This window comes from Bactrocera dorsalis, chromosome 5, assembly GCF_023373825.1.
Source record: "Bactrocera dorsalis isolate Fly_Bdor chromosome 5, ASM2337382v1, whole genome shotgun sequence".
NCBI classification, from domain to species: Eukaryota; Metazoa; Arthropoda; class Insecta; order Diptera; family Tephritidae; genus Bactrocera; species Bactrocera dorsalis.
The window spans coordinates 51,555,171-51,843,528 of record NC_064307.1 but is presented as its reverse complement, the minus strand read 5'-3'; the positions used below and the strand labels follow the sequence as shown (position 1 = coordinate 51,843,528).

General features: G+C 36.1%; 1 protein-coding gene and 1 pseudogene across 9 annotated transcripts; one reads left to right on the top strand and one right to left on the bottom strand.

The window, feature by feature from the left end:
- The first annotated feature begins 66,490 nt into the window (after window positions 1–66,490).
- Window positions 66,491–281,413, top strand: LOC105225255 (hemicentin-1). 9 transcript variants are annotated; one of them, XM_049458310.1, is made up of 27 exons: window positions 66,491–66,992; window positions 108,780–109,794; window positions 203,995–204,166; window positions 205,289–205,437; window positions 208,303–208,473; window positions 211,351–211,509; window positions 213,057–213,133; window positions 218,766–218,864; window positions 219,084–219,243; window positions 219,353–219,464; window positions 230,909–231,090; window positions 231,467–231,642; window positions 231,762–231,893; window positions 232,047–232,162; window positions 232,724–233,108; window positions 233,591–233,720; window positions 233,918–234,013; window positions 235,737–235,895; window positions 242,577–242,659; window positions 244,884–245,070; window positions 249,102–249,131; window positions 253,884–254,024; window positions 265,106–265,200; window positions 268,885–270,984; window positions 273,105–275,007; window positions 277,510–277,739; window positions 279,413–279,551. In XM_049458310.1, exons 2-25 carry the CDS (start codon window positions 109,677–109,679, stop codon window positions 274,776–274,778), a joined length of 6,903 nt encoding a protein of 2,300 aa, XP_049314267.1. In that variant the 5' UTR covers window positions 66,491–66,992; window positions 108,780–109,676; the 3' UTR covers window positions 274,779–275,007; window positions 277,510–277,739; window positions 279,413–279,551. The 9 variants fall into 9 exon arrangements, with proteins under 9 accessions (XP_049314267.1, XP_049314268.1, XP_049314269.1 ...); XM_049458311.1 differs by lacking the exon at window positions 249,102–249,131 and adding an exon at window positions 251,015–251,026 and having other exon boundaries at window positions 66,492–66,992; XM_049458312.1 differs by lacking the exon at window positions 249,102–249,131 and having other exon boundaries at window positions 66,499–66,992.
- LOC125779077 (small nucleolar RNA U3) lies at window positions 246,589–246,722 on the bottom strand (annotated as a pseudogene).
- Window positions 281,414–288,358: the final 6,945 nt, after the last annotated feature.

Below are 288,358 nucleotides of genomic sequence, written 5' to 3'. Positions count from 1 at the left end.
CGGTTCCTGAGATATGCTTTTTGGTCCATAAGTGGGCGACGCCACGCCCATTTTCAATTTTTATTAAAAGCCTGGGTGCAGCTTCCTTCTGCCATTCCTTCCGTAAAATTTAGTGTTTCTGACGTTTTTTGTTAGTCGGTTAACGCACTTTTAGTGATTTTCAACATAACCTTTGTATGGGAGGTGGGCGTGGTTATTATCCGATTTCTTCCATTTTTGAACTGTATATGGAAATGCCGGAAGGAAACGACTCTATAGAGTTTGGTTGACATAGCTATAGTAGTTTCCGAGATATGTACAAAAAACTTAATAGGGGGCGGGGCCACGCCCACTTTTCCAAAAAGATTACGTCCAAATATGCTCCTCCCTAATGTGATCCTTTGTGCCAAATTTCACTTTAATATCTTTATTTATGGCTTAGTTATGACACTTTATATGTTTTCGGTTTCCGCCATTTTGTGGGCGTGGCAGTGGGCCGATTTTGCCCATCTTCGAACTTAACCTTCTTATGGAGCCAAGAAATACGTGTACCAAGTTTCATCATGATATCTCAATTTTTACTCAAGTTACAGCTTGCACGGACGGACGGACAGACGGACGGACGGACGGACGGACAGACAGACATCCGGATTTCAACTCTACTCGTCACCCTGATCACTTTGGTATATATAACCCTATATCTGACTCTTTTAGTTTTAGGACTTGCAAACAACCGTTATGTGAACAAAACTATAATACTCTCTTTAGCAACTTTGTTGCGAGAGTATAAATATATATTATTATAAATATAATGATTTTCCTCTCGAAGAGAAGAGCGAAACGAAAATACACAGGCGTAAGTGGAGAGAGCCGTTCTTTGATTTGTTATAACCCAACGTTTGAGGAATGAAAAATATTTTTTTAACACAGCAGAATGCATAAGCTCTATAAGTCCATTGTGCTCAACGTCTTCAATTTTTACAAAGTGTTTACATTTGTTACGCGTTCATATGTATGTCTATAAAAAATGTTTTGTGTTCTCACTAAATTTTAATTGCAGGCACAATGCACTTAGCGTTTGTTGATAATTGAAATTCTACGCAAAGTATATATGTATGTAGTAGCAAATATGCACTTAGAATAAATGTATCGTAAAGTTTTAACAATAACTGTCAATGGTCTCAACCTTGTCCTTTTCAATGTATTTCCTCCGAACACTTCCATTTTGGCAGACAGCAAAATTTTACGCCTGAAAACAAAGTCGTTGACATTGACTTGTTGACATTTCGCTGTTCGCTTCACTTTACGTACCAAATAGTCACGTGGTGCTATGTATCTAAGCGGTGGCTACGTTGTATCTTTATTTGCATAAGCTTTTAAATGAGCTTCTTGGCAGGTGGCCAATACAAGTGTCCCATTGTATTTTCACTTAGAGTTTAGGTTTTTGATTTGAGTTTTTTTTCTTAATTTAGTTCTTTCTATTATAACATTAAGAAACATTAGATTTATATATTTTTGCCCTTATAGTCAAATTTTTGGTTTCAGTTCAATATAAAGGGCTTTCAGGTTTTAGTCTTCACTAAAATTTCTCAAATTATTTTTGCCTAATAAGGATAACTCAGAGTCGAGTACATCCAAACATAAAGTAAATGCTTTTGAAAACGAAGAATTTCAAATAAGATAAAGAACACAATAAGAAATTTGTTCGGTTAATAACTGTCTCTATCTCCTGTATGTGCTATTAGGATCTTTAAGAACCTCTGTTCGTGAAGTTGACTTATTGTATAAGCCACTGACGGTGTATAATGTCCTAATGAAATAAAATAGGCTTATATATATTATAGCGCAGGGTTATCATTATATCGTCCAGCAGAGGTGACTGTCATTACTTTCGAGATCTTTCTGAACCAGTACGAAAAGTAGGAGATCCACCAAAATACTCGCTCGACACAAGTTTGAACAAATTTGTTACCGATCAATAGTTGGAAGTACTTAGTGGGATTCCTTTCTAATCGACCTTTTAACCTTACCTAACCTTTATTGATTTCTAAGAACAATTTTTATGACTGGGATACAAAGAAAAATATAATAATTCAACTGAACTATAACATTGTAAAACCCTTGCCAGAAATAAGGGTAATCGGTTGAGAGTTAATAATGATCATCTTAATTTATTAATAAATAAAGAAAAACAGACAAAAGTAAAATATTTCGCATTATTTTTCCCAAAACTACACAATTCATTACCTCCATACCTCCAAGTAGATTACTGCGAACCTCTTAAAAACCTGGAGAATTGGCCTAACAACGTTATAGCGAATGTTTTAAATAGGTAGTAATAGGCTTTTGGTTCGTTTAACTCAGAAAATTATCAAATTAACGGAATCTTTAAGTTTTTGAATAGTTATAAAATAAATAACGTACAAATGAATCAAAGAATCTTGTTGTTCGGTAAACTACATTATATTAACTTTTTATTCTTATGCATAGTATAACGAGTTTTGTTGTTTTTACGAGATAGCAAGTCTGAATACCAACTAAAACTCTCATAATGTGTACAACTCATAATATTCGGCATAAGACCCAAGCATAGTTTTGTGAAAATCATTCCTTAACAGAGTTTTTTGGAGTGGTTGAATAAACTGAAACTACTCTCAAATGCAAGTAAACTTTCTCTTACCGTTTTGTACGTCAGTGAAATTTAATATAACTTCAGTGGGTTAGAATGGTACAAACCTTTAAGTAATGCTTCAAAGTATAGTTAAGATATAGAAGTAAACTCTGTCTATCACCTACACACTTCTTTAGTTAACTTAGTCTTCCTCCTAAATAGCCTCTAAAGCTTGTTTTTATTTAATATACAAAATAAGTTTGTCATTGAAGAATAAAACTTAATAATAAAAGTTGCTGGGTACACAATTTTCTTCCCACAATTTCTACACGCTTCCAATCACTGTGCTTCAACATAATTTTGCACACCTCCCCTTTACTGTTACTTATTCATTATACTAATTTCAAATCACAAACGCATTTAATCTGCTTCTCTTATTTGCCTTTTCGCTTCTGAGCGTCTGCTGCGCGCTGAAAAGTAGGCTAACATATTTCAACACCTGTCTTCAATTGCCTGACACGCGCACGCCACATCACACACTCACTCACGCGCTTTCAACACGCATATGCCCCATCGTCACTCTGAGTTTATTTTGCATGTTAAATGGCCGTCACATTGCGCACCTCATCCGCGCCCTTACAAGTAGAGAGTACATCAGCGCTTCCGCCACAAAACATCGCGATTCCTCCCACTGAGTCTCTAATGTTTCCGCTGCTGTGTTTTTGCTGTTGTAATTCTCAATGGTTTTTCGACTCGCCCATCAGCTGCGGCCATAAGGCTGGTTCGTTTTTTGCTCAGCTGCTTCACCGACGCTTTGGTGGTGTGTTTTTTCATCTTCAACTTTATTTTGTTTTTTTATATAACGGTTTTTGCTTAAATGTTGCTGAAAATTCTCAACAAATTGTTGTACATTAATGTTCATTACTATCGTTAATTTTATTTTTCTGCTTTATGCTGCACGTGTGTGGTTGTGGTTGTTGTGGCGCATCGCCTTGTCGACGCCTCTAATGAGTTTTATGTTGTACTAAATTTTTACGTGACCAGGGAAAATAGCTTCTGCCCTCTGCCGTTTTTCTAAAAGTATAAACATATGCAAATTTCTTAAATGCAATTTAAAATATCGCATTTATGTTTTTTGGCCTTGGGTGATTTTTATTTAAATGAATTTTGTGTAGACATTTAAGTTTTGATCTATAGCTTTCTTCACTTAACTTTTATGTGTAACATCTAGAACTAATTAGATAGAAATAGAGTTAACATATACCTACATAACGGGTGATTTTTTTGAGGTTAGGATTTTCATGCATTAGTATTTGACAGATCACGTGGGATTTCAGACATGGTGTCAAAGAGAAAGATGCTCAGTATGCTTTGACATTTCATCATGAATAGACTTACTAACGAGCAACGCTTGCAAATCATTGAATTTTATTACCAAAATCAGTGTTCGGTTCGAAATGTGTTTCGCGCTTTTTTATCGACAAATTTTGTTCAGCGATGAGGCTCATTTCTGGTTGAATGGCTACGTAAATAAGCAAAATTGCCGCATTTGGGGTGAAGAGCAACCAGAAGCCGTTCAAGAACTGCCCATGCATCCCGAAAAATGCACTGTTTGGTGTGGTTTGTACGCTGGTGGAATCATTGGACCGTATTTTTTCAAAGATGCTGTTGGACGCAACGTTACGGTGAATGGCGATCGCTATCGTTCGATGCTAACAAACTTTTTGTTGCCAAAAAATGGAAGAACTGAACTTGGTTGACATGTGGTTTCAACAAGATGGCGCTACATGCCACACAGCTCGCGATTCTATGGCCATTTTGAGGGAAAACTTCGGACAACAATTCATCTCAAGAAATGGACCCGTAAGTTGGCCACCAAGATCATGCGATTTAACGCCTTTAGACTATTTTTGTGGGGCTACGTCAAGTCTAAAGTCTACAGAAATAAGCCAGCAACTATTCCAGCTTTGGAAGACAACATTTCCGAAGAAATTCGGGCTATTCCGGCCGAAATGCTCGAAAAAGTTGCCCAAAATTGGACTTTCCGAATGGACCACCTAAGACGCAGCCGCGGTCAACATTTAAATGAAATTATCTTCAAAAAGTAAATGTCATGAACCAATCTAACGTTTCAAATAAAGAACCGATGAAATTTTATGCGTTTTTTTTTTAAAAAAAAGTTATCAAGCTCTTAAAAAATCACCCTTTACAAGTTTAGAACGACGTGACAAGTTGAATTCCGCGTGAGTCTCTATCCGTCCCTGTCTGCTATAACTTAAAATTTTGGAAAATGGGAATGGTTTCGCCCGTTAGTAATCTTAATGTACATATACCAAAAATCAGTAAAGCTTTGTCAACCAAATGCGTCCAGGACGAAATCCTCTGGCACCTCTTTCTACACAGAAAATTGGTAAAATCGTCATATAGGCCTGCTCTTTTGTAGAAAACTAAATAAGTCAGAAACATTAAATTTCCCAGTTATAGCAGTTGGTATCGTTGTCGTCATTGGAATCAAATTTTGCACAATTAGTTCATTTATAGTGGGCCATTTCACACAGTTCCTTTTCAAGGCCCCAGATACTCATCTGTGAGATCTGTTATTGAAATTCGGCAAAAATAAAGAATAGTCGAAAAAGTCTTTTCGTACTTTGTCAATAGACGTCGTTGCAGTCGTATATCTCCAGTGCTACCAATCACATTGTGACATACCATATACTATATATATAGTATAGTATATATATGTACATATATATAATTTAACAAAAAAAAATGAAATTATACGCAGTTGAAAAAAGGTTACAGCTGTTCAAAAATGAGTGAAAACAATGAAGAAATTTGCTATATTTTGAAATTTTCGTATAAAAAAGGGAAGAATTCGCAAGCCACCAATGAAATTTATGAAGTTTATGGAGCCGATGCTGTATCTGTTCGTGTAGCAGAACAATTCCGGAAATTTCGATGTGACAGTTGCACCTCGCTCTGATCCACCTATCGCTGAAAAAGTCTATGCAATTATGGAAAAGATTGATCAGGACCGTCACATAAACAGCCATGACAAGGCTGAGGAACTTAACATTCTTCATCAAAGGGTTTTGAACTAATTAAAAAAGACTGGATATAAAAAGAAGGTCGATGTTTGGGTTTTGGGTCGCAAAGCCATGATTGACGCTTCGAAAGGTTACGCTGAGTATTTGGTGGTACATATTTGGTTCATTAAAGTTGAAAGTTGAAGTTTGATTAAAAATACGAAAAGGCAATATATATATAACCAATATAAGAATTTTAAAACATCCGCTTGCCTTATACCTTATATATTTCACAATCTGTCAGGCAAAGGTAATAAAATTTAGAGAGCCTCTCTTTCTGGCATTGATGAAAGCATAATATTGGATCTATAGTATATCCAAGAATGTGTAAAAAGTTGCATTCAGTTTGTATGTCAGCTATATGCTATAGTGGATCGAGAAATCAGCAGCTTCTTAGGGAGAAAAGAACGTGTGTAAAATTATAGTTCCATATCTCAAATCTAAAGGACTCGTTTGCGTATATACAAACAGACGGATGGAAATTGTTAAATTGATTCAGCTTATGACGCTCATCATTTAATTATATAATTTATAGAGTCTCCGACGTCCGACACTTCGGGGTATTACAAACATCGTGGCAAACTTAATATATCTTGTTCAAGGCATAACAATTTGAAGTTTGGAAAGTCTAAAACAAGTGGTCAAGCACTTAAATAAAGAAGAAGTTAACTAATTCTCAAGGTAATCCAATAATAATAATGAGCGAAAAATACTTTATTTATTACGAGCCAACGGTAGGGTACTTTGAGTCGTATTTTTCCTACATCGACAACTCCCAAGCGTATAGAATCCAATGCTTTTCTCAGGATAAAACAAGTGCTCTTCGTATATTATTTCTATCAGTGTATATTTTAGATTTTTATCCTCTTCCATCATTTTACTATAGAGTATAATAGTTTTGTTCACGTAACGGTTGTATGTATTACCTAAAACTAATCGAGGGTTACATACATATAAATGATTTGAAATACGTCTGTCCGTCCGTCCATCTAACTTGAGTAAAAATTAAGATACTGAATCTTGGTACACTGGTTGCTTAGCACTGTCACACCCACAAAACACCGTTAGATGAAAACCTCTGAAGTGTCATAGTGAAGCACTAAATTAACATACCAGAATGTTAACCCTTAACAACCCAGTATGCCTTTGTAACGTATCTGACCAGTAGTGTCCAGCGGACACACTATTTAATTCTAAGGCATTTGAAAGAATACAAAGACATTTATTAAACAGTAAAATGCACTTAACTTTATTAACTTTTATGTTGTTATATTTTATTCCATTACATATTAATTTCTTTACACATATTACTAAGAATTGTTTTTATAGAATGTTCAGAACAGACGTTCAGATTACAATTATCACAGCACTGTTTAGAAGTTCTGGATATTTTCAAAGGGCAAATGTGACATCGCTTCTTTCACTTTGCGACAGGTTCAAATGATTGCTTAGATGATGATCCTTGATCTGATCGTACCACGTCTTTAATGGCTGCTAAATGATAACTTGACAATCCTTTCTTGTGTCGTCTCCGTATCTGAGAGGTCACTAATTCAGTTACGATTTCTCGTAAAAAAAGTTTCCTTTGTATATTCTTTTTCTGCTCGTTCCAATTAGGGTATACATTTTTCCATATAATAAGCGATGCGATGCCAACAACATCTATAACATTTTGAAAAAAGGCAACCGGCCATCTGTTTGTTTTACGTCGAACTGGTATATTCATGAACCATCTGGTCAAGTGTATCAACACCTCCCTTGGCGGAATTGTAGTACAAATTTATTTCAGATTTGTTTTTATTACGCGAATCTATTTGTTTACTATGATGCATCGTAGACAAGAGAATAACAGTACGGTTCTTTTTCGGTACGTAAGATACCAATGTCATATTTTTAGAGAAACCAAACAGATTACATTCGACGTCACGGCTTCTATTGGCTTGAAAAGCTGGAGGTATACTACGCTTATTTTTTCTTATTGTTCCAACTACTGTGAGACCATTTTGACCCAAGGATGTTGCAGCATTCAGGCTTGTAAAATAATTATCAATAACGTTTCTGTTAGTTCGGAAGTATGGTTCACATAGCTGATTGACTACGTTGAACGCCAAATTGTCCGCTTTATTTTGTCCTTCCTTTCCCAGGTATGGTATGCCAAATAGAGGGTAACTAGTTTTACTGTCGCAAATCCACCAAATTTTCATTCCATATTTGTCAGGTTTACTGGGCAGATATTGTTTGAATGAAACTCGTCCTCGAAAAGGTACGAGCTGCTCATCAATTGTAAGATTTTCTCCTGGTAAATACATTTTTTTTAAGTTTTGATTCACACACTCCCATAATTCTCTAATAGGAGCGAGTTTATCTCTTGACTTTCGGAGAGACCTAGTATTTTTATCATCAAACCTTAGGAATCGGAGCAAAGAAGCAAATATGTTTTTTCCCATTGTAGCACGAAATATGGGACTTCCAAATATAGGGTCCCAGTTTTCTCTAAAATCCACACCACCCTGTTTATTAACACCTATAGTCAATAGTAGTCCTATAAATGCCTGCATTTCAATTTTGTCAGTTCTTTTCCATTGTTTTTGTGAAACTCTGTCCGCCTCAGCATTGGTGTGTTTCACTATAATTTCTAATATAGTATCGTTGAAAAAGAGATTAAAGCTGTCTTTTGGATCTATTATATTGCGCCCGGGAGGAAGAATCACCTTATGAAGAGCACCTGCAATTATGTTGTGCCGGGGAGTGTGACTTTGTTTTTCAGGTTCAGATTTCCAAATAGTTCCATCTTTCCTTGATAAGTAGAAACTGCGACGAACTCCTGCAGTGGTACATCATCACTCTCACTCCATAATTGTTCATCTTCAGATTCAGATGCTGACTCTGTTGCATTACTTTAACTTTCAGAACAACTGTCAGCTGCAAAATTCTCATCTTCGCTGTCGAATTCCCGACCGAACAAATTTTCATCGTCACTTTCTTCAAGAGCAAGTTGAATTTCGCCCGATGTAAGTTTCTTAGCCATTACTTAGACAAGAATGTATCAAATCAACGCACGAAACCAACTAGTAATAAAATGCACTGCAGTTAGCGCTCACAAATTAAAACCTTCAGTTATTAAAATTCCCAGAATTTAGAATCAAAGTTTGCAATACATTTTTTTTGTTGCTATCGATAATTGAGCTATTATTTTGTTTGTGAAAAATAAATCTAAAAAGGGGAATCCCCATTTCTTTTATCTTATTCGCTATTCGTTGGTTTTCCGTCGGTTTGCTTTGGTTCTATTTATTATTGCTCCGATTATCTTTCAAATTCAAATCAGAGTTGTATTTGCCTCCAAGCTGCCATATGGTGGAAAATAGATATGCATGAAGAACCCTCCTTCATTCTCAAATCATTCGAAATCTTACTGTGTCCATTAGACACATGTGGGTTGATATGCTACAATTTTGGTATACTGTTTATCAATTTTAAACTATTCATGTGAAACCTGCTTTAATTAGACGTTTCGGTTCTCAAAACCTTGCGGATAAAATAGATAAAATTACTTTTGGCCGAAAATAAATACTTTAGCTTTTATATGAAAACAAAGTTAAAAGTGTGTCCGCCAGACACTTGTGGGTTGTTAAGGGTTAATTGGTACAAAGGATTGTAGTAGTAAGGACACTTGTGAACTAAACATTCTTTAAGGTGGGTGTGGCCCTGCTTTCTAAATGATTAAATACACTAATTTTCAAAACCACTGAAGCTAATTCAACCAAAATTGCTGAGAAGAAGACTTATTAGCATTCTTCATACGCTGTGAAAATAGAAAATCAAATAATAACAACGATCACTCTCAGTAACGGTTATGCTGTAAATTACTAAAACTTTAAATGAGCCCCAAGCTTTAATTTTCAGAACCAGGATGTCCAGGAAGGACTTTATGAAAGACGGTATACAAATCGGACAATGAGCGTACCATCGCTCTAAGTAAAATTCTGTATCTCAGATACTACTACACCAAATTTGGTGTGTGGGCGAAGTCCTACATCGCATATAACAAACTTTTAAATTTCCTCTCATTCTCTCACTTTATGGTACACAAATCAAAAATCAATGAAGTTAGTAGAGTGAAATTTTGCACAAATAGGGTCCTCAAGATATCTAATCTAGCGCCCAAAAATCAGGACTATAACTTTTCAAGAACATCCAATATGTGGACACCAGTGCGTATGGTTGATTTTTCGATCACTTTATGAGTTCTTATATTGAAAATCGGGCAGAATATATTAGGGTTAACAGATTGCCCTTGTGCCAAACATGGTTAAAATAGGGTAAATACTTCACTTAGCTGCCATATGCTTAATTTTAATATTCTCGAACCTCCAGGTGCCTTTTTATCGCATCTTGCGGTCAATAGTTAAAAAATTTTTTTGAAATTCCGAAAGAATCTCTTTCTAACAACGGTGTATCTCTTGCCTTTAATTGCAAATAATGGATGCAACTCTTCGTACTTTTAATAAAAAAGTATTCGAAATTTATTATTATAACTTTATATTTTCTACGTAAATGGCTTTGAATCTTTTTGGTACACAAGAGCGTATACGCAACCACTAATACAATATCGCATACCGACTAAACGGGCAAAATCCAAAAATGCAAGTCACAATTTAGTACACCTGTAAATATAATGAGCATATATATGGCTTATAACATAAGTATAATTTTTACTACGGAATTGGTAGATCCACCAACTGACAGCAAGAATAAGCTATATGATGAAAAGTTTTGGTTTCTAGAAAAAAAACGGGTTTTCCAAGTGGAAAGTATATTTCCGAGTTGGCGATGTCATATTAGACCAAGTACAGCATATTTCGTCCAAAATGCAAATTAATTAATAAGCTTAATATACCTTCTGTCCCCAATGTTTTTTCTTTCATTATTGGACCACAGGCATAAATAACAAGAAGAACCATTAAATTCGGTTGCCGATGCTATGATGACATAGTGTCCCGATCGGAACAATAATTGCTGTGGAGATTGCATCATTTCCTCAATCAATAAGCCTTTGGAATTTTCGTGAAAATATCTCGTCAAAATAGTCAAAAAATAGTCCAGAGATTGCATCACTGCCTCAGGCAGTAAACCGTGGCAAATTTTGTGAAGATATCTCGACAAATGAAAAGGCTTTCAAAACAAGAACTTCATTCTGATCGTTCAATTTATATAGTAGCTATATTCTACAATGGCTCGTTCCTTCAAATGAGCAGCTTCTTGAGAAAAGAGCGGATTCAAAATTTCTGGTCGATTTTTCAAAAACTTAGGGGCGTGTTCGCATATATACAGGAGGGCTGACGATCTTGGTTAATAATATTTTATTTTAATATAGGATCCTCAGCCCTTGTTGCAAACTTCATGTCAAACTTAATATATTCTGCTCAGAATATAAAAAGGGTTATGTCTTAATAGTACGACCCATTTGTAATTTGTCAAAAAGGTAATCTAAAAGATCAAAGGTCCTAATTATTAAAAGAAATTAAGAAGTTCCAACAAGTTTACTAACAAGAATATACATAAGTCTGGCTTTGGCATGCTCAGATAAAAATAAACATATTTTTTGGACAAAATGAACATAATAGCGATATCCCACTTATAGCAGCGTTTCAATTTGACGAAGCAATTTTTATGGCTTAATTTATATGCTCATTCGAAGTGAAACATAACTGGGGAATTGTAGCTTCATTGTTGCCAAATTTTTTACCAGCGGGTTTTTGGACAGGAAAACTTCGTTGAGCTGACAGTAACAGTGAACCAGGGTATTGCGGTGCATGTGCGTTCGAGGGGAACCCACTTTAGACAAATGCCTCGAAAGACATGTTCAATACATTCCTTTAATATCTATGGAAAACTAGCTTTCTTTATTATTGTTAATTGCAGTTTTTGAGGTTTTCTTAGCAGTTTCTTTCACGTTCATCGGGTTCTTATTGGGTAGGCTTACGCTGTAGCTATATGCAACATGAAAGAAAAGTTTCGACTTAAGTAGCCATTGAAAGGAAATAGTGGCTTAAAACTCGTAAACATCCTAGTATTATTAACACTACTTCAGCAAGTATTAAGAGCTTTAAGCATTTAAGGGCAATAATTTCTAGAAAATCTAGATTTGGTGCTCTTCGCGAACCAAAAGAGAAACTTTCCACTCATTAGGGCAAAGGGAAAATGTCGCTTTTAATTAGCGTGAGTTGCAATTGCCAGCGACCGCAAGGGCAGCACCACATTAACAAGTTCACAAACAGTGACAATAAACTAAAAAAACAACAAAATATAGACTAAGGAACAACAATTGCTGAAATAACAGTGCCAACTTTCGACGAGAAAAGCATGTGAACGCAAAAAACTGAAATTGAAGCAGCTCAAGCGGCATAAACCGCGCGACAACCGCGACGATGCCCCAGCGATTGTCAAAGCCCAGTCCAAAGACCGAGAACGAACGCGTCAAATGCCGAGTGAAACGAGCGAAGCGAAAGCGGGAGCGCGCAATGCAAATATCCTTAAATGAATTTACGAGCAGCCACAAAGTGGCAACGTTTGCATTAAAAAATAAAAGGCGCATAATGAAATACAACAAAAACGTTGGGAAAAAACATTTGCATTAAGGAGAGTGGCTACGCAATGTTCTTTTGTCTTTGGCGAAAACAGAAAAGTGAGAACTTGCGATGTGAAATGGCTGCTGCTGGCGCAACAAAAGCAAAATGACAGCGCGCATAACTGCACCGAGCTGCCACTGACTTTCCGCTGATGCGCTGTGAAGTGCAATAACAACAACAGCAAAGCCATCTATAAATAACACCTTTGTTGCCAGCAGAGAAATTTTCTTTTACGCTGTCAATATATTTCGATTTGTTGTTGCTGCTGCCCTGCAGCGCTGACCAGTTTATTTTGATGTTTTTGTTGTGCGAGAGATGTAAGATCCGCAAAAAATGGCTGCGAGCACAAGTTAACCCGCAGCAATCGCAATTTTAAATAACGCTCCGTTGGCAACTTTTTGCAACACTCACCAGGCGTTGCCGGCGGCGCACTTCCTCTGACACGCTTTGTAGTGCGCGCAAAAAAGTGCAACAAAAACAGGCGTTATATGAAAGGAAATATTAAAAAAGCACAACAACAAAATTAAAAAAAACTATCAATGTTGCTTGCAGCGCGTGGCACGTTTCCTCTAAACTGACAAAGCCTGCAACGGAAACATTGCGGCCACAAAGCGCCAAGCAACGGAAGCGACTGCAGTCCGCTGGTCCAGTTGTATGGTCAAAGTGGTCGGCGGAGCTGTGCTTTCGCGGTCGCATATTAGTTGCGTTGATGTCTCATGTGCGAATGTGTCTGTCTTGCATGTTCCTCGGAGTGATATATGCTCGTTTTTTTAACTCTCGAAAGGACCAATGCTAACGGGCGCATGATATAAGTAGACTATAAGGCAGATTTAACTAAATATACATACAAGGTGGTACATATGGTGGAAGTTTTTAAGGCAAAAAAAATAAATCAATTTTTCGGTATATATTCTAGTTCTCTGTGAAGCAGAAACACAATTATATAGCTGCATCGACTAGTTCCGTTATGCTGTCAGTTATTAAACCAATTCTTAAAGTATTTGATTATGGTACTGTCTAACCAACAATATATACCTCATTCTACCAATGACCTTAATACTCAGCTCGGCTTTTACTATTTTGGATACCTTGCGGGCTAAAAAACCCCAATGACCGGAAGTAGTGGTAATAAAGATCAACCATGAAGCTTTCGTTCAATCTTTATTCCTACTAAAAACGGTAAATCGTAACATAATTGAAGAGCTAATCAAGGACTAAATATTAGAACACTTGTTAAGAATGTTAGCCAGTTATACACTTAACCCATATGTGTTACCAGGGTTCTGCGCCAGGCGAACAAGTCATTCATTAGCGGCTTGCGAGATCTCATACAATCCATATGAGCAATTGAAAAAAATTTACCCAATAATTTGGGATAGTAAAGCCTTTTGACCGTTTTTTTTTTATCCCGGTAATACAAACAAATTATATCTTGTGAATCTCAGGAAACAATGAACCTTAACTTTCCGGACGATAGGACATCGCTATTTCTAATATTATTTGGAATATGGCGATTGAGTTGACCAGGACCGTGGTAGAATTGTAGATCGAAGTAAAGGAGAAAAGGGCGATGAGTTGTGTTGTCATGTTTAGTGTGGTGTTCTTAGGAGTGATGTGTTGTAGAAGGGTGGGGCGGTTTTCCAAAGTGATGTGTGTATGTAGAAGAGGCTTAGCTCATTTACCCATTTCGAGGCAAATGAGAGTAAAATGTTATAATATTTCTAATCCGAGTTATTTTTGCTTTCCCTACGGGTTAAAACAAGAGCCTCTTCGAAATTAAACTACCCGTGAATGTATTATGTTATGAACAAAGATAAAAGGCAGCAAATCGACTTAAGATAACTGGGAAATAATATTATTCGAGATAGCTGAAACTCTATATATATTAAAAGAACGTTGTAACGTAACGTTCTTGAATGTTTGAATACGCGAAATATCTGTACAATGTGGTTGTCTTAAAATCTCCTAATCAAGGAAGTGTAGAATTGCTCCAGCATTCCTTGTACACTCCGGATTTGATCTTTATCCTGTACCAAGTATCTGTCTATCAACTTTGTTAAATTTCGCATTTGTAAAACAAATATTTTTTCTTTAAAAATATTTGATTATTTCGTAGCACAAAGATGAATTGAACTGCTATCAGTATTTTAAGCACGAGAGAGACCGCCAAAATGACCAGTGAACCACCTTTTACATATGTGTATGTGTATTTCGGCACAATGATGAACGACCGGCCCATTGTGCTAAGGTCTGGCCTATGCGACAACGCCACTGTTTAGTTTTGGGGCGAGATCTCTTCAGCCGCCAGCCTTAATTCGGCCATTCGGACAAGGACCCCCTGCAAGTGCACAATATTTTATACTTATTTAGTGTCGTTTCTATTGTTCCCATAGCAATTGGCTGGCGTGGCAACCGGCAACTTCATTCATGCTATTATATGCACAGAAACACGCACAAGCACATGCGAACAAAATGGCAACAAAACCACACACATTCGTACAATAGGGTGTGTGTAGTTGTGGTTAAGCTTACATACAAACGACATGAATTTGTATAAAGTTTCCAGCGGTAAACTTTGCTAATTACAAGGCGAAATTTTTGTGATAATTAATTTTCGCAATTTTTGCTGAATTTCCGCCTTCCACCAACCCCGCTGAGATGTAGATATGGGCGCCTCTGACTCCAGCATACAGCAGTTGTTACATTTAAATTTGTATTTCCCCTCCGCTGCTTTGCTTTCAGGCTCCAGTCGTAGATATTCCAGTTTTGCATTATCTTTTATTATTTTGATTGTTCGCATTTAATTTTGCTGTACCCTTTCTCTTCGCCTTCGTTGTAGCATTAGTTCCATTGTGCTCGCTTGGCGGGTTTGGCAGGGGATGTTAAGAATTCTGCTGTATAATTATAATAAACAGTGAAATGTATATGTGTGGAACATTATAGTTTGGCGGCATTGTCTCTGCAGTGAAATTTGTTGGATAAATTTCAATTTGAAGATGATATGCGAAACTTTGTAAGAGTTTGGGGAGCGATTGTGGTGAGCCGCATTATGTAGAAAACACTTAAATTTAATTTACTGACATAAAGTACTGAAATTACCACATTAGGGTGACTCATAATATGAATGTTGTGTTCGTTGATAACACAATATTTTTTAGACATTATCAGCTTCAACAACCTCGTTTTTGTCATATAGGATATAAGTGAGTCTTTAATGAAACTATCATAATTTTTAGACACCATTTATTAGAGATTATAAATATTACATTTCACTTTCAGAGCTTAATTTCTTTATTTAAAGTCTTATAGAAATGCTTACGTTTAGGAAGAAATGTGTTGAAATGAATTAACTTTCCGGCAATTTTTCTTTTTACTGAAACAAAGAGTCTTCAAATTTATATTCAATTTTCTATATCATGATAAAATCAAACAAGACACATAATAATTTTTCGAGCTAAATCGAACCAGCAACTGGTAAAAATACCTGCGAAAATAATGTAACTACAGAGTTTCTTGCCTTCAGTTAAATTGACAAATTTGGGCGGCCTTGCTGCTGTCATTCATCCAGGGGGTAAAATTGTTGAATTTTTTTGCGCTTAACTATATCTAAGTCGTCACTTAGCTCAGACAGTTCGTGGTTCCATCTTCTTTGACGGCTTTTGCGGCTGGCTTTGATTTTTTGATTGCACTAAAGGTCTGGCGAAAAACAGTTCTTTCGAATGCTTCAAGTGCTTTCTCATCTCGGTCGTTATCATCCATACTTCTGCGCTGTATAATAGGACTGGAATAATGAAAGACTTATGGAAGACGCACGAGAGAAAATCACTATGTCTATGTACTATATATCTATAACTTCATTTCGTATCGAACAGCTTGAAGAAATCCTGTCCGATAACCGTATGAGTTTCTTAGGGACATCAAACATGACATGTCAGCTCCTATTGGCTTTGAAATCGACAAAAGGGTGATGGGTGTCGATCTGTTGTCCAGAGTCTTCTTTAGGATTTAACGTATTGTGAAAATCTGGTCTATCTTTTCCTATGTTTAAAGCCACACTAATACGTCCAATCACTTTATTTATAATGGACTTAAGTCTTTCGCACAATACTCTCGAAATTATCTTATACGCGAAATTAAGAATAGTGATTCCGCGATAGTTAGTGCAGAGTACACTCATATTCCAATTATTGTGCATGTATTCATTCGACCAGACGCTTAGTAGCTGGACCATGCGCCTTTCCAGCATTTCGCCGCCGCTGGTAAACCCTCAGTCTCAGGAGCTTTGTTGTTCTTAAGCCGCTGTATGGCTGTATGTCTGTTATCAGGTTTCCACTCTTTACAGAAGCCGGCCGGGAATAAAAATCATTTGTTTGCTGCTTTAACCTGTCATAAAATTTTCAGGCCGAACTCTTGCTAGTCAACATCTCAACTCGTACTAACGCCTCTCTGTCTCTTTTTTTGTTGAAACGACATCTCCTCTTATCGCTCCAGTAATCTCAAGTATTGTAGCATTATTTGCTCTGAAAATAGCAAGTTATCTTAGTAAACATATTTCTGGAAGTGAATTGTACAGGCTTGGCTAATATGAAACCGCTAGTTATTCTTTCCGAATTTCAATAATATATCTCGGAGATTCACCCAAATTTTCGCCGTAAAGCATCAGCCACGTTGTCTGATCAAGTAACTAGTGGATTTGAAAGTTGTGGTTCAAGCAGTAGTTTTCATCCCTACCGTTATATGGGAATCAGGTGGAGTATAATCTGGTTTCACACATTTTCACGCCGACTGAAGGATTCTAGAATAATGGATTTTGTGGGAGTGGCAATGTTCCGCCCATATGCAATACCAACTTCTCGGTGGTGACAAGAAACATATTATGGTACCTCATAGACAATTTTTTATATTTTTTAAAGACTAAAAAAAGATGTAAATAAGACATACTAATATGTACAAAGTTCCACCAATATATCTCAATTAATAATCAAGTAACCGCTTGCATGGATGGACGAACAGGCAGTTAACCGGAATTCAACTTCTCTTGTCCTGAACCAATATATATACCACATATACGTATAGATGTACGAGGGCTGTCTGATAAATAACCGATCTAACCATGATGCACGCGACTTTTTCAAAATTTTTTTTTTTATTTTTCTACATAGTCTCCTTGTAACTCCACACACTTCTCCCAGCGATGCTCCCATCTCTGCAACCCTTCCAAACAGAGCGCTGGAAATGTTCATGCGCGCACGTTTGTGGTCTAGCGTAAGCAAACGCGGCACCCAACGCGCGGACAGCTTTCTCATGCCCAAATCTTGGTTTAATATGTGACAAACACGTTCTTTTGACATCTTCATAATCTCAGCTATTTCCCTAACTTTAATCCGGCGGTCGTCTAGTACCAATTGATGAACTTTAGCGATGTTATCGTTAGTGGTTACAGTTTTTGGACGCCCAGGACGTTCATCATCTTCCAAGCTCCTGCGACCACGTTTAAATTCAGCTGCCCAAAATTTTACGGTGGTAAACGATGGTGCAGATTCACCATACACAGAGTCCAACTCATCTTTGATTTGTGAAGGCGTATTGCCTTTCAAAAATAAAAATTTAATTACAGCTCGATATTCAATTTTTTCCATTTTGGGGAAATCACCGAAATAGATTCACAAAAACGACTGTCAACAGATAATTGCGCAAGATAAATTTCTGAAATTTTGGCGAGTAGCTATTATAATATGCACAAATTGAAGTAGAAACTTTTTTTCAGATGTGCCGCTAGCTTCACGTTGAGGTCGGTTATTTATCAGACAGCCCTCGTACATATATAAACATAGTTCTATATCTTCCTGTAATTATTTTATGTGTTACAAGTAACCGTTAAGGGAACAAAACTAAAATGTTCTGTAGGAACAAGTGGCCAGGGTATAAAAACTAAAAGAAAATGCTAAAACGGTTCAGCTCGTCACACTGATTAATTATATGTATGTATTTTTAAATTTGGTCTCCGATATTTCCTTCTGGGTGTAACAAACTTCGTAGCAAACTTAATATTCTCTGTTCAGACTATAATAGCTCATTACAACATAAACCTTTGTAATACTTATTCGCATTAAAATACGGTGTTGCTATTAATACCGACAATAATACGATATAGCCTCAAAATATTTGGTAGCATCTTATTATAACCTAACTTCTGAAATCTACAGAATTCTATTGTGTTTTTTTGTCATCTTACAAAGTATTATCAAATTACTATATACACATTTCTTCATACTACTTTTAGCTTTTACAAAACGTTTTCTATTTCTCTTTCAGTTAGATGTGCACATTTATATATGTAAATACATATATATGTATATCAAGGAATCACCGCATCTTAAGCCATGTAAGTCTTCACTTAATTACACAAATCTTCTCATCGCCATTCACTGATTGAATTGAAAATTAGATTAAGTAGCAGATTTAAAATAAAATTGCGGAATTAGCATACAACGCAGTTAGGTTACGGACTTCTCATTTTTTCCACGCGAAAATAAACATCGATTATTTTAGGAATTTTATGAAATATTTTTGAATGAAATGACAGATTCAAAGTTAACATTATAAAATACAAACTAAGCTCATAAAAGCTATAAAATTTAAAGGCGCTAAACAAATATTTGTATAAACACATTCGCTAAACGTACATTGTTTCGCCGAGAGAGCAGACAAAGAGAAGTAGCGTCCCGACTGGGATTGGGCAGAAGTACAGGTGGGAAATTCAGCCCGTTGGAGCTAATCCCAGAGGGCTAAATCTGATTACAAAATTAACACAAAGTTGACTGTAAACCCTCCGTGAAAAATAAAATCAGTGCAGTGAAAAATAAAGGGAATTAGCCAGCGGACAAGCTGACTGGCTTACGGCCGCACAACATATACACGAATTTAGAAAAAAAACTATTTAATATTTATCGATAGTTCTTTAAAAACGCGTTCTAAAATTCTAAACGAATATAAGTTTTGAGTTACAGCCTTCTAATGTGTTGATCCTAGGGTGTTATAAAAATAACTTTGCGATCTTTAAACGCCCTTTTTTTTCAAATTAACAGCAGTTAAAACTCGAAAAAAAATTATCCGATTGCCTTAATTAATTTTTCTGCTTACTTTGTACATGTTTCTCTGTACAATGACTTCGATTTATAGATAAAAGTAGAACTCTATTTGGCTGTATTTACTCGATGTCCATATTAAATATGGATATAATATGTAACAGTTACAAGTTGATTCTTGTAATTTGCCACTCTTAAGATCCGTTTCACTGCGTGCCATCCACTCCGATAAATGTTGATTTGACTGCAAAGGGAAACTATGGACCTAAGTATGTTTAATCTACTGGTTACAAAGAATAAATCTCTACAAAGACTGTGTCGAGCCATCAATGTGTAGTTGAGCACAGATCTTTCGACTAATCAAATATTCATGAGCAATATATCCAAGAGGTATTGAGTGAGTGAGTTGAGAGAGTCAGCTAATTAGTAGTCTTTGTAATTGTTTTGGGCATTTCAAATTCCAAAAATAATTTAATTACAAACAAATTTCATTTGAGCAAGCTGCAATGTACCGTAAAATATATTTCATTTGGAGCCTTAAACTATCCCTTTTAATAGTGTAGTGTTATTTTTCTGCAAAAGCTTCACACGCTACCCGAAAAAAGCTTCGTTTGTGGCAATTAAAGAATAGGTGAAAAACCGTTACAATAAACACATTGTTTACGAAAAAATTGCCAAATATTGGCGATTCACGGATGATTGAATATGTAAGTGGTAATTAATCAAATTAAATGCGTGTGTGTCGGTGGGCGTGTATGTGTGGGTTCTTATCAGGGTGTGTGCTATTGACACGCTGTGATTTAGCGCGGTATGCGTGCACAATACAACAAACAAAGCGCCGGTTGCTATACGGGAGAAATCAAGCATAATTGACGGAGCAAACAAGAACAACAACAGTAAAAACAGCAATTACCACTGCAATATCAATAGTGTTAAGTGGAGAAAAAGTCAGAAATCAGCTAAACGAGTGAAAACCGTTGAAAAAGTGTGAGCAAAAAAGGGTATCGACAACAATAACAACAAATTGTGCACGACGATGAAATTAAATACGGGAAGAGATTATGCTCCGAAAGGGATTTTCAACTTTTCCACAGCTTTTAAAGTTTTTTCTAGTGTTACCAGTATTTGTTGTTTGGCCGCACATATATACACACACAATAACAAACCCTTTCAGTTCGCTTTATTGGATTTCAGTGGGCTCTCATCCTCTCAACGAAAGGGGATTATCGCTGGCAATTAATGTCTGCTTTTGAATGGGGTTAAATTGAAATCAATTTCATTTAATTAAATTAAAATGCTTTGCATACAACTTTGCACGTTATTCCGGCGAAGCGAAATGGGAACAATCGTTGGCGAAACGGGTGAACGCACGAATGCTTTGGCTACTCATCAATTGCTCCAATTTTTGTTGGTTTCTGTGTTTTTCAATTTCTCTTCCATGTTGCTATGCAAACGGTTTGCAATGAGCTATTTGTTGTTACTTCTCTTTGTTGGTGTGTTTTATGTATGTACATATCTGTGCAGCCTTGCTATAAACTTAACTAAACAATTTGAAAAGCTAACAATTCGCTCGACTTTGTTGATTGGTTAAGCAAAATACAGACTTCCATTATGATCAATTATTAGGTGTTAGTTAGTTCCGTTGTAATGAAAATTCCTTGAAACATGCTCACATCCGCCCTTATATGTATATGTAATATTGTAACAGGTGTAAATACCAATATTTACTGCAGTAAAGATTGCTCCAAATGTGTAGTTAGGTTTGCTGAAGGCGCAGGGACTGTATATGGTAATCGTAATGACACAGATTAAACCATCGTTATCTATTTGTTGATTAAAAATTTGAACTCAGCTTCTAAGCATGGAAATATTAAAAGCGGAGCTAGGTTTAGAATATCACTTTAACGCATAATACACTACAGTGGTTCCCCATCATTAAAAATAAATTATGAAGCAACAGTTTGCGAAATCAAAATTTAAATTAATCCCATAGAACCCTTCATCATTTGAAACGTATTTCTCCGCCAATAAAAAGCGATATTTGAATAGCGATTTGAAGCACATAGTGAAAATAAATCATCTGTATTTCACCATTTCTAAGTCAACCTCGATATGTATGCTCTTAGTGCGGATAGTATTATGTCACACTGAAAAAACCTCGTTGAAAGCATCAGATAATAAATAATGTTTGAAGTTACCTTTTTTGTCTTTAAAAGACAGACTTAGACTATTTGAGCGCGAACATACAAAGGAAATCAAAAGAAGAAATGTTTTGCTTGAAAATAAAACAGATATCCTCTTGTTAAGTATGAAATTTAGCAGTTTTAAAAAATACATAATGACCGAAATAAATTTTCATTAACTCCAAGAAGATGTTTTAAGGATATTGGAAAATTTCCTGCGCGCTCTTACGAAGTATTCCATTGCAGCAAATAAAACCATTTTTGTCTCGATGCATCATTTTGAATTCAGGTGGTCCAGCCCTAAGTGTGTGGGAGGACTCACGCTCACTTTTGATATTTTTGAATTAAATGTATCAATTTTTGTTTGAACTAGCATTCTTTATTTTTTATGGCTTTACTGGTTGCTGACTGGAAGACCTTTGCGCGGACAGATGATGAAGCCGACAAACTTTCGTAAAAAGCAAATTTTAAGTTCTTACTACAAAGCAAACATATGGTGATCAAGAAATGTCTGTTGATAGAAACACAAAAAGTGGAACCTAATCGCGTTATACATATGTATGTTATATGCACAATGTAAGGATATAAAAAAGACGGGCAGTCAGTTCATTTAATTTTTTCCTTCATACTAACTATTTCATAATATATACTAGTTAGCAGTAAAACTCACATTTTTAATGTTCTTGAAAGAAAAGTACGAGAAAAAACAGAATACCCTATAACAAGTTTTTCTCCAGTTAAAATCCCATTCTATTTTGGTACACATTATCAGATAATTGAATTTACATATACACAAAATATAAACGTTTGTATTGTAGGTATGTCAAGGGTGATATTTATATCGATCATGGTGTTTGTTTTGTTATTGTCTTCTCTTATTTGCCGCCTCACTGACATTTGGCTGCTTTGAATGACGCACTTTCCGTGATGAAACCATAAACGCACGAATTTTTACCGATACTATGTACCCCGCCGGTGACCTCCCAGGCACTGGAACTATTCTCGGCCCTTGCACTGCCGCCAGCCGCCAGTTTTCTTCACGCTCCACATATTTTTCACCGCCGAAAAGGCGTCATCATGCTGACGCGTTCAATCGTACCCAAAAAATAAATGAAATTTATTTATCTCTGTGTGCGAATGTGTAAGAAATTGAAAAAAATAACCAACATTTATACATATTTGCCGACAAAAAAGGCAGAGCGTGCAGTTTGCACTGGCGGATAAATAAAATCTGCATTTACCTACGCTCTGCAAATAGCCACCAACGCATACACTTTGACATCTGTATGTATATATGTGTGAATGTGCGGATGTGTGAATGTGTGCAGTGACAACAGTTTGCATGTGAAAACAGGATAACAGCTGTCAAGGTGCCGGCGGGCAGGATGGCAAGGTGCTGATTGGTAGCACCCAAAATGGCTGCAGCTCACAGTCTCACACATACACCAACAAAAAATGAATAAACGGAAAGTGATGAGCCTTGCAGTCAGCAGAGCGGAACCCACAATTTTTGCGCTGGAAACGTGTAATAAAAATAAGCAGTCTGCCATATACCTATGTAGGTATGTATATGTGCTTTATGTGCTTGTGTAAATGCACGCGTCCTGTACATATATGTTTGCAAATATATACTTATTAAACCAACTACGAAAAGCTGAAAATGTCAAACACGCGCATGCAAATATTCCACATGTCTGTCTGTTTTAGATGTACTCTTGTCCAAGAATGCAGGATTGTTTGCAGTCGGCTACGCTAGCACTGGCAATGCTTCAGCTCGGCTCACGTGGTCGCCATTTTGTTAAATTTTCATATGCAAAAAATTATTTCGACTACTTTTGCACGTGAAAATATCACATCTGCGGCGGTGATATTTTCACGTATACGAGTACTTCAATGCAGACTCGCAAGAAGGAAACCTATTTCGGGTTTCCTGTTGCATTTATGTAATAAAACATGTCATTAGTATGAAATGAACGTGCGAAAAGAATTACCTTTAGCGGACGAGTTTTTGAGAACCTTGAAAATATTTTCTTAACGTTTTGCCACCTTACTATAATACATTTATGAAATTCCTTTAAATATTTGTTATAAACGATATACTAAATTAAAGCAAGGCTTTTCAATTGCCAATCTTGTTTTTGAAGGATTAAAAACTATATTATTTTTCTGGTTAATGTAAATTTACAAAATTCCTATATGAAAGGGGCATCATGACCAACTTAAAAAATTATAAGTTATGGAGCTTCGCTTCAGAGAGTTTATTTGGTTTTACATTCGGAAACAATAAATTCGTTATATAACCCTATTTGAAAAATCTGGGCTATCATTAACGCCAAGTGATGACGTGAGTATAAATTGAGATTTCTTGGTGAAACTTTCAACATATGAGGTTTGTACAAATAGTTTCACGAAATTTGAATTTTCGCAGACTACGTGTATCGGATTTCGACTGTTTTGTTAGCAATGCCGACAAGGTCGGTCATTTGAATGTTAAGTTAATTCTAGGAGGCTGCTTTGCTTGGGTGCGATTTGATTGGTTTTAAAATTCTTCTTGTTCCAAAAAATGGATCAAAAGACTCTTCCAAGTGTAGACTTCGATGGAACTACATTGGACAAAACCAATCTCTGTCGGTGGTACAAAATGTTGTTTGAGAGTTGAGAAGGTGTGAACGACGAGAGCATGCCGGACGCCCAAGGACGTCTAGAAAATACGAAATCATTAGTGGAGTGAAGAAATTAGTATTGGCCAATCGTAAAATCATCATTAAGGAAAATGCTGGGGAACTTAACATGTCGATTGGAACATGCCATTCGATTTTATCCAATGATTTGGGAACGAGTCGGGTCGCCACAAATTCTGTGCTAAAAAACAGCATTGCGATGACATTGTTTATGAGATGTTGAACACAGTCCACGATGATACAAATCTGCTCTAAATGGTCATAACTGATGCCGATTCATGAGTTTATGGTTAACCCAATGGAAGCTGTCGCACTAGCCAAGACCTAAACGCTCGGCAGGCACCCTAACTCCTTCACGCTTGCGACCAAAGCTAACTACTGTTGCCACCGTTTTATGGTTTTTCTTGGTCTGTTAGATATTGCTCACGCAACGTACATACTTAAATGTGCTAACAAATTTGTCTTTAAATTTTTAATTTAATATGAACCCTTATATTTGAACCAATAATCTTTTTTGTCTTAACTCAAAAAGTTTGTAAATACAATCGATGCATCGAAAATTCTTATTAGAAACTGTTATGAAATATCGTAAATATTATATTAACTAAAGTTAGTCGTCATTCTACATTGAACCTGCGTATACGTAACTCTGTTCAACAGAAACTTTTTTGTATCTATTTGTAAGGCTTTCTCCGATTCGCTCACTATGTGCTGTATTTCTAATATTTCGAAGTTGTATCCTTCGATGTTCCTTCTAATTAAAACTACAAATTAGTACTTTCTATTCATTACCATTATATAGTCGTACGGTCAATTAAGAATATTATCTCGAAGTTATGCGCAGCCATTGTATTCCTGGCCCCTTGTAAGTTTTTTGTTCCCAAAACTGAAAAAACGACTATAGGGTACGATTGAGGAGACAAAACTTTGCCGGAGGAGGAGCTAAACAACATCACAAAAAATTACTATTTTAAGTGCCTTGAAGATTAGAAAAAAACGCAGTCGAAAAAGGACAAATAGGTAACCATTTATAAATAAACCGTTTCTACAAAATTCGCTGCACTCTTTGAACAAATCTCGTATACCTCAGCATCCAGGGAAGGTTGAAATTGGACATCACAGCATTAAGCGGTCAGTAGCGTAATTTTTTTCCAAAATTTATTTTTTTGCATTTTCTGTTCGCTTTTACCCTTAGTATTAATGTAGGAACTCACTTTACCATTGGAAGGTTTCGAAAAAGGCCTGAAAATAATAATACCGTTTGACGTTCGGAGCGCACGGAGTGCACACCTTAAACTTTATACGCGTTTTTCTCAAAACACACTTTTTTAAACTGGCGAACATGATTCCGGTCGAACTACTCAACCGATTTGCTTAATTTTTTTTAAATGTTGACAAAGCCCCTAGCTATCGTCTATACTAGATTCATAATTTTTTATAATTTATTGACAATGTTACGCCAAATTTATGTAAAAAAATATGGGGAATATTAAAAAAAACGATAATTACTTTTTTATTTGTCAACATTTTTTCATGATTCTAGTAGGGACGGTAGCCATTCACGTACTTTTTGTACTTTTTAGGAATAAATTGGGTTTTTGTGTTTCAGATGATCCAAACATGAGAAATTGTGTCCACCAGTGAAAAAGCGCATCTCATTCACCCAGCCATTTCTCAGACAGATGTCCTCAAAAAATTCCGAAATTGTGTTTGTACACTACACGATATACCTCATTATCTGTGAAAAAAGTTATATTGTAGAATAGAAATTTCTATGAAAAAAATGTCAAAATCAGGCCACTGGCCCTACTGACAATTGAAAAAGTAACCAGAAATAAAGCAATAAGGTTAAAATTTTACACAAGGATAAAATAGCATGTTTGGTTTTAAAATAATTCTGAATTGGGAGGGTTAGGTCCCTGCAGTATCTGTAATAAACAAATTTCTTAAGCTGCTTACATATTTGATCCACTGCAATTGAAATCTTACGACTTAATTAATAACAAAACAATCCGTCAAATTGTCAATTTTATGTTGACGTCGTCGATATAAATGCAAGTGAAATGTTAAATGCAAGAGAGATGTTTGTTATTTTAAAGTTAAGTTGAGTTAATATCATGTTTAGTAGTCAATGGTAAGAGGAATTTGTTTTTCTTTTTAGATCAAAATTTAATTGGACAGATAAAAAAGCAGTAATATAATAAAGCAGAAAATTTAAAAATAAGCTTTCGAAGCGCTTCCGATATGTTGTGAAGCTTTCATTTAAATGCTCTATTTATGGGCAATTTATTAAACACGGCAATCAAGTATTCAACTGGCTTTCTTTTCATTAATTGTGTAAAGCTCCTCTTCACAGTTATTAGTGATATGCGTCAGCCATGCCTCTTGTGGTCACTGAATTGCCGTCATTCGTTGCCACAGCAATTTCTTCTTTACTTAAGTTTCATTTCCACTTTGCCTACCAATCTTCGATTTCACTGCAATTATTTATAATTTTTTCCATTTCCAGCGAAAATAACTACGATTTCTTTTTCGATTTTCTCATTGCCATCGAGTTCTTTATTTGGTTTTACTCTCTGTTTTTTTCAAAATTGTCACAACTACAGTTCTTTTAAATTTTATATGCTCGACTTTCTTCGATTGCTTGGCAACTTTGGTGGAGGCAATTTTGAAATTGTTTAGAAGCTTGTGTTGCCACCATTTTTAAAACTTACTCTGAACTATGATCATTCTTTTCATATTTGTAAGTTTTTGCTGATTTTATATTTATATTATTGGTAAAGCTTTTTCTTTGTCTTTTTATTTATTTTATAGCTTACTAGCTGACCCCGCAGGCGTTGTCCCGCGTAAATTAAGTGTTTTGAAATGAAAAGAAAGTTGAATTTATATTGTGTTGAAAATCATTTATTTTCGATTTTTCCAAAATTTTTTCAATGCAGCTTAATAAATAACATTTTTTGGTTTCTTTTCCGGTGCGTCAATGTACAGAGAAGAACTCGTGAATACGCCACCGTATATCTGGCCGTGTGAAAGACAATGCATTTCCAGATTTATGCCACACTCTTCTAGCGATTATCTTATTGTTAAGTGTTATCACAAACACAATTTTCCCTGGAAACTGAATACGTTTAAACTGATATGGCAAATCGTTGGAACTCAAAAGAATCCGTAAAATCAAGCATTCTGCCCTCTTGTATTCGATAGCTACGTCACAATCAGTCGGTTCCATTACACAGTTTCGGCGCATGAGGATTGCAAAACATAATAATGACAGACTCAACTTTGAGACGCAAATGATGCTGCGGCATTTTAGAAATTCCTCTGGATAATTCACGGCTTCCTTCATTGTCAGGACCATATATCGATTTGTATGAGCGCAAACTCCCGGAATTTGACTTTGAAACTTCCAGGTTAAGTCATTAACAAATACCCCTTACAGTCTTACGAGTTTTGAACATAACCTCCATATCTGAAATAAATAGCATCTTCGACCACCTCTACACCAGAACGAAAACGTTGAAACCATCGTTGTGCGGTGGAAATGGAAACTGTATCGGGTCCATAAACTGCACAAATTTTATTGGCGGCTTGAGATGCATTTTTGCCTTTATCGTAGTAGTACTGTAAAATATGCCGTATTTTCTCTTTATTTTGCTCCATGTTTGCGACGCTATAACTCACGAACGACTTAAAAGTCGACGTGAAATGAGCTTTCCAAAAAGTTATAGCATGACCCGATGCGACGAATAAAACTAGAACTACGCGCTTTCAGCGCCAACTATCGAAAATACCGCAAGACTTTTTTGACAACCTAATATGAGCTTGTTTTTGAAAATTAGGTTGTTTATAGTTAATTTGGTCACAACCACAGAATGATATAAATTTACCATCGTCTCGCTCTGTTACTCTATTGAAGTGCGTATGACAGAAAAATCTATTTAATTGAGACAACAAATTCTCATTTATTTACGTTTACTATGAAAGTTTGACAACTATTTGACGACAATTGTCGCAACCCTGGAATCTATCATTCTTGCGCACAATACATTAAATGAAATACTTAATTGAACAAAACTAGTGCAACCCGGTGTTGTTGCAATAACTGAAAAATTCTGCATAATTTGGATTTTCTGTAAAGAGTAAACAAGGTGTGTTCTACAAATTACTAAAGATTTTGGGTATTCTTATAAATCTTCTGGAGCATTTTGAAATCATGTAATCCACCTATAAACGTGAGTACGACTCACCAAATATTTGTTTATCAATTCATATGTTTGGCCTTTCTAATGAAACAATTGCACATATTTTTTCTTACTGCAAGGGTTGTCATTTTAACATCTGCATGAGGGAGAATAAATGTGAATATATAATGCTACTAACTTTCGAAAGAAAACGCTGTATGTTGTTTAATAAATATACTTTCATTTTAACAAACGCTTTATACTATTGATAAATATGTACATTAAACTTTTAATTCCATCTGTGAAAAATACAAAATCTAATATTTCTAAAATTGAAAAATTGTTAACAACAGGGAAGGAAAATATTTTCGCAGGCACTTTCAATTAATAAAAACAACATACTGACCATTTGTGTGACCAATTTCTGCACTCAGCTGAACTTTGTCCACAAAGCATTGCCTAGAGCTAATTTTGCAAAGCTTCGCCCCGTCCACGTTTTTATATTGCTTTGCTGCGAGCGAAGACTAAAAAGAAAATCCCAAGAGCCCCTCGCAAACTGAAAGCAAAACAAGGGAAGTCGATATCCAGCCGGCGTTTTTTTCTGCTAAAAGCCTTCGAGCGAAAATGAAACTGCGCGCAAAAGTATGCCCAAAAGAGAAATATAAATAAAAGCGATGTGACGAAAGCAGCAGAAATAAAAAGCTGCGAGGAAAATTGTGCGAAGCGTGCAGCGACGCCCACAAAAGAGCACGCGGAGTTGTTTTAATGTAATTAAGCATCATCATAATTCCCCAGGGCTGATTAACAACAACAACAACAAAAATAACGGTAATAGCAATAAAAACAACGACTTACAACAAAAACAATGGTCATTGCCCATTAACACGCTTTTACAACAACAATAACAAAAACAACAAGGCCGATGGCAAAAAATATATGAAGATCCACAACAATGGCTGACGGTAGAACAAAATGCCAACTCAACGGGATTACCAACAACGCAAAAGATGCAACACAAAGTAATAAAGCAAATCGCACAAAAAATGTGAAAATGTTGGAGCGAACAAAACGCAGCGTGGAGCGTACAGCGTTGACGTCAGAGAGGTGGAAACTGTGCGAAAGCTGTGAAAAGCACAACAAAACGTGGAAAAATGTTAATCAAAGCGTTCATTCAGTCGCTCATTGTGTGTAGCTTGCTCTTGGGCGCTCCAATTGAAGTATGCGGGGGAAGAAGTACGGAAAGGTTTAGCGAAATGATGGAAGTGAGGAGGAAGCCATCAGCAGATTGAACACTGACCTCTTCACAGTGCTAAAAATTCTACAATGTGGTCTTAACAAAGCGGAAAAGCAAAATAGAGAGATTGGAGGCGAAGAAAGCGATTTTAAAGAACCTTTTTCTCGTTTTTTCGAAATTTAAATAAAAAATATCAACAATACGCAAGAATTAGTAAGCTAAATAATTCAGGTGAATACGGGGAGTTTAATTTTTCATAAATGGTGATCCATCGCGCAATACACTATACTTTGCTAAAGACAGCACTATGTGAAATCAAAAAAAAATGTTTATTTCGATCCCATGTAACGACAAAACCTTCATAAATTTGCCTACTTTGCTTGGATATCTTAAGGTGCTTAGCTTTATTCTCGTAAACCCAAGGCTTGCAAGAAAGAAGTCTTAAGTCGTAAGCAGCTTGATCCAATTCGAGGTTCCTTACCATTTTAAAGAAAAAACAAAGAAACTTCAAAATTTGTTGGGAATGTTTATTATCATTCGAAAGAACATTCTTCGGCATTTATTTCTTGAATATTCTCTTTTTCAAAAATTTGCCTCGGCTACGTCTCAGATGGATTTTTCGATGACTCGTTTAAGTATTTCGACTGGTTCGCGTTTGACACGCGTGATATTTTGCTCGAGGCCGAAATCGAAGCGGGATCTTCCGCATAGACTTTAGACTTTAAATATTCTCACAGAAACCAGCCTAACGGTGTGATGCCACATGATCTTGGTGACCGATCCACTGACAGTACTCTCTCAATAAATCCATTGATTGATCCGATGGAAGAGGACCGTCTTGTTGAAACCAAATGTAGCTGAGATCACGAGCTTCAATTTAAAATAGTCGGTTATCATGGCGCGATAACGGTCGCCATTAAGGGTTCAGTTCTCACTGGCATATCATACCAAACCGTTGTTTTTTTCTGGACTAAATAGCAGTTCGTCCCAAATGCGAATATTTTGCTTATTTATAATACATAGCCATTGAGCCAGAAATGGATCTTCATCGCTGAAAATATTTGGCTTGAAAATGTCCATAGAGCGAAGCGATGTTGATTGCGAAGGTCGATGAGCTTCAGTTCTTGTATTTTGTTCGCTTTAAGGGGACCCTGATTTAGAAGCTTCAAAAAATCGATTTTTTTTAAGGATGTCTGTAGGAGGGAAAGGATTAATTGATTAAAACGAAACTTCTGTTGTTTATAGTTACATATATATTTAAACATCATTCTCACATTGCTTGAATACAAAATCTTTTATATTCGGCTTTTGGGTAGCAATTGTCCGATGCATCTCGCAAGTGCATTTGCCGGACGGCTGACGGAATGCAGGTCACAATTTCTATCTGAAACAAAAAATTTAAATAGATTCATATTTTCTAGTTAAACTAAAAAAGTTCTAAAAAAAGTGTAAAATTCTACAAATTTTAAAAACTTGAAAAAATAAATTCAGTTTTTGGCAAAAAATTTACACTTTATGTTGTTAAAAAATATATGCAAACATAACTTTTCTTAGTTTTTTTTTTTCTTTTAACTAGAAGATAATTTAATGCCAAAGATAATAAATTTTGCTCCAATTCGATCCGACTTTTAATTTTTTTTTCTAACTTGCCCGCTATTTCAGTAAAATCGTAAAACTGGAAAACCGAGAAATCGCCTGTCAAAGCTTTCGCTTTCTGCCCAATCGCTCACATATTATGTCTTCCAGACGCTCCGTCATTATTTCCCTTCTAGCTTCGAAAATATTTCGAATTTGCATCTATATTTATGGGCACATATTCTTATTATTTTACATATTTTTTGAAGCTTCTAAATCAGGCTCCCTCCTTAAATTTAAGATCTCGACGTTTCATAAGTCAGTCCAAGTTGTATTCTCAATTACGTTAATTCATAATGCTTAAGTTTTGTCAAATGAAGTTTCTGAACGCAGCCATAATATCTTTGATTTAACATCCATCGAATGCTTTGTGATAGTGATATATTACGATTTATGTTGGTTTTTGTGTTGTAGACTTAAAATGCAGCGAGTTTGTGCACTTCAAACACAACAACAGCATACACGAATGGGCAATAGTTTATTGTGTAGTCAAATTGATAAGAATTGGGAAAATGACAATAATTTGTAAAAAAATGAAATACTTTGTTCTTATTGTGGACTATTTTATTTGGTCTTTTAAATCTTTTTACATCAAGTCGAGAATATGATGTCATGTAAATGGCCACCGCCGCAGTTGATTGTCATTTGGTCCCTTTTCATGGCATTTTCCGTCACTTTGGCCAAAACTTCCGGCGACAGGTCCTCACATTCTTGGCGGACATAAACCCGCGGCTTCAAAAGGCCCCACAAAAATAAGTCTAGAGCGGTCAAATCAGGCGATCTTGCTGGCCAGTGCAAATCGCCAAAACGGGGGATTGCATCTTTCAGCATATCGGTTGTGACACGTGCACATGTTTTCCAATCCCAATTCATCAAGTTGCGGCAAAAAGAACTCGTTGATCATTGCTCTGTAGCGCTCACCACTCACAGTAACTGTTTGGCCCGCGACGTCTTCGAAGAAAAAAGGTCTGATGACTCCTCCAGCGAAAACAGCACACTATACACTGACTTTGAGCGGGTGTAATGGCTCTTCGTGGGTTACACGCGGATGTTTAGTGCCCCAGAAGCGTAAATTTTGCTTATTTACGTACCCGCTAAGATGGAAACGGGCCTCATCACTCATGATTATTTTTGATGAAAATCATCTTCCTCTTGGTGGTGATTAAGGATGGCATGAGCGCTTGTTAGACGCGATTGGCGGTCAGCAGCTAACAGCTGATGCGCCGTCTGGACTTTGTACGAAAACATCACCTGTATTTCGCATGTGTTTACTACACAAATGTCAAATCAGAACTGACATTAGAGGTCGATTGCAAAATTTATAGCATCTTCTGATAGAAGGATTACTTTTGCGGAATATATATACATATAAATGATCACAATGACGAGAAAAGTTGAAATCCGGGTGACTGTCTGCCTCTCCGCCCGTGCACGCTGTAACTTGAGTAAAAATGAAGATGTCTTGATAAAACTTGGTATGCGGGTTCTTTAGTACAAAAACAATCATAATCGAACCACTACCACGCCATATGGTCATACGAATTTGCTGAATAGCCAGAAGTTACATAAAGGTAAATCAGGCGAATGCGATGGTTGCGGCAAGAAATTCGTTGAAAATGTGGCGAAATGATCACGAATAACCAATCCAGTATGAGACGGTGCATTACTGCACTTCTTTGTTCAATCAATTCAGACATAGTAAAAATCGAAGAATTCACTTTTAGAGCCTCACAAAACGATGTGTATCTCAAATACTAATCAATATTTTGACGTGAAATTTGGCATAGATGTCGCTAACAGTACTACCAACTTACAAAAAAAAAAGTTACCGATTCGAAAAACACGCGAAGTATAAATTATTTCAAATCGATTGACCTTTCAATTTGAGCAGAGTGTACATATCACCTAAACTACTAAAGCTACAATAACCAAATTTGAGGACCACAAATATTCTAAGAACTCTTACCGACAGTGTGAAAATGGAAGAAATCGGAAGATGACCCGCCCATTCCGCATACATATAACGGTACTGTTAAAAACTACTAAAAGCGCAATAAATCAATAACTAAGTACGCCAGAGGCATTCAATTTTATCTCCTAGATGGTATGAGAGGGATTTGTGCCGGTGTGAAAATTAATCGGTCGCTAAATCACCAATTATGAAAATTAGTTAAGAGATCATGCGGATACTTCGTAATATAAATAATTATTTCGTCAAAATTCTGTTTTTTGTTGATGTTTTAGAATACTGAATTTTAGAGAACGATAAAACTGTGAAAGTATTTCCTCAGGACGCAGTTTTCTTAATTTTTTCGAATGCTTTAAGTTTCAAGAAGAATATAGGCAAATGAAAAAAAAAAGAAATACAGCACAAAAAGTTTGAGACAACTACAAAAACAACAGAAAAGTTAATAAAATCACAAGCTGCCAACTGCCTGTTGACGTTCATTTGCTGCCTGCCAGCCAGCCTTCAAATGGCGCGCCAGTATTTCTGCAACCAATTTGCCGTTATCCTTTTTATTGCCGTTGCACATGAACACATACCAACTTGCATAGCTATTTTTGTGTATAAAATGCTGGCAACTTGTCTGTCAGCGTATGCCCCAAGTCACTTGTAAGCTTTGCCGGCAGCAACCAAATACATAATTGTCGAGAAGAGGTTCGGAGCTTTGAGTGAGCTCTTGTTAAGGGTTTCTGTTTTTTGTTTTCAATTGCAGTTTCCCAATTACATACAAATAAATTTACTTGTGCACTTGGTGCCCTCCAAAGCTACCATCGACCACTTGGCTATTAAGAGCAACGCAGCGGCAGCTCATGTAAACAACGCTTACGGATATGAGCAGACAACGAGAAATCACTTGAAGTCGAAACGCAAACACCAACGCACACACGCACGCTGCTTTGTGTTGACTTGCAACGAAATGCTTTTGACTGTGTGTGTGCTCTGCTTGTTTGGGTATAATTGCAAAATAATAAAAAGCAGACAGACACCCTTGTCTTTAAACACAATGATACCGCCATCATTGCGAGCAAATACATATATTATTAATTTATACATAAAGACATTTATGGAATTATATGCATTGTACTCACTTAAATGCGAGTTATAAGTACATACACATATTTATGCTAATATTTGAATTTATAGGGTGTTTTTTCTGATGTATGTAGGTTTTATTTTAAACAGAAGGCAGAAAATTTAAGGAATTGGTGAATTTAAGGCGCTGATTGGTTCGAAATTGCCTTTTTGTCAGTTTTATAACACTATCGTTAACATAAGAGGTATGACAATTAAGTAATGAGACTGATTCCATAAAAACCGTATATTGAAAATTATTATACAAGTCTGCCATCCACTTCTAAGTAGTCCCCTTGGGCAGCTATATAGCGATTCGACTGGGATATCCGCGAGTACCCTCGTCACGGCCGCCTGGATGTCCGTAATCGACTCAAAATAGATTCCTTTGACCACCGATTTTGTTTTAGGAAACAAAAAACAGTCACAGGGTAACATGTCGGAGGAATGCTTTATTCGGCTGTTGCAACACGGCGATCCCTTTAGAGGCCAAATACTGGGACACACTGAGGGCGGTGTGGCACGGCGCACATAGGTTTCTGCTAGTGCATACTGCGGCTAAAAATATAAGGAGTTGTCGCAGGACAATGACATTTGGTACATCATTGTTTTGGATTCCAATCAAGAAAAAAATGAAAAAATTTTTTTTAAAAATTTTATTTTACGCCCACCTCCCATATAAGGTGAAACTTAATTTTTGACCTACAGCACTGATTTTTGGTACATAGCATTTTTATGACATTATATATGTTGGTGTTAAATTTCAATAATATCCGCCCACCTCCCATACAACTAAATTCTCTTTTATCAAGTCTCTTTTAGCAACTTTTTTACATCTTCGTGACATTCTGACATTTTTTTTTTTCAAGGGGGGCAATTTGGGGCAGCTGAATTTTTTTTATCGTTTAGCTGTCTCAGCTTCAGGCTTTAATTCGGTATATGTATGTCGACAGCGGTAGACAGCGCTAAAAAGATGCACCACTTTGAATTTGAAGAACATTGAAATTTTGACGTCCAAATTATGTTGTTCCACAAAATTTTTTATGCATTATTTTTTTCAATGGATTTTGATGAAAATTTTTTCTTTGATACATATTACAAATGAAAAATAGTAACAAAGTTGAATTTCAGTAGTTGTTTTATTGTATCAATGATTTGACTTTTGAGTAAATTTTTTGCTAATTTTGATGTTCTCTACATTCACCAACTTTGGGTATTTCTGGACAAAAAACTAATGCAGATAGAATCCTAATACTTTGGGAAAATAATGTATAGATAGTTGGTAACAAACTGTGAAATTTTCATTCAAATCAGACAACAAGAAATTTTTGAATTTCGGCCACAGATATCCCAATGTGCGGCGCGTTGTCGTGATGAAGGATCCAGTTACGAGCGATGTCTGAGTCCTGACTCGTTTTCGCAATCTTTTGAGTACTAGGCAATAGTTGACTCGATTCACAGTTTTCTCCGGTGGAACGAATTCTTTGTGGACGATTCCATGGCTATCAAAAAAGGCAATAATCATCGTTTTCACCTTCGACTTGCTCATGCGAGCTTTTATCGGGCGGGGGCGCGCGGAGACAATCATTGTGAGCTTTGGGCACGACTAAGAGCACTGTCACCATACACTCTTACAATTTTAGCGTACGTTTCCGAAGCTGTTTCGCCCAATCTGGCGCAAAATTTTATCGCGACGCGTTGCTCTTGATTTCGTTTTTCCATTTTCGTGACGAGCACTACAAACACACGTCTACTCAACTTGACGCAGCAGGCGAACTAAACAAGCTAGAGCAATAGTACATATATCAGTGCAGGGGGGAGGGATGACGGAAAAAGAAAAAGGGAATTTCAAAGTCACAGGTTTACCACAAGCGCGACAATAAAATCAGTCTCATTACTTAATTGTCAAACCTCGTATGTAAAAAAAGCCTCTACAAAGAATAAGAATTTTGTTCTAATAGAATAGTACAGATGCCTTTAAAAAATTTGAAGAGGAAATAGTAGATAGAAACTTATCGGAAACAATTTATAGTATATATAATATCAAGCACCAAACAAAAAATAATTTAGGGGCGATGTGAGGTCTAGCTGAATTTTAAAGAGTTAGTGGCAAATGGCTTTCTTCCATTTCGTTTTCACTCATACTTAATTTCGCTTTTAGTCACATTGGTCTACAAAATATTATTTAAAACAACCAAGCTGTTCAACTATCATTTAGCTGTGTTTTTGACAGAATATAACAAAGTTTTCTGAACAAGTCCCACACAACTCAACATTATATAACTAGAGAATATTTTGAGTGATACTGGTTGAAGCTATCGGGGGGGACCTGTCGGATCCGTTCGATACCATACGAGGTTTCAGACAAGGCGACTCCATTTTGTGCGACTTCTTCAATCTACTCTTGGAGAAAATGATTTTTATCTGCAGAACTAAATAGAGAAGGTACCATCTTATATAAGAGTATACAGCTGCTGGCGTACGCCGTTGGTTTTGATATCATTGGGCTCAACAACCGCGCCATTACCTCTGCTTTCTCCAGAATGAATAAAGGAGCGATGCAATGTTAGGGAACGAGTACAAGTACACATGTCATCAAGCAAATAGTCGTCGCTTTCGCGACTTGGCTCCCACACCACTGTTGACAGTCATAAGTTCGAAGTCGCAGATAATTTTGAATATCCTGGAATCAGTATTAACACTAACAACAAAGTCACCATCGAAGTCCATTGTCGAATAACTCTTGCCAACAGGTGCCACTAGGGACTGGGTAGGCAATTGAAAAGTAAAGTCCTCTCTCGACAAACAAAGACGAGTTCGTAAAGGTAAATGCCACCATTCCAACAACAATATATCAAATATTATATGTAGACATGTGTTCGGTTGAGTACCTAGACGTAAAGAAACATAAATAAAAACTCGGGTTTCATCATAGATGCTTACTTTTGTATTACTAAGTAAGTGTATTTGTTCATTCGCGGAAACATTTTGAAAAGTAAATGTAGAAATAATAACAAAAATAAAACATTGGCAATGACAATCACACGGTCAAAGTGCATTGCTCTCTTGTTGTTCTTGTTGATATTGTTTTTGTTATTTCATTTGATGATGTGAAACTTTCAATGTTAGCAGCATTGCGTTATTTCATTTTTAATTAAATAAACAACCTCGGAGTCGGGGGACATAGAGCAGAAGGCTCTCCGGCGCAGAGACAATACCCTGTTGTGGCTTGGCGGATTTGCTTGTTTCCGCGCATTTTTACGTCACTGTTATTTCATTTTATTAAAAACAAATGTGAAGTTATGTTTGAGTTGTAATAGCAGCATCAACAACCGTAGTGCAAAAACAACAACCGTAAAATAGCATTAACATTTAAAAAAATACCGGAAAACTTCCTGTGTTCGCAAAGTCACAAAGCAGGAAAGTTGGTGAAATATAATGTGGATAGAAAACAAAACGACACAGAGAGCAGCCAACGAACGGAGCGGGAAAACAACGACGAATGGATTCAATGCCGTAATACGACAGTAGGAAGTTGAAATAACGGGATGTGTATAATTATCTGAAATCCAAATAAGTAGGACTAAAGAAACTACCACAGATTTCATTAATTAAGCGAATTCTTCTTGATATAAGAGTAGAAAAATCTGGTTTTCAATTCGGCAAAGTTCAACAATAGATGAAATTCTTATTTAATGCTTTGTTTAGTTACTAATTTTTCAGAATAATGGATATATCCTTTAAGTATCTCTCTTTCTTATTTTCCGAGATATCCAATTTATTGCAAACGAATAGTCTGGAAGGTATTTTTCCTGTTGCGCGAAACGATTTCTCCCAAAGTACTGCAGACTTGATTTTATTATTTTCATTGTAATTATTCTCATAAAGTTATAAGTTATAACGCTCCGAAACATAGCATTCAGAGTTGTATTTGCGTAAACATATTTTAGTATGCAATCCAACAACAAACTTTTAAACTATTATAAAATTTATGATTTTATGATTTTACGATGCTTTATGACACTCGTGAGTACCCCAAATGTGATTCTTTTACACTGTAGGGTGGTGTAACCTCACATTCTGTGTTGTTATATCCCGTATCCGTACTTCGTTTGCTCTATTGAGATCAACGTGAATTACTTAGGTACGTAATAACAACATTAACTCCATTGCTTTCGAATTGCTGCAAAAGTGTGTGAAGTCCCCTCGAGAAAAGTAAATAAATATTGCTGTTTACGTCCTGTCAGCAGTTGAAGGCTTAAGCCGAGTAGATGAGGAAAATGCTTAATTGACAAGCTGTTACGTTTTGTACAATTATTAGTGTGTGGTGTTATTGTTTCGTTTATCTTTATAATTGTAATTTATTTATTTATAGAATCTTATAGATTTCTGCCAGAAATACTAACCTGTGTATATGCCGGTTCGCACACGCGCAACTTGCTTATAGTTGTATTTTTACCGAAAATGTGAGAGATATACTATAAATATAAATATAATTGCAATTCAGAGAGATTAGTTTCCAGATACAAAATTTTTCGAACTTGCCGATGACTTTATACCGCATATATCGGCCAATAGTGAGTTATCTTACCTGAAAGTACTTCCTTGGCTTTAATCCTTATAAATTGCAAGAGTGAAATAAGAAATGTTCTGTTATACCCGAACTTAGCTCTTCCTTACTTGTTACCATATTCGAAGGTCAGTATGTGATACAATTAAATGAATTAAAGAATTTTAAATGATCTCTTACGATCTGTTATCTATTACTTCATTGCACGCTCTGTACTTACAAATGCATTTATATTTTTATTTTAGTCCATATAGCCTAACTTAACGTCAATCCTTGTTTGTTCGACTTTTGAATAACTCACTCGGAGCATTTCCGCTATCATTAGTCTTTCCATTGAATTTAAATAAATTGAATTCAACTCAGTTTGACTTAACGCCGAGTGACTCAATTGAAACTGACACTGAATGGCAGTGGAAGCTAACGTGAATTCGAATCCAAGTGTGAGAATGCGAGTTGAACGGAATTGCATTAAGAGGAATTGAGTTGTTTTAAATTGTTTCGACATTCCGCTGCCTGCTCACTCACTCGTTCTCCCCGAGTTGCTGGCGGTCGTTATGTCGCAACACCGCATTAATGTGACGGCGCATAACGGAGGCGATGACAGCGCTGCAAAATGGACGATATAATGCAAATAAATACACAGCCTGACATATATTCGCGCCAAATACACAAACATACATGCCCACAGATAGTCAAATCGCTGAACCGATGAAGCGCATTCAAATGGCGCATTCAATTGTTTTGCTTTATCCTTTCTGCAATGCACATTAACCTCCTCGTGATTACCGTTTCGGTAGCTTTATGTCCCTCCACACACATACACACGCACACACACAAGTTCTCCCTGTCAACGCGCAGCAATCATTTCATATTGATTGCGCGTATGTATGTGTTTGCGGCATTGTTTTATATTCAACGGACTTGCTCCTTTTGCAAAAGCAGCTTTTATTTGCGCTTTTCCATTTCAATTAGTTGAGTTCTTTACGCTTGTCTGTCTGTCTGAATTCCATTCTCTTGTAGCCATTCTTTTTTTCTTTTTGCATTCTTGTTTTTGTCAATGTGTAACAATGCGCTCATTTGTTTTACCATATAAATGAGAGAAAGAATTGAATTGAAATTTGACGAAGAATGAAGGCAGACAGACAGACAGTCTAACGGTGCAGACAGTGGCACAATGGAGTCGCATGTGTGCAAGTTCATTTCTAAATATTTGCTCAGCTACAAACACACATACAAGCGCTGAAAATCGTATCATTGTGTCCCACTCTTTTCTATAATTAAACCCGTTCTTTACCGTTAGTCTGAGTTTTCACCCACTACTGTATACTACTTTTCTTTGCTAATTTCTCCCTGCTCTTTTCTCCTCTTTTATTTGCATATGTCATTCAGTGCCCTCTTTAGCACTTCTAAACGCCAGCAAGGATGTGCATACATATCTATGTATCTAGTAGTATGCGTTTACATATGAGCTGTCAATTAATTTGACATTTCAATAAGAAAAAAACGGCAAAAATTCTTGGAATTTTTCATGATTTGGCTACTTGACTTAGCACAAATACCCCTAAACATACAATGCACACATACACCCATATGAGCATACATATGTACATATGTATGTATACAAACTATATGCAAATAAGTCTTGTCCCTTCAATAGATAATGAATTTGTTGTTGTTACTGTGTTAATTTGCGGGAATTTTTCAGATAAGTTCTCATTAAATATGCACAGCTCGAAGCAAAAATAACAATGCCGTTTTATTGATGAAACGAGGTCAGATTACAAGGACATATGTACATACATACATTTATGTAAGTATTTGTAGGTGGGTGCTTTATAGGGAACATATGTATGTATGTAGTCGAACGCTCATCGAAATGTGTTCAGATAAATCTACTATAGAAGTTAGACGCAAAGGTGCAAACGAAACGAAAAAAATGTTATTCAATACTGCAATCAAAATCTTGTGTTCAAAGATTTATTTTTATACTCCTGCATACTTGTTGCGACAGAGTATAATAGTTTTTCTAACCTAATGGTTTTTGATATCACCTAAAACTAATTCAGATAAATATAGAAAAATACAGATATGATATAATCATAAGGCTGACGAGATGAGTTGAACTTCGAGGCCCGTCCATGCATGCAATAATTGGAGTAGAAATAATAATAACTTGATGAAACTCCATACACATGTACCTTGGTACACAAAGAGGGTTGATGTTGTAGATGCTCGGAATCGGACCATTGCTACCCCAAGCAAATCGCAATAATCGAAAACATATGAAGCGCCATAACATTTTATACTCTCGCATGATAAAGTGATAATCGAGATTTCATTATCCACATTTACATATTTTTTTCTTTTGCTGTAAATTTAATTAGATTTTGCCCATCTTCGAACTTAACCATCTTATGGAGCAAAGAAATACGTGTACCAAGTTTCATCATGATATCTCAATTTTTACTCACGTTACAGCTTGCACGGACGGACGGACAGACGGACAGACAGACATCCGGATTTCAACTCTACTCGTCACCCTGATCACTTTGGCATATATAACCCTATATCTGACTCTTTTAGTTTTAGGACTTACAAACAACCGTTATGTGAACAAAACTATAATACTCTCCGTAGCAACTTTGTTGCGAGAGTATAAAAGGCATGGCAAAACACTTTCTTCGACGTATTCCTGACTCCATAGCTGTATGTGATTGGCCGGTTGGAAGTCCAGATTTGAATACACTGAACTACAGCATCGCTCAGTGTTGGAGAACGTGGCCTATTGAAGGCCTCGCAGAAATTTTGACAGTCTGAAAAATTTTTTGGAACAGTATCCTCAATACCAATAGGTGGCCATTTCGACTGAAATTTTGTACATACTTCATTTAATATATGTATGTGCTGTTAAATAAAATTACGTATATGTTGTTTGTTTATGTATATATACGTATATATAAATAAGCGTCTTTTAAGCAATGGTTGTATGCCACAATTTCTTCCTAACTATATAAAGAAATTTTCTGATTTGTTATTATTATAATCTTCAAACAACAAGCCATTAGATTTAATCGCCATGTAAGCATGCCACCTTTTTTTACAAAAGGCTTCAAGTTCCCACATATTGTTCAACAAATAATACAATTTATTATACCTTTGATTAAATGTTTTTATAAGTAAATGCGCCACAGGTGGACAGGATCTGATGTATGAAAAAAAGAAAACACTGTATATTTTTTATAAGTATTACAATTACCCTTACATTCGCATTAAAATTTTACCCACAGCTTCTGGCTAATTACTTTGGTATTGGTATTTTCAGGAGGTCGTCGCAAATTGTAGCGCCGCAGAAAACGAAACTATTATTATGGACCTCTGAATAAAAGCTACCGCTATTGGTTAAAGAATGCAAAGTATTATTCCCTTTCTTCCAAACCAAAGAAAAATAGTATTTCTAGATCTTAACTTCGGGCACATACGAACACAACGCAAAAATATTGAATATAGCCTGCTAATTGACACTTAACTCAGCGCTTAGTTTTATCACTGAAAGTAGTGTTGTTTTCGTAATAATCATGTAGAAGTACATACATATGTATTGTATATTTGAAAGGTACATTCGGAAGACCTGACTTTCATAGAAATGCAAAATGTCGTCAAAACTTAAAAATTCAATAAATTTCCTTTTCAAATGTCATCAAAGTCAATCTCTCTTTCGTTCAAATTCTTTTTTTTTTTTTTTTGAGTGAACCCAAAACTTCATCACTGAAGCCTTATCAAGTAGCCTTTTAAAGCTCTTCCCACTTCCATTGAAGCGTGTGACGTTACTAAACGTCCTTTTAATAGAGCAGTAAAATTTTTACAAAGTGTCATTGGGTCACATGGGGAAATAAATATGAAATCTGGATCCATGCTAGCTTTTCAACGGCGATATCACAAAACCTCATATTTATGCGAATCGCAACGAGTCGTTCATTGATGTTTGAGGCCCTGTTACAAACCATCAAATTCTCTATCCATTACATGCCTCATGGTGGTGACCTTTATCTTCTCTATGCAATATTCGGTTCATACTTTTCGAATTTTTGTACTTTTGTAGGTTTTTGCCTTACGGTTCTATTTTAAAGCTCTTGACATTAATAATGAAAACCTTGCATTCGGTACTTGGTATTAAGAGTTTTATGAGTGAGGTTTGGATACTGATTTACGAATTACATAGGTTTACATGAGAGATAAAACAAGAAATTGTAGGCGAAACAATCAAAGCGCAGAAAACGAGTAACTCGCCGCTTAACGTTGTAATTTCCATAGAAAACTCATTTCGCCGTAAAAACACTCAAACCATAACGCGCGGCTCGGGCTCGCGCAGGAAATGCAGTTTAACCGAAACTTCAACTTTCCACATCAGTACATTAAAACCAATTCAGGACGAATTGACATCAGTATAAATGGCAGTAAAATGTATAGCAGTTGTGTGTGTGCCATGGGAAAAAAGCATTAGTACGGGAATGAGCTTGAGGCGGCAGCGCCACGTGGAAGGAGGTATTCAAATATGCAAATCATACATATATATGTACAACTGAACAGTGACTAATGACAGGCAACATACATACATCCTTATATGCAAGCGCATGTAACAGTCAATGCCACACACCACCACCACACACACACGTACGTGCGTCAAAGCATATGCGGCTTAAATATGCACTTGCTAAACATGGTGAACGCGTGTTTCCACCACACAGCGCGCTCGCATTTATTTGCCGGCATAACAGTGTCTATTTATCCCACCGATACTCTTTTTATCCTTTTTTGCTTGTCTGTCTGGCTGGCGGTCGGTCTGTCAACGCGCGCATTTGCGTTTGCAAATATGAAAATCTCACTGAATGCGCGCACATTTGGCCAAAACGGCGTATAGAAAAATGCGTTGGTGCACCCATACACGCGCAAAAACGCACCGTTGCCCGCACACACTCATACACGCATAACCCTACTGACTGGCAACGTTTTTACTCTATTTTACTCGACTTAATCCTTTTTACGCGCATAAAAGGATTTGAAATTGAAATTGTGTTGGTGTTGTTGTTTTTGTTTTTGTTTGTCATCAGTACGCCATAAGCGATTTATGCACTGCTATCCCTGCGCTTACCGCTCGCTCGGCAAGTCCTCAAGTTGATGTTTGTTTTAGCTTTAATTTTAAGTTGTTGCTTTTTTAGCTGTGTGCTGCTTTTGTATATTTCTTTATATGTTCGTTATTTTTCTCATATGCGAGTTTGCGTCCGTCTCGCAAGCTGCCGAGTTCCCCTTGGGAACTCAACTCATCAGACCGGCATTAGACCTAACATACTCTAATGTGGCTTGAGCGGCAAATACGCCGTCATACACACAAATATGTAAATGAATACACAAATTGAGACTGATTTCTCTGATTTGTTCGGTTCAGCGGCGACACAGTTGATTTGGTGACAAAACTTTCGAATGCGGATCGGCGAACATTCTGGTTTTCAGCGCTCTATATATGAAATGACATGCGTGGGTTATTGCGCCACACCGGAGAATTCAATTATAACAGGATTATGTAATGGAAATTTGTGTGTAATTACGCTTGTCAAACTGTTTGTTGGCTCTGCAGAGAAGGTTGCTTATTACAATAATTTGCTGCCTCGGGGTGTGTACAAATGTTTTATATATGTGTATAAATATATGTTCTGGCTAAGGTCGATTTTGGATCAGAATCTGTTAAAGTCATAAACCTATAACGACGCAAATATTTATTTATTTTCAGAATTAATAAATAAAATAAGCTTTACAGAAAGAAATTTACAAAAGCTCTACAAAGACTGGCTCGAGACAAATACATATACATATATGTATAAACCGATCATTTTCTATGATACATTATGTTATAGCATACAAAAGTGTCAAGTTCTGGAGGTCAGTTTCCGTTCGCAAGTTTTGGAGTATGATAAAATGCAGTATAAGGTTTTAATAACTTCAACACTATCTGTCTAAGGATTTCCCTTTACAAAAAAAAGGAACTGCTGTTCGGATCTGGCTCAGTCTAGGGCTTATAGCTATTAGAAAGGTCATATTCAAATCGCGGTTTCAATGCAAAGATGGTCTGATGATGGCTCAGCTCGAAGGCAATTATTTAATTTGTAATAGAGATCGGACCTAATCGTTTGGGAGTTTTATGGTTAATTAGTTGAATCTGTTGGCTTATTAAAATGAGATGGTTAAGCAGATGTTAATATTTCTGCGTTACGAATGTATGCTATTGTGCTGTTAATAGCACCATTAATTCTGTTATAATATAAAAGGCGATATGCTATAACGCTAATATTTTGGCAAAAGTTGAATATTAGGTTTAAAGGTAAACGTGACTATTGTATACGGAGTGAACGTGAAGACTAGTTACGAAGGTGTGTGGTTCTTCGTCAACTTTTACTTTGTACGATTATAATTGGGAAGGATTCTTGAAACACCCTTGCTTTTCAATACAAATTTCCAGTCCCCCTTACCGTTCATTGCCTCGTCATATATACAAGACGGGTAGTGGTTAAATTCGTAGCATTTCCATTGCTAACATTTGCGGTACAGTTGACTTAAGTTGATTCCCAGTTGGATTTCTTTGACTAACCTGTTACTTCTGCCTCGGCAATGTGCAAAGGCTAAGCCTGCGCAAAGTCAATTTGCGTCGTGTGGCAGCGTCAAAACCGATTTAGAAGTGTATTTGTATGTAATGCTTACTTGTACCGGAAATATTATCCACGCAGGAAATCATTAAATTATGATTGGTACAGCAATCATAACAAATTATGCCGCTCAATGCGGGCATACTTGCAAAATAAGTCGGTCTGGGCAAATACAAACGGTGAGGGTCTGGGTAGGTATGCGTCATGAAACTTTCTGCGAATTTTGAAGGAAAAATGAGACAGAGGAGAGATTAAAAACAAGAAAACTACGGCGAAGGTAACGTGGCTTCACTGACTCATTACAAAGTAAGTACTACGGTGCGTATGATAAACAAATTTGCTGTCAACTCAACAGGGGAAGCTGCATTAAATTGACTGAAGCCTGGCAGGGCGCAACAAACGTGAATGGGGTGAAATGGCAGCGAAGGCAGCAAAGGTGCTTGGAGAATAACGAAGCGGAAACCAGGAGACGATTGATGAAAGGAATGCAGCGGGGAGTGCGGAAGGACAAGTAGAAAAAGTATAAAAATAAATGAAATTTTGTGGTGATTGATAAAAGAAAAGAAAGAGTGAAGCAGAAAAACAAAAGAACAGCAAAAACGTAAGTAAGAAAAAGCACGAAATACTCTCTTACACGTGTGTGAATTTCACCTATGTGTGTGTATGCACCCACGCGCAAAGTTTGGAGAAATATTTATTACCACATAACAAAATTGGATAAATTAGTAATTTGGTGCGCTTGCACTGGAATTTCGATGTAACAAATGATGGACAAGGCCTTGCTGCAACCTGCTTAGGGCTCATTTGCGTAATTATATTTTTGCAACTTTTCTATTTCAAAGTAAATTAAATTTTTATTATTCATGAGGAGAATTTTCTAGTAATGACATCTTTGACGTGTATGTATGAATAAGAACAATGGAAGAAACCGTTAAGTGAAATAATAACAATTTTGAAACATATAAGAGAAGCTTCGTGAAATCGGTCGTTTTATGTTTATTTATTATATGAAATACTATATATTAGCGGTATTCAGTTGACTCTAATTCTTGGAAGTTTGACATACGACAGAAAGAGGGAAAAAGCATACGCCCCGTTTTAGGGCATGCCGAGATCAATACAAATTAAAATTTAGTACATTATATGTATTGTGCGATGCGATATGTATATATGTATATGCAAATATTTTCACATAGATGCTTGCCAATCTGATATAATAGTAGATGTTGGTTTAGTTTATAATATTTGATTTACTTTTGTAAGTCCTATTTGTATCAACTGAGCGAAATGGTCGCAAAAAGCTCTCGTCATAATAAGACCCACTGTTAGAAACTTACAATACCTTAACTTAGTACTCACACTTGAGCCATATTTGGACATAACAGGTCGTCCATGAACAAAAGTTACTGTTATTGAAAAAAATGGGAAAAAGTAAATTCAGAGTTTTTATAAAGCCTTGCTTTTTGATGAAAAAAATACAGCGAAAACCAAAAAAAAAAATGATAAACATTATCCGGACCTTGCTTCATCAAGACAATTGCTTCCACTTCTTTAGGACTACTAATTAAACGTGGTCGTACCTGCACAAATGATGCAGAGCGCAGTGGACGCTGAAATAAGGCTGTTGTTCCAGAAAACATAAAATAAATCCGCAAATTAGTTTTGAGCGATTGCAAATTGAAGTTGCAAGGCAATGCACTGTGTCGCAAATCGATGAAAATGATGGCAAAATTTAACGAATTCGGCTTCACATTGCTTACCCACCCCCTACAACTTTTCCCTGTTTTCAGATCTAAAGAAAATGCTTGGTGGAAGGAGTTCCAAGTCCCATGTCGTAGAAATTGCGAAAACTGATGTGAGAAAGAAATCGAACTATAAACGTGTTATGGAAATGCTTGAAAATCGCTATACTTGTTTTTTTCTGCCTTCGAAGGCAACTATGTTAAATAATAAAATAGAGTTTTGTAAACATTTTTTATCTCACTTAGGCCGTATTAAACAAGGCGTTTAACAAGTTAAACGAGTACTTCGTTCAAAAAGATGATTCAACTTGTGAATTCCGAAAAATCATATTAAGAGAATAGCGAGAATTAAAACTTGATGTGTAAGGCCAGACCTGGATTTTCTAAAAATCCAAATATGCAGGAGACTGTCAAAAGTACCCACTTGAAATGTTGACTTACGTTTATCTACGTTTTTCATTCTCATTGCCACTTTTTAATAATTTTTTAGGTAAAAAAATTTAACTGTACAATACGACTTTTTTAAATCGAAATGTGAATATAGTATGTGAGTATATAGAAAAAAAGCAAGAAATTGACTCCTTTTCCCTTACTCCAAAAATAAATTGCTAAAATTAGAACGTCTAGATTGACCTAACTCCTTATTACAGAAATTCTGACCAGTGTTCGCCTGGTCACCAGGACTGTACCGATAAAATATTTCTTTGTAGTAACTAAAATTGTAAACACAATAAATCCGCATTTTATTTCTTCACTGTCACCTATGTATATCGTTTTACACCCACACAGCGAAAGCAAAATACTCGTTTGAAATTTGAATGTTTCAACCAAAAATGCACAGTAAAAATGTTTTCATTTTTATTTGAAGAAATATTTTATTGTAAGAAAATTAAAGCTGAGCTTTTCGATGACCTCGTTTGAAACTTCAGTAATAGAGTTCTATAAATATATTTTGCCATTGCAAGGGTTATTAAATAACGGGTGATTTTTTTGAGGTTAGGATTTTCATGCATTAGTATTTGACAGATCACGTGGGATTTCAGACATGGTGTCAAAGAGAAAGATGCTCAGTATGCTTTGACATTTCATCATGAATAGACTTACTAACGAGCAACGCTTGCAAATCATTGAATTTTATTACCGAAATCAGTGTTCGGTTTTTTTTTTTCGGACAAATTTTGTTCAGCGATGAGGCTCATTTCTGGTTGAATGGCTACGTAAATAAGCAAAATTGCCGCATTTGGGGTGAAGAGCAACCAGAAGCCGTTCAAGAACTGCCCATGCATCCCGAAAAATGCACTGTTTGGTGTGGTTTGTACGCTGGTGGAATCATTGGACCGTATTTTTTCAAAGATGCTGTTGGACGCAACGTTACGGTGAATGGCGATCGCTATCGTTCGATGCTAACAAACTTTTTGTTGCCAAAAATGGAAGAACTGAACTTGGTTGACATGTGGTTTCAACAAGATGGCGCTACATGCCACACAGCTCGCGATTCTATGGCCATTTTGAGGGAAAACTTCGGACAACAATTCATCTCAAGAAATGGACCCGTAAGTTGGCCACCAAGATCATGCGATTTAACGCCTTTAGACTATTTTTTGTGGGGCTACGTCAAGTCTAAAGTCTACAGAAATAAGCCAGCAACTATTCCAGCTTTGGAAGACAACATTTCCGAAGAAATTCGGGCTATTCCGGCCGAAATGCTCGAAAAAGTTGCCCAAAATTGGACTTTCCGAATGGACCACCTAAGACGCAGCCGCGGTCAACATTTAAATGAAATTATCTTCAAAAAGTAAATGTCATGAACCAATCTAACGTTTCAAATAAAGAACCGATGAGATTTTGCAAATTTTATGCGTTTTTTTTTAAAAAAAAGTTATCAAGCTCTTAAAAAATCACCCTTTACTATCTAATGGGACCTGGAAGCGGAATAGTACAAATGCTAAAATGTAAGGTCTTCCACCCTAATGAAGAAGTTCTTTATGTATACGTTCACATTAAATTAAATACAAACAGAGCGTGCAACAAATCCAGTCACACGCACAACTGGCACCTATTTGGAGAAAGTGAGCTACCGACGTGTCGCAAAAAGTTGTTCAACTTGTAATGAGATGCAAACAAAGTGACAGCTTACATTGACGCATATACTCGAACGAGTACTTACACGGCAATGTGGCTGTGTATGCTTAGCTGGGGCTGTGAGTGAACTATGAAGTGAAGTACATTCCCACACCACCAGGCAAGCTGCAAACGTGGAAGTCCTGATGGATACATTAATCTCGAGAAGTACCCTTGGAAACTTTCTACATATGTATGTATGTTTCTTGGCACCCAGGAGAGGTCGGAATTGCAGATGGGCGTATTCGGGCTGCTATCACGCCCACAAAACGCTTTTAAACGAAAATCTATAACGTGCCATAAGTAATTAACAGATCAAGATACAAGCAACAACAAGCGACACCTGGCATGCGCATCGATAAATCATACAAGAATATTATTTGTATCTACTTATAGTCCCTTTCGCCTTTCATTCAATGCGAAGTTGTTTTTTTCGACTTGTGAAAACTACAAATTAATAAACTGTAACTTTTGTGCCTTCTCCATTCATTAACATTCCCGTATCGTACAATCAATAATGAATTCACCTGCAATTCGCGCGATGCAATCCGTCAGAAACGCCCGGATCTGTGGAAGAAAAAGATTACATCACGTATTGTTGCTTGTGCGCGAACATTTTGCCGAAAACAAAATACCAACGGTACTGCAGCCTTCTCCTAACTGAAGAGGCCCATGAGAGGACGACACTACGCTACGATTGAGGAGGTAAAAACTGCATCGAAAGAGGAGCTAAACAAGATCTCAAACAATGTCTTTTTTAAGAAATTTAAGGATTGAAAAAACGCTGGCGAAAGTACAATATACCTGGGAGTGACTACTTTGAAGGGGACAAAGTAGATACTCGTATTAATGAATAAATTAATAAACACTTTCTTGAAAATATAAAATTCGCGATACTTTTTGAACAAACAATTTCATGTTAGATTACGGTGTTACAAACAACTATTAGGTGAATAAATATATTTCCATTAATTGTGTTCTGTGGTGCCACACAAGACTAACACTATTTTTTCAAAAATAATTTCGTCATCTCTATTTGTGGTTCAAATGTGAAGGCAATTCTTCCTTCAGTGTTTAGGTCGTTTCTCTTTTTGTTGATATTTCAATACACAATTCTCTTTCGTAGTTACTTTATTTCTTTGAAACATTCCCCCATTTTCTCGTTTGCATCCTTTTGAAGGCCACAGCGTAGTTTAGTTCGGTTATTTTACGCTGAAACTTGTTTATCGTTTGCGATTTATCTTTTCAGCGTTTCCGAGTTTCGCTTTGAAATTTCTTAGCAGCTCTCGCGATTTATAATATGCACTTGCAAATATTTGTTCAGACAAAAATGCGTTTTTATGATGAAAACGAACAGCGAGAAGCTCTTCAAATATTTAACGAAGTTTCGCAGAATTCCGTTCGTTTTTTTTTTTTGTTTTTGGAAAGTAAATTGATTTCAAATTGAGATTCCTCCAAGTGAATGCAGGTTTGAATAGTTTACTGTTTCCACTGTTGATATTATTACTCTTCTAACTTTGCTTCTCATTTCTTACTTTTTTTTTACCGAACTGTTGGCAACTTTTGCTGTTTGTTTGCTTAAATTGCATTACGAATAAAGAATCTCATTTTACAGTTAGATTTATTTGTTTGCACTACAAATTCTTGTTGACTTTCCTTTGTTATTAATTTGACTGTACTCTTTGCTCCTGATTAAATTTGAAAATCCGATGAACCGCACGTTAACTACATCCGTTCCCCTATTAATTTGAAGGAAGGAAACCGTTTGTAAGTGGACAAAGTTTAGTTGTTGGGACGATTATCAAAGAACTTTTCGCTGTATTTCACAAATTATGTACTGTGTATCTAGTGTTAATTGGTTATTTTCGTTCACAGGTGATGTAATAAAGCTCTAGATCGAAGTGTATTTCATTTACTCACAAGAATATATATTGCATTTATATGAAATTATTTTTTAGAGCCTATGTTTTAATTTTTTCGGCATATCTTCATTTAATCAGTAAAAACCCGTGAGTATTGTTAAAATTTATTATTGCATAAGATAAGTAATATGTACAGGGATTTTCCGGAAGGTAATAGGAGTGAGTCGATTTAAAAAAATTTATTGAACCAATCGTTGCAATTCTTTTAAAATAAGATCCTTCTGCGTCGATGCATCAAAAATATGCTTAATAATATTCAAAGGGTCCGAAAAAATCACTCAATCCATATTTAAGGGATAAATTCGCAAAAATAGTATTTTTTTACCTTGAAAGCCTAACCCCTCAATTAAAATCGGTTTCCATAATTATTGAGCGAAATATATTCCATTCAGGAAGAATTTAAAACATCTTTCAACTTTTTGCTAATGCCTCTATAATGAGAACTAAATTCAGGCTTGTCCGCTCCACGTGTAATTAGGGTGAGTATCCAATTTGAAGCTGTGCATGACAGCAAGATATTCGCGCTTCGTTACATCGAATTGCCACAACTTTTTTGGCAGCATTGGACTACTTCAAAACACGTAGAGGAAGCTGGTGCGCTTAAGACATCTACAGTATTACAAATGTTGCTCATTTAATACTGGCAATAAAAAGGTAGACAGTGGCAAGGGTGTGGGTCCAAAGCTAAAGCCAGACAGTTGAGAAAACAATGATGATAATGATGTTCCTGATATTGATAAAGATAATACTGATGTAGTTCATGATTATGATGGTGTTAATACGGATAACATTGAGTGTAATGCCGAGAAAATACAATAATTGCAACAAAAATTAAATCTTCCACACGAATTTAAAATGACGCTACGCGCTTCCAAATCATGGCTCTCATCACGTCTGTGCTCTCCCACACACGCACACACACACACATGCGGTCGGCATAATAAGAGCATATTTCCATCCAATCCATTTGTGTGCTCGTTTGTTCATTTCCGCCGTAATGGCACCCACTTGGCGGCTCACCAACGCCCGCACGGGTGCCCGTCTGTCTTGCAAAATAAAATCAAATGAAATGGAATTTTCGGAATAAACGATGCGTATAGCAGGCAACTGGCAGCCTGCGCGTCTTGCTCCTTGCGTCGATGTGAAGAAATACCTGTTCAGTTTAATATTTAATGACCAACTCAAGGCAAGTGTAATTGCAAATGTTTCCTCGTTGAATGATCCCTCCCCACGCCGACACTGTGCCACCCTTAGCATGTGACTTCATCTGAAATTCGTGCTGTGTCTTTATTTTCATATTTTATTTGAATTCCATCTTGCATGTCGGTGCAAGTGGGGCAATCTTTGGCAATTCTGCAAATGGAACCCAATTGAATTTAGCTGATATATCGGAATTACTGATAAGATTTGCAAGCGTGAGCATTGAACGGACTTTCGCTCTAAATGGAGCCTGAAATTTTATTTCAATTGATTTTATGGCGCACACACATGTGCATTTATATATACTATATAAGGACCTATTAAGCAATTTTGAGTGATTTTATAGAGCAATGAAATTGAAGATGCTTTGTAGAGGGGAAGAGAGCATAGGTATGTAGGTTGTAGGATGATTTAAAGTGCTTGCGGAAATTTGATTAGTAAATTCAAAATTTTGAATGTGGTTTGTCAGATTCTGGGTTATGGAAATAAACGGAAGAACTGTGACTGTTTAGTGTACAGTGCAATATATATTATACAATGTATGTGTATACATCTATAATATATTCTTAGTAATAATGTGGTAAAATAATCATAATATCGTTATTAGAGATGTAATGAAAAGGAGTTTTCTGAAAGCCTTGTGCATAATGTAAAAAACACCACATCCTACCTTCGAAAACAAAAAAAATTTAAGAAATATCTTATGCTTTACCAAGGGTTGTAGATGGGTTTTTACTCTGTGTTGAAAAATATGCTTGTTCAGACCCTAAACTAACTTGTGATAATGGCAAAAAGTTTGGTAGTTATATTTTAATTAATTTAAATATGGTTTTAGAGCCAAATTGATGGATCTCAGTCCTACGTTATGTCATTGAACTTTCAAAACAATTTTCCCGTTTTTCGTTACATCCTAATATTTTTCTGACATTCTTGACCTTAAGCATTATTGCTAGTTTATAATCATTCCAACAATGTTTTTATACATTCCTGGCAATAAAATTATCAGAAAGACGAATTGTACGAAAATTTTAAAATTATTCTTAGAAAGAGCAAAACGCCAACACCATGTTAAATGATGCACTCGAGTTTAGTCAAACTGGTTCCGCTTTTGTTTTGCTATGCAGATAATTTTATGTCATTTAAGAATTGAACACAATGTCGATGAAGTAGTCTTCTTGAGTTTTCCTCTCCCACTCTCTTCTACTAGATATAAGAGAGCTAAAAATGTTAGTAGTGAAGAAACAGAGCTCACTTCTTTTCGCATATTTTTATACTCTTGTAACCTGTTGCCACAGAGTGTAATACTTTTGTTCACCTAACGGTTGTACGTATCAGCTAAAACTTATCGAGTTAGATATAGAGTTATATATATAAATATATAAATGATCAGAATGGCGAGAAAAATTGAAATCTGGATAACTGTCTATCTGTCCGTCCGTCTGTTCATGCAAGCTGTAACTTGAGTAAAAATTAAGATATCTTGATGATGCTATGCGAGTTCCTTAGTACAAAAAAAGTTCGTAATGGGCGTAAGCAGACCACTGCCACGCCCACAAATCGCCATTAACTGAAAACCGATAAAGTGCCATAACTAAGCACTAAATGAAGATATAAAGCTGTAATTGGCACAGGGAATCGCAGTATTAAAGGGCATCTGTCTGTAATTTCTTTTTTCAATTTTGAAAAGTGTAAGTAATGAGTTTAATATATATACATATCTCCTAAACCACTAAAGCTACAACAACCGAATTTGCTAGGCGCGAATACTATAAGAGCTCCTACCGACAGTGTGATAAAATCGGAAGATAACCCCGCTCACTCCCCATACAACGGCATTGTTCAAAACTACTAAAAGCGCAATAAATCAATAATTAAATACGCTAGATACATTAAATTTTACCTTCGACATAATAAGGAGGGGGGTCTTGAGAGCCGGTATGAAAATTAGACGATGGGCGACACGACCGACCGTTTTCGAATAAATTTAGTACGTGCCATTATTTTAGTATTCCTATGTCACAATGTGAAAATCAGACTACAGCCACGCTTAATCATTCATTTCATATAACACAACTTAAAATTCCATTTTATTTTGACCAAAAATTGTAAAAACTAACCGAAACTGTTGAAGAGCCTAGCTACCGAGTACGAGTATGTGGACCCCAGTATCTATAGTTGCCTTTTGACCGAAATTATCGGTCAATGTGTGAGATATACCATTGAAATTCAGACAAAATCCTTTCCTGACTGTAATATTTCTGTGCATTTAAAATTATTTGAATCAGGTCAATACTCTCCTGAGCCCCCGTATACCTAATTTAAAGATTTTCGAATATCCAGGTGACTTTATGCCTGATATATCGGCCAATATTTCAGTTATCCAATGAAAATTACAGAACTCATAACAGTATATCATTGTGTATAAAATAGAAGCAATTGAACGAAAACTTGACCTAGTCACCATATAATCATTACCAGGATTTTCGAAAAGTCAGCTACTTTGTATAATTGGTGATATATATACTACAAATAGTGATTTTTGTTTTTCCAACACTCCTTATGCCGAATATTTAGGCCAGTGTATAAGTTTTATATAGTGTATATATATAAAAAATTGCTTAGAGTACGGCGCTTGGTTGACGTTTTACATCGTTAGATATTTCCCTGGCTTTGATTCCTGCAAGTTGCGATATTATAAAATGTTCGGTTGCACCCGAACTTAGCTCTTTTGTGGTGCAGTTTTTGTGATTTCTCAGAAAAAATTCTTTATTAACACGAATTGTACTAATGTACAGCATTCGAAGTTGTATGAAATTGTCGTGAAAATGTTTATTAAAATACGACAAAAGAAGCAATTATTCAAACGGGTCTCGAAAAAAACTAAGTTTGTGGTGTCTTAGTGCTGAATCATCTGAAATAGAAAAAAATCTGAAATTATTTGCTAGATAATAATTTTCCCCACGTAATCCCGAAAATCTTATTAAAAATTTTTTAGAACACTATGAAAGAAAAAGCATTAAGGGGCACACCTAGTGTAATGGCCTAAAAAAGATGATTTTTGGTAATTTTTATTAAAAAAAATACCTTATCAATTATATAAAAATTTTAATAATATATTTATGCATGTTTCAAGAATATACAGTGAAATTTTTGATTAAATATTTTTTAAGTTATAGACGATCTCGAACGGCGCGAAAAAAGGTCCTTCACTGCTGCAGTCATTCCGGCCTTCTCCATGGAAAAAATCTAAAAAAAAATCTCGTTAAACTAGATAATATTGTCTGTACAATGACCTACGATAAAAAAAAATCAAAAATTGAGAATATGGCGGCGTTTGAAAAAAATAGTCGAATTTTGGTCGTTTTTAGCCTGCTAAAATTCGATTTTTTGATCAGATCAAAAATCGATAGGTCATTCTATATATAGAACATGTAAAAAAAATTCGATAGTGATCGGATCATTTGTTTTTGAGTAATCACTGTAGCAAATTCGGAAAATGCTGTTTCGAGAAAAACGCGTTTAAAGATAAAATGATCGTTATCTAACTGCCGAGCGGCTTCTCTTTTAAATGGCTGTAACTCAAAAACTGTTTCAGATGTCGATTCGAAATTTTAGTATGTAATTTTTAAAGGTACATATGTATAACCAAATATGAAAAAAATAAAAATCGATTTTTAGAAAAATTCACACTAGTTGTGCCCCTTAAATCTGTTAATTTGTTTTAGTAAAATAAAAAGAATATAAAAGTTCTCCGGTGTCATTTTGAAAATTATGAAATAGTTTCCAAAATTTCAATTGGAGCCGTGTAGTAGTCACCTAAAAGGGAGAATTGAAAATGTCCAATTTTGACCGCGACTCCTTTAAATACCTGTCATAACATCTCGCGAATTAAGTAGAATGTTTCTGTCGTATCTAGTTTTCTATTTATGGCGTTTTAAGTAGTTTTCAACAGTACCGTCATATGGGGAATGAGCGGGATTATCATACGATTTCAGCAATTTTCTCACCGTCTGTAGGAGTTTGCATTATTTTTACGCTAGGTGAATTTGGTTCTTGTATCTTTAATGATTTATGAGATATGTACATTAAACTTATTAGAGAGGGTCCTGTTCACTTTTTCAAAATTTTTTGCCCACAGGTGCCTCTTGCTATTGGACGTAATTTTTGTTTGTCCCACGAAACTCGCACAAAAGGTCTCACCTAACCATTTGCAGTGGCTCTAAGAATATTTGTAGAATTTGTTATCAATGAAACTATTATTAATATTTACATTCAAAGTCAAATAGGGTGTCTAAAATCTAGAATATTTGAAAACTCTTACAGATCATGAGATGATGTTTGAGACATATACAAATTATTACCCAGGCAAAATTGTTGGGATTTCTGACCTAAAATAATTACGAGTGAGAATACTTGCTGACTACTATCTTAATAGAAATTTCATCATAATGAATTATCTAAGAATTTATTTCATTAACTTAAAGAATTACTGCTCTCTTGTTTTCTGTTACGCAACAGACTACACTTAAAACAAGTCTTATAATGTTACAAAGAAATCAAACCGTACTTAAGCCAGTAAATATAACAATGTATATTCTCTTATGCACCGGCCGAGTAAATTGAGTCATAAAGTTCTGGATTTTTCTAACTTTATAATTACGAAAACGCACACATAAGAAACTCATTGTAACTCACTTATATCTCTCAAACCCCATAGCAAATCAAGCTGAGGTCTAGAATCATCAGCTTTAAATCTGTGAAGTGAGTTGAAATAGTGAGCGATTTCTCAATATTTTTTGTTTAAATAGATGTACTAGTACACATGCAAATTAACTTCCCTTGTGTGGGAAGTATTAAAAAAATATATTCCGTTTCGCTACGCGCGGTAGAAATTAAACACAAGTGTTGGTTTGAGTGACAATATATGGTGCGCTTTGATCATCAAGATGATCACTCAATACGCTTGCCGATTATACACTGATCTTTATTAATAAAAGCACTTATATTTATATTCTTATAATGCTATGCTTATTACTAAAGATGCTTTGGCATTACATTAAGTGATGAAATGCCAGAGCATTGGATTTCCAATTATTCTCATTATCAAAACAAATAATGGAATATTGGATTTTGCTTACTTATCAAAACAAGTGATATATTGATTTCTTATTAATTAAAGTATTCTGCTGACCAAGCAGTAATACTGTGAGAAGATACAATTTGTTTACATTTATCGTTAAGTATCTGTGTGGCTGCTGCCGTTAACTTGCACGCGAAATAGTGTGAGTATCTAAAGTTAACTTACACACATATTGTATCGCAGCCAGCATAAATATAGTATGAAAGGATAATAATAACATAGATAATTGCAAAATAAGTTAGCGAAACCATAAAAATCCATAACAGCTCAAATGGAAGTGTAAGCAATAACATCATAAAAGGGAAACAATGACCAAATCATTAACGGAATGATATTTGAGCAACTGTAATACAATAACAGCAATGTAAACAACAGCTCTTCTTCTTATTGTCATTTATGCTACAACTACCGCATGTTGCGAACAGAAGAACAAGAATCCATACAATCAGCAGCCGAAGGGCTCATTGCAGACAGACATTTGTGGCGCGTAGAATCAGGTGTAATACTCACCTGCCCAGTTAGTTTCACCACTACATGCGTTGTTTTATATGTAGATCGCTCTTCCGCGCATCCTGCAACTCACCCTTACCTTCCAAAAACACCCTTATTAGAGATAAGTTTATTTTAGGTTTATGAAATAGACAAAGGTCAGTGTGTCGATATAGAAATACATATGTATATAGATAAGTGTCGATATGTATGCGAATGAGTTTGTATACGGAATTATGAATGTAGGAATTCCGTCATCTTGGAATAACTAGCAACTGCAACAAAAGGGTATATGCTAGTGAAGATACACTTGTCGGAGGCGGCAACTTGCCGCATAATTATACAATGCAGTTCATATTACAGAGAAAATTCCCCATTGCGGACAGTCCTCATATCCGGACATCTCTCATAACTGGACAGATTTCATGAACACAACATTTTAATTATTATTGTCATACAAAAGCTATTCCTATAAGCGGACATGAGTCCTTCCAATGACCGAACACGGACATCATTTTGATAATATTTCGTTCTATTATCTCTGATAAATGGATAAGATTTCCTGCTTCTTAAATTTTTATGAATTATTGGTGTTTTGAGTTAGTTTTTTTTACGAACAATACGTAAAACGGTCACAGGAGACCAATTATTTTGCGCTGGTGCCATCTGGTTCGCGGTGACTCAACGAAAACTAATGGCATAATTTGCATTCATTCAATGTTCAATAGAACATACATACATCTTCGAAAATTCGTTAGTAAATTGTAGTAACTACAACAGTTTAGTTAGTAAAGTGGACATAGCAAATAACCTTCGCACGCTAATTTACTATCCCACAAATATTTAGAATTTAAGGTAAGAAATAAAAGTTTTTAAATAAAACATCAACACCAATATCAAGTACTTTCATCAAAATTATAAGAACTTATATTTAGAATATTTTAATATAAAAAATAAATACATTTCCCTGCAGTAAATACATAATACTCAAAATTGTCTTCATAAAGTACTTTTATTAAAGCTTATTTTAACATTGAAAAAACTCTTAACGTTAGCTGCAATACCCTTCATAGGTGCATTTCTTTCAGCAACCAAATGAATAACTAAACCTGAAAATGTAACTGATCAAGGTTTTGCTAATCCTTTGTAACTGCGTTGTTTGAGATAATCAATCTTCGAATCGAGTCAAAGTTACTTAGAAAGGAAAAAGATCGTATCTGTATCCCTATTTTGATAAGTCAGTTTATACGGCAGCTATATGCTGCAGTGATCTTATCCCACCAATGTGTTCGAAAATTGTATCATTACCTGGGAAAATAATCCAAGTGTGAAGATATTTTACCAAATAAAAAGAACTTGGCCGATCAAAAGCAATTTTGTATAGCAGATATATTCTTTGGAGGTTCCGACAAATTAACAGTTTCTTTGAGAGAAAAAGAAAAGAGGTGTGCTTTTTCAATTCGATATTTGACTAAATCGCGTAACTGTTGGGGGTATAAAAGGGAATGTTTGGAAATTAATCTGTTTAATACAGAATGCTTAGGGGAGGTAATAACATTTGACAATGCTTGTGTTCCAATTACAATAAATTCCTCGAAATTGTTGCAAATTTCATTCAGGCATTCATATGAAATGTTTCTTGTTTTAAATATTTTTTTTTTAATTCGTTTTCTTTTTAAAAAGTTCATTTCTTAGAGGATATGTCGTCTTTCTCATTAAGCCTTTCTCTGTTTTGATCCTTGCTGATATGAAAATGCATCATGACTATATCGCCTGAGTCTAAAAGAATCAGCTACACCTGTTCTAAGGAGCATCATAGCATTTGTATTATTTCTTCTTCACTTTAACCACTCGTTTCTCGCTTTCTCGCTGTCTGTTGATTATTAACCGACGTAGAGCGCATAAAAAATTAAGGCACGAGAAAACAGCTGTTGCGCTATTGTCCGAATGGGCAGCTGTGTGGTATTTCTAAGCAGCAGGTGAAAGAGTTTGGAAGAGATGAATTTATAATAAGAGAATTTTTAAAGGTTATACTCGTATCAAATATGCTTTAGATGCACATAAATATATATGTATATATATACATATATATGTATAACATCTTATAGATAAAATATATAACAACTTATACCATATATCGGTAAAAAAAACTTTGACCAAATGACTTAACATTATCGGTGTGTTTGTTTTGCTAAGCTGATTCGTCTTTTTGACCCGCAGCTGCTACCGTATGTGTATTTCCTTTAACAGCTGCCTCGAAGTATGTTTATTTTTGTGTGTGTATGTGGATTTAGCGCAACCAAACAGCAGCAGCCGCTCAGCAGATATGCCGGCATTACGCTCTCACTCTCAATTATGTTCTCATTTTATTCCACACAAACAGAGTTTGCTATAATTTTTCCGCCTTTGTGGAGACTTTTCTTTCAACGGATGGTTTTGTGTTTTTTCCTAGCTGTAAGCCGTAAGCATTTTCAGCAGCGGCCTTCTACTTTTAGCGACTATTTTCTTATTTACTTATTTTTGTCGTTTTTGCTCTCGCTTATATTTGCTTGTACGTTAGACGCGCGTTTATTCTGGCTTTGGGCCAAATGGCCAGCGAAACGGTAAAATATTCAGGTTGTCCGTCAAACAAACAACCACCGCACCGAATTCACTGGCAGCTCGCACGAACGGGCAAAACATTCGGTGTGGCAGTTAGTCAACTTTCCATGAGAATGGCGAATGTCGCGGCAGTTGTCTTCTTGGTCAACGCTTCTGGCGCTTTTAACGATTTCCACGTTTGCGGTGGTTGATATCTATGTGCCTTCCAATATTGCTAAAAATAAGAATGAGATCGCACATAAATTAAAACAAAAATACTCAATAAGTCTTTAGTTTATTTTAATTCTATTTCGCCGAATGTTTCAGTGAATGCTTTTAGTTTTCATTTTAGTTCAGATAATTTTTGAAATGTCTTTGCCATATGTTTCAGTATTTTCCCTGTCTACATGTTTACATACATATGTATGTATGTATTTATGTACAGCATTCATAATAATTATAAGACCAACAAAAACAATATAGTTTCTCTAACTAAACGAATAGGAAAATGATAGTGATAGCTGCATATATTAACTGTATTTGTTCAAACATTCGCACATTTGTAAGGCCAAACAGAGTTATGTAACGTTAAAACCTTGACAAGATGAGTTCTGTTAGATTTTTATTCTTTTGCTTATATATAATTATAATTAATATCTTAGGTAAAATATACAATACCATGATTGCTTTTTGTATGATTTATTTGTAAAAATCGTTTCGGTACCTCTTTAAACGAATTTGAGCAACAAAAAATTTTAGCATTAAATAAGAAAAGTGAACCAAATAGCGTCTAAATTGCGCATTAAAGGAAACCCAAGCTTGATGCAAGGAATATCCGGTAAAGAAGACCTCAGTGGGCCTGCAACATACAAAGCAAATTCGTAAGCCGCAGTTAAGCCTGCAACAAATTGAAGATATATTGAAAATACTAAAATAAAACTCTTTTCGGGTGCAACCGAACATTTTATATTCATGCAACTTGCGAGAATTAAAGGTAAGATATATTTACGTAGTAAAACGTCAACCAGAGGATCGGAATCTAAGAAATTTTTCTAACGCATAGATGGCGCTACCAGGGGGCGGTAGATTCAAAAAGTCCTGATTACTCTGGAACAGACCTTGTACTTTAATGTCTCTGGCGTATTTAGTTATTGATTTATCGCGCTTTTATTAGTTTTTAACAGTAGCGTTATATGGGGAGTGAGTGGGGTAGGTAGAAATTCTTATAAGATTTGTGCTCAGCAAATTTGGTTTTTGTAGCTTTAGTGTTTTAGAAGATATGTACATTAAACATATTAGGGGCGGGGCCACGTCCAATTTTCCAAAAATGTTTTCCCAGGGCTGCTACAGGATACTGCGATCCCCTGTGCCAAAAATGTGAATTTCGTATCTTAATTAGATGCTTAAGTATGGCACTTTATAGGTTTTCGGTTAATGGCGATTTGTGGGCGCGGCAGTGGTCCAATTACGCCCATCTACGATCGATTTTTTTTTTGTACTAAGGAACCTACATACAAAGTTTCATCGAGATATCTCAATTTTTACTCAAGTTACTCAAGTTCTTTAACAGACAAATGAACGGCCAATATTTTGGAAAATGTGTCAAGAAAAATATGGATGATTTTTTAAATTCTTAAATTTTTTTTTGATGTTTGACGACAATTGTTTCAGGAAACAATATGTAAATCGATCATAAGAAACAAATCGTCTTGCACTAGTCGCGTATGGTCCGTGTGACTTAACGAAAACTTATGGGATAATTGTCATTCATTCAATCCTGGATGACATCGCCTTATTCAGTAGAAATCTGGTTCTTCATTTTAAACACACGGACCGGTTATGGGAAATGCTACTGATGATATTCTGTATCGGTAACATTCCTATGAATAATTTTGAAATATACATATGTACGGGCAGAAGTTATTAGGTGTCTGAAAAATATGCCCTTGGGAAAAAAACAAATCTTTCGGAAACTATATTTGGTGTGCTCCCAAACAGATCAGATTTATAAAAAAATTTGACAAAGTACAACTTTGGTAAAGTTTTTTAGATGTATTGCTACCTTCTTTTATATTTCGCTGACGTCCTTTTAAAAGCTCTTATAGCATTAATTGTTCTATTGGAAAAACTTCAAATAGTTTCAAATAGTTCTCAATCTAACCCGAAAAAAGGATTCACATGAATGCGTGTGTAATATTAAGGAGAAATATACGATTTTTCCCACTACATTCTTCATTGACTCATGTAAAGGTTAGGATGCATAAGTAAACAGCCATTGTGCCAGAAAACATCGATGCCGTACGTGAACTGATAATGCAAGACCGTCATGTAATATACCTTCAGATAGAGACATGCCTATGCATTTCTCCCACCAGCATATATTCGATATTGCATGAACACCTGGCCGTAAAAAAGGTTTGTTCTCGTTGGATCCCGCCCAATTTGACAATCGCTCAAAAAGAGACTCGTGTGGATTGGTGTAAAGAAATGCTGAAAAAATACGATCGCGGTGCTTCAAAAGACGTTTATAAGATCGTCACAGGTGATGAATCATGGATCTATGCGTATGAGCCCGAAACAAAACAGCAATCGACCGTGTGGGTCTTCCAAGACGAGCCAAATCCAACGAAAAAAAAAAAAATTTCGCTGATAAATATTCCTATTTTCATTATTAGGCCAGAAATATATATAGCAGCCCTTGTACTCGTATCAAGAAATGTGATTTAACAACATTAGACTACTTCTTGTGGGGTATTTTGAAATCATTGGTCTTTAGCAAAATAAACCAGACTATCTTCAAGTTTTACGACTTGATTTAGTGGGAAAAGGACTCAAAAATTATTTGCATAGAAGGCATTCTTGATTTTGCAATTGCATTCTATCGACTGTACTTTACATTTAATAAAAAATATTTAAATTTTTTTTCTGAAAAAGATCATATCACTCTTACTGGAAAACTTTGTATATGAGTAGTATGTGATGGTAAGAATCAATATTGGCTGAATATTGCTCTCCTTTATGTTACTTTAAAAAAAAATTCCTCATATCGTTTAGCTTAATAAATCATCACTAATTACGCAGTTTATTGTAAAACATGTTAAAGATTTATCAAACGACGTAAAATCGCAACGTGACAACTGAAAGCTGTAAATTATCCAAAGTAATTTGGCATATTTTTCTAGTTTTAATTGCATATATGCATACAGCATACATACATATGTAAATATTTATACCATGTATCATGTATATAAGTCCACGTTCCTGTTTATTTCGCCTCGTATGCATGGTAAATATTTTATCGTGTCTTTTTTCTAGCGAGTAGGTTGTAGTAAGCATTCCAGTGCACAGTGCATTCGAAAAATGTGGGTCCCGTCTGCACTAAATCTATGCGCGATCTTGAATTTGTGTTAGTTGTTGACCGTTTGCGTGCGCTATTTTGAGATGCGCTTGTGTAAATACTACATATGCGAGTACATACCTTCGAAAGCGCAAGTGTGTGTGTACATGTTATTTATATACCATGTGAACTTGAACTTTTTAATGCGCTGGAAATTTCTGGCTGAACGGAAAGTCATTTGTTTTCGTTTTGAATTTTTGGAAAGGCATACGTGAAGAATCAAGCTAGCAGTTTTGCCATTTTAAGAGCAGCTATTGTTTATAGAAAATACAATAAGTCATTAGAAAATTCATTAGCCAAGATCTACGACGTATGTATCATATATATACATACATATATGTATATTAAAAATAAACTGGTATACTATTTGACGAGAGTGCGGAGTGATGAAAACGAAGCGGTGTTATCTCAAGGTAGAGAACCTATGAATACTAGGTATTAACTAGGCTGAAAAGCTCACATTATTTCTAAGAAGAGGCGCCATTAGAATTAAATCCATAGACCTAATAGTCAAAAGATTTGTGTTTCAATTACGCAGTTATCGGAAAGTATCTTTCAGGAAATTTACCGCTTTGAATAACGTGAGCGTATGTGTGAAAATACATATTGGAAAAAATACACTAAAATAATTTTACTTTTATTGTCACTTTTAAACATAAGCTTCTTTGGAACCAAACAATAAAACTATGGACAACACTACTTCATTGACATTTAATAAGGCTTCAGCAAGTTTTATTTTCATCTTACACGGTCCAGAGCTATTGTTTTTGTGTCATCCCAATTTATATTTTATGTTAGTGCTCAGCTTTAGATCTTAGTGTCTCAATCGTTCCATGTCACGAAAGATGTCACCGAAACTTTATTATGTAATGTGTTTGGTGACGAATGCTGCGTAACCGAAATAAAATATATGGAGTTAATCCCAAGTACAAGTTGGGGGCATGGGCGAAGCTTTTCACAAGTTCACAGATTGCCCTAACATACATATTAAATTTATAATAGATAACAAAAGTTCTTACTAACCTAGCATAGAGTTTAGCAAGTGAAACTTGATATATGATATATGCTTCATTCCCCTCCAAAGACCATATTACTTGCATATTTTGAAAAAAATGGTAAACATACATATGTATAAAGAAAAGTAGTGCTCAAACTTTGACGACATTAGCAGACATACATTCGTCCAACGATAAGTCGGGGACAATTGATGCCTTGAAACAGAATATTCGGGCTCCTTATCTTTAATATATTCGAGCCAGCCACGGCAGTCATATGCCCCAAATCTTCTTAAAAATGCTGGCATCTTAAAGCTAAATTCTTGCACATAACAAGAAATTATACGCGTTTTATTCCTTCCTGAAAACCGCATGCCTCAAAATCACCTTCTATATTCGATTCCATACTTTTTATAGCAAAAAGTCAAAAATCAAATTATAGCGAAAAATGTGGAGACTACTTATTCGTTATTTGAAATACAAAATCTCCTCTTAAACACAGAAGCAATTTCATTCAAATAAATATATTTACGAATGAACGAAATGAGAATTGAAATGAGAAATGAAATTCACAGTCAAATGCAAATGGATCGCTTGCTCGTTGGAGAGTGCGGCTTGAAATTCGATTTGCTCTCAGCGCAAATATTTGCTGTTATTTATGTTTTTGCTACTGTTGGCCACTTGTCGCACAATTGCGTTCACATTGTCTTTGGCATGTCGGCCAATTTCTGTTTGCGACAGCGCTTCGTTGCTTTTGCCATCATGGCTTTTACACATATATACATACCAGTACGTTTGTCACTTGGCTGCGTTGCGGCAGCAAGCAGCATACATAAGTGGCAAGAGCAATGAAGCGGCAACATTTACACTAATAATTTATGAGCACGGCAGAGGCGCGTTCTCTCTGGGCCATTAGGGCGCTTGAGGCAAACACTCAGAGAGCGCGCGTTTCATAAGCGGGTGTGTGTGGCATTTGTTTAGGGGTTGCTGACTGTTTGTTGTCGCCTTTGCTTTTGACTGTTTCTCTTCGCATGGCTTGCCATTATTTATTCTACTGTTTTGAAGCGTTTTTCGCTTAACCCTCGTCCGTTGTCGTCTTGCCACACACTCATTCATGTTGCCAACAGTCAGTGACTTGTACAATAAAAGCAACAAACAACAGCGAACAATTCACAGCGAGTGTCAGCAGCCACTTGCCACCAATTCTCGACGGCCGTCTGCTGAAACACCGTCGCACTTACGTCGACGTCGACATGCCGTTCGTCTGTCCAGCCATTCAACTACGGTTGACGACTGTCGGCGACGGCAGGCGAGCTGTATCTTATTGTGCTGGGTTGTGTTTCGTTTTGGCCAACTGTTGTGCGCGCTCCTTTTGCCGTGTTGTGCTTCCGCTGTCGCTTGTGTTATGCTCCGACCGCGCAGCGTGTTTGTGGCAGCCGCCAGCCAACAGGCAGTGCAAAGGCAGCCAGCCAACGTCAAGTGGATTTCATTTCAGTTTCATTTCAAACGTCGTGCGGTGTTCAAGTATGTTGCGGCGCGTCTCTTCCGCTTCTTCGAGTTGAATTTCATTTTAAACGCGTCCGTTTTCAATTCTCTCGCATATAAATACATACCAACACACATACCAACTCATAAACTTTTGAAAAGCATTTCATTTTCAAAAATAAAAAATACCGTTATTGTACGTATATTGCTGTGTGTACAACAACAGCCGGAAGCCGTTGCGGTCAAAAGGAAACGAGAAGCAACAATAAAAAAGTAAATTACACAATTACAAAAATAAAATTTGATTTTCACGATTCTCTGAATTTTATGCGACACAAGTGGAAAAGTAAATCGTAAATTTTGAAATCTTCTGGTAAACCCACACATTTCTGCACTCCCTGATTTGGATTCGAAGGCGGAATATATCAAAAGTGTGTTCAGTTTTTTGTGAAAAGAATATTGTGCAAAATATGCTCGGCGTAAAAATTGGGGCCAAAGTTAATTTAAGAATATACATACGATTTGTGAGCAACAAAAAAAAAAGAAACAAAAACAAATTAGTACATGTGACATAATTTCAGCGAAATAGCAACAAAAACATAATATTATAATATTTTAAACCAAGAGGATGTAGTTTTAATCCATATGTTTTAAATAAAATATTTATTTATATAAATATATAAAAAATTAAAAGGTGTTTACAAAAAATAAGCATTCGGCAGAAAACAGATGACTGTTAAATAAAAAAAATTATATAAATTATTCCAATCCCATAACCAAATTTATAAGTCTTACAATTTTATTGCTTCTGGCACTTTTTTATTTCACTTAGATCAAGCTACTTAAATTAGTGTTTTATTTGTGAATAGTATTTGAATTCCTATATCGAATCGGATCGAATATAAAAAAATTGTTGTAATAGTTTATTTCTTCCCATCTAAACATTTTGTGACAAAGATATTATACCCCCTTCACGGTATAACAAATAATAAATTAAATAATTATTAATCAGTTTTAATTTGATTTGGATTTGATTTTATTTAACCAAGTTTGTGGTATGGTAATCACATCATTTGCTCTTCTTACAATATACACGATGTAAGCATATTGAAGTAAGCATATGTATATGCGCGACCTCCGAAATAGCGCCTTAACCGAAAAGTTACTTAACTTTAAATTTTTTTTGTGAATTTTTTTTTCTAGTTTTTCTAATAAAAGTAACGTGTGTTCTGCCAAGAAAAAGTTTTCCATTAAAATTTTCAACCATTGGGTCGGTCTTTAATCGATTGTGTCCTTCCATGCGGCGTATGACATAAAACTGCGCGAGCAATATAGCGTTGATGCTCGATCATAAATCTAAAAATCATAAACGCACACTATAAAACAAAACAAATTATAATTGAAACAAGCTGTGCTAAACAGCATAACAAACTTGAAAATAAATACAAATAATAACGCATTGCTTTGACTTAAGTGACCGCGACAACTGGGGAGAGTACAGTTATGAGAGAAATTTACTTCTAACCGTTTTGTGTGTGATTTCAAAATATTATATGAAAAAATATTAAGATACAGTTATAAAGTATGTAAATCAGCTATTTGTTTCTAAAACTTCCTGTTAAAGAAATTATTGCACTGAAATTTCCGACGCAGATATTACATTCTAAGGATAAAAAAAATAATACCAACAAAAATTGCATGTTTATGGTCTTTGCACCATAACGGTGAATAATCCAGTTTTTTAGTTAATATAATTTCTAAATCACATGTCAAAAGTAGTTACAAGGGTTTATGTAAAGTTGAAAATGCATATAAGAGAGTATTTTGTAGCTTTTGAAAATAATATAATTTATATCGTATAATATTCGACCTCAATTAAAATATGCCGGTCTATTTAGATTATATTAATTTTTTGTTCGATTTGAGGTTCTCTACTTCCCCTTCGGTGATCCTAATACAGCCTACTGATGTGCCTACTTGTTTAACGGCTCTTAAGGGCAATTTACCTATTTTAATGACATATATCCTCCCAATAAAAATTCATTCGAAGAAAAAACAACCAATTTTTATTTGAGTTAAGAACCAACGAATCTACGGATGAAAGTCACGCACTTAGCTCACTTGGTTATTTGACTGCAAGAAAAAGCGAAAAATCCAGTGAAATATAAAATTATAGCATAAAACAGAAATATCTAAATTAAACAAGCAACAACACCTACACCAAGAAAATCCAAGTGACCTCATAGTGAAACAGTCAAGTTGGCAGAAACAACAAAAGCAAGCGGAAAAGTGCACGCCAATCGAAAATAAAAGCGACGACGAAAATATTTTTGCTAAATATAAAATATTTCGTATAAAGCGACCAACTTTGCGTATTTCGATTATTTAATTTCGGTATTTTGATTTTTCGCTGAGCGGCTGTGAAATACACAGAGGACATATATTTCCTTTGGCTTTCGAGTTTTATTTTCAAAAGTGTGTCATGCCTACGCTCTTATTACTCATGCCTCCGCTGTCTACTTTTAGTAGGCGGGTAATGAATATGTAATAACGGGTGATTTTTTTGAGGTTAGGATTTTCATGCATTAGTATTTGACAGATCACGTGGGATTTCAGACATGGTGTCAAAGAGAAAGATGCTCAGTATGCTTTGACATTTCATCATGAATAGACTTACTAACGAGCAACGCTTGCAAATCATTGAATTTTATTACCAAAATCAGTGTTCGGTTCGAAATGTCTTTTATCGACAAATTTTGTTCAGCGATGAGGCTCATTTCTGGTTGAATGGCTACGTAAATAAGCAAAATTGCCGCATTTGGGGTGAAGAGCAACCAGAAGCCGTTCAAGAACTGCCCATGCATCCCGAAAAATGCACTGTTTGGTGTGGTTTGTACGCTGGTGGAATCATTGGACCGTATTTTTTCAAAGATGCTGTTGGACGCAACGTTACGGTGAATGGCGATCGCTATCGTTCGATGCTAACAAACTTTTTGTTGCCAAAAATGGAAGAACTGAACTTGGTTGACATGTGGTTTCAACAAGATGGCGCTACATGCCACACAGCTCGCGATTCTATGGCCATTTTGAGGGAAAACTTCGGACAACAATTCATCTCAAGAAATGGACCCGTAAGTTGGCCACCAAGATCATGCGATTTAACGCCTTTAGACTATTTTTTGTGGGGCTACGTCAAGTCTAAAGTCTACAGAAATAAGCCAGCAACTATTCCAGCTTTGGAAGACAACATTTCCGAAGAAATTCGGGCTATTCCGGCCGAAATGCTCGAAAAAGTTGCCCAAAATTGGACTTTCCGAATGGACCACCTAAGACGCAGCCGCGGTCAACATTTAAATGAAATTATCTTCAAAAAGTAAATGTCATGAACCAATCTAACGTTTCAAATAAAGAACCGATGAGATTTTGCAAATTTTATGCGTTTTTTTTTTAAAAAAAGTTATCAAGCTCTTAAAAAATCACCCTTTACTACATGTTGCCATTTGAGTTAATGTAGAAGTTGGAATTTTGATTTCGAAATTGTTGGCGATATTTACTGTTATACCTGGAAATATTAGAATTGAAATAAAATGTAGTAAAACTAATTGCTTTGAATAAGCAAATAATGCTGTTAACAAAATTTATTTTTGATTTGCGAAATTAAATATATTTTCTGAAATATATTACCCTTTGCATTGTTTATAAAGGGTGTTTCAAAATTAACGCAAGATTGGAAATAAATAAAAAACACGATCTCGTGTGTTCCGATGGTAATTTTTAATTGAATCTTAAAGCACGTCTCATCTTTATTGGCGTATACACCGCTTACGCGGTTAAAGCGGAAAAGGACCCAACAGCTTAAAGTATACACGATTTTATGGACTTATCGGACTAATGGTCTCCTCTGCTTTCTATATACATACGGATTCGTTTTCTGCATAAATGTGGCTGAATTTCATTGATGCAACGTTGAACCTTGTCGTAACAAACTTGTGATTTTAAACAACGCTATACCAAGAAAACTAATTATCACCAAAAAGAGAGAAGTTTCACGACCTTTTTGTTAAAATGACATATGTATAGGTCATATCACCCAATTTCGGCAAAAAGAACTGGGTTGTCATGACGCGATATCGAACACCTGTAACAGCCACTGCTTGACCAGTCTCATTTTCAAAAAAGTCCAATTTTGCCTCCAGCCAAAATCCGCACCAAACAGTGACACATTGTCGACTCATTTGTTTTTCGACAAAAACCTATGGGTTCTCAGAACTTTGAAAAACGACAATTTTGCAGATTTAAAGAACCCATCAATGTGAAAATTTGCTTCATCACTTAGGATGATTTTACAATAATGAAGATACGTTGCTTTATCGTGAATTAGCTTAAACTCTCAGCTGTCGCTTTTTTAGGGTTGTTAACACTTTACCACAGGCAATGCGTGCAAATTTAAATCTAGTGTCAATTTTGGAACATTTATTTAATGTTCATGAATATAGTACGACATTGCTGGAAGAGAGTCCTGAGTTCATTATTGAATCCACGATTCGATATTCTATCTTTCTCTTTGTATCTCTTCCATACACTTCATACTGATTTATGACTTTTGGATGAATTGCAGAGATTTAGAAAATTCTTTTCGTTATATATTTTCGTTTTCTAATTAAATATATGGTATTTATGAGTCAAGACTACAAAGACAGACCACATTCAAATATCTGCTAGGACCTATTAGAATAACATATACATAAGCATTCATAAGAAAAAACTTTACATTCCTGATGTCAATACTTAGTTGATACTTCTCTAACTCGATGTAAAAAGACATATGTTTGGTTGTGAACTTATAGTAGAAATTTCGATATTTTCCTTTCCACTAATAATATTAACTGCGATATACCGACAGATCAAGATAAAAAAGAGAACAGCTGTGAGAATTTGAGAAACATTTACAAATTGAAGCGTGTGTCAGCACATTGTCGGATCAAAATGATCGACTTCCCTTATGAATTATCAAGGCTATGGTTTTATCTATTTTGCAGAAAAGTTTATCTTTGCCGAGACAAATTGTGGCAAAAATTAGCCTCTCTAGATAACCAGTTATTAGGAAATATCTCGGAATGAGTCGAACATGCATCGAGATGTTATTTTTCTACAAGAAAAGCTAAAAATCAGAATCAGTTTTAGAACTCCACCATGTGTATGCAAATCCGTTTTTGATTGAAATTTCTTATCCGTTAGATCCACGATAGAAGAACGATCTTGCCTAAGTTGTTTAGATAACAAAATATTATCCCATAAGTTCATAGGGATACTTAACCCTTTCAGCCCCGAAGTTGCTTATAAGCAACTTCTATATATGTTTGACACCGTTTAAAAAGTCAAATACACAAAAACTTCTTTAAAATACATATCTTGTAGATCAACTTCATGATCATGATTAACCCTTTTAGCCCCAAAGTTGCTTATAAGCAACTTCTATATATGTTTGACATCGTTTAAAAAGTCCTTTGGGGCTGAAAGGGTTAAAGTATTTTAGGTTGTTGTGTCTCTGCTGCAACTGTACTCAAATTACTTAAGATTTTCCTAATATTGCAAAGTCATCGTGGCCCTTACGAGGGCAATTATGCAAAACCTCTAAGCTTGTATTTTATATTTTTTAAGTTCATTAAGTCATTAAATTTTCCTTTCGTGCCAATACTAAAGGATCAACGTGCATAAATTTCACTTAAACGCAACAAAGCTTCAGAAGTTCACAGTTTCTAACGATACATATGTATATACCTACATACACGTATGCGTGAGTGTTCTTATAATTCGCCATTAATGCCAGAACTTGCAACTGTCGAGTCTGGCTTACCCAGCGAGCAGTAAAAATTAAAGCCGAACGCATTCTTCATACAATTTAATTGTAAGTACACTTCGTTTGCTGATTTCCTAAACTCACTGACTAACTGTCTGACTGCTTGTCGGCTAAAGAGAGAGGGGCACTTTTAATTTACGCTTCGCTGGCCACCGGAAATTCCTTTAATGACCAAACAATACCATAACAGAATGAAAAAAACCATGTAAAACGAAACAAGTATTGCTTCCTACCACACAGTCTGGCGTACTTAGTACGCACTGGAAGGGTGAGAACCAATAAAAAGAAACGCAAATGGTTGTAAGGCTGTAAGGCACGTAACGGCCAAAATGTTTCGTTCACGCTCACAAGTTTAGGCTGTTTTGCCTCTACCAATACCAATGCAGCTTACAGCGCGTGTAATAAAAAAGTTCGTACGCTTATGGAGAGAGTGAAGACAGCGCAACGAGCCAGAAGCCTGAGCGTAGAGAGTGAGTGCGGAAAAGCTGATTGTGCTTGTGACGCGTTGCCGGGGGAGATTTCGATGCGGTTTTTGTGGCGCCTAAGTCAAGTGCCTTCTTTTTCTCGTTGCTGAGTGTGCGTGTGCATGTGTGCAGGCTCATGCATGTGTGGTGGCACGTCTCGTAAATTTGCAACGCAACGTTGCATTTTATTATTCTATAGGCCATTTTACACAGCCGACTTTCTGACAAACATACATAAGTATATGTGAAGTGTATGTATATATGCGTCTATTGCTGCTAGAACTACTATTATGACTAATTCTAATGTTCTTTTATTTATTTTTTCGGCTGATATACTTTTGGTTGCTCTCGTGCTCCTTCTACGATGCGAGCTGTTCCCTCTCGGCATCAACGGCACTTAGACAGAGGCGAGAGTTGCATGTACGATATGCCAACTCGGCTTTTGCTGTTGTTTCATTGCGCTTCGGCGGCAGCAATACACACATTTTTGTGCAATTATCGCCAGTAAATATATAAATATGATGCGTGTGTCTGTGGTGGTCTGCCAGACAGCGGCTTTAAGCCCAACCAAATTGGTATTAGTTGAAGACAATTTTACAGCGTTTAAATGAAAATCCAATAAAATTCAGCTTAGCATTTTTGAAATTGTGAATTATGCGCATGAGCGCACTTGTAAATGCCACGGATGAAGCATGCTTGTGGGCGCACGGATTGAAGCATGACATGAACGCGGCAAATTAGGGATCCAAATTTACAAATGCGGATTTGAGCATAAAGAGGATATTAGCTAAAAATACCACCAACAAAAACTGAAATAAGAATAATAACAACAACAGCCATGACAGTTGTAGCTAAGTGCGCACGAATGCGATTGTTGAGCATAAATTACCACTGACAGCTGACAAAAGTTAAGATGACAAGCGAGCATTTGGCGAAAAGTCAGCGAACCAAATAACCAGCTAACAAACCGAGTCGATGCGAAAAGTTTTAGTTCGGGGGAAATATAAAATGACATCCATTAAATTGGGATTATACCGCTTGCTACTCGTTTGTAATTTAAACGAGCAAACAATTAGCTTCTTGATAACAAACAGTATTTACTTTTAAAATGCATGCATGTTTTTATATTTTGGAGATTTCTTCATCATAGATCATATCCCCTCCTATTAGAAGCTTTTCATAAATTCTATTTTAAATATTCCCCACCACTGCAATGTCCATCAAGCAGAGATGGCAATAGAAAACGACTTCGTTTTTCGATTTGTTGGCGTAATTGCTCATATCAAAAACAAAGAAAACTCGAATATCTTTCGGCTCTCAACAAAGTGCACTCTCCCTAAAACCTCGTTAGATGGCTAATAAGCCGGAGCCCCGTCCTCTACGAGTGTCCAGCTCTCAAAAAATGTTTGACTGACTCAAAAATCTCAGGCGCCGCAAGGGAGTTTTATCATCAAAGTTTTGGGACCAAAAATAACCGTTTTCTCGACAGTGTAAATCAAAACCTCGTAGTGGCGAAGCGCAGATCAGTTCTGAAACCTACAATCTGCTAAATGTTTGAAATATTTCAAAAACATGTGTGTTGTATCAGAAGATTAGTCATACGATCTGTTTATGTAGTCCGAATGTTTTAAACAATCTCACAGTTCAACACATGTGCCATCAGTTTTATTGTCCTACAAATTGGGATAGTTTTACATAAGAAGAGCAGCCAAATATATCATTCCGGTACCAAACCTCCAATGTTATTAACTCTAAAGCACAATATCATTCAAGTGACTTCCTCCATGACTTTCTCTAATCTCCAAGCCTACTGCAGCTAACGGCGATGATTTCGTCAAGAATGTTGGTTTAGCCTTCATTGATAGGCTTGAAATTTGTGATGTGTGCTGCTTTATAAATAATAACGCAACCATAATCGGGGTGTTTAAAACCTGGTGATTAAAAACATAAAAAAGATGTAAGAGATGTAAAGATGTAAGTTACATGTAAATGAAGATTTCCTCGGAAATATATACCTTTTACACATTTGTCGGTAGATTCATATGCACATATGGATTCGTATGTGACTAAGTCTCGTCTCGACGGTCATCAGAATTAACTTATTTAAATAATTTCTGTGTCACGCATTGCAGCAAGTAGGCGTCACATGTTACACATCAGGACTGTTCTTCCGCAAGTAACTACTGTGTAAATACAAAAGCTAAAAAATCTCTGTAATAACTTATAACCCTTCTATTTCAAAAAAATGTGTGATGAACAAAAATTGCTTAATAATTTTTGTTTCTGATCCAAAGTTCTATGAAAAATTTCAAAACCATCTCAATATAACAGCTTTTTTTTATCAGTTATGCATCTTCTTGTTGTACACATGGTGTTCACCAAAGTTAATTTTATTATTTTGGAAATTCTATTATAATTATATACATATATACATATATATATTATATATCTAATATTTGTGTTGTGTGAAAAATATTTTAAAGAGTCTTAACACAAAAACTTATCAAGCTGGCGGCATATATGTACATATGTGAAAATAAACTCAAAATATTCACAAGAATATCAACCAACTAACACATGTACACACTTTTGTACATATGTAAGTGTGCAAATACAAGCATATGTTACAAAAATGTTTTTTTTTTATTTAATGCCATTAGTCGCCAACAAATGCGTGACATTGAAAATAAGTTTGTTGGTTTGTGCAATGTATTTATGAGGCACCGAAAGCAACAAATTACCGTTAGTTTCTATGTGAATTTCTTTCGCCGCGACCACATGAAAGGTGTCTAAATTTAAAAGCATTACAAAATCGTTTTGTGATTTGGAAAAACAGTCTAATGAGCGCATAAATTTCACACATCACTGTTGTTGCTGCTGTTTTTGTTGTATTTGAAAAATATTTATATGCAAGCATTAAAGAAATGGAAATGTGCGCGTAAACAAACAGCTCGAAAAACAAATAATGAATAATTGATTCGGGCATTGTTGCTCTGCTGGCGATGTGTTCTACAAATGCCGTTAACACCGCAAAAAAGGTTTAGCTGGAGCTGCGTTCAATTTATTTCTGGTAACATTTTTGGATACTTTGCCCGAAACACATTCCTTTGGTAAGTAATGCGAATAATATCTGAAATATTTTTATAATTGTAAATTATTTATAAAAAACAATTAATTTTTGCTATTAAGTGTTGGCAATAGTTTCTGCTGCAGAATAAAGAAGTATTTTTTAAATTTAACTTTCACACTCGTTTTTTTATAAATTTAATAACCTACCAAAATAAATTTTCGGGAATAAAGTTATGCGACTAATAAGTTGGCACAGTTGAATTGACATTGAAACCACCCAACTATAAAACAACCAAAAACTGGGTTGAAATATTTTAAAATAGTTTCTGTGTATGTGTTTTAACTTTTTTTTGTTTGCAATAATATTTTCTATCGAATGTAATTTCAAGAGCTCTTCATGATAATTGCTAGTAAAGAGCTTTTAGTTGACGATGTTCTGCTTTAACATACACATATACAGTACATATTGGTGAAACAGTAACATTTAAAACGATGAAAATTAAACTAAAATCTTTGAAACGGTGATTTGTCGATAACAGCAAGGAAAATTTAGCCGAATTAAAGTTAACGTGGCGGCTATAATGTTATGATTAAGTAATATATTTAGATTTGATTTGATTAAGTAATGTATTTAGAAGTGTTTGCCACTTAGAAAAATATTAAATCAAATACAAAAGTTATTGTAATAATGTACATATGTATATCCACGGAGCGGCAATTTCAGTTTGGGGAATAACGAAATATCGCACGGAACCAAATCTGGTGAATACGGTGGTTGATCGGTATTTACTGCGTTTTTGGCTTTAAACTCGGTTAAAATGTTGACTCGATGCGATGGTGCATCAGAATTTGTTCTAACACCATTCCGGTCGTTTTCGACGGTTGTTCTCACGCAAACGCCTCAATACGACCAATTAGAACTCCTTATTGACAGTCTCCTTCTTTGTAAAAACTTCATGGTGCACCAAACCATGAATATAAAAAAAAAAACAATGAGTATCACCTTGATTTTTGATCGGCTTTTCCGTGGTTTTTCGGTTTCGGCTCGTTTTGTCCCTTAATTCGGATGATTATTGACTTGTTTGCACTTCAAAGTCATAAACCCATGTCTCGTCGGCAGTTATAATGCTCTACATGAATGTGAAATCAGAATTAGCATGATCAAGCATCTCTAAAAAGACCTGTTTATAGTATGCTTTTGAAGAAATTTCAGCTTTATTGGGACGAGTCGAGAAAGAACGCGTTTCATACCCAAAAAATCCACCAAAATCATTCGAACGGAATCGCGAGAGGCGTTGAACTCGCTTGCCGTCTATCTAATGTTTGCCTGACGATTCTCAAGTCGCATATCTTTCAATTTTTTAACATTTTCAACAGCTGAAGAAGTATAACGTAGTCCATAACGAGACATATCCTCAACGACCGTCTTTGAAGGCTTTGTTTGGACAAAACTGAATCATTGTAAGCCTTCTCCAACAACATCAAAAATACAAAATTTTAGACAATTTTATTGTTCCATATTTTTATCGATTGTAAAAATCGCATGATGATTCTACCAGACCAAAATCCGCCCCATACAGTGATTCGTGCTGTGTGCATTGGCTTCTCGACGATTACGTGTGGGTTTTCTCTGCCCCAAAAACGACAATTCTGCTTGTTAACGTGACCATTGAGGTGGAAATGAGCCTCGTCCGAAAATATGATTTTTCGGTAAAATTGACTATCCTCGGTCAAACGATCTTCTGCCCAATCTGCGAACTATAGAATAGTGAATAGCGACACCTTTCGTAAATTTTAGACTTTTTACTGAGTATCTGTCACTTTCCGATAAACTCGGGTCTGATCGAAGGATTTTTTGTTTTTCAAAAATTTCGTTTCTTTAAGACCAATTAACTGTTGATTTTTTCCCAAAAATTTAGAAAAAAATTTCCCTGAGGCCGCCATTTTGTTAATTTTTGAAAAAAAGAAATCCTTCGATCAGGCCGGAGTTTATTTATTTATAAAACTAATATTTTTTGTCCGACTGATTTTAGATGAATCTCCAAGGACTTATAGTTGTCACCGGAACTGGGTCAACACAAACAACCATAACTTTGGAAATTAATTTTTTTTTTTAATTTTCGTGACTTCAAGTCAACACATTCTATTATAATGCCATATTACTACTTTTGTAAAATAACCCGATTTAATAGCAAAAAAATACTGAAAATTCTAATTTTTTCGTGCCTCTGACTACCCCTAACCCCTTAACTTAGCAAAGTATATATATTTTTCGAAATATCATTTACTCGGCGAATTTAATTACAATTTCCGGGTGCTTCTTTGTAGAAATGTATATCTGTTTTGCATTGCAATTTGAACAGAACAGGATTCAACCACAGAAAATGCTGTTGGTCATTATCAGCATCTTTTCTTTCTATATTGTCTACTGCGTTCACATAGAATAATACCAATTTTCGGTAATTAGGTTAAATCCAATGTCCTCAAATTTGTACACAGGCCTTTTACCAGGTTTTTTATCAACATGCAATAAGAGGTAACATATAATTATACTAGCATTAGATTCGGTCCCGCCTCGCTGTGGTTATGGTACTAATACTTCTATAATAAACTATTTTATTGCCGGTATAGGAGTCCATGGGATTGTTTTCTGAATATTATTTTTTGCATTTTGAATACCGGCTTATGTTTAAAAAAAAATATATGCTTATTTTTTGAAATATTTTGACTGTAAACATTACATAAAAACATATAAACTCTCCTATCTTTAAGTATATAAAATTGTGTGCCAAATTGAATAGTTTTAAAACTAAATCGATGAAATTGGACCAACATTAAAATAAAGCTTGTTATCCCAACATGAACCACCCGACGCTATTTCTTAATCGCTCTATCAATAAATTTCGTGAACTGTAGCCACCTTCTTCCGCATGACAGCATTTATTTCGAAGTTTCTTCGAGAATCTGAAGTAAGGAGAGTGGAACTCTTTAACTTTCTGTATTTTCTTTTATCTGATAGAAAATCTTCTTACATAGTTCTGATATATAATTATCAGTATTTGAAAAGTAACCTTATGAAAAATTATTAAGGGTCTGTTAACAAAAAAGAGAAGAGAAAACCTAGATTTAAGCAAATCATAATAACTTTTAATATTAACAAAATATATTCATAAATATGTATGCCTTTAGGTCATAAAAATGTACTGCATATTTCGAATGCAATCCCCGATGTCGTGCTTTCACCTTTATCACTGTCTTCAGATGACCCAAAAATTCAATTATTCTAATCGCCTTAAAGTATGCTGCGCTTGAAATTGAGTTTTAAATATTCAAAAGAAATTGTATTTAGTTTTAACTGTAGTTTCTTCAGCACGTGCAATGAAAAGTAAAGCGGAAATGTGAGTTGTCATTTTTAGTGAAACAAGAGAATCGTTTAGTGCAATTTGTAGCAAAGCAGTTGAAGTTGGGGAGTTGGTGGATTGGTGAATCGGTGTTGCTGCTGGGCAGCTGGCTAACTCCAACGGTACTTTTAAACAATTGTCAACGATGATTGTGAGCTTCAATTTCTTTTTGGTTTTCTTCTATGCTTTTTCGCTTGTTCTATTTAATTCTTTTGTTTTCAACTGCCAACAATGAAGTGATTCTAAAGCATACTCAGGGGGGAGGGGTTAACTTGACGTCGAATGCAAGGCCACAAAAGACAGCAAAATAATAACACAACAGAAGAAGAAAAAGCGACGGAAAAGCATTTAGCTTATAACAATGGAAAAATTAAGGCGAATTTTTAGCAAACACGAAAACAAAATAGACAGAAATGCAGCAAAATGAAATGAAAAATTTAGACAATAGCCACAACAGCTAAAATTATTCCCAAGCTGCGACCAATGACCAAGACCGGTGGCGCTGACCGCGCTGTGAATCGTATATTTTCTAAACAGTTGGTTTGATGGTCGGCTTCGGGGGAATGAATGCGCGTGTGAAGCGCTGCGGCGTTTGTAATTTCGCTAAAATGAAGTTTACTTGGTGCTGACATTAAATAAATCGTTTTTGATGAATCGTGGATTGAGTGTGCGGCGGTGAGAAAGAAAAAGTTCGTTTCCCTTCACGCTCAATCGTTGGAAAATTTGAACTTTCATTAGTGTCAATAGCTTTCTGTAATTCTCACTGTATTTTTGTTTATTTTATTTTTACTTTGGTTAAACTTTTTCATTAATCTTTTGATTTTATGCGTCGAACTTTAAATATTATTATAAACGAATATGCCCAAGTTATAAAAATAATAATAAATTACAAACAAAAATTAGCTTCCATCTTGGGAGTTGAGAACCCATAACAATTCAGTGCAACATATCCATAAATGATAAAGGTGAGTATCAAAGTCTACTCAGCGAAAGAACGTGACGCGGCAACACAATAAAACTGTCAATATGTCATCGTAATTGCAAAAAAGGTACTTCGTTCATTCACGACAACACGAGCCATTACACTTTTCTGTCGAATACGTTGAAAAAAATAACGGTTTAAATAACGGGTTAACATATGTAATTCTAACATAGTTCAGAGCCCTATTTTTAAGATAAACTTTTATTTGTGATTTTTGTTCCAGTAGGAGAGCAAAGAAACTGGCATAAACACAAAATTCTTTTCAAACTAATATATATATGCATTGATAATTGTTTTATATAATAAAATAGTGTTGTCGTAAACAAGTTTAAACAAAAAAGGAGAAAACTCCTTTGGATAAAGGTGAAAGCTGTCGATTAGCCGTGGTCAAGAATTGTCCCTTGTCTTCGTTTAAGTTTTGCTGTTATTGCATTTTGTTAGCTGCAAGCGATTTCTGCAATCAAATCAAATGTGAAATATTTCAGCGGCTATCCAATAGACTTGAAATTGGAAATCACCCAAATGAAATGTTAGGGTTCAAAGGCGAAAACTATGCGCTGAATGGGGAATTCATTCGCTGAAGATAACAAAGAACTCAAAGCAGGAATACAAATAAACTATATAGAAAAAAATTTAAATTGCTCAAAAGTTAGCGACCCGTTAGACAAACATACATATATACATATATATACACACACACAAATGCCAGTAACTCTTTCAACTGCTTTACGATTTTCTCGCTAAAAAGCGCCTAAAACCAAAGAACGGCAACATTTCACGCTTTCGGTTGATTTTTGAAACTTTTTAACATTTTTGAAGGCCCTTTTTATAGATAAATTTGCTTTGTATATTTGTATGTATAGCAAGCGAGCAAGTGATTGGACAGCTTCTCTGAGACGGGAGAGTGTGACGCGAGCGGCGTATAGAGACAAACGAACGTTGGCGTATTTTCAATTAATTGTGCGCCGACTGTGCTCATTCTTTTATTCGTGCGTTTATTTTATTTCGCTGTCGGTTCTCACTAAACTATTTTTCAATTTAGAAAGTTTTTTGCGCCCATTGAAAGTTTTCTTTTTAAGGTATGTGCTATAGGCACACGCATACGCGAGGAAGTTAGATGCCGGATCCATGAGTAGCGGATTAAAACAGTTTTTAAATATTTTCAAAAGTATTTTGTATATATTTATGATTAACTGCATAGTTTAAGGCACTTAGCAGTAACTGTTTTAGATGTGTCTACAAAAGTTTTACGGCCTTAAATGCGTGGTTGCCAAGTAGAACGGAGGATTGTCTGATTTTCTAGACTGGGGTGTTGACTAAAATGTTGTTTGACCTTGTCAATATTGCGTAGGTACTGGTGAAAAGAGCCAGACAGAGGCTGCGAAGCAAATGTCGACTGGATTATACATATAAAAAAACTACTAATATTGATGACCGTGAAACACGAAAATAAACAAAGCGAATATTTTTTTTTTGATGCCAACCAAGTAGAAGCAGCAAACGATGTCTCGATAGTTCTAGTTTGCGTATGCACTATGACTTCAAAATTGAGCCTTTTATGCATAAATTTAAGAGCCATATTTATCTTTTAATAAGCACAACGTAACGCGTCAGGGCTCGGCATGTCTTCTTTATCGTAAAATACAATATATAAGCATATACTAGTATGAAATTTATGCAATGTCCATCGCTTAAGTAAACTCAATATAACGTACACTTCATAGGACTAGGCCTTTAATTTTTTGTATTGACCCAAGCAAAAACGCATAAAACTACGGAACATATGAACATGATTTATATGCAGTACCGCTACAGCAAAAAATCAACAAAAAATGTTGTTCACAATACTTTTTTGTTGCCTTCTAGCTGTGTACTAGAAGTGACACAATGGAAACCTTGCTGCTCGCCATATCGAAAAAGAGTTTTAGTGGCGACCGCAACAATAGTTTACGCTGAAATATTAATAATAAAAGCAATAAAGAGCGATTTGTTATCTGCAGCGTTGCGGCGTGCTTTTAGGTGCTTTTTCCATGTCCCGTCTATTATTTTTTCCATTTGTTTTGGTGAGTCGCGGTGGTCAGCAGTGTTGATGAAATGAAAATCTCACATTGTTTGCCCACTGTCTGTTCGCTCTTTGTCGTGTCGCCGTCTGTGTTCCCATACACACTAGTTCTTTACATGAAAATTAATGCTTTTTAACAATATTTGACTTACTATGGCTTGCTTTCCCACCGCTCGGTCGAGACTTGCCACATTCCATTTACATAAGAACACATGAGTCTTCACATATGACTCTTGGTACTATATGACTATTTTTGGTGAGGTGGATGTATGAGTGAATTGCCTGTCTGTCCTCGGAATATTGTGCTACTGTAACATAAGTTTGAATATTTAATTTCTCACTGCATTCTGCTATAGTCACTTGAGTCTCGATATTTGCTTGAGTTTCCATTTTGCGATGGATTTAAAATAATATATAACCGTCGTTAGGGTTTTATAGTATCAGCGACATCTTGAGAATTTCTACACATACCTTTCGAAATGGTCGCAAAGTAGATAATGCTACATTTCATAACGCGGGTCTCGAGAACAAAAACCTGTCCAGATCTGATACTAAAAAAGCGTTATCTATGCTCGTATTATTTGTATATTTTTCTAGCTTTAATTTTTTCTTATTTATGTTTAAACTATAATAGAGCCTGCCTTTTTGAAAGCTTTCACATACTTTCGCAATAGTTCTGGTTGATTTGGGAACGCTCACCGCGGCACATTTTTATTTGATACTGTTGGTGAGAAAATAAAAATTTTGCTACGGAATGGAAATAGAATATTTTTATATTATTTAACACACACCATTTTGTTATTTTGTTTTTAAACGAGCTCTTATTTAACACCGCTCAATTACAACACTGGGCGTGTATATCCCTACGAATCTTTAACAAAATATAGAAATGTGCACAAATGCAGGCAAAAAAAAATGCCGGAAATCACAATTAAAAAAAATACATATTTTGAAAAACTTGTGTAAATATTCGGTTGACTCGTTCTATTCGGCGCTGCAGTAACCTCAACGTGTCTAGTACACACGTTGGAAACACATCCATGTATGTGCGTTTATTGCATAAAAAATGTTGTCGTTCCAACATTCGAATTCGAAATATGTTTGCTACGTAAAGTAAAAAATTGGATTAAGCAATGTTGGAAATTTCGTAATCGCTGAAAAGTATGCAAAGCGATTTCCGTATGCAAAAACTAGCGAGCGCTTAGTACGAAAAAAAGTACGATGATGCAACTATGGAATTCAGCGCCGGATAAATCGTTTAACGATATGCAAAGCGATGATGTTATACGAATGCCGTGCTGTAAAATATGCAAACATTTTTAGGGCGAGTTTTTTAGAACTCCATATTCGATCGGAGTGAACGTTTTTATGCTCTCGAAACATGTTGCTAACGAGTGTAATAGTTTTGTTCACTTAACGGTTTCTGTATCGCCTAAAACTAATCGATATAGATAAATATATATATGTAAAGGATCAGGATGATGGGGCGAGTTGAATTGATACACGTGTTCCTTGGAAAAAAATGGAGAACTATACCGAATATGGGCGTAATTGTACACCTGTCACGCAAATTAGGAGACTGAATTGTAATTTGACACAGGAATCACCACAAATTTTGAAAAAGTGGTTTTTGGTTCGCCTTTTAACATATTTCATGTACACATCTGCATTTGAGGCCGTCATTATGGTCATTATGACCAAAAATTGATAAAAATTAATTCAATCGGGTCAAGACTTCTTACATACCTTATGTGAAAATTTTCGAATTTCCGGGTAATACCGTGCATCTTTGTGCTTAAAATGACTAAAATTGGGTGAAAAATTGCCCTCGTAGCCGTATAATTAACAAGACTTATGCCCCTGAAAGTATTACCCCGTTATTAATCCTTGCAAGATGGAGATGTATGGAATGTTCGGTTATACCTGAATTTAGCGTTTCCTTTCGTGTGCTTGTTTGCTCATATAGTCAGGAAAACTTAAAAATGAAATAACTTTGTTGGGCTCGAACAAGAAATTATTATATACTATTAGAGGCTTTAAAGTTTTCACGGCAAATCAAATTTCCACTAAGCTAAAATTTGTAAGCCTTAGGAGCATCTGCCTGAATTTGCTTGTCATAAAATTTTATGCTCGCAGTTGATACATAAATATATAGAAAATCGTTTGTAATGCTAAATGTTAACCGTATTGAGTGCCGTCATTGACTTTTTCTTCCCACCCTCCTCTAAATATATGCTGTAAGCCAAGTCGTAGCGCCTAAAAGCTTTATCATTACCCGTGCTTCCTTCTCGCAATTCAGCTCCTACCAACTGCTATGAGGAGTCGTAAAAAACTTGCTGAGTAACCACAAGAATGCGTGAGCCTTCGACAGGCAGTAATAATATATGAGCTGCTAATGCGCCTAAAAATAGGCGAACGCACGCACAAATCGCATACATTGCTTTGACTATGTGTGTGCGAGCGTTTGTTTCGCAAATTACATTAAAATCCGTAGTGGCAATGAAATTTCGCCTTAGCAATAAAGTGATTTTACGTTTATAACTTTTTCTACGACACACGAAAGCGAGTCAGTAGCTTGGCAGTGGCATACATTAAGGCGCAAACACAAACACTATATGGTCGTGTTCAGTTCACCTGTGAGTAGCTCAAAGCAAAAATGGCGCACATGTACTTTGAGTATGTGACTTTAGCGAAACTCAATATTGTCGCCACTAACACCGCAAAGAATTGAGCTGCTCCTACAAATGGCTGCCCTCCCCTGATTTGCGAGTAAGATATGTAGTGTTTACAAACTTAATAAGACTAGGCTGAAGTCAACTTTTCGGGTGTGTATTAAAGTTTTCTGTTTGCCACATACTCCGAAATAAATTTCCTACACCAATATATGCGTGCGTGTGTCTTCTATGTCAAATAGCCTGACAGCAGTGCGTGACTTTTGCCAACGTCAAGTGTGAATTATAGACGCTTGTACTACACACGCCACCAAATGACAGTATATTAAATTCATATACATACACAAACACCCTGTATATGCTAAACTTATATTTAAGAGGAAGGAGAAAGAAGTGAAGAGGGAGCACTGTAGAGGCAAATCAAATTGGCGTTTGCCTTCGAGTTTGACATTTGACACTGCTGACACAGCTGCACAAGCGTCCAATAAATACCGTATGTGGTGTCATTTTAGGCGCTCAGCCTCATCAGCCGCTGAGTAATTACACGACAAAGCAAAGCAAGTAAGCGCATTAAGCTAATTTGATTATGCCAGCGCATTAAAAGCACAAAGTCGTATTGTTTAATTAAAATTTGACAAGCGCAGTAATGCTCCATATTAAATCAGAATTGTCAGGCTAAATTTATTAAACAAGCATTGTGTCGCGCTAAATTGTGCAGATACATTGTAAAATGAGTATAACTTTGTATATATTCCTTTGACCTACACAGAAGCATCACTCGGCAGTAAATTGTGTTTATCAGTGAAATATTTGAGCGCAGAAGCTTCGTGAAACAATTACTGTGACTAATCTGTTGAGCCTTCCCCTCTTCGCAAAACCAATGTATCCACTGCAGCTTGTTAAATTCTGAGATTGTGCTCGAAAACAGAGACAATGCATTTCCTCTGAATTTTCATATCCGAGAGTATGACTCTTTCATCTGTTGATAGCTATGCATTATAGATGTTTCGTTTCCATGTCGCAGAAACTAAAGTTCTCGGAAGAGACTACATATATCCACCACGTTAAGTAGATGCTACTTAAGTTTGAGGCCGTTGCAGTAATTTTGATAAGGGCTCATAAAGTCGAGCTGATAAACTGCATTAACCACGACTTAACTTTTAGAAATCTAAAGCTTTATTGCAAAGATACCCTGAAAACTCTCTAATATTGAAAACATTGAAATCAAACGTCTGCATGGGTAACCCCATTCCTTCCAACATATAATTCACCCCGCAACTTTTTGTAATTGCGCTGCTGGTGTTATCAATGTGACGTACAATTACACTGTTTGCATTACTATGATTATCTGTTACGACGATCTGCGAACACAATGGTCTGTCTATCGATCGAAGCGGCGCATTGTTCGTGCTCACTCTGTTGCAACAAACGCTAAGCGTTTTCTTGTGTATGTATGAGCAATTGTTTATCCCTTTTAATTCAGGTGAATATTTATTAATCGAAATTTTTTTCAATACATTTGGTTTACTAATTGAGAAATTCCTTGAATATTTACACTCACCAAAATGATAGTCCTAATTTTTATCTAAAAGCGCTTGTTTCCACTTTTCCACCGGCTTTCTTCATTGTCCAACGCCGTTGAAATATTAATGGGTTTGCGTTTATACATAGTTATATACATCTGTGTGAGAAGATATATGAATAGAGTCATTTCATTTGAACACATTTATTAGCTACTTTGTGGTTATTAAAATATGTGGTTAAATTAATATAATTAGTTATTATGCTAATTTAAAGCAGCGCGCTAGTCATGCGTTAATTAAATTAGGAATTTGTAATTCACGGTATGCATGATAAAATAAATAAATTGCTTTATTATTAGTACATTATTGGCAAGGAAGTAATATTATTTTTCCAATAGTAATAAAATCAAAGCGAAATATGAATTAATTGTCAGTACAGCGCTTGAATTTTAAACGTGTGTATTATCGAAAGAGCGGCTCTCAGATAAATTTTTACAATTTAGTTCAATCTGCTCTACTAAAGTTCAGAAAATAGAGCCCCCAGATTAAGGATTATATTTTTATATATTTTTGTAGTTTTCAGCTTTCAAAATTTATCAAGAATGCTACCTGCAGGTTTTATCTGGGTTACCAGATCAGCAACAAGAATAACGCTGCTGCAGTGAGTTCCAAGAGCTATACCGTTAGCGAATCTTAAACATGTTTTCTCATCAAAATTCTGTAAACGGCTGACTTGAAACAAGGCTTTTTGGACAAAAACTCTGTCCTTCAAAAAGTATTTTCGAAAGCGTGTTTCTTTGTTGGTAAATTTGTAAGAATGTTATTCAACAAATATTTTCCACTGCACAAAATATTCCAATAATTCTAAAATTTCATATTCAACTTTTGGATCTAAAACTAAGTTTCAGGTAATGAATAACAGTCCGATTATACATATTACCCGTACATAACCAGTACATTGATTTATTCCTTTAAAAAGTATATTCAGAAAACGAATATTTCTCGAACAAAATTCGTCTATAGATCAATTAAAAGTCCCCGGCCTACCATAGTTTAACTTATAATCTCCCAAATTATTCAAGCTATAACAACCAAATTCTCGTTTCGCAAATAGTATACCAAACTACTATCGACAATGAGAAAATTAATGAAATCAGACCACAAACCCGCTCACTCTCCATATAAAGGTACTGTTAAATACTACTAAAAGTGCGATAAATCAATAACTAAATATGGCACAGACATTAAATTTTACACTTGAATTGGAGCCGGGGTAAAACTGAACAATAGACGTAGAACTGCCCACTTTTAAGTGAAATTACATATCTATTGATTTCAACGAAGCTCGGTATATGACATTCTTCACACATTTTTATTTAACACTGTAAAAATGAACGAAATCGGTCTGCAACCGCGTCCACTTCCCATCTGATTCTTTACTTTCCAGTGTACAAATCAAGAAGCGATGAATATAACGGCATGAAGTTTTATCCAAATAATGCATTTAGGATATGCTATTTTAGGACCAATAATTGTTCAAATCCGACAAAAACTGTTCAATCCCCTAGGCACCGAATATTTGAACCGCAGTATATACAGTGGACTTTTAAATCATCGGTCAATATATAATTGAAATCCAGGGATAATCTTTACCTGACAATGGTATGACTGTGCGTCAAAAACGGGTTGAATTCGGTCAATACTAGCATTGGCCCCAGGTGACTTTATGCCGCATATATCGGCCAACATGTGAGTTATCTCTATGAAAATCAGAGATCGTGTTTTGTTGGTAACATTGAATCTTTTTGCTTAAAATGGATAAAATTGGGCGAAAACTTCACCTATGTAGCTACATAACTTGCATATAACATCCGACTTGATTTTCCTCCATATGAATGGTGATATTATTTGAGGTATCTTAGAGAATATCAGGGAACATTTTATTAGTATGTGGCATGTTTATAGTACATAGTATTGGCAAATATAAAAAAACAAACGGTCGATATTACCCCTAATACCTACATACATATATACTTACTACATATGTTTGGTATTCTTTTTCTTCAAATACTGTTGGTTTTTAGTGATTCGGTCCTTCGAACGGTCGCTTTTTAACTCAATGTCACATATCAATGCAAAAACTCAGATTATTCACGATTTAACATGTTACACGCTGCTCCGAATCATCAAATCGTCGTTGTTATACTCTCGCAACAAAGTTGCTAAAGAGAGTATTATAGTTTTGTTCACATAACGGTTGTTTGTAAGTCCTAAAACTAAAAGAGTCAGATATAGGGTTATATATACCAAAGTGATCAGGGTGACGAGTAGAGTTGAAATCCGGATGTCTGTCTGTCCGTCTGTCCGTCCGTCCGTCCGTCCGTCCGTGCAAGCTGTAACTTGAGTAAAAATTGAGATATCGTGATGAAACTTGGTACACGTATTTCTTGGCTCCATAGGAAGGTTCAGTTCGAAGATGGGCAAAATCGGCCCACTGCCACGCCCACAAAATGGCGGAAACCGAAAACCTACAAAGTGTCATAACTAAGCCATAAATAAAGGTATTAAAGTGAAATTTGGCACGAAGGATCGCATTAGGGAGGGTCATATTTGGTCGTAATTTTTTTTGGAAATTGGGCGTGGCCCCGCCCCCTACTAAGTTTTTTGTATATATCTCGGAAACTACTATAGCTATGTCAACCAAACTCTATAGGGTTGTTTCTTTCAGGCATTTCCATATACAGTTCAAAAATGGAAGAAATCGGATAATAACCACGCCCACCTCCCATACAAAGGTTATGTTGAAAGTCACTAAAAGTGCGTTAACCGACTAACAAAAAACCTTAGAAACACTAAATTTTACCGAAGAAATGGCAAAAGGAAGCTGCACTCAGGCTTCTTTTAAAAATTGAAAATGGGCGTGGCGTCGCCCACTTATGGACCAAAAACCGTATCTCAGGAACTACTCGACCGATTTCAATGAAATTCGGTATATAATACTTTTTTAACACCCTGATGACATGTACGAAATATGGAGGAAATCGGTTCACAAACACGCCTTCTTCTAATATAACGCTCTTTTGAATTCTATCTGATGCCTTCTCTGTATAGTACAATATATACATTAGGAACCAAAATAGAAAAATATGTAAATGACGGATAATGAAATCTCGATTATCACTTTATCATGCGAGAGTATAAAATGTTCGGTGACACCCGAACTTAGCCCTTCCTTACTTGTTTTTAATCAAAGTGAGCTCGCGCGGTCGCACAGAGTTTTCTGATATCAAAATATTCGTGAATGAGGGGACTTTTTAATTGACCAGTTATGTGAATTCCTTGACAAAAGAGCAGCATTTGAGGCGAACAAGCAGAGAAATTGTGAATCGACACTTTAATTAATAAATTTTGTTGTTAGCTGAAGGTGAAGCTTTAAAATTTTCGAAATTTCATATTCACGAGTTATTGGGTGAGCAGAAATTTGTTTTAGCTATTCCAGCAAGAGCTAGTTTCTACGAAGTGTTGTTTTCAAAATTGATTCAATCTTGCAAAAACCCCAAAAAATAAAACTAAAGAGACTTCCGCTTTTCAACAATCAACTATATTTTAACTTTTTTGAAGATATCTCATCGCTTTAAACAACGATTAAATACCTTCAGAGGTTTTACTAAGTATGCATAACTACAAGTTGCAGCAACAATGGCTATATAAATTTTAACAGCAGTAACAAAATGTTGACAACACAATGACAATGATATTAACTATCAGACAAGGGCATTGCCACAGCAGCAGCATCGGCTACATAATGGCTTGAACACCCCAGCAGGCAGACATTAAAACATGTGTAGGCGATTGCAGACACTTTCGGTTAAATGCTTTCACACTCATTATATGCTTCTGTGGTATATAACGGCACTTGCACATATTTACTGCGCAGCAGCAGTCATAAATGCAGTTACAGCAGCTGTTACTTTAATGTTATTGCCAGAGTGGCGTAGATAGTTGGCGATTATTATGATGCTGTTGCCATTGTGACATGGGAAATAGTGGGATTTTAATTGTTGCAACAATTTAAGAGGCAACCGCAACATTTTAACACCGCAACAATGCCGTGGCAATGGTAAAAAGTATAACCTCAAATTATTTATGTGCGACCAACTGCCGAGCAACCGAACGGCGCAGCCTTGCGCCGGTGACCGCGGAAAAATGTGTGGAAAATCGCTATTTATTATTACAACGTGGCTATAGATAATTTGCAATGAAAAATACAGATTTTTAAAGGAGCAAAATGACGCGATTGAAAACAACAACAACAATAACGCGTCGAAAATTTTTTAATTAGAGCGTAGTGAAAGGCTGATTAAAAAGTTGGTGAAGTGAAATTCGCTTGGGCATATTAACAATTTCCCAGGAAATCTTCGACAATCAAAGCATAAATCAGTCAATCAACAATGCATTATATGCCGGTCTCATGTTTGCATTAAAAATAGTTGCAACTGTAAGTATGCCGTTTAAGTGCCTGTAAATAGGCTTTAATTTATGGCGAGCGGTGACAGCAGACTGTGCAGGAGAATAAATTGTTATAAGTGCTGGTTGCGCTGATATATATGTATACAATATATATAACAGGTGTGTGTGTAAATTACCATTTCCACAATCTAATCATCAGTTTTTCTTTTCATTTCCAAATATTATTGTCGTTTACGATGCCACAACTTGTCGTAATTACCTGCGCTTGCACCCTCTCACCGTTGCATAAAACGCCATCGGGTCCTCCGCGCCCTTCAGCGTGTGACATTTTAGTGGAATTTTACCGCCATACAAACGCGCAGTTTTATATCACTCACTCCCCATGACTATGAATGTTGTTGTGGGCACAAATAGCTCACAGCGTGCCGCAGTGTCGGTTAGATGCTTCATCATCCTCAATAAGCGCGCAGCTGTGTTGGTGCAAGAGCAGCCCATTATAATTGCTATGGCTAAACAAAAACTACAGTTGCTCGTGTGCTGAGCGTCATAACACACACTGGGAAAGTAGGGAGCGTTGTCGCTTGTAAAATATGCTTGATGTTGGGACAAACCCATAAAAATGTCACATTTATCATCAGCTCAGCCGCTTCGCCTATTGTTGCTATTGTATTTTGTTTATTACATCGGTTTTAGTGTGCAATATTTTGAAGTTTTCATGTGCTTGCGGTTTCGCAGAAATCAAAATTTTAATGCGAAACAAAAATTTGCATAAAATATTGAAATTAAAAAATAATAAGGTAAAAACGGTCTTTAAGTCGGTGGATAGCTATTTCATAGATATTTGCCCTTGTTGTTTTTGTAACAAAATAACAGTGGTTTTGCAAAATAAGTTGAACAAGTGGGATATTAGGAGCCATCCATAAATTACGTCACACGAATTTAAGGAATTTTTAACCCCTCCCCCCTCCTTGTCACAAGTTGTCACATTTTGAACTATTCCCCCCCTTTCGTGACGTCACACATTTTCCAAATTTATGGATTCATCAAAAAAAAGGGTTATTCTATTTATTCTTATATTTATTGAATAATCTTTAATAAAATCAATATTTAGTTAAATATTAAAGTACAGACACAACGAATGACTAGTCAAGAAATAATAGATACTTAAATATGCTAATTAAGAATACAAAACTTAATCATCTTGTGCCCACGGACTTTTGATCCACTCCTTTATATCATTTACTACTGGTAAATCAGGCACTTCATTTTCGTTCTGAATTTGGATGTCAGAGACATCTTTCGTATCAAAATCGTCTTCTTCCATCCATAAAGCATCGTCATCATTCATTAAACAGAAAATCTCTCGGACACGTCCAGCCGCAATTCTTTGAGGACGAATTTTCGCGATAGGTAACAGCTCTTGTTTTTTATGTGATTGTTTGTGTTGATTGGCGGCTTAATATGAAGAAAAATATAGGCCACATATGCTACACGATCTTTTGAACAAGTGTGACTCGACACTAGGGCAATAACTATCATATTGAACTTGTTTCAGATGGGATGATGCTTGGAGATTTTATAATATCTGTAGTAATAATGGAGCAAAGTTAGCGTCGCTGTCATCACTCCCTGTGACTCCATAACCTTCTGATGTCTGTTTAATTAACACAGGTGGTGGTAAAAATCCTTCTTTTAATAATTTCCAAAGATTACAACGTCTTACACCGCAACATGCAATAGTTTCACATTTAACTATTTGTAAAAAATATTGTGACTCACGTATGTGCATACATGATTAGCATACTAAGTAGCATTATTTTTCAACATCATAGCCTGTTCAATATCTAGTCCAGTAACAGTTGGTGCAACACATTCAGCAACGACTGGAAAATTATCAATGACTAACTTGCTCCAAATGTCAGCCAACACATTGCCCGCACTTTCGAAGTTTCGTTTTTCTAGATCTAAGTCAGTAGTTCGATTACTTGAATCAAGATGTGACCCAAAATCATCATGATTTAATAGTACACCAGTAAGTTCGCGACTGAGAGGTGCAATGCATCGTTCAACTCTGTTAAATGCACTCCTTCCTGGGGCATTTGTAGCTATATACTCGTAAATTGCATCTAAATGAAAATACTTAAAATGTTGTGAAGCTGAAACAATAACGCGGGAACAATTTTGTAACTTTGATTAAAATTAGAATATAAAATAAAATAAAGTACGATTCGCAGAAGAGCCCCAATATTTACAAATTTATTGTAACGAACCCTGGACACGGCGAGTATACCTCAGCAAGTTATACTTGTAAGAAGTAGGCGCAGTAAAAAGCTTGGTTACAACTTAAGTATTAAAAACAAAGTTTGTGTTTATAAATGCTTAATATTTTTTGTTTACCTATAAATTTCCCGTTTGTACATCACAAATTTGAAATGTGATGTCACAAAGCGTTTGACCCCCCCTGCCCCTTGTCACACAATGTCACTTCTGAATGATACCCTCCCCCCCTTCAAGATGTGACGTAATTTATGGATGGTCCCTTAATTGTAGTTCCAGTCTTAAGAAATCTTAAGCATCTGGTGGCAACTCTGTGTGACAATTGCTAGAATTTAAAAATATTACTGAAAAGTCCTTCCTTACTAAGAGTACGCTTTAGCATAGCACTAGGAAAAAATATGTCGAAATAAGCATTATAAAAATTCAAGAATATCAACTGGACTTATGCCGTTAAACCTGGGCTTGAAATGCTGACCTATATCGACTCGACTCGAAAGGTTTTTTCGGCAGTGTGCTTCTAAAGTAATAACTCAAATTAGTTAACATAGAAATTCGAAGATATTTATACACATACTAGAGGACCCATCCACGCTTCACTGTGGCTGATACTACTACTACCATTTATATGATTTCTATTATTTGGATTATAATTATTAGTTAATGAGATATAGCATTTCTGTGAAGCAACTTGTGTTAGTTTACAAAAAAATAGATCATAGAGCATTTCGTGTGCTTCATTGCGTTTGGAGGAAAATACTGCTGAATTTGGGCTCAGGGAAATCCACCCAGGAAAAAATACTTGCTAAGCTTAAAGAGGCGAAAGCTCTGTGCAAAGTGGGTGCCTCGCAACTTCATAATCTAACAAAAACAACGAATAACTGATTCTGAGAAGTATTTGAGTGCTCTCTAATCGGAATAAACCCGAATTTTTGCGTCGGTGATAGAAACATTGCTCCATCATTTCCCACTGGAGTCCAATCGACAGTCATTCTAGTGGAGTGCTCATGATGAACCGGTTCTCAGGCGTGGAAAGACGAAAAAGGTGACTGGAAAGGTTATGACATCAGTCTTTTGGGATGCACGTGGTATAAAACATACTCAATGACTGATTACTAAGCCAGTTCTTCTTCCTCTTCTTTACTATTCCAAATACTTAGCAATTCTATTATTTTGAGGAAGAATGTGTTCAAAACTGTACGCATATATTCAAATGATTCCTACAAACATGAATTTTGAATAAATGGTTATGATTTGAAATTTAATTTTTGTATTTATGAGCTGTATTAAATTTAAAAGTATCTTATGTTCTTACCCTGGTTCTAAGCTACCTCCCCACCAATTTTCAGCCAAATCGGTTCAGCCGTTCTTGAGTTATAAATGGTGTAACTAACAACAACTTTCTTTTATATATATAGATAATAGAAAGATATATCTCCTCTACTTTTTCAGAACAGAGTTTTTTAAAATGACTCCGAAGCAATAAATTGGATAACTTCAATCAAATCCCATCTAAGTTAGTCTATATATAAAAAAAGCAAAGTATTATAATTTAAAAAAATTTCTCTGACTCTGATAAAGTCTTATTTACTCGTTTTGAATAACTACCTTTCTTGTTTTCCGACTTGAACTTTCATTCGGGTAAGCGGCCATCGGCAGTACTTCAGAACACTCCTAACTTCCAAAAACTATCTCAATAATATAATTCAAAATTTTTCTCACGTTTGTACTTAGCGCGCCCGAACGTTAGAGGGTACGACGTGGGTTAGTATATCTAAAATCTCTTCTAGGGCGGACAGTGTAACCATAAGGTTAAATTATGAAAATGATTTGTTGAAAAATATCATAATCATCTGATGTTTTAATAAAATCATGCCAAATTTCGTGATTATATTATCTCAAATCAAACATTTTTTTATACAAGAACTTGATTTTGATCATTCAGTTTTATTGCAGCTATGTATATGTTATAACGGAATCGGTAAACGAGCAGCTTCATAGAATGGAAAGGACATCTAGACAATTTCAGACTGACTGACAGACAAAGACTCAGACGTACGGACATATGTAAATTTACATGTGTTTTCTATAGGATTTCTATTTAGGGTTTACAAAGTTCTTAGCAAACCGAATACCCTGTTCTGAGTGTATTTGTTCTAAGACAGAGAGAGAGAGAGATCATATGTAGAATACATTCCACTGATGAAAGTACTGACGAGGTATGTAATACATTCACAAATTCTTTAGACGAGCTACCATATTTTGCCAATTTTACACAGATTTGTTTCGATAACGTTTAGCAACATGTTCATAAACAATTCAGCCACTTAAGGTATCTCTGCAATTTCCCTCCATCTACAAATATATGCAACAAATACAAAAAGGATAAAATTTTTTTGAGATATATAATTATAAAAATCTGTTCTTAAAACTATAAACTGAATATCAACAAATAAGTAGAAAGCAAAAATATCTGTATTGTAAAATATTTTGAAATTTTAATTACACAACAACATTTTTATAAATTTTTTGTATATTTCATATTTTAACACTCACCCAAATTAGGGTTTTAAGGCTCTGAAAAAAGTTGCACTTTACTAGCAATTACCTACTATGTATTTTATTTACTGTTTGGCAAGAACGCTAAAAAATTAAGGGATTTAAATTTTACCTCACACGTTAGGGCTGAGGTCGAGGTGCAAATGTGCATGGCAGCCACAAAGGCGCTAAGCCAATAAATTAAATCAAACAACGGCGATAAACACTCTCCCACCACCACTCACACACATAAAAATACGAACTGTTTAAAGAGCATATCATATCAGTTTGCATATATTAATTCACACATAAATACGCACAAACCATATACTATACTGTCACACGTATGTACATATATATTCATACATATATAGTATGTATATATTGTATATTTGTGTTTTAAACCTTTTTTGCTTTTTGGAATTCAGCAACGCTTAAGGGTTTATCGCTGCCAAAGCGTTCGCAGCAGTTGATTATTCTTTTGTTGTTGCACTTTAATTCTACAACACAGTTCGAACAGCAAGTCCCAACTCAATCAGGCGTGCTACATCGTGGCAGCCAAGCCACTCTTCTATAGGATGTATTTGTATGATATATGTGTGTATGTGCATATCAGCACGAAACAGAGCATTAAAAAATAATAATTTGTTTTTCGTAGCTGCGGCAAGAACACAACTCCTGCACCTGCAAAAAATAGCAATCAAGCCACCCGCTTTCGTTTACGCCTGCAGTTGACAGTCGCTGCAAATGTTACAAGCGCCACAACGCTTGCCACCACACAACTCCCAATGTAGCTCCTTCCACCAGTATGTCAATCTCTCCTGCCCCAAAACTTTTGCACGTGCGCTCACGTCGCAGCATTCTAGCGTTGCCACGTTCCCACGTTGCGAAAGCGTTGCTCGTTTGGCTGTGTCATTACGCACATTTGTTACCGCCATTGTCTTTTCTACTTCTATTGTGCGGGAACTCATTGCTGTTACCGCAGTCGCCTCTGCTCATTTTGGAGCTACCCTCTTCGTTGCGTGTAAGTCGGGTTGCCTGCTTATTTGTTTGTGTTTGCATAATTTCGTTAATTCCTGACACTTCATTTATGAATATATTTGACACTTTGCAAAATAAATCACCAAACAATTGTGGGCGCGCTGCAGTGAAAAAAGTAAATGTTGTGTATCGAAAGATAATTGAAGTCATTCATCAAAATGCGAAACATATTGAAATGGAGGCGGCACTATAGGGACATATGTACATACTTATTTACAATACATAAATACAAGCCTCAAAAAGCGATGTGGGGATGTGGGCTGTGGTTATCTCTGCAGATACATTTCATAGAGAAATAAAATGTAGATATAACATATTATTAAAGCGTTGCCGAAATTTATGCAGTATTTAGTTTGCCAACACGACATTTTTCAATTACATATCAAGAAGGAGGAGAATTTCCCACGGTTTCAAATTCTAAGAATACCGATATAATGTTCGATTAAGTTTATACATGGTTTTTTTTGCTATTGCAACATGTTACTACAGAGTCTAAATTATATATTGCACAATTCTAAATTTCATATTATTCTTTCATTTTCCAGTACATAACCAAGCACCAATAAATATATTCGAATAAAACTTTGCACAAATAGTGCCTTTAAAGAATTCCATCTCGAGTCGAAAAATAAACGAACTTTGAGACATGTTATTAATATTCAGGGAAAATCTTTCCGAAAAGAAAGAAGTCGCACGGCGCCATTAAGGTGAATACGGGAAGTGGTAATAGTTAAAATGTAATTTTTAGTCAAATAATCGGTCAAAATCATGTCCTTCGAATGCTGATTCTGAGAAATTTTTATCGTCAGTCAATTTGTGCGGAAGAAACCGTCCACACACATTTCGTATGCCCAAATGTTCGGTCAAAATGCAATAAATAGATGTTTTGGAGATGTTTAATTTTATTTCCATGAATTTCAATGACGATTTCGGCTGATTTTTGATGAACTCACGCACAGTTTCGATGGAATTTTCGGTGATCACGTATTTTGATTGGCCCACATGTTGATCGTCATTTATGTCCTCACGACCACTTTGAAAACGTTGAAACCATTCGTGCACTTTGCTACGGGATAGGCAATTGTCGCCATAAACTTGTTTCATCAAATGAAACATTTCGGTGAAAGTTTTACCAATTTTAAAACAAAATTTAATGTTGCCTCTTTGTTCGAAACTCATTTTCGCACCGATAACACAAACATTCTGACACTTGAAACGCAATAACTTCACTTCCAATCAACGAAATGTCATGAAATCCTCACTGGACGATTGATAAAGATAGCAGATTCTAACGCACCAGTCATACATATAGGTGACGCAAGATTCAAAAAGTCGTGTTTACTTTGGAACGCAGCTTGTTTAAAGATTTGCAAACTTTTAGTTGACTTTATACCCCATGTCAGCCATAATGAAATTGAACGAGCATTTTCTTCCAATAATATATGTAATATAATCAGGCAAACACTTGCTTTTGCCCCATAAAACGGATATTCAAGATTTTGAAACATTCAGTTTAAATTACTCTATTTATGTGTGTATATGTTTATATTTTTGTATTTATTAAATAGTTTGAAAATAAGTTCGCGATTGTTCCTGAGATCAAAAATTAGTGCAATCAGCCAACACCTGTGAGTAATTCTCCGGCTGTATTCTTTGAAAGTTGCTAGATCATAAACTGTTGGGTTACACCCAAACTGTTAATATGTTTTTCAGAAACAATAAATTATCCGTAAATGATATTTAATAATCTAATCCAGTAACAAATACTATTCTGCGTGCAATAGATCGATAACAACGGCATTCGTATTAGGACTACATCACTGTTACTTTCATAGAAGCAGAGAAGTGTACGTTTAGGCGCACTAGTTCGGATACTCTTTAGAAGAATTTTAAATTTTGAGGCTTCTGTTGTAATATAGTCTTCATTTTCTTTCTCTGACTCTAGTCTGACTGCTTCTAGACACATATTTTTTTGTAAACTTGATAACGATATTTTGGACATATTCTTAATTTGCCCTCACTACATAATAATTCGTTATGTTTTCATTGATGAATTCCATTATATTGAATCATTCGTCCACTAAATCGTGAATATTGTGTATACTTATGCTAATAAACCTTACTCTTAATTGAGGTCGAATTACTACGTAAAATTAAAATATTTAGAGTGCCACATGCTACGATACTTTTATGATCTGCTCTCTTCAAAAGCAAATACAAAATTGCTATATGTTGATGTCAATCCAGTCAGCCATATTTTTATTGCATACAAACCAAAAACTGCCATGTAATAAAGCGAGAAAACCCATTATATGACTACCACATAAAACAAATCGCCTTAAATATGTTTATGCCTAATTTCGCAGGCTTATGCATACAATATACACAACAATATACGGTATACTTTTATTAACAGAGGCATGCTATAATACCAAGCGCTGCTATGTATTGGGTCAAGTAGAGTGTGACGGTCCAATGGACTGGCCAGCCACACATGAATATAAAAGCAATTTTCTGCTTGAAAAAGCGTGCGAGTATAAATACATTGTCGAGAATTGGCAACAGATGGAAATAGCCGAATTAAATGAACAAGAAATTGGTGAACATTTTCGCCAATAAAGTCGGCAGCAACAACAAGAAGGCAACATAAGTAGTGAGGAAAATTAAATGTAAGATGTCATGGATATAAAACAAGTAAGATGGACTTAGAACATATATATTTAGCTTTATTTATACTGTGAGAGCGAGAATTTGAGAATATAATGCTTTCGGTTGAAATTTGTAGCGCAATCGCATACAGCAGATGTTCAACAGCATTAAATTATGAGCTATTCTAAATAATTTTTAAATGAGTTTTCGTAGTTAGGAATATTATATACATTCATATATATTCATAAATGTACAGTAATTGGTATATGTATATAACTTCTCTATGACGGACTTATAGCTAATATTCACATTTCTTTCTTCTTCTCTTTTCAGTTGATACTACTCACCGTTGAACAAGCTTATAAGGAAGCAAAAACTGAGAAGTAAGCAAATATTGAAGAAAAAAGACGCGAATCCCAAAAAATCCAAGTCAAAGCAATCAGGCTGCCACTGAAATTAAACTCACTAAACGTGGAACAAAAGCAGCTCAGATTCTGCACAGCAAAAAAGACTCTCTCGAAGGCAACTGTGTAAACAAATACACGAAAAAAAGCAATATATACGACTTTCGGACTCGCATTTAAGCTAATGAAGGCAACAAGCATGTGATGACCTCCAGACAATTTGTTCAATACGCAAACACCAACGCTTGCAGCAACAACAATAAGTGTGCAAATAATAATAGAATGGACTAGTGAATAGCAAACAAAGTGGTGGAAGAAACCGAAGAACGTTTGAATAAAATTCACGAAAAAATAGAAAAATGTAATCAAATGAACTCTATGAAAGCGGACAAAAGCAATAAACAAGCACAAAATGTAATGAAATAAGAACTCAAAAGACTTATGAGCGTTGTTCAAAATGAAGTAGTAAAAAAATATAAGGAAGAAATTCATTAAAATATCTTAGAGGCAATATAAGACCAAAATAACACAAGTTTCGGTGAAAGAATGAAACAAAAATAGCAGAATTGTTAAGTTCTACGAAATATTTTGCAAATGAGCTTTAAAGACATTCATAGTTGAACAGGGCGGTATATAATGATTATTGTTGGGATTTTTAAATGAAAAAATCAAATACCTAAACCATTTTTTGAGGATAACAGCATTTCGATTAAGTTTTTTTAATTTCATAATTTTTAATTTTTTTCGATATTTTCTTTCAAAATATTTCCAAGTTTGCTACTGTGAGTAACTTGAATTCGAATAAATAAGTGTCAATTGTAAAGATTTGCCACTGCATATCAAATAGTTCTAAATATGAAATATTTTCAATTATTCTACTAGAGTTCATGCTTGTAATTTTCTAAGTTAATTGCTGAAGTCAAATACATTTGAACACATTTTGACTTAAATCAACATTCATTTCGCATTTCCAGCCTCCACACCTTACCGCGCTACCACCAAGCAGGTGTGTCCATTCGACAAATCCTCCACTCACTTAATGTCCGATTAAGTAACATTAGAGTCACCCTCATAACAGCATATTTCCTTTTGGCAGCAACAGCCTTTTCAAGCAAGTTATTTACTCCCTCAAAGCAGTGCCAGTAGTACTCGTAGTAAATAGAAAAATTATAAATTAAGTATGCACCGACAAATGCTAAGCTCACACACAGAAAAGGTGTACATGCCTACATACTTCGTTTCCTTAGTTTCGCAAGGGCAGGGAATATGAGGTGCTGTGGGGGAGTCGAAGTGAAGTGGTGCAGATTAAAGCGCCCAAAAGTCGACTTCATTAAGCGCAAACTGCTACGAAACAAGTAAATAATTTATAAGCTTTATAGTGCACACATGCGACCACAGCCGCAAAAAAGTAGAGCAAGAACAATCAACAAGAACAGCAGTTGCGTTCCAAACCTGAAGAAAAGACAAAAATAAGTAGTGCTGAGGACATCGAGCAAATGCTACCGTGTGTAGCTCGCAAATGAACTATTGTAAATGACTGGCTAGTTGGTGTTTTCACTCCTTCATATGGTGTTGCCTCGGACAAACGGTATGGAGGCAACAAAAGTTGGATTTATTTTTTCGCAGCACTTTTTTGATGTCTGGCCACCAGCTAAACCTTTGTCTGCTGTGCAAGTTTGTATATGTGTGTAGAAGTTCGTTAAATTTTTTCCACAAGTGAAGTGATTGAGCTGTAATACACACACACCGCTCGCACACAACGACATCTTCAGTCGTCATATGTCGAGTGTGGGCTTACTTGCCACCGTATAAGGCATGTTACTAACTGAAGCCGCTCACATGCAGAGTTATGCGTGGCTGTGTAGACAAATACTCGTAAATTCCTAAAGCGCTGCGGCTGCTGCCGGGGCGTATGAGTGACATTGATGTGTGTTTATTTGCCCACCGACATGTGTCCGCTCGCCTTTCATCCACAAGCATGGTCAGAACTTCTATTTTATTCATGGTTGACGGTGCCAGCTGAAGTTCCGTCACAAAAGCATACTCTTTCACACACACCGTGAGACTAATACACTGGCATTTCAGCTTCTTGCAAGTTATTTTCAGCCTTCTTCTACACAACTTTACCTTCTTCGCCCCCCAACCTAGTCACCACCCCTAACATTCAATCAAACGATTCAAGTCTAAGTTTGCCGTTTTCTTCCACATTTCAGTTTGGGTTGAGTATGCTCGTCATACACACACACGCCGACACCCATACGAGTGTAAGTGGTAGTTGCTTTGGCTCATTTTAAAGCTTTTATGTCTGTAAAATTGAAGGGTAGTTATGTTGGTTAATATGTAGGGAATTTATTTTGAGTTGGTAAGCTTGTAGAATAACGGAGCAATGACTGCACGAAGATGACACGCAAGAACGGTAATAAAACACTGCACAGAATAAAAGAATGACGGATTACTGAGACTTTTTATTCTCATGCAATTTTTTATTAAAAAGCGAATGACTAACTGAAAATATATCAAAGCAGAAAATTGATTGAGGATTATGTTGTTGGCTTACTACGAGTACAGAAGACCCAAATAAATCCCAAGCAAAGCTTTTTATGCGAAATTTCTTCATAAAAGCTGTAACACTAAATTGATTTCATATTCACGCACACATATATGGTTAAGGTTTCTCCGCGAGGCTTCGTATGCTATATTTTCATATGCAACTTTAATAAAGTATAAACAGCTTAGTCATGTGTGAGATAATTGCTTGCGAAATGAGGAGAGATTAGCTGCTTAAGTTACACTTAAAAGAAAATTTTCAAAATAAGAAGTTTTGTAACTTCAATGCGGTTATGAACTTCTGTATTGGGACACAACAATTCTGAAAACACAAAAAAATGTTGACGTTTTTGCGTGATTTTTAGAGTTAGCTAAAGGAACTGCGAAACAGCATTATGCTGCGCAAAGAGAAAAGACTTTATCTGATTTTTTATTATTTTTACCTTTAGAGATTCTGGGATGTATATTGATCTTAAAAATCTAGTGTTATTTGTTCCCGCGATCTCCAAGACATTCGCTTAATGCAACTCTATGCTGATGTAAAGATGGTTTTCTTAGTGCGTGGGAGAGTAACTCAATGAGCATTGGGTATAAACTTTAAATTATTAACAGTGTTAGTGTGGTGCAGAAATAATAGGAACCGGGGTTTTAATGACTAAACATGTAACGGCTTCATCCTCGTCAACATTCTTTGAATATATGTGCTGCCTAGTAAACCATGTTGTATATTATTCTAAAATATGTATATTGATGATTTATTCGATTATGCCATTTACAGCTTCCATTATCCTAGGTTTCCCTCTATGTTATGTCTATTTTTATAGATAATTATATTTGAAAGAGTTTGGAGCTCACGTGATGATTGTATGCCCGAAAACGGTGCGCAGAACCTTAATCATGACTGGAAAGCTAGTTTTTGTTACCAAGCAGCTGATAATTATGAAAACATTAGATAGACAGTTATCTTAAAAACAAGAGCACATTCAATATCTTCATGAATAGGCTTCCAAAATTTGTAAAGATATCCTGGCTAACAAGATTTTTCTGTTTTTTTTAGAGCTGTATTATTATTATGTCAAATTCTCAAGCTATTCGATAGTAGGGGTTCAAATTTTTGGTTCACAAAAAACTTCTAGTATTTCTGGTGACCATAACTTAAATAATAGTTATTATATTGGGCAACTTAAATAAATTCATCTCAACTAAGAACTAGTAACTCTGTTAAAATTAATAATTTCCAAAAATCTTTTTCGACTTCACAACAAATTGTATTATAACAAGTATAACCCAACCGAAGCTTCTTAACTTGGGTGACACATTTTAAAAACTTTATTTTATAACATTTTACAACTAAAAAAATTCTTTAATGTTATTGATAGGCAATTTTCTGAAAATTGTTGCAAGAATAAAATATGTATTATGTGTCATAAGAACAATAATCCGAAAAAAAGCCAATTTATTATTCTCTCAGAAATGAAATATATACACAATTAAAAAGCCGAACTTTTTGTTGGCACATTTATGGCTTTCATATAACCGGCTTTACACATACACACAAAAATAAAATTATTTATTAAGTAGCGCGTGAAGCAAAGGTTACACACTCGCGGAGGATGTGCGTATGCGCCCATAAATGCATGCAACATGTGTAACAATGGTGTGACTTGCCACGTATATAACCTAATTGCGTGCAATGGTGCGTAAGATATAAATATCGTAAGAAAATAGGAAAAGGTATCAAACCGTTATTGATTCTTTCACTTTAGGTCATGAAATTCCGGGTAAAGGGATTGTGGCAAGAGAGTGATATTTTTCAGTTTCATTTGCCCTTCATGTTCTTGATTACGCTTTATTATGCGGCTTTGTGCGCCAACACATACAGCTACACTAGTACCTTGCGACTCTTCGGCCTACTTTTAAGTATCTTAGGCCACAAGCCGCACATTATTAGTGTCTTTTGACCCAGGCATCGCTCCTGGCAACATAATCCAACTAAATAAGAATGCGAAGTTCCAATCAGCCAACGCTGAGCGTCTTGAGTATGCTGTCCTCAGGTCAATGATTGTGCATGCTACAAAGGGGAGTCAGTATTTCGTATGTGAAAGCTTGAGCGCCTACTAATCTGAAACATGTGCAAGAGTTCTAATGAAAAAATGATTGTATGTATACGTATATACAAATGGCTCTGAAATTCGTATTAGATTAGGATCTGGTGAAAAAATTCCTCCGTCCCATTATTGCATTCTTCAAATATTCACCTATGTTAAATATTTGACTTTATTATATTGTCAACATTTTGGTCTCTTCACTGCTCTTTCCACCTCTTCCAAGGCATAAATTGAGTTATAATTGTTTAATCTACTGCCAGTATTGTTTGCCGCCTTGACGATGCTTTGACTGTTTATCCGTTGGGCTTTGCCTACATTTTTCGTGAAGATACGAATTTTTTCATTAGAATTCTAAAGCTCGAGGCGCTGGCTAAGCAAATACAAACCAAATTTAATTTTTTTTATTCCTTCATGGTCATCTTCTGCACCATCGCACATATTCTGAAATTTGTTGTTGTAGCGGTAACTTAGCAAAATGCATATTCAATGTTTTTTGTGTAATCTCCCTTTTATTGCCTACTAACCAAAAACATTTAAGTTGCTCGAATTCTCTCGACCATACGAGTCGTATATATTTTGCCCAGAAGCAATCCAAATTTATTTCTTTTTAGCATTTTCCAACCAAGGGCCAGATGTACATTTTTCTCACAAACATATTTGACTATATTTTGTTAAGATTCATAAAAATGTGAAATTTTTATTCTTTTTTTGATAACGTTATCTGCTAGGCAAATAAATGAAGGCAGCAAAAGAAACAACTACAGAAAACCTCACAATAGATGATAAGCATGGCTCAACCAGAGCTGTCTTTGTATGTTATGCATGTATATAAATATGCCGTAGTTATTCTTTAGGAATGCAAATATTGATTCTTCATAACAGTAACAACAACACTAACAACCATTCAGACAGGCAAGCCGGTCTTGTTGACAATTTCATAAGGTTTATTATTTTAGTGTCAGCCTCTCTGGCTCAATCGTAGACAAGGCAATCAATGACGCAATCAAAGAAAAAACGAAATATTTTAGTTGGGATTAAATTTTGGTCAAGCGCTCGTATGATTTCCTTGTTTCTTGTTTACTAATATTAAAGATTTCGTAGAGCTTTTCGTCTGCATATGAATATTTAAACACCATGCACCAAAGCCAAAATACCCTTCACAAATAAAAAATTTGTATGACAGCTATATTGGTTCAAAATATTGAAATAATGACAATTAATATAATTAAATAATTAAAATCAGATCTCTTCGAATCTTTGCTGTAAAAGTTTGTATGACAAACTAACTGTTGGATTCAGAAGTTAAAACTAAGCTCATAGCTGCTTTTTTGGTCTAAAAAACGCTAAAGGCTCTAAATTAAATCCAGTTTTACAGAATATAGTGTCTAGATTTGGTTTGATATTTTGAAGGGTTCAATATAGGGTATGAAGCTAATCTCCGTAATCTTCGTCACAACCATTCGCTTAACAGTACAAACTGAATTTCTTTCAAAACATATTAACGTAGTGTCGGGATTTAAAGTACCTTAAGCTAAATGTATTCTAGAAAACATGCTTACATTAATTAATAAACATTTTTAACTTTTAATTTTTTAGAGATTTTCTTTAATTTTAATGGTTTTTGATTTAAAGTTTTCTACTTATTTTTGTAAAATACAAAGATTTGATAAACTCATTTGACGTTTTTTGACAATTTTTAATTTAAATAAAAATATAAAACGAAAAATATTTGCTTCACCAAACATTGTTTGCAAGAGTCAAAGCACCCATGCGAAGGCTCTTCAAATTTGCTAATCACAAGTCAATTGCGCCTGAAAACATTCGACGAACGAATGCACAGCATGTTTTGTAATAATGTGCATAACTTTTGAATAATGTAAATAAGGACAAATCAATGGAGTCACAAAAATATGAGCACATTTTGCGAAACAAATGTACACTCCGGCATAACCATTAAATATGATTTCTATATTCCGCACACACACGTGCAGAGGCATACTATTTTGTCGTGTGTTGGCAAACGTCCTTCGTATATGAGTATTCTCTTATTTATGTGAAAATATTTGATTATGTGCGATTGATCATCAATTCTTAGCTGCTCCTTTGATTGTTGATGTATTTATTTGCGCATAACAATATGCCATCTGTATGCATGTGAACAAATGTGAGTGCGCATGTATATGTAGATATGTGTTCTAATACATGTTTGAATATACAATAACAGAATTGTCAGTCAATCGACAACTCTTCAACAAAATACGCAGAAATTCGTAGCATACTTGTATGCGCAAATCATAGCTATGTATATGTTAAACTAAAATCGATGTGGCAGCGGCAGGCAGCTACTGCCTACAAGTACATACGCAGCAGCTCAGAAGTTTACAACAACTCGTAGTTTGATTGAATTGAAAGTTTCAGCTTCAGCGATTGCTTCGATTGAGTACATTCTCATCTTTGCATATCAGCTGTGCCACATAACGGTAGTAGTGTGCAAGTAGCAGATTATATTTCATAGCAAAATATTCAGATATTAAATAATTTTCGAAACTTTGTTGAAAAGATCAATCATTTTATCCAATTAAGTACAAAACTATACTTTTCTGTCAATGACGAGTATTTAACCTAATAGAGTTACATTTTATCTAGAATAGAAATGATTACAGTACTAGCCTTATAATTGGAGTTTATTACGTATCTTAATCTATTCTGTGGGGTTGTGAGTTTAAGCTTCCCAGCCGAGAAAAACAATTTCCACAGATTTCAAACACTTTTAGTAATCCTTCTCAGCTAAAATCCATTTCATTTATATGAAATTATAGTAAATTAATAAAATGAACAAACAATGATTACTCGTATCTACTAAAGGCAATGAGATAACTGGTTCCAGTAATCATGCAAAAAAAATATTCCAGTATAGTTCCGTGTGCTTGCTGTTTAGGAAACAGGAAACAGTAACTGATCGGAAATTCACTAATATATTTGATATAAATGTGAAGGTAAAATGCAGCCAAAAAACATTGGACGGCTACACTGGCAAGTACTGTATTGGCATCGCCAAAATAAAAGCAAAAAATTAAGTTCTAAACATTTACTTTTTGATTTAAAAAAACATATCCAAAGCAATGTATATTGTGTTGTGGTGCACTATAAACTCCTTCCGTCAGGCCGAACTGTGAACAAAGAATGGCCGGAATTATGGGCACAGATTTTGGCTCCTTCATTAAAATAATACAGCGTATCATACTACATTGGTTCTTCGCGACTTTCGTGGCAAAATCTCGACCTCTACCACCGCATTCTCCTGATTTGGCTCCGTGCAAGTTCTGGCTATTCAACAAGCTCAAAAGATCAAGGCGCAGTGACGGCGTTTTTCCGTGATTGAGGAGATAAAAACCGATTAGAAGAAGGCTCTTTGGCTATACCGAAAAAAATTATTCCAACTGATTCGAGAACCAAAAAAAAAAACGTTGACAAAATTGCTTTTTAACGGACGGGGATTACTGAAAAAGAGATTAAACTAATTTGGAAGAATAAATAATGTAACAATTGAATTGTTCTAAATGTATGACGTTTATTCAAAAATGTCTTCATCTTTGTTTTACTTTTCTAGAGTCACAAAGGACTTGTGTGTCAACTCAATAAACATACATATGTATTTAGGTCAATACAATTTGTCTATGGTCCCAAAGCTTATTATCTTAAAACTAAAAATTTTAATTTTTTTTAAAAGTATTCAATTGGAATTTTTTTTATTTTTCCTAACAACTTTAGAGATTCAACAATAGTTGACTTGTGAAGAAAAAATCTCTGAACATACATACATAAAGTTAAAATTCAGTTTTTACTTTCTCATATGTTGAGTCGATTCAAAGAAACTAACACCAGAAAATCCGATTTGACATAAAATTCTTGGCTATCGTGGACATTTTTTCTATTATTATTTATGGTAGAGTGCTAAGTTTTAATTCACAGTTTTTTTTTTTATTTTCTTTCCAGGCTTAATTCGAAACCAGCAGTTATGGAAATGTAATTGCTACTAGAAATTTCATCATCATCATTTTTGAAGACTCATTGCAAGCAAATACAAATATGAAGTGAGAATTAAAAACAAAAAAAAGTGAAAAATATCTTTAAAAAATTGAAAATCATAAAATTTATATTCAGTGCGCTAGATCTTCAGTATCATATAATAAATAATAATAAAACGCTATTACAGCGAAAGCGAATTCTGTGAATTAGTAGTCAACTGTTCCATGCATAAACACAAAAACATAAAAACATATTTGAATAGAAAACACTCTTCATTATATTGAATAATTGAATACAAAAAATCCAAAACTCACTTCATTGATCACAATCAAAACGGTTTGTAACAAGAACAACATGCAAATGCAAATCAATCGACCCACAGACATACACACACACACAAAATAAAACAAAACACTAAAGAATATACTTGCAATCAGACGCCGGCGGCGGAGCAGCGAAGACGACCCTAAAGGAATAAAAGGAGCACCAGATCATACGATAACGGAGACGACGACGATAAAGTCAGTGACGAAGCCGAAGGCGAATGTGTAAATACACCAACAAATCCTGCAATGTCAATGCGAGTGCTTAATACAACAACAAAAATTAAAAGAACACGAGTTTAATGTGACCAAGAGCACAAACAACCTGAGAAATAAAAAACTAAAATTGTTAAAAACAAACTCATAGCTTCTCGAACATCGAAACAGGAACAACAACCTTGATTGCATATTGAAGCATCCTCAAAGATATCGCAATTCAACATTATCAAAATATTTTAATATTCACTCAATCTAGTCGTTTAAAACAACAAAATTTACCTACATAATTTAACAAACAGTTGACGCAACATTTGCCTGCAACATGTTGCTAGCCAAACGAAGAGGACCATCTAGGATGGTGGCCCACAACAGACTTATCGGCATGCTGTTGGCAGTGTTGCTGACTTTGGTGTGCAGCGCACCCGCGGAAGCAGCGATAGGTAAGTCACATATTTTCATGTTTATTCAGTATTGTATTGTATGTTCTGAGTTAAAGATTTTAAAATTGGTAACAATTTTCATAATGAAAAAAAAGGAATGAGATATCAAAAGAGACTGTTAAGATACTTGGATTTCAAGCTAATAAACGAGTTAATTATTGTATATTTTAAGACAAAAATTTAATTATATCGCTCCTATAGTAAATTATTAATTTGGCAACCGAATTTTCTAACGCCATGAACGTATAAATGTTACCAATTCTAATGTCAGTTGATATTTCTTTTCGTTTATGATGTAACTTTCCGCCTAAGTCGTGGTATATATGACTTCTTCTACACTATGCTACAACCGAAGTTGAAAGAAATACTAATAATCAATTCGGACGGTTCATTTAACTTAGAATTAAAGTTAAAAAAATCAGATTTCTTTTCTTGAGATAGTTTCTTATTGCTTGAGATTTCTTTCAAGCGCTTATAAAGAAAAAGAGCCATACTTAGTTCTATAAATTTGGCAGCAAGTCTTAGGTTTTTCATAGAATGTTCGTATCAACATTGAAAACATACCGATATTGCTCTGGGTGGAAGCACAGTATCACACAATTTATCAGAAGTGGTTTCCAGAAAATCAAAACTTCCTGTGTACTAAAATTGGGAATCCCAGTAGTGATGGTACTCATATAGTGCTGGTAAAACGCTTTTTGTGTTTTTCAATCTAATTTTCTTTCTCTAATTTTACTGCCTTTATTATTAAGTTTTGTGATTTTATTATGGCAATATGAGCGGTGGATGCAAATCGTCCCGGCGCAATTTTATTCATAGGAGATAACATTAGGTCTCAGAAACTCGAGGTCTTTTTCTATTCGCCTTCGTGAAAAATCTGCATACTTGAATTTTTAAGTTTTCCTCTTAAAGTTTCATTTAAATCGTTCACATATAAACCCAAGTGCAGAAATTTGTTTATTTTTGTTTTATTTTAATAAAAACTTATATTAAATTATTGCTTTATACGAAACCTATCTTTATATATACATATAAATCTTCTGACCGTGTGTTTGCATTTGAACTGCTCCTAAACGGATGGACCGATTTTGATGAAATTTTGTGTGTATGTTCAGGGAGATTCGAGAATGGTTTAGATTTTTAATTTGGTCCACTGGAAAATGTTTTTTAAATTATTTTTTTTCATTTTTAATCAATTGTTAATTTTGGAATTTGGACCGATAGATGGCGCTACCATCGCAGTATCCAATATTCAAACTTTAAATTGACGTAAACGTGCATTAAAGAAAACGATGCCAAAGTAAAAGACGACATCTGTGGATCAAGTTTTTATATTGTGGACAGAGTTGTTCGTTCTTAAGTAATAAATTGGGTGATTCATACATCTATTGGTAGCTATAACATTTTTTTCATACCTGCTAACTATTGGAAGGGGTATCTTGACAGGCAATTTAAAATCGCAAAAGGTCTGGCATAAAAAAATAGCGGCATAACTGAAGTGTTGATAAAAAAATTGAGATACACAGAAATCTTTTCGAAGCATTGCACAGAGCAATGCAATATTTAAACAGGAACGATGAATGCATATGAAAATGTGTACAATTTCAAACTGATCCTTTCTGAAAAATAATAAAATTGCTAAATATTGGGAATGCTAGAATAGAACTGCAATCAAATACACAATGCAATGAATTAAAACTGGCTCATTTATCATTCGATGAATAATATACCACGGGCATCCCAAAAGACTGATGCCATAACCTTGCCAGCCGATTTTTTTTGTCTTTCCACGCTTGAGAGCCGTTTCTTACTATGCAGTCCACCAGGCTGACAATCGATTGGACGCGATTGATTTCATTGATGCGCAGCCCAAATTCAATAGTATTTTTACCCCAAAAACCAATTCTTTCTTAACGCACGAAATTCTTTTTGATTCATTTTTGTTGCTTCATCAAAAATGCGATTATTCCTTAACTAATACTTATAATCTAACTAATAGAAATCATATAGATGGTATTAGTAGTACTATCTATGTATCAGCCACAGTAAAACGTAAGCGGGTCCTCTAGTTTTTCTATATTATTATATCTATAACAAAAAAAAAAATTAATTTGTTTAAGAAATCTTCTTTGCACTTTCTTAGAATAATATATTATTTATATGTATTATATGGCATTATTGAGCTCATTTATAGAATTGACTATTCCCCAACTAACTAAAGAACACCTAGAGTGGTGGTTGTTGAACCAGTTGTCAAAATTTACTCGTATTCATCTATTTTTGAATTCAAACTAGTAAAGTATTCCGTTTTAGTGGTATACAAAGTACTCTAGTAAACCCAAATATTTTACGTATTTTCGTCACTAAACAATAACATTTTCCTCCGCCGTTTAGAAAGCTCAACGCCTCGATTGTACGCACAATTACATTTGTATTTATTCATTACTGCTCTCTGATCTGTTTATGCAAGTGGATACGTCTAGGTAAAAATACACAAATGTAAAAATGTTCTGCAAAGAAAACGAAAAATTAAAAGGTTTGTTTCATAACTGCTAACTATTATTAGCTAGCATAGTTTCTGCTATAAAGACGTTTCTTAACCGAAAAACCCACAGAAACTTGCAGAAGAGAGCACAAGTTGAGAGCGTAAAAAGCTGAGAGATCAGTTAGTGTCTGCCAATAAAATTTCTACTAACAAAAAACAGCTGTTAAAGCACCTGTATATAAAATATATATATATCAATATTTTGATATATTCCTACTATTTTCAGCAGATTTTTCGTTTCTTTACTTTTTTGTTATTTCGTTCGTTGGAAGAGTAACTGTCAATCTTCTGCTTCCAGATAGCTAGCAGCTACTAGCAGTTAAGAGACAAAGCTAGAAATATATTTCGAAACAAATAATATTTACTCTGCAAGTGTTCAGATAGAACTTGTGTATTATCATTTGGATTAGGTAAGCAGGTCTGTGCACTTTTCACCTATATTACCATGTACGTATGAATTCATGGAAGAATTCGGTCAGCTAATGAGCTCAGCAGCAAGAAAATTCAAATTGCAGAAAACATGCAACACGGTCACTGTCAACGACTGCGTGCTCCGCCTTGCTAGTATTAGATCATAGGCAACTTTTGTAACATATATGTACGAGTATGCAATTGTATATATTTTCACAATTATTAGGTCATAAAATTTCGTAGAATTCTACATGACTGGCGAGCAAGCAACTGCATACTTTGCCATATAAATTTAAATGCATACACGCAGCTAAAAATAAATATTAAACAATTTGAAATTAGAAAAGGTCTAAAAGAAAGACCGAGTGCAGAAACATATTGATGCTGCAAACACAAATATGCAACTCAAGAGATTTTTGTTTTTATATTTTAAAAGCAGTGTTTAATTTTTAAGCATACATATAGTATTCACTCTCAGCTAAATTAGTATTTACTTTCATGTACTTCTGTCAATTGGAACACATGTATCTGACATTCCTTAGCAAGGGGAGCGGCGGGTGGTGAGCGCTTGTTTGGCAAAGCGGCCAATTCGCGACTATTAATGTTTCTATTTCAAGCGAAATACCAACAGACACAAACAGGGCAAATAAAGAATAACAATTACAAACACACACTTCTCTATGGCTACCCGGCAAAAAATTCGTAAGTTCGGGATTAGTTGGCGATTAGTCGCAAGAGAACATGCGATCAATTTGATATATTTCTTTGGAACGAACTGTGCTTTTTATTCGAACTTATCCCATAAAGAGAATAATTATATAATTTTGGGTTCGAAAGGCTCTGAGAGTTCTAGTTTTAGCATTGTTCAACTTCCATATTAGATATTCGCTTCGACCTAATTAATACCTGAATGTGTCCTAAATGTATGAGTTGAAGAATTCATACATATCCATTTTTTATAGAACCCAATGCAGGAATACTCTCGTTGAGATCACTCACACAATATTTGGCAGGGTTGGATTTGTAGGTGTGTTTTTGCACATTTATTCACTCACAACCTTCCGTATTTAGCTACCCGCAATCAGATGACGCATTTCATTAGCGCGTTGTCTTAAGCATATTGGCAAATAGTAAAAGCGTGAAATGAGCATTGCTGGTGATGAAAGGAAAAATTGACAAATTGCAAACGAGTGCTGGAAATATATTGTACTGTGAGTGTTTATTATAAATTGGTTTGAGAATTTCGTATCTCTGAGTTGGCTAACCCGCGGCGAAGGATTACGTTTCATGACAGAAATGTGCAAGTTTTTGGGAAAACAAAAACAACGAGAAATTATAGTTATAGCTTCTGAGTGAAGATATAAAATATGTTTAGCTCTCACACTTTTATAACTTTACCACCTTGAAGTATTATATTTGGTTACTGATTAAAATATTTGGCATCCTTAAAATTTTGTAACCGAACTTTAAAATTGTATTCCTTAAAAATACAAAAACTCGTCACGCAACGAACACAAATGAAGCTTAAAGGACTGTCTGCAAACAAAGTTTGAAGTATTTTCAGTATCCACCCATCTTTATAATGCGAAATTTTGTTACCTACGAGTCTTTAGAACGCATAAGTTTTCATTATTTCCATGTAAATATTAGCCTGCAAAATAACGAGTACCACATACATACGCCCCAAAATAGCGGTAATTACAGTGGAAAAGAACGAAAAAACGAAATCTTCTTTTCCATAATAACTAGTCAAGGAAAAAAGCCGGCATTAGTGCCACATAAAAATAAAGCAAGAGAATTGTTAAAGGAAGTAGCTCAAAAAGTGTCCTTCAAGCTCGTAATTTCTGGCATTTATTTTTGTAGTGAAGACCTTTTGTTGTTGCAGTAACGACTTTTTTCTAGTTCAGACTTTATTTCATCCAAAAGAGCTTTCCAGCTTGTCGCCTAACCGGCTGTCGTGCAGTTTTTCTACACTTGTACAGAGCAGCAAGTGTTCACTGATTTTTTGCTTTTCTCGTTCATTAGCATTTTTACATGCCACCCTTTATGCAACTTTCCACACACACCCTACCTTAGCGCATGCACTTTTTTGCTACCCAACAATGTATGGCAACAACAATTGCTGCTATGCGCTTGTTAGCAATACTTTTTAATATCTTTTTTAAATTTTTTTGTGAATTTACTGTTGTCTTAATTTGGCTTGTCTAACAACAGCCATAGTTGCCAGCGCCGCCCTGACGACAGCACGAAGGCGTAAAAAAAATCGCTGCCACGCTTTTCCAGCCTGCTCTCTTAGTATATACTTTGAACATGCACCTCGTCACTTACGACTTTCGTATTTTTTCGTCCTTTTTGAACTGAACTTTGTCAGCATTTACCGTAGGTTTTTTCTACAAACATTTTCTGTGTGAAACACACATATACTTAAATACCTAACAAAAATGGACTTATGTGCAGGTTTATATGGTGTGGTCTTACTGTCGTTGTTCCCTCGCACGTTTTTCTTTGTTGTCGTTTTGTTTTGTGGTCAGTTTATTTTTCTGCGTTTTCACTCTGTGTCTGTCATTGTCAACTTCAGAAGCAGCCGCACAGCGACAGCAACAATAAAGCACGCGACAACTAGCCTAGCAAACAACAGCAACCATTTCGTGCTCTACAATGGTGTGAACAATTTTTGGTGCAACAACAAAAGTGCATAAATAAAATATGTTTTAAGACCGCGGGCCAGCAAATAAGCAGCAAATAAAAAAGTATTACTCATACGCCATGGCTGACCACATCTGTTCTTATGGGTAAACACACATATACTATATACATAAACTGGTTTGCTTTTCAGTAACGGCCGTACGCCATTAACTGTGCTTTTCGCTCCGCTCTCCCGTCTCCCACTCGTTTCTCTATTTTTCCGCATTCTCTTGGTTGCACTTCATTTTTCTTCTCTGCTTTTTCGTGATTTCGCAAGCGTGCTGCTCAGCGCGGCTTTAAGCGCAGATTACGCCATTGCACTTTGCCGGCATTAATGTGCGGTTGGCAGCCACATCGGCAGCGCGCGACGAGCGCAAGTAAATTAATTTGCAGACGAAATTCCGCTCATTTGTTGCACTGACGTCAGCAAAGGCTGCAACAACAACATCAGCTACTTTTGGGTGCTGTTACCGCCGACGCAGCAGCTGCGCACAATTGACTCGCGTGTGTGTGATGGTGTGGCGGCTTAAGTAAGCCCGTGTTGCATGCTGCGGCTTGGAGTGAAGATTTTGCAACATTTTCACGCTGTGACCCAAGCAAAAGCTTTTAACAAATTCGCGCCAAAGTAGTGCAATTGCTCAACGAGCGCGAGGCGTGCGAAAAGTAAATGCACACATTTCAACAAAGTACGCGCTTGTGAAACATCCAAGTAAATAGCTGCGCGGAAAGCTTTTTAAAATAAATAGCAAAACTTTCTCTTATATTAAAGGCGTTATTAATTTGCTCGTATTTGCTTGGAAAATGCAAAACCAAACATTTCAACTTTGCCAACATAAATACAAACTGAAATAAATGAGTAAATGACGATGTGAAGAAACTGTGGATGTTGTTGCTGACTTAAAATAGGCCTGGTGCCTGAAGATCCTCTGGTAGGGTAATGGTTAGATCAATGTGCGATTTTTTTCAAACAAAACTATTCAATATTTCATTGCAGAATCTCTAAGTAAAGTATATAGATACATTTATTTAGGTTAACGAAAGATTGATATCTTGAGTTCCTATCCAAAAAATAATTACAGGCTACTTATAATATAATAAGCACAGGACGGCTGGGAACTACTCGTACTAGATTTTAGGATGTTATCTTTCTTTTGAGACATCATTCTAATATTATTTCTCGACTACCAATTAATTCAGCAGATTCAAGACTGGCCACACGGACTCACGGTGACGTTTAAGAAATACTGCTTTATACACTTTTGTACAATTTCGCTCTGCTTTTGAAGCTTTCGAAGCTGGTAGATAATTATTTTCTTAAAGATATGCAACATAGCACAAATTGCATGTCCAATGAGAAAAAATTACTTACATACATATAAATTGATGTATATAAGTACATATATATTTATACTGCCATGGCAGTTGCTGAGCATCGATACCCTTCTGCGGAATGGAAAATACTTCAAATAATATTATATTAATTACTGAAAACCAGGCTTTAGAAGCCGTACAAATAGTTGTGCAGTAGAGTCACCACGTGACCATTAGCACATACCACGATATTCTCTCATGCAGAAACATTTACAGGAGGCACATATACGTAGGTATTTCAGCACTTGAAAATTTACCGCCTCATAACAAATTCATCATAATTCATGCGCAAAATCGGCTTCAATTTTAATTGTGGGTACATTATTAAATGGCGTTCACAAACCGCTCCTGCAGCACTTTTATTGTAGCTCCACCATTTTTGCCCTTCATTAGTTAGCATTTTAGGTGAACAAATTCGTGAATTTGTCTCAACTCATAAATAGCTGGGCATGCATAAATTATGCATTAATTTTAAATGGTTAGACATTTTTGCCGCCGAAACACGTGCGTCCACACACAACGCTTCATTTATATTTTTACCACTCTGGACCTCGGCAGGGCGCTAAGTAGGAAGCGGACCTAATGTGTACACATTTTCATAATTATATAATCTGTAATCGTATTTTTGTTGCTTGATTGGCAGTTGGATTTTCAATTTGCTAAAGTGTGAATTTTAGTGGAACATTTGACTTTAATTGCAGGCGATAAATATCTACGGTTGTGGTGTGGTTTTCAAAATGTATGTATATGTAAATGTATAAGCTAATATTATTTTGCTCAAATTGGAGTTTGAATTAGACTAGTTTGCAATTATTTTATTTTGGCCACTTTTCACCGAACTATATTTTATTTAGCTTGTTATACGCTTGCAACATGTCTCTACAGAGTATAATAGAAAACTTATAAGATGCCATTACTAAGCAGTTATGTAGTTATAAGCCTGTTATTTGGTACAAATGATTGCATTTGGAAAGCTGGGGGCTATAAATGTAACTAATTGAGTCTACAACCTATAATATAACTTAATAAAATCAAGGAGTGGCATCTGTGGTTTGAAAATTTTGAAAAAGTGGTTTTGATATAACGGTTTTTGTTAAAAACTACAAAAAATGCGATAAATCAATGACTAAATGTAAATGTTGGTGAAAGCATGTGAGTTACCTTAATGAAACCCAGAGCGCATATAAAAAGTTTTTAGGTATTGACTAAAGGACATACAATTGACTGAGGATGATTTGGTATAATTTTGAATATGAACCCTGTCGCAGCATTTCCAATATTGCCAACATCTGTATGAAATCTTCAGTTGCCCCCGAACTTGACCCTTTCTTATATGTCTTTAGTTATGTTTATGTGCAAATACGTAGGTTAACTTTCATATTTAGGGAGTTTGTAACCGTAGTACTCGTATAAGGTCTTATAAATAAAAAAAACCAGTTGCCGGTAGCCGAAATAACTTTGCTCGAAATTTTTCGTGAATATTTTTTTACTTGAATACTACCTTTATCTAACAGAACTACGAAGGTAATATTGGAATTACCGTTTCGAAAAACAATGTAATGTTATCCTCCAATGTATATTTTTCCAAATATGTTTCATTCATTAAACTCAATAGCTCTTATTCTCGTTGAAGGCTGATTGTAGTTCAGAAAGTTGATTCCAACCGTTATTTTATCTTGTATAATAATATAATAAAATCCCCGGTTGTAAATATAATTTTTTGGTTGAAGAAACATTCGATGTAATCATTCCAGCATTTTCTAACTCTTTCGTGAAAGATCGTTTCCTTTGATAGAATTTTCGAATAAACTTCTAATCCTTCATCTGAAAGTAGCGTCATCACATAGGATTCGATTTCGCCTACTATTACGTCGATAATATTTCTCTTAAGTAGAATGTAGGAATCTGTAATTTACAGAAGTTTAAAAAAATCATGAAGTCATACAAGAATTGACCAAACTATAATCCAATTTTAACGTTAATGAAATCAAAGTATCTGAACGGACTAGTTATGGTCGCCAACTCATGATAATGACGCCAGTTTCGAAACAAGGAACCCGCCACAAGCTACATGCATAATACACGAACTTGCCACATTTTCAGAAAATTAAAATTTTGAATATTCGCACTATAGATCATATCCTGTCAAGCGTGTTTAGCGCATTATTTACAATTTATTCATTGTTTGCTAAATGTTTTCCACTTTGCGTCATCTTTTTTCGTTTCTCTTGCTGTTGCTGTTGCTGCGTTGTAACGTTGTAAAACAGCTGCATTCCTGATGAGTTTGCGGTGGAGTTGTGAAATTCTGTTTTGCGGTCACTGTTAAATGTAAACGCTTTCATTGTTGCAAATTTGGCCAATGATGCAAAATTAAATAGCAATGAATTTTAATTATTGGTTTTATAATGAATGTAAATTTTAATGAGACCTGAAAATTTCGCGCCACCAACGGACGCAATTATGTTGCATAGAAAATAAATTATGGGTGAGCACAAGTATGAGTGGTGTACTGGGTTTTGCCTATTTGCTTTAATGGATGACATATGGGAGATATAAGGTATTTGTGTAGAACGCTACATATATGTATGTATATTAATGATACATTTATAAGGATAAATTATAAATGGAATTTTTCATATTTTATTACTTCTAATATTGTTTTGCATTAATATGAAACACGCAAATTATAAAATATTTGTCTGAAGCCATTTTTAATCCATGCTTAAATTTCAAATTGACCGTCTGCCTATAAAATTTATTGATGGGGTACGCTCTTTTTACTTGAAACTATAATAGGTGTCATATAGCTCCCGCTTCTCAGTCCAGAAAGTATTTTTACATTCTAGAAAGTTTGTTTTATCATTTCAATCATCACATACTATACTCTGAAATCCAATTTAATTTTCATTACATAAATATGTATCTAACAATCTAAAAGTGGCTACAGTGGGAAATCATCATTAATCCTTTAATATTCTAAAGCTATTCTGAAAAGTCATTTCACTCAGCCGGAGTTTCCGCAGAACTCAAACACTAGAATTATACGGAACAAATACAATAAAAAAAATACTTTTAATGAATTCAATTTGCAATACTTTTCTAGCAGACTGTAGTCGCATGAGTTCACTTCCATTTCGCTCGTCTTTATATTTACAATGTAGCGCAAATTTCCCACGGCATCGTCAGCAGCCACCATTAAATCACTGACCCTTAAAAAATCATCATAAAAATGAAAATAATAAAAGCGGGGAATACGATAAAAAAATATGTAGCAAGTAGTTATGCTTACACACACGCACACACTCACTGTTATATATATATTCATAGTAATAATGATTACAAAGTATGCACACAACGCCAACGCCAATGATAACTCGGGCTTCCCAGCAGTGAGCGTGTAGGCGAAGCTGACCACCGATTGCGTCCGATGAAAAGCACAAGCAAATGAAAGCGCGCCAAAGAAAAATAAATATCCGCAATGAGTAAAAGTCAAGCAGTCAAGTAGCAAGCATATTTAATGCATACTTATGTACTTACATGCTTACTTACTTATGTGTTTTGCTACTTACTACCTATTTATTTACGTATATACTTTCATAGTCTCGTACTTCAATACTTACAAACTTAGTTACTTATGTATATATCTACATTCTTTTATACCTATAAACTTACATACTTTCATACTTTTCTAACCACTTGTTAACATCCATACATACATACATATCTATGGTATATACTTACAAGTATGTACTTATATAATTTTACACATTACGTGTATCCATTAGCATAGCTTAACATTTACATTCCCAGCAACATAATACATGGATAGATAGTCGAGCATCAACCATGCTCCGCCAAATAGCCACCTATAACAACAAAAACAGTAGTTTTAAAGCTGGCTTTGGTGTTTAGGCCAGTTGACGGGAAATGCTGAACTTATTAAATCACAATGAACCAACATCAAGTGCAGACAAACAAATGCACGCGAAGCCAAAGCCACTACCAAATCGACTCAAACACATACACATGCACAGACACCCACCAAGTGGAGAAAAAGCCGAACGAAACGCCAGCACGCAATCTTGCCCTCAGCTCTGCGCTGGAAGTCGCTGAAGAATTGCACCGCAGTGGCCAGCAGCGAAGCTCACGCTGTACATGTGAGTGTGTGTGACTACAGCAGCTGGCTAATGTTGACGGCAGTCGGTTGGAGCCGCTCTTTTGCGCGTCGTCATCAGCTTCGCTGTAATTGCGATTATGTTAATTAAATTAAAGTTACTCTGCGACTATAATGATAATGTAAGCTGCACCCACACACTCGCGCAAACACATGTACATGTATTTATGTTTTTGCTGTTCTTCTGAGCTGCGCTGTGCCGAGATGGGCGAGTACATTAGCGGTAATGGAAACTTGTGTGCTGTTGTACTTAGCGGCTTGTTTGTGATTACTCCACACACAAAAAGATTGCATTGTTGCCGTGGGTCCACACACTTGCACAAGTAGTAGCGCACACATTTTTATGCGTTTGCTCGTGAGCTTATTATCAAATGTGCAAATGATAGTACGCTTACTTTTATTTAAATATGCACATAAAGGAAGAGGACTGCAGCAAATTAAAGAAATAATTACAAACGAGCGGACGAGCTTTGGTGTAAGTGAAAGCAAGAGTAAAGTGGTCACCTGTGCATAATATGGGATCTTAATATGGAAAATACCTTATCAAGTAGTAAGAACTTCTAGAAGAACTGTTAAACTAATTTATCAGCCAGAGATATGTTTATCAAACGTTTACGGAAAATCTCAAATAGTCTCCACAAGTTCAAAATCCGGCAGCAGCTTGGGTAAATAGCTACCAAAACATAAGCCAAAATCAATATTTTTAAAGGAAATAACGATATCTTTGAATTACTAAATTCTTAAAATTAATTGCTAATTAAAATAATAAAGACACTCATAAACAATAGGAGAGAGATTCGGCCAAGTCAAACTAAGCACTACTTAGTATCTTTTTATACTCTCGCAACAAAGTTGCTAAAGAGAGTATGAAATCTCGATTATCACCTTATCATGCGAGAGTATAAAATGTTCGGTGACACCCGAACTTAGCCCTTCCTTACTTGTTTATATATAGATTTTTTCGTCTCAAAACACCTCATACATATAATGCTTTGCCAAAATGAGACTCCTATCTTTGATATAAATAACTAATGTATTCATAGCTCAGAAAACCGCTAAATAGTAATTATTTAAAAAAAATTGGCTTTTATTCACCTCTTCTTTATTGGCGTAGACTCGCTTACGCCAGGTGTAGTCAGGTCCTTCTCCACCTGGTCTTTCCAACGGAGTGGTGGTCTCCCTTTTCTTCTGCTTTCCCGACGGGTACTGCGTCGAATACTTTAAGAACTTGAGTACTTTTATCCATTCGGACGTCATAACCTAGCCATCGTAGCGTCTGTCTCTTAATTCACTGTACAATGCACCATACAACAGGATGATGAGTTACTTGTAGAGTTTGACTTTTGTTCGTCGAGAGAGAACCTTACTCTTCAATTGCCTACTCAATCAGAAATATGCAACAGCTATTCTGCGCGTGATTTCGAGGCTTACGCTGTTGTTGGTTCCAAGATAGACGAAATTATCTGCGAATTCAAAGTTTTGACTGTCAGTGACGTATGAGCCAAGTCCCGAATGCGAAGAGTGCCTGTTTGATGATCGGAGATTTTTCGTCTTACCGTCGTTCACTATCATACCCATTTGTTTCGCTACCTCATCCAGTCTGGAGACAGCAAAATTCACGACGCGGTTGTTGACGCCAATGAAATCAATATCATCGGAGTACGGCAACATCTGTACACTATTAAAGAAGTTTGTACCTTCTCTATTTAGTTCCTCAGCTCGAATTATTTTGTCCAGGATTGAAGAAGTCTCACGATAGTCGCCTTGTCTGAAACCTTGTTTGGTATCGAGTAGCTCGGAAAGTTTTTAGTATTCCTCTGCGTCAGATTACACAGGCGTTCTTCTTTCCATCGGGGTGTTTTTTACGTCGCGGGTCCGAAACATCAAAGGGATGCTTTCTTAGCTACCCAGAGCATACTTGATCTAAGCCCAGAAGTCGTGAGCTACTTGAGCTATGTATATATTGTATAAAAAATTCGTTTCTGGCCACTGCCAAGTGAATAGCGCTCAGAGAATTTTACCCGCTTGTGTAAGCTTCTACACAAGACTCCATCCTCCTTATTTATGCTTAATTAATCACGCTTGATTTTTCCAACTTATTTAAGATACTGATGTTGCGAGTCTATTTATCCATGTCCATCTAGCTCTCGGAGCAAGTCCTCAGTTTTTGAGATATCTATCTGAATTCTTGCCCACGTCCTTTTCTTTTCATGAAAGCTATTTTATTTGAAGCAAAATCTCAAAAAAATTTTGAATCATACTTCTACTAGAACTTCATACTTTAAAGTTCCCAGTTTTCAGAATTTATTTTCCCTTTCGGTTAAAAATTTTGCTGAAACCCCGTCGCCAATTAAAAATGCCAAACTCTCACTCGTGTGTACTTGCCGCGGACATGGAATGCACCTTAAATACTGCCAAATAAATTACGGCGATGACAATGTGCTTCTGCTACTTAGGCTTCCGCTTTCGCGAGCGCCGAGCACCTTCTCCCAGACGCTTACGCCGCCAGCTGAACAAGTAAAAGCATTCTAACGGCGCTGTGATTACGAGCGAAAGTGAGTCTGTGTGTGCATTTCTACAACGTTTGGCGCTTAAGTGCGCGCCAGTGTGTTGGTGCGTTTAGTGCAAATGTGTGCACTAATTGTGCATTTCCCTAATTATGCGAAGCGGCGCACCGACACACACCGTCACGTATACTTATATATGTAAATAGGGGCGCCGAAGGGGAGAAGTGCGAAGCCCTTGCATGCAAGCAAGCGAAATTAAGCGGAGTAAACGTGTATGAGTGTGTTTGTATGTGCTGACATTCTTAGTGCAGCACTTTGTGGCGCGCTGGTTGTGGCAATGTTAATGGTGCCATGGGAAATGCGTTTGCGGAATTTCCAATTTCTTCATTCGCGCGAATCGCAAGAAGAGCGGCTCCACCGAGTAACAAGTGTGTGCGAGAATAGTTAACTTTACATGTATGTATATGTGTATGGGGCTGAAACTAATATGGCGAGAGCATACGACAATACTTGGCACTTCTTATTTGCTTACTCCTCCGCCATCCTGCGACGTCTCTGCCGGCACAATTCACAGCATTGTTTTGCTGTTACAGCTACAAAAAATAAAACAGCATTCAAATCAAAGCAAGTTATGTATGACAGTAAGTGGTAGGAAAGGCAAGAAAGCAAAGAATGTTAAGCAACACATAATTTTGCTCTGCTTTGCTTTGTGATCTTTCCACACTTGGTTGCATTTGTGAAATTGGCAGAATATTTATATTTTTTTGTTTGCCGATTTGTTACTTTCACACCAACATAATGGCATGTACTATATACGTATAGGTAGGTGTGTTTGTTTGTAAATTCATGCGGCTTTTCAACTGCTTAATGTGTTGCATATCCGTTCTCACTCAATTTCACCGAAAGCAGAAGCACAAAATTGTTGTGTCCGTAAAAGTTAGTGTGTATTTGTAAAACAAAGTGTTTGTGTGTATGTTACTGAATAGCAGAGAATTGAAAAAGATATTCTTATGGCAGGCATAAATCGCCGGCAGCAATTAAAAGTGGTTCTTTATTGTAGTTGTTGTCTTCCAAAGATAGAGCAGAGTGAAAGATTTTTTTTATACTCTCGCAACAAAGTTGCTAAAGAGAGTATTATAGTTTTGTTCACATAACGGTTGTTTGTAAGTCCTAAAACTAAAAGAGTCAGATATAGGGTTATATATACCAAAGTGATCAGGGTGACGAGTAGAGTTGAAATCCGGATGTCTGTCTGTCCGTCCGTCCGTGCAAGCTGTAACTTGAGTAAAAATTGAGATATCATGATGAAACTTGGTAAACGTATTTCTTGGCTCCATAAGAAGGTTAAGTTCGAAGATGGGCAAAATCGGCCCACTGCCACGCCCACAAAATGGCGGAAACCGAAAACCTATAAAGTGTCATAACTAAGCCATAAATAAAGATATTAAAGTGAAATTTGGCACAAAGGATCGCATTAGGGAGGGGCATATTTGGACGTAATTTTTTTGGAAAAGTGGGTGTGGCCCCGCCCCCTACTAAGTTTTTTGTACATATCTCGGAAACTACTATAGCTATGTCAACCAAACTCTATAGAGTCGTTTCCTTCAGGCATTTCCATATACAGTTCAAAAATGGAAGAAATCGGATAATAACCACGCCCACCTCCCATACAAAGGTTATGTTGAAAATCACTAAAAGTGCGTTAACCGACTAACAAAAAACGTCAGAAACACTAAATTTTACGGAAGAAATGGCAGAAGGAAGCTGCACCCAGGCTTTTTTTAAAATTTGAAAATGGGCGAGGCGTCGCCCACTTATGGACCAAAAACCATATCTCAGGAACTACTTGACCGATTTCAATGAAATTCGGTATATAATATTTTCTTAACACCCTGGTGATATGTACGAAATATGAGTGAAATCGGTTCACAACCACGCCTTCTTCCAATATAACGCTATTTTGAATTCCATCTGATGCCTTCTGTGTATAATATATACATTAGGAACCAATGATGATAGCGGAATAAAACTTTATAAAACTGTATTTGAGCTGAGGTATCCCTTGTGGAAAAATTGTCGTGATCGGACTATAACTTTTCAAGGTCCCTGATATCGAACACGAAGAACTCAGTGCCTAACCTAACCTAACCTAACCTAACTTAACCTAATTTTTCACCGAAAATATCGGTAAATCTCTCAGAATTTAATTCTAATTAATTTTACAGCAAAATAAAAAAATATGTAAATGACGGATAATGAAATCTCGATTATCACTTTATCATGCGAGAGTATAAAATGTTCGGTGACACCCGAACTTACCCCTTCCTTACTTGTTATTACACATGTTTAAGCAAATGTGTTTGATATTATTTTTTTGGTAAAGCCTTCATTGATTAATGCAGCAGTGCATATATAATTTCTCACGAAGAGTTTTATTGAGTAGTGGTTGTAGATTCGCTTGCAACAGTGCCTTCGCAATGCGTAAAAATATCCTGGTATGGTATATGCAACAACGAGTAGATGCAAAGATAGCAATCAAGAAGAAATAGATTTATAGGAGAGCTAGTGACTAGTATGCATTAATAAACTGATAACAGAATAAGATGGCTGAGCCCGAGGAACACTCGTTTGAAATGAGAAGATTTACTGATTGCAGTTCTATTAATGGTTGTTTTTATAGTAACAAAGGGTAATAAATTCTATAATTATATAATTATATTTTCAAATAGAGATACTAAAAATAATGTTTTTATAGCCATCTAACAACAATTTAAGTAGTCTAATATATTTTAAGATTTAAGTTCAGATTTGTTGAGTTTCCAGAGTTTTTTCGTCATAGATTTGAGGTATCAGCGGTCTTTCTACAAAACTTCTTTCGAATTTCACTAATTTAAACGTTTAACCTCTCTCTCTCTCTCTTTATAAGCAGAAAATCTCTGATAACTCCGAATAAATTTTTCATTAATATTTAATAATGTCCTATATGGAATGCAAGGTGGTTGGCTAACAACTTGCCATACATTTCGACAAGTTGCTTTTGTTTACGGGCCTTGAATGGCTTGCATGGCTTTTACAGGACAATAACCATTCAGCGGACTGCTTATTGAATACAGGTGTGTTATAATGTATCCATGCTTCATCCAATGTCAGAAACTCGTTCGTGATCGGTTTGAAGAGTGGCAGATTTTTTTGTGAATCACATTTTTCTTTCATGAATGTTTAAATTAGTGGCACGTATTCGACGAAAATTTTTTTCAGTGATTTTAAGTATTCGTCTCTTGTGATCTTCCTTCATTCGTGCAATTTAATTTTATTAAATTATTATATGTACTATGAGCACAGCTCACGGCATAAGTTGTAATACAAGGTCTATCGCAAAAGAAACAGAACTTTTTGAATATAACTGTTTCTGTCGGCGCCACCTATTGGCGGGTATATGAAATAAAAAGTTTGATCTTTTGTTGATATTTCGTAAAAATTTTAAGACAATTGAATAACTACAATCGATGTTATCGATCAAAAAGTGACAGCAGCTTTTGGTCATCGGTCGTAAAATGCATTTTGAACAAAGAGCAAATATTAAATTTTGTTTTAAACTTGGGAAAACGTTTACTGAAACATTTCAAATGACGAAAAAAGTTTATGGTGATCAGTGCCTATCCCGTGGTGATCAGTGAGTAGCTTAAGCGATTCCAAGAAGGTCGTGAGGACCTCTGTGACGATCAGAAGTCGGGCCAAAAAAAATCGTCTTCAGAAGTCAAAAATAAAGACAATGCTCATTTGTTTTTACGATTCCGAGAGTATTGTACACCGAGAGCTCGTCCCACCTGGCCAAACGTTTAATGCTTTGTTTTACCTTGGTGTTATGAAGCGTTTTTTGTCACGCATTCGTCGTGCTCGACCACAATACCGTGAGGCAGGGTCCTGGCGCCTGTTGCACGATAATGCGCCGTGTCATCGGTCGACGCTTGTCACTGATTTTTTGACAAAAAACTCCATATTAACCATTAATCACTCACCCTATTCACCTGATCTGGCACCCTGTGATTTTTACCTATTTGGAAAACTTCATTTGCATATGAAAGGACACTGGTTTCAGGACATTTCAGCTATCCAAAAGGCGACGACCGATATTCTCAAGAGCATTCCGAAAAATGACCTTAAACACTCATTTGAAATGCTTATTGACCGGGCTAAACGCTGTATCGAAGCACAAGGAAACTACTTTGAATAAAAAATATAACTTTTGAAAAATATTAATTTTTTGTTGTTTTTTTTAACAGTCCTGTTTGTTTTGCGACAGACCTTGTAAAACTTTATCGCACATAAGATTTTTTGTAGTATTTAAAATTTTGCCATTGCTTGCCGAGAGACGACTTCATTACATAGTTTTGGGTGTACTATTTGCTTAGAGAACTGTTAATTGTTGTATAAAATATATTTGAAATTTTTTCTTCGTAATACTTTTCATGGTTAAGTTTAATTCGAAGTCGAACTCGGAATTCACGAATTAGAATATAAAAAATTAAAGACTACCAAATCACTTGAGCTGTATCAATGCACAATTTTAAACCATTTAATTAAGGTGTAGTAAATTCTTACACAACCACTTACTCAAGTTCATATTTGTTCCAATCGGCTCTTCTGTCACAGATATAGTACATACTACCGGCGGTGTTCATTACAAAAGACAAACAAGTATCTTTGTATGTAGTAAACATTTTGTATTCCACAAAAACAAAATATAGAAACAAAATGTCTCCGAGTAGCATTTGCTAGTAAACATTCATTTACCATTACTATTTGTTATTTCCATCCACAAAGTTGTGAGGTATTTTTGCCTTGATTTGCAGAGCTTTTGGTAAGCGTTGATTGCTTTGTACATAGATTCACACCCGCAAAATCTAAAGTATGCATCTAGGAAGTTGTTAGCAACGTGCGAAAAAGCAAAAAAGACAAAACAGATACTGAAAGTTTGTAAAGTGTTTAGTTAATAGGGGGCTTGAGGTTTCAGTAACTCTAAAACCTAAAAAGCTTAGTCAATAAAAAGTCAGTCATCAGCTCAGCCCTTATTTTGAAGAGGCTTCTGCAAATGTTACGCAGAAGTTTTCCAGAATATACTCCGTAGTCGTTATTGGAGCAGACCGTGCTAATAGCTGTTACGTTCAGGCTCAGTAAGAAAGTTGATGAAGACATTACGCTAGGGACTTCCGACTAGTGGAGACTTTCCATTCTATTCCAGAAACAATGTTTTGCACGGACTTCTTTCTCCCGTTTGTATTATATAGTGAAAACCCCCTTTTGAGTTTATTCGCTGTAAGCCTCTGACTCTTTAACATCCGCATATTTCAATGTGCATAACTATATATGTGTATTTATAAATTTTGTTTTTACAAAGTAATGTTTGCATATACATATATGTGTATGTATGTAGGTATGGGTTAGTATGTGTTAACCATTCATATGCTACTATGGACACACATTTATTTGTTATTTTCTGCAGGCGACACTTACAGCAGCCGCAGTTGCAACACACTACCCATGTGACATTCAGCATAGCATGTTGTTGTTGTTAGGTTGTTGGCGCATAGTGTTGCAACCATTGTTTGTATGCCTTCCAGTGGTTTTGTCCTGGCGATGGGCTCTCCCCACTATTTGGATGTAAGTGTATGTGTGTGTATTATATATAAACATTACTCCGTACAGTATTTTGGCGCACTTCCTGCCATTTCAAACTCAACTTGTCCAACCATTTATGTAGAATTGTAGTTATTTAGCTGCTGGTGATTGCATTTGCAACATGTCATACAATCGTGCGGTGCTTACGCATTGACGCACACATGTAAGTATTGGAAAACACAACAATGCACGAGAATATGTTTGCTTCCAGCGCCGCAACTGTGCCGAGTGACAAATACTTTTGTTTCGTTTTGCTATTGAAAATACATGAACACGTATGCGTGTGTATATGTGTGTACTTCCTGCTGCTGGCAACTTCAACTTCGCTTCAGTCATACAAGCACACACACATTCCCATGCATGCAGACGAGTAGAGCGCGAAAGAGCTCTGCTAATATTTGCTAATACCGACTGTCGTCTGATAAAATGTTGACAGTGATTAAATGTGGCTCCGGCAACATTTCGCTTTGAGCAGCAACCTGACAAGCAACTAAATCAAAGAGAAAAGCACGCAGCGGCGACGGTGGCAAGTGTGCAGTAAAGCAGCCATCCGCATGAATAAGAGATGAAATTATGAGAACATGATAAAATATGCAAACGGAGGGAGTTAAAGGAATATGCTAAAAGAAAGCTTCTGTGGCAGTGCAAGCTGTAAAACAAGCATAGTTAGCTCATGTGTGTTGGTTTAATGAATGCATTTGCCACATGCAATACATGACACAGTTATTTTGAAGCTTAGTGTACCGGCTTCCGCTGGTGAATTATGCATTAAATACAGATTTATGAATTACTGACAACAAATTCGGGCTATTACTAAAGATAATGCCTTAAGGAACGTAACGGTATTTTGGAGTAGAGAAGCGAGAAGTTTAGCTTTTTTAAGCGAAGGTGGACGTTGAACTTCTATTCCCCTAAATACAAGTATATGAAGTTTTGTTTTGGTTTATTAACTAAAGATTATGAAGCATTTATTCTTAAACCTGTAAAGACTTTTTTTCAACTATATATAAGTACATGTTTAAAGCAGTTTTCGGTGCTATAGAGATTCAAATATTTGCTTATTCTTTAAGACAATATGAGTGTGTTTAGAACTTGACACTGTGATGTTTCCATTTCTGCTTTTCAACAGGGCAAGTGTGAAAATAAAAAGGAGTTACATTCACATTTTCGGAGATTCGCAGGGTAAAATTCACTGTTTGTTGACTGTTCCTTAGTCTCTAGTGTACTAGTGATTGATGTATGATAGACCAAACTGCGCTGAAACCCCTATCGATTTCACTTAAACGGCCTTTAAACAAAGCTATAAAGTGGTCTCACGGTTGTCCGGAGCGAGCAACCCATCGCGTCGTCAGCTTTGTTATGCCTAATATTTCATACAGGATAATATCCACACAGTTTTTCGCTCTGGTTACTAACTTAGCTATTTCGCAGATTTTAAATTAGTCTGACAATGCTGTATATTTCTCCAGAGGAGCCCCTATTTTTATAATCGAGTGACTAAAGTTAAGCATTTCATATTTCTGAAATTATTTTATGGGCAGCAAACAGCGAAAGAAATTGATCACGTTTAAAACAACGACTTTGCTATTCGAAAATATACGTAATATTGGCTTTCGGAGTTGTTTAATTATTTCATGAATAAGTTTTTTTAAACTATCATTATTCATACACTGTGAGACTCTCACTATAAGAATCAAAAAATGTCAAAAAATTGTAGATCTAAAATTATAAAATAACAAAAACAACAAATTTTTGAACGAGTGTCTGCCTGACAAAGGTCACATGTTCAATTTCCCAAAAGGACTGCAAAAACCTGAATTTCAGAGCAATTACATTGAAATGTGTTGCGTTGAAAGGTGAGCAACAAATATCACAAAGTAAATGACAGTTTATGCAGTGCAACACAAACAACACGCCGAGGACTTCAAGTTTCTTTTAAATTATTCCTTAACAAAAATTTTCCAAATTTTGAATTTTCTTCGAGAGCAAATTCTTTAAAAGGATTTAGTAGTAAGCCCTTAAGTACTTTTTGAACTTTGCTTCAGACAATTCTATTTCTACTGTAATTACGTCCGTTTTGCAGTTTCTTTCGAGTCTTTTCTTAGAATTGACAACTCTTGGACAAATAACTTGTTATAAAAGTTAATCAATTTAAGACGCACTATTTTTCGTCAATATCATACAAGCAAAAATTTCCATTTGGAAAAAATTTCTTACCAAAATAAACCCTGGTAAGTAGTGCGCCATTATTGCTGAGTGCTGAGTGGTTTACTCACTGAGTGAGTGAATGTCTAAGTAGGCGAGCCATAGTGCTTGCTGTCTGTTGCTGCTTTTATATGCTCGAACATATACACATGCTCGCTCACCTGTGTGGCAGCTACTCCCGCCACTCAGGCCGACAATGCAATTTAGTCAGCTGTCAAAGGCGTCCGCGTACTTCGTTGTTCGTCGACAAAATATGGTATTAGACCTTAAGCGGGTTTCGTATGGCGCCTCAGGCTTATTTTCTACATTCAATGGACTCTTTGTGTGAGCATTTGTGCGCGAGTGTCAGGTCAAAGCTTAGCAACATAACGGAGAGCCAGTGAAATAAAAGATAAAAAGGCAAACTGTAGCGAAAATAGATGACAAAAATGAAATGCAAAATGAACAGAAATGAAGAGCAATGAATGCAGCACAAGCTTATGAAGTGGGATTTGTCAGTGCAAAAGTACGGTTGAAGGAAATCGAGGGAGTTGCGCAAATTGACACTGAACAAGACAGCAACAAATCTGGTTCATATTCATAGCAAAACCGCCTAGAGACTCACAACATTATTGCTGCTATCTTGTGCTGCCGTGTGGGTTATGATAAAAATTTATACAAATAATTTGAAAACTAAGAAGCTTTAAAGAGTTAACAATAATATAAGATTAAAAATAATTAATAAATTAATATAACTGCAGGTGAACAAAATTTATTCAGTTTCAAAATTTTTAAGGTGGTTCAGTGGCCTAAGCCTAAGCAATTTTGAAAATGTTGACCTTAATATGTAACTTAATATCTCTAAGTTCAAAATCTGAAGTTGCCAATTACGAAGCTCAAAATAGTTTTTCATACCAAAGATTGAATTTATAATATTATCATTCAGAAAATCAGATAAAGTAAAGCTGTTCCTGAATGCCATAATTTTCTGGAATTGAAAAAAATCTAAATTCATATCTCTAAGATAAGATTGTTCTATTAGCAGAATACATATATGCTGATTGTTTAAAAGACTCGATTTTGCAAATTGTTTCGATCATTTTCTTCCATTAAATTCCGCTTTAAATTGAGTTTGAAAGTAAAAGGTACAATCTTCAGTAACACTAAAGCCAAAAAAATATTTCCAATCCAATTCCTCAAGTAAAATAATTATCCCTAAAAAAATATTTTTACCATCAAACGTAAAAGTAAACTTCCTAATCTAATTGCCGATCATGCTGAAGACTGCATAGAGTTTTAATAAAATTGTGTATCGAAAAGATTCGTTAAATAAAGAAAGAATCGCAAAACTATGTTGAAAACGGATATCTTAATTTGACTATTTGTAAAGAAAGGGTAGTAATAGATAATACACCCGAAATTTTAACTGGTCGATGATTAGTAGCAAGTTGGCTGTGCAATGAGAATTTTGGTTAATGGTTAATTAGGAATTAACATTATTATAGGCATACATAAAATTTAACTCAAAAATTATACTGAATTTTTTATAGCATGGAAAATATTACTGAGAGATAAAAATGTTGACTGTTGAACTCAAAAATCGTAGAATCTTAAAATTATACTATCCATAAAACTCGAACTTGAGAAACCTAAATGCATTCATATTAATTAAGTTTTTTATGACCAATGCATTAGAGTTCTAAGCGAGTAAGAGTGGAAAACCACACAATGATGATTAGATTTATTTCTTATGGAATGCAATAAACTCAAGTACTTACTAATGGACGCATTATTTTACCGCTTTCAATTCAATCCATTTGAGATTTGTATATACATATATCTAAATCTCGAAAAGTATTAAATATTCAATCACTTTTCAGTCACAGTCACAGCTGCGCAAAAGTCGCTTAAATGTTAAATTTCAATCATCTTGGGAGCAAATTAATGTTTGGAAATTTAAAAAAGCCGTTATAAGTGTGGCATATTGCACAGACACATACTTTTTCAATCACTTTAACAGGTGTAATGGTGAGAATTTTGATATTTATCACGTTCGCGACACACTTTCAAGCGATATAGTCGACTCCAGCCGCGATTGCCACCCAACATTAAGCGGCTAAGCGCAAATATTGCGACAAAAATCAACCAAGAAGTCACCGCATTCTTCTCGTACGCTTGAAATTGGCGGTAGGTGTAAAATAGAAAAATCGCTGTTGCGATAGGGAAAAATTGCGCGTGAATAATTTCGAGCAGCTGCGCGCTTTGCGAAGGCGCTCAACCGCCTGTCGCGTACTTTAATTTGCCTTCGGCGAATACAAACAATAAATAGGTGTCGTCGACACCATTAAGGAGCTGCGTGTGTATGTGTATATACTGTAGATACAGTACAGTATGGCATATAGCTGGTGCTTTTATAAGTATGTATGTGTGTACATAAGCGCGTAACGACTTTAGCGAGTAAATATTGTAACAAGTGTCGCGTCATCTCCGTTTTGCTCTGCACTCGTTTCGTATTGCCACTCAACGCGTTTCTATCGCATTTTCAATCAAATCAATAAAAATCAAAGTAAACGCAAAAAACAAGTAAACAACAAAAACAACAACGCGTGACAACGCCCAAATGAATAATGTTACAAATTTAAAACACCTGTTTCTTACGTTCCAAAGCTTTCGCAGGAGCGCAAGTAATCAGAGCGCTCAGTCTCCTTGTCATACGAGCTTCCAGCTAAGTGTCGCTAAGTTTTCCTCTTGTTGTTACGCCAAGCGCATAAAATATTAGTATAGCACGCCATACTGAAAAACTGGCGTCGAAAAGGTGTGAAAATTTAAATTGAAAATGTTTATACGCTGCACCATTTTGTTTTTTACATAAACGCTTTAGGCTTTTTGCTCAGCTACTGTACTTGTGAAATGATTATGGTTGCCAACTTGTAACGTTAATAGTGTTTATTTGTTTTATTGCTTAGATTTTTTGATATTTTTAGCCTGGAGTGTAATGACTACTTCAGCACTTCTCACGCCAACTCGACGAGTTTGTAGCAGAAACAATTTGGGTATATCACACGTGCGATCTCTGCTTACTCAGATAAGCATACAAGGAAAGAAAATGGTCTATGTGTCTATGTAATACATATTTCATTGTACTTAATACTAGTATTTTAACATGGTCATGCATAGCTATAAAGGAGACCAAATTGTATTCCGCAAGCATTTCTATGGACAAGTAAATGTATTTCGTGCCCTTCTCTCAGTGAAAAATATGAAAAAATAGTCTACAAAGGACCACTCTCATCGAAATTAGATATTTTTTTAACTAAGCTATATTGGTCATATATATTAATTTATAATTCTGAATAAAATATCATTTAATAATAATGAACAGTAGATTTTATAATATATAAAACTGGAAGATCATATAGTAATAACCTTTGCAATTACTACCACTATAGAGATATACTGGATACAACATTGCGAAATTGAAAAAAGATTTCCAAACAATTTTTTCATATAGAATCATAAAATGGCAAGCCAGCTCTTGAGAAGTGTCGGCATCTGTCTACTCCGGTGTGCTATACTAGAATATGAGAGTAGTTCTACATATTACATCGTCTATGAAGTTAAATTAACATAAAAAGTAATAAAACTCTTAGTGTATTACATGAGCCCTACTTTGAAGGCTTTTATTATATTATTATTAATCTCATATTACCATTGATAAAATGAAGACCTCTTTAGACTAAATAGAATCAGGGTTCTGACGTTTCAATGACTTAATTTACTTAAACTTGCAAATATTTTAATGGCTTTCTTTTCGGTGTACTATATTATTAAGTCTAGATTGTAATTACTTGTACCCGTTGGATTTAGATTTATGTAACTTCTTTAAATTTGAAAATGAAGTAATTAAAAAAAGTTAGGGTCAGGGTAGACGAGTGCAACGAATAACAAATGGTGAGTCAACAGCCCAAAAGCAAAGAAATACTGCGTATCATATACGAATATATTGTTACTTTTATAAATTTCATTGCAAAATGAAATAATTGCTTAATGAGTGTCTGAAAATTCATAGAAACATTAACATGTTGAGTTATGTAAATATTAATGTTTAAAATCTAAACGGAAAATGTATTTCATTCCAAAAAGTAGATTTGAGCCATTTAGTCTGCCTGTCTTTACCTGTTTTTTTTTTGTTAAAACTTAAATCAAGCATTTAGGTAATGCAAAAGTAATTTCATTAGCCTACCGTTAATCCTTTGTCTTCGTCAACCTTTCAGATATTCAAGAGTTTCAGGTGTTTTCTGTGATCTTATCGCCATTTGCAAGTCAAACACATTTCTTTATAATTCAATTGCAGCAATTTGTTAGGCTTAGTGCAATCTTGAAATAAATGACTTTGTTGCTTCTTTTTCCCACGGCATTATTCATTTCATTTACTAACCATTTAGAAGACAACAAATTGTCGGCCTTTTGTTGTAGCCTTCTTTCGTAGCTAGTCTGTATTAAAGGAATTAAGCAATTAAAAGTTAACTGTAAACGGAGATTATTGACGCTAGAGTTCATTTTATTTATTCACTTACACATATACAACTCTTTGTGCATTCATTTCATCGACAATTTTCTTTTATCAATAGTTACATTGTGTTTCCATTTTCGCAGTGTGTAGGCCTTATACAGTCTTATATATATGTACATACTTGTATATATGTCTTCTTCATAAATAAATTGCCGATTAAATGGATGCACGATTAATTGCTAGAGTGCCGAGGCTATGCTAATTGCTCGATCCAATTAAAATATTTGTTTATTGCTGCTGTTGCCTTTTTTACGTGAAAAGACCTGGAGATAATGCAAAATTATTTATGGAATTCTTTCTTTTTTGACCTGCCATTGAGCATCATATGCCTTCAAGTTACTATTGGCTTTGAGCTAATTGCATTAGTTGAGGAGTAATTTAATAAATATTTCTTATCGGGAATTTAGTCGCCAAAAATTGAAACAATTGGATTACAGATAGCGAAATCTTCACAGATCTGTTTAGTTAAGCAGTCGAAGAATTCGTCGAAGCATACTGGTAAATTTTATGATGTTTGAACCGACTGTTAGAGAATTTGACCGTATCTTTGCATTCCCATTTAAGTCTTGTTATCTAATAACCTATTCCTGAGTCCCTTCCTGGTCGAAACAGCTCGCTTTCACACCAAACTGTGTGGCAGATAACCACTAAAAGACCAAGCCTCAACCGTTTTTAACAGCATTGCTAGATTACTGAACGTCACATTAAATTACCAATTTAGGCTTTGTCATACATTTCCACTCTGACTATCATGGTTTAACAGTACTGACAAATAATTTTGAGTAAAACTGGTAGGTTCAAAGATCTTGACTGGATATATGTAATTCCAGTTTAGATGGATTCCATAGTCAAAATGTAGAAGGAGTTGAAAACAAGGATACTAAAAGATAATTATTTGTATGAAGACAATTCCCTACTGTTTATAACCAACCAACTTTTTCTGGAAGTTAATTTATCTTAACTTTTTTAGAAAGGAAAATAAACTATGAAATTCAAATCAAATGAGATCATTAGGCAGCACGATTATTCTTGCACATTGTTTCGAGATTTAGATCTGAAACCCAACTGTGCCCTCCTTTTCTCTCCATGCTCATTTGTTTGAACCGCCGACAACGGACAGCTATACCATATAGCTGCCATACAAACTGTATAATCAAAACTGAAAACGTCTTTGCAGGGGCATTTTTTTTATTTGACAAGATATCTTCTTCTGGATGGATTATTATCCAAGACAAGTAACAACTGAACAATGGTCTGGATCGGATCACTTATATCCCATAGTTATGTATAAAACTGATCTATCAAAATCAAGTTATTGTATTTCTGAACGGTATCATAGTTTTCAGTTGTGGGTAATGCTACTGGTGTATAAGTACACACAAGCCCATTTCCATTTCTTGCTTCTAGAAACAACTCTGCTGGATATTCTCTTCGATTTACCGGCTCTTCAAGCTCATTTTACATTGCATTCCACCTGCTAACTCTCTTTCTATTTATTCTTATCACATTGCATTTACTTACTTAGATTTTAATTGATTTAGCGCTGTTTACTACGGTCCCTCAACGCCTTCAACCTCACTACCATAGACCGCTATCACAACAAATATCAGCATTGCGCATCCTCGGCGACCATCAACAATATCATCAGTGACCACTTAATTGTCGCTAATTCCAATTTGAGTGGAAAATTTAATTGCGGATTGATTGAGAGCGCAAAAGAGGCGGTCTGGCTGTCGCTTCACCACAACACACGCCAACACACCTCTGCCACTACAGTCGCAAGCAGCACTGCTGGTGCCTTGACAACGCCACATGCTTGTAGATTCGAAGGTGGATAATTTGCTTTTGAGCTAGCGTCAGCCGCGCGTATTTGTCAGCTAATTGGCAGAGCGACTTGGTCAAAGGTCGCATTCTCCATTGAAATGCCAGCGCTTAGCCAGTCGACTGCTTACCTGGACTCCGTTGTCCTGTCACTTCATTTGACTGACACGGCGATTTCCATTAAATCGCATTCACTGCAATTACAAGCACCGCTGTATTTGTAAACAGAATTAGTATGAGCAGCTAGCCAAGTACACAGACATACATATGTACATGTATTTGGGAGTATGTGAGTATGTGGCGTGTTTACCTTTGTGTTGGTGAATTATTGGTTGTATTTGTGTAAACGTGATCAATTCAATTAGACCGTTAATTGTCACACAAATTACCTATATCCAATCACCGCATTTTAGAGAGCGAGAGAGAGAGCGCGTCAACATCATCAAAACGACAACAGCGGGGAGAGGTCAAGTTTGTTTGTAGTGCTTGAGTTCGGTGTTTGATGTGAAGATTTGGTATTGATTTGTAATGCTTATAATATTTTATCACATTCCAACTGTACGCTTACTTCTTTGTCATAAAGCTTCGATCAAGTAGCGCGAAAAATAGCTAACACGACCTTAATCTTTTTCGTTTTTGTATCCTTGGATCTAGCGTCCTATAAAAAACAGCTTAAGACGACTATGCCTGATTGCCGACAATTTGTATTAAATACTTAGATATTTTATATGTACATATGCCTATATATATTTAGAAGCGGTAAACCCAAATATTATTATTTGAAGATATAATTTTTCGCAAAGAATGCAATGAGCTTAAGCGGCTATAATTTGTGAGAAAAACGTATCAGGAAATTGTAAATAAAAGCAAAATATTTAATTATTCATCGATATTTATTTTGTCGCCTTCAAATTATTCCCCACCAGCTATAATACACTTCTGCCAACGATTTTTCCAGACCTCAAAACACTTTTTATAAGCACTTGGGATGTCCCTCAGCTCCTTCAGCGAGTTTTGTTTGTCTCTTTTGTCTCTTCGATCTAATGAAAATGGGTTCCATACCAATGATTGTTGGCTTGTTTATATGTTAAACTCATAAACCCATGTTTCTTCGGCTGTTATATTGCTTTCCAAGAATGTGGGATCGGAATTCGCACGATCAAGCATATCTCAAGAGACCTGTTTACGGTACTCTTTTGTAAAAAATGTCATCTTTATCGGGGTAAGTCTAGCCACAATGAGTTTCATCCCCAAAATATCCACCGAGATCATTCAAACGAACTCACAAGAGATGTCGAGCTCTCTTTTTCTGAACAAAAAAATGTTAGTATAAAAAGATAACGAAGCAGTCCCTAAAGGACGAATGTGATTCCAGATTCACCGAGGAGTGTTATGTCAAAGCTTTATAGCAAATATATCTGCAAACACTATGCCTTCATATATCTCATGAATCATAGTGTATATTTGGTCCCTGCATAAAATTGGCCATTGAATCTATAATATAAATTTTGTAAATGTATGGTTGTAATTGTTTGTATGTTAATTCACAGGTAAGCTCAATATTTTCACTCCTGTTTGGAATTAGTTCCTCACTTTAAAAGCAAATAATTTTCAAACTGCTGTTTGGTGAGAAATTTGATACTTATTTGCCATAACGAAACTATTGGCTGCACTTCAAGCTTCGATGTCAAGATTAAATTCACTATGCTTTAGCGAAATCGGTTTCTATAACATATCTCACATAATTATTGTTTATAGATATGCAGCGTGTCATGAAATCAATGAGCATAAAGAATTTCGAAAGTTTCCTCATGCTATATATCAGAAAACGGTTGAGTAAAAAAAGAAGAAGGTATGAAAGAGTGACCGCTGAAGAAGTTCAATCAGTCTTAAGCGCGTCTTGTGTGTTACTTGATACCTTGTCACATTGAGTGGCAACATGAACAGCAACCACAAAAGCATAAAAAAGTCCAGCGCTTGCTGTACTAATTGAAGTGAAATATATGAGCTTAAGCATATACTTGTATATGTAGTTGACAGAGCAACTTGTTTGCTACTTGCAACATACGACCAAAGGCGCACCTGTGCCACAGCAACAGCCTGAACAGCCGTTCGGCAGCTTGCTATGGCTTCCTCGCTACGCTTTCAAATACATATTTACCTTAGAGAAATACAGCATTTTGTATAAATATTGCACAGAAGAGCATATGTGTGGCAGGCAATGCTGTGGCTGTGACAAGCAGGAAACAGGCAATGAAGTGCAAGAAAATCGAAATTGTGGCATGAAAAAATCAAAAGCGCACTAACAAATCCCCAAAGAGCTAAGTCAGCAACAAAGCGGCAGCATGGTGAATAGAGGAAGTCCGTTTTGAGGCACTGAACAGCATGCCACAAACAATATACCGGACAAGAGTGGACAGTAGGTATATCATTAACAGCACTCAAGTGTTGTCAACACCTGCTTGCTAAGAAGGCTTGAGTGTGTGAGCGTTTAGTGAGTCAGAGGCGCTGAAACAAGCAGCCGGTGCATTATTGGAAATACTTTTTCACACTTTTGTGCGCTTTAATCCATATTTACAATAACGTTACGCGGTATAAAAAACGAAAAAAACACAAATTTTAATTTTTTTCTTTTCATTATGCGCGTATTTATCACTACTTCGCTGATTTACTGCAAAAATCATATTTGCGTGCAGTATTTTTGTGCCACACAGGCGGATATGATATTTTTATTAATTTCCGTTTGTCGGTTTTAATTAAAAAGTATAAACAATTAAGCGAAATCATGTTGGGGGATATAAGGAAACATCAAAAGCCATAATGATGATTTTAATTTCCCCTTGGCGTGCGAGGCATGCATTCGTTGCCTCTGCGGTGGCCACATACCGTCAGCTCCGACAGCAGAGGCGGTATTGCAACCCTGCTGCAGCGGGGGTGGCGAGAGTTTTCAATTGAACAAGTGTTCTAAATCTTTTGAACAGGAAACATATTTTTTGAAATATTTAATAAATGAATTAAGGGTTGATGGAGAAAAAGCGATAAAGGATAAAATTAGTTAAAAAATGAAAGAATTCTCTAGAAATTTGAAATTTTGGTTTCTTGTGATTTCTCATCTTTATCAAAGAATATTTGTGCTTATATTGCTAGAGATTCTATAATTTTTATTTACTCATTACTTAAAGATCACATGATATTATGTCGCTTAAGTGATCAGCTATGTTTTATAAAAAGTTTGAATAATTAGGGTGCATGCGAAAGTTTTAACCCTTTCATAAGGTTTGTAAGTTACCAGATCCATTTTAGGCACAAAGTAGGTCTAGTTTAACCGCATTATTCGGATAAAGTTGAATCCCGATAAATTCATTGATGCTTGATTTGCATTCTGGAAAGCGACAGAATCAGATATAATTTAAAATTGAGTTATAAGGGATGTAGGCGTGGTTGTACTCCGATTTTGTTTGTTTTCGCGCTGGAACATAGAAATGTCAGGGTAACATTAAACGCTAAATTTGGTCGATATCGATCGGCTAGGTCCAGAGCTATGGTGGTACCACGCCCATCATGCCATTTGGACAACGACTCTTAAAACGTCATCCTGTAACATCCTAAATCCGCCTAAAATTTAATATCTTTGGCGTGTTTATTTATTGACTTATCACGCTTTTATTAGCTTTTAACGGAACCGTTATATGGGCACAGGGCGGAGTTATCACCTGTTTTTATTTTCATCCCTTCTTACAGGGTTCCTTGGGGTTTATAAGTAATTTGTCAATTTTATGTTGACGTTTAATGGGCGTGGCAGTAGTTCGGTTATGCCGAAACTGTTAAATAAGTACTAAAAGAAAATTATTCGTTCGCCAATCAAAATTGCTAGCTAAATTGTGGAGAACAGTACAATTTTTATACTCTCGCAACAAAGTTGCTAAAGAGAGTATTATAGTTTTGTTCACATAACGGTTGTTTGTAAGTCCTAAAACTAAAAGAGTCAGATATAGGGTTATATATACCAAAGTGATCAGGGTGACGAGTAGAGTTGAAATCCGGATGTCTGTCTGTCCGTCCGTCCGTCTGTCCGTCCGTCCGTCCGTGCAAGCTGTAACTTGAGTAAAAATTGAGATATCATGATGAAACTTGGTACACGTATTTCTTGGCTCCATAAGAAGTTTAAGTTCGAAGATGGGCAAAATCGGCTAACTGCCACGCCCACAAAATGGCGGAAACCGAGAACCTATAAAGTGTCATAACTAAGCCATAAATAAAGATATTAATTAGGGAGGGGCATATTTCGAAGTAATTTTTTTGGAAAGTGGGCGTGGCCCCGCCCCTACTAAGTTTTTTGTACATATCTCGGAAACTACTATAGCTATGTCAACCAAACTCTACAGAGTCGTTTGCTTCACGTATTTCTACATACGGTTCAAAAATGGAAGAAATCGGATAATAACCACGCCCACCTCCCATACAAAAGTTATGTTGAAAATCCCTAAAAGTGCATTAACCGACTAACAAAAACCGTCAGAAACACGAAATTTTACGAAAAAAATGGCAGAAAGAAGCTGCACCCAGTCTTTTTTTAAAAATTGAAAATGGGCGTGGCGTCGCCCACTTATGGACCAAAAACCATATCTCTGGAAGTACTCAACCGATCTCAATGAAATTTGGTATACAATATTTTCTTAACACCCTGATGATATGTACGAAATATGGGCGAAATCGGTTCACAACCACGCCTTCTTCCGATATAACGCTATTTTGAATTCCATCTGATTCCTTCTCTGTATAATACAATATATACATTATGAACCAAAATAAACAAATATGTAAATGACGGATAATGAAATCTCGATTATCACTTTATCATGCGAGAGTATAAAATGTTCGGTGACACCCGAACTTAGCCCTTCCTTACTTGTTTTTCTTTCATATTGGACATGAGACTTAAAATTACAGCTCCTGGACCAATCTTTGGAATCAACATATTCAAGAGGCCAAAGACCGAGTGATACTAGGAAGTCGTATTATCTGAAATTGATTAGTGCAGAATCTTAGTATAACTAAGGCTTCCTAGTAAAGTACGAAGGATTTCAGATTTACATAAATTTCACGCTGAATGATAACTTTGTAAAATGTTTTCTAATAACAAATTAGGATATTTCCCAACTAAATCTTATATACAAAACTATCAACAATGTATTAAGCTCCACTCCACAAATCCACTTTTATTACACCCACGTTCCACCTCATTAAATGTATCCCCCTTTAAGCTTGGGATTTATTTTATTTGCCTTATAAATCTAAGGTCGAATACAACTAGAGACTTTATGATTCACATGCTATTTACCATACTAAATTAATTTATAACCTACAGTTTTGTACATTTTACTACCTTTTACAATTTCCATTTATTGACCACACACGCACACACGCAGGCAAACATTTTATTATAAGAGAAAAGCTGGAACTACATGCATTTCGTGACATCTCTTTTGCTAAATTTTTGTTTTATTTATTCGTGTATTTAGCTCTATAATTTTTTGCTGCCTCGGCTGCTTTGAACCCATAAAACCAGGCAGCTTTTACTATCCACATTTACTACTGCCAACGACTAGCTGCTTTTACAACTCGCATAGTTTATGGCCGCCGTTTTAGAAATGTTTAACGGCACATTTAGCTGCTTAGGTAGCGTATGAGTTGGAAAATAGATAGATATTAATTCATTAACTGGACTATATACATCCATTTTGCAGGTGCCATAAACATGTTTAATGAATCAGCTGTATACATGGGTAGATTTCAGGTGTGTTTGTGCACAACCTCGGCGTAATAAAATTGAATTTGTAGTCTGCACTAAATCCAATTCACTAGAATTTGTTATCTCCGGTACATTGGCGTTTTTATTAGCTCCCTCATCCCAAAGTCCAATCTATTTCAAACTCGTATTTTTCCAAACAAATCCCACTTTCAATTTAATTTGCCTGAAATCTACGAAAATAATAAAATGTGTTCAACATACGGTTTTGGATATTAACTTTGGTCGCTGACCTAGCCCAACCCGAATATTTTTGATGAGATTCCGTTTACACTAAATTTCTTTGCTTATGACTGTGTGTCTCTGCCACTTTTTTCATTTCGTGCAAAATGAGAGAAGCTTACCTCACCCACATACCAACAATACATGCGATTATGATACCTTCTTTTTTGCCTTTCAATGAGACCCTTACAAAGTCGCAATTTTATTTGCGTACCTTTTTCCTAACCGCTTATAAGACCTGTCCCCGCCGCGCTTGCGACCACCACGCACGCACTTCACACGCTTTCCGAACTCTTTCAGCTGCTTTTTGCACCTTTTGCTGTGTTTTTCTTTTTTGCGAAATTTTACGCTCCCACTACAAAGTTAAGTGAAAATTTTCCCATATAATTGGATTTGTTAGCTAAAAAGGGCTGAAAGGTTCCGAGCATGCTGAGGAGGTGAGCAGAGCTACTGGAACGGCGCGACGATTGCAAGAAGCGAGCGACAAACGTGACAGCAATAAAGTTCTATGCACACCCTCTACACATACACATATGTAGACATACTCATCAGCGCGCGCGCATTTATATGGGCTTCAAAAAATAAATATGAAGCATAAAAGAAAATGCGAAAAAATAAACAAGTAGCAAAAATTATTTCTAGTAAAGAAGGAAAACGAAAAAAGGCACTTACTAAAGTAGCATAAAGTGTGGCGCGCGCGAAAAGCGTAGTGTTGCATTTTGCACAACCGACAACGACACAAACAACAAACCAACAACATAGGCAAAGCAGAAATCTCAACAATCAGGCAGCTTTATCGCTGTCGGCTTTGCACAACAGCCCGTCGTCAGCAAGTCACATTTCCATGCAATTCTGCAACTAGTGCGGCGCTCAGCAGTCGGCGATCGTCGGTCGGCTGTCGCCAAGGCAGGTTCGCTGCCTTGTTAACTAACAAGCCTGCAAAATACAAACTACTTGCATTAAAAAGCTTCACGTATTTAACTTTTTTAGAGCATACATTATTAAAAGGTTACAAAGTTGAACGCCAAAGCGTATTAAAATTTTGTTCAAACGCACCAAAGTGAAGGCGAACAAAGCGCAAGGAGCGCTGAAAACTTTCCATAAAAGTTTACAGCCCGACAACGACCGCCACTATATACCTCTACCTCAAAATAAGTATAAGGGCGGCGCAAAGGTGGAGCAGGGTGATTAATCGAAAAGAGAAAAAGAGAGGCTAATTCTTTGAAACACCTAATTGTAGGGTTGCATATGAGACTCCCTACATTCCTAATTAGGAATTATACTTAAAAAGTTGTCACCGAAAACAGAATTAAATAATTTTGTTCTGGTTGTCTGAATACATAATCTTCAGTATTAATAAAATGCGTATACCTTCCCCTTACTCCCAATTGATCTGCATCTATCTGAATGTTTCTTCGTTCTGCCAATTTCAAAATTCAAAGTTTTGTCAGACCCTACTCTCTTAACTGTGTGTTACCACTAATTTGAACCAAATGAACCGACACCCCTCAAACCCCAAAAGGCCGATGTTACAGCTTATAGACCAGATTTATACGAATACTATACAAATAAAATCGGCTCTAAAAGGTTACTTATAAAGTTTTATGATAGAGCAAAGGGAAGAAACTTTACTTTTCACTCTACTCAAGAAAATGAAGGATCACTTTCTAAATACTATACAAAGTTACAGAACATGAACCACATCCGACTTTTACTTTCTAGGGATAGTTCAGTAGGGATAGTTCAGATCAGTTATGTATAAACTAATTCAGTCTCAAATCAGTACGTTTTGTATCAAGGAGCGTTTTTTCAAGATATCCTATGAAAAGGCGACGTCAAAATGTATTAAATTTTCGACAATATTTCAACAAAAGCTTCTACAGAGTTTCAGAACTTTCATTCTTGTTTGCACACAGGCTACTCCTTCACTTTGAAATTGGTTTTTGTTCATTACTTTGTGATAATAAACAGATGCTAGCTCATCCAACAAGCTTCAAGGGCTTGCTGAAGCTTCTTATTTAACGGGAAAATTGTTCCAAATATCGAGCTGAAGAAGTTTAAAATAAGTACTGTCAACACGATCTACTCGGATTTTCTAGCTGGATGTGCCTCAAATGAATATCATTTAAGCTTAACAAGTTTGAGTTTCTCGTATAACATTTGACTTTCTTTGACGAAATAACCAAAACCTCGCGCTTGCCTTTTAACACCACCTAAAGTCGAATGAAAAAGCACAAAGTTTAAGTTTACCCTTTACTTGCGACAAGTGATATATTTTTCTCAGAAGTTAGAATATTTAAGTGTATACTTTGTAGAGTCAACTCAATCCTACTTAAACCCTTGCATTTTCTCGTTATTAACTGAGAAATAGCGCAAATATAGCACACACATACTTAGACATTTGCAGCTTTCGTTTGCTTGAGGCACAAGCCTAAGGCTGCAAAAGTTAAGCTTATGAGAACGAACGTCACATGAAGCGACAAAAAAAATCAAAATGATTTACTCGTAATCGTTGGTTATTTATACCCATACATGGATACATATGTATATTTGAATGTAAAGGGTGATTTTTTAAGAGCTTGATAACTTTTAAAAAAAAAAAAACGCATAAAATTTGCAAAATCTCATCGGTTCTTTATTTGAAACGTTAGATTGGTTCATGACATTTACTTTTTGAAGATAATTTCATTTAAATGTTGACCGCGGCTGCGTCTTAGGTGGTCCATTCGGAAAGTCCAATTTTGGGCAACTTTTTCGAGCATTTCGGCCGGAATAGCCCGAATTTCTTCGGAAATGTTGTCTTCCAAAGCTGGAATAGTTGCTGGCTTATTTCTGTAGACTTTAGACTTGACGTAGCCCCACAAAAAATAGTCTAAAGGCGTTAAATCGCATGATCTTGGTGGCCAACTTACGGGTCCATTTCTTGAGATGAATTGTTGTCCGAAGTTTTCCCTCAAAATGGCCATAGAATCGCGAGCTGTGTGGCATGTAGCGCCATCTTGTTGAAACCACATGTCAACCAAGTTCAGTTCTTCCATTTTTGGCAACAAAAAGTTTGTTAGCATCGAACGATAGCGATCGCCATTCACCGTAACGTTGCGTCCAACAGCATCTTTGAAAAAATACGGTCCAATGATTCCACCAGCGTACAAACCACACCAAACAGTGCATTTTTCGGGATGCATGGGCAGTTCTTGAACGGCTTCTGGTTGCTCTTCACCCCAAATGCGGCAATTTTGCTTATTTACGTAGCCATTCAACCAGAAATGAGCCTCATCGCTGAACAAAATTTGTCGATAAAAAATTTTCGAACCGAACACTGATTTTGGTAATAAAATTCAATGATTTGCAAGCGTTGCTCGTTAGTAAGTCTATTCATGATGAAATGTCAAAGCATACTGAGCATCTTTCTCTTTGACACCATGTCTGAAATCCCACGTGATCTGTCAAATACTAATGCATGAAAATCCTAACCTCAAAAAAATCACCCGTTATGTGCTTGCACGTTTTCATAACTCTTGACGGTTGCAGTTGGTATGTCTACATTTTTGGCTAGAATTATTGTGAATATCTAAAAACTTTTTAAGTTAAACTTTTCGGAAAAATATGAAATCTTTGTTAAACATAATCCAAGGCGAAAATTGTGTATTTGTTTTGCACCACACTCCCGAAAATGTAGTATCACATGTACTGCCACACACTCCCACAAATTAATGGCAAAAGTTTCAAAACGCCACATACAAAATAAAATGAAATTGAGAAAACTTTGCAGTGCAAAATGTGCGTTCTCCTATTTTGTTTTTGTTTTTGTTTGTTTGTTGCCAAATAAATGTTGCGTACAGCAGTTCATCAACGTATAAATTAGAATCATCAAACTCGTGCGCGTGAAAACATTGCGAAGACAACAACACAGACACGCTCCAATCTTGCAACATTGCGGCATTCATTCAAAAGTAAATAATTCCGAACGAAATCCGCGCGGCAAACTTCATCTATCGCTCTGACCTAGCGCTAACTGCTCCGCAGACAACGGCATCAATTGTCAAATCACACTCAACGCACTCTTCGCACTTATTTGGGATTTTTTTCGTCGTGTACTTGTATACAACTCTGCTCCTGTCGCACAGCTATTTATGTGCGCTCTTGGAAAGCTGTCAGACATCAGCGGTGGTGTTACGAGCATTTGTGAGCGATTCGTAATTTTCGTCGGCAACTTTTCATTTGTTTGAGCGCAACTTAAGAACTTTTAATATTTTTCGTGCAATTGCACGTTTTGTTGCCACCGTACCACGCCCCGTTGAACTAACTTTACAAGTGTGTCGCATTTTGTCACATTACAATTTCATAGTTTTCAACTATTTTTCGCTAGTAAATTCCAAAGTCAGGTTCTTGTCTTCTGCGCCTTTCATATTGTTTCTCATTATAAAAGCTCAAATGTTTGTCGGCATTGTTGAGTTCTCATTTGTAGTTTCGAAAGTGGATTTATATAAAGTTTCATAAACAAGTTTGTTAAGTTTAATATTTGATGTTTGTCACACTTCTGCATAAATATGTCACATTTTAAATACGAGAGAATAAACTGATGTCAAAGTCAAATGGCGGAGTGCTAAAACTATTTAGGGGGAGGTTGTGCGAGCGCTGTGAGGTATGCCTTACTCTTCGGTGCTTCGAATCAAAATTGCGTTGAGATCATAATTATTTTAAAAGAAAGGCTTCTCCAATCTCTCAATGTTCTCTTTCTTTCTCTCTCTCCCTACAAAGTTCTTCACAAAGCGTTCCAAGTCTGCATATATACTGAAGCTAAGAGTTGAACTTTGAAACTATTTCCAACCCGAATCACTTGAATATTTTTTTAATGAAGCTTACTGTTATAATTGATGGTACTAATTTCCCAAAAAAAAATTTTTTTCAAGTTACCATCACACTTTGCACAGCATTTCGCTTATTGTTCAATTTTGAAATTAAATTATATTTTCACCATGACTAAACTTGGTATCCAGAGCTTCAAGAGCTCTAAGCAGATTGTCGTCACTCTCTGTAGCAGTCCTTTCGACTATCAATCGAAATTGATCAAAAATTCGCTGACTTATTTTACGGATAATCTTATTTCCCTTTCGTGTCCGATATAGGTCTTTTAAAATAATGAATGACCAAACCAAGTTTTTTATACACCACTTCCTGTAGTAAATTTTTAGAATCGGCAATCAAACATGGAAATGTGGAAATATTAATTTAATGTTTTCGAAGGATATTATGCAAAATTTATAAAAAAAAAATGAATATTTATTCATTCACATAACCAATTTACCTTTTAGAAGAAGTCTTTGAAAATGATGAAAAATAGAGAAATTAGTAGTAGGTTGAAAGATCTCGCAAACGAAGGGTACAATGGCAAACATTAAAGTAAAATAATTTACGTCCGATCTTAGCTCGGGAAAAGAAGTGAATATAAGTTTCTGTTTCGCCTCTCCTTCCATTTATTCAAACTCTTTTAAATAACGAAATATTTATTTAAAAGGATCTCTTTCCTTATTTTGGCACTTTAAATACATTTTAGTTTACCACATGTGTGTCTGGTTCTGCATGGAGCCACATTCTCAAACCATATCTACCGAAAAAGTTGAATTCAATGTTCAAATAGCGCGCATTTCCTTATCAGCTGACACTTGCAGTGACACCTGCCACACCAAATGGCCGCACATGCTAGTTTGGCTTGGCCGCGTGCACGTTCAACAATATGTGGCACGTTGTTGGCCCTTTGGCGCATGCCACGACAGACTAAAATATGGCAAAGTGGGATAAAAGGGCTGAGATGGCACAAACGGATATAATTTAACACTGCCACACCGGAAAAAAACAATCTGGGTTTTCGACATTATCAGATTATTATTTTTTGTTGTTGTTGTTTTTTTTTGCCTTTTATGGAGATTGTGAGAATTATGGGTATCGCAAAATTAAATTTTCCTTTCCATATACAATATTTGAGATCGAATGCAACATAATTTAATTTTGTCTTTGGCATATATGGGATTCCGCAAGTTTTTTAAATAATTCGTTCAAGTTTTTCGGCTCGTCGGCTTTCTCGACGTAAATTCATTTGGTAATTCATTTTGGCGTTACAATTCCGAAAATGGGAGAAATTAAGAGAAGTTACCTTTAGAAAGAAGCGAAAGCATTGGACAGCACCATCGGTTTACGTAACCGGAACGCACCCCCAATGGCACTCGAAAGTATTCCTCACAATTATTTTTTAGTGCTACCACAACAACTTGTGTTATTCTCCGTTTATAAATAAGAAAGATATTTCGAAATGTGTGGGGATGCTTGAATCTCAGCTGAGTATCTAAAGAAATACAATAGGGTCGCAATATTTTTGCAGTTATTTGATTGTTCAAACATCGTCTGTATCTTTAAACTGGGAATAAGAAATTTGCATTATGAGTTTTAGTTTAAATGGCGGATCATAAATGTTGTGTACCGTCACTCTCGGTTTTGAGTGTTCGTCATATGCTATAAAATATTGCAAGGTCTGTCGCAAAAGAAACAGGACTGTTAAAAAAACCAACAAAAAATTAATATTTTTCAAAAGTTATATTTTTTATTCAAAGTAGTTTCCTTGTGCTTCGATACAGCGTTTAGTCCGGTCAATTAGCATTTCGAATGAGTGTTTAAGGTAATTGAGGTGAGTGATTAATGGTTCATATGGAGTTTTTTGTCAAAAAATCAGTGACAAGCGTCGACCGATGACACGGCGCATTATCGTGCAACATGCGCAAGGACCCTGCCTCACAGTATTATGGTCGAGCACGACGAATGACAAAAGACGCTTCATAACACCAAGGTAAAACACAGCATTAATCGCTTGGCCGGGTGGGACGAACTCTCGGTGTACAATACCCTCGGAATCGTAAAAACAAATGAGCATTGTCTTTATTTTTGACTTCTGAAGACGACTTTTTTTCGGTGATGGCTCTCGTTCTCACCACTCATGCACATTACTACGGGATAGGCACTGATCACCATAAACTTTTTTCATCATTTGAAATGTTTCAGTAAACGTTTTCCCAAGTTTAAAACAAAATTTAATATTTGCTCTTTGTTCAAAATGCATTTTACGACCGATGACCAAAAGCTGCTTTCACTTTTTGATCGATAACATTGTAGTTATTCAATTGTGTTAAAATTTTTACGAAATATCAACAAGAGATCAAACTTTTTATTTCATATACCCACCAATAGGTGGCGCCGCCAGAAACAGTTATATTTAAAAAGTTCTGTTTCTTTTACGACAGACCTTGTATTTTAATGTGAAAACTAAGTGCACTTCTTGGTTGAAAAATTTAATTACTTTATAGGATGATATCAATAAAAAAAATTTAAAAATATTGTGAAAAAACAACTGTCCGAAATAATTTATTTTAGAATGGCTTAATAAGTCGAAGTCGTTAAGGCTATGCCACAAACTCCGGCTTAAAGCTACATGTTCTTCAACACGTTTCATGAGTAAAATAATTTGTATGGCAAACTCTGAGTTTGCAAGTATTGTTTAATGCTAAAAGACAAAGCAGTTGTTAAACCCGACTTTTCAGAAAATATTGCAAGTACTTTCGATTTCGGCGTTGATAAACTCTCTAACTTTTGTATGGTAGTTTTAGAATTTGGCGAGTAGTGTTAAATGCTAAATGCCGAAATAAGTTTTCGGCGTAGCTTGTAGACATTTTCGTTTCGGTTTTAATAATTATGTAAGGTCATTAAAACTATATTGTACCGTACACTCTAAGTTTATGAGTAATGCCTAATGCTAAAAGTCTAGATAATTGTCAAACTCGAGTTTGCGGAGGAGCTAGCAACTATTTTCATTTCTACATTTTAAGAGAAATAAAGTTTGTGATTTTGTGTGGAAAACCTTTAACTCCATTAAATTCAACTTAGAGATCCAGCTCTGCAAACCGCATTAATCGCTATCAGCAAATAGGAAATATATCAATTGATCAAAATCATTCTCATTCTTACACAAATCGGCTCCAAGCCAATAAAAAATCAGTGAAAAGAATATATGAATAGCAAAGCAAATTCATTATTCATTTTGCCTGCGCAATCAGACTTAGCAATAAGTGTGGCAGCCATTTGCATACAACTTCATTAACTTTTGCCTTTTACGTTTCCTGTTCCTTATCATTGATTTGGCTGGTTGCTGGTTAGTCGCCCAACTGGCCGGTCAGCAGCGCAGGACAAGTGAAAAACAAACAGACATATAAATTCACAAGCGAAGGACACAGGCAAGCCGGAATTATCAGCACAAAAGTAAAATCTAATAAAACAGAAACTTTAACAATAACAGAGTTGGCCGCCATTGGCAACAACCACACAGCAGTGCGAGCACCCCGTGCCACAACAGACCCGAAAAATGGCACACTTTACTTCACCTGAAATCGTATTTGCGGCGCGCACAGGAGTCATCACGATTGACCTTTCTGCATATTTTTAGCTAGTCGAATATATGTAGGCCCTACGAAATTCCTTTGCTGCCCACTACTGTCCGAAGAGTACGACAGTAAATGCAAATGGAAATGTTACAACAACCGCTCGTACTCGTGCCACATGTCAGCGCGTGATTTTCGTACATAAAAGTTCGCATTAAGTTGAGCACATATTTTTTCCGTGGTAGCCTATGGTCCTAAGCCGAAGGTCCTTGCCACCAACAAACGAAAATTCCCAGGTACCGTATATACCATAAATTACGGCACATACGTGTGTGGGCAACACCAGCTTGCGTGTCGGTATGTCCAACGATTCGGACGATAAGTAAGGTGGAAATCGCTTTGGATTTACCTTTTCGTCTGGTGTTACTGTTTCTAGCTGGTTTTTGCCCAAATTGCGCCATTTTAATGCCTTTTAAGTATGCAGATGCGGGCGGTGGGTGAGTGCTGGCGTCTTTTTGCCACCATATGCAAAGTTAACTTTTTAGTGTCATGCTAGCCCAGCCATTTCACCATGGTTTACATATGTTTAGCGCGTGGGCCGGTAACTTTTTACGAATGAACTAGTGACGGCACAATGCGGCAGCACCGTTCTTAATAATCGAGGATAACATGATTTTTAACGCAATTAAACTTTGAGCTTTGCCAGTAAAAGAGGTAACATATGGAGCTTTCGTGTATAAATTGTCAAAAAATTGTGATATACTAACGACCTTTTACTTTTTTTGCTGAAAGTAGACAATTTTTATGGTAATCTCCTATACTATATTACTATATAAACCGAACACTACTTGGAGCTTGGAACGGATTTTCAAATTCGCTTGATGGGAGACTATACAAGATCGTGACCTCATGAACACAAGAAGTGGAAGGCTTTGTTTACCACTGCTAGGGAAGTTGGACACCTTGTTTCATTTATAATGAAGCGTGGTCTTTCGAATCGTTTATTGTGATATCAATCTCATTTTTAATTAAGTAAATACTCGCCACTATATTTATTTAATAAATTAAAATTTTAGATGTTTGGTTACGACTTTCATATTAGTCAAGGTATATATTATGGGTTCTCCAAGACACATCTAGTCGATTCCTCATATGAGGACCGTATTTTCAGTCAGATAATCGTTGAGAGATCTTACTTAAGAACTACCGGTATCCTCAATTTCCTCTGTACAATAAATGTAACTTAAGTGATTTGACTGCTTAATTTTTGACTAGTTGATTTACTAATAAATTGAAAATATTAGCAAAACTGAGACCACAAACTTGTACATCTGTCGGATGCTGCCTTAAATAATACACCATTTTCCGAAAGGTGTTTATGAATTTATATCTTAGTACTTTTTAGAGATCGATTACAACATAGCCAGATCATCGATGTGTCAAATTGCTGGAGTCCTTAAAAAAATGTGTTGAGAGACATGCTATTGCCTGAAGTAGGACAATCGCTTCAGGAAACATTTTTTAACTTCTAACGTTAGGTGAATGATGTAAACAGAGGATCTCTAAAAGCCCGACTCCTTCGAGTATATTCACAATATTTTTTATACGTTGAAATTTCTAATCCTGTCAAGTCCACATCCTCCATCAATACCAGCAAATTTTGATCAGAGCAAATACACAAACTTTTCTACTTCGTCCTTTTTACATATAGCGGCTGCCATATTTTTGCGCTACTGTTGATGGTCGAAAAGTTTTTTAATAAAAATATTAAATTTGCATATGTTTCATTGCCATCGTCCCAGCAATAATATCCACCCTCTCTATGCCTTGCAACAATTTGCGGCTAAGGTGAGTGAAGAAAGTCTGCCTGATGATTTCTTTGTGGTGGCTTGACTATGTTACCTGAGCGCACACAAGTGCCAGTCAGAGCGCTCAATTCTGTCCCAGCCTATATGGTATTTTGGTTGTGCCGCAGAAATTCTCGTATGTGTGAGTAGGTTATGTAGGAAACAGGAAGCGGCACTGTCGAACTTTAAGTGCTCAACTTCGTAGCTGTGAACATTCTGCAACCCTACCACCAACGCCAACAACTGCTTGTGGCATGCAACAAAAACACGTCTGACGAATTATGCTTCATCTTGCTTGGCGGAAGTTGAGCTCAAGCAGTGCACATAAAGTGGAAGCTGCGGCTTGCGGCTGCCTATATATGGAGCAAAGTGGCTGGTAACCAAAAGTTTGTTGGCGCTTTGTTGTTGTTTCGTTATTGCCTCGTCCAAATTAACTTCGCTTAAAGTTTGTTCTTGTTTATTTTTAAAGATTGAAACTTGCTTTCTTATGATTTTTCTCCATATTTATTCCACTTTTCTCACTACTTTGGGAATTTATGTTGCTTCGGCATTGTTATTTTAAGTAGGCGCACGAAAGCGGCATTAAATTATTGGACTTTATAAGCACTGGTGCGTCGGTGCACGCCGGTGTTGTTGGCTTCCTGGCTGGGTGGCAGTTAGCTTGTTTGCGTAATCAAAAATATTACAAATTCCGTTTCAGGTTAAAGGAAGTTTCTTGAAAATTTGATTTTCGATTTATTCAATTTCTTGGCAACTTTTGCAGTAGATATTTGTACCGTTGTAATTAACTGCCGTGCAATGTTCATAAAAAGCGAGGAAGTGCTCTTTGTTTACACTAAAAGTAATCAGTAAAATTGTGCTATATTTATCAAGAAAATCGAGAAAACGTGAATGTTGGGAAAAATGTAAGGATGAGAGTGTTACAAAGTAATTAAAACTAAAATAAATATCAATATTAGTATGTATGTCTTTATATATATGCATATCGCATAAACTCTCCTACTGGAAAGCAGAAAATATTTATGAATTAAAAATATTATGAGAATACATTAAAACAAAGTAATGAAAATATAATTATGGAATTTTTTCTTAATGAATTATCATCGCCACGGAAGCGGGAGTCGAATTTGAGGCGTTCGGTGGATAACGGTGCACAACTGTGCGTAATTAAAAATTCTGTTTGAAATATTTGAACACTTTCCCAATTATATTTCAAAAGAAATAGTCAAAGTAAATTACTTGCGTTTATACTAAAAATAAGAGGCGATAACAATAGCCTTCTTTGGTTGATCATTTCGTTAGCCGGTATTTTGGGGCTGCTGTTGTGCTAACCGGCTAACAATTTGAATCAAACCGAAGAGATCTTTCTAATCCCATAGTCTGATACATTCATCCTTCAAATCGAATTATGGTTACTTAATGCGAAAATATGATGTTATATGAACATACTTAATTTCATTGATCAGTTTGAACGGCAGATACTTACACAAAAAGCGTTCCAAAGTAAAGAGGACTTAAAAAGACAGAACAAATAGTTTTTTCGGGAAAATGAATTTATTTTAGTCAAAATGGTCTCCTTCTGCTTCAATACAGTTTTTTGACCGTGCACAAAAGCATGTCAAACGAGTGTTTTAGCTCGTTGGCCGGTATGGCCGCCAGTATGCCGATGAAAGCCTTTTGAATGACCTCTGCGTCTGCATAACGCTTTCCTTTCATAGGCAAATGCATTTTTTCGAAAAGGAAGAAGTCTCACGGTGCCATATCAGGTGAATACGAGGAGTGGTTAATGGTTAAAATGTGATTTTTGGTCAAATAATCGGTCACAAGCGTCGATCGATGAGACGGCGGATTATCGTGCAACAAACGCCAACTTTCATCTTCGCGGAACAAACCGGGCACACACCTTTCGTAAGCCCAAATATTCGGTCAAAATGGGATAAATCGATGCTTTGGAGATGTTCAATTCCATTTCCATTCAATCCATTCATTTCAATGATTAATTCACGCACAGTTTCGATGGAATTACCGATGATCAAGGATTTTGATTGGCCCACATGTTGATCGTCGTGAGGACACCACTTTGAAAACGTTGAAAACACTCGTGCACTCTGCTACGGGATAGGCAATCATCGCCAGAAACTTGTTTTATCAATTGAAACGTTTCAGTAAAAGTTTTACCAATTTTAAAACAAAATTTAATGTTGGCTCTTTGTTCGAACCTCATTTTCGCACCGATAACACAAAGATACTGACACTTAAAATGCAATAACTTCACTTCCAATCTATGAAATGGCTGGACAATCGATAAAGATAGCAGATTCTAACGCACCAGTCGACATATAAATTGAGCCAACAGCGGGCGCTAGATTCAAAAATTCATGTTTACTTTGGAACTCTCCTTGTATGCTATATGACTTGAATAATTTCATCGAAGATTGACCCACTGTCTTGGATAATAATCCATGCCAAATTTCATGTAGATATTACAGCTTAACTTGTCTGTTTATACATATATGGGGTTTTTCAATAGGGCACTACAACAGTAGACCAATAGGGACAACAAACGAAGTCATACCAATTTTAAAACAAAACAACAGTAGACCAATAGGGACAGCAAACGACGTCATACTTTTCCCACTCTTTTGACATTTCTCAACAGTAAAGTTTGTCTTTTCATCATGGAAAAACATACGATCCAACAACGAGTCGAAATTATGTACTAAAATTTATTACAACCAAATTCGAAGTTAGTGGAGTCAGGGGCCTCAACTTTTAGAGCGAGGTTTTCAATAAGAGAGGTACAAACGTTTTTTTTAAATAAAACAAAAACGGTTTGGGATATCAATGAAATTCTTTATTCCTGTGAAAGTACATTCATATGTATTCTTTGAATCACCATTGCATCCCGAAATTACGGTTTGGTGCGGTTTATGGGCCTGCAGCGTCATTGGGCGTACTTCTTCCGTGATGATCAAGACCGGAACGTTACTATGAATGGAATCGCTTCCGACTCGGCCGTGCGATTTGACGCCGTATACTATTTTCTGTGGAGCAACGTCAAGTCTATGGTCTATGCCAACAAGCCAGCAACGAATTCACAGGAATAAAGAATTTGATTGATCCCCGTTAGTTTGCCTACTTATAAGCAAACTAGTCCTTCAGTGTTTGAGTTTGAGTCTGAAATTTATACACGCTCCAATTTCGCCAAGGACATACGATAAAATGAATGCAGCTGCTTATGTCTAGTCCGACTCAGCTCGTCACGCTGATCAGAAATATGTGTATTTTTTATAGGAGTTCCGAATTTCCTTCTAGGTGTTTGAAACTTCGTGGCGGTATTGTGCTGTTTTCGAAGTATAACAAAATTGTGTGAGTATATTGTTATATAGCGTCGATATTCTACGATATGAATTGATACTTTCTATTTCTACCATTGAATAAATGGTTAAAATTTGTATTGTTGTTTATTCATTTTTTATTAATATTAATAATATTCATGCTTGCATTAATGCACTCACCAATTTTGGTAAACATTTAATCTAAAGCGCTTACCTCAAAACCCATTTAAGTAATTGTTCAAATGCCCCATACATACATACATACAATATTGAACAACAAGAACAACAACTATTTCTGCTCACTCATACCAGATAAGCCTAAAAAAAGCCTATTTGTTGCTGGTATACCAATGTAAGCCATGGCAATGCAACACCCTCATTCTCTCCTTGGACACCTGCGTCACAGCACTGTTGTCAACATTCGCCACACTGCTGGTGCTGTCCGGTTGTTGCTGCTGTTTTCGTGGCTGTTTTTGTGTTTACAAGAACATAATATTTACCACAGTTGTTACGTTGGCTGAGTATATAGATACACGCATTTACATAAGTATATTAGGTTAGGTATCTACTGGCACTAAGCTCGCTGCTGTTGCTGTTGTTTTTACTGCTTCTACTGCATTTCGGCGTACGATTGTTGCATTAACGCTTCACGCATCGTTAGTTGGGGAGATTCGACGACTTCAGTCAGCTTGGACGTGGCATGCAACATAGATATACCTGTGCTATGCAACTAAATGCTGGAGTGCAGCGTGCAGCGTAGGTATGATAAAGTCGATAGGGTGAGGGTCAAATATTCGCATTGTATAATGCATAAATAAACACGCTCATATAAGAAACATTTAAAAAGTTTAAACCTTATTTTTTTTTGCTACCCAGGAGTAAATGCAGCTGCTTATAGAATATTGCGAAATTAGCCTATACAGGTAAGCTACCTGGCTTATTTAAAGTCACTCATCTCACAACAAATATATGTGTCTATTCAGAATTCTTCAAAAAGGAAAATGAAATTTTAATTTTTGCCTATTTATAGATTTTCTGTGGGACTGTTTCATCCATATCCGATATTTTCTCTGGTAAAACTGTTTCCTATTTCTTAAATATAATTTTGTTTATTTGTAATATGTAAAACAACTACATATAAAAAATAAGCGTTGAACTTTTCATTGAGAACAGGAAATGGGAAACAGGGGCACGTTCCACCTTGTGCGCCTAATTGTATGCACGTGCGATAACAACTTACAGTTTGAAGCATATAGCACAGTGCCATCACAGCGTTTACACATGGATTGGATTCATTTTGTAGTTTTTTTTGTATTTCCTGTTTACCTGCATTTTTTCATTACAAATAATTAAATTTTCCTGTGTTGCTTATCACCTGATCTTCAATATCACACATGCAAGTATATATCTATGCAATTAATATTTGGTATTATGTTTTGAAAATAAATATTAATTCTAATTGTGGTTGTATTTTTGTAATTGGTCATTAACTTTGTGTTGCTTCTTTAATTTATTTTTAATTTTCGGTGTTCTTTCACAAATTTAACAAATGACTACAACGCCAAATCTCTCCCGCAGCAACATTTACTCGATTTATCCTTCATAATATCGGTTTATTTTCCAACTAAAACTCCGAATGTACATAATAGAGAAAAAATTCCACTTTTCCGACAGTTCGCACCTGACCTTTGCCACGCCTATGGCTCGGTGAGTATACAAGGTGCATGTAAATATGTAATAAAGAGAGGGAAATTTCTTGCCACATGTTTCGTATAAGTTCAAGCAGAAAGTGAACTTTGTGTATTTTTATCGCTTAATTAAACAGACACATGCAAGAACACATGTACATGTGTAACCCTACATTGTAGCATTAAACTTGTGCCCAAAATATTAGCTTACAATTAGTACTCTCTAACCAAACTGCACTGGTTCCGAAGTAATCAAACTTAGACACCATTTTTGGAAAGTTGAAAGTTTTGCTTCGTCGAACAAGCAATACCTTTTCAACAAAACGAAGAAGAAACTGAGTAAAGTCGACAATATTTTTTGTTATTATTTCCGAAGCATAAAGTGAATGAAATTGAACTAGTAGGAATCTGCTATATTTCTAAAAATCTGACAAAGGCTGACTAGTTGCACATTCGCAAAATTTCCAACTACTTAATTTGACTGTTGGGTAGTTAATAAATAGAAAATATTCGAAGTAATTACACAAAAGCCGACATCAATTTTACTTATTCTCAGAAACTTTTTCTAGCTCCTGTATGTTTAACGAAACTTCCCGCAAATTTCTTCTTAATTAACTTCTCCTTGCAGCTTGTTACTTCATGCCTCTAAATCAGTGTTTCCCAAAGTGGGCGATAACGCCCCCTTGTGGGCGCTGCAGGTGTCAAGGGGGGCGGTAAGAGACCCAGAATAAAAATGGGGCGTTGTGTAGAGGCCTGGCCGGTTATTTGTAATTTTATTTGGCTAGGAGGCCTCTTAGACAACGACTACATGAGCTATCGACTCTCAACAACAACTTGTGGACATCAACTAATATGAATTAAAAGATTGCTCAAACTCGGTTCTATATTTCTCTCCGCGTAGTTCATATATCTGTCCTATTTTATTGCATATAGAAAAAATGAAAATCATGTCAATCGGTCGCTCCGTTTCATAACGGGGCATTTCTACGGATACAATCAAACGTATTGCTATTGCCATTGCCAAATCTGTATGTGGGCATTTGCTATCATAATATAATTATAAGATAAAGATCCTTTTTTTACAAATGTATTTCTAGGAAAAATAAGAATTCATATTTTTTGAGTACTATTATATAATAATTGTGCTTAAGCATTCCTATATAAACAATGTAATAGTTATTTTATATTCATTTGTGGTTTTGCGCGCAATAGATGAGCATTACTTACGCCTCCTTTACACTACTCGCGAAGTTAAACGTATTTCTCAAAGCAAAACAATGTCAGAAGTAGTAAAGAAGAGACGGCAATACTGTGCGGAATACATTAAATTCGGATTCATTGAAAATCCCACAAACCCATCCTCGCCTTTGTGTCTTCTATGTCTAAAAACATTTTCGAATGAAGCAATGCAAGATCATTTGAATAAAATGCATCCAGATAAGAGAGACAAGAATGTAGCATATTTTCAAGACCTAGAGAAGAAGCAGAATACTCAGCCAAGTGTAGCAAAACTATTTTCGGCGGCTGCTAAGCAAGATGACGACGGACTTCGAGCTTCGTACAATATCTCTTTGTTAATTGCTCAAAAAGGCAAACCACATAACATCGGAGAAGAGTTAATATTGCCAGCAATAAATGAAGTAATAACTACTGTGCTTCATAAACCGGCATAAACTTTGAGTAATAATTCTGTGCAAAGACGAATTGATGAAATGGCTGAAATCATTGAAGAATCATTGTGCGATCACCTGAGGACAAGCCAATTCTCAATTCAGCTCGATAAGTCCACTTTACCAACTAATGAAGTATTGTTGTTGTTGTTTATTAAAGATGAGAAAATATGTGAAGAACTATTATTTGCTAAAAATATATTTTAAAAGTTTTGCGATGAGAAAGAGATTCCTTTGAAAAATATTATTTCAGTTGCTACGGATGGCGCTCCGGCTATGACACGGTGCCATAATGGCTTCATATCGTACTTAAAAAACATACTTCCAGATATCCTTGGTGGACATTGCGTTATTCATAGACAACATTTAGTTGCTAGAAACTTAAGTGAAAAACTATTTCAATTACTGCAATATGTCATCAAAGCAGTCAATAAAATCCGCAACAGCTCTTTGAATGATAGACTATTTCATCGGCTTTGTGTTACTAATGACGAGGATTTCAATCATTTGTTGTTTCATACTGAAGTTCGTTGACTATCAAGGGGCAATTGTCTGACTCGATTCTACAACCTGTTTTACTCTGTTACAGAGTTCTTGGAAACTAAAGATACAGAATTTCACGACAAGCTCATAACATCAAAGAATGATATAGCTTACATGACAGACCTGTATAAATTGTTCAACGACATGAATCTCCAACTGCAAGGCGATAAACTAAATTTAATTAAAACAAAAAACGTCGTTGCTGCTTTCGCATCCAAACTGCTTCTACACAAAAAGAATCTGGGCAGACGTGAGTTTCACAATTTTCCGAATTTATCAGTATCATGCAGTAATGGCGAATTGTTTGCCTACTGCCAACATTTGGAAAATCTCCACATTGACTTCACCGAATGATAGCAGGACATTTTGAACTTGGAAATACCAGACTGGGTGTTGGATCCGTTTTAGAATGTCAACACAGCAATGTCACCTCAGCTGGAAGAAGAACTTATAGAATTGACAACAAACGAGGAAATAAAAATCAAGTTCAAAAATGGTTACCAAGAATTTTGACTACAAAAAAAGATCTCGCAATTGTACCCTGGATTGTGGTCAATCGTTCAACGATTCTTGATAGCATTCCCATCGTCATATTTGGTGAACGTGGATTCAGTGCTGTGACAACACTGCTTGCAAAAAATAGAAATCGTTTGCTTGTTACCGAACGTGGCGACTTGCGACTGTTCTTGAGTAAATTGGAACCTCATATTAACAAACTTATTAAACAGCATCAGATTCATCCTTCACATTAGTTTTTATATGTGGATCGATTATTTTAGTTTTATTTTTAACTAGCTGACCCCACAGCCGTTGTCCTGCGTGAAATTATGCGTTTTGAAATGAAAAGAAATTTGAAATGAAAATTCATATTGTGTTGATATAATTTAATTGAGATTTTTCTACATTTTTTTCATTGTAACGCAGCTTGATAAACAACATTTTTTGGTTTCTGTCCCGGTGCGTTAATGTACAAAGAAGATGGTTTTCCAACTCGTGTGCACGCCACTTATATCTGGCCGTGTGAAAAACATAGCATTTTCAAATTTATGTCACCCACTATGCGACTATCCTGTTGATCGTCATCTCAAATTCAATTTTCACTGGAAACGGAATACATTTGAGCTGAAATGGCAAATCGTTAGAACTCAAAGGAATTCGTACAATTAAGCATTCTGCGCCCTTGTTTTCGATGGGTGCTTCACAATCAGTCGGGTTTCATTACACAGTTTCGGTGCATGAAGATTGCGAAACATAATAATGACAGGTCCAACTTTGAGACGCACAGGATGCGGTGGCATACCAAGCCTCTCCAAAGAATTTAGAAATTTCACTGGATAATTGACGGCGTCGTCGTCATTGTCAAGATGATCGATTGATTTGTATGAACGCAAGTCTCCCGGAATTTGACTTTGAATCTTCCAGTTTAAGTCATCAACATCGGTATTTTTGGCAGCTAACATTGCGCGTGCACTTAAGGAATCGTAGTTACGATAATTTGGCCAATGTCCGAACATTCGTGATGAGTTCATCTTTCGTGAATTGATAAAGGGAAGATGGAATTGATATCGAACCACCGGAAGTATCAACCGTTATTGTACCATTTCCAATTTTTAGCGAAGACGATGTAAAATGTCTTTGACAATCTTTATATCGAAAAGTATGCGAACTTCATTTTCATTCCAGTGATTAACGTGTTCCAGCATTTGTAATTGCTGGCTTACTTCTCCAAAACTTTCACATATTCCCATATACTATTCACAGTAAACAATGACTCAAATAAAGTTGAACCGCGTACCTTAATCAATAGCAACCGAAGGTAGAAACAATCGTTGTTTTTCGGGTGGATTGTGTAAATTCGTCCTAATGCATTAGTTAATAAGACACCTGGATGTCAATCTACTGGTTGGCCTTGCTTTCTGCGTAACTATTTCTTCGACGATGCATCCCAATTATAATATCAAAGTATTTCCGAATGTCCTTGCAAATGGATCACTGACGAAAGTTGTGCTTCCTTTGGTCACGTATTTCCAAACGTATTTTATCGATTTCACCAAACTGCAATACTAAACACTGATATGAGTTTTGAATGTGAATTAGACAATAATGGTGAATACAGTACGATCCATGTGTTGTCAACTTCGATATTCACTCTTCTAAGTTGAATGCTGAACGTTCTGTTATCTGGTGAGCGACGCCGATAGAGTTGATATCTACCATTTCTAGTTTGTGCTTCCGAAAGAAAAGCAGAGTGAATAGTGTTTCGTGCATTTATTGTCAGACATACAAACCGAAGTGGGATTGTAATGTCCGCAAGGTCCATGAATCATATTATGGTGTAACCATCATCCAAAGAAGAATGTGTGCATGCAAAATAGAGGTTTTTGCCACTCAACAAAGTACATCTCATCCAACAGCACCACATATACGTTGCTTCAAGATAAAGACAATCAAACATCGTAACTGTTGTAGGAAAAGTCGTGCTGTAACATCGTGACGATCACTTGCTGATTGACCGCGAATTATAATTCCGAACGTATGTCTCCGCATCCTGGGAGTACTTCTTGCCTTGCCTTGCCTTGGCCTGCCATACTTTGTTGGCAAAAAGAACACCGACCGATATTAGGTCGACCTCTTGGTGGCTTCGTAACAAATTTCAATCTGCAATTGACCTCTTTGTGTGAAACACACGTAAAGTTTTCACTGAATAATTTTCAATAAATTTTCTTTTGAATAGACGAAAAAAAAAGCAAGCGACCGAAATTGAACGAATCAAATAATTTACAAATCAAAATATTGAAAAACAAAATAAACAAAAATTGAAAAAAAAATGTGTATGGAAAAAATTTACTTTTTAGAAATGTCCAATTTTTTCGACTTTTCCTCATAATGATATATATCCAACGATATCGCCTTTTACTTTGGCATCGTTTTGTTTCATACACGTTTACGCCAATTTAAGGTTTGAATATTGGATACTGCGATGGTAGCGCCATCTATCGATCAAACATTACAAAATTAAAAATTGATTAAAAATGAAAAAATAATTTAAAAAACATTTTCCAGTGGACCAAATTGTAAACATAAACCTTTCCCGAATCTCCTTGAACGTACAGACAAAATTTCATCAAAATCGGCCCATCCGTTTAGGAGCAATCTCAAGGCAAACACACGGTCAGAAGATTTATATATATAAAGATAAAAGATTCTCTGTTTTAATACTATAAAGTTGTGTTTCAATAATCATTCTTATTGAAAGGTGGAGCCCGTACTGAGCTCGGGTTTCAAGTCGCTGGTTATAGTAAAAGTTTCGTTTAGAATTCTCCGTTAATACACATGTATAGGTGACAATAATTAATTTGAAGTTATAGTGGTTTTTAAATAGGTGAAAAATGTGGGCGCTAAAAAAAAATTATTCTCAAAGTGGGCAGTAGACAAAATAAGTTTTGGACTTTCAAAACCTTTGCATTATCTCACCAACAAACATTAAATCCATAAGGAGAAAGCAATTCATACCAGCCGAAAGCGGCAACCCCTAAACATAGCAATGACAATCCTAACTGGTTTTATGTCGTATAAATGAATAAATAAAATCAACCGTCTCCCTGTTCACCTGTGTCACTACACTTAACATTTTATTTAACTCTCCCAAAGGACAAGTATAAGAAAATTTAAAAACTTTACAGCAAATACTCGTTTATGTAAATACTTTATTTGTCTGCATGTGTGTGTGTGTTCATATCTTTGCGACGCAGAAAAACACACTTGTCAGGATTTATTTCAATTTTTCTCCAAGCAGCGCAGAACCGTAGAACTAAAAGGCAGCACATCGACAAGTGTCCCAGCAGCAGTAGTTGGTTTTGACATTGAGTATGTCTGGTGGAACACTTACATACATATAGTATGTACATGTGGGTGTCTGATATATGAAAGGGTGTGGTTAACAGTTACATGCGCCTAGCGCGGCACGTCGTCCTGCGGCACTGACAAGCACATCGCATGGCGTGCACATAAATATCGGCCGCAACAAGTTCCACTCGAAAGCTGCCGCCAACGCACGCATTTATACACACATAACTTGAAATGTGCGTACGTATCAATGTGTGTGCTGCCACTTCGTTGAAGGATTGCATCCAGAGTGGCGAAACGACGTGTAAAGAAGCATGAAATCTTACAGCCAACAATGCGTACGTGTAATTTTCTTCTTTCAATTTGAGCGGCGCTCGCCACCTCGCTCTAAAGACATGCTGTTGGCAAAGGCCTACTATGTAAGTAGTCTTCGCTGTTGGAGTTTTTCTGCCACTTGCGCGTTCAGCAAGAAAATTACAGTTTACGATTGGAATAACAGACCGAAATGTACTGGCCGAAAAATCAAAATAAGCAAAGGATTTGTGAGCTTGATGGACGAAGTCTGGTAAGGAAAAATTATACTGAGGCTGTACAAATTTAACGAAGTTCATAGAAGTTAAAACGTGTGGACGTAAAGTTTTTTGTGAAAGGTGGACAAGTAGTGAAGCGTAGTCTGACGTCGTTCAGAAAACAAAAAAGAAAGTGCATATATTTCTTCGTTCAACATATAGTTTTCTCTTTCAACATTTTTGTTGTAGATATTATAATTGAAATATGGCTATATATCTCAGAATTGTCACGAGGCTATGTGTTCGATCTTGTCCTATGAATTCCTATTCCATAAATTTTGTCATTTTCTAATACTTAAATTCTTCAGAAGCAACGACAAACCCCCGTGTATGAAAAAAGCTGGATCTAAATCTATCTATTATATATGTAATGGAATAGTTGAAATTATTAGATCATTTTGCAGACTAAAATATATAACTGCTGCTAATTAATTAAGAAGCTTAATTAAGAAGCCCTAAAAGCGGGTTTCTGCTAACGATAATTCTACTGAAATCCACTTAGGCCAGAGTAAGTCGGCGCATAAAGGGTGAAAAAAATATATAACCGTTATCCAGCACCTAATCTTACCGTTTTTGGCTAAGTGATTTAAACACATTTTAAAACAACTTCAACTTTAACTAAAATTTTTGATATATAAAGACTTATATAACAATACAAATAATGTGACTTTATGTTTTTTCAGTTTTAAATATATTTACCTTCTCTGTGAAAACGCTGAGTTTGAGGCTCCCTCGACATTGCTTTGAAATATAAATTCCACTACAATTTATGTTATTTACGAGCGAAATGCATTTATTTCGCAATTATTTTGCAACTTTCTTCATTAAGAGTGCACACATTGCCGGTTATATAACTGGAGCACCCACAGAGGTGCCACTCGTTTCGTTATTGCTTGCTAAGCAGCAGTCTACAGCTTGCTTTGAGGTGTTTATTTTCAGCAATGCATTTCAAGTTATATATACAAATGCATATGCAAGAATAGAAAATATTTTTTCCATTAATTTTTTAGCAAAGTTCATTTAACATGCACCGCAGCTTTACACCGTTGCCAGCAGTACTAAGTTCATGAGAAACTGGCAATGTGTGGCAATATTCATAAAAATAGCGATTTTTTCATGCACAAAAGTGCACCCTCAACGAAATAACAGCGACGGCAGCCGAAGCACTTGACACCTGTGAATGTGGGGGGCAGCAGTGGCAACCGTGTTACCTGGAGCAGTGAATGTGCAACACTCCAATTCTCAATTAAAATGGAATGCAATAAAATTTACATTTCGTAAAAATGCACCGCAGAGGAATAAAAATTTCTAACGAATATTTGAATTTTCGCACGAACCAGCAACCCAATGCGCTGCGGGCCAACGAACCGGTGGACTGGTCGACTCGAAAACTAAGCGCTACCACCGCACCCATGTGCTGAGGACGGTGTGTGGCAAACAAATCACTTCTATTAGTATTTATTTTACATTCCTGGAAACATAAAAGAAAATGGTCGCAATGCCACAAGTGGTCGAGGGCACTCTCTTCCATTTGGCACACATTTAAATAGTAATGCAAATATGTACTTACATTTATATGAAATACTTAATTTGAATTACTCTCGCTTGCATTGCTTCTCTCTCCCTCCACTCTTCCATTACCCATTCTTTCTGCTTCTTTGCACTTTTTGACTTTGCTTAGTAAATTACATTTTTATTACTACTCTTTGCTGACAGAGCCTCGGTTTCAACTGGTCACCACGCGCTCGGAAAAATGTTAAATTGCAGCCAGGTGCCCTGTTGCAATTCTCAGCGTTTGTAAGAACAATGAAGACATGTTGCGGTGCAGGCCAAAGTGGTCGGTTGTGGAGCTTAAAACTGCCAACGTAATGCTTTTGCTGCTGAATGAAAATTGCTGCGGTCAAACCTGAGTGAATGTATGTTGCATATGGCATTTGCTTCGTAATTAGAACATGCCAAACGGACGCAATTGTTGCTAGATTTCGATCAAATGAGGTCTAACAACTTCTGATGGCCGTTTAATTTTTTTCGAAGGGGATCTATAAGGTTAGGAATCTTACCAGACGTCATCAGCAGAAGCTGTCTGGAAAAAATATATTAAACGCCTGTGCAAATTTGTATTGGATAGTATGCGTTTTGCCAAGTTATAAGTTCAAACACAAGAGTTCTTCGTTTTTATGGTTTCACAAAAGACTACACTTAGCAGTTCACGTGCAATCTTTGATGAACCATCTAACCCAACCTTAATCCTAAAACAAGAGCGTAATTTCGTAGATATTATATTGATAGTTAGTGATCCTTGATATAACTACATTAAAGATAGCACACACTGTATATTTAAACATCTATTTGTTAACATGTATTTGGTTATGGAATAAAATGTTAATTATTTTTAGAAATATAGTTATTTAGGTATAAAAATCCTCATAAAATAAATAGTTAATTTTTATATAAAACAAACTAATATTAATAATTTTTACCTTTTATCGTTACAGGTATGTAAATTATACAAATAAAACTGTGTTCATAAGGAAATCAATTAAGACAAAATTCGTAAGTGAGTAATTATTGATCAGTGCATTTGTATTTTAACTCGAATATGTAAATATGTGGTAAAATAAACATTTATGGATTTAGAGTGGAGAGGTGTTCATGATGTTGAAATACACTATGATATTAAGATACAATTCAATCAAGATTTTTTTAGAAACATAGTTATACTTGTACGAGGTGTGTTCAAAAAGTATCGCGAATTTTGAATTTTCGCGGGTTACATATTCGAATTTCGAATTTTTTGAGGCGTTATGTTGGTACTCATGTCATGTTCATTTAATTGCTGACAGCTGCTTTGCTTGCAGGTGTTTTGGATCGTCTTCGATTTTTACCTATCAAAAAAATTGCACCACTATAACGCCCCTGCTCACACATCGTTGCTTGTGCGCGACTTTTTGGCCAAAAACAACATACTAATGATGCCGCAGCCACCGTATTCCCCAGATCTGCCCCCCTGTGACTTTTTCTTGTTCCCTAAACTGAAGAGGCCCATGAAAGGACGACGTTACGCTTCTCTTGACGAGATAAAGACGGCATCGAAGGAGGAGCTGAAGAAGATAAAAAAAAATTATTTTTTGAAGTGCTTCGAAGATTGGAAAAACCGTTGGCACAAGTGTATAATATCTCATGGGGATTACTTTGAAGGGGACAAAATAGATATTCATGAATAAATAAATAATTTTTGAAAAAACACAAAATTCGCGATACTTTTTGAACACAGCTCATATTAACAAAACTTTTATTCTTTTTGCACTGCAATTAGATAATTATTCTGAGATTGCCTTATTATAATTAGATTGCTATTTTTAGCTGCCTGCGATTTCCTACTCTTCCGCTCGTTATGTTTGAGTTCCGCTCTCCATGTCAAAAAGTTCATACATATGTTAATGAAAATAAAGTTATCATGTGGAGTCAATCAAGAGAGTGTGTGGATAATTTGAGGTAGCAGCTTGCTTTTCTTCTTCTTCTTCTTCTTTACTGGCGTAGACACCGCTTACGCGATTATAGCCGAGTCAACAACAGCGCGCCAGTCGTTTCTTCTCTTCGCTACGTGGCGCCAATTGGATATTCCAAGCGAAGCCAGGTCCTTCTCCACTTGGTCCTTCCAACGGAGTGGAGGTATTCCTATTCCTCTGCTTCCCCCGACGGGTACAACGTCGAATACTCTTAGACCTGAAGTGTTTTCATCCACTCGAATGGCATGGCCTAGCCAGCGCAGCCGCTGTCTCTTAATTCGCTGAACTACGTCAATGTCGCCGTATATCTCGTACAGCTCATCGTTCCATCGAATGCGATATTCGCCGTGGCCAACGCGCAAAGGACCATAAATCTTTCGCAGAACTTTTCTCTCGAAAACTCGCAACGTCGACTCATCTGTTGTTGACATCGTCCAGGCCTCTGCACCATATAGCAGGACGGGAATTATGAGTGACTTATAGAGTTTGGTTTTTGTCTGTCGAGAGAGGACTTTGCTTCTCAATTGCCTACTCAGTCCGAAGTAGCACCTGTTGGCAAGAGTTATCCTGCGTTGGATTTCAAAGCTGACATTGTTGGTGGTGTTTACGCTGGTTCCAAGATAGACGAAATTATCTACAACTTCAAAGTTATGACTGTCAACAGTGACGTGAGTGCCAAGTCGCGAGTGCGACGACTGTTTGTTTGATGACAGGAGATATTTCGTCTTGCCCTCGTTCACTGCCAGACCCATTTCTTTTGCTTCCTTGTTCAGTCTGGAGAAAGCAGAACTAACGGCGCGGGTGTTGAGACCGATGATATCAATATCATCGGCATACGCCAGCAGCTGTACACTCTTATAAAAGATTGTACCTGCTCGATTAAGTTCTGCAGCTCGAACTATTTTCTCCAGCAGCAGATTGAAGAAATCGCACGATAGGGAGTCGCCTTGTCTGAAACCTCGTTTGGTATCGAACGGCTCGGAGAGGTCCTTCCCGATCCTGACGGAGCTTTTGGTCCCGCTCAATGTCAGTTTACACAGCCGTATTAGTTTTGCGGGGATACCAAATTCAGACATTGCGGCATAAAGGCAGCTCCTTTTCGTACTGTCGAAAGCAGCTTTAAAATCGACGAAGAGGTGATGTGTGTCGATTCTCCTTTCACGGGTCTTTTCAAAGATTTGGCGCATGGTGAATATCTGGTCGGTTGTTGATTTACCAGGTCTGAAGCCACACTGATAAGGTTCAATCAGTTTGTTGACGGTGGGCTTTAATCTTTCACACAATACGCTCGATAGAACCTTATACGCGATATTAAGGAGGCTAATCCCACGGTAGTTGGCGCAGATTGTGGAGTCTCCTTTTTTATGGATTGGGCATAGCACACTTAAATTCCAATCGTTGGGCATGCTTTCGTCCGACCATATTTTACAAAGAAGCTGATGCATGCTCCTTATCAGTTCTTCGCCGCCGTGTTTGAATAGCTCGGCTGGCAATCCATCCGCCCCGCCGCTTTGTTGTTCTTCAGGCGGGTAATTGCTATTCGAACTTCTTCTTGGTCGGGCAATGGAACGTCTTTTCCATCGTCATCGATTGGGGAATCGGGTTCGTCTTCTCCTGGCGTTGTGTATTCACTGCCATTCAGCAGGCTGGAGAAGTGTTCCCTCCATAATTTAAGTATGCTCTGGGCATCGGTGACTAGATCACCTTGGGGGGTTCTACATGAGTATGCTCCGGTCTTGAAACCTTCTATAAGCCGCCGCATCTTTTGGTAGAATTTTCGAGCATTACCCCTGTCGGCCAGCTTATCAAGCTCTTCGTACTCACGCATTTCGGCCTCTTTCTTTTTCTGTCTACAAATGCGTCTCGCTTCCCTCTTCAACTCTCGGTATCTATCCCATCCCGCACGTGTTGTGGTCGATCGTAACGTAGCGAGGTAGGCAGCCTGTTTTCTCTCCGCTGCGACACGGCACTCCTCGTCGTACCAGCTGTTCTTTTGCACCTTCCGAAAACCAATGGTTTCGGTTGCAGCTGTACGTAAGGAGTTTGAAATGCCGTCCCACAGTTCCCTTATACCGTGTTGTTGACGAGTGCTCTCAGAGAGCAGGAGTGCAAGCCGAGTAGAAAATCGCTCGGCTGTCTGTTGTGATTGCAGCTTCTCGACGTCGAACCTTCCTTGTGTTTGTTGGCGTGCGTTTTTTGCTGCACAGAGGCGGGTGCGAATCTTAGCTGCAACAAGATAGTGGTCCGAGTCGATGTTAGGACCTCGGAGCGCACGCACATCTAAAACACTGGAGACGTGTCTTCCGTCTATCACAACATGATCGATCTGGTTGGTAGTTTTTCGATCCGGAGACAGCCAGGTAGCTTGATGAATCTTCTTATGCTGGAATCTAGTACTACAGATAACCATATTTCGGGCCCCGGCGAAGTCGATCAGCCTCAACCCATTTGGGGATGTTTCCTCGTGGAGGCTGAATTTACCGACCGTAGTGCCAAAGATACCTTCTTTGCCCACCCTGGCGTTGAAGTCGCCAAGCACGATTTTGACATCGTGGCGGGGGCAGCTCTCATAAGCGAGCTCCAAGCGCTCATAAAAGTCATCTTTGGTCACATCGTCCTTCTCTTCCGTCGGGGCGTGGGCGCAAATCAGCGATATGTTGAAGAACCTCGCTTTGATGCGGATTGTGGCTAGACGTTCATTCACCGGAGTGAATGATAGTACTCGGCGACGGAGTCTCTCTCCCACCACGAATCCAACACCAAACTTGCGCTCCTTTATATGGCCACTGTAGTAAATGCCACAAGGACCTACTCGTCTTTGTCCTTGTCCCGTCCATCGCATTTCTTGGACGGCGGTGATGTCAGCCTTTATTTTCACGAGGACATCAACCAGCTGGGCAGCGGCACCTTCCCAATTAAGGGACCGGACATTCCAGGTGCATGCCCTCAATTCGTAGTCCTTATTTCGTTTTCCATGGTCGTCATCAAAAGGGGGGTCTCTCATCCGAGGCTGGTTGTTGCTATTCGCTGGGGTTGTTTTTTTACGTGGCGGGTCCCAAACCCAGCGCACAACCCTATGTAGGGGATATTTCGCCTTCTCACGTTAGCTCGCCTTCAAACGGATGTTCTTAGGCTACCCAGAGGATACTTGGTCAAAGACCGGAAGTCGTGAGCTGCTTGAGTCATATGTAAAAGAATCGTTTCTGGCCACTCCCAAGTGAATGGCGATCAGAGAACTTTCCTCACTTGCGTGAACTTCTACATATGACTCCATCCTTGCTTTTCTACTTATGTTTAATAACGTCAGTTGTAACGTATTTATCCGCTTTTTGCTATTATTAACCAAAGTTGGTCGGAGATACCATTAATCAAACGTTAAGGGGCTATATCAGTGTGACACTTTCAAACAAAAAAATTTTATTTGCTTTTTTGATAGGTTATATTTCCATAAATATCTTGTGAAATGGGGCACTTTTTTTGCACCTCCGAAGACAGCCCATAACTCCGTTATTTTTCAAAATTTTTGTAAAAAAAAATCTTAAAGTATAGCTGAAAATATACCTTATTATGTTCAAAGAAGTTCGAAATATTCCATTGCGTACTTTCTCTTAAAAAAATTCACGAAAATCGCCTAATTTTTCATGCGTCACACTGGTATAGCCCTTAAGGAAGCGAAGTATTGATCGGATTTTACCTAGTTTAGCACATGAACATGCTATCACCTAAATATTCTCCTCAATTTTCAATACTACATTTCACATAAGATGTTATTTCCAGCATGTTTAGTGAATTTAGTCTAAACGATCTCCTGTACCGATTCCCTGTACCAAATAATTCGAGGAACATATCTATGTAGTAAGCTTCATCAATATATCTTAGTTTTACTCAAGTTACAGCTTGTACAGACGAACAGACAGACAGTCGCTCGAATTTCAACTCCATATATACATTGGTTAATGTTGGGCTTTACAAACAACCATTGGCTGAACAAAACTATTACACTTTCTGTTGCAACATGTTGTGAGAGTATAATAAAGGCTTTCTGTGAGATCTTAGTCACACTTTCAATTTAATGAGGTATGAAATCTTATTTGTTAAACACAACTTATTTAAATCTGCTAATATTGATCAATAACGGTTGTTCTTGCTCACTGGTCAACCGAATTTCGAAGCTTGACGTATAAAATGTGTATTACTGTACATAATTCCAGAAGTGGGACAAGCGGAGATTATAAGCAGTGTCTTTTAAAAATTTATCAACAATTTTGGATTTTAATTAAACGAAAGTTAAGGATTATTATTTAGGTTAGGTTAGGATAATCTGGTAGCCACGCATAGACCAGTTTGATCTTTTTCGATACCAGATGGAGTTCACTTGCTAAGTCTAAGAGGAGTAGTCGTCGTTTAGTATTCCTGCGCTTGACGCGAATTTTAACAGACTCTGCGGCCTCACTGTCGATACCTTCTCCAGTGTATCATACTGTGAGAACCTCAGATGGTTATAACGCAGTATTGCCAATGCGTACCAAGTGCACAAGAGATGCTCCATTTTTCCCTAGCGCCCTGCTCTAAACATTTGTTCTAGTTTTCTCGATCTGTCGGCCCCATACCTTTATGCCAGCCATCTTTTTCTATATTTACTTTGAACCTTCTTTCTCAGTAGAAAAGTGAGGTCGTGTAGTCGGTGTTTGCCCAACCGTCACTGCCCACTGAGCTTTGCCCGAAGGTTCTATGTGCAAATTCATTCGCAGCCAGTAGTCCCCCTGCCGATTTTGCTGCTCATTTTTCAGCGAAGAGATCTATAGGGGGCAGTTTTAGTACCAGTTCAAGAGCCGCCGTTGGAGTTGTTCTTAAAGCTCCTGTTATGCACAGCGCAGCGAGCCTCTGAACCCTTTCCATTGGCTTCCGGTAGGTGGATTTCCGTACGCCTGTCCACCATACTACTGCACCGTAGAGCAGAATTGGTCTAACTATAGCTGTGTAGCACCAGTGCATGAGAGAAGGAGAGAGCAACAGTTTACTGTCCAAGACTATCCCGAGGTACTTAGTGTGGTCCTTGAGAAAGAGATATAGACGGGGACCTTCAAAAAGGAATTTGTGCTTTCTTAGGAACACCAGCAGATCCGTTCATTATTCACAATTTTGAAAAATATTTTATGGAACTTCAAATGGTTTAATAAAACCTATGACGTTAAAAACTATTGTCAGTTTATGTTAATGCTTAGTACTGACTGCTTGGCGAACCGGAAGTATTTTATCTGTTTTGAAATGAACTTTAAATAGTGATATTGAAAATAAACTTGACTCAATATTTTTGCACTAGTTAAGGATATATTATAAATAAATTTTTGAATTACGATTTGTGTAAAAGTCTTTAATATGAAAATCATATTCGAAATTTATAATCATATTTTTATATAGCCATTAAAAGAAATGAAAAGAATTTAATAATTTTTACTCACATTTTGAATTTCAGTATTTATATTTAGAATGTCTTTGAAAAGCACTTAGCGCTGATAATACAGTCTCACTGAGTGCCCAACTGACAGGGCCAAAAAATTTTGTAGCAAAAGCAAATATTTTCCCTTCCACTCAGCGTGGCGTAAAAACTAAGCGGCTATGCCCCGCTTAGGCTTAAAGCTTTAGCTCACAATAAAGCAGTTGTGTCATAAAGCTGGGCCCACTTATTGCGCCACAAAACGAAAGCTGACGGCACCCCAACAATGCGTCGAGTTGTATAAATATTTATTCGCTCCTCTATACAACCGCCGTGGAGTCCATCATTTCTATTAAATATTTCAGCAAATCTTGTTCATGAATAAACAACGCCATATTGTTGAAATAAATATGGCGAAGAAGGCAGGAAAGAAGACATAAAAAAGTCGTAGCACATAAATAGCAGGGCGAGGTGGCAGTAAACATTACCACATGCTGCTGTTACACACGCGGACACACGATGAAACGTTGGCGGCAGACGAAGAGGGGATACCTTTGCGCGACCCTCAAATGTCCTCGGACGAGTGGCAAAGTCGAATCATAAACAATTTTACATTTCCCACCAACTGGAAATTTCTCCGCGCATTTACATACAAATGCGCAAATAAACGTGCTCACATCTAACATGGTGACATAAAATATTTTTACATCAAAGTTTTGGATTTCCATCAATTTTGAAAATGAGCTTTTTTTTCTCGAAACACTCAAAGCAAACAAAACTCATTCGAAAGCGACGAACGCTTGGCAGATATGTATTATAACTGTGGTTGTTGGGGAACCCATCTTCACGTACAGCACAACAACAACAATAACCTATAGATTTTAAGCTGAGCAAATAGCGTAAGGTGAAAAGGTGAAAACGACGGCGGTCGCTTGGCAGTGGGAGTGTGGCAAGCTGTCAACAGTCACCGCTGGACGCCATATTTGCCACTTGAGTCTGTATTTGCCTACTTCACCAACCTTTTTCACTGTTTACACTTGCAACAATGTTGAAAATGGCAGATCCTTAATTCACTTTAAGCCAAATAAATGCACGCTATTACTGCCGCTTGCTTTTACTGTTGTTGCCGTCATTAAATACTATTGTCGCCATGTCCTCTGTGTAGTTAATTTTCATTTTAATGTTGTTTTTGCGCACTTCATTTGTGCAGCAACGCTCACAAATTGGTCACATGCTGCTCAGCCTGCTTATGTGGGTGAGGTTTCTTATTTGCCAAGCGTTTTCCTTCATTGCTTTACTTTGTTGCGTATCAAAGCGGCGATTTCGTATATAGGCAAGCGGGGTTTTAGGCCTTTTGTGTGTTTTACGTATTACAAAAGCTACAATTCGTGGTCTCCTGCTCTGTCGGCCGTTTCGTGTAATTTGCATAAAAATTAAAGGTTAAAATTTTTCTTGTTCTCAAGAATTTAATTACAATTACAATTAGCATTTGTTGCCATGCTTTTTGTATGTAGGTGTGTGTTGTTGTGTGTAAACATAAGGTATTTCGGTTATTTCTACTTTTTTTTGATTTTCTATCATTATCATCTGCATTAATTAAGTGTGGCATACTTTTAGGATTGCTCACTTGCGCTCATTAAGGACCACCTTCAAAGCAACCACCTGAGAAGGTAGTACATATCTATATGCTAGCTTGAAGTAGATAGCGCTATTTTTTCTCATTTTTCGGGTATACAATGGAGCTCATTAGTATAAATTAATTAGTTCTTAAAATTGCAATTTCATGTCTAAATGATTCCTATAATGAATACATTATTAAATACTTTAGCTGTTGGATATTAGCGGAGATTTCCTTATGTTCTCTAAACTGTGTACAATTTATTAGAATGAATGATTTCTTTAGAACTTCTGTACCTCGTATTATAATTAAGTCGGACAAAAATTTCAGAATGACATACTTACTGCTATGCTTGATATGCCAGAAAGCTCGTCAAATGTACAGTTGTGTGGTATGTCTTTATAAAAATTTTATTTTATTTCGCAGTCGCGTACTCAGTTCTAACAACTTCAAAGTTTTGACACTATACACTAACTATCGAGTATCTTTTTCGCGAAGAACTGCTTTCTTCGTAAAACCTAGTGATTCTGAATAGGCAATCAGGTTAACAACTGACATGATAGCATATTTATCGGGTCCAACTCATTTCCTTAATACTTAATAATTTTTTTTTTGATATGCTGATTACAAGATGGCAGTAGTAGTTAAAGGATCTTCTTCTTCTTTATTGGCGTAGAAAACCCTTACGCGGTTATAGCCGAGTTTAGAGCAACCCGCCAGTCGTTCTTCCTTTTCATTGTTTGGCCCCAATTGGAGATTCCAAGTGTAGCCATTTCCTTCTCCACCTGGACTTTCCAATGAAGTGGAGGTCTTTCTCTGCTTATACCGGCGTGTAATGAGGAGGAGATGACTTTACTTCTCAATTGCCTAGGCTGAAGTATCATCTATTGGCAAGAGTCATACAGCGATGGATTTCGAGGCTGACATTGTGGTTGGTGCTAATGCTGGTTTCAAGATAGATGAAATTATCCACGTCTTTGAAGTTATGACTGTCAACAGTGACGAAGAACTGATACTTTGTAAGTTGAATGTGGGGTTGGATTCCACCCGGGTGCCGGACCCAAAGCACGGCAGAGGTTTTAGAAGGACCTCGAACCCTACCAAGGTGGTTAGTGTGTCCATTCCACACTGTCAATTGGTACTGAAAATTTTTAACATTCTCAGGGCGCTGATTAACGCATTGATTTGATCCGCTGTGTTTTTGAGCGCCGTGGAGTAAGGCTGTCGTCAGCAGGTACCCACGTAAAACACACCGGACGTTGTCAACAGTGACGTACTGCTGCGGGTAGTGGTTAAAATTTACCCGTGGTACGGCATGCCTGTCGTAAGAGGCAACTAAAATCCATATGCACTCTTACTGCGCTTACCTTGAAATGTCAGCATAGACTATGTCAGAAATAGTGCTTTAATACTCATCTTGAAATGAAACTTCTTCCAGGTATAAGGCATTTGTTTCACGAGACAAATCTCACCAGTCATTGAGTTCTAGGGGCTCAATTGGTAGTAGCAAAAGCTACAAGGTCTTACCAGAGACTAACCTGGTACCACGGGAAGCAATTAGCCCTTGGAGTTTACTCCAATCTGCTCATTGGGTTTAACACTTTGTGGAGATTCGCGGTGGCTGCGGTTTAACTCTAAAGGCAGGCAGGGACCCAAACCGACCAAGGCGGCTAAGGTGTCCCTATCCAACTGAACCAATTGGAACCAAAGTATATGTGCAAAATGTATTTATGGGGCGCTGATCAACGCATTGTATTGATCTATGTGCTTCAAAGAAAGCACCGTGAGGTTAGGCCGTCGTCGGCAGGTACTCATGTAAATCGCAACAATTGTTGTCAACAGAGACATATGAGCCTAGGCGCGAGTGCGACGACTGTTTGTTTGATGACAGGAAATATTTCGTCTGGCCCTCGTTTACTGCCAGACCAATTCGCTTCGCATCTTTGTCCACTCTGAAGAAAGCAGAACTAACAGCACGGTTGTTATAGCCAATGATTTTTATGTTCGTCATACGACAGCAGTTGTACATTCTTGTAGCAGATTATACATTCTCTATTCAGCTCAAATTATTTTCTTCTGAAACTTCGTGCGAACCCCATACTTTTATGGTGGTATTGGATATTCCAAAGCTTCTTTAAGAAATTCGCTCTCTCCCTAAATTGTTTGCTTCTCAAGAACTTAAGACATTAGCTGATTTTTTTACTGACTCTCAGAACAAATCGTCAAAATTAGGACTTTTTGCTTCTTAGATTGGCATTAATAACCAATTCTTGAATTATAGTACATTACTATAAATTCTAATACTTTTAAAATTTCGGCATGCATTCTCTCTGTTTTATGTTAAAATATAAAATTAACCTAGTTCTTCTTAATATTTAATGCTAATTTGCACCATATGGCTAGGCAAGGTCACATACTCTCGTTTGCAACTATAATTTTGTTTATATTCAAGTCATCGTGTCAATCTGTTGCCATTTTTTCTTTACTTGCTCAATTATGCCTATCTGGCGCACGCCGTGGCACGCATCTGCTGTATGTATGTGCGTACATGTTACTGAAGGTCTCAATGCAAAATTACATTTTCCATGCGAGAGCACATTAATTGTGAAACTGCCAAACATGAACATCGAACAGCTGAGGGAGTATGTGTGAGATATGAGCGTACACAGTGGAGCCCATTGAAGCACTTTGCAGTTAAGTAACGCTGTCATTTACTATTTAATTCTTTCTTTTTCATTTACTCTGCATATACACATGCTTACATACTAAAATACATGCTATTAGCGGCAAGTAGTCTGTGCAATCATCAACAAATACGTTAGGCATGTATATGTGTGTGTATGTGGCCTGAAACTAAAAGCGAAAAGCCGCAAGTGTAATTTAGACTTTGTCAAATGTAACTAACTGTGTTTGCTGTGCCGCTCCTTCGTTCCATAGCCATATGCGCTCCAACTATGATATTTATAGCATACCGTAGGGCTGACGCAGTAACTGCCGCTACAGACCAAACAACCAACTGTTTGAATGTGTCGCTGCGGAGTTGTTGGTGCGCCTGGGTGACTGACTGCTTGACAGTCGGGCCGTCTAACTCGTTTCGAAATAGATCTTCTGCGCTCGGAGTACCTCGAAGCCTTTGTGTGTTGGCCTGGTTGACTAGTTGGTCTTAGTGGGTTTGTTTATGGTGCAAAATGTAATTAAATTAAATTATGAGACACACCGAAGTAGCGGAGCTTGGGGCTGTGTATGTGCGAACGCAGACAAATTAAGCAAAAATGTCTACCGCCATAAAATGCCATTTAACCAAGCATATACGAGATATATACATACGTATACACCAATACATTATATTCACTTAAAGTGACTCGGCATGTCTGTATGTCAGGATTGTTGCATTTAGCGCTTTAGAATTTTACTTTGAAAGGAAAGAATTCGCTTAAATAAAACTAATATTATATTACATAATCGAAATGTGAGGCCCAGTTATCGAACATATTTCTTGAATTCCTGACTATTTAATTTTTGAGAGACATTTCTTCCCTCTGCTCTAATTCACAGGTGTTATTTGGTAAACTAAACATATTTAATTCACGACTCTCTGCTTGGCAGTGCTGGAATCATTCGACTACGGTGGTAAAATTCTTGAATGGAGTTGGATTTGAAAATGTTTCCTTCTTTTCCAGTTTTGGTGTCAAAAACTGAAACAATGAATGAAAGTCAGAAGGAAGTATTCCTACTTAATGAACATATTCCTTATATAAAGAGAATCGAAAGGTACATGAGACGTTGTATTTTAATTCAATCAAAAAGCTGATCGTACCAATGTTTGAGTCAATATCTTTCGCAAACGGTCTTCTTTATTTTCCATTACTGAGACTTGCATTTTATTTCATCGGGAAGGATTGTACTTCTCAGCTGTTTACTTTTATTATTACCCTGCGCTAACATGTCTTACAAATTATTTTTTCCCGTTTAAATAACGTTACAGTAACGCATTAGTTTTGTTTTCCATGAAGTACTATTATTGATTTGAAGTTTTAAATTTTAAAATTAAATTAAATTAATTTGGGGCATTTAATCCATCTTCTTCTTTACTGGCGTAGACACCGCTTACGCGATTACAGCCGAGTCAACAACAGCGCGCCAGTCGTTTCTTCTCTTCGCTACGTGGCGCCAATTGGATATTGCAAGCGTAGCCAGGTCCTTCTCCATTTGGTCCTTCGAGCGGAGTGGAGGTCTTCCTCTTCCTCTGCTTCCCCCGGCAGGTACTGTGTCGAATACTTTCAGAGCTGGAGTGCTTTCGTCCATTCGGACAACATGACCTAGCCAGCGTAGGCACTGTCTTTTAATTCGCTGAACTATGTCAATGTCGTCATATATTTCATACAGCTCATCGTTCCATCGAATGCGATAATCACCGTGGCCAACGCGCAAAGGACCATAAATCTTTCGCAGAACTTTTCTCTCGAAAACTCGCAACGTTGACTCATCAGATATTGTCATCGTCCAAGCCTCTGCACCATATAGCAGGACGGGTATTATGAGTGACTTATATAGTTTGGTTTTTGTTCGTCGAGAGAGGACTTTGCTTCTCAATTGCCTACTCAGTCCGAAGTAGCACCTGTTGGCAAGAGTTACCCTGCGTTGGATTTCTAAGCTGACATTGTTGGTGGTGTTTACGCTGGTTCCAAGATAGACGAAATTATCTACAACTTCAAAGTTGTGACTGTCAACAGTGACGTGAGAACCAAGTCGCGAGTGCGACGACTATTTGTTTGATGACAGGAGATATTTCGTCTTGCCCTCGCAGCTGTACACTCTTATAAGAGATTGTACCTGCTCGATTAAGTTCTGCAGCTCGAACTATTTTCTCCAGCAGCAGATTGAAGAAATCGCACGATAGGGAGTCGCCTTGTCTGAAAACTCGTTTGGTATCGAACGGCTCGGAGAGGTCCTTCCCGATCCTGACGGAGCTTTTGGTGCTGCTCAACGTCAGTTTAGCCGTATTACTTTTGAGGGGATACCAAATTCAGACATCGCGGCATAAAGGCAGCTCCTTTTCGTGCTGTCGAAAGCAGCTTTGAAATCGACGAAGAGTTGGTGTGTGTCGATTCTCCTTTCACGGGTCTTTTCCAAGATTTGGCGCATGGTGAATATCTGATCAGTTGTTGATTTACCAGGTCTAAAGCCACACTGATAAGTTCCAATCAGTTTGTTGACGGTGGGCTTTAATCTTTCACACAATACGCTCGATAGAACCTTATACGCAATATTAAGGAGGCTAATCCCACGGTAGTTGGCGCAGATTGTGGGGTCTCCTTTGTTATGGATTGGGCAGAGCACACTTAGATTCCAATCGTTGGTCATGCTTTCGTCCGACCATATTTTACAAAGAAGCTGATGCATGCTCCTTATCAGTTCTTCGCCGCCGTGTTTGAATAGCTCGGCTGGCAATCCATCCGCCCCTGCCGCTTTGTTGTTCTTCAGGCGGGTAATTGCTATTCGAACTTCTTCTTGGTCGGGCAATGAAACGTCTTCTCCATCGTCATCGATTGGGGAATCGAGTTCGTCTTCTCCTGGCGTTGTGTGTTCACTGCCATTCAGCAGGCTGGAGAAGTGTTCCCTCCATAATTTAAGTATGCTCTGGGCATCGGTGGTTAGATCACCTTGGGGGGTTCTACAAGAGTATGCTCCGGTCTTGAAACCTTCTGTAAGCCGCCGCATCTTTTCGTAGAATATTCGAGCATTACCCCTGTCGGCCAGCTTAACAAGCTCTTCGTACTCACGCATTTCGGCCTCTTTCTTTTTCTGTCTACAAATGCGTCTCGCTTCCCTCTTCAACTCTCGGTATCTATCCCATCCCGCACGTGTTGTGGTCGGTCGTAACGTTGCGAGGTAGGCAGCCTGTTTTCTCTCCGCTGCGACACGGCACTCCTCGTCGTACCAGCTGTTCTTTTGGTTTCGGTTGCAGCTGTACGTAAGGAGTTTGAAATGCCGTCCCACAGTTCCCTTATACCGAGTTGTTGACGAGTGCTCTCAGAGAGCAGGAGTGCAAGCAGAGTAGAAAATCTTTCGGCTGTTTGTTGTGATTGCAGCTTCTCGACGTCGAACCTTCCTTGTGTTTGTTGGCGTGCGTTTTTTGCTGCACAGAGGCGGGTGCGAATCTTAGCTGCAACAAGATAGTGGTCCGAGTCGATGTTAGGACCTCGGAGCGCACGCACATCTAAAACACTGGAGACGTGTCTTCGTCTTTGTCTTTGTCCCGTCCATCGCATTTCTTGGACGGCGGTGATGTCAGCCTTTATTTTCACGAGGACGTCAACCAGCTGGGCAGCGGCACCTTCCCAGTTAAGGGACCGGACATTCCAGGTGCATGCCCTCAATTCGTAGTCCTTATTTCGTTTTCCATGGTCGTCATCAAAAGGGGGGTCTCTCATCCGAGGCTGGTTGTTTCTATTCGCTGGGGTTGTTTTTTTACGTGGCGGATCCCAAACCCAGCGCACAGCACTATGTAGGGGATATTTCGCCTTCTAACTTTAGCTCGCCTTCAAACGGATGTTCTTAGGCTACCCAGAGGATACTTGGTCAAAGATCGTGAGCTGCTTGAGTCATATGTAAAAGAATCGTTTCTGGCCACTCCCAGGTGAATGGCGATCAGAGAACTTTCCTCACTTGCGTGAACTTCTACACATGACTCCATCTTCCCATTTAAACCATCTGCAATAGCAAAATTGGAATGAGATAAAATTGGCAAAATTTGATAGCATTAAAAATAGCGGCTAGGCCACCACAGAGCTATCGGCACATTACTTTTCATTTGAGAGGCATAAAGCGTTCAGGGTAAGTATCTGAAGTTATCGAAAATTTAATTCAAGAAAGTCATCCATCCAGCTCTGTAAAACACGATAACATTGAAAAATTTAGATAAACAGTGCTTGATGATCTTGTATTGGCAACAGAGATAACAGAGAATCTCAACACAAAACGAAATTCAGTCACAGTATTCACCCACATTTGGTTCACTGCGACTTTTTTTCTGGTTGCAAAGCTGAAAACTCCGCTTCGAGGAACGCACCATAAGTCTATTGGCCCGATATATCAAAATCGTTATACAAGCTTATCGCCAATTGAAATTCAAACTTCACACTAAAATAAAAAGATTGTACCAGTCAAGTAGTAAAATTTTGATTCAGTTTAAGTGCGTTTAATAGATCAGTTCCTGTCAAATTTGATGTCAAGTGTGTATATTTTTAGGCTTGTGAACTTCAAATAGTTAATCATTTGTGGCACTAAATTCAAGTATTCTTTAATGGAATTTTGAATTTAAAAACTCGTAGAAAATAATAAAGATCTGCTTTTCGGTTCTTTAAGCACATTCGGTCAGCATATTTAAAACTATTTTCGTTATAAAATTTTAACATCTTAAATAAACATACTCAAATTGCAAAAGTTACTGAAAAATAAAAGTTTAAAAGTTCACACACTTCAGAATTTTGCGAATTCCCACAGTTTAAAAGAATGTTTACGTTCGAACTGTGCACAAGTACTTCTCCCTTGTGTCAACAACGTTTCAAGTTGAGAATAATTTTTGCAATTTTTCAAACTGTCGCAGAAAAAATACTGCCTGGCCTCTTTGAGCCTTGACACTTGTGGCCAGAACGAGCATTTGCAGAAGCTGCGGTGAAATGTGTTCAGGCATGGTCATTGCTAAGTATTTACGTTATGTATAACTCACGAAATACACATGTACATATGTGTTTGTGAGGGTATGTGTATATGCAACCTCACAGAGTTGCTAACACGGAGACACGTTTATGCGTTTGTCGATAATTTTACAAGTTTGAAATGAGTCCCTTGTGCACAATTAAAGTACACCACAATCAACAGCAACAACAAACATGAGCATACATAGGTACATAAACATCTAAATGTTGTTAGCAACGCCAGTAACAAATAGCACAATCAAAATTTTGTAAACAACAACACCAGTGATATTAAATGCGTATATACATACATACACTAGCTGCGTTTAAAACCATCATGGACCCTTTGCCATTATGGCCGCTTATCTAAATCACGCTCCATTACAAACACACTCGCCCCTCATGTTCCAAATAGCATAACGGTCCAACTAGCACCTTTAATAAACTCTTCAAAGTCCAAATGCTTTACCACCTTACTTTCCCTACACGCCGTTAAATAATATTTTCCAGTTTTCGTTTCCGTTCTTCGTACATTCATGAAACTCTGCCACTTTCTGGAAATGTTTACAATTCGGAGCATTAGCTGACGCTTAGATAAGAGCGCGTTGTGAGTCTCAAATGTTTTGCCTTCATGCTTCAGATTTTAAGCGCAAAAGATGGAATCATGTGCTCCAATTGCCATTCACATGTCCACCGCACGCCCATTAATAAGGTTCTGTCAACACTGACAGCCTTCCACTGTGTGTGAGTATGTGTTGGCATCAAGCTTTAAATGCCACCTTCACTTTTCACAAAGCACATCAAGTGTCCGTCTCTATGTCTGCCTGTGTGGCCTTCTAACGCGCTTATCATGTCTGATGAAGTTGTCGATTGAAATCAGTTGACATTTTTTGCGGCGCCTGCCCACAATTCGTCGCCTTAATGCCTTCCGCGCTTGTGGCGAATATCTTTTTTACACTCGTTGCTTGTGCTTTTACGGGCATTTTGTGTGGTCAGTGGTGTTAATGTAATGTCTGTTGTTGGCCAGATAATTATCACTTTTCCCCAAAAAGGTGAAATTGATTTGAATTGCTCAAAAACTGGGGTTTATTGATTTTAAATGGCGGACTTTAACATTTCAAGCATTAAATCTATTTGAGGTGAAGTGTTGGAAATGGCAAACGGTTTCGGCTTACTCGAAAATGTTACAGATTTTTTTTGTTAATTTATCCATTTATTGAAATGTTTAAAGTCAAACATCAACTATATAATGTTATGCAGAGTTACATACATTTTTAATATTTGTCAAATCGTTTCCAAAAATTTCTGAATTAATCTTAAGAGGCTATACCAGTGTGACACTTTCAAAAAAAATTTTTTTTTCGCTTTTTCGATATTTATATATTCAAAAATATCCTGTGAAATCGGCAAGGTCGTATCTTGAATAGTGTTTGAATGGCAGCGTTCTAAACGGCGACCGCTCAGAGGTGCAAACATATGTATGTAAGTGAAATTCTAAAAGCGTTTTTCTCAAACGACATTTTTCAAAATTGCTGACATCATAACTCAACGAGAAATTGACCGATCGACTTCACTGGGTATATTTGACTATATTTGCTATACAAAAACTACGATCCTTTTGATTGGTTGAAAATTGTCAATTTGGCATTAAAAAAACGACCAGTTTTTTCATAAAAAACGATTTTTTTTTTTCAAAATTACGCCGTTTTCTTAATTTTTCAAAGATTCACTGAATAGAAAATATTTTTAAGTTTAGTAAACTTCTCAATTTTTTTTGTTTGAGCTACTCATTCGGCCGGAATCATGCCAGCAGTTGGGGCACTTTTTTTTGGCACCTCCGTAGAGAGCCCATAACTCCGTTATTTTTTAACATTTTTGTAAAAGAAATCTTAAAATATAGCTGAAAATATATCTTATTACGTTCAAAGAAGTTTGAAATATTCAATCGTGTACTTTCTCTTAAAAAAAATTCACGAAAATTGCTTAATTTTTCATGCGTCACACTGGTATGTATAGCCCCTTAAATGCCTTATTTTTTGCCGTTATTTTGTAATTTTTTTTCGGTTGTTATTTTTGGCTTGGTCTCCTATAATATGATTTTAAATTATATACTTTTCACCAGGCCTTCTTAGATATTTTATTTTGACTCACATTTTGTAATACCTTATAATATCTTGAATTACCCATAGATAATTTTTTACTCAGAATTTGTAAGATTTTCTTCAGTTTTAAATTTTTTTATGAGTGTTGACTATACTAAGGTTTTTATATCTTTAATATAGTCAAAATAAATTATTTTTCCACTACACTCGAAGTTTACTATATTAGCTATTCAGAAAATGACATTCAAACTTACATATCCGTAAACTCAAATTGAATTCCAGAATAATACAAAAATAATTGGGTTTCATTTTGAAAACAATAAGCAACTATAGCTATCTTCGATTCAACAAACGAAAGAGATCAAACAAATTATAACAACTACTTTAACAGGCTAGAAACCTTTAGTAAAAATTCTAAATCTAAAATAACACGCATCAAAGTTTGAGAAATTCCTTCAGGTCCTGGTAAAATTTTATAATGCTTTGTAATAGATATGTGGAAGCTGAGGGATTAAGGGATTTTACTCACGTAAATTCCTTACATGAGTGCAATGCACCAAACGAGCATGCAGAGAAATCGCGAATCGAAGAAAGCAATATCAGAGAAGTTTCTGTAATGTCATTTTTGTTTTACTTGGCTACTGCTTTTGTTTTTTAAATAATTTCTTTTCTTTTTCCTAAACTAATATATTTTCCTCCAGCTAGATTTGATTCATGTGGTTTTCTTCAAAACCAATTGCTGTAAAGAAAAAGTCTTTTCATTTATTGCTATTTGCAGGCGCTGTCATAAATTCACTTATGTAGAAGTACCATTATTTGCCAACCGCATTACACGTGACGCACATTGGTTTAATTAATTCGCACCCAAAGCTCTTACAAAAATTTTAATATCTCAATTAATTTTGGGCCCAAATTTAAGTACAAAGGTAACAGCTTGCTGAAAGCATTAAAATTATATGCGCATGTCACAAGTCATAGCTAGGATACCAACGGAGCGGCTTTTAATGCCAAGTATTAAATTACATTTGCCAAATGTTGAAGAGGAGATTAAAGCGAAACCTGAGATTTATTTTATGCATATGACTACCTACATTTTAATATTGTATAAACTCCTTAGAAGCCTGGGCAAATAAGTTCCTAAAGAACGTTTATATACATATGTAATATTGAAGTTAAGAATTTGTCAACATTTGTCTTACAGAAAATGCACATTCTTATAAAAAATAAAACATCAGCGTTATGATAGCCTAGTCAATTTTCTTAATATATAAGTATTACAGAAGTATTACAGAAGGTTGCATGTGGGCTGATGCAGTGATTTTACTGAGCTAGGATTAGGCCGTTAACACTGGCAGCTACGTTAGTAGGGTTGCACTTTATACGAGGTTTGACAATTAAGTAATGAGACTGATTTTATTGCCACGCTTGTGGTACATCTGTGACCTTGAAATTCCCTTTCTCTATTTTCGGCATCTCTCCCCTCTTCATTGATATAGGTATCATCGCTCTAGCTTGTTTAGTTCGCCTGCTGCGTCAAGTTGAGTAGACGTGTGTTTGTAGTGCTCGTCACGAAAATGGAAAAACGAAATCAAGAGCAACGCGTCGCGATAAAATTTTGCGCCAGATTGGGCGAAACAGCTTCGGAAACGTACGCTAAAATTGTAAGAGTGTATGGTGATAGTGCTCTTAGTCGTGCCCCAGCTCATAATGGTTGTATCCGCGGGCCCCCCGCATGAAAAAATCTCGCATGAGTAAGTCGAAGGTGAAAACAATGATTATTGCCTTTTTTGATAGCCGTGGAATCGTCCACAAAGAATTCGTTCCACCGGAGAAAACTGTGAATCAAGTCTACTATTGCCAAGTACTCGAAAGATTGCGAAAACGAGTCAACAGGATGCGCCGAGACATCGCTCGTAACTGGATCCTTCATCACGACAATGCGCTGTGCCACACCGCCCTCAGTGTGTCCCAGTATTTGGCCTCTAAAGGGATCGCCGTGTTGCAACAGCCGCCTTATTCGTCCGACATGTCACCCTACGACTTTTTTTGTTTCCTAAAACAAAATCGGTGGTCAAACGAAGCAATTTTGAGTCCATTACGGACATCCAGGCGGCCGTGACGAGGTTACCCGCGGACATCCCATCGAAGCGTTCCAGAAATGTTACGAAGCATGGAAAACGCGCTGGAATCGCTGTATAGCTGCCCAAGCGGACTACTTTGAAGGGGATGGCAGAGTTGTAGAATAATTTTCAAATATATGGTTTTTATGGAATAAGTCTCATTACTTAATTGTCATACCTCGTAAACCATCTTTCAATCAAATAATCAAATTCCTATACTGAAAGGTGACATTAAATTCAAATAATTTTGAGCCGGATTAGTAATAACTAAAAATTTGCGTGTGATGGCGCGATGGCTGCGAAACGGCAGTAAATAAAATGTAATTATAAATCTCTTTATTTGTACTTAAACGAAAATGTATATATTAAACTATACATTTCATATATTCTGTACACTGATGCATATTTAATAAAGCAAGTTTACTTAGTTCTTAATCATTTCTGAATAGCACCTTCTTTTTAGGATTTAGATCAACCCAATATGTAATATATAAATCTACAAATATCTAAAAAAATGATTATTCTTGTAAAGGGTGATTTTTTAAGAGCTTGTTACCTTTTTTTTAAAAAGAAACGCATAAAATTTGCAAAATCTCATCGGTTCTTTATTTGAAACGTTAGATTGGTTCATGACATTTACTTTTTGAAGATAATTTCATTTAAATGTTGACCGCGGCTGCGTCTTAGGTGGTCCATTCGGAAAGTCCAATTTTGGGCAACTTTTTCGAGCATTTCGGCCGGAATAGCCCGAATTTCTTCGGAAATGTTGTCTTCCAAAGCTGGAATAGTTGCTGGCTTATTTCTGTAGACTTTAGACTTGACGTAGCCCCACAAAAAATAGTCTAAAGGCGTTAAATCGCATGATCTTGGTGGCCAACTTACGGGTCCATTTCTTGAGATGAATTGTTGTCCGAAGTTTTCCCTCAAAATGGCCATAGAATCGCGAGCTGTGTGGCATGTAGCGCCATCTTGTTGAAACCACATGTCAACCAAGTTCAGTTCTTCCATTTTTGGCAACAAAAAGTTTGTTAGCATCGAACGATAGCGATCGCCATTCACCGTAACGTTGCGTCCAACAGCATCTTTGAAAAAATACGGTCCAATGATTCCACCAGCGTACAAACCACACCAAACAGTGCATTTTTCGGGATGCATGGGCAGTTCTTGAACGGCTTCTGGTTGCTCTTCACCCCAAATGCGGCAATTTTGCTTATTTACGTAGCCATTCAACCAGAAATGAGCCTCATCGCTGAACAAAATTTGTCCGAAAAAAAAAAAAAACCGAACACTGATTTTGGTAATAAAATTCAATGATTTGCAAGCGTTGCTCGTTAGTAAGTCTATTCATGATGAAATGTCAAAGCATACTGAGCATCTTTCTCTTTGACACCATGTCTGAAATCCCACGTGATCTGTCAAATACTAATGCATGAAAATCCTAACCTCAAAAAAATCACCCGTTAGTAAGATTCATACTTAAAAGATACTAAATCGAATTAAAGAACAACACAATAACGCGAGTAAGGAGAGGCTAATTTCGGATGCAATTTTTTACTCTTGCAACTTACAAAAATTAAAACCAAAGAAATATCTTAAGTTACAAAACATCAGCTAGATGATTGAATTCAAGAAATTTTATAGACATACATATAACTCATACACTTACCGACATATTCGGCATAAGGTCTGTTAGAATAACGAAAATCGTTATAAGCAGTACTAAATGGAAGCTTGGGTAATTCGTACACCAAATTCACATATTTTCGGCATTAAACGATACCATGACCAATCTTATACGTGCAGTTAATTCTACCAGGAGTTTCAAGATCTTACATTACATAGGTATGTGGTATGTAGTTTTCAGTCGACTTTTTATATTATTTTTGCAATACGATGTATTATTAAAAAAGAAAAGATGCTGTCTGAAGGTGTTACACATACTATCACCAAGAGGAGTAAGATCAAGTGTATGTTTGGAAATGCTGACGTTATTTACATGGGGTATGACAAGGTTTTACCCGATTTTATCCATTTTATGAATTTTATAAAGTCGGCCGAAAGTTTGAAAATCTTTTTATTAGGAAACGGAGACTAGAACCGGTTGATTTATGGATCTTTCTGCACAAATGCTCTCAAATGAATATGGGTCTAAACTGGTCGAGATAAAAATTTCTTCGTCAGTTTTTGAGATATGCGAAGAAAACTTAATAGATACGTGCGGCCAGATCGGACTATATCTCATATGTATCTCCCATATAACCGCTTATTAAATTATTTTTTTCCGACACCCTGCCTTAAGTTAAAAAGATAAAATCCGGTGAAGTTTCGCAGAAGACTGCTTGTCTGTCCGTCTGTTTGTATATATATGGACTAGTCCCTCAGTTTTTAAGATATCGTTTTGAAATTTCGCAAACGTCATTTTCTTTTCAAGAAGCTGCTCATTTGTCGGAACTGCCGATATCGTAACACTATAACATATAGCTCCCATACAAGCCGGACGGTCGGAATCAAGAGCTTGTATGGAAAATTTTCGCATCTGACGTGGTATCTTCACGAAATTTTACATGGATTACTGCTTAAGGTAATAATATAATCTCCGAAAAAATTGTTGAGATCGGATTACTATAGCATTTATCTTCCATAGAAACTGGACGTATAGTTACTAAAAGAAATGCACCTGTGAAGGGTATATTAGCTTCGGTGCAGCCGAAATTAACGTTTTTTCTTGTTTTTTGCTGGAATATTCCCTTCTAGTAAAAAATTAAGAGTTTTCGATTTGTGATGCGGAAATGTTTTCTAATATGTGTTTGACAGAGAGAGAGAAAATAAAAAAGCAGACAACTTTAAGAGGCATGAACATTAAACTTATTGGAGGTCGGGGTCTCATTTTTGCAATTCGTTGTACTAAATTACAGTCTTTTATCTTATTGTGGAGTTTCGTTACGGCACTTTATGGGTTTTCGATTAATGGCGTTTGGTGGGTCCGCCCACTCGCAATACCAGCCCTCTTCGGGTATCGAAGAGTATGTCTACCAAGTTCCAACAAGATATCACAATTTTACTCAAATTATCACTTGCACGGACGAACGGACGGACAGACGGATCGGCAGACACTTTTATATTCTATAGCAACATGTTGCAAGAGTATGCAAAAGGCGGAGCAAGAGGTGTCACAAAAGCCAAAGTTATATTAAATTAAATTACAAAACAACAAAAAACTTTATATAAACATCATTAAATGTTATTTATAAAAAATGCGCGCCTGAATGTGTGCTACACATTTATCAACTTAATGCATTTTCAATTGCCATTTTTTATCTACGCGCTTTTTTGTGGTCTATCGTTAAAAGAATTTATGCTCTTGAATATATAGAAAGAAATTATATGCACACCATTAACACTTGATTTCAGTACACACATACAGACATATATTATATGTATGTGCGAGTAGAGGGAGTAATAACTTCATTACTTGTTTGTGAGGCGTCTTATAATCTTTGTAGCTGCTCATGTGCAAATATTTTCATTTATCACGAAAATTCAAATATTTTTCACACTGACGCCATATTGTTTTCGCATTTCTTTTCGACGACTAATATATATTTTATCAGCAAACATGGGTTATTCCTATGTTTTGTTGTTGCCGAAACTCGAAGTATAAATATTAAAAGCGCGTTGCACGCATTGAACAATGTATGTTGCCATAAACCCCTATAAATGTGCGCTACATTGTGGCTTATCGCTTTAAGCGCCTCAAATTATGCCTTAATATTTGTGTGCACACCTTCAATTCGGCGTGCGCTTTCTAGCTGTGCTAAATCACCATTTTATGCATCCCTGAAGTATGCATCACATTTTATTATTTTCGAATGCTTCACTTTTTCATCTCGTTGCATATCAAAATGGCATACTCAACGGTAAATAAATGTGTGTAAGTGTATGCGTGTGTTCAAACACGAAATTCTATTAAAACTGCTGATGGCATGTTTTACACCTCAGCGATTTATGCATATATGCTGGCGCACACCAACACACACATGCACACATGCATTATACATCGTGTGGGTGGTTGTGTGTGTTGCCGGCGAACTGAGTATTGCTGACATGCTGGCGCGCACTTTACCCAGTCAAGCAGCAAAAAAGTATGCAATACAATCAATTTGTTATCCCCCAACAACGTTCGAACGGCGTTATGCTGTTGCTGTTGCCGTAGAGCGTTTGCGCTTTGCGTTATTCCCTTTACGAATATATTTATTCATGTAATACATACTTAAATTTATGCGCGTGTTTGTAGTTGTAAGCGTGTACATAAGTAAGTGATTGCTTCGCAAGTAATTTTGCTTGTTTTCCCTTTGGCACACACACCTATTCCATCTTCTTTCACCTATCCATTCTGTATCTTGAACTTCGCCAACGCCGCCGTTGCACGTTCAATCAATTCGCTTAACGAAAATAAACACACGCAGACACATATACATACATGAATTGGAATACACATTCGTGTATTTGCATTTATGTGTGTAGGTGTGAGTCAGCGCTGTAATTTCCCTGAGCTTTCTTCAGGCGCGCACTTTCTTGTTTCGCGCGTGGTTGCGGTGCTACGGAAAATAAGAAACGCACGAAGTGCTGCCAATCAGCCGGCCGTGCTAGGGCTCCTACGCCAACCGGAAGCAATGGCGGCAGCAAAAGAACAAGCAAAATTATGGGGAAATTCACATAAGTGTATAAGCGCATAAAAAATCGTCGAAGAGAAATAAAATTAACAGACCAGTCGCACCTTCATCTCGTATTTATGGTTTGCTCCATCAATCAATTAATCGATATTAAATTTGGTTAATAAAAGTCGACTGGAATGTAAGTATGGGAATTGTAGCCATAGACTTAAATTAGCTTTGTATAGTATTTTTAAAGTGTAGTAGTTTAGCAGTATAGTTTAGCAGGTAGGGATGTTGTCAGGATTATGGTGGTTGGCTCTTTATTTAAGCTGTGGATTTGCCAGAAAAAATATAGATAAGTTGTGCTGCAGCAAATCTGGCTACGCTCCTCAAATATCTGTTGTTTTCTTTTCAATGTTTTCTAAGTTGTAATGAATCCTGTAAGCTCTGTGACGTATCCGATTGGTTTTGAGATTTTTCTGTAAAAGTTATTCCCAAATATATTCCAAGATGGACTTCTAGAAGCATTTATGACGAGAAAATCTCATGGTCTTAATGTATGTTTTAGAAGATTTTACTTATATTGAATTTAAATCATTACTTCTGATTTGTCTATTCAATATATTTATTCCAACCTAATCCAAACTCTTTATAACTGAAAAAAATAAAAGGTTATGGGAAGGTTCTAAGAGCTTGATCAGATTTTATATATTTTCTAAGGAAAGTGAGGTAAAACTGGCGCATAGTTCTTGAATGCCGGCAAGAAGCTTTTAAATATATACACTAACTTAGCCTAAATAATATTTTATATTTTATATAATGGCCGTAAGGCCGATTTGGATGTATGGCATTCAACTGTGAGGTACGACCTGTGCAACTAACAATGTTATAATAGTTCTAATCGAAAATGCTTAAAACAATCACTTGTTTGCTATGGTACCTACGTAGTGAAAATATCCGTAAATACTTTGGTATTCGTATGAAAGGAAGTAGAGGACAGCAGAATGAAATATATATCTAAACTCCGAGATCACCCAAACCCATTGGCTAATGCTTTGGTACATTCCTGAAAAGATATGTATGCCTGCGTACTAAAGAGTAACGTATCATCAAAACAGCTAAATCATTTGCTTGAGCTTGTCTTGTTTTTAAATAGATTTAAGATTTGATAACTTCTTGTTAGGCTTTTAAAACAAAAAGAAGATCCAATAAATAAAGAAATATTGAAAAAATATCTAAATTTGTTAGATTACATGCAAAAAACATTTTGAGATATTTCGGTATCCTCCTTAATTTCTTAACCGTTCTCCAACTCGACTACGCACATGTACGAAGCATCATCCAAAAAAATATATATTTTAAAAGCGGCATTTGAGTTCATTTAATTTGTGCTTAGATGTTCAAGACTAGAATCTTCCTGGTCCTTAGACTTCCTCTTCCGCATGTCCCCGAGGTCATGAATAAGCATCAATATCATAACTACGCTACGGAGGATTATTGATTCAACAACAGATTTTAATACTTTTGCTGTTTTTTGTTTTTGTTATTTTCTCTTTTTAAGGTATTCCAATTCCAAAAAAAAAATTTTCCAAAGGTTTGACTGATTTGGAAGCTTTCATACCGGAGCTTTTGAAGCCAAAAATTAGATTAACGTTTAAAAGTTTTCACCTGACACGCCTTCTTTGTTACTCACACACCAAGTATTTCTAATATTTTTTAATTCTAACTTAATTCCAAGTCGTTTCAATCTCAATCAGCACGTCGCTGCATAATCATTAGCACAACTTTCCACATGGCTTCAAGTCGCAATTTTATAGCCTAAATGGAAACTGTCACGTACACCGCTCACCTTGCAACTACACAACATTGACTTAGCACCCAATCACAATATTTCCTTACTTTGGCGTCTATATGTACCATTTGTCATTGAGGCAACAAAATCGTCGTATTTGGCTCCAATGGCCACCACATACAAATTATGCGAGCTACTTTCTACATGATTGTTTGTGCAACGTGTATTTATATTTGGTACACAGAGAACTCTTGCACAAATCCGCAAATATTACTTTACTAAATTAAGCTCAAGAACGATTATCCTTTTATCCTTGACAACGACGTGTGCGAAAATAACTAATTTTGGCAAAATATATGTTTATCCACGTATGTATGCACAATATTTGTGGGATATTTATGAGAGCTTGTGTGCGTGCGCCTCTCTGTGCAACACTTAAGGCGCTTTACTGACGTTCATACATGGTATATATAGCCTCTGTCTCTTCAGACTTTCATTCATTTTCACTCGTTTATCTATGCGCCATCAGCTGCGTCCCTCTGCTTCAATCCAGGCAGACGGTTATTTTGGCCGCTTATCCACTCAAATCACCGTACTACAAACTCATACACTTGTCGTTGGCGTTTGCTGTGAGAATTTATCACCTCATTTTTCATTTTCGCACATTTTAACTAATTTGTACAACCGCTTGTGCAGCGCCACATCCGGCTGCTGCCACCACGTCCACTCGAAGTTCACAACCACACTACCACCACTCCACAAGTACTCAAGTACTCTAGTACATATATCAAAGGCACGAATCAACTCTCTGTGTGCCACTAATTTGGGCACTCTTATGCGAGCAAAGGAAAGCGCTTACTAATGCCCAGAAGCTTCGCCTTTTCTATTAAGAAAATATTCACCAAATTATAGAGAAAATGTTATCAACGGCTTAACTGTATTCCCTGACGCGCGCCTCACTTTGTTCGTGCTCTGCTTGACATACAAATACAAATGCACATTCATATATATGTCTGAGTGTGTTTTTTGCATGATTTTCGCAATAGTATATCCGAAATTTCTCTGGGCGAAGCAGCCACACCCGCACACTTTGCACACACACATTAATACACAATCTGACCGCTTGTCCGTCTCCACGCAAGCAATCAACTCAAGCAACACTAAACTTTGATTTCAATGGCCGTAAATCGCACTTCATTTCTGATTCCTTTTCATTTCGCCCAACTACAGTGCTCGCCAAAAGTTTTCGCACACCGCTTGCGTACTAGCATTGGTGTCACTCGGTGGGTCCAAAGTATGTACAAACACACTCACATAGATTCATATGTATTAGAGCAGCTGGTGGTGGCGGTAAGTGGGTGCGGTTTCCTGTTCATAAATTTCCAATTTTTCCTTATGAAATAAACACTCACAGCGTCTCGCCGAGTCAAGTTCTTCGACAAACATTTGCGCCCACTTTTTGGCGCACAAAATCAAAATTCAAGCAGCTCTGCTCACTACGAGTATTTCGCAGCCACTTCAGACCCTCTTGCCTTGCCTCTCAGCTATATTACAAATGTGTTTGTCTGAGTGCGGAGGTTTCTGTGGTATTTAAGCCATTTACAAACATTTTCTTATCTTTGCCATTTCCTACGTTTTCATTTGTGGTTTGCCCTTTTGTAGAGTAGTATGAGTGTGCTCGCGTATTTATTTTAGTATTTTATTTGGCTTTGTGTATTTTTAGTTGCAATCTCTGGCCAATTGGTTAGCTGACGAGCTTTGGCTTTTATAATTCTATTTCCGTTTCCGGTCGCTAAAGTAGAAAAGCTTTCCAGCCGTCCAGTTTTATTTTTGCTTTGCTTGCTGGAGCAGTTGGCTTATTCGCGAGTGGCTCATTTAAAACGCAATCGAAATCGTCGTGGTAAGCTTAAAAAATCTATATTAAACCAAAAGATTTTTTCATGGAAATCCTAACAAAACTTGATATCGGATTAATTTTATCATAATTAAAAATTTAGATCCAATATGTCCTTGACGCATCATGATACGCTAGTGCATGTAGCTGGAAGAACTACAAATTTATTACGACGACTTCGCAAATATTTGGTGGAAGCTTTCATTGAAAAACTTTTTTCCAAACACAAAGCTCAATCTTTTAGCAGTTCTTGTCAAAATAGGATGACAGATGTAACATGACGCTTATATTATCTAGTGGCATTATAATAAACAATTGATGCGAGACTTGGTAGACACCTAGTCGGTATCGAATTAAGCAAAAGCTAAGAATTTCACTATAATAATCATTAAAGAGTATGAAATACAAACTAATACGTTCGTTGGTAATAATTAAGATGAATGTATGTGACGTGATAGCTACAGAGCGGCAGTTTCGGGAGTTTAATCAAGCTGGTGTGTTTGTTGTGTATTCGTTTTGATTTCAATGTCATAGAGCTTTCACCTTATAAGAATTTCCCTTAAAAAACTAGAACTTATTTAGTGATTATGCCTCAAACGTTATGCAACAAAGTAGGCAGAGCGCTTGCATGGTTCATTACCCCCATAATATACAATTTTTATGACAAAGATTAAATATGACAACAGAAGCTTTCATTTTTGTTTACGCAATTCTTTCCTTATAAGAGTCTATATTTCGGATGTTGCTTTAATAATACCTGAACTTTAAATGATATTTCGTTATATTTCATATAGGGTTGTGTGTGTTTTGCTTCTCTGTAAATAATCACTAACGAGCAAAATATAATATATGAAAGCTCTATCCATTTATTTACTAAAATGCTGTAATAAAACTTATCAAAACTATTTCAGTTAAGCAAGTGTGATTTAGGATATGAAACTTGTGTTTATTTGTGCTGTATGTATATGTCTAAGTATGTGTGCAGTTTGAAAAGACAGGCAGTAAGTATAAGTATCTTCAAGCCACATCTACCTACAACTGTATACGCTTAACCACATAAGAGAGTTGTTCACCATAAAATTGTCCATTCACTTAACCGAAATCATTCAGTTTGAGCCAACGTCATCCATCGCTGGTCGGGCGTTGGCTGGGCGCAGTTGCAATACTTATAATCGTTTGGAGCTATAGAAGCAAACGTCTGGGCTTCCAACTGTCCATTCATTCATTCATCTACCAGCATTGCGGGATATATATTTGGTATGTGTGTGTGCAAGGGAGAGTGTGTTAGCCTTTGAAGTGGTTGTCTCGACGTTGATTCTTAACTGCTGCTTACTTCAAGAACCATATTAGATTATCTTGTGGTTCGCTCTTTGTTGTTGCCAACTCAAATCTCACTTACATGCCGGTCTTCTGCTTCGTCTTCATCTTATTTGACAAATGTAATGCGTTGTGCGTCCTTGCACACAATATTTTTCAATTTTTACAACCGACCATTCAACTTAGACATGATTGCTATTATTTTATTTTTGATTTTATCTCCTTGCTATGGCAACTGATGGATATGTGTGTGGTGCGCTTCGTAAATTTGGAAAATGAAAATTATATCATTGCGCATGTGAAATACGAGTATTAGCTCGCTCTTCCGGATCTAGTTGGATGTATATGTATAATGCATATATTATTGCTTTTCGATTGAACGACCAGAATTTTGGTTGAAAAATATTTTCTATTGACTGCAATAGCATCATTACGAAACTACTAGACGATTACAAGCATATTTACCCGACGTACATACGTACATATTACATAGGTACATAGACAGATTAATAAATATGTATATCGACATTGCATATGCTTGATTTACTTTTCGAATACAATAAATAGAAATAGTTATGTCGCATCGAATAATGCACTTCACCAATAAAGCTTACATACTAAGACTCGACTTTTATCGGCCAGTTTTTGTGTCATCTATATTCTATATTCTTTCGACTTGAACAATGTTTTGGTGATTGTTCCGTTATTTTGGACAATAATCCAAGCGAAGTCTTGTGAATATATTTCCTCAAATAAGAAGGACTCGATTTTGATCGGTCTGCTATAGGGCTCCCAAAACGGCTGTTCCGAAAAATTTGATGCTTGAGGAAAAAATTACATGTAAAACATTTCATATCAATATCTTAAAAACTTGTTCACGTGTATACCGACAGGCTCGATGATCATGTATTTAACGGGTGATTTTTTTGATGTTAGGATTTTCATGCATTAGTATTTGACAGATCACGTGGGATTTCAGACATGGTGTCAAAGAGAAAGATGCTCAGTATGCTTTGACATTTCATCATGAATAGACTTACTAACGAGCAACGCTTGCAAATCATTGAATTTTATTACCAAAATCAGTGTTCGGTTCGAAATGTGTTTCGCGCTTTACGTCCGATTTATGGTCTACATAATCGACCAAGTGAGCAAACAATTAATGCGATTGTGACCAAGTTTCGCACTCAGTTTACTTTATTGGACATTAAACCAACCACACGAATGCGTACAGTGCGTACAGAAGAGAATATTGCGTCTGTTTCTGAGAGTGTGGCTGAAGACCGTGAAATGTCGATTCGTCGCCGTTCGCAGCAATTGGGTTTGTGTTATTCGACCACATGGAAGATTTTACGCAAAGATCTTGGTGTAAAACCGTATAAAATACAGCTCGTGCAAGAACTGAAGCCGAACGATCTGCCACAACGTCGAATTTTCAGTGAATGGGCCCTAGAAAAGTTGGCAGAAAATCCGCTTTTTTATCGACAAATTTTGTTCAGCGATGAGGCTCATTTCTGGTTGAATGGCTACGTAAATAAGCAAAATTGCCGCATTTGGGGTGAAGAGCAACCAGAAGCCGTTCAAGAACTGCCCATGCATCCCGAAAAATGCACTGTTTGGTGTGGTTTGTACGCTGGTGGAATCATTGGACCGTATTTTTTCAAAGATGCTGTTGGACGCAACGTTACGGTGAATGGCGATCGCTATCGTTCGATGCTAACAAACTTTTTGTTGCCAAAAATGGAAGAACTGAACTTGGTTGACATGTGGTTTCAACAAGATGGCGCTACATGCCACACAGTTCGCGATTCTATGGCCATTTTGAGGGAAAACTTCGGACAACAATTCATCTCAAGAAATGGACCCGTAAGTTGGCCACCAAGATCATGCGATTTAACGCCTTTAGACTATTTTTTGTGGGGCTACGTCAAGTCTAAAGTCTACAGAAATAAGCCGGCAACTATTCCAGCTTTGGAAGACAACATTTCCGAAGAAATTCGGGCTATTCCGGCCGAAATGCTCGAAAAAGTTGCCCAAAATTGGACTTTCCGAATGGACCACCTAAGACGCAGCCGCGGTCAACATTTAAATGAAATTATCTTCAAAAAGTAAATGTCATGAACCAATCTAACGTTTCAAATAAAGAACCGATGAGATTTTGCAAATTTTATGCGTTTTTTTTAAAAAAAAGTTATCAAGCTCTTAAAAAATTACCCTTTATATTTTTTTTGTGGGTGTATGTAAATTGATGTGTATGATGTCCGCAAATGATCGACTTTGTTGGCACGATTGGTATTGGCGATTTAGTAAGAGGAATGATCAAGAAGTCAGTTCATTTTACAAGGAAGCTTAGACTGTAAATATTATTGTTTATATTTCAACTTAATATTAATGCTTTTAGGGCAGGGGAAACTTAAGACTACGTGGATTATAGCAGTTTTCTTTTCTTGAAGATCAGTTTGTTGTACTAACAAGTGCTTTGATCAAGGCTGTTTAGAAATTTAAATGTGATTTGAAAAATCTTCGAAATATTGGACAGATAAGGTCTCTTGCTAATATAAAAATCTTCGAAATCCACTGAACAAAATAATTTTTAAAAGCATTTTGATTTTTTATTTGAAGAATATACGAACATGGCACATATCATGGGTTCATTATTGCAAAGAAATTTTTAGGTTAGGGTTCACTATAATAGGTTTCAAGCCGAGCTACATACCTCTTACACTTTTTTGAGGAAATGATCGATCGCACACTCGACAGAGATGCAACCAGATCCCTTGCGTGACTCTCCGAGATCGATATTCACTGGAAAATACTCTGTTGAACTAATATTGGATTTAGGTTATTCTTTTTTTTAACTAATACTACTTGACAATAAACTAAAAAAAAATATGAAATGTTAGTCTGCATTTGATTAAGATATTCATATTCATAGATAAGAAGACCCTGCCACTAAAGAAAGGAAAAATATTGAGTTCTTTGGAAACAATCCGATTTACATTGAGGCACAAATTGTAAATCAAAAGAAAAATATTTAATTATTTGTGAATATTTATATTGTCGCCTTTAAAGTAATGCCATAACATACTTATGCCAACGATTTTTCCAGTCCTCGAAAAAATTTTCATAAGTACTTTTTAGAATAGAGCCCTTTCATCGAATTTTGCTTTATCTCTTCGAACGGCTGAAAAGAGCGACAGTTTCAGTTTAAGGAACAAGAAGAAATCGTAGCCAAATCTCGTGATACGGTGGTTGATCGATTGTATTCATTGCATTTTTGACTTTAAATTATACCATTTCTTTAACGATGACGATTTCCAAGTACCTTACTCTACAGTTCTTTATTATTTTCATGATTTAAAGAGGTTGAACGTTGTCCAGAACGAGGCGTGTCTTCCACGATCTCTCGACCGTACCTAAAGGCTTTGCATAATTCATATGTTAAATGTTATTGATTAAGCTGAATCACCGTAAGCTTTATCCAAAATTTGCAACGACTTCGCACCCGAAATTTGGTTAGAAATAGAGACAAATTCTTTCTTAGATATTTTTATCCATTGTAAAAATCATAACGCACTACAGAGGTGTACCGACTTAAGCAGCTTCTGTAAACAAACTAGTTGACAGATCGCGCTCATATGGGGAATACTTATTTAGGGACAGCCCTATTAACTTATAAAAATATTTTTTGTTGAAATATCATTTAGCCGGACAATTCAATTACAATTTCCAAGTGCTTTTTGTCACGATGTAGATTAGCATCTAAATCATAAGAAGGCAAATGGTGGAACGTAACATGACATGAAACGGGACAATAAATGATCTATTCAGCCTATCCTAGATGATCTATAGACCGGAAGGCCGCATTAATAACATGAGAAGTCTAGTATAATAAGGGGTGCGTCAACTAGATCAGTATCATAGTCATAAGGTACTATTATGCATGGCAACCGACTAATTGACAATTGAATAGCTAGTCACCATTTTAGATGTATTGGGTAGTCTTTTCGTATTTCTGATCAAACTTCAACTTATTTTTTATAATTATAATGAACTTTAACGAACCAAATATGTACCATTTCGGTCGACCACTTTTTGCCGCTAGAGACATTATTCCATCAGTGTAAAACTTTTCTCCTTCTCTTCTCTTGAAGCCAACTTTGCTCCATTAAGAGAGTTCTACATTGACCAAAAAAAATGGTCCGATGGTGCAAGGGCAGGGCTATATGGCAGATTTTTCAAAACTTCCCAGCTAAGTTCTTCCAGTTTTCATGATCTTTTTCGCACATTATTGTCGTGCTTGATCCACTTTTCGTCTCCTGTTAACATTCGTTTCAGAAATGGTTCGATTTCATTTTTTTGAACAGCTGTAACTTTTTTTCAACTTCCCGGGAATTTAATTTTTTTTTGGTAAAATGAAGCTTAAAATCTCACTATATGGTATGACACAATTGGATTGGTAGCACTGAAGATATACGACTGCAACGACATCTATGGATAAAATAAGAAATACGACTTTTTCGACTTCCCAATATTATGTCTTTTACATTATTCCTGGTTGTAGCTTTAATATATAGAAGTGACAAACTCAGGCGAGTTGATTGAGATTAGCAGAACATACAGTACTATTCGTTTCGGGTAATGTATTAATTTTAAGCAATTGCGGGCATTTCTAAATAAGATAAATAAGAAATCGTCGTAGCAACGAACACGCAAAATAATTTAATTTTACTAAAGAATTCAGCATTGCTATCTCCATTTTCTAGAACAGTGACATCAGTAGCAATATATGATGCTGCTGTAGTCTTACATGATAGAGCTAAAAATTGAATGTTACTAAGGCACAAAATATGAAAGGAAAATTTAGAAATAATAAATTTTAATTGCGATGATGCTATACTATCGACAAAAGAATTCTACAAAATTACAACAGAATCTTAAATTATTAAATTATTATAGGGAAATATTAGTTCCGAAATTGCAATCAAATTAAACGAAATTTACTAACTTTATACCCACGCAGCTGTGATTTAAGATTTTAGAAATTTTATTCAAATTAATGAACTTTAAATAATCTTACAAAACTGGCAAAATATTGGTTTGCAACACAACTACATAAGTTATCCTTGTAAAAGTATATAATTCGTAACACTTAGTCAACTGTGTATGTATATGTATTGGCCCGAGATGCTCTTTTGAATTTATGACTAACGGCATTTTACGCAATCATTTCATTCAACGGGACACATTGATACAAAAGACGCAGGAAACGGAAAAAATACACAAACGAATCAAAAGAAAATAAAATAACATTAGCGACAGTTCGCCAGCAGCAGCTGATGCTGCCAACAATAACAAGAAATAAGTTTACAAACTTCTGTTGCTCTTTGGCAACAATTCTGCTTCCTTCGTATGTCACATACATACATCCTCGCCGATGTCAGTCCGCGCTGCTAGCTTTATCTGGCCATTTGAGTTGTATGAATTTCATGCATGCATATATTCAAAAGTAAATTATTCGCAGCTTATCTGTGTCATGCGGGAGACGCAGCCTCTGATAACCGCAACTCATACGAAAGGAAAAAGAATGCAAACCAGAAAAATATGTAAAACTTTGCTCCTTTTGAGTCGGGGAGAAAAGAACTTTATTTCCTGTGTGACCGTAGTCAGTTAAGCGTGACAAGGATATGTTTGATTTGCCACATATTTTCCTTTTTATTATCATCTCTATTCGATTGTGTAGGTGTGCCCACATAAACCCCTTAAATGTTAGTTTTTCGCTTAGATTTATTTATTTCTTTTTCGTGTTTTAGTAAGTGGAATTTCCTTCATTCGTGTGCTAAAGGCTTGTAGCTCACATATTTATTTCTAAATTTGAATTTATAAATAACTTCATCAAGTGATTTAGCATATTTTCAAAAGCCCAGAGGTAAATTTTGTCTTGTTGTTGTTTTATGTCTAAAAAGGCTAAATAAGCGATACAAATCAGTTCATAAACATGGGATTTCTTTAATAACCTATTAAAGTTAAATTTTTGAGTTCCGAGCAAATTTATGTTACGAAAAGTGATTTCCACACCCATTAATTGCAACAGAAATGTTGAGAATTACCAATAATATAACAACTAAAAAATCGCTCTAAACATTTGCAGATGAAACACTGAGCGAACACGAAGGCAAATCGGTGGTGATACCCTGTCCGGTCAACAAAGCGAAATGCGGTGATCTGCACTCGATAAACTGGTTTAAGGGCGACGATCGCATTGCGGCGATGCTATTGGGCGACAGCAATGTGACGAGCGTATCAGACGAGTATGCGAACAGGTAATGTGAAATTATATTAAAAAAATATAATAATATAAAAGTATCTAACAAAAAAACTTAAGAGGTTTTCCGTTTTTCTCGGTTAGCATAAATTAATGTGTCGGCGAAAATCAATAGTTATAAGAAAAGTTTTATAAAAAATTATCAGAAGCTGGGCTGTAATATGGCAAGGAACTTGAAAGGGTGTTCATGACACTAATATCTGTTAGCTATTCTAAAAGGGTATAGATTTGGTTTTAATCAATACTTGGAATAAAATAATTTTAATAGGTGCCCAAAAATAATATCTTTTAATACTGTTGGAAAAAAGTCTTTTGAAATTTTAAAAGCCGTTAATAAGAGAATTTTTTTACAATCTAAAAGCATATTCTTAATTTGCTTAATATGAGTTGTGAACAGGGCTAGTTCTCTATATTTCATTCACGACTTCTGTGATCAATCCACACAAAAAAGTATTAGATTTGATGTTGGCCTTGCTCTCAGAAGTGTTCCAAGCACTTTCTCTCCGAATAACCACACTAAAGAGCCTGTAGTAATAACGTCCGAATGTGTGGGTGGCCAGTTAGCTGCTGCGTAAGCCATTCAAACAATTTTTAGGCAATGTTGCTTCAGTAAAAGTCTGAACACGTTTCCGCAATACTGCTGTTCATTGCACTTTATATGAAAACACAGTTGAATCATCCTTGAATATGTGTTATAAAGTGATGGAAGCCACACAACACTTAATATTGTTCAATAGTTCAATATTTTATTACAGTAGTTTTCATCAGTTGTACAATATAATAGTAAAAAGCGAAAATTCTTGAGAAACTTCTGTGTATTAAAGCAAACCGTGAGTATTAAGGGTAGACTGCCTTCGCATTTCTCATTGCGCCTGTTAAAGTGTCTATAATTACTATAAAAAAGCTTGCATACTTTGGGTACATTACTCTTGTACTTAAAACTCTTATAGAGTAGAATTTATGCCTACTATAATTATAAATTTACAGTTTTCAAAAATCGCCCTGACTAAATATTTATTTGTTGACGTCACTTTAATAAATGAAACGCCAATTTACTCTTTCGAAACTATATTAATATAATTTTATTAATTTTTTAAACATTTCTTAACATTCTTTGCAGAGTCACAGTGGAGCAAAATCCATTTAGATTAGTAATAAAGGACTTAAAAATATCTGATGAGGATATCTATCTTTGTGATACAACATTTCTTATACCAATCGAAACGTGTGATAATTTCAACGGCTATCGTGTCGAGTTGAATGTCTTAGGTAAGCTAAATAATTTCTACTTTTCTATATTTTTTTCGAAATTTGTATGGTTTATACTTTAACTACTTATATGCTGTATAAATTTATTTCCTGAAAGATCTTATTTTGTTGCATTAATTGCATTTCGCATGTCAAATTTGTTTTCTTTTTGATTAAGTTGCGAAATTGGATGATTATCTTCTTATGTAATCTACTTTGTGCTTTATTTAATATATTTCTACTTGCCACTTATTATTTTTTGTCTTTTTGGCTTTTATCTCTTTAAGTTTGCTGTCAAATAAATGAATAAAGAAAAAATATTGCCATGACCGCTTAAAATATTAAACATTTGCGAAATGTTTGTCATTTTTCTCGCATGTTTTTTGCGCTTTGCATGCCAACTGTATGTGTTGTTGTTTTTTGCATAGAGTTGTCATTACTTCTAGGATTACCAATTTTTGTTATACCCTATTTGCACTAACACACATGCGATATGAAACACTTTTCGGTTTTTAGTATTTTTAAGTCATTTGCTCATTAATAAAGAGACCCCAAATCTCTAAACATTCTATAGTAAGATTTATATATAGTTTAATAATTGTCAAAACGTTTTGATAAATGTAACCCTTAAACATAGAAGAAGAGGCTTTCAAGCTTTAAAGAGTAGCACATCGAACAATCATTTCAAACTATCGTTGTATTTACATTTTTCACATTCCAATTACACTAGGAAAACTGCCGCAAAATATGTAAAAAAAGTTTGGTAGCATTGTAGAAAGCATTTAAATCATTTAATGTCATATTCATGTATTCTTTTGTAAACGAAAGCAACCATTATGAGATATAAACAATGGAAACTCTTTATGCGTTTACAAAACTGATTTTCATAAAAGCTCGTAAGACTGATGATTTAAGCTAAAGAGATGCCACGTTTTGTTGAATTCGGTCAGCAAATGATGCTTCCGATTTCCGATCTTCAGTTAATCACTTACTTAACAAAGAAGCACTTATGATAATTTACTTTAAAAATAGACCAGCCATGAACGCATTTTCCTCGATTTTAACTACTGCTACATTTTACAGTTACTTCACCTCTCAGAACCAAATGTGTTACATTTTGACGCTCTAGGCAAAAAAAAATCGTAAACTTCTGCATGTAACATTGTAAAGGCCCGTTTTTATGGCTGAAATTATACACTCTATCACCGTATTTTTGCTAACTCTCAAAAAACATTCCGTTTTTGTCAAAGCAACCTCATAAAAATATAATTTGATGAAAAATATTCAAACCGAGTGCGTTTTTTCGCGCAAGAGATATCCTAAAAATTCGTTCATTCACTCATTTATTTTATTCTGCGCTCATTTATTACCTACTAACGCAATTAAAATTACATACTAACACTATTAAAATTGTTTTACGCTTTTTTATAGTCTCCAATAATGTTTGCAACACAAAAACTTATCAAATGTGAATGTCATCTCAGCGTTGCATAATGTTTTAATATTTTACTACAATTTTCATTGCTCAATAAAAACAGTGAATGCTCTTTCATTGCCGATATTGTGTTACTATACATCACTTACTAACTCACTGTCCGCTTTTCATGCGCTTAAAATTTATTATTCATAAAATTTTGAATGCAATTTTATTTTGAAAATAATATTTTAATTCTTTTTTTTTGTATTTCATTTTGGATTTCATAATTCATTGAACAAAAATAAAATATCATGCGATTTTTTTAACTGATTGTACTTTTGATAAACCCCATTCCCACCGCTCTCTTCTACTACTACTCGTACTCGTACTACTACTACTACTACAAAACCAAATCAAAAACGCTCGTCAACATCATCATCATGGATTTGTATATGCAAAATGCAAATGCAATGTTTTACATATATGCAAAATAAATTAAATATAAATATATGCCTGTATGAATACCAAATAATCAAAAAAAAAAAAATACAATAAAACTCGCCTTTAACACCCGCCAAACCCAATTAAATCGGATTGAATCAATGAATGTCAAATTGAAATGTGTGCATACAACATAACCTTAAATTCGTTTACTTTGTGATCTTTCGTTACATTTTATTATGTTACTGCTAAAAACTCACACGAAAAATTAAATCAAAATGCAAATTAACCGTTTTTTTAAAAACAAAAACGTAGAAAATATTGGTAAATTACTAAACAAAACAATTTTTATAAAACTCACAATTTTTTATATAGTTCAAATGGAATAAACTAGTTTTAGTTGTTATTGTTTCGTTTAATTTTCATTTCATTTGGCACTTGCAATTTCGTTTCATGCTTCTGTTTTTGACTTTTCACTTTGATTTGAGTGGAAAATCGTTTAAATCTAATTTGAAATTATTCGAATTTTAGTTCAAAATTTATTTTGTTTAAAAAATTTATTAAAAAAAAATAATTTAAAAACTTTGTGTTATTTAGAGAATTATTTTTTTCTTTTTCAAATAAGTATTAATTTTTATAGTTTATAAATTAAATTCCGTAAGATTTACTCAATTATTAATTATGCCTCTACAAACTCACGAATTCTTCTTGAATGCATCAACACAATAAATCAACTACTACTACAACAACAACTACCGCAAATACCAATCCCTAAAACACTTGCTGTATTGTGAACGCAACGACAAACACAACAACACTACATTCACATAAATGTATCTGTCCTATTGCCACCTACAACACACACAACCTAATAACCGTTCAACTTGTGTAACATTTATACAACACTCAAACCACGAACGCGTCACTACACACCCACCCACACACACGCATACATATGTACACCCGACAACGTGGCGATTGGTGTAATTTGTGCATACGACATTTGGTTGTTGTTGTTGACTGAGCAGTGCCACCAACGGAGGTTGTGATTCTGGATGAGAAGGGCGATCGCATCGAGAATGGTTCCGTCATTGGACCCATGCAGGAGCGGCAATCATTAAAAGTGTCGTGTGTCGTACAGAACACACGACCGCAACCACAGGTCGGCTGGTGGCGGGGGAATAAGCGACTACTGACGCGTAAGTAGATGAACATTTTCACACTAACAATCAACAATATTAGTTACATAATTAACTCAAAATAGGTAAAGTTTGCTTAAAGTTAAGGAACTTAAATGTAAATAAAAGAAAAATTACGAATAACATGATTTCAAATTTTTATAAAATTTTTATTTTTGTCAACAATAATATTGACCCTAAATCTGTTAGAAATCATCAAGCTTTCCAAATAATCAGAAAACTTTTTGTTTAGAGTTCTGTATACCTTCAATCCAAATACCTTCAGGCAGGAAGCCATGCCTTTATTAGCCAGTAATATTATATCTTGTGTTTTCTTGGGTTATCAAGTTCAGTCAACGTCAAAGTTAACGAATTTCAGTTTATAGTAACCAAGTTGACATAACTCTCTGTAGATGATGTCAATTACTTATTTTTCACTATCAGCAAATTATAAGTTGTAAACGCAGCTCTACTGGAGTGAGTCTGTTCAAAATAAAAATCGATTCGCGTAAAATTTTAACATTTATATTATTTTTGTATGTGTGTTTGTGCGTGAATTTCTTTTTGCTGTGCTGTGCTGTGCTGCACCAACTTCTGATGGTGCAGGTCAACCACTTGAGCTGCCACTTAAGGCTAATCTCAGTCAAAAGTCCTGCTGAAACATTACGCACGACAGAAATTTACGAGCATACACGCCCAGCGTAAGCCGAGGAAACTTCGGTGGCGGACTTAACACTTTGAATGTACCGTATTCCACTCTGCTTATTGCACCGAACGATGCGGCTTCATTCGCGCAAGACGAATGCGTGTCTGCTGTGAAATTTATTAGCAAACGAAAAAAATGCGTTGAGCGCATAAAAAACTTGTGGATTTTAGCAGCGTCTTATCAGACAACGCTCAATAGAGGTACACATGCAGCTACGAAGAAGGAAAAGAAATAAAATCCAGGCGAGTATGAAAGGATCACACTAAGTCCGCTTTTAAGGATGAACAGTGGTGCGCACAAGTTACGAAAAAACACCCGTTAAAACGCATCGAATGCTCACCAGAAGTTCACACACACACACACACTGGCACGACCGAGTGTTGTTGTAAAATCCCTGAGAGCGTTGCTAATAAAATCTTTTTATTGCCATGCATAAAAAAGCAATTGCATTAAATTTCTCAGCTTACTCGCTGGCGTAGCATAAAAATGGCGCGCACTCCTCTTGGATGTCCTTTTTGCTTCCTTCACACCGCTGGTAACCTTCTTAACGATGATTGTGCCACCAAATTAATTGGTTGTTTTAAGGAGTAAGCAAAGATAATAAAAAACAATCTCTAAATGGAAGGTGCAAAGAATCCGAACAAAAGTGTAATGCAAAGCACGTTAGCCACCGCTTGACCGGGCATAGAGTAGGACCCACAGATACACCTACAACACTCAGCAGACTCTTGCGTTAGGTATACATGCTTATAGCAAAAATTAATGCGCCAAAGAGACAAGCCATTACTTCAACGGAATTCCGGGCGAAATACTTACGCGTATCGCAGCAAAAGCAAGAAGCCTGATTCAAAGCAAATTCCACTCGAGCGTACACCTAAGCATGCTTCTTGGTGCAATTTCTTGCATAAAACGAGCTGCTTTTTAATTCTCCAACGCTTTTTATGGCTCTGTAAAGTTTCTGATTTCGCTAACAATTTCCGGCGAGGTTTATTTTTTCCAACAACATAAATCTCAAAAGATATTCTTTCTTTTCTGTTGACCATTTACTAAATTTATTTCATCCGACTTGGGGTATACGAGTACTGCGCATTTTAGAAATTTATTTACGTTTTCACAAAGTATAATCTCTTTTCGCTCACTTTTTAACCGTTATCTAAATTCGTCCTTTTCTACGTGCGACCTTTTAAGTGATTTGCTCAATTACATTTTTATACGTTCATGCGTCCGTCTTAATTGTTGTTGCTGTAGTTAAGGTGTCTTGTATACGTCACTTTGACTAAACTGTTAATGATGGCAGCTACAAGAGGTGGAAATCAGAAGAAGTGTAATAGAAAAGTTACTTGAGTTGATAAAAGGCTTGATTGCAGGTCAAACCTTTTATGATTTTTTTGGCGCGGAGTATTTGTAAAGGTTAAAATTTATGGACAAAACTTAACATTTTATTTTGAGCCCAAAACTTTTAAAATATTCAAAACATTCTTCGGTGCAATTTCTAATAAAACGCAATTAATTTTACATCCAATCCTTAGCGCACGTTTTTATGATCTAAGTAACCATAACTTTCAATGAGCACAAATCCAATATTTCAAATCAAATCAGTTACACAATTCAAGAAGTATAAAACGAAACTTTGAGTTGGACTGTCCATCTGACTGTTTCATCTTTTAATTTTTTGAAATAACGCTCTGCAGTGAGCCTATATAATAACTAACATCCCTTAAAAAAGATATAGATGTAGTATATCAGAATATCTAACTCCAGTCCTTATATTTTTCGACCATACTTCCTCTCAGATTGTTAGAGAAAGAGTTAGGATCCTTCAAACTATCGAAGATGAGAATCGAATCCAAACAGCTTAGGAAGCTGCACCATCGAAAAAGAACTCCTTTTTCAGCCTTTATAGCTTGAAATAATCACTATTTTTTATTATAAAATTCCTCTGAAAATTTTATAATAAAGAAGAACTAACGAAAAATTCATACGTGGGAATGTCCCACATAATGTTAATTGAAGTCTATTTAGTTTTCAATTGAAAATAGTTGTAAATTTCATGACTGCTTTATAGGGATTTTAAATACAACCTTACTATTAATAAAAATATCAATAAATAGTCTTAGGAAGACATAAAAATTAGCATATAGAAATTTTGTCAGTAATACTTTTAATATAAATTTCTGTTTTGATTTGCACAGATTCCGCCTCCTATGTTGAGACGGATGGCCTGTTTACTGCTACGCTGGAGTTGAATTTGGAGTTGTCGCGTGACGATCTGGCAAGAGATATTGAATGTCGCGTCGAGTCAGCAGCTCTGCCAAATAAGCTAATCAATAAGTTTCGTGTCGATTTACAAGGTAATTACAGAAAATATATTGCACTCATCAGTAGCGTTACTGTTAAGTTTTTTTTTTAACCATGAAGTTTTTTTTTTTTTTTAATCATAAGTGGAATAAGAAAAAGTTTTATAAGACTTGTTTGGGAAAATTTTGTACACTTCTTAGTACTCGTTGCAGGGCTGCTTCGAAAAAAAATTTAACACTTATTAACCCGAAAATGTGTAAAATTTTCGTAAAGTGGCAACACTGTTAATGAATATTGTAGCATGCAGTTAAAACTTAAGGAAAATGCATAATCTGATGTGAGATCGCAAGTTTATTTGCGAATTGAAAAGATCACGCTACCCAAATTAAAGTAATTAATTAAATTCAGCCACAAAATATCACACCAACTTACGCAACCTGTCAACAAAATTTTGATGGAAAAATTTGAGGTGCAACACCAACTAAAGCAATATGGAAATTTATTTAATTAAGGTCGCGACTAAGCCTTTAGTAGGGAGTTCTGATTTTTTTTAAAGAGTACAATTGAAACGTAATAATTAATTCCAAAATAAAGAAAGAGCAATGAATAATGATGGAAAGGAATAACCAAAGACAGAGAAGGACATATACACATACATATGTATGTATATATTGCTATACTGAAACTTATTGAAAACCCAATAAGTACACACTTATGCAGTTTTTGAAATACTAGAAACCATAGCTTACTTACTGAAGTTCACTACCGAAGAATAATACGGTATATTTTGATACAACCATATTTACATAATAAATAGAAAAATGATACACGTGTCAGAACATATGTAAGTGTGTAAGTGTAAGAGGAAAATTAATGAAAGCCACATTTAAGAGACCGAGGCGTCACTTAATTAGGCACTTTAGTCGCAGGAAAACTAAAACTCGCGCACACTTCAATATGCAAAACCACTTAATTATAACGAAAAAAATATGCCTGTATCCTTAAAAAAGTTTCAGAAATGGCGCGAGGAAGTTAGAACAATAGCATTAAATACTTAAGTGTAATTGGACAAGGCAAAAAGCAAAACATAAAAAAATAAAACTAAGCTGACAGCAAAATTGATTGATGCCCTCTCTCATTGTATGGAATTGAATGGAAATGACAGTGGGCGCGTGTGTGAGCTACGTGCCACAGGAATGCTATGCTATGCTTTAGGCCATTCCTTTTCTCCTCCGTCCTTTCTCGCCATTCGCACACGCTTCGGGAGCGATTTGAAAAGGGTAGCTAAAAGTTAGATGCCATCTAAATTGCTGTTATTAATTATGTAGGCAGAGAAGGAATACTGAAGCAACAAAAACAAAAAGGAAGTTATTTGTGCGTTAAAAGCTTGCGTCATGTTGGTGTGGCGAATGCTTACGGTGACACAATGGCATAATTGCCAAGAATGCCGACCATTTATTTATCAATTTTTCATTGCAACGTAGAGCAATTGGCCGTTTTTCACCTGGATGACTATTGTCGAATGCAATTTTAGAATTCCTTACTTCATTCTTTCTTTTCATTCTGATTTATTTACCTTTCCTTTTTATGTCATTTGCAGTGCGTCCGACGAGCATATCCATCAATGGTGTGGAGCATCATACGGTGCAGGGCAGCAAAGTGGTGCTGACATGTGATGTAAGTGTTGTGGTTTGAATGTTACTAAGTAGAATAGTCTAAGTTGCTACATTTTCTCACTTTTTTCTTATAAAAACAATAATAGAAATTTTTTAAGGAAATTTACTTGGAAAGTTAATATTTTCTATAAACTTCTTTTTTCAATGAGTTATCAACACTAACAACATCTCTGAGTGACCAAATAAAATCCAATCAAACTGAATATTTTCTTCTATTATATGCAGACTATCCACCCCTACAAATAGGCTGTTCTTAAAACTATTCGGTTTTAGAAGAGTGTATTTACACTTGAACGATATAATAACGAATGTACATATGTAGTATTTTGAAGCTGAACCATCAACAAGTAATAGTGACCGCTACGAAATTTCAAAACCTATGTATGTCTAAAAAAAATGTCTCTTAATATAAATAAATTGTCCTAAGACTTAGTTGTTCTTTTATAATATCCGAGAAATTTCAAAATAACTGAAAAGTAAAGTAATGTCTTACAAGATAACCGACTAAGATAACTCATTCTTGTAACATAATTAACATTTGAAGATAAAGACAGGTTAAAACAAAGCTTTACCAGATGACCGACCAGAAGAACCTAACCTAAAAGTTTTGCAAATTTAATACCTCCTGTTTGCCAAATTATAATCATACGTATTCTTTAAAATTTTCCGCAAACAGCCGTGATTTATGGAACAAACTAAGACTAGCCAAAAGCAGTATGGCTTTTCAGACAGCCCCTTAAATACACCAATTACAAATTGCTCATTATAAGCTTTTCATCTCAGTTCCTAAGTAATTTAAAATAGCAGTTTTAATTTTTTTTAAGCATTATATGTTTCTAAATTGTCACTATTTTGATATCCAAAATGTAGATATTTAGAGTTTTATTTTCCATTTTCAAATATCATATTCATTCACATATTCTATGCCATATTTCTTCATAGAAATGTTCCATCTATTGCATCAGATATTGTAAATTAGCATCCACTATTGACGTTGTTATAAGGCACAGTATTTAAGCAATAACCCTGAGCCTTTCCAATAAAGGCTTCCCTACATGCAAGTTGACAACTAGCTAGCTCTAACTACTATCTACATACTATACATTTGCATATACTCGTATGGTACGTGTGGACATGGTGCAAGAGCACACGATGCCGTGGGGTAATTGCCAATAATTAACTGTCAATTATTACTTTGATTTTTCTTCATGAAAATTTTAACAAGCATAAATGAAAATGTCTGAGTGGGAGTGTACGTTGAATTACCGAGGATACACATACATATGTGTACAGGTATTTATGTCAGTATGTTTACGGGTCGGCAATTTGATGCTTTAATAGAATTGTAACGTTTAAACCTGTTACAATGAGGCGTTTTGCAAGCGCTAACCAATTTTGAGTAGCAAATTCAATATTGCATAGTGTTTAAAGGGTGGTACAAATGCATTAGTAATAGTTGCCTTCGGACCGCCAAGCGTTAGAGAGTGATCAATCGAACAAACTATACCATATACTTGTCCTCAAGCTTAATGCCATAAACGTTATCTTTCTTTCGGGACACATTCTTTTTTCATATAGCAGTGGCGCTAACTTATGTTTTACAATCAAATTTTATTCTAAATCAAGTATTAATTTAAGTAAAAAAAATTATTGGCATGTATGACACTTATTTCATATTGGACTCATTCACGATATACAAAATTTGTCTAATATCTGCTAAACGAAAAAAATAGTTGCCTCATTAAATCAACACGGTATATGTATGAAGATTTCTTCTATCGAAGTTAAATCTTTTGCTTTCTTATTGCTCCTAGAAGGAGCAAGCCTAAAAGTAGAGAGCAGAAAAAACCGAATAGATGGGCAATATTTAAGATAAGTATTAACCGAAAAAGTGTGGTACCCAGTAATTTCATTGATAATTTGAAAATTTCTTAAAGAATTCCGCATCGAAGTGGCCTTTTCTTCTTCATTCCAGTTTAGTACCATTTTCATCATACGAATGGATACACTTATTCACTCACACTTTTGTTAATAACACAGAATGAGAGTTGAGTGCTGGTTCTATGAACGGAATTATACCAACTAATCCATGTCTCTTCGACACTATTCATGTTGGGTTTTTTTTAAACAATGAATAAAGTTATAAAGACGTTATGGAGTTTTAATGAGATAGATATGGACTTAAAAGAAATAACAGATAGAAAGTGAAAATTTCCAAACACAGGCGATATTAGATGGGGAGAAATGCTTAGAAAATAATTCTGAACAATAATAATGAAATCCAACAATTTCCGAAACGTTCTTGCATAATAAATATAAAAGAGTTTTTGATGGTCTAAACTGACACTTCAAACAACAAACCCAATAATAAGAAGTTTTCCGTTCCATATATGAACTACCCTGTATATCAGATAGATACGTAAAATTATGCACGTATGCATCAAATTAACAAGCAAGGAAGAGCTAAGTTCGGGTGTAACCAAACATTTTATTCTCTTACAAATTGCAAGCATAACAGCCGGCTAAATAACTTCAGCTGTAATGTTGGATACGATATTGGAAAATATATCATAAGGGATCAACTTCATTGTGCGACGAAATCTTGAATGGATTACAATCAGAGCGAAAATTACATTAACTCATCCCCAATCGATTTTATCTATTTTAGCCAATAACAAATAATATTTATTTATTTATTTAAAAGAAACAAATAATATTAAAATGACACATATCAATTAAAAGCGCTTTGGGTTGCATTATTCAACCAAATTTTCGAAAATTTAATTATTAGTTATATAGGGGCTAGATCAAGTTTGCACCCAATTTTAAGAATTTTAGGCAGAAAGATACAATACTATTATTAAAATATTTTCATTTCCATTTAGATAATTCACATATTGGCCGATATACGCAGCATAAAGTCACCCGGAAGTTCGAAAATCTTTATTATAGGTATATGGCGTTTCATGGAAGTTTTGACCCGATTCAACCCATTTTTGATAAACAGAATTACTATTACCAGGAAAGCACTATCTCCAAAATTCTATTATATATCTCGCATATTGACCGATATTTTTGATAAAAAGACAACTATAGACACTAGGTCCACATATTCGGTATCTGAGGGTTGAACCATTTCGGTTCGATTTGGAATTTTTTTGTTTTATTAATTGGTGTTTATTTGTCAACTAAATGTGGAGGGTATTATGACCGTCGGTCAAATTTTAATTCATATAAGGCCCATGTTTCATCCTGAGTGTAAAGAAGCTCTTTATTTTAATTTAAGGCTTAGTTTTAGCACTTCATCGTTTAATTTCGTTTTTGCGTGGCAGTAGTTCTGTTACTCCTATCTACAATACCAAACTTCTTATGGTGCCAAGGAATATGTCTACCAAGTTTTATCAATTCACCGTTAGGTGAACGAAACTATTATACTCTGTAGAAACATGTTGCAAGAGTATAATGCTTAATACTTACTGTATATGTAAATCAATACGTGCCTGTATGTATGTATGTCAAAACTCTAGTTTTTTCATGTATATCCTTTCGCACAAACACGCTCACAAATACACATACCTAACGGCGTAATGGTATTTGCTCTATGAATGTGTTTTGTTCGCTGGCATTCGTGTCAAGTTATATGCGGCAAATTGCTTTTTATTGTAATTTTAATAGCTTTTTGTATAATTCGTTACATCGATTGTGCCGTTACAGCTGTTGTTTGCTGAAGCGAGCGAGCAAACATGCACACATGCGTACACATGTGGCATTTTGCCTTCATACGGTTATTTAGATCAGTGCATAATAGGCGTTTAATTGATAGTTTATTGTTTTTAGCTCAGCTTCTGCAACGGAAAATTTTATTCTTCATCATAAGTCAAAAGCAAATGATCGTGTGCGTGTGTATTGGCGTTGAAAATTGTGTTAATTAATTTTACTTTCAATCAATGGCAATAAATTCCATTTGCAGCCAATGGCACAATGGCAAGTTATCATCTTTAGCTGTGAACTTAATTATTGGAGAATTACTAAAAGAAATGTTTGCATAAATTCTCAGTAAATTACAGTATGTAAATACTGCCTAATTGCAACTGACTTATTTTGGTAAGTTTGTTCAGTGAAATTTCACACATGAATGTTCTTTAAAAGATTTCCATTTTAAAGTTTATATGAACTGAAAGCATATCTATCAGCAAAAAAATTCCCGGAACTAATCACACTAGCTTACAGTCTTTTTGCGACAGTGATGTTAGTGGCTGTTTGTTCCTTTTTCCTACTTTTGGGTTCCTAAAACCGAAAATGTTTCTAAAAATTTTATAACACGTTCGACATTTTGTGACTTTAACTATAGTCAAGGGGCTGTACGTGATGCAAAGTTTGGATAATCTTGCAACATACTTATTGCTACAGAGTATAAGTTTTTTAGAATTAGGGTTATACATATATAAATGATCCGGATAACGAGACGAGTTGAAATCTGAGTGACTGTCTCTCTGTCCCTCTGTCTGTCCATGTGCGTACGCGCCTTAAATCTAAAAATAAATAGTTCGAAGGCATTAAATTTTATATCTGGGACACAAGAGGAATGTGTTGGAGACGTTTTCAAAAATGAAAGATGAAAAGCCATATGTCAGGACCAACTCCTTGACATTCCTATATTTCAGTGCAAAGAAAAAAAGTGAAATTGGACTACAATCATTGCACCAATATATCACCTTATGACCAAAAAGTGTCCAAAGTACCGAGTATGTGGATCAAAGTTCCGATTGCGAACTTTTTATCAAAATTATCGGTCAGTCTGTGAGATATGTATATTATAGAAATTCGTAGAAATTTCATTCCTAATAATAGTATGCCTATGTATCAGAAATGGGTTGAGTCGGATCATTAAATTATTTAGCCCCATATTTGTATGTGCTTAATAGAACGACTTTCGAACTTCCAGTTGAAAATACTTCATATAACGGCAAAATCGTGAATTATTTTAACAAAATGTAGTGTTGGCAAGTTGCGGGGGTATACAATATTCGGTTACTTGTTTTAATTGCTATTAAAGCTTAAGGGTAGAAATAACATATAACTGTTTATAGAAAACGTAGTCTTCGCAACTGTTTTATCGCAAAAGTAGGATTCCTCCATAAAAGGAAGAAGTGGAACACAGTGCCGCCAATTCGGTTGAAAATTGATTGTTTAGTTCGAATTAGTACTCTCCACCGTTCGGCGTAAGACAGCTGTTTTCTTACGTAATGAATATTAGTTCAGGTCCAGCATTACTCTTGGTGCTCGTATGACCTGTATTAAAGCTAGCAAACTACTTAGGAATGGTTGCTTCGCTTGGCCCAGTCACCTGCTAATAATTTCTATATGTTTAATTTTTGGAAATAGGTTAAGTAGTCTGCCTCTTCTTATCATATTAAATGACATGAGATAAGACCGGCTCAATATTTGGAAAGATAAACGTTCAGCTAGGATCAAAGTAATTATATAATAAAAGATTAATTCAAAATATGATAACATATTTTCACGTATAAAAAAATAGTGAAATTTTGTACAAATGACAAATTTTCTAATTTCAGCAGCTCCCACCTTTAATTATTTCATTACTGAATTTCACATACTTTAAATAATTTCAGATTCATGGCGCTCGACCAGCAGTGAATTTGACGTGGTTCAATTCCTCAACAGTCATAAGTCCCGAAGAGAACGATTTAACCGAAATTAGAACGAAGGCGGTAAGTGAATTCAAGAATTATAACTGTTATGAATTTCTTTAACAAGTTTACTCAGAAATTTATTCCTAAAAATACCGAATTAAATTTATTATAACTGCACTTTTTGAGTTGACGCACCTTCAAGCTCATACAAATACACTGAGTACTGACTTTAAACTTTTCCATGCATTTCATAACTATATTTCATATATATTCGTCCTTTCATAACGCAATCGTCAGTTCGAGAAGGACGACGGCACGTATCACACGCAGTCGGAGCTTATCTTCAACGCGACACGCTTCGAGAATGACATGATTTTCCGGTGCGATGCGGACAACGTGGTGCTGCAGATAAACCGCGAAAAACCATTCACATCTTCGCTGACGCTGGAAGTCCTGTGTAAGTTGCACGCTATCGAAAACTACAAAATCAACAGCAACAAAAAAGCTAAAGCAAACAAGTGTTACATAAAACCATTTTCGCGCTTTTCTACATTTTCTATATATAGATCCGCCAGTGGTTAAGGTCAGCCCACCCGAGATTACGGTAAACACCAGCGACACCGTGCTGCTCAACTGCGAATATGTCGCAAATCCGGCGTCGCTGACGCAAGTCATGTGGTAAGTGGAAGGATTATAATTTATTTTCAAGTGAAGAAAATAAAAAGTTTTGAAAATAGAAGCACTTATTGACTTTCCATTTCTAATTGTCTTAAGTCACTTGTTTGCTCAACAAAAATAAATAAATTTAATTGCATTCAAGTCCATTAATGGGTAGCAAATGACAGCGATTACCCGCTGTTGCACCAAAGTCACAATGCAACAACCGGTCACACACACACAAATACCATCGGCAAATAGTTGCAAAATCAGGCGCGCGGAGATTTTCACACCCACACATATGCACATGTCCTTACGACTGCTGCTAAAGTAAAAGCCAGCACTGGAGTCGCCTACAATGGGGGGCAATGACACACTCCGAACGAAAACAAATATCGATACAGTAAAGTGCAAGCCAATTAAACTAAATTTCCAAATGTAAACAAAAAACTAATTAAAAACAAATACAAAGGCAACGTTCGCAGGAAGGCATTGTGCAAGCGCAGAGATAGCAGTGCAAATAAAGCAAATGGCAAATCGAAGCGCAAAGCAAATGGCGACAATCAGTGAATGAAATATGCACGCATTCACACACGCGCAGACCCTGTGGCAGGGTTGCATGTGTTGGTTACACGACCGATATTGCGTAAATGCACTAATGCTGCCGCCAATATCGTGTGTAAATAGCTCCACAACTCAACAAAGTTTAGCATCGTAGGTCTAAACAAGCAGCGCGGAGAATTTGTGCAGTGACAGTCACAGAAACATACACTTACAATATGTATATATGTGTAATGTGGCATCATAAGCACCGACTTAGCATATTCGTGCCAAATCCCTATTGATACTTAGTTAATGCAAAAGCCGAACTCTGCTTAAATCATGAGTATTTGAATGGGGTAATTTATATTTACGACGTGAGAGCGCTTCTATTCCCAATGACCGTTTCATTTATATCGGTCCAAATATTTGCAGAAGTTCTTTAAGTATTGTTCCGAGCCTTCTATGAATTTAAGACTAAAGCTTTTAAGGCAATAAAATCGGTCAAATATTTAAATCGAGAAAACCGATGTTTGAACAAAAATTAATTTTTTTTTAGTAGGATCGAGCTTTTTGATCGCATAAGCATCTTGGCGATAGAAGATAATTTATTATCATCGATCATTTGCTGGAGATCTAAGGGCAGGCAAAAAATCGCTAGAAATATATTCATTAAAACCAAAATTTCTAGGTCTGAAATGTCCTCGGCCCAAAATGGTAGATACTAAATTAAACACAAGAACGACTTATGCACTTGTAAAAGATCCAATGCCCTGATGGCAATTCGAAATCAGTGTGTGTGTACTAAAAACTTCGATATTTCAAAATACCTTTACTTTTTCATGATTTTTAAAAATGGTTATTGTATAAAATAAACAGCAATACATATTTGTTAAATAAAAATGTCAAATAAAAATAAAAAAATGTGAAATAGCCTTTTAATTGTTTTCTGAGAAGCTTACAACTGTATTTTCACAACACGAGACTCACTAAATGTAAATTGATATTGATACACATATGTATGTAAATCAGGGAGAATATTTTAGATTAAGTGACAACGGTCTTAGTCTGTCAAGTACAACTATAGAGCATTAGTATAGAAAATCCGCAAACTTTGTAAATACTTCGTGTGGCTTATGGACAATTGCTAGTTAAGCCATACATAGGCGATTACCTGTGGAATAGAGAGGATAAACATTAGGGTGCTTAAAAAAAAATTTTGAATTTTTTTCAACTCTTACCCCTTCAAATGTTAGTGATTGACAAACAAAAAATCCTCCCTCAAGCCAGGCGCTGTAGCTTAACTCTAAGGGGTCGCTATTTTTTTTTTAGGTTCCCATACATTTTACATAGGAATTTCGTTTTTTCATTCAAACTAAAATTTCACCAACTAGTTTTCGTTTCTCCGAATTAGCCATCACATTATCATAAAGTTATCGAGATTATCGAGATGTTTCGGACCGGCCAAACTATCAAGAAGGAATACACTTTGAGTGTTAAATAATTTAACAAACATTTCATACAGCTTAATTTGAAAAAGTTTTTCATTATCTCCTTAATTACAATTCTAATGTAAATACTCTCATTTTATGCATTTTCTTTAAACGTATTATACAATATATGACTGAGCTTGGATGTACTCCACTGTTGGATACAATCCTCTTATAAAATCCACTAAACAGTTGAATGTCAGGTAACTTCCAGAGTACACCACAATTTGTTGCAGAAAATCGCCCTTGCAACTTTCTTGGGTACAAATTTTTGTATATAATTCATATATAAAATTGCATCTTTCCATTAGCAAACAGCTTATAATTCCCTAACAATTACTCATCTTTATGTTTTCCAAGTCCAAATTGTACTTTGTAAAGTGTTGCACAATTAGTATGCTTATGAATTTGGTGATTTTTAAATTCCAATCAGAGTACGAAAAACGTGCCGAAAGAAAATTATTCCTTGTAAACGTATGTGACTGCCACACATGGACTTTTCGTGACCAAGAAGAAGAACATACAGCCATCCATAAATGCAAAGCTCACAACTGGATTTATGCAAACACACATACATATATGAATGTAAGTGAATACGTATAAATGTCATGTGTTGTGAAATGCGTTGCATGTTGCACATACATAGAGTAAATTCAAAGAGATGTATTTACGCAATTGTGGCACGACAGACCAAAATAAGATATTCAAAGATATCAGAGAATAGATCTAGAAACCAAGCGACACTGACACGGAGCGCTTAAGAGGCGTAAGTGAAGAGGGTGTGTGCAACGCTGCACTTGAAAACTGGAAAACAAATGGGATGCCTGCATTTGTTTGCCGCCCGCAGTTGTTCGGGCGCACACATGCCTTTCTTACTCGCTTCCGCAGTGCTCCAGCTGTCAACTTGAGTACATTTCTTCATTTCGGTATTTTCTCTATTTCAAGCGCCAATTCATAAGTCAAGTCCTGAGGGCACATCCTTCCTGCTGTTGCTCTGACACAACAGCACTGCCTGCCGCAAGAGTGGGGAGATGAAGAGACGGGAGCCTGATTGAAGCACAACAACAACTGCGATATATGTAACAAGAAGTAAATATGCAGCTTGCCACACTGGTAGCAAAAGCCCAAAGACTGTCAGCTTCAAATGCGCTTCTTCGCACACTGATTGTACGTTTGCTTGGTTGGCTGCCTCGTCGGTTGGCGTGACTTCATATTTGTTGCATGTTTTTTTGTTTTTTCCGTTTTGTTGCACTCTGCAATGTGGCAGTAGCGCACTGCAACATTTTGCTGTGTTGATATTTTACTTGTTTACAGTTGACAGTTCGGCTAACTAGCAAGTGTGGCATGCAACTTCAGCTATAGCAAATACAAACCACTCTTACAGTCGTTCTAACGCATGTGTGTGTGTACTTGCGAAACCTTGTGGTAAATATGCGCCGATTTATGCACATGTGCCACACTGTGAATGCGTGCATATGCGACGTTAGAATGTTGCATAAATTGCAATTGCCACAAAAGCGCAAATTCCGTATTCAAAAAGCATAAAATTCAACAACAGCAGCATGAACAACAACAATGACTGCAGCACCGCCAACTCATAACAAACTTGCGAATAAGCCAGCAATGTTGCATTTACAACACCCACTATTTCATCGGCACTCGGGCTCTCTGCGCTCCCGGTGGCAGTATGTGGCGCAGAAATCCTGCCGCAATAAAACAAACAGATTCTGTAGCTGCCACTTGGATTGCAGCAATTTCGTTGCAAGATTGCTTATATTCTTAGGCTGCGTATGTAAGCGTGTAAGTGACTGGTTGGTCCCGCTTAGCGCGTGCGTCCTCACTGTTGTGACTGCAATCTTTCAGCAAAATTTACAATATCCACACACCCACTAGCCTGACCCCACTAGCACATGACACACATGTGCCTCTATGTTTGAAGGTGACGTACGATTTCTTAACGTGGCATTGACGCATAGTTTTTTTTTTTGTATGCCTGCAACAAATTGTGGCACAAATATGTCACAGGCATTCTCTTCACATAACTTGAATTGTCGAACAAATCCAAACACCTCTCCAGCAGCAGTTGCACCCCTTCTTCACCACGCCTGTGCAACCCTGCAAAGTGTAACGCTCTTCTCTCGTCGACTGCTCTGAGAATGCGTAAGAGGTCATATTTGGAAAACAATAACAACGTTTGATATAACGACTTTTCAGTTAAGAATCGGAATTACATGACTGTTGCTAGTACGGATCGGATTTCGAAATAGCAGACATGCATACAAGTATGTACATTTGTAACAGTTAGTGCCGTTACAACTAGCGGCAGTTCCTTTTTAAATGTTAACCGTTAAACTCGCGTTGATATACACATATGTATGCCACAAACGCCGACAACTCATAGTGAGATACAGTGATCCGAAAAAATATTAGTAGTACAAAAACGGATATATACCAAACCCGTATTTTCGTTTTTTTTTATCTAATTACGATATTTTTCGATTCCTAGAAGACAACTAAAAAGAACTAATTTTTATTATACAATTTTGAACAAGACTGATAAAAAAAATTCACTAATTTTAGCACAATTACAATATCTTACAGACTCTGCTGTTGTCATTGCAGCAATATTCCAAGCGAGTGAAAACGTTCGTCCACTACTTTTGAGAAACTCCACCTGGTTTCCGTGATCCTCTGGTTCGATCAAGTCTTCCTTTGTACCGGTTGTACACCCGACTTTCAACTGAACGCCAATGATCTTAGTCTTGCCAACAATTGAAATTTCATTAGTTTTCTTCCTATTTGCCTAGAACGTTTACTTCGTCGCTCACGTTAGTGTTCGTGAAGCTGAGTTTCAATAGACTTTCCTATATAAATTTAAATTTAGCCTTTATGTTACCTGACGTTTGAACTTTCAGATAAAAGTTGGTTTGTGTGTTTCAGAACATACACCAAAAAACTTGTTTTCAAATATAAAACTTCAATATGCTAGTATTATATTGTAACAAAAGTTGTCATAGAACTTCTAATCTGTAAATCTTCCAAAATATTTTGCCGACCTCCCTGCATACTTTAACCGACTGTATTCATACTTTCCACCGAGGTCTCGACTGCCACTCTACTAACTATATCCGCCACAGGCTTTCCAACAACAGACTGCGTCTCTTAATTCCTTTCAACTATTTCGTTCTACAATGTGTCAACGGCATTGCCACATTCGCATCCACCTATTGTTTATGCGAGCAATTTCGTTTTCCAGCCGCACTATCCACAACACAGCAGGTTAGCACATGTCATTTACCGTTTTCCGCGTTCATTTTTCGTTGTGTGCAAGAGCGAACTTTTGTTGCCAGTTACCTACATATACATATGTACATATATCCTACTATATGCTACTACTTCAGCAACTACTTCTACGTTACAACGCACAATCACATTCCCAGTTATTCAGTGACCCCGAAGTTTACTCGCCGTAACATCTGCGGCACTTGCGCTGTGGATATGTGTGCGTTTATGGGTCACCACACTATGCGTGCGTTCGAATTAAGAGCGCGGAAACAAGACTTGCACCAACTCCACTTCTATGCATTTTCGCGCAGATATGTCGTCTTCTTCTGGATCCACCTCGTATTCATGAGTGCGCCTGACACATTCCTCGAGTGTCACGCGCTTTTATCGAAATTTTAATACAATTTCAAAAATGTTCACTCTTTGGCCCACTGATCCGCATCCTGACGCGTTGAAAGTGCACTCTTCAAGCGGTTGTTTTGATTAAAACGCATAAAGTGTCAACTAAGAGCAAGTGTGTGTATGTAACCCAGCGACTGTGTAAATAACTATCGGACTATGCTTTATACGAAGTTATGGTATATACTATATACATATATAAAATATTTCTTGGTAAATTGTTGAAAGAAAAAAATATGGTCAGCACCGATACTTAGATATTACTCCAAAAAGGTTGATTTAAATTAGACATATTTTACTTGATTAGTATTGTTACGATTATAACAATAATGACTTTGATCGTATCCACCATTTATCTGTGCGAACATTAGGAGAACACTTAAAGAAATTGCCGTAATCTTTTTCGGTGCAAAGGTAACATATGATCAAAAATATACATTAAAACACAGGTTTATGAATTAGTCAATGGCATGACTACAAGTGGAATATCTATTTATTCCAACCGGCAAACCCACTTTCATTGGAGGTTCTACATATAAATTCACACAGACCCTGTACCGATTTCTCGACACTTGTTAGACATAGGCTAGCAGCTTCATAATTAATATACGCTCTTTGAAACTGCCTCATTGTTGAGTATGGGGACATTCAAAATTTCTATGTGCTCATTGCAGATATATTTTAATGTAGAATTCGTTTGGCAGCTTATTGAAGAACTGTTTCCTTGTTGTAAATTTATTTTGTTCATTTCTTCTAAACCTATCCTTAAAAAAAATTGCACTTTGTCGGAATATTTAAATCTATGGATGAGAAAAACTACTTAGACTGTGTTCAAGCGAGAGAAATTTTGACAATAATTATTCTGCAAAATGTTGTCTTTCGCATTACCTCGTTCCTCCGGCTTCCAAAACTTTCATTTAAGGCAACAAACGTTGGAGTGTTTGAATGCAGGAGTACTAGTAAATTAGCTTATCTCAACATAACGCTTTGTGTAAAGAAGGAGCGCGATAAAGTTCATACGATGGTACATGTGGAACGTTTTCAGTAAAAGTAAGAAGCCGTTTTCTTTAATATGAATACTAGGCGATGTTATAAGATGCTTGGGATTATAATTTTTTTTTATTAAACTACAGTCAGTTTAAGCATATATCACTAAAATATAAACGAAATTCCAATGAAATAATATATGACTTAAACTTTCAGAGATGTGTCTATTTTCACCTGTTATATCCCGCATTGAATGCCTTAACATACAGTCGCAACTCCAATCCAATTAAAAATACGAATTAATTGTAAATCCACGGTCACTACCCATTAAAATTCATTACTCGCAATTAAGCAATTTTTTAGTCAAGCAATTAAGCGAGCACCGCCTACAGAAGAACAACGCCATTCTTTCCACAAAGACCTTAAATTTTGTTGCAAGTATGTGGCATGACGCCATGTAATATTTTAAAGTGCGAAACGCTGGTAACTCATTTGCGCTTTCTTCATACTATCTGCATATATCTTTATATATACTTATACATATGTATAGAGATAAAATTGCGTTTTAAAAGTGCAGTCTGAGATGCACACAGCAGGGCCTTTCCATGGGCAACCGTCCATCCTGTCGCATTGAGGCCAACTGCACTCGAGCGTTCTTAACTTTTCCGACATGTTGGCTTATTGCGCCATTTGCCATTGTTGCTACGACCGATAATTACAATAAAATTAATTACGCCCTACAGTTGGTCGAATACCGTTGCCGCCCGAAAACGACGGGCAGATTTATAGCGCGCGACGCATTGCTCGTTCCTTAATGCCCTGCAGATGTGGTTTTAAGTGTATGCGTGTGTCAGTATGTGCTCGGATAGTTGTGCTTGGGCAGGTGATGCAAAGGACTCCTGCAAAGTACGCAGAAATATTATCTTTCTCTGCATCCGCAGGCAATACCGTCATTGCAATTATTTTTTGCGCACCAATTGCATATTGTTTAAAATTCTGTCTTTATACCCGAGATAAACCTATAGCAAATGGGTATATCAGATTTGTTCATAAAAATTGTTTATCAGTACATGGCTGAAAAGGTACGCAGACATAAACAATGTCGAAACACGCTATACGCACATAATTATATGTTAGATAAAGGGTGGTACATATAGTGTTCTTTTCTTTCTAAAATTGAGAATGTAAACAAAAAAAATAGTACTGACGGTCTAGTCGAGATTAGTTGAGAGTAGTTTTGTTAGATTTCGAAAAACTTGGTTGCGGTGTTTAGTCAACCTTTTGATTTCCATGATATTTGACAGTAAGCCTCGCAAAAACGGAGCAGCCACTTAACAGCGGCAAATCATTGTGCTTAATTCTGTGGCATAACGCTTCAACCAACTTAAGTGAAATGTAGCGTTATAAAATAACTATCAAACTTATTTATGATTGTAATTCCTTTATTTCGTTCACGAAATCAAAAAGTAATAAAATTCTCCCTCAAAAGTACTCTAAAGAAGTTAAATAGACGAAACTGTCCTAATCTCTATTTCCTACATGCTAAAAAATGTTTCTAATTTAGGTTTTGAATAGAAATTTTATTCCAATAACCCGAGAACGTGGGATAGCTTAAATTTTTTATGGAACATAATACCAAAGCTAGGTTGAATCCTTTACCCAGCTTACCTTATCCATCCAGTCTCCAACCGCTCTCCTCCTTATTTGCTTACGCACTCCTTTTTGCGGTGTCTGCTTTTCTTCTGGTAAATCAATTAAATTTTATGGCACACCTTCTGTCATTCGGTTGCATTATGGTCAAAAATTTATCGCCACAATCGGAAAAAGCAACAAAACATTGTATTAATGCCCAGGCAGACAGATAAGCAACATACATACGAAGTTTTGAAGTATTTTGCAAAAATTTATTTCCTCAGAAATATACTTCCATAAAATCTACGCCTTGACGGTTTAATGGCATTGGCATTTTGCCATTCGCAACAACATTTTTAGTGCGATCGAAAGATTTCTTTTTACCTTAAAGTATGCAATGCAGCAGAATTGATACTCGTTAGTTTGAACAGTAAGAATTAGCTATTCGATATTGTTTTTGTAGCGCCAAGCTTCTATGTAATGTGAGTCAATTGTAATTCGGACAACATATTGTTCGAGTTGCTCAGTCATGATATCGAAATTTCAAGGAATAAGTGAAAATTGCGCCTAAAACGCTGCAGCAAACTGCTAACTGCTTGAGGCTACGAGTACTGTGAAAACGCTTTACGGTTTCATGCAAAGCAAATATCCTCTTCAGTTATGCCATTGCATTTTCGATGAGCACAAATTGAATACAACCCTTGATTATCGTCTATGTTACGCTTCAATAGTTAATGCCACGCTTAATTCATTTTAAATCGCTTCCAAGTAAATGACTTTCCATCCTACGATTGATTTCATCGAACCAGCTGGGTATATAAATGGCGTATACTTCGGAACATTCCGACAAATAATTTAACCCCAGCCGACGCACATTGTTAATCTTCCGGCTAATGCAGGAGCATTCAATTTATATGCAGTCGGCAGGTTGCCAGGTAATGCTACGTTTCAAGTTCCCCTATTTTGCTTTTCGCTACGCTTATATATAGCGTGCTGCAAGTCAATGGGCAAACGTGTCGAGTTGGACGGAACCTTGAAACATGTCGCTAACGACATTCGACATGCATAACTAATTTATTCGCTCTGATCGACAAATGCTTATGTAATGCTATGATAAGTTCACTTCTAATACATATTAGAAGTCTACCTCTATGCTTATTTATTATTAAAAATATAAAGTCTGAAACTTTAAAAGAGTTTTTTGCCAAAAATTTTGAAATTCCTCAAATAAATAAATGCTACCACTACCTTAGTTAATGAGATATAGCATTTTTGTGAGGCAACTTGTGTTAGCTTCCAAAAAAATGGAGCATAAAAGCATTTCATATGTTAATAAAGCATTACTTTTTGGGGGAAAATACTGTTGAATTTGGGCTCTGCACCAGGGAAATTAACCGTTTAAAAGAGATTTGCTAAGTTGGTAAGAGGCAAAATGAGCACCGAGAACAATGAAGATAGCCCTGAAGAGGTGAAAGCTCTTGGCAAAGTTCGTGCCTCGCAAATTCATAATCTAACAAAAACGGCAAAATGCTAACTCTGAGGAGGCTTTGAGTGCTCTTTAATTGTAATAAAATCGAATTTTTGCGTCAGTGTGTGACAATAGAAATACGGCTACATCATTTCACACTGGAGTCCAATCGACAGACTTTATAGTGGACTGCACATGATGAAGCGCGCTTCAAGCGCGGAAAGACAAAAAAGTCGGCTGGCAAGGTTATGACATCAGTCTTTTGGGATGCACGTGGTATAATATTCATCGAATCATTACTGAGCCAGTTATAATCCATTGCACTGTGTATTTGGTTGCAGTTCTATTCTACTATTCCAAATATTTACCAATTGTATAATTTTTTATGAAGGATTAGTTTTAAATTGTACGAATGTACTTCATCGTTTCCGATTAAATATTCCTCGCTAGAGAGCTCTGATAATAAACGCGTCCGATCGCTGCTAAATTCGAAGTGCTAAAGGGAGAACAGTGGCCTCCGACGCGCTATTTACAGGCACGCACCCGACGACACCGGCCGAAAATTAGCCATTATTTGGCGTAAAAAGTAAATGACAAAAAATATTATCCATAAGAGATGAACACATACCATCGCGGAGTTTTCTGTAGACCTTTTCACTGGGTACAATACTCTTGCAGCGAAAACGGAAAAAATTTAATTATTTACAACATCGCATTAAAAACTCAAAAATAACAGTATTTCTGCACTATTTAATGGATATATTAATTCCTCTTCAATGAGTGTACATATTAAAAAAACCGCATCAAAATCCGTAGCGTAGTTTTAGAGATTTAAGCATACGAAGGGACATCGGGACAGAAAAATTGAGTTTCCTATGTCTATGTATTGATGATATAAGTTTTTCTTTTGAAATACATAATTATATATATTTATTTTCACTTTTTGCATGCTTTCAATTCGTCCACTCAACTTACTGTAAATTGATCTCTGTAGCGAAATTAAGAACCAAGATTCGTCCATTTTCATATGTCGTCATAATTGTGTAACCCCCACTCAGATTAAACAAGTCTTTGTCATTTTGAGCCGGCGTGGCGTTCATTTTACACAAAGCTTTTGCAAGTATCGATATGTTCCTTTGATATCTTAAGTGCCTCAGTTACCTCGCCAATTTCATTTTTTGTTCATCTGCCATGGTTCGCCATCGTCTCCAGAATTGTATCCAAATACCAAAATTTACGACAGTCAAAGAAATTTTTCAGTCTTTCTGATAATTGTTGGCCCAAAAATTTCTAATGGTGGTGCCCGGTTAATGAAGTTCAGGTTTTCATCTATTTTGTGACAGGTTTCTTCTGGTTGTTCTGGATTTCAGTGAACTCACCGTATTATATCGGTACAGATCGGTACAGAGTTATTTGCAAAATATAAGGAAGTTTTAGCAGAAATTTGAACAGCTTTAATATCAATTCTGTCATTTTCTTAAAAACTCACCATATAAAAATATTATGCGGCAGTTTGCTTTTTGCTTTCCCCCAATGCCCGCATTACCTTTAAGAAATACACTTACCAAGTAACTATCTAACCCTATTATAACCTTCTTACATCTTCCTACAATCATGACTTAAACTACACGAATTAATTTTTTTCGCTTCGCATCCATTTCCAGGTATCGGAACGGTGATTCAGTCAATGTCAACGACACGGAACGCTACGAGGGTGGCAACTCCGAGAACGTTGCACTAGTTATACGTTCTACAGACAAGGAGGACGTCGGCAACTACACCTGTCAACTATCAAATGCCATCGGCAAGGGCATCTCCGAGCAGCAAATCGACCTGGATGTACAGTGTAAGTGTCGAAGTGTCATACTGCAAAGATACATATATACAGCATACAATGTTTATTGCTCTGTGACAGCATTCACGTCCCAAATATATCCGACATTCCGCTCTCCATTCTCTTCTCCCTGAAGTATACGAGTACTTTTACTTAATTTTGTTGTTATTATTATCTATAAGTGTTTTACTGTTATTGTTATTATTGCATAAGTGCTATTGTCATTGTCTTTTACCCATGTTGTAACTACTGTTCAAGTAAACGTTGCTAATGTCCTCTACCGGTGTCTTCTCCTCTCTCTCGCAGCTTTATCCCTCGCATATTATATGAATCTCTTTGCACGTATCTATAGACACCACTAATGTGCTTGCGTTCGTATTCATTTCAGTTGTGCCAATTGTAGAAGTGCTGATGATACCCGAGGGTCCCGTTAAGGAGAGTGACGAATCGAATGTGACACTCTACTGCAACATCTTAGAAGCTAATCCGGCATTGCTGACAAAAGTGCGTTGGTATGCCAACTCAACGTTGCTCAAAGAGCTGCCCGATTGTGAGGAGACAAAAGTAAGTAGAAGACATTTGTGTAAGGTGTGAAAGTGCTGTAGGTTGATAATTGTTCACTTCGAAGTATGCCACTTTAATATTAAACTTTATTGATTTTTTGTTTCAACCCGAATTTTCAGGAGGACTTATGCCATATCGACCCAAGCAAATTGCTGTTGGAGAGCATTGGACGCGGCTTTTTCTACAATTACTCTTGTGAGGGCTACAATGCTGCCGGTTGGGGACCACGTAGCGAAGATAAAGAGTTAATGGTGAGTGGAGCTAAACGCAATATTTGGTATTTCAGTCATCATTTGGACTAGACTGACGTTTATCTTTAAAAATTTTCCACACTAATTTTTATGTAGCTATTCTCTTAGCTTATTCGCTTAGTAAAACTCTCTTATGTTATATTACACTCACAGGTACATTATGAGCCCGGTCCAGCCACGCTCACACACTTTCCGTTGATTGCTGTGAAGAAGAAGAGTGTGACATTTTCTTGCTCTGTCGACGATCCTGGATATCCAGAATCGAATAGGTCTGTAAAGCAGCATGACAAAGTCACCAAATTTGCATCCCCATACAATTCCATTTATCCCACAACCAAATTACCAACTACATCAACAACCAAATCACAAACATCACTTGTCTCCACCACACCCCATACGGGTGATCAATTCCATATACATTTCCATACCGTTCAAGTGTTAAACCCCTCTGAGGCTGAGGCAGCTTATGAGGCGTTGATACAACAAAATTATCCATTGCTTGACAAACACCAACAACAACATAGCAATCAAACAATCCAAAAAGAAACGCATACACTAATTGGCCTGAACAGTCATACACCCCTATGTACATTGCTCACACTCACCACATTCTCACCAAAATCACAAATTCTAACACTCTACAATGTGGCGAAACCATATGTGGTGGACAACACTTCATCACAATTATCATCAACATCAACATCAACCTCATACGATTCATCCGCAATATTTACCGACATAAATTCTTCACTACAACAACAACAACTTTCGTTATATCGCAAAATGGGCTCCTTTACTTATCATGCCCAAATGTTAATGCATCCACATAGATTCCGTTGGCAACGTGGTGGGCTTGGACCCTTGCAGGATATCGTCACCAAAGATTGGACTGTGGAGCCGGTGGGTTTGGACAGCCGCACCAACTACTCCTGCTACGCATACAATGAGGGCGGTAAAGGCGCCATGGCTAGCGTTAATTTAGAAGTGCATGCACCACCATTCTTCATCAAGAATCTGGTGCCATATACGGGCATGTTGCACACATCGCGCACAGCAAATCTAACATGTCGTATCGAATGTGTGCCACGCTGTGAAATCACCTGGTTGAAGGGCACCGAGCCCATTGAAAAGAACGACACGCGGTACTTCATCAAGGAGAAGTACGTGGACGCGTCACCGGCGACGGGTGACTTTGAGAGCATGCTCTCAGTGCTGGTGAGTACGGAAATCATTTGTCAAGAAGTTATTTGGAAACAGGTTCGTATAACGTGATGCGATAAAAAAGACATTTAAACAAATGTACCATATGTAAGATTGCCAACTTAAGAGATTTTTGCTTAAGCTTGAACTTGTGAGAGTTGAGGTTTGAGTCTACTAGAAAAAAAATCTTGGACGGATTCTCTACGTTAAAGACTAAATTTTATAAAAGAAGTGTATTCCAAATTTAAATATGAAATTGAGTTTCGCGAAACTTGAGGAATGAAAAAAATTCGACCAATTAATATTACAAGAACTGAAATTGAGTTTTTGTCCTTTGTTAACTTTCTCATATTTTGCGTCTCATAAGAGTGCGTCGGCGCATTTTTTTAACATAAACTAGATGAGATATTGAAATAAAATAATTTTCTAAAATATTCTATACTTTGTTTAAGCAATAAAAAATTATTCCTTTTTTCTCCCACTGTGTTCGTACATAGCACTTCAATATGTCAAATTGGCCCAATCAAAAGTTCGACATCGAATCGGATAGCGCGAACTACACTTGCGTATCTACAGGAAACACCGTTGGACCCGGCATCAAAAGCGCCACTTACTTTTCCATTGAATGTGAGTTCTAAGAAAAATTATGAGCAAGCATTTAAGGTTTGACAAGTGATATAATCTCTCAAACCTTTGCACAGCAAAACATAAACATTAAATATTTGTAGAATTGTATAATATTCTTGAAGAATATCCTTACATATTCTTAGCTTATTTCATTTGCTTCATGTGGTAATCCTCTACTTCCACTTTCTCACTAACAGATGCGCCGGAGAATTCAACCGTTTCGGAGGAGAAGGTTTACGTGCAGGAGGGCACTATACCCGGACGTGTCATTTGCAATGCCAAGGCTAACCCGAGTAAGTATCCATTGCAGATTACAAATATATCTATTTTACATCTGACAGTTATGCAAATAAAACGCACGAACACATATATTGTGTTACAGTGTATTGACGGTTGTAGTAAATGTCAAGTTGAAAATGTCAGCAATTTCTGTCAGCGTTGACATAAATGACAAGAGTGACATGGCAACACACAGTAGCCTCTACTTCTGCCTCAGTCTTAGCTGCCCAACTCGCACACACTTAGCCAGTGGATTGTGAGACGCGCCGGCGGAGCGTGTTGACTGGCGTGCGGTCTCAAGTGGCGCAACGGTACCGTTATATTATGCGCTTATGTCAGCAGCGCGTCAAGGCGTTGGCGAAAAATCGAGGTTGAGTCATGTGGAAATTGACATTTTTGAAGGGTCCCCATGCGTGCTATTGGAAGTCTTAAGCACGCGTCAACATATTTTTGTAAACACTTGCAACAAATTGTAAATCAACAGGATTTAAATATGTCGCAACATGCAAAACACATACACTTCCACGTCAAGGAAGCTTGTCTTGTCGAGATTTATACAAAATCAATGTTGGCAGCCGGATTATTTAGGGAGATACAACTAATTTTTGAAGCTCTGTGTAGATGCTACTAAGGAAATACACATTATTTAACTTGCTGAAGTTTACGCTCAATGTTTCATGTAACTTTTCCCAATCTACAGTCTACAAGAACATAAAAAATTCAGAACTTCGAACACGTTTAGTGTGAATTGGGTCAAATATTGTGTTCAAAAAAGCTTCCTCTAAGCTTCCATCATCTTGCTTCACTTACTTTATAGTTTGTAATATTTAATATTTACAGTCCCTGAGAAAGGGAGCTCCAGAGAGAGACATTACATAATGCTTGTTTGCAAATGAAAAATATAGTAATACTAAATTAAAAGAGTGTTACAGATACTGTCAGCTATCTTTTTCGTTAATTTACTGACAGCAGTAAATAATTTTATTGATCAACAGAAGCGCTGGAACTAAAAATTAATCATCCTCTCCAACTCTCCCAAAAAGTCACTGAGTCCATAATATTTGTAAGAATAATATAGTTTTATATATATATACATTGATAGATAGAAAAATATATAGACTGAAAGAAAAGCAAATTTTTCCTTTAAACGATAGAAATAATTCCAAATAATCACTGCCAACTCTTGTTCTTGTTAAATAAGTCTCTGCATTATTGGGTTTTCTTTATTTTCTTTTCGAACCTAAAGATAAATTGTTTAAACTTATTCATTTTAAATGCAATTAGATATTCCATAAATCAGTCCCAAATGAATGACTTTTGAATATATACACTTTATTCAATTTGTTGATTTTGATTTTATAATTAACTACCCGTATCCATTTGAGTAGAAAAGGGAACACTTCTCTAATACTCAACATCGTCGAACAAAAGTAAACAGACTAATAAACCTTAAAAAGAAATGCAAAGTAACATTTTTCCCGAATTCTATGAGAGAACAAGGAATCAGCTTAGTTTATCTGGCGTATTATTCCCACTCCAACCACTCTAAAGGTAGTTTTGGTTTACCCATAACAATAAGCGGTTAGCTAGCTGAAAAGTATAAATCTTTTTTAGTCAATTGAATGGAAGTAAATTGCTGGATATACATTTCTACATTATTTTACTATCCACACATTTTGAAGAAAACAATATCAATTCTAATACACAAATAATTCAATTTGTATTTCTCAATTGCAGGCGCTCACTACAGTTGGTACTTCAACAATACGAAACTGGGGCAGGATCAGGCTTTAATCATCAACACGCCAATGACACGCAATGACTCCGGCGTCTACACATGTGTTGCCTCCAATAAGCACGGCAAGAGCACGGTCGAAACAATCATCGATGTACAATGTAAGTTGAAACACTTCTCTTCGAACAGTTTTCGAATTTTCATTCTTCAACTTTGTCGCTAAAATAAGAATTATAGGTATTACAATTTGTAATAAAGAAAAGGGACGGTTTTGAAATTACAACCGTTATGAAATTGCCACATGTCATTTCTAAGCGACCATATTCTCTAGAATTACAATTGCAAACAAAAATCGTAGCGCTTCAAAATATTTTAAATTACATTCTGTAAAGAGGGGAAGCTGTCAACACAGCGGGTTTTGTATTACAAGAGCACAGACACATATGCATTCCACTTATTTGGTACGTATAACTGCATGTCTGTGATATTTGAAAGTGTCCTTTCATGCGCTTTGTTTGGCGGCTTGTCAGGCGTGTACAGAGCCATTGACGCAAGTGTTTGAAATTGTCCGAATAATTTTCCGAATTTTTATGATTATTTCCATTTTGATACTTTCCCTTTCAGCGCCGTGTCGGGCATTTTATTGGAACCTTTTTCGACAATTGTTGTCAAGTCACAGCCACAAAATTGTTATGTCTCTTGTAATGTCATACATTCAAATACACATATGTACATAGTAGTGTGTGAGGCCCTTGTTGATTGCCCGTCGCGTTTTCTAATATTTCTATTATTTGCGTTCACTCACAATCGTTTGCCCCATTCGTATTATGCAGAATTATTTAGCAAAAAATATGCGGTAAATGGTTCGAAGCCATAAATTTCTACACTTCAACCACACTCACTCTGACACCTCCGCCCATATCCATCCACAAATTGTGCATGCGTGTGGCTAAGCTCGCTGTGGTGTAAGGTACGGGCGGGTGCTTCGGATTTCACAGCTGGCCACGCTTTGATAAGCCTATTTAATATTTATTATTGAAAAGTTTCAACGCCATTCACATACCGTTAATACTATTTATGCTGAGTTCGGCTGTTTTGTAGCATTAAATGACCGCTATTCAATTGAAATTGACCGGAAGTGTCGCCAACAGCGTCGCATTGATCCTTTTGACCTTTCGGCGGCAACTATGCGCTTGAATTAAGTTTTCGAGACAATTTCAATTATGTGACCAAGATGCGGTATTGCATATGTGTTAGTCGATCAGTAGGAGTTTTGTATTCGAGTTTTGAGCTCGTGGTTACAAAACAGATTACGTTTTATTACAAAATAGCTTTTGCAAAATTGCAAGCAATAAAAAATATAATAAATGAATTGCCGATGTAACAGTTTGCGTCTTTGAATTGAAGCAAAGTTCTATAAAACGATATTTCTTATTTATATTAACTTCTTCGCTTAAGAAATAGCATAACTGTATTACGAAGGTTATATGTTTCACTTATCAAGACCTAACACTATGAAGTCTGCTTCCAAATTTCTGCTTGAAGGTTGTACAGACAGTTCTGGAAGCTTAGAAATTTATTTATTAATCGAATCAAATGATCTTAAGGTTCGAATAAATCAAACGTACCTACATGTATGAAGATAATATGTTGCGTTAGGGAACGGAACCAAATTCATAGACGGCTTAAAATGTTTCGCAAAGGCACTTCCAATAAAAACGCCAGATGATCCGACAAGCATTTGAGAGTAAATAATCGAGCAACTTATACCAGCTGTCCGAAAAGACTACCATCAGTTAGGGCGATACATATATTAAAATTGTATGGCGTTATATTGCAGATTGTATGGAGGCAAGTCGATAAGATTCAATTGCTTTTATGTTTAAATTTTTTCAAAAAAGCAGTGCTCAAAGTTAACGAGTAAATATTGCCCATTCTATGATGGCTACTATAGGGTGATTTTTTAAGAGCTTGATAACTTTTTTTAAAAAAAAAACGCATAAAATTTGCAAAATCTCATCGGTTCTTTATTTGAAACGTTAGATTGGTTCATGACATTTACTTTTTGAAGATAATTTCATTTAAATGTTGACCGCGGCTGCGTCTTAGGTGGTCCATTCGGAAAGTCCAATTTTGGGCAACTTTTTCGAGCATTTCGGCCGGAATAGCCCGAATTTCTTCGGAAATGTTGTCTTCCAAAGCTGGAATAGTTGCTGGCTTATTTCTGTAGACTTTAGACTTGACGTAGCCCCACAAAAAATAGTCTAAAGGCGTTAAATCGCATGATCTTGGTGGCCAACTTACGGGTCCATTTCTTGAGATGAATTGTTGTCCGAAGTTTTCCCTCAAAATGGCCATAGAATCGCGAGCTGTGTGGCATGTAGCGCCATCTTGTTGAAACCACATGTCAACCAAGTTCAGTTCTTCCATTTTTGGCAACAAAAAGTTTGTTAGCATCGAACGATAGCGATCGCCATTCACCGTAACGTTGCGTCCAACAGCATCTTTGAAAAAATACGGTCCAATGATTCCACCAGCGTACAAACCACACCAAACAGTGCATTTTTCGGGATGCATGGGCAGTTCTTGAACGGCTTCTGGTTGCTCTTCACCCCAAATGCGGCAATTTTGCTTATTTACGTAGCCATTCAACCAGAAATGAGCCTCATCGCTGAACAAAACACGCGCGCGAAACACATTTCGAACCGAACACTGATTTTGGTAATAAAATTCAATGATTTGCAAGCGTTGCTCGTTAGTAAGTCTATTCATGATGAAATGTCAAAGCATACTGAGCATCTTTCTCTTTGACACCATGTCTGAAATCCCACGTGATCTGTCAAATACTAATGCATGAAAATCCTAACCTCAAAAAAATCACCCGTTATATACTTTTCTAGCAATGATAATGCCTCGTTTTTCTGAGAAATTTTACTGATAGTTTTTTGTGAACATAAAAACGAGGAAGTAGCCCTTCCGGCTTAGTTCGTACGTAAACGAAAATTGTATACTCTTGTAACTGCAAGTATTGCCATTATTTCATCCTTTTTTTCCGAATTTCAATAAAATTTCTAGCATATCGACCGCAGTTGTAGTATAAAGAGAACCGGAAGTTCGAAAATATTTATGTTAAATACATAAGAAGTGTTGACCCGTTTATATCAATTTTTGGAATCCGATTTGCAAAATTAACTTTATTGATATTTGTTTCGCGTAATATAAAGTGAATGAATCAGATGGAATTTGAAATCGTGTTATATGGGAAGTAGGCGTGGTTGTAGTCCGATTTGACCCATTTTCACAACATAACGTAGACTCATCAGAATAATGTTATCTATCGAATTCAGTGGGAATTGGTCGAGTAAATCCAAAAATATGTGATTCCACCTAAATGTGAGTCAACCACGCCTGTATTCCAATTCTGACCCCGGCTTCTTTCGGGGTTCGTAATTTTAAATTCAATTCATTCAATGCGCCTAGCGACTCGCATTAAATGTCTTTAATAGAAGTCACGCGGAGCTAAATCAGGTGAAGACGGTGGTTGCGGCACGATATTGGTTAAAAATTTGCAACTGTGCATTATCGTCCTGCAAAAATCAAAAGTAGTCGGCCCATAATTCCGGTATCGTCTTACGAATACGGTCGGGAGGAATTTTGAGTGCACCACGTCCCGATCGTCGATGAAAACTGGATTTTTGACCTGATTTCCCGTGGTTTTTTCGTCTTCGGCTCACCTATCAGCCGGTTAGTCATCCGTTTTTGGGTGATAACCATAGATCCAGGACTCATCGTCAGTAATAATAATTTATGAAATTCTAGTAGTAAAAAATCATTGTTTCACAGATATTAACGCGACTCTGTTCATCGAAAAAATTGATTGATTTTGGAACCAATCGTGCTTTCACTATTTCACTGGTTTTTACTGACTTTCCGATATTCCAACGGTACCAGTAAGAATTTTGACTCTTAATCGTCGATTTTCAAGCACAAATTTCTTTATTTCATTGAGTGTTGATCACCAGTTGAATTTATTGAAATTGTTAATTTTGCACACAAAATTTAATGGAACTTCTTCATTAAATAATTTCACTCATCGTAAAAACCGCCGATTGCATTTTATGTACTTTAAAAAGACAAGCGTATAGTAAACACGAATTATATTTCGAGAGAAGTCGAGTAGTGTAGACAAAATAAACCAGTGAAACGGAGATCTTTGTAATAAGAATTAGGGTACTAGACGCTGGTCAACACCAATTTTATTCATAATTAGCGCTATGACAATTTTATCAATATAACTCCCACACTCAACTTAAATAAATAAATTAATATGTGTAGTATATACAAGCTGGAGCAATTCGCTGACCCTCTTCGTTCGATATTTTGCATATTTTCTGCATTAAACTATATTATATCCAATAATATACATACATTCGCTTAATATTGATAAGATATTCTTTCCCTTATTTCCCAATTATACACTCTAATACAATAGTGGGATTCTCTTGCTTTTGCAAGATTGCGCGATGACACAAAATGCAAAAAACCCTATGCCGAAATATGCAAGGCCCAGAGAGCACCCATTGCAGAATCTAGTGATATGTATATGAACGCATGATTCGGTCAATTTATTGAGAATGACTATTGTACATGACTATTGTGAATTGGCGCACATTCTGTATTCATTCTTAACAAAAAACTTTAACAAATCTTAATAACTTAAGTAGAAATTATAAAATATATTTAAAATTTACCTTCCTGAACAATGTAAAGGCGTTTATGTAAAGTGACAGCTAAAACAGGGTTGCAACTATATTTTTACGCGTCATTGCACGAAAATAAACATGGGTTTTGCTCTGACATATTTTACAGCCATTGTTTGTTGTTGTGCCGTTGCACCAAGTGGAAAATTCTGCAATTCGTGCACCGTGCAAGGATTTTGCAAGAGCAAGCGAATACCCCTAATGAAAATAAAATTAATTTAAACATTTTTATATAAGGTAAATGAAGCTAGAGTACTGATCATTTTTTTTTCATTTTTGGCACAAGTGTGGCTTATTATTAGAAAAGGAATCTCTCCAAATTACAATAAAACAAGGTGTGTTTCAAAGTAAATAAGACTTTTTGAATCTAGCGCCTTCTGGTGGCGCCATCTATATATCGAATGGTGCGTTAGAGTCTGCTATCTTTATCGATTGTCCAGTGAGAAGTTCATAATATTTCATGGATTGAAAGTGAAGTTATTGTGGAAAAATATATTGTATTTGCCCATTAAAGGAAAGCATTATGCAGACGTAGAGACCATTCAAAAGGATTGCTCCGGCATACGAGCTAAAACTGTGCAAAAAGCTATATTGAAGCAGAAGCAGACTATTTTAATTAAAATAAATTGATTTTGCAGAAAAAAAACATTTGTCCTGTTTACTTTGGAAAGCATCTTGTATGTGCTATCATTGACCGTTATTTTCGGTGAAAAGACAGCCCTGTCAGTGGACCCTCCACATCTCCGGTTCTGGGGGCATAAACAATTATAGTCCGATTTCGACAATTTTTGGACTTGAAATGGCAAACCTTTTGGCAGGTTTATCTCGATATGTTCGTAGGTGATTTATTATATATGTATTATAATATACTGCGAAGTAACAGAATCGAATGTAATTTAAAATAAATTGTGTCTGTTGTTCTGTTATGTCACCAATTTTCACACCATAATATAGAAATATTAGAGTATTGTATCTACAAATTTTGGTTAAAATTGGTGGACCAGGATCTGAAGTATAGGTTTTCATTTTAATTTACAATTACCAACCCAGATTTATGATGACTGGGGAGAACGTTGCCACGGTTTTAGCGAGACGGAGGCAGCCTTGGTATTAACTCACTATTTCAACTTGTTTAAACTGCAAATACGAAATTATGTAGTATACATTCTACTCTAGATTCGCCCCTGATTAACGTTGATTACATGATTGGGTCTGGACAATCCAGTTCAACGTAGAAAAAACAGGACTATATATGAAAAGCGGAGAGTCGGTTTTTAGAAAATATTGAACCATGTCGAGAAACCGAAAACAAAACTTATTTTAAGTTCTTGACTAACTAAAGTCGTTTCCTTATTTGTCCTAGCCTAATTGAGGAAACCCGTCCTCAGTATGCGACTGATGTCTGAAGTTGGTGTTATGACATAATATGTGTGTTTTTAAATTATGAGGGGCACTGACTTTAAAAGCTTGAGGGTCGCGAAAAACGCTTTAAAATTGTGAAATCGGTTGTAAAATATGCCTGAGGCAGGTATACGAGTAAAAATTTTCAAAACTTCGTTTATTTTGCAAGAATCGACGCGAAATTCAGACACAAAATTCTACTCGTAAAAATTTGGAGTCGAAATGGTTTCGAAAGATAGATAATTTTATATTTACTTAAACTTCAGGATAGGGGATATACAACTTTTATATCCTTTTTTATGTTTTAAACTTTCTCTAGGAAATTCTTAATTATTTAGTATCATTTAGTATTATTCATCACACTAAAGTCAAAAACACTATGAAATAGCAAACAACTACATTTTTAAGTAATTTCCATTAAATTAATTACATGATAAGGTCAAACAAAAATATCTAAATTATTCAGTACTGACTTTCTGTTGTTTCTCTCTATTTTTCATGAACCCTTCGGCGGCCGTGCGAACATTTCGGACTTTTGCTGACAACCAAACACCACGTTGATGTCACGCTGTATGCATATTTTGTTGCTGTGGCTACTGTTACCAATACTGTCGATATTTCTGGTGCTGACTTTTTTGGTGTTCGGATTTTTGGCGTTGCTGATTGCATGTCTGCCTGCAGTTAAACCACGTTGCGATATTGAAAGGCACGAGATCGATGACCAGGATACACTAATTTGCACAGCATTCGGAAATCCTGTAGAGGTAAGCACACAAACATGCAAAAACTACACACATCTAACTGTACACAGTGGCTACCGTATAACCACACATTGGGGTATTTGCGAAATATACTCACTTACAGACACACACGCACGTACAAATCGAGGGCTGCTCGAAGCTCTCCTTCACAAAACGAGAATGTAGCCGAAAGTCTGCATGTTGATGGGTGTGTGCGTTACTTCGCAACTTTCAATGTTACCGGAGTGGGTGCTGCATACACCAACAGATCAACAAACACGCCGCACGCCGTAAAGTATGCAATGCATGCGATTTTTTGATTTTGTTTTTGCTTCTTCTGGTTAGCGATGCTGATTGCTGCGTAAAAGCGACAGCAAGCAGCTCAGTGACTGCCGTAGCATAGTTGAACTGCGAATAGTTTGGGTTCGAAGCGCTCGGAAATCGGATATGTGTGTGCGCATGAGTGCAATGATGTGCGCGGCGAAAGTGCTGGCGAGGGAAAACAGCGCGCTTCACACCGTATGTATGCTCACGTCTATGTCGGTGCATGTGTGGTTTCATGTGGCTTACTGGTTGAATGGTTGTACGCCTGAATAACTGACCCCAACCTGCCGCCCGCCGCCTGCTGATGTGCGCTTCAACTGCATGTTATTGCAACAGTTGCCCTAGCTGGTATTCAGGTTGTTGTTGTTTATGGGTTTATTGCTGCTGCCAGTATTGTTGTTGTTGTAGCATTGGCAATAAAACGTTAGCATTTCAATTGCAGGCACCAACGCACTAACGCGCGACCGCTATTTCAGAAGCACTCAAAATATATACCAACGGACGCACATTTACATACATAAATACATGAGCTGTGCGATTATGCAAGGACGCGTTCGAAGCTTTAAGAACACACAGACATGCATATGATATATTTTGTTTGTTTGGAAAAAATCGAAAAGTCTAGAGTCGGCTTCATTTCAGACTTCCAGTGTTGCCTTATACTTCCTGTTGATTGTCTGTACATATGTGTATGTACATGCACTGGGTCACCAGTTAGCATATACTTAAGTATTGGTATTTTGACATTCTTTCGCATCTGGGGCGTTACTTGATGTCATATTTTTCAATAACGGTTCTCAATTTCTTCCTGTGCATTATTGACGTCTAAAAGCTGAAGTGACACAAGCTCAAGTACCGATGAGGTTACTCTTTGGTCATTCGGTATGACGCAAATAATAAAAGTTGTCCAAATATTTGGAAAGCTTTTTTGAAATGTTTTCAAAAGTATACTCTTTGTAATATCCGGTTTTAAATAGTCTCGTCATGTAGTTTCTAAAATTCATACAACTTTGTTTTTGTTTGATATCCCGAATATTCATCGCTGTGTTTTACAGATATTAGTAAGCGGCGTTGGGAACTCAACTGCGTTCAACATTATGAGACTAGCAATAAATTTTTGAAAAATTGTATATTCCTTTCATTCCCATCCCCATGTCTTCATGCTAACTTAAATATTTTCAAGGTTCTGTGAATATTCGTACAAACTAGTAATATTTTTAAATGCCTTTATGCCCATTTCCAAACCCCGAGGCGCACATACATTTTACGATATACTATAATATACATATTTTGTTCTTTGCCCATAAGTACATCAATGACATCTGAGAAATGAGTCAAAACGGCAACTTAAAAACAGTACATATTTACCATATAAATGTTAAAAGAGCGGGTTATCCAAACTCATTGTTTGGCTTTTATATCGCAATCGCCAGTAAATTTATTTGTCAACAGCTGTTTAAACCAATTCTCCATGCGGTATGCAACGGATTGCTATCAAATAGGCTTTTACATACATATATACTCAACTGTACTTGACATTTTTATGTGTGTGCATATCGTTTAATTGACTTCCTTGTCTGCAAGAAATTGCTTGGATGCTCACATACTCACATACATAAAATTGCATAAAAATATTTATGTTTTTCGCACGGCTTACTCTTAATCAAACAATCGAGTATTTATAACCAGCGCCACAAAAAGCGGCATGCACAATGCAAATAGTAATAAAAAGCACGGCGATAACAGCGACAAAAACATTTAAATGTAAATATGGTATTGCCCACACTCCCCAACACACCGACACACACACACGCTTGCAATCATCCAAGCGCAATTACGGATTTTATTGGTTTATTTGCTTGTTTGCATTTGTATTTGTATTTATTATTATTATCATTGTTGTTGCACGTTTTTGTCGTTGCAGGCTGATTTTTCATGGTCAATTAAAGCGGAAAATGACAGCGCCGAATGGCTGGGCAGCGGCGAGCGGCAAGGCTTTACGGACAAGAGTTTTTATGTGCTGGACGATGACTATGCGATCGCTCGTACTTACCGTTGCGTTGCCAATAACACCGTCGGCCCGGGGTCATTCTGCGAAATCGAAGTGGCCGGTAAGTAACAGTGAAGGGGATATACAATAAGTATATGTTGCACTTATACATCAATTTTTTATATAAAGTATATAATATGTGGTATGTACTATATGCTATCGTGACCACTTAATATGTGGAATTCAGAATTTTGTGCGGGTATACAGCAATTACGTTTCCGGCATGGGTGTTATGAAAGCGTTTGTCAACATAAATAAAAGTCGCATTAAGTATACTTTCAGCTGTTTGCAAAAATTAGATGTGCGAAACTTATGGTGAACTCATACGTGAGGGTCGATATTTTCAAAAATTATTCGATTTAAGTAGGTTAAGCATTTCCTTCACATTTTGTTCACTTCTCTTGTGAAAAATTTGTATTACACCCTTTTAAATCATGACTGAGAGCTAACATGTAAAAAAAAAAAAAAAAGGGGCGTGGAGTCCCTACGCGCGGATGAAGTTATACTTCTTAGTGATATTCAGAAATGCATATCATTTTGTATGAAAGAAAACTAGAAAACTTAAATTCACATTTTATAAATTTATTATGCACATAAAGTGAAGAATAAAGCAAAGTCTAAATGAAGGAATTTTGACTCAGAAAGTAGTTCCGTCTTTTCGTTGCGGAAGAGAATATGCAGCGTAATCATCTCTCTTTTGTTCTTCGCCAATTTGGCTGCCGGATTGACTTGTGAAGATCAATTTTTTGTTGGTGACATATTCATATGTGTACGCATATGTATGTTTGTATGCTTGTGATTTATTTGTTCGGCAATGTACACAAATATATGTACATATAAGTATATATGAATGTATGAACATGCAAGTCAATGCGCGCACATGCGTATACATACACTCATATGAGCATGTGCAGATACACAAGATATGATAGAAGATGTATGCCTTTTAACATCGTATACTATTCAAATAAATATTTTTCTTACTAATAGAAATTAAAATAAAGAAAAATATTTATAGTATATGATGTTAAAAGCAAAAAATTAAAAATTTATTCTGTCGGGATTCGAACCTGTGGCACTCGTAGCATCTTGACTTTCCAAGCGCTTACCACCAACACCACCATTGACACTTAGGTTGCGCTGACTTAAGTATGATTTGGTTATACATGTAAGAAAAATACGATGGTTCTAATAATTTTGTTTAAGTATAGAAATATACATACTTTGTAGAACATTTGCTTTCGCAATAAATTTATCACAGCAATATACATATACATAATATGTATATACATATGCATAATATGTATATACATATGCATAATATGTATATACATATACATAATATGTATATACATATGCATAACATTGCTGTGATGCCCTGAGAAGTATAGTCTTAATAAATTTATTATTAATTTTTTGCTTACTAATAGAAAATAAATTTATCACAGCAATATTATATATATGTTTATTTACATATATTGCTGTGATAAATTTATTTTCTATTAGTAAGAAAAAAATATTTATTAGTATAGATTTCCAAAAGCACAGAAATGATTCTGTGAATTTATTCATTAAAATCGCCACTCAGAAGTCGTTTTATCCCTTGTAAGCGAGCGATTTTCTTAAATCTCACGCTCCCAGATAAAACGATATACCTAGTCCTCGTGGGTCAATTTCAAAAACCACAGAAATGATTCTGTGTGATGCTGAAAGGCCAACGCAGAGTATTTCAACCAAAACATACGTAAAATAGTTGAGAATTCGCAGAAAGGCAAACGAAAGAAAAAGAACTATAACTTCAATAATGCACAAGCATACAAACATACATATGCGCACACATGTGAATATGTCACCAACCAAAAATTGAAACATTGTTCTACAAAAACAACAACAGCATAAGCATGCCAACATTGTGTTTTGTTGTTGTGTCGGCCGAGCTGTGCCGAAAGAAACGAACAAACGATCACCGATTGTCACCGCTTCGCTTGCTGCTCGCACATCTTCGCAGACAAGGTTGCGTTATATTCATATGGATGGAGCGAGGTTGCGCAACTTTGCGTTACTTTTATATGGAAGGTTGCGCAACCAGAATCTATCGCAACCTTTTCCGGCGTCGTATAAGAAGTATAACTTCAAAAACAAAAAATTTAAAGTCCTAAGGGTCACCGTCGCTATAATCAGTTCCAAGCGTGGTCTTAATTTGAAAGAAACAAATGTAACTTTAACAGCAAATAAGAAATAAATTCTTAAACAAGGTTATCGCCCGGAAGTTTGATCTCATCAACTTAGTTTAATTTTAAAGTCTGAATCAACCAGATTCAACGTACATTAAAAGTAGAATACTTAGCTTCCAATCCAAAATATTCAATTACCACTTCATGACTGAAACATAGAAACCAAGCGTGGTCTTAATTTGAAAGAAACAAATGTAACTTTAACAGCAAATAAGAAATAAATTCTTAAACAAGGTTATCGCCCGGAAGTTTGATCTCATCAACTTAGTTTAATTTTAAAGTCTAAATCAACCAGGTTCAACGTACATTAAAAGTAGAATACTTAGCTTCCAGTTCAAAATATTTATCGGTTCAATTACCACTTCATGACTGAAACATAGAAACCAGCAATAGCCAAGTTAAATTCAACTTCTGTAACTTGCAACCTGCCAATGTAAATTGAAGTTCATGCCAAGCGGCCATCAGTAAAGCAAATGAAACACAGCACATCTTGGGAAACAAGCATTCTAACTGTACATTGCCATTCTTTGCCATTCCCAACACTCCCAGCTTATTTACAGTTATTGCTTTTAAATACTTGCTGCAACATTTTAGTTTTACAACAACTATAGCTAGTACAATAAAAATATATGCTCGTATATTTGTATCTGCTTAACTGGTGTTAGAGAAGAAGCTTCCGTTCGTTCGCCGTCAGCTGTAGCGGTTGGCGCTGATTACTGTCAATATTTGTTTCAGGTGGCGCCGTTGCCACGCTGGACGCGGTCACTCGCGGTTAACAGTCAAGAGCTATGCCAAAGCTTCCGCATCACTGCGAGCAACAGCAACAGCACCATAACAAATGAATGTTTCAGTGAACGAAACGGAAATATCGAGCGGTTGGAGAGGTTAGATGGTGGTTGAAAATGCTAGTACAACAACAAAAACAAAAGATACGACATGCTTTACTGCTTATAAAAAATAAGCAATAACAAAGTTTTATTTGCGCTAAGCCAAACCAGCAGCAGCCGCAAACCGCTAACACACAAGTCAGTTGATGTTGCAGCAAATGGCTTGATATTCAATGCACTATTCACATTCGGGTATGCCGACATTAGCAATTAGGGAATATTTCAGATTTTTATTATGCAGCTGACGTACCACAACCGTGGAGTCAATAATCTGCCGCCTGCCACCGCTCCAAATGCTCTCGTGTCGGCTCTCCTTCAGCTTTTTTAACCAACTCGGCAACGAATACGTTCTCTTTTCTACCGTATACTATATATCCAGTGTTGGTCAACAACGCTGCACTTATTTCGAAATTCTTTGTATTTACACCGCAGCGGAAACGGAAATTGAATTTGTTTGCTTACAACACCAACCGCCCACCCCCAACTCACTGCCAGTTCCGCAGCGCTTCTTCTATTCGGATTTGAGCTTTGTTTAACATTTCCTTTACGGTGAATCAATTTCTTAACAGCGCATTTTTTAAGCCGATTAAATTGCGATATTTTAACCAGATTTGGACTCAACTCTAACCCATTCGGGTGTGGCGACTTAGCGCAGACAAAATGTGGCGAAGAGTATCTACAGAGTGCTCTGCAAAAACAATGGTGGTTGTGGCGGCGGCAGATGGTGAAATAATCGTCTAAATTTTCATTTTTATTGGTTTTAGTTAGTGGCATCGTACACGCAGCCCTTCAAAAGCTGCAGCTGGCACTTTAAGCGGATTAAGAAAAAAGTTCAAAACGTTTTCTTATTTTTATTATAATTTGCATTTGGATTTTTATTCATACTCTTATTTGATTTCGTTTCCTCTCTTTCATTAAGCTTTTTATTAAATAATATTTTGTGCTTTTTATGATTTCTTTTCTTTAAACAGCGGGTTCACCACTTTATGTCTGGTGGCGAGGTAATGATAATTTTGATTTAAATATCTTCTTTGGTGTTAGTTGTTGGTTCCTTTCTCCTTGCCAGCTTCGTTTTTTTGGCGTTAATTGTATTTGCTCTCCCCCTACACGTGAGCTTTTGACACAAAATGGATTTATGGATTACTTAGGACAATTTAAAATATATAAACTATTTCGGGTGTAGCCTCAGGACTGTTGAAGATTTAGAAATCTGCACACGTTTAATACTTCATATTTTGTTATCAAACATACGCAATTATTGAACAAAAGGCAAACCATATATGATCAATATTAAATACATCTTCAATATAATTGATTAACATGCATAAAATATTTTTCTTGTTTTGCTTTTTTTTGTCTTACCAGGTTGTTCAAGAAGTGTGGTAGTTTGATAAGAATTTATGACTAAAAATACAATTTATTATTCAGTGTAATCCCCATGAAGATTTTTACACTTGCTCCAATGATCCTCCAATCTGAGGATTCCATCCCTGAAGTGAGAATCCAGAAGGTCTGCAAAATACGCTTCAACAGCCGTTATGACCTCTTCATTTGATGAAAAACGCTTACAACGCATAAGTTTTTTAAGTTCGCTGGGGCCCATATCTGGTGAAAGCTCCAATAATTCGAACTTATTATTTAATTCATGGATTTTAATCATTGTCAAAATGCTCTTGTGAAACGGTGCATTGTTCTAATAAAAAAGTATTTGTTCAAATATTGCTGAGAAAGTCGCATTCAAATGTGTTTTTGTTCCATTGTTAGCGAATACGGCACTCATTGTGCACACAACTTTCTAAAACACAAAATTTCACTTAAAATATCACTCACACTGCTTAATGAGATGTGTAGAATCTCTACTAAATCTCCCTCAGTCAATCGACGGTCTTCCCAAACTATATCCTGTATTTTGGCAATGATTTCTAGTGTTCTTGCGCTTTTCAAACGTCCTTCACGTGGATCGTCTTCAAGGCTGTAACGACCACGTTTGGATTCAGCACCCCAACTTTCTACTGTTCGAATCGTAGGTGAACAATCATTATACACTTTTAACATTCGTTCGTGAATATCTTTTGGTGCTACACCTTCCAAAAATAAGAATTTTATCACTGCACGATATTCCACATTGTCAAAAAATACTGTGATATGGTGACTCTAAATGCCTTGTAAACAGAGAATGAATTGACAGATTGAAATAAAACGTATTTGTACGTTGATATGAAGAGTATACCAACAAAACAAAAAAAATGTTTGGCTAGTAGCAACGCCCTCTCTTATCGAAGGACAAAACTTATTGAACAACCTGGTATAGTAAGTATGTTCGTTATTAAACATTAATCAATAGTAATTGATTTCAATATATAAATGAAGTAAGGACGTTGTAGATTTCAAAGATTAGTCTATCGTATCAACTATCACAATGGGATCATACTTATACACCTATCATCCAGGATTCTGGCAAGATAGATTAAAATTAAATTAGTCCCCGTGAGGTCACAATAAAATATTAATCTGGCCAAGTTCTTGCTTGATCTTGATTTCATTGGTGACCAAATTTAAAAAATGGCATAATTCAAAACTTATCATTAAAAAATGTAGTTATAAACTAATAACAGAAAACCAGGTTACATATAACTTTTTTGTGAGCTTGTACTGTAATTAGTTTTGCACACAGCATATCATATATATTTGTACGCATCTTATGTTCTCTAAAATTAAAAGCCATATTTAATTCCATTATCTATATTTCCATCTTTTTGCTGCTCTTGTCTCTTCTTCATCACTCATAAAAAATTTGCAAATATTTTCACAATAATGCTTCATTAAATCGAAAATGTAAAAAACAACATATTACCGCTATCTACAACCGCTAACTAACAAACAGTGCGACCGAAAAGTAAGTAGACGTAAATGTGCTATAATCTGCTTTAATTACTTGCAAGCATTCACAATTATTTAAATATGGTAATGTAGATGCTTACTACGTATTAAGTGTATTCAGACATGTTTATAAAGACCCATACTTATGTGGTTTTGTCATATTTGTAATATTGTGAGAAAATTTTTTATCAAATTTATAAATTTTTTTTATTATTTTTTCCCCCCAAATTTTGTTATTTATGTCCCATTTTTGGGGTTCTTCTCTATAATATTAAGCACTAATGGAGGTAACCGTTGTAAAGCATACACTGAAATTCACTTTTGTTTGCCAGGGACATTTGCTTTGTAATTTTCAGGTTTATACTAATGTATATGTTTATTTTGTTTTTGTAATGGTTGCATTGCAAGTACAGAATTTTTGTGAAAATAAAAATAGTAGATAATTATTTGCAGCTTATATGCTTTTGTCTACCAGAAAAGAGTACAAATAAAATGGTAACAACGGATTATATAATAAAAAGAGTGGTCTTAACCACTAATGTATGTACGAGGTATGACAATTAAGTAATGAGACTGATTCCATAAAAACCGTATATTTGAAAATTATTCTACAACTCTGCCATCCCCTTCAAAGCAGTCCCCTTGGGCAGCTATACAGCGATTCCAGCGCGTTTTCCATGCTTCGTAACATTTCTGGAACGCTTCGACTGGGATGTTCGCGAGTACCCTCGTCACGGCCGCCTGGATGTCCGTAAACGACTCAAAATGGGTTCCTTTGACCACCGATATTGTTTTAGGAAAGGCGAATAAGGCGGCTGTTGCAACACGGCGATTCCTTTAGAGGCCAAATACTGGGACACGCTGAGGGCGGTGTGGCACGGCGCGTTGTTGTGATGAAGGATCCAGTTACGAGCGATGTCTGGGCGCACGTCTACTCAACTTGACGCAGCAGGCGAATTAAACAAGCTAGAGCGATGGTACATATATCAATGGAGAGGGAGGGATGCCGGAAAAAGAGAAAGGGAATTTCAAGGTCACTGATTTACCACAAGCGCGGCAATAAAATCAGTCTCATTCTTTAATTGTCAAACCTCGTATGTCTGCTAATAGTGGTTCACTATATTAAGATCCTTCGTATGTGCCTGTGAGTGCATAGAAATTCTAAACTGCTAGTGTGAGCAGAAATTTTAACCTAGCAAACCAATCTGAAGCAACGTGTAACAAAAATTCTAACACTAATTTATCGGATTGGCCTTGGTCAATTGTTTACGAGACATGTGAATCACTTGTCGAGCCCTACATATATTTAAAATTACCCAAAAATTCAACATTTTATGCTTAAGGGACAAAAGTTTTGATATTATCGTTAAATTGATATATGGTTTGTGAAAATACAATTCAAAATGACAGTCATAAATCTAATAATTCAGTAAATATTTTAGGGACTCCAGTTTCGTTTAACTGCATTAGTGAACCGCCAGGAATATCAACTGGTTTTGAGATGATCCGAAACATCCGTTATTCTTCGTGAAAAACTATTAGTAAAAAACTATTGAAGCCGTAAACCTCCTGGTAAAAGTTAACAACTTATCAATATCACAACTTAACTTTAGATTTATTTCATCAAGAGAAAATTTAAGTAATCAAGTCGAAATTGCTAACATCTTCTATGTCGAGCCCAATGGAATGTATATTCACCCATTCACTGACACATTTGTACGCTCTACAATGTGTCTATAGGTAATCCTATGTGCAGACCACATATGCGCCGTAAAGTATGCAATGAATATTTATCAGCTTGTGAACACATTTATCCAGCTACAAATGTTACCCAAGTGTGTTTGTATTCATATGTACACGCATTTCGCACACAATTACTTAGGAAAGCTCACTGACAGACTGATTACTCTGTAGAACGGTGTGTAGGGGCATACAATTCATTTGTTTAATAAAGACATATTTCAGATGACAAGTAAATATTCAGTGAATTTCACTTTATGCTGTTTGCAAATGTTTTCAAGAAAATATCTAAAAAATAATAATTCAGAAAATATTTGAAGTCAGTTTCTATAAGCTACTATGTGGTGCTCACTGTCATATGTGATATGAATTGTATACATTTGTATGTGTGTATGGAGTATGCACGTTCCACACAAAAGATAGTGAAAATGTTAAGCTATAATATTATATTCCTTTAATATTTTCCTAGAGATTTAACTGCTTAAAAAATCTTAGTCTTTTGTTTAAATTCTCCACAAAAGTTTTAAGAATTAATATTTGCCCACTTCTTAGTTGCAGAATTTGGCTCAGTAGTCATATGAAAACACAGAAAAAAAGAAATGTAAATTACGAATTTTTTAAGTCGATACAAAGCACTTTTTGGTTTTGGTTTACTTTTAATGCCAAAAAATTACAAAAAGACAATTCATGAAAAGAAAACTGGCAAATAATAAAGATATTCTAAAATAACCGGCAACCAAAAAACTTTTTTAAAAATAATTTTAAATCTGCAATTTTATATTCTTCGTCACTATCTAACAACCAGTTTTTAAACTATTTTAGGACTTTCTAAATATTTTTCATTTTCCCAATGTTCATTAATAATATTATCTATTTTTGAATTACTTAAATTATAAAATCCCAAGAAAAAACAATTATTTTATGTAATGGATGATGAAAATTTATCTCAGTGTTCTTCTGTAACTTTTATGTTCGAAAATAGTATTATCCTTATAATGCAGTTTATCCAGGTTTTCTCCCAGCACATTACCACCACCAAGTGTTTATTCGTTTGTCTTTATTTTAAATTGAGTGTTGCTAAGTAAGAGAATTATCGCTAAATAGTTTTTGTATTTTCTCATCCAAACTCGCAGAACAACTAGCATGGTGGCAACGTTGGGATAAGACCACACTAATCATTTTGGTGGCCTCGATATTGGCGCTACTTTTGGCCGTGATAATAATCTGTTGTATCATCATTTGCATATGCCGCCGACGCAGACGTCAAGATAAATGTAAGTACAAGCTAGAATGTATTTTTGAAAGTATTATGAAGGAGTCTAAACTTTATGTGCAGAAAATAAATTTATATTTCGAGTATTTTAAAGTATAAGTGAAACATATTACAACAATTTTGCGGTAGTATTCAAATCTTGAATTTTCAATATTTTGAAGTAGTTTTCGAGTTTTGAAATTACATTATGGATTCCTATTATTAAAAAGTTTTTATATTATACAAACATATTTATTTAAATATTATTATTTTAAACCCACAAATTATTTATATTTTATTTATTTTGTTTACAATAGTTTTAATTTTATTTTCACCAAGACCAACTAATAAATGTTATAATAAAACTGTATATATTTAGTATTTATTTAATAATAATTTTTATTTATTTACTAAAAAATAAAAACAGTTTCTGAAGTTTTCACAGCATATTTAGCTCATCTATCACTGCTTCCTTTCAAAATATTTAATTCCCTTAGATCGGCAATTCATTTTGCATTTTCCAACGGCTTTTCATGTTTACATTTCCACGCATGAAGAAATATTCGTTTTTATAACTCAGAATTTTACAATATTTATCACTTCGTTTCATTCTAAAGCAATCCATTAATGGTTTTAACATATATTTCATACTGAAAGATATTTACATACTTTGAAAAAATTTATTGAATTAGCAAAAAATTTAAAATTTTGCTGGAAACTACCACTTTTAATACTCTTTCCAATTTAAAATTTCTTCAACTGGCAAAACAAATGAAAAGCCAATGCAATTCGCGTCAATAAGCCCTGTATTTGTTTATTTATTTAATCGTAATTAATAATAACACACCCTCACACCATGCACGTGTTAGCTATTCTTTATTTACCAGCCCCTCCAGCGTCCATTTTCTAATGCATGGCAAATAATTCAATTGTGTGCGATTCCATTACATTCCGCCTGCAGCTATGCTACGGATTTGTTTGAATTTATGATTATACCGCACAATCATACATATTCGCTTGCTTTTTTACATGTATTTGCTTAATATAACATTATGTGTAAGTGTGTGCATTTGAGGCAAAAAATAAGAGTTTATAAAAAAATTGGAAAAATAAACGTAAATCAACATGCATCCCACTAATGAATTATTGTACTTAACGAAGAAACTAATTAAATTATATGGCAATGTTGTTATTATGAATTATTTATTTTGCTTTTTATGTTGTATATATAAGTTAGTTTGAATTAATTTAATTTCTGTTGACGATGCAGGGTGTTGCAAAAAAATTAAATTAAGCAAGTAAGAAAGCGCTAAGGTTGGGTATAATCGAACATTTCAGAATCTTACAACATTCAAGGATTAAAGTCGGTTAATACCTTTAGGTACATAAGGTCCTTAGCTATATGGTGTCTATGGCAAGTTTTCACTCATTCTAAGCACAAAGATGCACCGTTATAAGAAAAACGTTACAACGATAATTCACATATTGGTCGATATATTAGGTATAAAATCGCCCGGAAGTTCGAAAATCTTTGTAGTAGGTATATGAGGGCTAAGGGAAGTGTTGATGCGATTATACCCATTTGTAACAAACATACATACTGCTATCAGGAAAGGATTATCTATGAATCTATCTCACACATTGACCGATATTTTCGGTAAAAAGTCAACTGTAAGCAGTACTTAAGGGCTTGAACTGTTTTGTTTCGATTTCGGCGATTTTTAGTCATAAGGTGGAATACCTCAAAATCAGTATTTGTGCAAAATTTTATCCTGATATATTGATTGATTCTTGTATACTTATGAAAGTTTCAAATGGAATTTAAAATAGTGTTATATGAGAAGTAGATGTGGTTCGCTTATTTTGCCAATATAGCAGAGGAATGTAACGCACGAAATTTGGTTGAAATCGGTAGGTCGGGTCTCCAGATTTGTCATTCTCATCATGTCACATACCATCTCGTGGGTAAAATTTAATGTCTCTGGCGTATTTAGATTTAGAAATGCGATGGACGGGACAAGGACTAAGACAAGTAGATCCTTGTGGCATTCACTACAATGCCCATATAAAGGAGCGCAAGTTTGGTGTGGGATTAGTGGTGGGAGAGAGACTCCATCGCCGAGTTGGTACTATCATTCACTCCGGTGAATGAACATATAACCACAATCCACATCAAACCGAAGTTCTTCAACATATCACTGATTTTCGTCCACGCCCGAACGGAAGAGAAAAACGATATGATATGGATGTCTTCAATGAACGCTTGGAGCGCACCTATGAAAGCTGCCCCGTCAAGATGTCAAAATCGAGCTTGACGACTTTAACGTTAGAGTGGGCAAAGAACGTATTTTTGGCACTACTGTCGGTCTGTTTAGCCTCCACGATGAAGCATCCCCAAATGGGTTGAGGCTGGTCGATTTCGCCGGAGCCGGAAATATGGTTATCCGATTAAACTGTTTAAATGTTTACAAGAAGAAAATTTAGCACCTGGTAAAAGTTAATACTAGGTTACTTTGACAGCAGAGTGTTGGTCATAAACTTGTACTAAGTGACTTTATATATTCGTTGTTTCGGTAACGTAATAACATCGTGACCTCCATTTGAAAAATATGCCTTCAAGAAAAACTCATTTAAAGTTTTATTTGGGAAGCTTACTGATTTGAATACTTTGCTATAAAGCGCATTGAACAGGGAAACGATTTTTCGTGAAAAAATTATACTTTACAGTTTTTTCTTATAATTTAATAATGGTTGATTTTCACAATGTAGCGAATCCCAGCTCAGCCCTAACCAGTTTAATATACAATAATTGAAAATATGTAACACCCTGTATCTGTAACTATTATAACACACATATTTGCATTATGAATTTTGTGTAAGTTAACCATATTTATTTGCTTAATTTATTTTGACAAGCGACTTAACTGTAAATTTATGTTCTCTCTTCTCTTCTTATATTTTGCGCTTTTATGTGTTTTGCGCTTCAACAAAAACTTAACAAAAACAACCAACACCGATTTGATGAAAACTGCATTACGCAATATTATTAAATACAATAACATCAACCACAAAAAACTAACATTATCATAACTGCATATACACATCTACACACATGCATGATGTGCAAAATAAATCGGTTTAAAATTTATGTGTATGAAAAAATCGACAATGCACTATGAAATATTGCAAATCGTGCATTGAATGCAAAATTGCCTGGAAAATTCGTAAACAATGTGAAATTCATACGAAACGCAAACATGGAAACCGAAAATTATTTATTACCGAAAAACATAAATAAATAAATACAATAACATCCACACGCATGACTTTAACTTGTGTGCGTAATAAAAATTATATTTATTAACACAAAAAAACAACAAAAAATCAACACTTTACTCAAATATACGGACCTCAACAAATAACGTCTGAAAAACACAAATATGATTGAATTTTATTTATTTGAACGCTTAAATGCTTTCAAAACTGTTTTTGTTGCTTTTGCTCGGCAAACATAACGCATCGCATTTGCTTGGAATGGCTTGAATGAACAATAATTACCTATACGTATGTGTTAACTGAAATGCATCGAACTATGCGTCCGCATTTTATTTGCCCTCACTGTACTGCCTGTAATTGTTGTTGTTGTATTTTGGTGTTAATTACGTTGCCGAAATAAAATTAACACAAAATATATTTAATTGTATGGCAATCCTTGTGTGCATACGCATAACTTGACAACAACATAACACAACACAACAACATTGAATAAATATACTAAAACACATACAAACAAAATGTGAAATCAATAAACACTTGCTGCTTTCGGTCATTAACTAATTTGCTGCGGCTATGCACACATACACATATACATATAAACACACATACACACACATGTGGCATATAATGAACTGGATTCCAAACAAAATCATCCATCACTGTCACGACAATCAACCGTCATTTAACTACGCAATTATATAATTGTTACACACACAAACTCACTCACACGCACACGCGCGCATTTGCGTTAAATTTATTAATCGTCACAAAAATGAACTAATCGTTTGTGCAATCAAAATTTAAATGGAAATATTTATTGGTAAATTGTGACTGCAATTATGCCCGCGCATGCACATACACCAACACACACACACACACAAATGCAACAAACAATACTTGTGCTGCCGATTAAACCATGCATTCTCATCCATAAAACAACAACTAAACACTGTGAAAATAAAAACACACTGAAAATAAAAACATGAAATACAATTCGAATTCGAATTCGAATTTTACGCGAAACCCCCAAAGACCGCACCGATGTCTCAATCAGCGCCACGCACAGGTAAGCTTTAATAAGAGTACTAATTAAAGAATCACTAGAATTTTACCGGATTCGCCAAGTAAAAAGTATTCGCCAAACTATTTTCATTTAAAAGTAGTGTTTCTGTTTTCTTGTTTATGTTTAACGCCCCATTCGAAAAGTATTAGGCAAACTACTTGAGCGAACAATTACTAGGTCAACAAAACAATTTAACAGGTCCTTCAAAGTTTGAAGTGTTATGGACATAAAACTGACCATTCGGATCGTAAACATGCATTACTTACTTAATATTTTATTATTTTCCTTCCTAGAATAGCATAACGGTGTTTTTGAACAGCTTTCTGCTCAATATCTCATCTGCACCGACATGAATCATATACCGTAAAGAATCCTATACAGTTATTACTGATGTCCGATACTAGTCAAGCTAAAAAGTTCGATTAAAAAAACTTTTTAGGTAAAGCTTTGTTTTGCCATTTAAATTGTTAGTTTCCATCGTAAGTAATGCTCACATTTTCGGTTTATTTCGACAACATTTTTGTGTAATGATTTGCTTTTTGTGCCGAAATAAGCTTCTCTCAGCAATTACCTTGTTGTCGATAAACTTCTTTCCACTGTTTAACCTTGAGGTCCTACAATAGAAAAGAGCACTGCGGAATAGATTGTTTGGTCCTTTGCAATGCGAGTGGGAGTTCACTTGCTAAGTCCAAGAGGAGTAGCTATGTATATTTTTGGGGACGCTAGATGTTTACAGCATAGTCTTGCCAATGCGGGACAAGTGCACAAGAGATGTTCCGTTGTCCCTAGTACCCTGCTCAAGGCATTTCCAGCAGTATTCTCGATCTGTCATCCCCATATTGCGGGCGTGTTTCGCCACCAAACAGTGACCAGTTAGTATTCCCATCATGTTCCTAAGGTCTCTTATATCGATGATGGAGCCCTATTTCATCCATTGTCACATTTTAACACAAAAACTTGGGTTTATTACGTTTGAACAAATCCAAAATCACCATTCAGAATCATCTGCCGTTGATCGAAATTTCCAGGAACTATATGTAAGAATATGTTCCATCCTTCCCTTTGATATCTTTAAGGTGCCAGTTCTCCTGATCAACTTCATTCTTCGGTTCCTTTTCTTCCATATTTTTTATGAAAATATTATATTAACACTTACAGAACTCAATATGGTTCACTCATGAACTTATAATTCCATCAGTGACAGCCCATTTTGCCTCTCACCTAGTAAGGTATGTAGCATATCCTTCTAAATAAAAACTTGCCAATAAACACAAAGCGGAGCTACATAGAGCAAATGGTTCTAACCTCAAATATGATCGCCTTTCATTGAAAAACCCATATGTTCCTTCCGAAATTGCCTTTCAAAAAAAGATTCCAACTTATAGGCTATATACCGGTTCCTCACACATGTATATTCGGTTAAATAAGAATGCTGACCTTAGACTGGCATATATCGGTACGAACTCAGAGTTTGCCTAGTACTATTTTTTGTTAATTTAATTTAATATTTTCATTTAAATACTTTATGCAAATAAATTTTCGTAAATTTTAGTGCAAATCCACCTTAATGATTTTTAATAAGGCATAATTTATTTGATGTTATTAATTTGAATTAATTTTGTTTTTCCTTTTCGTTGCATATTTATGATGCGTGCACCATTTTTTGCGCCACAAAAACTGTATCATGTTTAACACCATTATTATTTGGTTGCTTGTGTCAAATAAATGTTGTTGTTGTCACATTTTTCTTTTAAATAAATGCTTTTCATAAACTAAAATAAATAAAAATTAAACCAAATTGAACACATTCATCGCCACAACAACTGCATCTGAACATCTATGCGCCGTCACAACATACATACACATTCATATAATTATATCACACGAAACGGATAAACAGTGTACTGTCGTATCAATCGAACGCACCGCAAGTGGGCGTGGCCGCGCCGGCGCTTGCGGCCGTCTGTCCGCAACAAGTGACAACAGGTTGTCTAATACCTAATTTAGCCGCACAAGAATTACCACAACTACCCGGACCGAAGCTGCCACCCAAGTCACCGCCACCCAAACCCCCCACCAAACCCACGTCCGCCCTTACACTCACATCCACAATTATCACGACACCCAGTCGCACACCCAGTCTGCGTGTACGACATGCCGCACAAGCACCGAAATCACCGCCGCGCTGGCCGTTGCGTCCCGGCGTCATGGTGCATGTGAGCAGTGACACCAAACAAAATCTGGCAACTAATCGTATGACACTGCGCCCGCACACACTTACAGCACAACTGTCGAATTTGACAGCGGTGACACCGGTGACAGCGGCTGAGAGCAGCACTATTTCAAGCGACACACTAAATGCATCTGGCTTCTCAGCGGCCACCGCACTGACAACACTACTAAACGCATCCACACAGACGGCGAATTCCGTCGCCACCAATGACGCTCCTACAGATGTAGTTAGCAATAGCGACGATTCTGCTGGTGGACATGACAATGCCAAGCAAACGTCAACGCTTGGACGTTTTAGCGCAAAACGCCCGGTAGGCGTTGGTAGCGACGACCCCAGCGCCAGTGCTTTCACACAAACATTGCCACATAAATTTAACAAATTAATGCAACTGCCGACGATGGCTTACACCAGCCACGAAGTTCAACTGAATAATCAAATTTCCCCAGCGCACATGGCGCAACCACAAACAGAGAGCGGATGCATACCATACGTTGGCGCACTTGCGGAGGACACACCAACTACGGCAAATGCGACTGAAACGGAAACTACAGCGCAGTTGGAAGTTGACAGCGCGGAGCGGAATGGCGATGGCGCGGAGGTCTGCGGCAGCATGCAGAAACGTGTTGGAGCGCGGCGCTTAGGACGCGTGGAAAAGTTTTTGACAGGTATCTTCAAGCGACGCGGCGCTGGCGTCGATACGACGCGCGACAGCCAGCGCAGCCATGTCGGCCTGCTTGGCGGCATGTGGCAGGCGGGTGCGGGCGTGCTGTGGCAACGCCGCCCGGACGGCGCAGAAACGGCGGAAAAGACGCCATTCGCCGCGGAGCATCGTCTTAAGGGCATTCGTTGCAGTGGCAGTGGTAATTAATGAAATCTCACATTTTCTTGCGTTCTAGTTTTCAGTTAATGTGCAATTATTTTCATTTTGCTTTGCATTTTTATGTTGTTTTTCTTTTTTTATTATTTTGTATGGCTTGATAAAACACACTCATCACTCAACAACAACAACAACAACACAAATCCACAACAAACGCACTAACCACTTGTAGTAACGTACAAAAAGTCGCCAGTACGCACTTCGCCAGGTGAAAATGCTGTCGCCACGTGTAGCCGTAGCGGTAATTGTAACATCAACAACAATAATAATAATAGTATCAGCAATCACACTTGCATGACGCTTAGCACAGTTGCGACTGCAAACGCTAGTGCCGCTGAGCTTAATGTAAACACCAGCGCACCAACTGCTTCTAATATAACTACTACAGTCACACCAACAGCCATAGTCGCAGCGACAGTACTGCCACTACAATCGCCTCCAGCTATGCGGCCGCTTATGCAGCCTCCAGCCAACAGTCCCCGATCACCTGCCTCTGTGACATTTCAAGTGCCTTCATACGACAAGACGGCAGTGAACACCCCCAGCATGGTGACGGCCACCAGCGACGCGAATGGGATCGCCAGCGGAAGCAACAGCAACAGCAGCAATACTACGACGCCAACACGTGGACTACCGCAACAGCTACACCGTTCCATATTGAAGAGTCCTACGCCGCCGCCACGGCCACCACCGCCTTTCAAAGCGGCGCCGCCGCCCTTGCAGAAACGCAATGTGGCAACAGTGACGCCGACGAAGGTAGACCGTGTACAAAGTAAGAACAAATTCAAAACATATACACATCCACTCATATACTTATCATATTTCATACGCACAACGCATTACTCATACACACATATTTACATAAAAATTGACATTTGCATATTTTTAATCAAAAAAATTAGCTATTTTCTTATGAATATATTAATTTTCGTAAGTATTTAAGGTTATATGTGTTGTGTGCACCGTATCCGAGTAAGCTCGTCGTGAAGTGAGCTCGTTTATATAGGGTGATTTTTTAAGAGCTTGATAACTTTAAAAAAAAAAAAACGCATAAAATTTGCAAAATCTCATCGGTTCTTTATTTGAAACGTTAGATTGGTTCATGACATTTACTTTTTGAAGATAATTTCATTTAAATGTTGACCGCGGCTGCGTCTTAGGTGGTCCATTCGGAAAGTCCAATTTTGGGCAACTTTTTCGAGCATTTCGGCCGGAATAGCCCGAATTTCTTCGGAAATGTTGTCTTCCAAAGCTGGAATAGTTGCTGGCTTATTTCTGTAGACTTTAGACTTGACGTAGCCCCACAAAAAATAGTCTAAAGGCGTTAAATCGCATGATCTTGGTGGCCAACTTACGGGTCCATTTCTTGAGATGAATTGTTGTCCGAAGTTTTCCCTCAAAATGGCCATAGAATCGCGAGCTGTGTGGCATGTAGCGCCATCTTGTTGAAACCACATGTCAACCAAGTTCAGTTCTTCCATTTTTGGCAACAAAAAGTTTGTTAGCATCGAACGATAGCGATCGCCATTCACCGTAACGTTGCGTCCAACAGCATCTTTGAAAAAATACGGTCCAATGATTCCACCAGCGTACAAACCACACCAAACAGTGCATTTTTCGGGATGCATGGGCAGTTCTTGAACGGCTTCTGGTTGCTCTTCACCCCAAATGCGGCAATTTTGCTTATTTACGTAGCCATTCAACCAGAAATGAGCCTCATCGCTGAACAAAACACGCGCGCGAAACACATTTCGAACCGAACACTGATTTTGGTAATAAAATTCAATGATTTGCAAGCGTTGCTCGTTAGTAAGTCTATTCATGATGAAATGTCAAAGCATACTGAGCATCTTTCTCTTTGACACCATGTCTGAAATCCCACGTGATCTGTCAAATACTAATGCATGAAAATCCTAACCTCAAAAAAATCACCCGTTAGAAAAGTTAGATCGGTTCAGTTTTGACTTAAATTGAGAACTACAATAACTAAAGGTGTGTAAAACCAATCAAAGAAACCAAAGAAAGAAGAAGAAGATCGAATAAGACCCAAGATTACTATTATTTGAAAGTTCCGAAGAATATACATAAAAAATAATGAGAGAAATTTGGAAATATTAATAAATAACTTAAATTTTCTAAAAACATCAAAATAAAAAAAGCTTTAATAAGCTTTCAATTTCATGTGCTGTCTATAAAGTAAAGCTAGTTGGCAGTTAGTTTCTACGCGGAGCAATGATTTTGTGTTGATTTCTTTAAACACATTGGTTGCAAAGCGTTTTTGATGAAGTCTTTCACAGTGTGCCACGTACCGTTTTTCCTGAATCGATAATTATCCTCAAAGTTTTCATCATAAAACCTGAAAAAATCGACATAGAACAGATTCAAATTCATTACTCGTCGCGCTAAAAAGCATGAGAAAGATGCATAAATTTTCGTGTGCCGCACGATATCAATGGCAGTCAATATATTAAATTGAAGCTTCTTAAGTTTCAGCCTTGATTCATCAAATCGAACATCATATATTGCGAGCAATATCAACACCCAAAAAATGAATAACAATCTCATTTAACAAGTAAACCTTTTCATAACACAATCATTGATTTAAACGCTTGTAAATAATAAAAATAGTGTAATTAATCAGATTTATAGATCAGAAGAACCTTTCACATATAACAGGCGAAGCACCGAATAACGAGTTTTTAGTAGCCTTTAATGGAAGTTTAAGAAAAGCTTCTCTCTCATTCCAAATTCATTCGAATTTCGTACATTGCATAGCAATATCAACTTCTGTATATCACTTTAATAAGTCAACTATTTCTTAACACAAACTTTAATTTCGAACTAACTTAAAATCTTTCAATTTCAATATTATTATACATAATTAAGTAATACTAAATGCTTCATCGTGTGAAGTCCTTATTTAACAACTGTTCACAAGTAAGCAAACAACGATTTTTTACTAAATAAAATGTGATATATTTCCCATGTTAATTTGAATTTTCTTCATTGTTCTCAATGTTGTGACACTTTATTTGTTCCCTAACATTTAATGCTTCAGTTTATGGCCAGTCCTGCCAATTAATGTTTTTGACTTTTAATGCCGTGCAACAATATTATTTGCCTGCCATTTTTGTTAGCTATAAATGTCGCGCATGCCACTTTATAGTTTTAATCTTGTGTCGTATTTTCCTAACTGTTTCACACTTTGTCACGTCAAATTTCTTACGTTAGTACCCTCATTAGTAAGTTAATACGTATTTTTATATTTTTATTTATTTTTTTTATAACACTTTGAAATTCTAATTACATATTATTATACATATACTTTATAAAGTTTAAGTAATCCTAATTTAAGTTAACTTAAGTATTTTATCCAAACCAATTTTAAAACTTTTTTTATGTCTTTAAACCGTTAATACCCTGTAAATTCAGTTAAATTAAAACGTTCAATTTAATTTCTTGCTTTTAATTTACTTCCAATTTTTTAATCGTCTGCGTTCATCTTTTATTTTATGAAATTCTCAAATCTGCTGCGTCCAAAATTATACTACGAATTCGAATAAACAAATGCAACACTGTAATTGCATATAAATACGACGAACGCTTGCGAAAATCGTGTAAAAATTAAAAAAAAAATTGCAAAAATAAAAATAGTACAAGACAAGTCATCTTCACTGGGGGATCCATTGACGGAACCTGGCGAGTATGAGAATCTACCGTTTCATGGTCTGCAAACGGCTCCTAACAAGGTACTTGTATATTAAACATTGCAACATATATAATTAGCTGTAATTACGTAAACAATGCTCATCACATGACATTACATCACATCACATGATAGAACATTTTATGTATGTAGCACATCACCCAATATCAAATCGCTTCAATCACACATTTTAGGCACAGACCACACATACATACATACTTGCACATTGAAAATCAATAAAAATTCACAGTTCACACTCCATAAATTAACGCCAATCACGAACTTAACATACATACAAATATATGTGGCAAACCTGTCACGTTAGCCGATTTATCGGTCGTAGTAACCATTTGGATTTTCGGATATGAATTTAAAAATTCATTAGTTGTGTCGATGTAAATTATTGTTTATTTTTCATATGCCAAATTGTAGTACATTTGCCAAGAAAAACACACGAAATGCTCGTACAAATACGTGTTTGATTATAAAACTAAGTAAAAATCCATATTTGTTAATTTTGAATAAGCCGTAGTGAAATGTGTTTGTTGTAATGCATCTGTTTACATTTGGTATTTGTATATTTTTGTGAAATTTTTTTGCCACTTTAGCTATTAAATTCATATTTCCATCGTATTTCTCATAATTTCACACTTTCTAGTTTCAAACAAAATCAAGAATTTGGTTTAATTTCCGAAAAAATGCGATTTTTGCCATTTTGCGAATCATTTTTGAATGCTGTGATATTTTTTTGTGCTCCGATGTATTTAGTATTCAAGCTCTTATTCTATATATATGTACATATGTAATTCTCTCAGTAATTATAAAAATATAAACCACATTTTATAATTTTTTTCGTATGAACTTTCGAGCTTTAAATTCCTAGTAATAAGTGATTTACAAAATATAATTACCTTTAGTTCTTACACAATATATTATTCTTTTATTCCCTACTAGTATTTTTAAGTTTATGTATTTTATATTATTTTAAGTTGATTTTATGTGAGCACATTCACTTATATTCGTCATATTGAATTTATTTCCTTTACTAAATATATAACCAATTAACACATATTTTTAATAAATATTTAAATAGGTTTCATGCTCTACAAACCAACTTTAATATTTAATAATTGTGATGTATCAATAAATATTTTTGTAAATTTTATATTAGAAATAACTGACATTTGACTTGCTGACATTCAGAGATTACCTCTAAAATTTAAAAATGGTGCTATTTAATGTCTTATTCATTATGAATTAATATTAAAAACCAATGCTGCAAGTCATTGACTTGAAGTTTAGTACTACCCGAAAAAGCTACTTCCATTCACCGATCGCTTGAGAGTAGTTTTTCGTACAAACTATACCAGTTGTGTGGGAACAGATTTTTAACTTCTCGGCGTATTGTCATTAACATATGTATGTCATAACACAAAACCATATTTAATACCCTGTTTGCATACTCCCTTGATCTTAGCCTACTAAATTTTTTGTTGCTTTTAAACGTAATTTTTTACGATAGCAAGTCCAAAATAACGAGAAGGGAATTGACGATTCTGTCGCTTTGAGATTTTCATGTAACAAAACAGTTTATTCTTAATTCATATTTTATGTGTTTCATAGTTGTAGGATATTAAGTTATAAAGGGTGATCCACTTCAAGGCTCCCTACCTTTATAAGGAAAAAACACAGAAACTTCAAATTTAATGGGAAATATTTATTATAATTCGAAAGAACATTTTTTGGCATTTATTTTTTGAAGATTGTATCTTTCAAATGCTGGACGTAAACACGTCTTAGATGGTCCATCTGTTGAATTCAACTTTCCATTACTCGTTGGAACATTTCGACTGGTGACTGGCGAATGACATGCGTGGTTATTTATCATGGCGCAACAACTGTCGCCATTGACGGTTACATTCTCTCCGGCAACTTTTTTGAAGAAATATTGGCCGATGTTACCACCGGCCCACAAACCACACTTTGCAGCTCTTGAATCTCTTCAAGTGGATCTTTGTGCCAAAACAGCATTTTGGCTTATTTACATACCCCTTGAGCCAGAAATGATCCTCACCACTAAATAAAATTTATTCGAAAACGTCATATCTTCTTGGAACTTTTCAATAGCCTATAGACCCAAAGAAATATCGCTTGGGAAGATCGACCGGCTTCTGTTCTTGCACAAGCTGTATTTTGTAAGCTTTAAGAATCCGACGTGAAATCCACCAAGTCGTTTCATACGTCAATCCGAGATGCTGCGAACGGTGCCGAATCGACTCTCCACGGTCTTCGGATACACTCTCAGCTACGGCTGCTATATTTTCTTCACTGGGTGCTACGTGGTATATTCTTTCGAATATTATCCAATAATAAATGTTGGCTTTCAAGATTGCTGATGGTGTGGCGAATAGTAAATTGAGCGAAGCGCGCGAAACACATTTTTTACAGATCGTATTTATAAACGTCGTTCAAACGTTTCTTTCCATAATGAATTGCTAAACAATACTGAACAAAATTAACATGATAGCTTGGCACGGTTCACGCGTGATCTGTCAAAAAAGGTCTTAAAGAAAGTACTTCCAATTGAATGACCCGTTAGGTGCACAATATAATCGTAATGTGCATCATGATATACTAAGTATTATTGATTAATAGTGAAAACATCCACTCTTTAGGTTTTCTTTCAGTTAACGCTGTGAATTTCCTACTGCACAAAATATTAACTAAGTCGCTTAACTTGCTATCAAAACCTATTCATGCTTTAATTTTAATGACTCAGTATTCGTCCATATTTTATGGTTTATTATCTACTCATTTTATTTTAAAAATTAAACCATTGTAAACTATATTTTCTGAAGCCCTGATATCATATATTCCACTTTAACACCGTTAAAGAATTCAATAATCAATAAAAATCGATAAAGCCATAGCTCTTACCGTTAGTAAGAACAATTCCATATAAGAATCCATTCGAAACTTTTTTCAAAAAATTAATTTGAAGTTAGACGCGCTAACTACAATGTCCAGCCAATGCGAAGCGTTGAAGGATATTCTAGTAGCTCCCTTGCACCAACAGCATAGGTACTTAGGGATGTAAGAACCCCGCAATACTCTAAAATCACTTACCTTACCTACCACTTAATGATAGAAACACAATAGACTTTGCTCTTTAGAAGAAGAATCCCAACTTGAAAACATCCGCAGGAACTTTCAAGACGTTTCCAAAATCACTTCATGTTATAAAATAACAGAATTACACTTAAAATGTTTCACTTTCTTTAAACTGGCGATTTTCAATGCAATCATGAATGTGGAACACCACTAACTTTAATTAAGCACTTCCTTAATCTCTACTTGTGATCAAATTTTGTTAACGCCATAAGCATAAATACACCGTTTTTTATTTCAATCAAAAATGCATTTAAATCTCTAAGCAAACTATTATAAGTAGTAGTTTACCACAATACTAAATTTTAGTGCTGTAACTAATTCTCAATTTATATGCTAACATAGCAGGCTAATAACACTCGAAATTCAATGCATAACAAAAACTAATCCAAACATTCGTATGATTTCGTTTCACCCTCCCATATGTAACACGCCTCCGCTTCCATGAATGCAATGCATAACGAAAACAAACAACAACAACTAAAAACATGCAATCAACCGACTAAACCATCACTAACCACCAACACAACTTCCCGCGCCTTTCCGCACACACGCGCAGTTATCTACGACTCTTACAAATTTTAATAACAACACCAATGTGGTGCGCGTCGCTCCACGACCCAAGAGACTCAATGGAAATATTGGCCCGCAACAGCACCAGCTGCAGCAGCAGTACGAGCAGGACCAGTACGACCAGCAGTTTCAATATCATCAACACCAACAGCATCATCAACAACAACAACAGCATCAATACAATACCATGCAATATGTCGGTGCCGGTGGACGAGTGATAACAACGAATCCCCAGCACCAGCAATCGCACACAATGAATTCCCACAACAAAGGCATGCTGCCGCATCACCAACAACATCAACAACAGCAGCAGCAGCATATGCTGATATCAGCAGCGGATGGGGCCAGCGGCAGCGTCGGCGGCGGCACGGTTGGCGCAGGCAATACAGATCCTGGTGGCAGCGCTTATATGAACGGCAGTGTCGGCGGCGGCGGTGCACCCCATCAAATTACATACAATCTGAATAATTGCTTTCCGAAAAGCTACACAGAATATTATCACCAGCAGCAACAGCAGAAGAACAAAAATGGCGCCTCGAATAACACTTCCAGTGCGCAATTGTTGAATGCCATCGAACATGACTACCCCACCTACGCGGTGGTTGAACGTAATACCGCTGCTGCTAGCGCTACCGATATGGGCGGAATTGATGGTCATAGTCCGCGTGCTGGTCCAGCGCCCATCCCAGCAGCGGTCAGCACCAACCCATTCTTGGCCATCAGCAATTTTAAAAAATATGACACTAGCGGTAGCACGACGGATAATGCGTATCAGCCGCACATACTGGACATAACTGGTAGTAGTTCGATGCAGCGCAGTGGCAAGCGGAAACCCATACTGGATGGCAAAATGGAGGATAAGAAATTCTACTCGCTGAAATTCACCGGCGGTGGCGGTAAGCATAAACCACCGCATGTGGTGCACAAGTCACCGGCGAGTGGTTTGTTGAACGCGTCTGTGATTTTGCACGGTGGCAGCAGCAGCAATGGTGGCAAGTGTAAGCGACATCATTCTTTTGCTGGTGGTAGCATTGGCGATATTGACTCCGCCGGCCCGGGCGCCCAACACAACGCCCACCAGGTGAAATCTTCGGCTTTGATGCGCTTCTACGATCCGCCCGCTTATGAGAACTTGGCTGGCGACAGTACGGCCGCAGTGCAGGTGCACGAGTGCGCCGTAGAGGCGCATCCATCGCCCGCCGCTGGCGGTATGAGTGGCACAGCCACCATATTGCTACATCCGCAGCCTACGGCTAGCGGCAACGGCGGAAGCACTAGTCATGCAACGGCTGGACAAACGGGCCACAAGAAAAAACATCACCATCGCCAACACCAGCAGAAGGATGATTTCAATTTGATCGAACCGGAACGGCTGAGCATCTATCGCAGCGACTCGGGCATTTCGAATAGTTCATATGAGTGTGTTACGCCGGTGCCACCACCGCCGGGCAACACGCGCACCGCAGCTGCACTGAATGGCACGCCGCCACCAAAAACACCGAAAGGCAACAAATTAGCGAAACACGCGTCCTCTGCTAGTAGCGGTCCCAGCGCCATCAGTCTCGTCAATGGAGTTAATTATAAGAAGTCTCTACGTCAACTTGGCGGCAGTAGGTGCAACATTGCGAATGCTACAGCCAGTGGTACCTCGCTGCCCGTTTATATGAATGTGGATGGTCAGCCTGGAAGCGCGTTCGAACGCTCATGTTCGCCCAGTTCCAACCTAGTCAATTCCTCGTATGAGTCGGCTTCGTCTTCACAAAATGACGGCCATGGCGGACAGGGCTCAACAGATCCGACATCCTTGTCCTCATGCAATTCATTGTACAGTAGCGGTACTGGTACTCTAATAGGTGTGGCTCCACTCATGAAGACGGGTGTGGGCCTAACGGCGCCCCGTTGTGGTCTGCATCAAAAAACCGCCGAAATTACAACGCCGGAGGAGTACGAGCAATATCAGCTGGGCCACCACCGTCACTCTGCCTCCTCGCTCAGTGTGGCAAGCACGGTGAGTGCCAGTGGAACGCGTCGTTGTAAAAAACAACAAGGCATGTTAGCGCCAGCGGGATCCGTTACAGGAATTGAGGTTTGTAGTTTTATTGTACTAATGCTATAGATTTTGCTTGAAAGACGCTATATAACTGTAGTTTGTGAACCTGTATTTAAAAGTTATTATTTTTTATTGTTTTGATGAACTTATGTATTTCATAAGAGTTAAATATTTTACTGCTCGTGGATATAACATTTTTTCGCTAGGATGACGACCATATGTAAAAGAAAGCATTTTTAATTGACCCATGTCTTATTGGCCGTGTATAGTTTTTCATCTGGTGTAGATATACTCTTAGCTTAGTTTTTTTAGTATATACATATTTAGTTATTCTTAACGAAATTTCCTAATTGATCACTTTTTTTCTTAAAGTTATTAAAATGATTTAAGCAACCCGAACTGACCAAAAACGAAGCAATGAAAGTATGGCTTAGTCATTGCCTCAAGTTTAACTGGAGATTTTTAAGAATTGTAGCCTACGGAACTATTTTGGAGAAGAGTTGTCAACTTTTAAATAATTGGATTGAGTAAAATTTATAATCAATCAATAAAGAAACAGCATCGAAAATATCATTCCGTTTTAAAGATTGTCAGATTCCGTTTTAGTATGAATATTTTTACTCTAAAGGCAATTCCGGTAACGAGGGTTCACATGCCTAATAGGTTTGATCCATGGGTTCAATCAACTGCCCAAATTAATACGTCATCGGTAGCCTTAACTAGTCCGTTCCCCGGTGATCGAAAAAATATCTTTTAAATATGAAAATATTCATTTCTTTGGTGTTGTTTAAAACAGGACTTGTTTCATTTTAGGAAATTCACTGTCTTTAAGGGTTTTACATATAGATTTCATAAGAAGTCGTTTTGAACATATTCTTCGATTTTATATAGTATTTTATTTTTATATATATATACAAACGACGACACTATATTTGGCAAATATGGTCTATACTGAAAGCCCCATTGTAAAATCTTTGAAAATCTTTAGTTTAAGACAGTTTTTAAGAGAGTTTCCTGTCATTCACGCTTTTAGTGGGTTCACCACCTATTTGAAAAACTAGATACAAACAAATTTAAAATCTATTCTAACTGGGGACCTTCCTGTTTGTTGGATATTATCAGTGTAATTAGTTAATTCCCAAGTAGGCTGACATCATCTAATGGCTTCTTTTATAGTATTAGCTTTGCGTTTACACTGAACTGAAGTGATTTGCGTTTAAAATTTAAAATTTTCTATAGATTCGCCATAGGAATTCTAAAATTTTGGAATATTATTAGGTCAAAGGCTTTCATAGCATGCTCCTAGGCTATTACAATTTTGCTCCTAAAATCAAATATTCTTTCCTGAATCATGTTGGATGTGAAATTGAATTCTAACAAAACCGTTATTTTTATTTCATGCATTTTTACACTGCCGATAGAGGTTCATATAGAAATTGTTCTAAGCGACTTTAGTTATTGTAGCATTAGTCGTTTAGAGGGCGGGGGCACACATATATTTTTTCAAAGTTGTTAGCCCACAGGTCGCCCTGCTACTGCAATCCTCTGTACAGTTTTATTTGTTAATTTAGAGCTTAGTTATGGCGTTTTTAGGTTATCGATTAAATACGTTTTGTAGGCGTGACATCTACGAATTCGTTTTCACTGTTTTGCAAGGGAACACGTGTTCTAGGTTCCTTTAAAAATTTAGTTCTTACTGAAGTTATCGCTATCGCAAGCGAACAGACGGACTTCCAGATTTCAACTTGTCTCGTCGTCCTGATCACTATATCTAACCCGATTTTTTAGGTGATACAAACAACCGTTAGGTAAACAAAACTATTATGCTCTGAAGCAATTATTTTAAACATTTTTATTACAATTTTATAAATACACGATTCCGTGAAGCTTATGTGTATACATTTTGTTTTTACTTAATTTGATTTTTGCTTTTCCATTTCATATTTCGTTGTTTATTTGCGCTAATCATCCACATCATCTTTAATACTGGTTCTTGCAACACCCACCGACTCATATGTTATTTGCGACCTTATGTTCCCAAACAACCGCCTTCATTATTCATATGGGCGCGTGTGTAAATGTGTTGCATGCTACAATTAACCTGACAATTATGTCTTTGCTTGAAACCTCAATAATCCTAAAACACTAACTAACAGCATTATGCTATTGGCGTCACTAATCCATTTCTAGCAAGCGAACGCGGTGCAACAGCGACCGGCTGCGTTGCCATCACCGCCGCCTCCGCCGACGGGTACAGTGCCCACGGCAGAGATAAGAAACTACGACGAAAGACTATCAGCGACCCCTACGCACATATCCGCTATATCACCTACAGCAGGCGCGCCGCCAACAACAGCTGCAACAACGGCGCTACCGATTGCCAAGCACACGCCCACAATTATCGTGCCAAATGTGCTAGCAATGCGCCCGAGGCAACAACAACAGCAGCAGCACATCATCAGCAACAGCAAGTTAAATTACAACAACAACATGACAACAACAATAGCCGCAAACATCAACAGCATCAACAATCGTTGCTAATCCCGCGAAAATTACACAACAACAACAAAGAGCACGGTGACAACGACGATGAGGATGTTGACGAGCACAACAACAAGGATGTTGCAATGTTCCAACAGCAACGACGCAGATTAGTACCTTTGGGTGGTAATGCTGATGAGAGGAATATTGTTGTTGTTACTAAGGAGACTGCCACCACAGAAGACCGCACGTGTGACGCGAATGTTGCTGGCGAGGCCGATGTCAGCGCGAAAGCAATGCTGCCACATGTCGAAGATGTTCAAAGTGCAAAAACAACAACAGCCGCATATGCCGCACACGGCGATTATCTAGGACGTCGACCAGTTAAGTTGCCGCTACGCAAATATCATACTTTCCACTTCCAGCCTTCGCAAACGGTCGCCGGCACACTGCGTCACTGCCAATTGCAGCAATTACGTATTCAAATGCAACACAGACAACAACTACAACACTATGCGCTACCCGCGACTCAAGCCGACAATGCTGAGCTTATGGCTTTCCGCCAATCACCAACCGCCATAACTGCCGAAACTGCAGTTGCAGCACGTCCAACCAGACGATATGCAACCGAAGGTGGACCGCTAGTCTTTCGCCCACTCTCCTGGCACGAGCAGCGCACCTTCAAGCCAATATCATCACCAGTTGACGCTGTCGAAGCGGCAGCCGACCTCCCCACGACAACAGAAACAGCGTTAAGTGAGAAAAGCCGCGCAGAGGAGGAAGAAGAAAAGTCTGAATTGAGCGAGGAACTCTCAGACGAAATCAAACAAATCACTAGAAGTGCACAATTACCGCATGTAAGCCTTAATCCTGCCGCTTCGCTGGAGGCGCTCGAAGCGCTCACCAAACACCATCCCGAGTTAATTTATGCCACCAAACCGGGTACACGCCAAAATCTGCACAAACAACTTGCGCTGCCGGAACAGTGGACACACCAAATGGACGTTGAAAATCACCCAACCGCCAGCCAAACTCTATCACAGGACTTCACCGCACCGCGAAGTGATAGTGACGCTAGAGTGGAGGAAATCGCGGTAAGTACTACGCTCGAAGCTCAGTGCGACGATGAGGAAGATCTCGGCTATTCCTTCTGCGAGGACGACGATGAAGATGATGGCGTTGAGGAGCTGGTGGTCAAGCCTGTTAAGAGCGGAGAAAATGAACCCGCTGAGGAGCAACGCACAATCACACATACGTCGGAGTCGCCTCGCGTGGTGCTCTCTGCGGGGCGCAATGGTGGCCACGTGAAATACATGCTGCGGCAAAGTTACCGCGAAGTGCACATTTAAACGCCACAAACAGCGAAAGCCTCTTGATATGCTACAATTTGGCGTAGAATTTTATTAGGATTATAAGCCATCAACCATCCAACATTATACATACAAACAACAAAAATAACACAGCTTGGCCAGTAATAACTGTAAATAAATACCAAAAATTACAATTTAGTGTGAAGTGCACGTTGTCCAGCTCGGACAATAAGCGCCCATACATACGTACATGTATAAGTTAAATCGAGTAAGTACGTGCATTTAGTTGTAGTTATAGACTCATAGTTATGTATAAATTACTTAGTTGTAAGTGCATATATATATACATACTTACATACATAGACATAGATGTAGGTAAATGACTGTCAACGTGTTAAGTTTGTTGGTACTTTTCAATCCAAATAAGGATAAAATTAAAAACCAAATTAAATACAATTAAGGTCAGTTTGTTTAGATATTGAATTTATGAATGTATAGCAGTTTAGTCTTAATATAAAATCAAATCAACATAGTATGCATACATATGTACATAAATTTATTGTATAAAATATTAATGTACCAAACTCCAGCCCTGATTTAACTAGGATTTCTTTGTGCTTATGTAACAAGAGTAAATCCAGCTGATAGTTTTAGTGTAAGCAGCAGACTTATGACTTATTAAATTGTGTGTGAAACGTCAAAAGTGCACATCAAAATATATTCATGTGGTGTACTTTTGAATACGCAAACTACAGTTTCATATAATTTTATTGAAGGAAGTGACAATTTAGTCAATATTATACCGTTATTTGCTTAATAAAATTAATATTAAAATAACTATTTATTTAATTAAATAAAAGATAATTTAACTTCAATTAGTTAGTACTCGTATATTGTTTGTATTTAATTATTTATTAATTTATTGTATATTTAGTCATCAGTTTTCAAAATGCTTTTGAACTTAATATATTTTATTGTATGGTAAATTGTTATTTAATTTTCCACGAAAAATTTAATGAAACGTTACAGTTAAAAATAATAATTTATTTGCAATCATCCCAAAAATTTTAAATACGTTTAAATGACATTATTTACATATTTCTTTTTAAAGAATAAATTATTTTTAAACTAAACGGTTTATAAATCAGCTTATTAATATTATTCTATTTATTTAAGTTATTTTGGTAAATTAGTAAATCAGCTCTTTATAAAATTTGAAAAAAAGTTATACAATTTAAAATATACATAGTGAATTTCCAAGTAAATTTTTAAAGTTATATTTTTTAATATTTGAATTAAATGATTAAAATTATTTTGCGATTGCCTCATTTTACAAATAAAATATCATGGCTCATGGCAATTTTTTATTATCCTAATATACATTATTTAATGAAAAACCATATTCGTATTTATCATTCTACAACTTATTAGGAATAATATTTTTACCCAGTTAAGCTCCGCCACACGAAGCAATTTATATTCTTGTTATGTTTTGAAGCAAAAAATTAAATATCAATATGGAACACCTCAACCCCTTGCAAACTAATTGAAGATCCTTCTTAAAGCTAATTATTACGACACTAATCAATAGAGCTTTTGTGAAAGTCTCTTCAACTGCAATGAGTCAAGACTTTTATTTAGTTTGCTGCACAGTGATGCATAATTTCACCCTAGAAAATCTAAAAGCAGTCAGATGAAGTGAAATATTTACTTCACTGTTCTTTAAACATAATTTTATAACGTCGGTATTCGTGAGGCCGAACAACTTTCTTTAGTATTGATATGAAACTTCGCATAAGCTAATTTTGCCACTTTCATGGTATTAAAACGAGCAATACCAATAATTCTATGATCTCTTCTAGATGAAAACGGAATGTTACTTAACTACTTTAAACAGCTGATGATGAAATAAAAAAACTTTTGAAGAGTTCGCCCCTTTTTCGGCATGCAAATAATTAAATCTATTAGGAAATTCCAATGCTTTAGTCGGCAGAAATATTTCATTATTCCAAAAGCTCACTTTGCAGCTAAAGCTCTCCAAAAGGTTTCCCCGTAATGTTTAGAGGATTGGCTTATATTTTACAAATTGTTTTAAACATTTTCTCGAGATGGTAATAGGCAAGCAATGGAAATAAATGGATTTATGTAAACCCATTAGAAATCATTCACTAAATTTAATACTTTATAAATTTATAATATTAAGACAGTCTGAAAAGGTCATAGAATGGTAAGATATAAAAGTTTTTAATAAATGATATCATCCATAGGCCTTTAAAGTTAGGAAAACTTGACATATTTAACTAGTAAGCTAACCTTAGTTTTTTATTTAACGGTTATTTACCATTACAGTGCAATTATAGTAATAATAAGTTAGTTCATTAGCTTTCAGCTTTCCATCAAAGAACACGTTCAGAAATAAATCAACGAAGATTCACGGCGAGAAAGTTAGTCATTTTTAAGGAAAAAATTATCGAAATTTTCAATATTGTAATCGTTCTCATTTACCACTACAAAATAATTTTTTATGAAAATATTTCAGCATTCAGATTTCGGTTGCTCACTTGAGTCGCCTCAAACAGAAAAGTTTGCCCAATCAACCGAAGTCTAAAATTACCAACACTATTACAAACAATTTCATACATACACTTCTTCACATCACATTAATACTTCGAAACTTTAATTTTTGTTAAAAGAAAAAAAAAACAAAACAGATCAAAACTAAATACTAAGAAAATACTGAATATTAATTTATCTTCGTATCTCATTATAGCAAGTGTCCGATTTTGAAGATCCCTATAAAGGCAGTAACACGTACATTTTCTAACACAAAGACGAAAAGTATTTTTGCAAGATACAATACAAAAACGCAAAAAAATAAATAAACATTGCACTTGAACAACAAAACTTTCATACAAATGTACATAATTGTCTTCTAACTACAAACATACCTGTATAACTGTAAACTAAGGTGCATTGAAATGTTGAGATATTTTCGGAGAGGTAAATCGAAATCAAATATTTCTTAGCTTGCAAATAACGTAAATACTTAAAAATCAGTAGAATTTGAGATGTTTTGTTTAGCATTAAAAAGTTGTGGCAAGTCCAATTTCATTTAAAAACTCGTTTGTTTTTCTGTCGTCAGCTTGCTGTTTTGCATTTTTGTATACTTGTATGTACAGTTATACGTACTCTATACAATTTATTGTTTTACATGCTTTTTGAGATTTATGAAATTATTTGTTGTAATTCAGTTAAATTTCCAAATTTATATCTTTATTTTTCAAAGAAAATCAAATTCTTGATTTTTTTTCTTGTGCATTTCGTTTCGGTTTCATATTTCACCTATCACATTCATATTCTCTCGTTGAGTACTTTCACCACACATTTCATTGCTCATATACACATTTGTTGCGTTTTAACTAATCCGATGATATACATAAAATATCTATTTACAATTATTTTCGATTTAAAAAATAGGTTATCAAAATTTCATTCTAAGTTCTTAAGAGCGCACTGCACGACAGAAAAATAAATTCCTTCCGATAGCTTCCAAAGTCTTAGAATTAATAAAAAATTTGGCAATACTAACACACACTCAGCGCTTCGATTGCTTTAATGTAATTTGCAGTTTCACTTGAGTTATGGGCTTTAGTGAAAGCTTTCCATTAAGGCTTTATATATAGTTGTCATAAGAAGCTTAATTCGCAAAATATCTTGTTGATGATTTGCATTTTTTTTAAACTTCTAATAATTTCCTATTTCTAAAGAACAATGAAAATATGCATAGAACCGCATGAATTATGCGGCAATTTATATTTAAAAATATGTATAGTTCCACCTGTCCTTATTTCCCGCATGGCACAAGGAAAGGGTTTCAAAAACTCAATTAGAAATTTGAAGCTGCAAAGTTCTTCTAAGTTCATATCATCGATCTTTGACGTTACTATGGAACTATTCACCGTTTGTAGAAATCATGTTTTCAGTCGAATTTGAAAGTGAATAGTTCATGATATCACTGCTCAAAATATACGCAACTAACTCTTACTCTCTGAAGATAGATTTTTCTTAATGATCACTTGTCTCTTGTCCGATTCACAAAAGATGCGTTTTTTGTAATACGCATTGCCGAGGTGATTAAAATATAGTTTTTTGGACAAATAACAATTGACATATGTCCGTGGACCACCGTTTCCATATGTACCATTTATACATATATTATTTCCGGATTATTTTATTCCCATTATAATGCGTTCATTGGACCAGTTCTGGAATTTCTTTATATATCTAGGTACTTCGAATTACTTGCTTTTTAAGAAAATAGCAACAATGGATCAGTGAAAAAATAATGTAACTTTTGAGGAGGATTTGGCTTCAATATATTCATACTATACTATAATTTGGAGTGTTTAACTTTCGGTACTCTATTAGGCATATACTTTTACTCTTCAAAATTTCTGATCACCTACAATACCATTTATTTGTATTTATTTGAATCTCACTGCCGATAATAACTGTTAAAACTAACAAGCTTGCGGAAACTGTGAATGCCAATTTAATCTGCTGCTTGCTAATCAAATACTGCTGCAAGATCACAGAAAATAAAATGGCATGTTGAAGAATAAATTCTGCAATGATAATACAAATTATTTTCCTCACTAAATCCTACACTTTAGCCTCTGAGTGCTGCGGAGTTCGATGATGAGCTAATCTATGCTGATTTAGAGAGTCAACATTATGGACCAATCAACTACAAGGCCGCTTCGATTTATGCGCTAGTGAAAAAGGATAAGAAAAACGGTGCTTTGAATGAGGTGAAAAACTGAAGGAGTTGAGAAAAGTAATAGCAAAACTGAATTAATTTGTTGTTGTAATGGGTGAATGTATACAAAGCGGGCGCTCGGTACATATATTCACCACTGTACGTGCTCCGTTGAATCCCTTCTTTTTTTTTTGTTTTCTGCTCTAACAGTGCATTTTAAATTCTCTTTTCGTAGCAATGAGTTGCTAAATTAAAAATAATTTTTGACAGGTAAAAAGTAATAATTTCTTTGTTAGCTTTAATTTTGTAAAGTATGTATAATATGTCGGAAATTGTCAAATATGAGCTTCTTTGCTAGAATTAACCGTAATAATAGTTGGAAATTTTTAAATAAATATCTGGACAAAAAATTATATGAAACTAGTGTATTTATTAATGAATAAACAATGAGTAAACGAATTTCATACTTTTTAAAGCAACTAAAACTAATGTAAGACTAAAATGATTAAAATCATATATATACCAAAAAAATTTATAATGTTGTTGTTTTTATTGTAAATCAAACTAGTTTAAGTAACGTAAAAGAATTAAAGTAAAATGTAAAACAAAACTTAAATGAACATATGTAAATGTTAATTTCGCCAGCCACTATACATATGTACATGTTTGGGCGCAACGTCATAAGTCCATTCCGCCACGGAGAAATTTTTGTAAAAATACCTTTCACATACTTAACCTAAAATTAGATACATACATATATGCCAAATTCAACGACTCAATATATGAATACCACTACATACAGAAACCGTAATTCACATCACTTCTACAGTGTCCTTTATTCTCCCGCGACTCTAACCAACTAATTCAAACAGGAATTGTATATAGACACAATTTCACATATACATACACTATATAGCATAAGATCACAAACAAAATAAAAAAGAATAAGGAAAATTTGTACGCAAACTCACTACTCCATAGGCATTAAGGATCACCACCACGAAATTGGATTGTGGAATTGAGAGCGGTCTTAAACGCTGCGCTCAATTTTGAAATGTGCATGATTTGAAACGAATAAATTTAGGCAACTAAGTCGCAAGGTCTTAAAATCTAAATCTGTATGTAAATTTGTGCTCGCATTAATAATGAATATACGATTAGCATGAAGCGAAAGGAATTTTTCTACTCAAGAGCAAATTACGAACAAATATTAATATACATACATACATATTTACATATATGAAATGTAGCTACTAAATATTATAGGAAAATTAAAGAACAACAACTACCACAGCACTCATAGTTTTGTACATACACAAACAACAAAAACAAAAATATAAATCTAATTTAATAAGAATCACCATTGCAATTGTATGCATCTATGGCATAACGGTAAATAGGCTAAGAATAAAGTATCAGTGGAGTGGCGTTTTGAATTAAAAGTACAGACACTAAAAAACATTAATGATGTGTGTAATTAATAAAATCCAGGTGAATTTAAAGGTTAAAAACGTAAAATTATTTTTGTGAAAAGCAGATAAATACTAATTTGTACAATATTATAATTTATATAAAACTTAAATAAAAATAATAATTCTTTTCTTATTAATTTGAAACATAAAATATTTATATCAAATTTACAAATAAGTATTTATTTGAAAAATATTTTATATAAAAAAATTATACCAAAAAAATTTAGCTAAAAAAAAAATTTACTCATTTGAATTATATTATATGACTATGAGCTATAAATATCAAAGGATTATTTTATTATCTTTATTTTCGAATTAACAACAAACCAAAAAGTTCTCTTGAAATCGCAAAGTAAGCTATGAATTTATGCATTTATGAAATGTTAATGCCACAGCAATGGAAATAAATAAAATTTATTAAACAGTAATATTTGATAAATTAATCAATAAAATATAGACTTCATTAAAATAAAGCATGAATTGCAATTTGTAGCCATTGCAATGGTAAATCATTATGCGGATTATGGTTTTCGGTTATGTAAGAGGATTAAACACGATTATTAGGCTGACGATATTGATAACAAATTTAGACTTCAGTATATAAAAGTGAATACAAATAAATGATGAAAATAAAAGGAAAATCAAAAATTTGAAAACAAAAATTTTTCATTTCATTACATATACATATGTATGTACATAAGTATGTATACATATATATATATGGAGACATTTAAAGGAAAAATTGAGGTAAGTTTTGAAAACAAAATCCGCTTAATCTCTCTTTAATGTAAGATTAATAAAATTCGAACGAGGGTAAAAATATTAAAAATGGAAATTCGAATCCTAAGAAACAAGTACAATCCTTTTTAGAAGAGGCTTTTGGATGAAAATAAATTCATACTGCTAACTACTACAATCCGTCTATGATAAAGTATCGCAATAAAACCAGAGCGTACTTGAGATTTATAATTTATTTTTAATGCATTGCAGGAACTCACTGCACAGTGGTTGCTTACTCATAAAGCAGTTTTTTCTGGAAATCTTTCGGGTCTTTCTAAAAATATCTTAGAGGTCGTAAACACTTCTTCATTTTTTAAGAGCAGGTGCAAGCACCGTGAATATTTCTCAAACAAAGCGAAGTTGAAAGTGGTAAGGCAATTCAATACGTTTACGAGCTTAAGTTCTTTTTTAAAGTTTTTGAAGTCAAAAGTATTTATTTTACTATACATATGTTGTAACAAGCGAGCGTTAAAAGCGATAACATTGAAATGTTTTTTCTCAAGCTCATAAAAATTTGTGGAAATAAAAAAATATATAATTTTCTTCTTTATTGGCGTAGACTACGCTTACGTGGTTATAACCGAGTTTACATCTTTATCGCTGCTTAACGCTAATTGAAGATTCCAAGTGGAGCCAAGTCTTTCTCCACATGGTATCTCTAACGGAGTGGAGGTCTTCCACTTCCTCCGGTGTGTATCCATCCATTCGGAAGACATGACCTAGACAGCATAGCCAGTCTCTTAATTCGCTGAACTATGGCAATATCGTCGTATTTCTCGCACACCCCAACGTTCCATCGACTGCGCTACAAATCTTCTGCAGAGCTCTTCTCTCGAAAACTTGTAACATCAACTCATCAGATGTTGTCATCGGCCATGCCTCTACACCATATAATAGAACGAGGATGATGAAAGACTTGTTAGTCTTTGTTCCTCGAGAGAGGACCTTACTTCTCAATAGTTTACTCAGTCCGTAGTAGCACCTGTTGGGAAAAGTTATTTTGCGTTGGCTTTCGAGGTTGATGTTAATACGGGTTCCAAGGTAAACGAAATTATCAACGACATCGAAATTATGACTGTGGGAGCCAATTTACCAGTGCGACAGGAGACATGATTCCATCAGTGTAAAAATTTTCTGGTTTCTCGGTGAAAAACTGCGACAAGTAATTTTCACAGGCTTTTCTTATGAAATACATACATATGTGATAGATTAGATATTTACGACTGCAACGATATATATTGACAAAATACGAAAAGGCTTTTTCGACTATCCAATATTCCGTCATCTCCCCATTCATTTCCAGACCCATTTACTTCACTGCTTTGTCCAAACCTGGCGGAAGCAGAACTAACGGCGCGGTTGATAAGGCCAATGATATCAATATCGTTGGCGTACTCCAGCAGTTGTACACTCTTGTAGAAGATAGTGAAGAAGTCTCATGATAGAGAGTCCCTTTGCCGAAAACCTCATTAGATATCAAACGGCTTGGAGAGGACCTTCTCGATCCTGACAAAGCTTTTGGTATTGCTCAACGTCAATTTACACAGCCGTATTAGTTTTGAGAGGATACTAAATTCAGACAAATCGGCATAAAGGCAGCTTCTTTTCGTACTTTAATTTTTCACAAAATATACTCTATAGAACCTTATATGCGATGTCGGGGAGGCTATTCCACGGTAGTTGGCGCAGATTCTGGGATCTCCCATTTTGGGAATTGGCCATAGAACACTTAAACTCTAATCGTTGGGCATACTTTACAATATTCTACAAGAAGCTTATGCACGCTCCTTCGCCCCCGTATTTAGATAGCTTAGCCGGCAATCCATCAACCCCGCTGCCTTGTTGGTCTTCAGATGCAGTGGCGTATCTACAACTCCGGGCCCCCCTTTATCTACCTACCTACAAGTTTCATGAGTTGGTTCGAACAAAAGTGAATTTTTACAAAATATCTTCGATATTAAGTATATACAATTTAGGAACTAGAAGACATGCAAATTCTGAAGTTCCAAAATTCTCACAATACGGTTTTTGAGGAAATTGATAGTAAATTTACAAGTCATCTTTTTAAAAGCCATAGAAAAAACCCATTTTCGCCCTATATCTTCTACACTTTTGACACAATTTGCAGGAATTTTTGCCCGAATTGGAATTTTTAAATACTATTTTTGAAAATTTGGAGAAATGAAAGTATTTGTTGCATTGAAAGCATAGGGTGACTGTGAGAGTGACACGTCGTTTAAGCTAGAAAAGTGCATCTTATCACTATTTTTAAGGAAGATATGTATCGTCACCTGAAATGCAAAATAACGTAACAATATTTTCGAAAATTTACAGAGGCATGAATGAAGCACGAAATAAAATGGAACATGAGTGAAATAAAATTTTAATATTGGTTAAGACTGGTTTATATATGACCGCAGAACCAGAAAATGTTGAACATATGTAATATTATGTATATAATTTGAAGTAGTGAAGCTTAATCAATAAGACACTCAATTTCGAATTTTTTGATGATACGTTATTTTGCATTTCAGGTGACGATATAAGCTAAAAGATATTAGACAAATTCAAAGACTGAAGAGTATTACAGTAAAAAGTAATATTTTTCATTGTTACTCAGATTATTACATTGAGATTGTACAACTCTTTATCTTTTATAATCAATTTTGAAAAAAAAAAATTGTTGAAGTATTTTTCTGAATATTAAAAAACAGCGAAGATCGTTTTGCCGCCCCCAAGACGTTGCGCCCGGGGCGTGTACTCTCCCGTTTTAGTGATCAGAATTGGTCCCCTAAATCGTAATCGTGTGATCTTTCTTTTTAAGAAGTTATTTAATGAAATTCAGCCACATTTATACAGAGTAGTCATAGCAAATTTCGACAAACTCGTATGGAAATGATGGAAGGGATTCACCCGCTGTGTTATTTCCTAAATAATCCCATCTATGTTTAATAAAAAAATCGCAATCGGGCCACTGAAAATGTGTTTTCTGTTTAGTTCCGAATTTGCGTTAAGTTTTTGGCAATATTTAGATTTCACTTCCTAAGTAATGATGATGTTAAAATGAAATGTGTGAATGAAACTGAAATGCTGAATGCCACGTTCGTTAATCATCCCTGGTGTTTGTAGCTTAAGCGAAATGATAAACTCTGTTTCAAGTGTAATTGACAAAAGTGTTTATAAATATAAACCACTAACAGATGGACATATTCGAATTGTGATAAATAATATTGACATTTATAGAAAAACTGTAAAGCATGCATGCATACTAGGGTGGCCCAAAAAAACTAACTTCAAAAATTTACCCTGGGCACCCCTCCATTTTTTTAGAATGGGGTTCAATATACCTCTGTAATTTTTTCAGATTTTTTGATCGATGGGAAAATGGTGCTCAAAGAACCCAAAGTTTCACGATTGATAACAAAAAGTCGAAAAAATAAAAAATCCATATTTTAATAATGATTTTTGTTTCTTTGTTGCAGGTGTTTCAAATATCTAAAACAGATGCTGAAAAATATCATCAATAAGATCTAGATTGACAAAACTTAATATTATTACGAAATAATTCTCATAATAGTAGCCAAAGTGATACCTGTTTTAAACATTTTATCAATAATTTATGAAAAACCATGGCGTCCAATTCTCCTGCAACAAGGCAGGGTGACCGTGTTTTCCTTTTGGGTATTACAGATGTGGAATCTCTATTAAGACTAAATCAACTACCTACTAATCGGCAAGTGCTTTTGCGTTTTCACTGGCACTTGCATAAATTTAATTTAGTGCGTAGTGCAAGTCATATGACAGTTGAGGAGGTAACTCAGTTATGGGAAAGAGCTCTCATACCAACAAGATTAATTAAACACTGCGTTGATAAGATTGAGAAACTCCATTCAAAGTGGTTGTTGCTAAAAAAAAATAAATCTCGTAATTCAAAACATCAAAAAGCTCGTGAAGATGAATTTACATCTGAGCTTGACTCTTTATTTGATATAGCTCATGCAGATGCTTCAAATTTGATAAAGATTGAAGAAGACCGTAAATTTCTAGCAGATCAGCGAGACCAGCGAAAAATGGCTATGACTAAAGTTGACAAAAGCTTAGCCAAAAAGCAGGAAAGAACTTTAAAGAGATTTAACGAAGATGAAGAGAGAAGACGAAAAGCCCAGCTCTTAGAAACAACACCTAGTACCTCCAAAGGGACATCTTTAATGTATGAGCCTTATTTCGAAATTGGACTCTCTAGTGACACTTCCTGTTCCTCTGAAGATGAAGAATATCCAGTTTCAACTTTTGTAAAGAAGAGCTCCCGGTACCAGATCACTGACCATCATGCTAATGAGCCGAGCAGTGATAAACCTGTGAAGGCTGCTAAGCAAAACTTGTTTTCTAAACATGTGATAAGCTCTTTAGACCGCAATAAAGTGTCTGATAGAGAAGCCTTGAGGTTGATGGTCCCAATCGCAGCAGCACTGGGCCAAGACCCTAGCTCGTTGCCATTATCACGCAGCACTATTCAACGCCAAAGAAAACAAGGGCGAAAATTTATATTTGAGGAAATAAAGCAATCTGTTTCTTTTGATGATCCAGTTATAGTTCATTGGGATGGTAAGATTCTTCCCGATATTTTGAGCAATGAAAAAGTAGATCGTTTGCCAGTATTAGTTTCTGCAGACGGTAAGGAAAAATTGCTTGGAGTACCAAAACTTGTAAGTGGCACTGGCCATAACTCGGCTAATGCAGTATATGACGTACTAACAGAATGGCATTTGGAGAAAAATATAGTCGGCATGTGTTTTGACACTACAGCCGTCAATACAGGGTTGAAAAATGGAGCTTGTGTTTTGCTGGAACATAAAACTGGCAAAGATCTATTATGGCTAGCATGCAGGCATCATATTTTAGAGATTGTTCTCAGTAAGGTATTTACTCTTTGTTTTGGACCATCCAGCTCTCCTGACATTCCCTTGTTTAAAAGGTTTCAGGCAGCATGGCCATCAATTCACTTAAATAACTTTAAACCATTGGAAAAAGCTACTGGAAATGACAATTTAAATGTTAATGCAGTAAATTCTTTATTAGATATCTTAATGACGGAAACCCAATCCAGAGACGATTACATGGAGTTAATAGAGCTATCACTACTAGGCCTGGGTCATTCTCTAGATAACGTTCATTGGAGAGCTCCGGGTGCCTTACACCGTGCTCGCTGGATGGCAAAACTCTTATACGCCATCAAAATCTTCTTGTTTCGTGAGGAAGATGTTTTTGAAACCACACAAAGGGAAAAATCACAGCTAGAACGCTTTGTGAAATTTGGAATGCTTGTATATGTGAAATATTGGTTTGAGGCTCCTATGGCTGCAAATGCTCCTTGGTCAGACCTTTCTTTATGGAAAGACATGACCACTTATGAAGCTATTGATCCACAAATAAGTGAAGTGGTTAAAAAGGCTATAAAATCCCATCTTTGGTACCTCTCGGATGAATTAGTTGGGTTGAGTTTGTTCTCAGATAAAGTAACAAATAATGCAAAGGCTGAAATTGTCAAAAAGATAAGGTGTGAACCTACTGACCGAAAAGTAAGAGGTGATTCGTCACTTTTAAGTGACCAAGCCGAATTGGCCGATTTTGCCAATCAAAGATCTTTGCAGGTGTTTGAAAAGTTAAAGATAAATTCAACGTTTTTAAACACAGATCCAAATGAATGGAACATCAATCAGCATTACATTGGAGGGAAACAAATCGTAAGAAACCTGAAAGTTGTTAATGATATTGCTGAGCGTGGAGTCAAACTGTTTGAAGACTTCAATAAGCTTCTAACAAATGATGAAGAAGAGAAGCAGTTGCTCCTACAAGTGGTAGAAGCTAATAGAAAGTGGGTTCCGACAAAAACGACAAAGAGAGCAGTTGTTAAAAGCTTGGGGTCGGCAACTTCAAAGAAATAAGCCATGTTTTTTTATCCCTCTTTATTATTATATAAGATTGCGTTATTTATTAACATTATTCTATAAAATAAATGAATTTATTACTTCCTACGTAGTTGTACTTATTAAAAAAAAATTACCAAAATTGCGGATTTTTTCATTTTTTTCCTTAATGTTATATGTCATTGAGCACCCTCTTCCCGTTGGAATATTAAATTGAAACTTTCCCAGAATATTTGTTTTGGCGATAGCAAAAAATTTGGGGGGTGCCCCGATCTGTAAACCCGATTTAGTTTTTCGCCTATATAATATGGGCCACACTAATGCAGACAGTACTACGGTGTTCACTTTTATACACATTTTGTTGAAATAATTGACAATTTTACTTTATTAGGATATAAATAAGAAACGAATCTAATATCAAAGGCAGATTAGGTAAGCAGCCCTTATGAATATTTTTTTTTTGATTTAGAGTACAGCGCGAACAGTAAACAAATTTTTGAGCTTAAGTACTTAAATAATACTAATGTGAACAAAACGAGATGAATAAATGAAATATGCATAATGAAAAAATTTACAGTTGAACTTAAGATTAACCATATGAGATTCCAAAGGTTTATCCAGTCAATAATGTTAGCATTAGCAACACAACAAGTGTGAACGGGCTAAGTTGCACGGGATGCA

Excerpts from the sequence above, each read along its gene's own strand:
- LOC105225255 (XM_049458310.1), top strand. The coding sequence starts at position 109,677 with ATGTTGCTAGCCAAACGAAGAGGACCATCTAGGATGGTGGCCCACAAC. Across the intron at positions 231,091-231,466 it reads AATCGACCTGGATGTACAGT|TTGTGCCAATTGTAGAAGTG; the intron begins GTAAGTGTCGAA and ends TATTCATTTCAG. Across the intron at positions 254,025-265,105 it reads ACGCAGACGTCAAGATAAAT|TACAAGACAAGTCATCTTCA; the intron begins GTAAGTACAAGC and ends AAATAAAAATAG.